The following is a 288,358-nucleotide window of genomic DNA, read 5'->3' as shown; positions in this document are numbered from 1 at the left end:
CATACTTCTTCATTACACAAAGGAAAAACCTCAACCAATTTCTAAAGACTCGTGACATCCGGTGGAAGCGTGAGGAACTGCAAACAAGTCCCTTAGAAATCTAGTTTCCCAATGAAAACTCATTGAATAGACAGTGACCTCAAAAAAAAAAAATCTGAATGGTTTGTCCTCTGGGTTTTGCCTGCTACATAAGTTCTGTTATACTTACAGACATGATTCAAACAGTTTTAGATAATTCAGTGTTTTATATCCAAATCTACTAATAATATGCATATCTTATATTCTGGGGATGAGTAGCAGGAAGTTGAAATTGGGCACGCTATTTATCCAAAAGTGAAAATGCTGCCCCCTATCCCGAAAAAGTTTTAACCAAGAGTTTTTGGAAGTCAGATTCAAAAACTATATTTTACCATCTACTTTTTCTGTTTGATTCATTATTGACAGGCTGAGACTAAATTTCCTTTGCCGAGTGCATACATGTGAGTGGACTCTTAATTTCCATCCAAAGGTCTCTATTCCCGGGGCCGACACTTCTAGTCTCGAAAACCCGACCTCAGGGAACACAGTGACTACGGTCTGGTTTCAATAATGCACTCCTTTGGCATAGAGGAACTGGGAACTGTCCCAGCAAATCACGAGGCAGACATGCCACAACATCGTGATTCAAAACCAAAGATTGCAGGCAAAACCTTTGCAGTGGTTTTAGTTAAGTTGGTTGATGCAAACTAGCCCCTTGTGAAATTCACTCATTAAAAATAACCTTAACTGCTACTATTTTGCATTTTATTCAAGCAGATAAAGTAGAGACATAGGCAGTGATGTAGTTCCTCTATGCCAAAATTGTCCATTATTGAAACCAGACCCTAGTCACTGTGTTGCCGAGTGTCATGTCTTGACTATCATTAATAAACTCCCAACTGGCAGCAAATGAAGTTCGATCAGATTTTTAACCAGAAACGATTTCATGATCGATTTGAATACACTGTATTATTTTGAATTTACAGATACAATTATCAGTGTGACTTGGATCCCTTCAGCCAAATCAAATCAAATTTATTTGTCACATACACATGGTTAGCAGATGTTAATGCGAGTGTAGCGAAATGCTTGTGCTTCTCGTTCCGACAATGCAGTAATAACCAACGAGTAATCTAACTAACAATTCCAAAACTACTACCTTATACACACAAGTGTAAAGGGATAAAGAATATGTACATAAAGATATATGAATGAGTGATGGTACAGGGCGGCATAGGCAAGATGCAGAAGATGGTATCGAGTACAGTATATACATATGAGATGAGTAATGTAGGGACTGTAAAAAAAGTGGTAGAGTTTAAAGTGGCTAGTGATACATGTATTACATAAAGATGCAGTAGATGATATAGAGTACAGTATATACGTATACGTATGAGATTAATAATGTAGGGTATGTAAACATTATATTAAGTAGCATTGTTTAAAGTGGCTAGTGATATATTTGTTAGTATAATTTAATTATGCCAATGTGCTTCCATCAATTGAAAGCCCTTAATCGATTTAATGAGAATTTGAGATTTCTTAAGATTTCTTGTTCGCATAAAATAGACGCAGACCAGTCTTTAAATAATAGGTAATAGAATTTATTCTCGGAGCGCGCTACCACTTAAACACATGCATCAGTTTATATACAGATCATGACGCAGGTAGTTTGCCCCCGGTGATGCGTTGTGCAAACCTCACTACCCTCTGGAGAGCCTTACGGTTGTGGGCGGAGTAGTTGCCGTACCAGGCGGTGATACAGCCCGACAGGATGCTCTTGATTGTGCATCTGTAGAAGTTTGTGTGCTTTTGGTGACAAGCCGAATTTCTTCAGCCTCCTGAGGTTGAAGAGGCGCTGCTGCGCCTTCTTCACGATGCTGTCTGTGTGGGTGGACCAATTCAGTTTGTCTGTGATGTGTACGCCGAGGAACTTAAAACTTACTACCCTCTCCACTACTGTCCCATCGATGTGGATAGGGGGCTGTTCCCTCTGCTGTTTCCTGAAGTCCACAATCATCTCCTTAGTTTTGTTGACGTTGAGTGTGAGGTTATTTTCCTGACACCACACTCCGAGGGCCCTCACCTCCTCCCTGTAGGCCGTCTCGTCGTTGTTGGTAACCAAGCCTACCACTGTAGTGTCGTCCGCAAACTTGATGATTGAGTTGGAGGCGTGCGTGGCCACGCAGTCGTGGGTGAACAGGGAGTACAGGAGAGGGCTCAGAACGCACCCTTGTGGGGCCCCAGTGTTGAGGATCAGCGGGGTGGAGATGTTGTTACCTACCCTCACCACCTGGGGGCGGCCCATCAGGAAGTCCAGTACCCAGTTGCACAGGATGGGTGCGAGACCCAGGTTCTCAAGCTTGATGACGAGTTTGGAGGGTACTATGGTGTTAATTGCTGAGCTGTAGTCGATGAACAGCATTATCACATAGGTATTCCTCTTGTCCAAATGGGTTAGGGCAGTGTGCAGTGTGGTTGAGATTGCATCGTCTGTGGACCTATTTGGGCAGTAAGCAAATTGGAGTGGGTCTAGGGTGTCAGGTAGGGTGGAGGTGATATGGTCCTTGACTAGTCCCTCAAAGCACTTCATGGTGACGGAATTGAGTGCTACGGGGCGGTAGTCCTTTAGCTCAGTTACCTTAGCTTTCTTGGGAACAGGAACAATGGTGGCCCTCTTGAAGCATGTGGGAACAGCAGACTGGGATAAGGATTGATTGAATATGTCCGTAAACACACCTGCCAGCTGGTCTGCACATGCTCTGAGTGCGCGGCTGGGGATGCCATCTGGGCCTGCAGCCTTGCGAGGGTTAACACGTTTAAATGTTTTACTCACCTCGGCTGCAGTGAAGGAGAGTCTGCGTGTTTTGGTTGCGGGCCGTGTCAGTGGCACTGTATTGTCCTCAAAGCGGGCAACAAAGTTATTTAGTCTGCCTGGGAGCAAGACATCCTGGTCCGTGACTGGGCTGGTTTTCTTTTTGTAATCCGTGATTGACTGTAGACCCTGCCACATACCTCGTGTCTGAGCCGTTGAATTGCGATTCTACTTTGTCTCTATACTGACGCTTAGCTTGTTTGATCGCCTTGCGTGGGGGAATAGCTACACTGTTTGTATTCGGTCATGTTTCCTGTCACCTTACCCTGATTAAAAGCAGTGGTTCGCGCTTTCAGTTTCATGCAAATGCTGCATTGGTCGGACCAGTGTTGAACAGACCTCAGCGCGGGAGCTTCTTGTTTTAGCTTCTGTCTGTAGGTGTAACGGTTCTCTTTTGGTGAAGGAGAGTCGGACCAAAATGCGGCATGTAGATTGCGATCCATGTTTAATAAACAAACGTAAAAACACGAATCAATACAAACACTACAAAACAAAGAACGTAAATGAACGTAACGAAAACCGAAACAGTCCTATCTGGTGCAAACACAGAGACAGGAACAATCACCCACAAACACACAGTGAAACCCAGGCTACCTAAATATGGTTCCCAATCAGAGACAATGACTAACACCTGCCTCTGATTGAGAACCATATCAGGCCAGACATAGAAATAGACAAACTAGACATGAAACATAGAATGCCCACTCAGCTCACACCCTGACCAACCAAAACATAGAAATATACAAAGTAAACTATGGTCAGGGTGTGACAGTAGGCAGGGAGCAACAAAATGGAGTCGTGGTCAGCTTTTCCGAAAGGAGGGCGGGGGAGGGCCTTATATGCATCGCGGAAGTTAGAATAGCAATGATCCAAGGTTTTACTAGCCCTGGTTGCGCAATCGATATGCTGATACAATTTAGGGAGTCTTGTTTTCAGATTAGCCTTGTTAAAATCCCCAGCTGCAATGAATGCAGCCTCAGGATATGTGGTTTCCAGTTTGCAGAGTCAAATAAAGTTTGTTCAGAGCCATCGATGTGTCTGCTTGGGGGGGAATATATACGGCTGTGATTATAATCGAAGAGAATTCCCTTGGTAGATAATGCGGTCGACATTTGATTGTGAGGAATTCTAAATCAGGTGAACAGAAGGACTTGAGTTCCTGTATGTTGTTGTGACCAGACCACGTCTCGTTAACCATAAAGCATACTCCCCCGCCCCTCTTCTTACCAGAAAGATGTTTGTTTCTGTCGGCGCGATTGCGTGGAGAAACCAGCTGGCTGCACCGACTCCGATAGCGTCTCTCGAGTGAGCCATGTTTCCGTGAAGCAAAGAACTTTACAGTCTCTGATGTCCCTCTGGAATGCTACCCTTGATCGGATTTCATCAACCTTGTTGTCAAGAGACTGGACATTGGTGAGAAGTATGCTAGAGAGTGGTGCGCGATGTGCCCGTCTCCGGAATCTGACCAGAAGACTGCTTCGATTCCCTCTTTTAGGAAGTCGTTGTTTTGGGTCGCCGGCTGGGATCCAATCCGTTGTCCTGGGTGAAAGGCAGAACACAGGATCCGTTTCGGGAAAGTCATATTCTTGGTCGTACTGATGGTGAGTTGACACTGCTCTTATATTCAGTAGTTCTTCTCGACTGTATGTAATGAAACCTAAGATGACCTGGGGTACCAATGTAAGAAATAACACGTAAAAAAAAAGAAAAAAACGCATAGTTTCCTAGGAACGCGAAATGAGGCGGCCATTTCTGTCGGCGCCAGAAGTAGGTACATCAGGAGGCAGTAGTGCTTGCAATTAGGAACATTAGATCTGCCTGGCATCTGCTGCCAGGGGGTGACTGCGCCCACCTCCTATAAGACGGTGACTTGACCTGGATCATATTCATTTGGCACAAAATGGAAGATAGCAGGGAGGGACCACCTGGACTTGGCCAATGAGAAATGTGAATTTCCAATTTCTATTGCAAAATGACATAAAACATTTCTGTTGTGTGCGTGAATTTGACTGGGAAGTGCAGGGATGGATGTGGATGATCTGGCTCTAATTTTGCATTAAGTCATTACTATGCCTGTGTGGTAATGCTCTTATTACCCTTGAAGCAAAATGTTAATAATATCTTGTTACATTAATTTACATATAGTACCAGTCAAAAGTTTGGACACCCATTAATTCAAGGATTATCCTTATTTTTACATTGTAGAATAATAGTGAGTACATCAAAACTATGAAATAACACATGGCATCATGTAGCAACCAAAAAAGTGTTAAACAAATTCTTCAAAGTAGCCACCTTTTGCCTTGATGAAAGCTTTGCACACTCTTGTCCTTCTCTTAACCAGCTTCATGAGGTAGTCAACTGGAATGCTTTTCCAGCAATCTTGAAGGATTTCCCACATATGCTGAGCACTTGTTTGCTGCTTTTCCTTAACTCTGCGGTCCAACTCTACCCAAACCATCTCAATTGGTTTGAGGTCGGGTGATTGTGGAGGCCAGGTAATCTGATACAGCACTCCATCACTCTCCTTCTAGGTCAAATAGCCCTTACACAGCCTGGAGGTGTGATTTGGGTCATTGTCCTGTTCAAAAAATACTCCCTGTTCACCCACGACTGCGTGGCCACGCACGCCTCCAACTCAATCATCAAGTTTGCGGACGACACAACAGTGGTAGGCTTGATTACCAACAACGACGAGACGGCCTACAGGGAGGAGGTGAGGGCCCTCGGAGTGTGGTGTCAGGAAAATAACCTCACACTCAACGTCAACAAAACTAAGGAGATGATTGTGGACTTCAGGAAACAGCAGAGGGAACACCCCCCTATCCACATCGATGGAACAGTAGGGGAGAGGGTAGTAAGTTAAGTTCCTCGGCGTACACATCACAGACAAACTGAATTGGTCCACCCACACAGACAGCATTGTAAAGAAGGCGCAGCAGCGCCTCTTCAACCTCAGGAGGCTGAAGAAATTCGGCTTGTCACCAAAAGCACTCACAAACTTCTACAGATACACAATCGAGAGCATCCTGTCGGGCTGTATCACCGCCTGGTACGGCAACTGCTCCGCCCACAACCGTAAGGCTCTCCAGAGGGTAGTGAGGTCTGCACAACGCATCACCGGGGGCAAACTACCTGCCCTCCAGGACACCTACACCACCCGATGTCACAGGAAGGCCATAAAGATCATCAAGGACAACAACCACCCGAGCCACTGCCTGTTCACCCCGCTATCATCTAGAAGGCGAGGTCAGTACAGGTGCATCAAAGCTGGGACCGAGAGACTGAAAAACAGCTTCTGTCTCAAGGCCATCAGACTGTTAAACAGCCACCACTAACATTGTGTGGCTGCTGCCAACACACTGACTCAACTACAGCCACTTTAATAATGGGAATTGATGGGAAATGATGTAAAATATATCACTAGCCACTTTAAACAATGCTACCTAATATAATGTTTACATACCCTACATTATTCATCTCATATGTATATGTAAATACTATACTCTATATCATCTACTGCATCTTTATGTAATTCATGTATCACTAGCCACTTTAACTATGCCACTTTGTTTACATACTCATCTCATATGTATATACTGCACTCAATACCATCTACTGCATCTTGCCTATGCCGCTCTGTACCATCACTCACTCATATATCTTTATGTACATATTCTTTATCCCCTTACACTTGTGTCTATAAGGTAGTAATTTTGGAATTGTTAGCTAGATTACTTGTTGGTTATTACTGCATTGTCGGAACTAGAAGCACAAGCATTTCGCTACACTCGCATTAACATCTGCTAACCATGTGTATGTGACAAATAAAATTGGATTTGATTTGATTTGAAAATAAAAAATCTAAGCGCAAACCAGACTGGATGGCGTATTGCTGCAGAATGTTGTGATAGCCATGCTGGTTAAGTATACCTTGAATTCTAAATATATCACAGACAGTGTCACCAGCAAAGCACCATCACACATCCTCCCTGCTTCATGGTGGGAACCACACATGCAGAGATCATCCGTTAACCTACTCTAAGTCTCACAAAGACATAGCAGTTGAAACCAAAAATCTCAAATTTGGACTCATCAGACCAAAGGACAGATTAGTACCGGTCTAATGTCCAATGCTCGTGTTTCTTGGCACAAGCAAGTGTCTTCTTATTGGTGTCCTTTAGTAGTGATTTCTTTGCAGCAATTCAACAATGAAGGCCTGATTCACACCGTTTCCCCTGAACAGTTGATGTTGAGATGTGTCTGTTACTTGAACTCCGTGAATCATTTATTTGGGCTGCAATCTGAGGTGCAGTTAATTGCTGATTTCTGAAGCTGTTAACTCTAATGAACTTGTCCTATGGCGGTCCTCATGAGCCATTTTTTTGCGATAGAACTTGAAGAAATTTACAAAGTTCTTTTTCCGGATTGCGGATTGACTGACCATGTCTGAAAGTAATGATGGACTGTCGTTTCTCTTTGCTTATTTGAGCAGTTCTTGCTATATTATGGACTTCTGATTGTCTCAAACGCAAATGCATTATTTCCACAAATTAACTTTGAAAAAGGCACTCGTATTAACTGAAATGCATTCCAGGTGACTACCTCATGAATCTGGTTGAGAGAATGCCAAGAGTGTGCAAAGCTGTCATCGAGGCAAAGAGTGGCTACTTTGAAGAATCTCACATTTAAAATATATTTCGATTTGTTTAACACTTTTTTGGTTACTATATCATTCCATATGTGTTTCTTCACAGTTTGATGTCTTCACTATTGTTCTACAATGTAGAAAATAGAAAGAATAAAGAAAAACCCTTGAACAAGTACTGGTACTGTGTATGTAATGTATGTATACTGTATTTGTTTAAGTACTATCTATCCGGATGTAATGTATATCAAATAACTATATTCTAACTATGTAACTACTGTGAGAAATAAAGTGCAGTTGTCACGACTTTCGCAGAAGTTGGTGCCATTCCTTGTTCACTCGGTGGTCGACGTCACCGGCTTTCTAGCCTCCACCGATCTACATTTCTTTTTCCATTTGTTTTGTCTGTATTGTACACACCTGGTTCCCATTATGTTTGAATTATTTCCCTATTTAACCCTCTGGAGCCATCATGGTTTTGTGCGTGTTTATTGTTGTCAGTTGTCTCGTTTATGTGATTCTGGATTTTCGTTCTCCTTGTTGGAAGATTATTTTTGAGAAAAGTCACTATTATTATTCATCTCTGTGTCCTGCGCCTGACTCCGCCTTACCCACATCACCTAGACTCTGACAGCAGTGTCTGTAAAATGTTTGTATAATGTACACTATCGTTCAAAAGATTTGGGTCACTTAGAAATGTCCTTGTTTTTGAAAGAAAAGCACATTTTATGTTCATTAAAATAACATCAAATTGATCAGAAATACAGTGTAGACATTTTTAATGTTGTAAATGACTATTGTAGCTGGAAATGGCTTCATTTCTATGGAATATTTATATAGGCATACAGAGGCATCAGAATTTGTGGGTTCGATTACCATTGGAGCACAGGAGTGATGGTTGCTGATAATAGGCCACTGTACGCCTATGTAGATATTCGATAAAAATGAAGCCGATTCCAGCTACAATAGTTATTTACAACATTAACAATGTCTACACTGCATTTCTGATCAATTTGATGTTATATTAATGGACAAAAAAATGTGCTTTTCATTTACATTTTTTGAATGGTAGTGTATATGTAAGAAAAAGAAAAAAGCTGCAGGGGGTGGATGGGCAAATTAAATATACTGATAAAAATGAACCCAACATGTAAAGTGTTGGTCCCATGTTTCATCAGCTGAAATAAAAGATCCCAGAAATGTTCCATATGCACAAAAAGCTTATTTCTCTCAAATGTTGTTCACATCCCTGTTAGTCAGCATTTCTCATTTGCCAAGATAATCCATCCATCTGACAGGTGTGGCAAATCAAGAAGCTGATTAAACAGCATGATCATTACACAGGTGCACCTTGTGCTGGGGACAATAAATGGCCACTCTAAAATGGACAGTTTTGTCACAAAACACAATGCCACAGATGTCTTAAGTTTTGAGGGAGTGTGCAATTAGTATGCTGACTGCAGGAATGTCCACCAGAGCTGTTGCCAGAGAATTGAATGTTCATTTCTCTACCATAAGCCTCCACCAATGTCAATGTCATTTTAGAGAATTGGCAGTATTTGGCCTAACAACCGCAGACCACATGTAACCACGTGATCACAGGACCTCCACATCCGGCTTCTTCACCTGCAAGATCGTCTTAGACCAGACACCCAGACAGCTGATGAAACTGAGTTTGCACAACTGAAAATGTCTGCACAAACTGTCAGAAACCATCTCAGGGAAGCTCATCTGTGTGCTCATTGTCCTTATCAGAGTCTTGACCTGACTGCAGCGGTCAGTGGTCAAATGTTCACCTTCGATGGACACTGGCACGCTGGAGAACTATGATCTTCACGGATGAATCATGGTTTCAACTGTACTGGGCAGATGTATGGCGTTGTGTGGGCGAGTGGTTTTCTAGTGTCAACATTGTGAACATGTCAGAGTGTGCGCAACTGGTCGAATCAAGTCAGGTGCAGGAGAGCAGAGATGAGCGAACAGGCACACTTTATTCAGGCAGAGGAAAACAGCCGGACGCAGCTGCGTCAGAACACTCCATCCCAAGGAAAAAAGCGATAGCCCACAAATTACACAAATAGGTACAAATAACAAAACCACAGGTTACACCAAATACCTGGCGCAAAACCAGCCTGTAGCGCCACACACGTAACGACCGAACAACAATACCACACACAAACATGGGGGGAACAGAGGATAATATACACGTAATGAGGGGATGTAAACCAGGTGTGCGGAAAATCAAGACAAAACAATGGAAGGTGGAGCGGCGATGGCTAGAAGACCGGTGATGTCGAGCGCCGAACACTGCCCGAACAAGGAGAGGGACCCACTTCGGCAGGAGTCGTGATAGAACAGAGTGCCCCATTGTGGCAGTGGGGTTATAGCACAAGCATAAGCCACAGACAACGAACACAATTGCATTTAATCGATGGCAATTTGAATAAACAGAGATACCGTGACAAGATCCTGAGGCCCATTGCCATGCCATTCATCCGCAGCCATCACATCATATTTCAGCATGATAATGCACGGACTTTGGGGCGAAAAGTGCAAATCAATCCCAGAACAACAGCAAAGGACCTTGTGAAGATGCTGAAGGAAAGAGGTACAAAAAGATCTATATCCACAGTAAAACGAGTCCCATATTGACATAACCTGAAAGGCCGCTCAGCAAGTAGATGGCATCATGAGGAAGGGAAATTATGTGGATATATTGAAACAACATCTCCAGACATCAGTCAGGAAGTTAAAGCTTGGTCGTAAATGGGTCTTCCAAATGGACAATGACCCAAGCATACTTCCAAAGTTGTGGCAAAATGGCTTAAGGACAACACAAAGTCAAGGTATTGGGGTGGCCATCACAAAGCCCTGACCTCAATCCAAAAGAAAATTTGTGAGCAGATCTGAAAAAGCCTGTGTGAGCAAGGAGGCCTATAAACCTGACTCCTTACATCAGCTCTGTCAGGAGGATTGGGCCGAAATTCACCCAAGTTATTGTGGGAAGCTTGTGGAAGGCTACCCGAATGTTTGACCCAAGTTAAACAATTTAAAGGCAATTCTACTAAATACTCATTTTACCCATTGGGAATGTGATGAAAGAAATAAAAGCTGAAATAAATTATTCCCTCTACTATTATTCTGAAATTTCATATTCTTAAAATAATGTGGGGATCCTAACTGGCCTAAAACAGGAAATATTTACTAGGATTAAATGTCAGGAATTGTGAAAACCTGAGTTTAAATCTATTTGGCGAAGGTGTATGTAAATCTTCTGACTTCAACTGTAGATGGAACAAGTCAAGAGTTATGTTACTTTTCAGATGTAAAAAACTACAGCTATTACATGACAGTTATTGCAAGTTACCAAAACTAGTTGAGTCGTCCAGTATTTATGCTGCAGTAGTTTGTGTCGGGGGGCTAGGGTCAGTTTGTTATATCTGGAGTACTTCTCCTGTCCTATCCGGTGTCCTGTCTGAATTTAAGTATGCTCTCTTTAATTCTCTCTTTCTTTCTCTCTCTCGGAGGACCTGAGCCCTAGGACCATGCCTCAGGACTACCTGACATGATGACTCCTTGCTGTCCCCAGTCCACCTGGTCGTGCTGCTGCTCCAGTTTCAACTGTTCTGCCTGTGATTATTATTATTTGACCATGCTGGTCATTTATGAACATTTGAACATTTTGGCCATGTTCTGTTGCAATCTCCACCCGGCACTGCCAGAAGAGGACTGGCCACCCCACATAGCCTGGTTCCTCTCTAGGTTTCTTCCTAGGTTTTGGCCTTTCTAGGGAGTTTTTCCTAGCCACCGTGCTTCTACACCTGCATTGCTTGCTGTTTGGGGTTTTAGGCTGGGTTTCTGTACAGCACTTTGAGATATCAGCTGATGTACGAAGGGCTATATAAATACATTTGATTTGAGTAACAATATGATAGAAGGCACCCTTATGTGAAGCGTTGCCATCATTGGCAAAGTTATCCACTCCGTCACCATGTCCTCAAATGCACGTAATACTATCCACCAAATGCCCCTGTAAGTAGCACTAAGTCACTCTTCTAATGAGATTCCCATCCACAGCTGTGATTGGCACTTTACCCACCATAGATTACACTGCCACTATCTGTTATAGTGAAGTTATGTAACTGGTGTCACTGTGCTGCTAACAGTATCGCTTCCTTCACTGTCTCCTTGCCAACTCACGTGGCTGCCCTGCTTGACAACTTACAAACCATTTGAGAAAAGGTACCACATCAGGCAGTTCCATTGGCAGCATTTCAAGCTGTGGAGTGAGTATACGGCACAATCTAACCTCTGTTACTCGTATGTCAATTATTTTCCAATCTGTATAATTTATTCATGGCAGCACTTTGAGAAAAATACTTTCACTGTAGTATCAGTGCTGATGAATCTGTTTCCGATGTATCTTCAATTCATCAGTGAGGAGCGTGCAATCCACACTTTGGTTATTGATGCCACCAACTGCTTAAATTTGCCTATTTTGGACCAAAACCCAATTTAAGTCAATGTATTTACATTTCATGCCATAATCATCTCTTAAATAGATTTGTTGCCTAACAAATTGGTTTGAATTTATTTTGAAGACATGCTAAACAGGGGCCATTGGTTGTGCCCCAAATGGCATCCTATTCCCTAAAGAGTGCACTACTTTGACCAGGGTGCTTAGGGAATAGGGTGCCAAAGGGATCCGTTCTAAACTAATGCACCTTGTAGGGAATTGGGTGCCATTTGGGACGCAGCTTGACATTGGTTTTTGGTCCGAAAAACATTACATGGTTGCTAAACTGGGTGAGTTAAGTCACTTAGCCCTGAGTCCGTGATCATGATGTGTCCATTAAATACCAACTAGTTTCCTTCCTTTCCTTTTTGACCAGCAACTGATTTAGACCTTGGAATCTGCTGCTGATTAGACTCGGTGTATGTGGACTCACTGGCAAGCCAATATAAAATAACTGTTCTGTAGCCTAGTAAAGAGAGAGGCGGAAATAACAGATATTGTGGCCCTGTGGGGCTGGATTTAAAGGCCCCTGCACATGCAGGTGTAGAGTGAAGCTGCCCGTTGTTAGCAGTTGATGTTACTCTTCAATAACATAGACCCAAAGCAAATCAGGGGGAGAAAAATTGTTTTATACAAAGAGAACAAATCATGCGGGGAGGTAGATGTTCATTCTCCCCTGTCCTCAGTGATTCTCTCCAGTGATTCTCTCCACAGAACAAAGGGACAGGATGTAGTTTTATAACCCAGCCCTAGCCTGTGGTTGATCAATTAGAATTCCTTGCAATAAAACTGGGCCAATGGCCAAATATCAAGTATCCTCTTTCAGGCTCGATGCCTAGACAAATTCCTCTCATGTCTCTGACCAATTGATCCTACAGAAAAAAACCTATTTCCATTGATTGTTAGTACGTTATTGACCTCTCGTCCTCTGAATTGTGTATTTATCCTCGAAATATTCTTACACCCTAGAAGATGCTGATCTTGGGTCAGTTTAGCATTTTCCCCACTAATGGTTAATGTTAGGATTCGGGGAGGGCAAGCTGATCCTAGATCTATATTCTGTACCAAGGGGGACCTTAACCCCTGAGCACACATTATGCAGTATGGCTTTGCCCTCCAACTTCTAACTTCCCATAGAACTCTCTTTGACAGGTATAATCTGTTCCTCTCAGTTGTTATGACACATCCTCTTCCTCTCACTGACAGCACATCTGTTAGTTTGATCCCAATGAGCAGGTTTGGTGGCCGTCTGTGTCAGCATTTTATGCCTGCAACATAACCTCAAAGAATAGTGAACGCACACACAGACAGAGATAGAGGAACGCCTGGCTGTACAATATGAAAGGAGAAGATGAAAAATAAATATAATTTTGTAAATATAAATCAATTATCTGATTTTGTCCCGACATCAATTTAAGTAAAGTGAAGCAATAACACTTTACTGTGTTACTGTTCATTGCTTCACTTTGGTTGGGAAAAAAACGACTGAGTAATAATTTTTCAGCCCACCAGCTGTTTCACATTTATCTATTTTGTGTATAATCTTTTGTGTGCTGTTATTTTATCACTGCAGCCCAGAAGTGAAAATTATAGATTGTTCCACTGCTTCCGTTTGGAGTGTATTGGATCTCACTACCCACTGGGCACGCCACATCATTTCAACGTGAAGAATTGGGTAACATTTGGTTGATACATTGACCAATGAGATTCCAACTTATTTTCCCCCACTCAAAAAGACAGCCAAAAGTTTGTTGAATTCACAATGTGTTATCACCAAATTCCAATGGAAAATCAATTTGTTTTTTTGTTTAGTTGTCACCTAAATGTGTTATCACTGTGCTTCATCTAATAAATAGCACAACCAAATGACCTGGATTGCAGTTGAGAATACATTAAAGTATATGGTGCAAGTGATCAATGCCGTTTAAGATTCTGTGCAGAATATTATGGCAATTGTGAATATTTCCACAGACCTGTGACCCTGAACATGTGCTCTTTGTATGATTGCATAAGACAGTTAATTGTTACAGTAAACTCAATGTGGCCATGGATGTGTTTCTCATGTTAAGGTAGAATAAATACTGCTACATTACTTTGTAAGATAGCCTAATGTTAAGGCTATTTAATGTCTTAGAAAAGTAATATTGAATTGTGCATGGTTGACACATATTTACATATTGCTTTGATAGCTAGTTCTGAATCACTGGCTTAATCCTATTCTTTTATTTCTTTAACTTTTATTTTTGGTTGAGATGGAGACATGAATCCCACAGATAATTTGTTAACTTGTAGACAAGTTAATATGCCATTTACGTTACTGCACAAGGGACATTGAATTGTATTTATCATGACACAAGGCTAGACCCAGATGCAAAGGTTGGAGTCTTACAATGTTTAATAATCCAAAAGGAGTTGGCAAGAGAATGGTCGTGGACAGGCAAAAGGTCAAAACCAGATCAGAGTCCAGGAGGTACAGAACGCCAGAAAGGCTCATGGTCAAGGCAGGCAGAATGGTCAGGCAGGTTGATACAGAGTCCAGAACAGGCAAGGGTCAAAACCGGGAGTACTAGAAGAAAGAGAATAGCAAAGGCAGGAGTATGGGGGAAAAACTTCTGGTTGACTTGGAACATACAAGACAAACTGGAACAGAGAGATAGAAAACACAGGGATAAATACACTGGGGAAAACAAGCGACACCTGGAGGGGGTGGAGACAATAACGAAGACAGATGAAACTGATCAGGGTGTGACAGTGTTTGGATGTCGACGCAACCAAGTATCAAGATGTTTCTTCTGCTTGGATTGCTCCATCTGTGCCATCGAGTTTAATTCCAGATTGTCTACAAAATGTTGGATTCACGGCTCCACCAAAAATCGAAGTTAAAGAATAGGACTCAATCAAATCAAATCTTTAAATACAGTTTGAATTGATCCTATTCTTTAACTTAGATTTTTGATTGAGATGGACTCTGAAGCATTTATTTGGGCTGCAATTTCTGGTAACTCTACTTCTGCAGCAGAGGTAACCCTGTGTCTTCCTTTCCTGTGACGGTCATCATGAGAGGCAGTTTCATCATAGTGCTTGATGGTTTTAGCCACTGCACTTGAAGAAACTTTCAAAGTTCTTGAAATGTCCCACATTGACTGACCTTCATGTCTTAAAGTAATGATAGACTGTCGTTTCTCTTTGCTTATTTGAGCTGTTTTTGACATACTATGGACTTGGTCTTTTACCAAATAGGGCTATCTTCTGTATACCACCCCTACCTTGTCACAACATAACTAACTGGCTCAAACGCATTAAGAAGGAAAGAAATTCCACAAATAAGGCACACGTGTTAATTGAAATGCATTCCAGGAGACTACCTCATGGTAGCTGGTTGAGGGAATGCCAATAGTGTGCGATGTTGTCATCAAGGCAATTTTATTTTAATTTAAATTTGTTTAAAACTTTTTTGGTTACTACATGATTCCATATGTGTTATTTCATAGTTTTGATGTCTTCACTATTATTCTACAATGTAGAAAATAGTAAAAGGTTAGTTGTGTCCTAACTTTTGACTGGTACTGTACCCATTTTATGTTTTCATTGGAACTGTTTGTTTTAGAAGTGGTAGAAATAAGTTCAAAACCCACTTGATTTAAAGTGAACCTCCATCAACCTCAGAAGCGAATGTACATCAACTGTGTGATCAGAGTCACAGCACCAATGTAACCAACCAGGTTTCAATCTTGGGTCGTCAGCTGCAGCTAAAACCTGGATGTTAGCCCTGGGGTCTCAGGGTGCTCACCCACAAACATAGTTCTTTGAACTACCTTCACTACACACACTGCTGCCATGCATGAAGCTACACACACTCCAGGTTCCTGCCATGCATGGAGGCACTTGAGTTGACCGGTCAGCTCTGGGTTGTTAGGTGTTGGACAACAGAGCAAGAGGCTAAAAGGAGAGTTGGCACAAGTCCTAAGAGATCATCTTATGCCTCGGTCAAGCCATTCATGTGCCAAGAGGTTGGTCAGTTTGAACACCTTCTGCCTTGAGAAAGAGAGCGGGAGAGAGAAAGATAGAGAGAGAAAGAGGCGAGGGGAAGAGAGAGATGTAGATCAATACAGAGAGGCAGAGGTAGAGAGGAAAGAGAGAGACACAGAGAGTGAGAGGGAGAGAAAGGGGAAAGAGAGAGGGTTAGAGAGAGATGTAAATAGAGAAAGGAAGAGACAGAGAGAGAGAGAGGTACAGGGTTCTTTATCACTTGGCAAGCACAGTGCTCTGATGCCACGGCTGAGGATGCACACAACAAGCACTTAGAAGCAGCCCATGGCCTAATCCTCTTTCAAATACTAATCCCCTCCTATACCGACACTCTCAGTCACACCTCTCCTCACTGTAACTCTGGGGTGTGTGTGGGGGGGAAACATTTTAGAGACTATCTTCTTGGCCACAGAGACAAAATGTTGCTGTTTTAAAGCTACTTTCCTGCAATTCTACACATTTTGCCATGGGGCTGAGATTCAATTTGCCGTTTTAAAGCTAATTTCTCGCAATTCTACACAGTTTCCATGGCTTATGCTGTGTTCTTATGCTCTGAGTGACTCAAACATTATAACAAAATCAATGGAGACCCCATGCCATGACATTGTTTGACAATTCATGACTGTCTAGTTTTTATTCTGTTAGTTCTCAAAGATGATTTAGTTTGAAAAATGTAGAGCTCCATTATCTTTTCTACATACTTTCTATATGGTTTTAGTTCTTAAAGTTCACATTAAAAACCTTTTACCATTCCGCTGCTAAATTAATATAGGGGAACACTGGTTGAGTCTGAAAGTTTTCCCCCGAGCGGTGGTGGCATCACAGGGGCAGCAGCGCCAGATTTGTCACCTAGCGTTTCACAATGCGACACAAGGTCACATCCATGGTAGGAATGGTGCTGCTGCTGCTGCTGTTGTGCAAGAGAAACCTGCAGCCCCAAATCCCTCTCGCAGTCGCCTTGTGCTGTCGAAAGTCCCCATCGTCATTAATTAAGGGCCCATCATGCACACATAGGCAGCCACCTCCATGCCTAAGCAGATAAAGGATTAGCAGATTATCCCGTTTGAGCTGGGGTGTTGCAGCTGAGCTGACTTTCACAGCCTGACAATGGCACAGGGAGCACAACATGGGCCATGATGAATTTACCAAGCAAAGCTTATCACCCCTCACCTCACTCCTTTCACAGACACAATAAGTGAAGGTACGAGAAGCAAATAAAGACAATGGCACTGTACTGTATGTCATTGGGCTACATCCATAGAGGGTCAGACGAGATGGACACAGTTGAGTGTATGCATTCATTGAGTGTTAGGGTGAGGCTGCATTTAGACAGTGTGTGTATGTGTGTGTGTGTGTGTGTGTGTGTGTGTGTGTGTGTGTGTGTGTGTGTGTGTGTGTGTGTGTGTGTGTGTGTGCGTGTGTGTGTGTGTGTGTGTGTTGGTCTGTATGTGGCTCAAGATAGCAAAAGTCTCAACCCCACAGAGATCAGGAGGTAAACAAACTCAGCTGCCACACACACACACACACACACACTCACACACACACACACACACACAGCTGTGAAACAGCACATTAGCCTGACTGCATGGTTCAGGGATCACGGCCTGAGGAAGAGAAGGAAATGGGTCTGCCCCTGGCCAGGAGGAAGAGGCTCATTGAGGGAACACAGCACCGATCACCATCTCTATGTCTGTTTCCCAAATGGCACCCTATTCCCTATATTTTGACCAGGGCCCTAGTGCACTATATAGGGAATAGGGTGCCATTTGGGACACAGCTGTTCGTTTAGGAGCTGTTGGCTGTTGTTAGATGCCATCTGGTAATGTGTGGCTGCCTCTCACCGCCAGTGAGAATCCTGGAGGATGTGCCACCAAGGAGTGTTTGAGGAATATGAGAGCATGGTTAACATTTCACAACTAAGTGCTTGAAATCTTCTTCTTTGTTGTCACAAACGCACACAAATCATTGTAGAATCTTGTAAGCAAATAGAAGTGGATATTTCTGAATGACTTGGCAACTGGATATAGCTAAATGATTTGGCAACGATCAAGAAACTGTGAAAATAGGAGAGAAGTTAGAAGTTGTTCAACTCCTCAAAGAGGATGACAAGAGAAAGAAAGGAAGTTATTCGCAGTGCCCAACACATCAGACTGTCTGGAGCACTAATGGGGGAAAATTAAGATATATGGATTTGAAGTGTGTTTGTTTGTCTTACAACTGGATCAGATAGTGCCTCAGACCCAGCGTCATGACTGATCTCTTGCCAGCGAGGGGCCTGCCCATGCTTAGAGCCCCAACAGGAGGCCCTCAGAAGTGGGCCAGTCAATGACTCTCACACCCCCTCAATGAGAACCACGACACCCCAAAGCCTCTCCTTGCCCACCTGTCCCACTCCTGACATTTGGGGAATATTTTTTGCCTTATCCAGCTCTGAACCAGACACTCAAAGCACTTGGATGGCTGATGTTATTAGGCAAATGAGAGCATGCCGGTATAAAGATGTTGCGGCGAGCGGGCGGTCTGACAAACGACCCCAGCAGAAGCTTCTACCAGTGGACCCGCTGATATATCACTTCCAAGAGGCTTGCCGTTCCTGGTTGATTGGGTACAGGCTTTTAATCTAGCTTCTCTGTCTGGCACCATGGTGAAATGTCAATCTCCACGAGAGCTACGGGGCGCCTCAGCTTGTGATGAACTCTTCATTTCCCCTCAAGCCGTACAACACTACACAGCCACCATAGCAAATCTTCCATAACTTTGTCTGATAAGACAAGATTCAAATACCAGCTAATGCGAGCTACTGTTCTCAGAGCCTTTGACTGCATGCTGCCAAATACAGGGCAATTTGTTCTGGTGGCAAATGAGGTGGTTATCAAATAGTTTTTTCAGCTTAAATATGAAAACGTTTCAATTTACTCTGCCTGTGTGTAGAGAACTAGACACTCGCACCTTTTTTTCCCCAATGGATCCGGGATACCTAAAGAAGGAAAGAAGGCCATTTGAGTCTGCTTTTTAATTTAGCTATTTTTGTAAGTTTCTCCATTATTGTCACGTTTCCACAAAATAAGCTATAAATCACCTGATGAGAAGGACAGAAGATAGCATTTTCTACAGGAATGATTTCCTCTGTTGTTACTGCACTGGAACAAAATCTAAATTAACCTTATAATAATTTAATTCAGAGAAGAAGAAAAATGTATGTAGGTTTCATATCATTCACAGTCCTCGGGATGGTAGTGGAGGGGCTCATTTTATCTAGCAGTACAATAAAGTTTTACCCTCTTAATTAGATTTCAGTTTCACGTTCATAATTGTGCTGTCTGTTGAAAGGGACTGCAGCTCAAAGTTAATTTGAAAATTAACAGCAATGAAGTCTGTGTTATGTCTTTGTTTTAGTTTGGTCAGGGCGTGAGTTGGGGTAGGTAGTCTATGTTCTTTTTTCTATGTTGTGTTCATGTGTTTGGCCTGGTATGGTTCTCAATCAGAGGCAGGTGTCGTTCGTTGTCTCTGATTGAGAATCATACTTAGGTAGCCTGTTTTCCCCATTTTAGTTGTGGGTGATTATTTTCTGTTTCGTGTTTTTTCGTTACCATACAGAACTGTTTCGGTTTTGTTTCATTCACGTTGTTATTTTGTTTTAGTGTTCCGAGTTTAAATAAATATGATCATGAACACTTACCACGCTACACCTTGGTCCTCACCTTCTTCCACGTACGAAACCCGTTACACCATGTCCTGCAATGGCCTCTTTCTGTGTTATCAGATTCTCACGGTCTCACTCACTCACTATGAGCAGGTGGGTGTAGATTAGTTGTGACATGATTATAAGATCAGCCTTGTTTGTGTGCCATACTGTGTATTCAAACATAGTATCCTCCTAATCATGCAGAATTATTATCTACTTTACTAATGTGTCACTGTATAATGATTGGAGACAGGCGCAGGAATACTACATAGGGTTTTTAATTTCACAACCCAAAAAGTGTCCTTCATGAACATGACGGGGACGAAGCCCAAAGCAAACATGCATATATATATATACCACAGGGATGTAACCCAAACAAAAGAGCGAGGTGTTAACCTCTAATAAATACACGGGACGAGACCCGTAATGACAAGTGCACACTAACAAGCTCATGTAAACCGTAGTACAATGTACAGTAAACGTAGTACGAAAGTCGATACCACAGAGCACAGGTACTCACAACACCAACGGACATGGAACAATAATCAATAAGGATGGGGAACACATACTAATCAGGGGGAATGGGAACCAGGTGTGCGTAATGAGACAAGACAGTCCGGGGTTGGTGGTGATGATCCAGTTCAGTGACGCCTAGAAGAACGGTGACGTAGACCTCCGTGGGAATCCGTGACAACTAACCAATTTCTAAGCAAATCATTGGTGAGGATGGGAGCTATAGAGATGAGAAAACATTTTGGAATCCATTGAATAGCATTGGGAATAGATACTGCCTGAGTAGCCAAAACAAAGATTTCCTCATCAGTCAAGTTGACTTTCACACATCTCTACCGAACACCATTTTGGACATGAAGGTGGTTAGGGCAAATTTTTGGATGCAGCTTCTGTCCTCATCCCTTACCAAGGTTGATTCTCCCCATTTTACTGAAGCACAAACCTTGAACACCCGCTGGGTTGACTTTGTCAGCCAATAAAGAAGTATCTGTTCTCTAGTAATCCTAAAGTCACCAGACCAGACATTATGCTTTACTTTACACGCACTCTGTCTCCCCATACAGTACGTGCCTCTACCTTACAGAAGGTCTGCGCCTCATGTGATTCCCAATTAACTATACAAAAAAAGCTAATTTTCCAGAGACAGATAACCAATGAAGCATTTAATGCAAAGCATACAATTAATTTAAGTCATTACTTGTTCTTGTTCCAGATTACATGGGCACAGTGCATCATCCAACCACAACAATAGTGAAACAGATAAATGTGGGGTGAAGCATTTCAAATATGGGGTAGCTATTCTGCCACTTTATTTTGATGAGTAATTCATTTAGAGTAATTCGTTGACGGCGCCAACTCTGTTCTAGTTCAGTGTGACACTGGCTGACATTAAGAGACGTGGCAGGCCCATTTCTCTACATAGCAGTGAAATATAAATCAACTTTGGGGAGCTGTGTATCTGTGTTGGGCTCTTCGGTAGAAGGAGAACTGAACACATCTCTCACTCATGCCAATAGCTAATTGTTTTGGCTGGGGCCGTTGTGCTGTACTTATTTGAGTAGTTAATTAACTTAACTTTTGATTTGTTTCCGCAAACTGCCTCTGAATACAACTGCCAGAGCTGAAACTACCATGGATAACTGCAAGATCCTGTTTATTGCACACATTCAAAATAGTCTCAAGCTATTGCATTGATAAGTACTTGATTGTCCCTTATAATCATACACAACACCACATTGAAAACATATTAGCGCCAATACCCATAAATGTAATCTAATATAACATTTTACTTAATTGGACCCTGCTACAAAGCAGAATCTCCTTTTCTGTCTAGATAATGGTGTTAACTCTCACACTGTCATATCACTCAAAACAATGCAATGACAATGGGGAGACTGTAATACACAATTAATGCAACAGCTTTGGGCAGTTTGAGTCACACTCACAATAGGGTACAAGGGGATCACACTGTTTTTCATATTTGAGGACAGCATTCAAATATAAAAGTATGTATGAACATTTTTTTTAAATGTTTAGTGAGGAACAACTTCATAAGCTGCTTACTGGGAAGACTAAGGAAGTGATTAGGGCCCACCAGCAGAGTGTCAGGTGTAATCGTGCTATATTTCCTGTTTAGCTGATGTCTAACTCTGAAGGAGACGCTTTCCTGCTGGTGCTTCCGAACAAATAATTAATATTGCTGCTGACATTTCTCATCTCTGATTGGCTCCCCACTGCCAAACTTTCTAGATGTAGCATCTGTAATGTTCTCTTTCTCTGCAATGACTTTCTCTGCAATGACATTTTGAGGTGACACATTTCACACCATTGATATGCAGACCTATTCTAAAATTGATGACTCTCTTTTACAGATCCTTGTGTTCATTTGGACCTTTTCTGTGAACTGTTGGTATGGTAACCTGAGTACCAAACAACAAAAATAGACTTAAAAGAATTGTGAAATAAAGCTGCAAGACAACTGGGGCGATACAGAGATATTTAGATACATTGATTCAGAATCTTCCTAAGGGGACAATAAAGCTTGATTGATTGGTTATTTGGTTGATTGATATTTATAATATCATATTTCTACTCTATGCATCCATTGTTGCATTAATATTTGATGTAAATCAGTGTAATGATCTCACTTGTGTCTGCATTGACACCCTTTGCACATGTTAAAGACATGGATTATATCACAAGCAACACGCTAAGATACATGAATGGTGGAAGTCAGACACCAATTATGGCACTGTTGCTCCCATTTTCCATTATCTGGAAGGGTTGGGATCTATTCAATTTCAATTCCTTTAATTCTGCAAGTAAACTGTAATTCCAATTGCAAAGCAGTGAAGAAAATGTTAATTTCACTTTACTTACAAAATGTATTGAATTGAAATGGATGTTTAAATTAAATTAATAAATGTTTGACAATTTATTTGTAAGTCTGCATATTGTCTGTTTTACCTGAAAGTATTTTCTATAGGCCCTATAGGACAATAACTATTGTCAGTTGTATTTTTGACACATAGAACTGTGGAGTGGTGTCACGTTCATCGTTTAATAAATAATCGGACCAAAGCACAGCGTGCGTAGGGTTCCACCTATTTACTTCAGTGAAACTTAAAACAACAAAGAATAAACGAACGTGCAGTTCGTAGCACACATCAGCACTAAACAAAAAACAATATCCCACAACGCAGGTGGGAAAAGGACCACACTAAGTATGATCCCCAAATAGAGGCAGCCATCATTAGCTGCCTCCAATTAGGAACCATACTCACACCAACATAGAATTTAAGACTAGAACACCCCCTAGTCACGCCCTGACCTAAAACACCATAGAGAACCCAGAGGGCTCTATGGTCAGGGCAGGACAAGTGGAGACTAGAGAAACATTCAGTTAAACACTCAGCATAAATGATTTGAAAGGCTAATACTGGCATTAGGCCTAAAGCTATAGTCATGGTTTCGAAAAACAACAAACCCGGCCGCAACTTTGAGATCCATTGGTAGTTGACTATGTTTTGAATCTATACAGTGATAAATTACACATGAATGGCTTACAAATAATGGAGTAAAACAAGCTTAAGACAGTTAAACTAAGCTCATGAGGCATTTACAGTGACTACAGTGGTATCCATACCCCTTGACTTATTCCACAGTTTGTAATGTTACAACCTGAATTAAAAATGTATTAAATATATATTTGTACACATCTACACACAATACAACATAACAACAATGTGAAAACAGGTTTTTAGAAATGTTTGTGAATTTATTGAAAATGAAATACAGAAAGATCTCATTGACACAAGTATTCACACCTCTGAGTAAATATTTTGTAGAAGCACCTTTGGCGACGATTACAGCTTTGAGTAGTCTTGGGTATGCCTGTATCAGCTTTGCACTTGTGGATTTGGGGATTTTCTCCCACTCTTCCTTGCAGATTTTCTCAAGCTCTGTTAAATAGGAATTTCACTCTGGGAGAATATGGGAATCTTGTTATCATCATGTCCGAGGCATTTCTAGGTCAGTGAGATTTGTTTCACACATAATTGCCCAGGAAGAAGGCCGGTCTGGGGTTGAATGATACACCCTATGACAGCTTCCGGTGTATTGATGGGGGGAGCGATACTGGGGGAGCGTTGGGGGATGGGGGGGAGCGTCACAATACGTTTCTGTTTAATCCTCAGCTACCCTAAAATGTAATTAAACTATAATATTTCATAAGGAAAGAAGTATGTTCAATAGAAAATCAAAATAAGCAGGTGAGCACACACAGACTGATTTCCAACTCTGACTCCCAGTACCAAAACTCAAAATTCTTCCTTGTTTGGGAAGAAACAAGCCTGAAACATTGAACAAAGACTGTTGACATCTAGTGGAAGCCATAGAAATTGCAATCTGGGAGCTGGAATTGCATATGACCCATAGCTTTCCATTCTAAGAGCATGAGCTCTCTCAAAAAAAATTGTTGACATACGGTGGCTACTGTAGCTAAGTAAGTTATTTTTACTGCAAGCCACCTAAGCGAGCTAACATTCGCAAAGTATTCACCACATGATTTTTTCCACATTTTGTTACGTTACAGCCTCATTCTAAAATGTATTAAATCGTTTTTTCCCCCTCATCAATCTACACACAATACTCCATAGTGACAAAGCAAAAACAGGTTTCTAGACATTTTAGCAAACTGAAATATCAAATTTACATAAGTATTCAGACCCTTTATTTACTCAGTACTTTGTTGAAGCACCTTTGACAACGATTACAGCCTCGAGTCATCTTGGGTATGACACTACAAGCTTGGCACACCTGTATTTGAGGGAGTTTCTCCCATTCTTCTCTGCAGATCCTCTCAAGTCTGTCAGGTTGGATAGAGAGCGTCGCTGTACAGCTATTTTCAGGTCTCTCGAGAGATGTTCGATCGGGTTCAAGTCCGGGCTTTGGCTGGGCCACTCAAGGACATTCAGAGACTTGTCCTGAAGCCACTCCTGCGTTGTCTTGGCTGTGTGCTTAGGGTCGTTGTCCTGTTGGATGGTGAACCTTCGCCCCAGTCTGAGGTTGTATTGTTTGTAGATTGATGTGGGGGAAAAATGTATTCAATACATTTGAGAATAAGGCTTTACCATAACAAAATGTGAAAAAAGGGAATGGGTCTGAATAATTTCTCGAATGCACTGTGTATGTGGACATCCCTTCAAATTGTGGATTTGGCTATTTCAGCCACACCCGTTGATGACAGGTGTATAAAATCGAGCACACAGCCATGCATTCTCCATTCTCCAAACATTTGCAGTAGAATGGCCCTATTGAAGAGCTCAGTGACCATCATAGGATGCAATCTTTCCAACAATTCAGTTCGTCAAATTTCTGCCCTGCTCGAGCTGCCCCTGTCAACTGTAAGTGCTGTCATGAAGTGGTAGGCCTCACAAGCTAACGGAACGAGACTGCCGAGGGCTGAAGCGTGTAAAAATTAGTCTGTCCTTGATTGCAATACTTACTTCAGAGTTACAAACTGCCTCTGAAAGCAACGTCAGAACAAGAACTGCTCGTGAGGAGATTCATGAAATGGTTTCCATAGCCGAACAGCCGCTCACAAGCCTAAAATTACCATGCGCAATACCAAGCGCCGGCTGGAGTCGTGTAAAGCTTGCCGCCATTGGACTCTGGAGCAGTGGAAATACGTTGTCTGGAGTGATGAATCACACTTCACCATCTGGCAGTCCATGAGACAAATCCGGGTTTGGCGGAGAAAGCTACCTGCCCCAAAGCATATTACAAACTGTAAAGTTTGGTAGAGGAGGAATAATGGTCTGGGGCTGTTTTTCATGGTTTGGGCTAAGCCACGGAGTTCCAGTGAATGGAAATCTTAACATCACAACAGTCTAGATGATTCTGTGCTTCCAACTTTGTGACAATAATTTGGGAAGGCCCTTCCCTGTTTCAGCATGGAAATGCCCCTGTGCACAAAGCGAGATCCATATAGAAATGGTTTGTCAAGATTGGTGTGGAAGAACTTGACTGGCCTGCTCAGAGCCCTGACCTCAACTCCAACTCCTTTCGGATGAATTGTAATGTCTGCGAGCAAGGCTTAATCGCCCAACAGCAATGCCCACCCACTAATGCTCTTGTGGCTGAATGGAAGCAAGTCCACGCAGCAATGTTCCAACATCTAGTGGAAAGCCATCCCAGAAGAGTGCAGGCTGTTACAGCAGCAAAGCGGGGACCAACACCTTATTAATGCCCATGATTTTGGAATGAGATGTTCCGATGAACAGGTGTCCACATACCTTTGGTCAAGTAGTGTATATAGATAATACATCTTTAGTACACCTACTCCATTTTCTGACAGCTGGAGCAGCAAATCCTTTCCCCCTCTTCCATTGCTGTTATCAACAAATGCATTTGGAGCATGAGTTTTTAATTTAGAATTACAAATAGGCTTGCATCAAGATAACAAGCTAATGTTAAAAATACAGTATTAAGTTAGCTAGCCAACTTTAAATTCTATAGTTAAGTGAAATATCATCAGCTATCTAGCTACACATAGTGGCATGCTGTAGGTAGCTAGCTAGCTAATAATACATAGTTTTTTTTTACATTTTCGAAATGTATTTATTTACTTACTTACGCCCACGAAGTGGACAATCTTTTGGAGTGAAGCGTTGTCAAGCGGAGGTGCCGATTCTGGTCCAAACGTACCGTTGCTAGTTCACACAAACTAACACTTCACATAGGCTAGCTGAGCTGCTTTATTCTAAAATGTCTGAGAACTTCAGTGAGAACTTCAGTGAGTGATTAGGCTACTTCAGACAGTGTGGATAACAGGGAATTGTCAAAGACTTAGCACCCAATTTCAGTCAATCAGATTGTAGATATGATCAAACTTGTTTTATAATTAAGCAACAAGGCCCGAGGAGTGTCTGGATACAGCCCTTAGCCATGGTATATTGGCCATATACCACAAACCGCCGAGGTGCCTTATTGCTATTACAAACTGGTTACCAAAGTAATTAGAGCAGTAAAAATAAATGTTTTGTCATACCCGTGGTATACGGACTAATATACCACGGATGTCAGCCAATCAGCATTCAGGGTTCGAACCACCCAGTTTATAATGAGATTTATACAATGGGTGGGTCTAATCCTGACTGCTGATTGGTTAAAACCGCATTCCAGCCGGTGTCTATTCCACAAGTTACTGGATAAATCAGTTAAAAGTTTGTTCCAGTTAAAAGTTTGGACACACCTACTCATTATTAAAGGGTTATTCTTAATTTTTTACTATTTTCTACATTGTAGAATAATAGTGAAGACATCAAAACTAGGAAATAACACATGGAATGATGTAGTGACCAAAAAACTGTTAAACAAATCCAAATATATTTTATATTTGAGATTATTCAAAGTAGCCACTCTTTGCCTTGATGACAGTTTTGCACAACCTTGGCATTCTCTCAACCAGCTTCATGAGGCAGTCACCTGGAATGCATTTCAATTAACAGGTGTTGTCACGATCGTCGTAATAACATTCGGACCAAAGCTCAGTGTGAAATCGGTTTGACATTTTATTAGAAGTGAACCGCACAAAACAATAAAGAGCAAAATGATACGTCAAGCTATGGCGTGCACACAGGCAACTACACATAACCCTAACCCAACTAACAAGATCCCACAAAACACAGTGAGGAAATGGCTGCCTAAATATGATCCCCAATAAGAGACGATGATAAACAGCTGCCTCTGATTGGGAACCATACCAGGCCAACATAGAAATAAAACAACCTAGATTACCCACCCTAGTCACACCCCGACCTAACCAAAATAGGTCGGGGTGTGACAGGTGTGCCTTGTTAAAAGTTCATTTGTGGAATTTCTTTCCTTCTTATTGCATTTGAGCCAATTAGTTGTGTTGTGACAAGGTAGCGGTGGTATACAAGAAGATAGCCCTATTTGGTAAAAGACCAAGTCAATATTACGGCAGTGTCACGTTCTGACCTTTATTTCCTTTGTTTTGTATTTATTTAGTATGGTCAGGGCGTGAGTTGGGTGGGCAGTCTATGTTTGATTTTCTATGATTTGGGATTTCTATGTTTCGGCCTAGTATGGTTCTCAATCAGAGGCAGGTGTCATTAGTTGTCTCTGATTGAGAATCATACTTAGCCTGGGTTGCACTGTTTGTTTGTGGGTGATTGTCTATGTTAGTGGCTTGTGTCAGCACAGGTCTCATTTGTAGCTTCACGGTCGGCATTGGTTTATTGTTTTTGTATAGTGTTGCAGTGTTCAGTGTTTACTTTATTAAAATTTACTATGAACACATACCACGCTGCATTTTGGTCCTCTGATCCTTCTCGCCTCTCCTCTTCAGATGAAGAGGAGGAAGACCGTGACAGGCAACTCAAATAAGCAAAGACAAACGACCATCCATCATTTAAGACATGAAGGTCAGTCAACCCGGAAAATTTCAAGAACTTTGAAAGTTTCTTCAAGTGCAGTCGCAAAAACCCTCAAGCGCTATGATGAAGCGTTGTAAGTGAAGCAGATTGAGAGCTTCAAGTTCCTTGGTGTCCACATCACCAATAAACTATCATGATCCAAACACACCAAGACAGTCTCGAAGAGGGCACGACAATGCCTATTCCACCTCAGGAAACTCCTCAGATCCTCAAAAAGTTCTACACCTGCACGATCGAGAGCATCCTGACTAATTGCATCACTGACTGATATGGCAACTGCTCGGCCTCCGACCGCAAGACACTACAGAGGGTAGTGCGTACAGCCCCCACTCCCATTTTATGCTGCAGCTACTCTCTGTTTATGATTCATGCATAGTCACTTTACCTCTACCTACATATACATATTACCTCAATTATCTCGACTAACCTGTGCCACCGCACATTGACTCTGTGCCGGAACCCATATATATAGCCTCGCTACTGTTATTTTATTGTTGCTCCTTTTAATTATTTGTTATTTTAGTAAATACTTTCTTAAGACTTATTTTTCTTAAAACTACATTGTGGTTAAGGGCTTGCAAGTAAGCATTTCACTGTAAGGTTTACACCTGTTGTATTCGGCGCATGTGACAAATAAAATGTTATTTGATTTGAGGACTGCCACAGGAAAGGAAGAACCAGAGTTACCTCTGCTGCAGAGAATAAGTTCATTAGAGTTAACTGCATTTTAACTATATTGCAGCCCAAATAAATGCTTCACATAGTTCAAGTAACAGACACATCTCAACATCAACTTTTCAGAGACAGCGTGAATCAGGCCTTCATGGTCAAATTGCTGCAAAGAGGACATCAATGAGAAGAAGCGACTTGTTGGGCCAAGAAACACAAACAATGGACATCAGGTGGAATTCTGTCCTTTGGTCTGATGAGTCCAAATTTGAGATTTTTGGTTCCAACCGCAGTGTCTTTGTGAGACGCAGAGTAGGTGAATGGATGATCTCCGCATGTGTGGTTCCCACTGTGAAGCATGGAGGAGGAGGTGTGGGGGTGCTTTGCTGGTGACACTGTCTGTGATGTATTTACAATAGAAGGCACACTTAACCAGCATGGATATCACAGCATTCTGCAGCGATAAGCCAACCCATCTGGTTTGCGCTTAGTGGGACTATCATTTGTTTTCAACAGGACTATGACCCAACACACCTCCAGGCTGTGTAAGGGCTATTTGACCAAGAAGGAGTGTAATGGAGTGCTGCATCAGATGACCTGGCCTCCACAATCACCCGACCTCCACAATCACCCGGTTTCGGATGAGTTGGAAAGGAAAGTGAAGGAAAAGCAGCCAATAATTAAACCAAGGCCTTATACATTATGTTATGTTAAACTGTAAGGTCTCCTCTTCAGGAGACCTCTGTGTGTGTGTATTAGAACCTGTTTTTGAATGTTGTGACCTTCAGACACTATCAGAAGGCGTCTACGTTCAGATCCCACCATGGTTATCTGGTTTTCCGAGAACACAAGGTTACCACAGACCTGATGAAACCAGCCACCTGTCAAAAGATGCTTACACTCGTTCACATTGTTATGACTCTATACTTGTGATGAAAGGTCAAGTTTTTGTCAAACCCACTTCTGAGTTTTTACTTGCTGATAAGATGGTTTCTGCTGTCAGGGGGAGGATAGATTTATTAAAATGTTGTTGCTTGGGAAAGTTACGTAAGGGGGATTGGGGAGGCTACACGAGTTACAAGATGTCTTAGAAATGTTGCAGAACTTGGGGAGAACTATCATATACCGTACTCTGTATCAACTTCTGCCTACAAATGTATTACCCAAATTAGTATTTTAATACTTAAACAAAGAGTCTGTTTTTCCTTTCCATTACTAATATATGTTTGATGATTATATAGACCTGATCATTTGTTGAAGAAATTGACCAAAAACTCCTTCAAGACTGTTGGAAAAGCATTTCTCATGAAGCTGGTTGAGAGAATGCCAAGCGTGTGCAAAGCTGTCATCAAGGCAATGGGTGGCTACTTTGAAGAATATAAAATATATTTTGATTTATTTAACACTTTTTCATTACTACATGATTTGATATGTGTTACTTAATAGTTTTGATGTCTTTACTTTTATTCTACAATGTAGAAAACAGTCAAAATAAAGAAAAACCCTTGAATGAGTAGGTGTGTCCAAACTTATGACTTGTACTGTATACAAAGAAATATAGAAAGAAAAGGTCAAATGAAACAAGGTACAGTTAGTGCAGTCTTTCCAGTTTCAGTTTGAAGTCAGTGTGTTCGCTTTATTGTTGGCTAGCTCCTCTGAACAACAGTGTCCTGCGCAGGAGAGCACATTTTCTATGCCAGGTGAAATTGTGTCTCATTAGCTCATTGTTATGGATGCATCCAAATAAACGTACAGTAACTAGAAAACAGCTTATGCAAATGCAGCAACTTTGTTGTGGTTCTGGCTGACATTTGATGGGACTGTAAGTTAGCCCTAGTTGGCTTGCTAGCAAGCAAGGGATAAGAATGATTCCAGACAGTATGGCAATGGAACATTTAGAACTAACGACTGGGTCGCATCCATAGATACAGAATAAAAAGACTGAACGACTGGGTCGCGTCTCTGGCAACCGAACCGATAGAGCGAACGACCAGCCCGGCTTGGGTACTAACCCTAGATTTGTGTCGGGACAATATCTTGTGGAAGGATGAAATAGTATGAATACATTTATACAAACCATTTTTTAATGAAAATATGTCAACCATTATTTGAATATGTTGGTAACTGTTGTATAAGAGTGCCTCGATAATGCCTCGACTTAGTCTCGGGCCTAACAACACCCGTGCCCATATATCCTCCAAACACCAGCTTCCCTGGCATTACCACTTAAATATCCACCAATCCAACGAGAGGAATAGGTAGGAGCTAGCCCTTAGTTTCCGCTCTATGTACAACAAATCCCATTGTTAGGGTGGAGACATAGGGCACCTAGTCCTTACATCCATATCTCTGCTTTTATCACCACTGAGTTATTGTTATTACTGACAATGCTGAGCAAGTAAGCGTGAGTCGAGCAGCAGTAGTTTGCAGGCATGGAGCTTAGTTCCTCTGTTTTCCAGGCATCTGGAATAGACTGAAAACAAATTATATTATTGCAGTGACACAACTTCACAATCATTTGTTTTTGTCAAATCTGTAGAAACAAACACTGATACAGAGAAACACACAATACTTTCTCAGAACACACCACCAACAGATTTAAACAAGACTGCATATCCCAAAACAATTACTTCACAGAAATAAACTTGCATTGTACCACCACAGATAGAAAAAATAGATAGACATTTCAATGTGAAGCATCCACTTGGCATTTCCACTCACTACCAAATGGTGGTGAGAGGAATCGCAGTGGCAGGCAGTAGGAGAAGATGGAACAAGATGGATTTTGGCCTACATTCTGTAAAATATTCTCATCATTAAACATTTGATCTCAATACTGTTTTCTGTTCCCAGAACTAGAATAATTGACGAAACAGAGAGGACTAAGTTTTGTAGACTTTACCCTTTGCCAAAGTTTCAAAAAAAATTGTATAGTTTAGAAAGAATGCAAGGGCGAATTGAGTTATTGTCCATGTGCACTTCATAACATAGGCGTTCCCTGACGGAAATATGCAAACATATGCTAGAATGCTCCAATGGGGTCTTGCTAACTCGTTCTTGCTTTCCCGCTTGCCTTGCTGCCCTCCTTGCTAGTTCTGCCCGCTAAAACGAATTCGTTCCTTACAGGCAGTGGTCTATCTTGGGTTAGTTATAGACGCCTTTGGTACCACAGCACAGAAGCATGACCTCGAGGACCAAAGCGCTAATCTGAACAGGTCCTTTTATACCATTTTCAATGTTCTCTTCTAATTAGGGTTCGACATGAAATATTGACCAAAGCTGTCTACAATGTCACAACTAAACATGTGACAAATAATGTGTTGATACCTTGAGAGGTAGCTTTTGTAGTTTCATTAAATACATATAACGTTAAATGACTACATGTTCCTTATAAGTATGCAAAAGGAAGAGAAGACTTCTTCCTCCCAAAGAAGATGGCGGCTCCCTTAACCATGCTATTAGTTGTAGCTGTAACGATTAGAGCAGTATTATTTAGATCAAGTTTAGATGATATTATATCAGAAAGGGTTGAGGTTGTATCTCCACTAAATACCTGGAAAAGAGGAAATCGCTTTATTGATAATCTTTGTGGCGAGCTGCTGCTCTGTCTCGCGCTTGCTTGCTCAGCGTTGTCAGTGATGACAGTTCAAGTCGCCGGTCAGACAGCTTTCTATGCTAACCGGTTGGACAGCACCATGCTGTTATAAAGCGTTCTAGCTAGCATTGCTAGGTTCTGTCCACAAACTAATATAGTTCACACACACATATATATATGTTATAGTTACACGGGAAGTCAAAGAATATAATCAAAGTAAGGATGGGTACTGTATGCATGTTTGCAATATTTTATACAATTAAAGCCCGTATTCAATTGGCTTTACCCTCAATCTCATTTAAAGTGGAACCTTAATGAAAGGGAGGTACCCATCTAGCCAAGTAAATCAATCAACTCTTCCAATGAATTGAACACGGACTGTTTTTGAACTGAACCTCCAAATTTAGTGATGGGTCGTTCGCTAACGAACCGATTTGCTTCGGTGAAAAAGCAAGTTATTGGGCTCCTTGATTTGCATACTACTACTATAATTCACTAAAGAGGTTGAATCATCACAGCAGAAACAATAAATAGTGGGGAGATCGCGTCAATCTGGTCCACGCTGATTTTTTTTTCTTCAGTGCAGGCCATCTAATCATTTGGCCACGGTAGACATGTATTTGAACGCGCATTTCATTTTTATTTATTTATTTTACCTTTATTTAACCAGGTAGGCAAGTTGAGAACAAGTTCATGATCCGACATAATGGCATTCTACCTTTTGGCCTTTACGTTGGAGATTAGCAATTTTAATGTTTCGATTTTTAAGCATTTTGAATGAGGAGCCTTTGGTGATGTCAGGTGAAGATGGTGGAAGTGGATGCTGGGTTCGAATCAAGCAGCGCGTCGAGAAAAGTTTGTGAATACGAATGTTTAATGGACAACAGTATCTAAAATTGGAGTGGATGATAAGTTTTTAGTGATGATAAATCGCTTCTTGTTGGGATGCGTTTCCTGAGTACGGATGCATATGTGGGAGACTCGTTTGAGGTGTCGAGAATTGTGAAATATGTATGCGCTGGGAAAAGTGGAGCCTGTCTGACCAGCTGTGGTATTATCTTGACTAATTGTATTTCTGAAGAACATAGTAAGATCGCAGTGACCCTCAAAATAATCGGACAACAAAAGTTATGGACTTCGGCGTCACCTCAGGGGGGGTGTTCATGTTGAATACTTGAAGATAATTCCTGAGCTGTGTTCGAATACTCATACTAACCTTACTATTTGTGACGTGAATTGAGTATATAGTATGGATATAGTTAGTATGCCAAAAGTTTACCGATGTCGTACTAAATTCACCAAAATACGAGTTATAGATGTAGTGGACACTTTCCGTGCTTTTGGGGCCCATAAGGCAATTCTTCAGAATATGGGAGTGACTTCACAATGTTTTCAGATTTGAAGAAAATGGCGGAAAATATGCAGCGGAAGTCCAATTAGAGCGGATACAAATTCATTGCTTTAACTAATTATAACAAATGTTAACATTTTGAACAATGTAATGACTTTTCAAATAAGTTACATTACATGTTATGTTGTCTGACAATTTGTTAGTTACGCTATCCTTACTAACCGCAAAGCATTATAGCAGTACAGGTTTTTTAGCTAGTTAACGTACCTATTGTTAGTTGGCTCCTAATACATCGATCTTGCCAGGCAGTTTATTAACTAACTACGATTATTAACAGCATTCTTAGCTAAGTGGTATTGTCGTTGTGCTTTTCAATGGACATTGTTAATTCTGGCAATTTACTCCGATTTCAGAAAACTCACGCAGAATAACTGATGAATTTACGAACGCTCAACACTTGTTGAAAATGGCCGGTGTCAGCAAAAATAAGCCTAATTAAATTATTGCCAGCAGCACAGTTAGTCACCAACGCTCAGGATAACATGAGAACAACCTAAGCAGCTCTGCTAGGTTGAGTAAAATGTTCAGAGTGAGGTGTTCTCTCATTTGTGTCCAGACGTAGCTAGCCAACATTAGCCAGTTAGGTTGGGTGCTTGACTGTAGTTGAATGCTCGGATCAACCCTACTCAGCCAAAGCGTCCAGCAGTGTGCTCGCTGAACGCTCTGTATTTACAAACGGACAATGGTCTGACAATGGTCTGGATTTTCAAATGCCCAGAGCACACACTGCCACTCCAGGTTGAATTTACGAACACACCCAAAATCGTAAAATGTTTAGCTAGTTATTTGTTATGCTAGCTAGAGGTTGCATAGCAACAGCATCAACTTCCAGTAGACAGGCAAAGCTCAAGTACACACAACTGAAACGATACCGTTCGTTTACAGTATACTAAAATGAACTAATAGTATGTAGTGTGTGTGTGTGTGTGTGTGTGTATATACACTCATTAATTAAGTATGTAGTATACAGTATGTTAGTATGGGTATTGGAACACTGCTCTGGTGGGTGCATGGAGAAAAATAAGAAAGGCTGTATTTTATTTTTAACAGAAGTATTTTTTGTAATTGTTCTGTTTTTGGGAATCCTGTTTCCATCCCGCACAATACATGGGGGGATGCACATTAAATTGTGCCATCATCAATATACCATAGAAGAAGAAGAATCCTTTTGGGAGCCAAATGAGCTAGGTCACCTAAAACTCAATGTCCATCTCTAGCTATGCAGTTGATACTTAAAAAAAAAAGTGCTTTAAACCCTTACCATGTACCTATTATTGTTATCTGTTGCGTGCCTTTCCTTGTTTGCTGAAATCCATACTTCTTAATACAACCACTTTACTAGTTTGTTTCTCTAAGATGGCAATTCAGCGCAAATACGCATGTGCCAATTGAATCTCTGATTACATAGGCCTACAATACTCATTAAAAAGTATGGATTTCAGTGAACAAAGGCATGCAACAGAGGACAAATGTAACGGATGTGAAACGCTAGCTTAGCGGTGCTCTGAGACCTTGAAGTAGTAGTTCCCCTTGCTCTGCAAGGGCCGTGGCTTTTGTGGAGCGATTGGTAATGATGCTTCGTGGGTGACTGTTGTTGATGTGTGCAGAGGGTCCCTGGTTCGCGCCCGGGTATGGGCGAGGGGACGGTCTAAAGTTATACTGTTACAGAAACATAGGTACACTAAGGTTTTAAGAATTTAACATTTTGAAGTACAGACTGCATAGTGAGTCGGAGGTTCATGAATTATTTTTTTTAAATGGTCTGCGCTCAACTCCATGTAGGAGTTGAGGTACTTGGCTAGTACCCTTCATTAATTATTAATCAAACAGTACATTAGCTTGTGCAAGTCAAGCCTTCTAATAGCCTCTCAATTTAAATGTGGCTTGGCTTTGTGTTCATGATATTGTGTAATGTTCAGGACCAGTTTTTGGACTTAAAATAACTAGCCCAACTATCACAAGATGCACTATAGATTCTTTGGGTTCCATATGTTGATGCTTTATGATTTGTTATTTGTAGTTGTGGAATGCCTGGCTCTCCTGGACATGGGTGTATCGCCATATGCAGGGAATGTGTTCCATGAGGTCAGTCTCCTCCTCATTCCGTTAAACTAGTAACATTGTATCACAATGTGCTGCTTCGTACATTTAATACATTCAGTGTTATAATTAAGAGGTCATCTGTTCTCTTTCAGACTCCCCTCATTATATACTTCTTTCACTTTGTTAATGCTTATACAGAGATTGTCTTTATGGTGAGTGCAACCTTTAATATACTAATTCAGTGATATCACTGTCTATAATATCACAACACAGTTTGATACCTATTTCAAATAGGGTGTCCAGTGATATTTCATTGCTAGTTTTGCTCATAGACAATTAGCTGTAACAGTTTACATGGATGCTACACAGAAACCAGTGTCCACTAGAGCAGATGGTTGATTGAGGAGCATAATAAGAGTGAATCCCAAAGGTCACATCCATCCATACTCACTCAACTGGGCTCTCTTCTCTTTCTCAACCTGCCCTACAGATGGCAAATGCTCTGACTGCGGTGGCACTATACATAGCAGTGAAGGAATACAACAAAATTGTGGTAAGTGACAAATGATGACAAAATAAATATCATGCAGTTCATGATAAATTGTGCCATGGTAGGATATCAACTTTACTAGATATCAACGTTACTTACAGCAAAGGGAGATAAGTGTTTATCCACTTTTTATTTTATTTTTTACCCTACATCACTGGTTTTCAGCTGTTCTGAGAAACATAGGTCTGAAAAGTCGATTCACTTCCTCAAGTGTGCAGCAAATTCATACTACATGAAAAGCTGAAATTATGACATCCTGGCAATTAAAGCACGCTTTATTTTGAGAAATATCATTCTACTACAAAACGTTCTATTCTCACGTATCCAAAAAGCTGACTAAGATAGGACGTTGCTGGCGAATTTAGTCACAGCTGTTGTGTAGTGGTGACCGTTGTTGGTATGGTGTCTTTCAAGATGCCCTAGGATTGGGTGTTCGATAGCATAAAATCAGTGATGTGTTCTGGGCAAATTGTGACCAACTTAAACTACAAATAATAATGGGTAGTTATTTATGATGCAAGGCGATTTGAAGATCAGTCAGTGGGCAGTCGCCTTAATTAAGTGTCGAACAAGCGCAGAGACTTTTCACTTAGCTGTTGCATTATGGGTACGAAACAGTACTTTGTGTGGTAGGGTCCTTTTTAAAGTAAGTTTTATTTTTTGCCTGATTCAGTTTTTTCCCAAATTTAATTTTCCCGGTTTTTCGTTTTTTTAGGTTACCATTTTCAGGTTTTCGCCCTCAAAATCACACTTTAAAAAAGAAACAGTATAAAACAGCCAAATTTGATGTTTAAACCACATCAGGAGACCACTACTTATGAGGTTTTGGAAAAATGTAAGACATTTTTGTTGCCCTTTAATTCAACTATGTTTTTTGCTTAACAATGTTTCTGTAGCTCTCGTGATTCCCTGATAAAATAAAGGTGATTGCAGAGTTTGCAAAACAAATGGCGACTGGATTGATGCAAATAATCTTGATATCATTCTGCCAGGTTGGTATAGGCTACTTTGTAGTTAACATTTAATTGAGAAGGTTTTTGGGAAAGCCTTTCCATCTACCAGAAGACAGCTGTTATTACATTAGCCTCATTGCTAACGGCTACACCCAGACAAACGCGCTCATACAGACTGGCATTCCTGTGCTGTTGCCTTTACAGAAAGTTTAAGAAAAATATAAATCATTGATGGATTTTGTTCATGTCTTATGGTAATCTTGGGGAAATGAATGAATTTCCTACTACGTTCCAAGACATATGAATATTGTTGAATTCCCGTTTTTAATATCTGGAATCTGATCCCGTCCACGTTTTCTGCAACAATATATTTGTTCTGCAACAATATATAGGGCGCTAGTGTGGTGACACATTATTTATACACTTTACATACATGGTAATTTTATGCACAATATTACATTATAGAAATACAGTTTGATATACACACTACACATAAAATGGTACTCCTACATATCTGGTATACGTGATATGTTTTTGGTCCTAACTATTACAGCTCATGAGCTTTTAATCCCACCCCTCAGCTACTATCAGCCCTTCCCACCTATCTCCATAGACTTCTCTATTGATTTCCATCTCGCACATATCTTTCAACTGTGCTGTGCTGTTTTACATGAATTCTAAACATTTCTCATCTCTTAGTATCCACAGATTGATTAATATTTTCGCTAAGAGTATGACCGTGCATACGGAAAGTATTCAGACCCCTTTTTCCAAATGTCTTTTAACATTACAGCCCTTTTCTCAAATTGATTTTTTTTTCCTCATCGATCTACACACAACACCCCATGATAAAGCAAAAGCAGGTTTTTAGAAATGTTTGCAAATTAAACAAAATTATTTAAATACGTTTTCAGACCCTTTGCTATGAGACTCAAAATTGAGCTCCGGTGCATCCTGTTTCAATTGATCATCCTCGATGTTTCTACGACTTTATTGTAGTTCACCAGTGGTAAATTAAATTGATTGGACATGATTTGGAAAGGCACACACCTGTCTATATTATGGTCCCACAGTTGACAGTGCATGTCAGAGCAAAAACCAAACTGTAAGGTCGAAGGAATTATCCGTAGAGCTCCGATACAGGATTGTGTCGAGGCACAAATCTGTGGAAGGGTACCAAAAAATGTCTGCAGCATTGAAGGTCACCAAGAACACAGTGGCCTTAATCATTCTTAAATCTTACTCAAGTTTGGAACCACCAAGATCCTTCTTAGAGCAGGCTGCCCGGCCAAACTAAGAAATCAGGGAGAAGGGCCTTTCTCAAGGAGGTGAACCAAGAACCCGATGGTCACTCTGACAGAGCTCCACAAGTTCCTCTGTGGAGATGGAAGAACCATCCAGAAGGACAACCATCTCTGCAGCACTCCACCAATCAGGCCTTTATGGTAGAGTGGCCAAACGGAAGGCAGAATCATGCTGTGCTGATGTTTTTCAGTGACCGGGACTGTTTTTTAAAATTATTTTTATACATTAGCAAAAAAATGTCTAAACCTGTTTTTGCTTTGTTATTATGGGCTATTGTGTGTAGATTTATTAGATTGTTATATTTATTTTTAAATCCATATTAGAATAAGACTAACTTAACGAATTGTGGAAAAAGTGAAGGTCTGAATGCACTGTATGCTATTGCTAAAAATATTCATCTTCTCATGAACCATAAGTCAGATTGACTCAAGATTTGGTATAAAGACTTAATGAATTGTAGAATAATAGTGAAGACATCAAAACTATGAAATAACACATATAGAATCAAAAAAGTATAGTAACCAAAAAGTGTTAAACAAATCAAAGTAGCCACCATTTGCCTTGATGACAGCTTTGCACACTCTTGGCATTCGCTCAACCAGCTTCATTAGGTAGTCACCTGGAATGCAGTTAATTTGTGGAATTTCTTTCGTTATTAATGTGTTTGAGCATCAGTTGTGTTGTGACAAGGTAGGGTTGGTATACAGAATATATCTCTATTTGGTAAAATACCAAGTCCGTTGGTATGGCAAGAACAGCTCAAATAAGCAAAGGAAAACAACAGTACATCATTACTCTAAGACATGAAGGTCAGTCAATACGAAACATTTTAAGGACTTTAAAAGTTTCTTCAATTGCAGTTGCAAAAACCATCAAGTGCTTTGATGAAACTGGCTCTCATGAGGACTGCCACAGGAAAGGAAGACCCAGAGTTACCTCTGCTGCAGAGGATTAGTTCAGTAGAGTTAACTGCATCTCAGAATGTGGCCCAAAAATCAGTTCTTCAGAGTTCAAGTAATAGACACATCTCAACATCAACGGTTCAGAGGAGACTACTTTAAGCAGGCCTTCATGGTTGAATTGCTGCAAAGAAACCACTATTAAGGGACACCAATATGAAGATGAAGACTTGCTTGGGCCAAGAAACACGAGCAATGAACATTAGACTGGTGGAAATCTGTCCTTTGGTCTGGTTAGTCCAAATTTGAGATTTTTGGTTCCAACCGCCATTTCTTTGTGAGACGCAGAGTAGGTGAACGGATGATCTCTGCGTCTGTGGTTCCCCCGTGAAGCATGGAGGAGGAGGTGTGATGGTGTGGGGCTGCTTTGCTGGTGACACTCGTTGATTTAGAATTCAAGGCACACTAGCATGACCATAACAGATAACCAGCATAACCAGCATGGCTACCACAGAATAAATAAAGAAAGAAAAACCCTTGAATGAGTAGATGTCCAAACTTTTTATTGGTACTCTAAGTATTCAGACCCTTTACTTAGTACTTTATTGAAGTTCCTTTGGCAGCAATTACAGCCTTGAGTCTTCTTGGGAATTATGCTAAAAGCTTGGCACACCTGTATTTAAGGATTTTCTCCCATTCTTCTCTGCAGATTCTTTCAAGCTCTGTCAGGTTGGATGGGGAGCTGGTTCCAGTTCGGGCTCTGGTTGGGCCACTCAAGGACATTCAGAGACTTTTCCCGAAGCCACTATTGTCTTGGCTGTGTGCTTAGGGTCGTTGTCCCCTTGAAAGGTGAACCTTCGCCCCCCTTAGTGCTCTGGAGCAGGTTTTTGTCAAGGATCTCTCCAAGTCCCTGCTGCTGAAAAACATCCACACAACATGATGCTGCCACCACCATGGGATTGTGCCAGGTTTTCTCCAGATGTGACGCTTGGACTTCAGGCCAAAGTGTTCAAACTTTTTCCCATCAGATCAGAGAATCTTGTTTCTCATGGTCTGAGAGTCTTTTAGGTGCCTTTTTGCAAATTCCAAGTGGACTGTCATGTGCCTTTCTGAGATGTGGCTTCCGTCTGGCGACTCTTTCATAAAGGCCTGATTGGTGGAGTGCTGCAGAGATGGTTGTCCATGTCCACAGAGCAAGTCTGGAGCTCTGTCAGAGTGACCATCTATTTCTTGGTCACCTCCCTGACCAAGGCCCTTCTCCGACGGGCGCCCAGCTCTAGGAAGAGCCTTGGTGTTTCCAAACTTCTTCCATTTAAGAATGATGGAGGCCACTCTGTTCCTGGGGACCTTCAATGCTGCAGAATTTGTTTGGTACCCTTCCCCAGATCTTCGCCCTTGACACAATCCTGTCTTGGAGCTCTACGGACAATTCCTTTGATCTCATGGCTTGGTTTTTTGCTCTGACATGCACTGTCAACTGTGGGACCTTGTATAGACAGGTGAGTGACTTTCCAAATCATGTCCAATCAATTGAATTTACCACAGGTGGACTTTTTGTAGAAACATTTCAAGGATGATCAATGGAAACAAGATGCACCAGAGCTCAATTTAAAGTATCATAGCAAAGGGTCTGAATACTTATGTAATAAGGTATTTCTGAATTCTATTTTTAATACATGTGCAAAATTTTCTATAAACCTGTTTTCGCTTTGTACAATGGGGTATTGTGTAAATGGAGGGACAAAAATAATTGTATCCATTATAGAATAAGGCTGTAACAATGTAGACAAAGTCAAGGGATCTGAATACTTTGAGAATGGCTAATATGATGGTGCAGCACTTGTAGACTAGCAAAGGACAGCACCGCCACAGATGAAAGGAGAAACTAGTAGTGATCAAATCTGAGTTAGTAGCATATCAATCACCGCTGAATCACTGAATCAATCACTGAATTTGCCTTACTCCCTCTAACAGTCAAATCTGAAAGTAACGCAAAGTAATAACTAGTAATATAACTTCTTTCCACACAAAGTAATATTTTAAATAGCACAATACTTTTGTAAAATTTTACAAGTAATATTACATTTTCAGGTAACTAATCCCAACACTGATTATGAAAGGGCCTTCATGCATTGTGTGATCGTTCCCTCCTACTGTGTGAATGCTTCTCTCTGTGTCTCTTCCCCAGCCTCTCCATGCCAGATCTCACACCCAACATAGGCCTCTTCTGATACTTCTTTGCCGAGATGTTTGAGCACTTCCGCCTCTTCTTCATCTGTGTCTTTCAGATCAACGTGTTCTTCTACACAATTCCACTCCCCATCAAGCTAAAGTGAGTCCCCTTCATCAGCTCTTCAACTCAGTGTGGAGAGACTAAGGTTGTCATTTTTGTGGTTCAGAAGAGCACAGATCTGTGGGGCAAAATACAGTAACCCTTCAAATATGTTTGCACTGTACCAATAGATGCACGTTAGCACATATGCTAATGCAAAAAATACTTTATAAATATTCTCCTCATGAACCATAAATCAGTTTGACTCCAGATTGACTCGTCAAAGACATTACCCTGATGAACCATGTTAAGTTTGGCATTAATATCTTAAAAGAAAAACAATTATCTTTTTAGACTATGCAACGCTAATTGGTTTTGACTTGGCTGTGTGAGTAAAAAAATGTAATGGTCACATCATTCGAGCTGCACATTCACCTCACTCAAAACGTCCTATTTTTTTAGGAGGCTAAAACCACGATTTGGTCCAAATGAACCATAGAACCTAATGACACCAGATGGAATGTAGGCCCATAGTACGTCTTAACTTAGTTTCAGAAAAGCTAAAGGATTGGTCAAAAGATGGCTAAATTATAGACAAATAAAAATCTGATTTTACGTGTCCATTTAAACCACTAAGTCCACTACACCGAATCCTATTAACTTGAAACTTTAAGATGAACCACACTGAATTTGGTATTGATATCCCAATAAACAAGGAAACTATTATAGAGCCAATGAACACGTCGATTGGCACCTGTGTTTTTCTGTTGCTCATTAGAAAAATTCGATTTCAGTCTTGGCGTTGTGTTTCCTGACCGGTTCTGTGTTTGGTTAAGGATATTTGTCCCCCATGAGACACTAGCCAATTTCACTTCCTCAAACCCCCAGAATGAATCTAATATAACTGTAATTCATTTTGAAGTTTTTGCAGAGGATGCTTTAGTTGTGCAATTTTACATCTAACTAATGTGTTTGGGGGAGTTCTCAAGTAACAAAATGTGGACTGTGTTGTTTTATGAAATTTGGCAGAGCTGCTGAGCGCTGTCTGCTATTGGATAGAGAGTGATCACTGCAGCTGTTCACCCCGTGTCAGTTACCTGTTGTGCTGCATAGATGTTCCGAACTACGTTTTAGACAAGATTTACTTTGACCTAAATGTATCCTATTTTCCCTAGAATAAGTGTTTGACACATCAATACTACAGGCTGTTTTCAAAGGTTGCTTTTTAAAGGCAGTCGCTTTTTAACAATTCATTATTTTCCTATGTAACGCTAATGCTCAACATCATCTGCAATGATCTTCTCATGAACTATATTTCAGAATCACTCCAGTTTTTGTTTTTATACTTATTACATCAGTCTTGAATAGTTTTAATGCATTCAAATATGGCCACACTGTACCTATAGATGCACATACAGTCCATTCATCAATCTACACACAATACCCGATAATGACAAAGCAAAAACAGGTTTGTAGTTTATTTTTTATGAATTTGCAAAAAAATATCACATTTACATAAGTATTCAGACCCTTTACTCAATACTTTGTTGAAACACCTTTGGCAGTGATTACAGCCTCAAGTCTTCTTGGGTATGATGCTACAAGCTTGGCACAACTGCAAAGTACAGAGATCCTTGATGAAAACCTGCTCCAGAGCTCACAGGACCTCAGACTGAGACGAAGGTTCACCTTCCAAGGAGACAACGACCCTAAGCACACAGCCAAGACGATGCAGGAGTGGCATGGGGACATGTCTCTGAATGTCCTTGAGTGGCCCAGCAAGAGCCCGAACTTGAACCCGATTTTGATATCTGGAGAGACCTGAAAATAGCTGTGCAGTGATGTTCTCCATCCAACCTGACAGAGCTTGAGGGGATCTTCAGAGAAGAATGGGAGAAACTCCCCAAATACAGGTGTGCCAAGCTTGTAGCGTCATACCCAAGAAGACCCAAGGCTGTAATCGCTTCCAAATGTGCTTCAACAAAGAACTGAGTAAAGGGTCTGAATACTTAAGTAAATGTGATATTTCAGTTTTATTTTTAATAAATTTGCAAAAATGTCTGAACCTGTTTTTGTATTGTGTGTAGATTTATTTATTTTTATTTAAAAAACTTGGAAATACATTTTAGAATAGGGCTGTAACTTAACGAAATGTGGATAAAGTGAAGTGGTCTGAATACTTTCTGAATACTAATGCTAAAAATACTTAATCTTCCCATGAACCGTAACACGGAACCCAAACCGGCTACATGCGTGCACCATCGTGCATAAATGTATTTTGATCCCCCACACCAAACGCGAACACGACACGCAGGTTAAAATATCAAATCAAACTGACCAATTATATTAATTTGGAGACAGGTCGAAAAGCATGAAATGTTTATGGCAATTTAGCTAGCTAGCTTGCTAGCTAATTTATCCTGGGATATAAACATTGTTGTTATTTTACCTGAAATACACAAGGTCCTCTACTCCGCCAATTAATCTACAAATAAAATGGTCAACCAAATCGTTTCTAGTCATCTCTCCTCCCAGGCTTTTTCTCCTCTTGACTTTACATTGCGATTGGCAACTTTCATAAATTAGGTGCATTACTGCCACTGACCTCGTTTGTCTTTCAGTCACCCATGTGGGTATAACCAATGAGGAGATGGCACTTGGGTACCTGCTTCTATAAACCCATGAGGAGATGGGAGAGGCAGGACTTCCAGCGCGATCTGCGTCACAAATAGAACTAACTTCTATTTTAGCCCTTGGCAATGCAGTCGCTCGTTGGCGCAAGCGAGCAGTGTGGGTGCAATAATTGAATAACATGTATGTCTAAATTTGTTTTGCAACGCTCGTGCACGCGACGCGAGTGGTGTACTCAGCCTGTAAGTCAGATTGACTCAAGATTTGGTATAAAGACTCAATGAATTACCCTCAAATGAATTTGAGAATGATTAGTTGCTGCATTTAGATGGAACCATATCACACCAGGGCTATAAGAACTGGACTGATGGATATGGGGCCATGAACATTGGTATGTATACCTTATGCGTATGTCCTTAGAAGCTCTGTGAAAATAAAGTCACTGTAACCTTAGATGGCTGCACCAAACTAGTTGGTTGCACTATAGATGTCATTGGCACCAGTGGCATAGAATTTTAGAGCAATATCTGATGATCAAGTGGACGATGTCTTGTGCAAATAAATGCTACATTTAAATTATACAGACAATGTGAAATATTGTGAAAATAACACTGAAAATATTTCACAAATCACAAACGATTAGTTACATTGACCCCATATTTGGTATGTAAACTTAAATCATGAAGTAATTACTTTAAGAATTATTACCTGCTGCATTCAAAGATAACTAACCTACAGCACTAGACTAAACTTCACTTGCATCATCCTTGTGGTGTTGAGATATCAACATGGTAATGCTTTCAGTTTATACATAAAGGAAGATGGCAAGCACTATCATATAAAAACTTTATCCAACTCATCTTGTCCTTTCGGTCATATGTGAACCCTGTTCATTGCTGATTGCAGCTACAGTTGAAGTCGGAAGTTTACATACACCTTAGCCAAATACATTTAAACTCAGTTTTTCACTATTCCTGACATTTAATCCAAGTAAAAATTTAGGATCACCACTTTGTTTTAAGAATGTGAAATGTCAGAAATCTTGGCTTATTTATTCTGGTTTTCCCATGATGTCAAGCAAAGAGGCACTGAGTTTGAAGGTTGGCCTTGAAATACATCCACAGGTACACCTCCAATTGAGTCAAATTATGTTAATTAGCCTATCAGAAGCTTCTGAAGCCATGACATAATTTTCTGGAATTTTCCAAGCTGTTTAAAGGCACTGTAAACTTAGTGTATGTAAACTTCCAACTTCAACTGTATATTTGCTATCAATGTTCCTAGCAGGTAATTAAAATAAATTAAAAGCTGATAATTGTAGCCGGCCAAATTGTCCACGGCTACTTATCATTCACCCCGAGCACCATTCTCTCACTCCTTACATGTATCGACCTGCTGCTGAGGAGAGCGACAGGGCGAGAGAGGAGTCTTGACCTAGGCTAGTGTTGATTGCTAAGATAGTTTTACTTTAATGAAAAAGGCCTCTAAGGTTGGACAGTGCCTATAGTGAAAAGCCTACAAGGCAGGGTTCCAGACGACAACCATTTAGTTGTATTTTGTGACCCTTTTGACTTGGCTCTGCAAGTAAAAAAATGTATTGGTCACATTGATATTCGTTGCCAAACTCACTGGCTCCAGGTCATCTATAAGTATTTGCTAGGTAAAGCCCTGCCTTATTTCAGCTCACTGGTCACCATAGCAGCACCGATCTGTAGAGTGTGCTCCAGCAAGTATATTTCACCCCCAAAGCCAACTCCTCTTTGGTCGCCTTTCCTTCCAGTACTCTGCTGCCAATGACTGGAACGAATTGCAAAGATCTCTGAAGCTGGAGTCATATCTCCCTCACCAACTTCAAGCATCAGCTGTCAGAGCAGCTTACCGATCATTGCACCTATACTTAGCCCATCTGTAAATAACCGCCCAATTACCTCATCCCCATATTGTTTTTGTTTTTTTGCTCCTTTTCACCCAAGTATCTCTACTTGCACATTCCTCTTCTGCACATCTATCACTTCAGTGTTTAATTGCTCAATTGTAATTATTTCGCCACTCTGACCTAGGGGGCAGAGTTAGCCTGCAGTGTTCTGTCTTACTATCCAGGTCTGTACCCAAACAATTCGAGCTTCTACTTTTAAAAATCCACCTTTCCAGAAACAAATCTTTCATCATTGCCGCTTACTGTAGACCACCCTCTGCCCCCAGCTGTGCACTGGAAACCATATGTGAATTGATTGCCCCCCCCATCTATCTTCAGAGCTCGTGCTGCTAGGTGACCTAAACTGGGACATGCTTAATACCCCAGCCATCCTTCAATATAAGCTTGATGCCCTCAATCTCACACAAATTATCAAGGAACCTACCAGGTACAACCCCAAATCCGTTAACACGGGCACCCTCATAGATATCATCCTGACCAACTTGCCCTCCAAATACACCTCTTTTGTTTTCAACCAAGATCTCAGCGAGCACTGCGTCATTGCCTGCATCCGTAATGGGTCTGCGGTCAAACGACCACCCCTCATCACTGTCAAACGCTCCCTAAAACCCTTCAGCGAGCAGGCCTTTCTAATCGACCTGGCCCGGGTGTCCTGGAAGGATATTGACCTCATCCCATCAGTAGAGGATGCCTGGTTATTCTTTAAAAGTGACTTCCTCACCATTTTAAATAAGCATGCCCCATTAAAAAAAAACTGAACCAGAAACAGATATAGCCCTTGGTTCTCTCCAGACCTGACTGCCCTTGACCAGCACAAAAACATCCTGTGGCGTACTGCATTAGCATCGAATAGCCCCCGTGATATGCAACTTTTCAGGGAAGTTAGGAACCAATATACACAGGCAGTTAGGAAAGTTAAGGCTCTCTTTTTCAAACAGAAATCTGCATCCTGTAGCACAAACTACAAAAACGTACTGCCTCCAGGTCATCTACAAGTCTTTGCTAGGTAAAGCCCCGCCTTATCTCAACTCACTGGTCACCATAGCAGCACCCACCCATAGCACGCGCTCCTTCAGGTATATCTCACTGGTCACCCCCAAAGCCAATTCCTCATTTTGGCCGCCTTTCCTTCCAGTTCTCTGCTGCCAATGACTGGAACGAACTGCAAAAATCACTAAAGCTGGAGACTCATATCTCCCTCACAAGCTTTAAGCACCAGCTGTCAGAGCAGCTCACAAATCACTGCACCTGTACATAGCCTATCTGTAAATAGCCCATCCAACTACCTCATCCCAATACTGTATTTATTTATTTATTTATCTTGCTCCTTTGCACCCCAGTATCTCCACTTGCACATTCATGTTCTGCACATCTATTCACTCCCGTGTTTAAATGGTAAATTGTAATTACTTCGCCACCATGACCTGTTTATTGCCTTACCTCCCTTATCTTACCTCATTTGCACACACTGTATATATACTTTTTCTACTGTACTATTGACTGTATGTTTGTTTATTCCATGTGTAACTGTTGTTTGTGTCGAACTGCTTTGCTTTATCTTGGCCAGGTCGCAGTTGTAAATGAGAACTTGTTCTCAACTAGCCTACCTGGTATAATAAAGGTGAAATAAATAAAAAATATTAAAAGAATATATTGCCTTACCTCCCTAATCATACGACATTTGCACACACTGTATATAGACTTTGCTATTGTGTTATTGACTGTACATTTGTTTATCCAATGTGTAACTCTGTTGTTTGTGTCGTACTGCTTTGCTTTATCTTGACCAGGTCGCAGTTGTAAACGAGAACTTGTTCTCAACTGGCCTACCTGGTTAAAGGTGAAATATTTGTATTTTTTTAAATGTTGATGCGAGCTGCACGCACATTAATTTGCCTTGTTCCTGCGTATTATGTACTATTAAACAGGTGTTTTCATTCAAAGCGGCTTACCATAGTGCGTGCATAATTATTTTCATATGGGTGGCCCCTGCGGGAATTGAACCCACTACTCTGGTGTTACAACTCTCATGCTCTACGTAGCCACACAGGACCACATGTGTGTGTATATATGATGTATCCCATCTAAAAGTGGCATCTATAAGTCCTGTAAATTATTTAGTCCTAAAAAGGCTGCTGTATAGTAACACTGCTGTCCTCTGTCCCAGGGAGCACCCAGTCTTTCTGATCTTCATGCAGATCGCCATCATCTCCATCTTCAAGTCCTCCATCTTCAAGCCATATAGAGGGCGACATCGCAGCCTGGAACCACCTCTACAGATGTGAGTGGTTCTTTCCCATGAGCCATGGATTGCGTTCGATATGGTACACCGTAGCAAACTGTTTTGCAACAGAAGACGAGCACAAGCATTTCTTATTGGACAAGTTAAGACAGTACCTCCTCGTTTCAAGGCTTCCATTTTGCACCTACTGAACTCTGTCCTAAAGCTATTTCTGTTGAGGCAGGAATACTGTCGAATTCAGTTTGTCTTCATCCCTCAGAAGTTGTACAAAGTTGCGCTACGTTAATATTCCGTGTCATCTATGGTGTAGATCCCGCTGTACTGTATGTGTGAGGATAGTGTTTCCCAAACCTCTGCTCTATTCATTAGCTATCTATTCCACTGCTAGCAAACCTCTTTGAACTAATCAAGGGCTTGTAAATAAATCCAATCGATGGAACAGCTGGGGTGGTGGGTACTCAATGAGAGGTTTTGGAAACATGTTTTATGAGCTGCACAACAGACGGCATTGGACATGGACAAAGCTCGACTGAGACAATTATTTTAGGAGAACTAACCGTCAGAGGGTGTGCTCCTTAACGTCATCCCTAATACTGTAGTGCAGTAATCCTCAATCCTGCTGCAGGTGACCCGCAGTACAGTAGGTCTTGTCCCAGCCAAAGGAATGTACTTTTGTCTCAGCAGTAACACACCTAATTCCACAATTCAAAGGCTTAATTATGAGTTGAATCAAATGTGTTGGTGATAATGCAAACAAAAATAATTGCTAACACCATTGGGTCACTAGGACCAGGATTGAGAAACAATGGTCCTTTGTAGCTCAGTTGGTAGAGCATGGCACTTGTAACACCAGTATAGTGGGTTTGATTCCCGGGGCCACCCATATGTAAAATGTATGCAGGCATCAATGTAAGTCGCTTTGGATGAAATCGTCTGCTAAATGGCATATTACTGATTTAGGGTTTGTTTTCAGACCAGGTCAAGGGCTAGTATAATTATATTTCTTTACAAAGAGAAGCAGGAAGAGGGGATGACTCAGCTTTGTCAAAGTCAACAATAGAAACTGATTTCTGATGCATCTAACACAAAGCTCAATAACAAGAAAAGCCAGGATGGTAATTTCAGAAAGCATCATCTAATGAGTCATCCAGCTTAATGATCATCTCTTTAGTTATAGCCAACAGAAGTTGGGACTATAGCCAGCTAAGGTAGAGAGTGGTCAGTGATGTTTGAAAGGTTGAAGTTTGCCTTTTTATGAACTGGAGTTCATACAGAGTCCTTTCAATTAGTCATTTATTTATTTGATAGGGAGAGGTACAATAAAGACACTAACACATTGTGTAATCACGCGTGAAATGCATTGCACCGTCATGATTGGGCTTGCACTAATTGCAGAATATTTACTAGAGCGAGTTAGCTGGCTAAGTGTAAAGTGTTGAGGTTGTAGAACTGGAATGGTGATGCCCATCTACAGTGGGCTCCGGTCAGAGAGCAGAGACAGAAGCAAAGATGCAGTTGGAGTCTTTATTTACATGAAGATGGTTGGAAAATGGAATGGATTGTTTAAATGTCTAGATTCATAGAGTGATGAACAGTTGATGTTGCCAGTCTTGAACAGTTGGATGTATGAATTAGGATGTTTAATGGCTGCCTAAATTAGCCATTAGCAGCCGGAATCCCACACAAACAAAGAGGCAAGGAAGTCCTCTTCTATGCAATAAAGGATGTTGGAACTCGCATTCAATTACTCATGCTGGTAGTTGTGAGTTGTTTACTTGCTCAACTCCTCAACTCTGTTTGGGTGATGGACCCGGATTGAAAGGAGGCGCTCTCATTGGCTGCCCTTGTAAATACCTGGAAATAGAGAGATATAGAAGGCACACCTGCCACGAATGCCGTCTCCCCAACTCCACATCACCAATCAGCGATTTCTGTACACGAAGATTGGGGGAAACTTCTACAAGAAAAATCTTTGGTTTTAGGCTCATTAAGAATGATATGACTGTACATTATATAGTTTTATATTGACTTTATTTGCCTTGTGTTCTAGTCCTGAAGAATATCTTCCTGGTGCTGGTTGTGTTGTTGGCGTGCTCCGCGCTGTTCCCCGTCCTCTGGCACCTCTGGATATACGCGGGTAGTGCCAACTCCAACTTCTACTATTCCATCACGCTGCTCTTCAATGTGGCACAGGTGAGTGGGCTGGAATGGGCTGCACAGCTGGGTAGGCTAGCATTGGTACAGGCATCTTCAGTGTGAAATCAGCTGGATAAGACTACAGTACCTTTTAACTATTGAAATGATCATTTTCACAGATGGATTTCTGTCAATATTGTTTTGTTTCTTCTCAGATCTTGGTGGTGTCGGACTACTTCTACGTGTACCTGCGGCGAGAGCATCACCTAACCCACGGCCAGTACCTGAAGAGGAAAGACGGTAGCGAAGCCACTCTGGTTCTCAAGTAGTGGACGACACACACACACACACACACACACACACACACACACACACACACACACACAGGGATGGGACCGCTGCATGACTGAAAGTGACTGAACATTACCCCACACTTCGAGTTCTTATTTCTGAGGTCTTAAATAAACAGCCCAACCAACCCCTTGCCCCCACATAGACCAGCCTTGGTGTTTCTGAAGGTCCCACTGGAGCAAACCTGAAGAAATGAAGGAAGGAGCAGACATGGAGGTTAAGTGGCTGTGGTGAAAGATGTGCTACCTTTTGTCTGTTCTGTCGCTCCAATGAGTAGGTGAGATATATATTTTAGCATGTAGGTGATTGGGTTGCTGGTCTGGGTTCTTTTGCTTTTTTTGGTCCTTTTTTCTGTATTTACTTTCTTATGCCCTTAGGACTCACTGTCACTCACATTGAAAACAAGCAGATGAATTGTGCAGATGTGAGCCTTTGGGCACAAATGTAAACTAGACAGATCTGCTCTTTTACCAGCAGAGGGCGTCAGTTGAATAGGAAAACAACAGTGATTTGTCAGTCTGTCTATCAGCCAATGTGTTTATTTGGGCACGCAAAGGAAAACTTTTAAAAACATTTTGCGTAAGAAAATTGGTATTTAGTATTTTCCAAGTCACTATTTGCAAGAGCATAGGCAAAAGATATTGGGGATAAGACACCCATTTACTGGAGTGTGTCTTCTCTGAGAAAAATGGATTCTGAATGGACAATGAGATATGATCTGGAATCCTCTGAACTCTCGTGATGCACTCTGCTTGGTGAATGTGTTCCGTGTCAACTCGAATGTTCATGCATGCCATTTTTTTATACAAATTAGGGATTTATGTGTATTTATTTGTATTTATAGTATTTATTTATTGCCAGCCCTGATTTTTGTTCTAATTTTTTTGCGTCAATCATTTGGTAAATGGATGAGTACTTAAGTTGTTTGGTATGTTTATGTATTTTTTATTTATTTTTTACATAAGACCAGGGTGACTTTGAAACAGATAATGTTTTATTTGCTGAATGAGTGGCTATGAATGATGGCTACAGTACCGGTTGTAGTTTTTGGGGGGATACAGATACAGTGCCTTCAGAAAGTATTCACATCCCTTGACTTTTTCCAAATTGTGTTGTTACAGCCTGAATTTAAGAGTAATTAATTGTAGATTTGTTTTGTCACCGGCTTAGACATAATACCCCATAATGTCAGTGGAATTATGTTTTTTGAATTTTTTACAAATTTAAAATGGAAAGCTGAAATGTATTGAATCAATAAATATTCCAACCCTTTGTTATGGCAAACCTAAATAAGTTCAGTAGTAAAAATGTGCTTTACAAGTCACATAAGTTACATGGACTCTGTGTGCAATAATAGTGTTTAACTTGATTTTTGAATGACTACCTCATCTCTGCACCCCACGCATACAATTATCTGTTAGGTCTCTCAGTTGAGCAGTGAATTTTAAACACTGATTCCACCACAAAGATCAGGGAGGTTTTCCAATGCCTTGCAAAGGAGGGCACCTATTGGTAGATGGGTAAATAAATAAAAATGCAGACATTGAATATCTTTTGTAGCATGGCAAAGTTATAAAATTACACTTTGGATGATAAATAAATACTGGGAGATTAATTCACCTTTCAGCAGGGCAATAACCTAAAACACAAGGCCAAATCTACACTGGAGTTGCTTACCAAGAAGACGTGAATGTTTCAGAGTGGCCAAGCTACAGCTTTGATTTGAATCTACTTCAAAATCTATAGCAAGTACTTAAATGGTTGTCTAGCAATGATCAACAACCACTTTGACAGAGCTTGGAAGAATTTTGATTAATGGACAAATGTTGCACAATCCATGTGTGGAAAGCCATTAGAGATTTACCCAGAAAGACTCACATCTGTAATCGCTACCAAAGGTGTTTCAACACAGTATTCACTCGGGTGTGAATACTTCTGTAAATGAATTATTTCTGTATTTCGTTTTCAATAAATTTGCTATCATTTCTAAAAACACGTTTTCACTTTGTCTTTATGGGATATTGTGTGTAGATGGGTGAGAATTTTACATTTTTAATTCAGGCTGTAATGCAACAAAATGTGGAATAAGTCAAGGGGTATGAATATCTTCTGAAGGCACTATATGTGCAGCACACTGGAAGCCTATTCCGGTCCTGGAATAGCCTATTGGATCACCCATTTTAATCCATAGAAGCAGGTGCTGTGGACAATTTATTTTAACCTTGTCACTTCAGCTGATCAACTAAGAGCAGACCTTGTGGCCAATCATTAGCCCCTGTAGATCCTCCCTTCTGGAATTGTATTTTGTTTAAAATCTGTTTGTACATCTATGTCTGCCTTTGGGTCATCACATGATTTTACAAGCTGGGTCACTCATCTGAAGTCTATTCTGCAGTGAGACTGCCACACTGTTGTGAAGATCAACCCACTTTCAGGGGCTTGGTTTGCTCTTAATTGAGGTCTTCGTAAAATACTGATTATGTAACGCCTAATGGTTGATACAGTTAGGGGGTTATTTTCTGTATCTCTTTGCTGAACAAGTTTTATGACACTAGCATGAAAAAGCCTTTGACCCACTTTTTTCCCCCCTAGACTTTGGTTCATAGATTAAAGCCATACATACACACACCTATGCTTCCCAAACCGTTTTATACGGTTGGTAGTAACTGACAAAAGTTAGTGGGTTTGTAACTTGTGTCACGATCGTCGTATTGAGGAGACCAAAGCGCAGCGTGATGTGAATACATCTTTTTAATGAAAGACGAAAATAAATAAAAAACACGAAGTACACTAAATAAACAAAATAACAAGACGACCGCTATCAAAACTGAGTGCAAACATGCAACATCACATAGACAATAACCCACAAAATACCCAAAGAGGATGGCTGCCTAAATATGGTTCCCAATCAGAGACAACGATAAACAACTGCCTCTAATTGAGAACCAATCTAGGCAACCATAGACATACATAAACACCTAGATGGTTAACAACCCCATAAACCTACAAAAAAAACTAGAAAGTACAAAAACACATACATCACCCATGTCACACCCTGACCTAACAAAAATATATGAAGAAAACAAAAAATAATATTTTTTCATTAGGCTCACACAGAGTTATGGGGGACTGCAAGTTTCCTTCTTCAATTTAACAATTAAATTAACATCGCCATTTTGATATAGTACATTATACCGTATGTTTTAGGTTAATGTGAGCTTCAATCATTCTCTGGAGAGAAATAAATCATGGATGTACTCAAATGTTAAGGGCTTCTTTCCTGTAGGCTATGGCCAGATGAACCTTATTTTCCACCAAGTATTTTTTATTTTTTTATAATCATATACTAATTATAAACTGGTAGTTCGAGCCCTGAATGCTGATTGGCTCACAAACACGTAATTTTACTGTTCTAATTACGTTGGTAAATAGTAATAAGGCACCTCAGGGGTTTATGATATATGGCCAATATACCACAGCTAGGGCTGTGTCCAGGCGTTGCGTTGCGTCGTGCCTAAGAACAGCCCTTAGCCGTGACATATTGGCCATATACCACACCCCCTCGGGCCTTATTGCTTAAATAAATCACATGTTTACATACTGAATACAATGTATGATGATAACATTAAAGAATGTATATTAGTACACGTTCCTTGATAATAATTACAGTACCAGTGGACTTTGGACATTAACAAAACTCTGTTTTGGAAAAGACTGACAAATTATCCTATTTACATTTTGTAGTACATTTTGACAGTAGAATAAATGTTTCCGATTCATATTGATGGCACATAGGCTGTTTTCTAAATGAAAAGTTGTTTTTTAGGAGCAGTTGCTGCTCTTTAAATGTCCTAAGTCCACTGGTACTGTAATTATATTATTTTTACAGCATGAGCATGTGTGGTCAATTATAAACTTTTAGTACTCCTTGGTCTTTTTGACTCTTGATTTCAGATCAAGGAACGTGTACTAATATAATTAATTCAAGCAACTAAAGTACAATGAATCAAAGATAGACTTATTTCTGAGTCTGAGTGATATGTTGTATTGTAGTAGGTTTCCATAGAGCGATAGACCAATTGCCAAAGAAAGAACAGACATCCACTTGCTCCAACTAACTTTATTTTCGTTCAAGTTATATTTCATACAAGTTCTAGTTTAAGGTATTTTGTGTGGCTGTCTCAATCAAATCCAGTGGTCTGCTGCTAGAAGTTTGACATTATAGCTATTTCAATGGACGCAACAGGTCTTACATTATGTAATCGTAGTTTCCCCCATGACAACCAGACTCCCCTTTCAAAGAGACTTTTCCTTTGCGTTGTTTTCTTTTGGGCTTGTGAAGCGCTCTATTGTTTGGATATAGTGCTGTCTTTTTATTTTTTTTTGTCCTAGAGCTCATTAGTTCCTGGAAAGGGTAGAATGGAATGCTTTTGTGTCGTACTTCAAAACGTTGGAGCCTCACTCAGACATCCACTCAGGCATTAAAATCAGACTGACAAAAAAAAAAGAAACGTAGGCTACTAAATGGCAAATGTTTATCAAAGCATTTATTACACATAGACTATGCTGAGGCCTAGATAACATGTGGCACTCTTCCAATTTCCTCTGCCAGCTTTGATAAAAGTAAATGTGGAAGGAATGTGAATAGACTCTTCTCTTGGGGTCAGCATTTGCTGGAGTCAATGCCAGTTAAATCATAATCTCAAGGCTATTTGTGACCCAGACTGGATTCCTTACTGGAACACCACTGGTGGTATAACCCCAATGTGTGTCAGCAGGTCCCCAATTCAAAACCTCAATTGAGTCAATGTAACTGTTTATGGGCTTTCGGACACAGGAATGACAGGTTTACAGTGTATCCAATGATCACCACTGCTAAGTATAGCGGGAAAACATAACTGGAATGTTCTGTCATAGTAACGGATGGATAGGGTGCATTGCTTAAACTTTATAACTCATGAATAAGCCATTATAGATGGTTATAAATGTTTACAAATTATCAGAAATGTTCTATATGCTAATGAATTGTAATTCTAACAATGTATTTCTTAATGCTTAAATGTTACAATAATTAGTCATTAAAAAGCTTCGTTTTCTGATACGTATAAATGTTTATGCATGTTTAAAACATGTTTATAAATAATGAAATACTTATTCATATTATTTTTTATTGTTTTTCATGAATGTTATTAGAAAGTGTTACTGGTGCATTTGAGGTAACTGCTGCCAAACTCAAGTCGGTAAGAGATTGTTTAGGACAGGTAAGGCAAGTAATTAGGATAGCTAAAGCAAGGTTCAAAGCAGCAACCTGCCAACTCACAATGTGTTGACAATGTGGGAAGGCAATGTGGGTGACAATTTGTTATTTTTTACTTTGACAGTAAAGGTCATGCTACAATATAACTCATGACTGGTAGTTGAATAATTTGCGTTTTTCAAACACCTGAAACAGCTTTTTCCTGTAATCTAGAGCCATAATCATTATGCCTAATTCAATGTCAGAAATATGGCATACCTGGTCAATTGTAATTTAAACCAATCATTTTTATGCATATCTAAGTAAATGTGGAATACATATACCTATTGAGCTGCCTCTATCCCCTGACTGGTGTTTTTCTATTTTTATGAAACCAAAAATGCTCATCTGCTAAAATCTGAGTAAAAGATTGGAAGTAAGGTGAGTCTTATTCAGTGTATTTAGTAATTGATACCTAGTTATTGGGTTGGGAGATTGGGTAACCTCTCTAGCTGGCTAGCTAAAGCCAACTTCATAAAATTGCTAGGTGGCTAGTAATTACAGAGAAATAACAAAACATTGTTTTATTTATTCATCAAGAAGGAATCAATAGGCTACATAGCTTAAATTAAGTTTAGTAATTAATGAAATTAGTGCAGAAGTAAAAAACTGGATAAATCTGAGCGGGCATGTGCCTTTGTGCCCCCTAAGGTCATGAAGCCACTGTGACATGCATACTCTTAGTTTTTCATCCAAAAACAAATTGTTTCAATGGCTAAAGAATTGAACAGTGCACCAGCGGTACTTGCTTCTGCGATTCCTGAAATGCTAAGCCTGTTGGAGTATTTTTTGAATCCACAATTCTACTTTTGTTACATTGTTTGCCAGCTCAGCTGGTTCGTTAGCTCTGTCTTATTGACCAACCATTGTTGCTAACGCTAGCTAGCTAGCCAGTTAATATAACTTGTTTTTTTCCAAATGTATGTTAGCTAGCTAAGTTAGCCATGTTATGAATACAATCATCATCTGCTGTCGACATCAGGATATGATTTGAGAGCACTAGTTCTCCAAAAGTGGTTAGTAACTTTGTTGAGAACCACTGGGTTGAGTTGAGAACCACTGGGTTAGCCTACCACGGGCTAAGCGAAGGGTCAATTGCTAGACAGAAGATCTGAGGGTTATTCTACGAAGCAGGTTTGAGGAGTTAGCGAGGTAATTTAGGTCAACTCTGAATGAAATGACTGAGGACCAATGCCATCAGATTATCGCCCTCTTGCAAAGATTGTGTCATCATCCCCTTCATTTGAGGAAGACGCGGATTTAATAGATGACTGATTTTTGTGTGTTAAAACATAGTAATGTTAAAATATATCACATTTAGTTATGACAGAATGCATTTTAAACGCCATCCAATGTAAAACTTTTGTATGGCTTAATACATTTGATAGGAGTGGGAAAAAGGTGCTTGTGCATTGATAAGCTCACCAAAGACTGCATTAACGATAAGTAATCAAATAAAGACGGCACTTCTAATATTCCTATTCACACCATAGCCTGCTGAATTTGCAAGAAAACTTGTGACACTGAATCGCCCATGGATTGATGTTTTAGCATTGTCTCAATGAAGAGTTTGGTGTTCTACTAGCCATGTGGGACATGCACACTCAATTACAAGCCTGCTACAGTTAGCGGCAGGCAATATTCACCGTAGTATGGATGAAGCCTAAGCTGGAATGCGAAGCTAACTAAAGCTGGTTATCTTGAGAAAAAAAGTAGATCTAGCTTGCTTTACAGGATATCCCTCTGGTTGACAAATTTTGTGGCCAAGTAGAATGCCATGATGATGCACACAAGGTTGTATGTAGGCCTAGGTAGGGCTTTGGCAATCATGACATTTTGTCAGCCAGTAACCGTCATGCAAATGACTGAGAATGTTAGACCCCCACATTTATTTTTATTGTAATTGTGAGAGGTTAGCATGTCTTGGGGGGGTATGACATTTGTGCTTCTGTAACTTTCTCACTCATCATTCTTCACAATTCATTCAGGATTATCCGTAATCATGGTATCATTCACATTAAAGTGTTTAGAAACATATTAGATTCTTATTTACAATTAAAGGGACTCCAAAATGACACAATACATTATTTACCATTAATTTCTATTGGGCACAAAATCATCTGAAACTCAACCAAAGCAAACAGCAAATGCATCCAACAAAACTGTACTCACAAGCTTAATGTAGTCATTGTGTGCTATGAATATGGGATAAAATACTTAACTTTTTACTACTTGACTAAATATATAAGTGAATTTATCCCAATACTTTCGGTCCCCTAAAAGGGGAGGACTATATACAGAAAGTGCTGTCATTTCTAAATGGTTCGATATAGATTAAAATACCCTCAAATTAAAGCTGACAGTCTGCACTTAAACCTCATAGTCATTGTTTGATTTTAAGCCAAAAGAAGAAAAAATGCTTCACTGTCCCAATAATTACAGGGGGCATTGTATTTGGCAACTTCAGTTGTGAATGATACAAACCTTTGAGAATGTTTTCGAAATCAAAACTTAAATGGGTTGCATGATGCAACTATACTGATGATTTGAAAAAGTTGCAAAAAAAGCGTATGCTTTGATCCTTGCCACAGGCTGCACATGCTGTTCTCTCATCAAGTTGATAATATTCTTACCCATCAGACTATTCTCAATTTAGTCTTGTCTTTACTAATATGTGAAATTAGTTTAGATTTAGAATGGACCATTATCAAATGGCTTTCCAAATGAAGCTGCAGGAACAGGGTTGAAGAGCCCATGGCATGCAGAGTTTGGGTGGAATATCACCTGTCGCCCAGCGAGAGGCTGCTCCTCAAACAGTGTGTCTAGTGAAATAAGTGTTCTTATGAGCCCAGACATTTCTATATATAATCCCGTATGAAAGCAGCGTTTTGATGGTTGCCACTACTATATTTATTTCTCAGCTGCTACAATTAAGCACATTGCTCCACTGTAAAACTGGAGTAGCCTACCCAGCATGATTGAAAAACGAACCGTGAAAAGCACAGCCTACATTAGTTATTCAAGTGCATATGGATGACATTTTTTCCCCTGCCCCCTCTTCCTGCCCAAGTGAAAACTGTTCGGGAACATCAATACTATCAAATTCACATTCATTCCTAACATTGCATGGGGAAAATCCAACAAATTGAGTAGAAATGAATAGATCTGATATGGTTTTAGAATGCTAAACTGGCCAACCAGTGTCAAACTCATTACATGGAGGGTCAAGTGTCTGCTGTTTCTCTCCTCCCTTGTACATGATTGATCAATTAAGGTCACTAATTAGTTAGGAAATCCCCTCACCTTGTTGTCTAGGTCTTAATTGGACACAAATTGAAAGGAAATTACATAAACCAGAAGACACGGTCCAACATGGAATGAGATTGACACCTGTGATTAATGGTATTAAGAATAAACAATCATTCAGGTGAGAGGACCAGACTCGAATACAACCACTAAAGCCCCTTTGGGCTAGGGGGCAGTATTTTCACGTCCGGATGAAAAGCATGCCCTAAGTAAACTGCCTGTTACTCAGGCCCAGAGGCTAGGATATGCATATGCATGGTAGTATTGGATAGAAAACACTCTAAAGTTTCTAAAAATGTTAACATAATGTCTGTGAGTATAACAGAATTGATTTGGCAGGCAAAACCCTGAGCACAATCCATCTAGGGAAATTATTTTTTGAGTTCATTGTGTTTTCCAATGCTTTTCTATGGGAAACCCGATTTATTAGGGCCCAGATTGCAGTTGCTATTGCTTCCACTATATGTCAGTCTTTAGAAATTGTTCAATGTTTTTCTTTTGAAAAATGTGTCACTCAGATGGAATCAAGTCTTTTGGTGCACGTGAACAGGAGCACGCTCCTCGTTATTTTTCTCTGGTATTGGAAACAGTTTATTCTGTCTTAAATTTAATCAACTATTTACATTTTAGGGTACCTGAGGTTGGAATAGAAACGTTGCTTGAAATATTTGGACCAAGTTTACAGGTAACTTATTAGATACTTGTAGTCTTGGAACCTGTGTATTTCTGAATCAAACACACCAAATAAATTGACATTTTGGGGATATAAAGAAGGAATTTATCGAACAAAACGACCATTCATTGTGTCACTGAGACATTTGGGATTGGAAAAAGATGAAGATCTTCAAATGTAAGGTATTTATTACATCGCTATTTCTGACTTTGGTGTCGCACCTACCTAGTTGAAAAAAGTTTTTGTATGTGGAGGGCTGTCCTCAGATAAACGCATGGTGTGCTTTCGCCGTAAAGCCTTTTTAAGATCTGACACAGCAGCTGGATTAACAAGAAGTTAAGCTTTATTTTGATGTATTACACTTGTATTTATATTAATGCTAAATATTTATATTTCTGTAGTTTAAATTTGGCCCTCTGCAATTTCACCAGATGTTGTCAAATCTATCCCGGTAACGGGATTCGAGCGTTAAGGGATCCGTAAGAGGTTTTAACTAGTTGCCTTGAACACAGCTTTCTAGCTACTTATTAAGCACCAGCTGCTACTAACTGCCAATCAGCCTCCACTCCTGTTTGCAACACTTTAAATAGTTTCCTTGAACACAACTCCTCAACAAGCATCAGCTGCAACTCATTGCTGATCAGCCTCCTCACCTGTCCTCACTCTCCTTAATTACCACTGCCATCGTACTTAAACCTGACCAAACTAACGTTCCTAATGTTTTGTTCTGCAGTGTATGTCGCGGTGCACGACACTGTGCAATACTAGCCTTATCATAGTTTACATCCTTCCTCCACCTTCTTTCTATACTGAACAAAAATATAAACGCAGCATGTAAAGTGCTGGTCCCATGTTTCATGAGCTGAAATAAATTATCACAGAAATGTTCCATATGCACCAAAAAATTATTTCACTCAAATTTTGTGCGCAAATTTGTTTACATCCCTGTTAGTGAGCATTTTATCCTTTGTCAATGTAATCCATCCACCTGACAGGTGTGGCATATCAACAAGCTGATTAAACAGCATGAACATTACACAGGTGCACCTTGTGCTGGGGACAATAAAAGGCCACTAAAATGTGCCGTTTTGTCACGCAACACAATGCCACAAATGTTTTAAGTTTTGAGGGAGCGTGCAATTGGCATACCAGAGCTGTTTTTATACAATTGTATGTCAATTTCTCTACCATAAGCTGCCTTCAACCTCGTTTTAGAGAATTTGGCAGTACATCCAACCAGCCTCACAACCGCAGACCATAGCTGTGTTCGAATACTCATACTATTTGTGATGTAAATTGAGAATGTAGTATGCTTATTGGTCATATTATGGATATAGTATGCCAAAAGCTCCTGGATGTTGTACTACATTTGTACTACATATATTTGCCAAAATATGAGGTATACAAGTAGTGGCCACTTTCTGTGCTTTTAGGGCCCATAATGCAATTCTTCAGAAAAATGGGCTTCACAACGTTTTCAGATTTGAAGAAGATATGCAGCCAAAGTCCGATGAGAGTGGATACAAATTCATTGCTTTAACTAATTATGGCAAATATTAAGAAAATGTTGAGCAATGTAATAAAGTAATGACTTTAAGTTAGTTAAGTTACACGTTATGTTGGCTGACAATTTGCTAGCTATGCTCACCTTATGAACCGCATAGCATATAATTACTGCAGTTGCTTGCATTTTACCGGTATTTTAGCTAGCTACGTAACGTTAGTTGGCTACTAATACATTGAACTAGCCAGTATTTTAACTATATGCAATCTAACCAACTACCCAACGTCTATTGACTTGATTATTCACGTCCTTCTTAGCTTAGCTAAGTGGTATAGTTGTGGGCGTTTGTTACAGGGTTATATTGGTGATTCCCCTTGCCACTTTATTGTTAAGCCAATGGGTTTTTGGTTTTATTTTTGTCATCTACTCAACATGGCATCTTATTGGCTGGTTTACGTAGCTTGCTTACGAGGGAGGATGTCTCAGTTAGAATCGTCCCAGTGAACAAGCACCAAACCAGCGGTAAAGTTGTTTGTTGCAAAGCACTGTACGTCAAAAAAGTGATTTTTATACTCCCAATTGATGATTTAAATGTACAATTTAGATCATAAGATGTAGTGTTTTTTGGTGCATATTTGTTGTGTATTTTGTTGTCGAGAATTCCAACTAATACTAGCTAGCAACTTACTGTAACGGTTGTCGTCTGGAGAAAGAGAGGAGGACCAATGCGCAGCGTGGTAATTGTCCATTATTTTAATAAAACAACTGAACACTGAACAAAACAACAAAAACGACAAACGAACCATCCTGTAAGGTGACGAAAAAACACTAAACAGAAAATAATCACCCACAACTAAAATGGGGAAAACAGGCTACCTAAGTATGATTCTCAATCAGAGATAAAGATCGACAGCTGCCTCTGATTGAGAACCATACCAGGCCAAACACAGAAATACAACATAGAAAAAAGAACATAGACTACCCACCCCAACTCATGCCCTGACCAAACTAACACAAAGACAAAATAAAGGAACTAAGGTCAGAACGTGACACTTACTGTGTCTGGTGGGGGGGTTCGTATATTTTGTACAGTGCGTGAGTGTAGAGTTGGGTGGTGAGCCGTACATTGCATGACATGCAATTTTGTGCTGTTTCTATCAGGTACATTGTTCAAAATATTATATTGTATATTGTAATTGTTGTATTATTTTGGTAACTAGAATCGGCCCAGTGAACAAGCACCAACCCAGCATGCGTGAGTGCAGAGTTGGATGGTGAGCCGTGCATTGCATGACGTGCAATTTTGTGCTTATGGATGTGTCAGGCCTGAACCTGGTATTGAAGTCTGATATCAGGGAGCCAGTGTACTTTCAGGGGGATGGCTCTGAAAAGTGCACATGCATGAGTGGGAGGATATGGTCATGGTTTACATGCGTAAGAGGGGCGTATCTGTGATGGACCAAGGAGATGAGGTCATGGGTAGGCTTATGGAAAGGGCCCGCGATGTTGTTAAAGTGGGCATACGCAGCAATCCCTCTGTTGATTTATCTAAAGGCCCAAGTCCCATCTTTCACATACTGAAACAACATTTTAGTGACACTGCTTTTTCAAGCATGCCCCTCGCTGACTTTTATGCCACATTACCTCTGACTGATGAACAACCATTTGACTATTGGCTCAGACTAAACAGGGCTATGGAGGTTGCTGAAGATTGTCTAAAGAGACGTGTTGAAGTCCTCTCTCTCTCTCTCTCTCTCTCTCTCTCTCGTGAGCTCACAGTCATGTTCATCAGACATTGCCCTAACGCTGAACTGTTGCTTATCTTTAAGTGCAAGCCATTACAGCAGTGGACCGCTGCAGATGTTCATGAGAGGTTGGATGAATACATGAGGGTAGCGGAGGTACTCTCACTTATCTAAGGTGACCCCAGCCATCGCAACAATGAAGCAGGAAGTTGGTGCTGTCATGCCACTTACCATGCCTAATGTGAGGCCCCACATGGAAGTACCTAATGCGTTGCCTTCCCCAGCCCAGACTATTCAGGGCTCAGCTGAGCCGATGGAATGTATCCTTGCAATGCTGGAGCGTGTGCTGGAGCAGAGGCCACAACAGTCTGACCGTCAGTTCTATAAAGGGAATAGGAGCTAATTGAAGTCTAATGGGCCATGTGAAGTGTGCGGGAAGGCTGGACATGATACTTACTTACTCACTGCAGGGCCAATCAACTCTGCTTTCTTTGTCATGTAGCTGGCCACGCACGCTCTCAGTGCCCCAAGGCCGTAGCTCTGAGCACAGCTGGAGTCCCTACAGTAATCACTGCTCAGCTCCTGGAAAACTAGTAGGCCTGCATGTGGAAGGGGAGAGTGATGGGCCTTTTGAGTCCCCATCAGTGAGAGCTGTTGATTTGGAGTCTGTATATAAAAGTGTTTGTGACGAAATGGAGCCTGAGAAGAGTATCATAATGCAGAACACACAGAGACTTTCCCCATATGATGATTTATTCTATGCCAAGGTGTTAATAGGAGGAGAAGTGGAAGTGAGAGCTATGCTTGACAGTGGGTCAATGGCTTGTACCTTGAGCTCTAGGGTCTTACCTGAACTGTTGCATGCAGGAGTGTTGAAATGTCCATCATTGAGTCCTACAGAGGTAGTCTTGGTTGGTTGTGGTGGGTTGAAGACGAGGCCTTTGGGAGTATGTGAGCTGGAGATGGAGGTGTACGGCTGTAGAGTTGCCCGAACTGTTGAGTGTTGCAGGTGTTCAGAATTCTCACACCACGCTGTACCATCCGATGGGGAACAGGTCCGGCGAAAGGATGAATCGGACGTTGAGAAACATGATCCGGGCCCTGCCTAGAGCAAAGTACAGATGGCCTCATGCGCTGAAGTCACTCACGTTTGCATACAATTGTACAATCCACGAGACCACAGGCTTTGCCCCTTTCCTGCTAATGTTTGGGAGAACGCCAAGACTGCCTGTTGACATAGTCTTTGGCTCTGTCCAAGAGAACCCAGAAGTTGTTGACTATAACTAGTTTGTTCAGTCTTTGAGGAGAGATCTGAAAGAAGCCATGAATACAGCACAGGCATCTGCAGCGAAGCAGTTGAAGAGGCATGCTGACCTGTATGACAGAAGAGTCAGAGGAGCACCAGTGGAGATTGGTGATATAGAGTGTTGCTGGCTAACAAGGGGGAGCGCGGAAAGCGGAAGCTCGCTGACCGTTGGGAGGATACTGTCTACCTTGTCAATGGATTGAATGCTGACAGTCACACTTTTAAGATTCAGAACAGCTCCACTGGACAGTAGAAGACGGTACATCGCAACCTGATAATACCAGTCAACTTTCTTCCTCTTCCCCATGCTGCCGTTGATGATGGAACAGACATGTCTGGTTTAACAGAGTCTAAGGACATAAATGACGACCTTGTGGTCTCAGCTGCCATGGACACTGCAGTGGATGATGTTGCTGAGTACAGAACAAGAACGTGGGTGTCATAGTTGCCTTCTGAAGGAACAGGTGACACAAGCCTAGAGGGTGATGTGCGATCCTTGGATGCTCAGGATATTCCACCTTTGGATTCTGTGGAAGATATACTGCGGCTGGAAGGTCTGCCTCAATCAGAGAGTCTTCAAAAATCTGACCAAGACCGTAACATCTTGTAAGCACCCCCACAACATGATGCTGCCAGTCCCGTGCTTCACGGGTGGGATGGTGTTCTTCGGCTTGCAAGCCTCCTCCTTTTTCCTCCAAACATAACGATGGTCATTATGGCCAAACAGTTCTATTTTTGTTTCATCAGACCAGAGGACATTTCTCCAAAAAGTACGATCTTTGTCCCCATGTGCAGTTGCAACCCGTAGTCTGGCTTTTTTTATGGCGGTTTTGGAGCAGTGGCTTTTTCCTTGCTCAACGGCCTTTCAGGTTAGGTCGATATAGGACTCGTTTTACTGTGGATATAGATACTTTTGTACCTGTTTCCTCTAGCATCTTCACAGGGTCCTTTGCTGTTGTTCTGGGATTGATCTGCACTTTTCACACCAAAGTATAGTTAATCTCTAGGAGACAGAATGCGTCTCCTTCCTGAGCGGTATGACGGCTGCGTGGTCCCATGGTATTCTTGCGTACTATTGTTTGTACAGATGGTTGAAAAACAAGTTTTAATGACTCCAACCTAAGTGAATGTAAACTTCCAACTTCAACTGTATGTAGTATACAGTATGTTAGTATGGATATTAGAACACAGCTCATGTGTAACCATGCCAGCCCAGGAGCTCCACATCCGGCTTCTTCACCTGCGGGATCGTCAAAGGGGGAGGGGTACTGAGGACATTTTCTGTCCGTAATAAAGTCCTTTTGTGGGAGAAAAACTCATTCTGATTGGCTGGGCCTGGCTCTACAGTAGGTGGACCTGGCTCCCAAGTGGGTGGGCCTATGCCCTCCCAGGCCCACCCATGGCTGCACCCCTGCCCAGTCATGTGAAATTCATAGATTAGGGCCTAATGAATTCATTTACATTGACTGATTTCCTTATATGAACTTTAACTCAACAAAAATTACTGCATGTTGCATTTATATTTTTGTTCAGTATAGTATCTCTTAGGTTCTTCTATGGATCGCTGTCACCACAGCAGCCTAACTACTGTCATGGAAATTCTTACACAGGGACACTCAAAGTCAATCTTAAATTAATCATAGTTTATTTGTCAGTACGCTAGAGAGGTTCCAGCCAACTCATTGCACCATAGCGCACATGTCTGTCAGAAAACTCTGCTGGGGCAGTCCCAACAGTTGTCTTATATACGGCTATACACAGACAAGTTATATTTGCATGATTTAGCACAATTAATTAATCATTACCGGTTTGGTCTATTCATGTGACCGATACTGTTTCATAACATGTGACGGACCAACACCTCACAAGGCTTCTTTCTAAGCTGAGACCTTGAAACTGAGATATCTTTTGTTTGTTCTCAAAACAACGTCTGGGCGTACTGCCAAATTGCAGCTACTGATAGGTGTGATTTATACAGTCAACCACTTGCATGAACACAGAAATTGGTTTATAGAACAGCACATGAATATAACACAGAAATGAGTTATAAGAATAGCATTAAAATGTCCCTTACACTACCACGGCCTGACGAGGATGTCTACCTGAGACTCTAAGCCAAACTCTAGAGTCAAACCACTGGATCCTTCATCTGCAAGCCTCTGCTTTTTCCGGTCCATTCTCATTCCCCTCCTGAATCCTAATTTCTTTTAAAAGATGTTTCCAAACGGCAAAGGTCTATCTGGTTCATTACAATTGCTTTTTAGAAAAATACATTCACAGTTCTCATTATCAATAGAAAAATAGCTCCATAAATATACATTCTGATACTTTCATATACAATGTTCAGTCTCAATAGTTGTGGTACATGGGCTGTTACTCGCTGTTTATTATCTATGCATTGTCACTTTACCCGTACTACATGTACCAATTACCTTGACTAACCTGTACCCTGACATAGACTCGGTAACCCCTGTATATAGCCTTGTTATTGTTATTTTATTGTGTTATTTAAAAACAATAACAATAATTCTTAACTCTATTTTCGGCGGCAGGTAACCTAGTGGTTAGAGCGTTGGGCCAGTAACCGAAAGGTTGCTGAATCGAATCCCTGAGCTGACAAGGAAAACATCTGTCATTTTTCCCCTGAACAAGGCAGTTCACCCACTGTTCCTAGGCTGTCATTGTAAATAGGAATTTGTTCTAAACTGACTTGCCTAGTTAAATGAAGGTTTTAAAAAAGTGTTTAAAAATTCTTACAACTGCATTGTTGGTTAAGGGCTTTTCACGGTAAGGTCTACCTGTTGTATTCTGCGCATGTGGCAAATACAATTTGATTTGATTTGATGGGTAAGATCACTGGGGAAGCCAAGCCAGTGGGGAAAAAAGGCATATTACAACCTACGTGTTTTGATAATTGCTTTGTTTGCTCTATAACCTGTTAGTTCATATGCCTTGACACCGTGATATATAGGCCTAAGGCTACAACAATTAGAAGACACAGTGGCAGAATAAATTCAATTACACCTTTGTTTCATCACAAAACTGGAGAGCAACATCTGTCCTGTGAAGTCCACAAAACATATTGCAGTTACATGATCTACAGCATGTTCAAGAAAGTCAATGTTTATAACATTTTGGAACTAAACAACTATTGATTTAGAACCAGAGAGAGTTACCGCTAGTCGTAAAAAAAAACAGGCGCTGCCTCCACTACAGTACCAGTCAAAAGTTTGGACACACCTACTCATTCAAGGGTTTTTATTTTTACTATTTTCTACATTGTAGAATATTAGTGAAGACATCAAAGCTATGAAATAGCACATATGGAATCATGTAGTTACCAAAAAAGTGTTGAAGAATTAAAAATACGTTTTATATTTGAGATTCTTCAAAGTAGTAGCCACACTTTGTCTTGATGACAGCTTTGCACACTCTTGTCATTGGTCCCACCTGCCTAGAACCTGCCCTCACCGTAACATTAACATAACTGCAGGAAAGCAGTGTTCGGGAGGCGGGGACGAAGTACACTGTCTACCGGTGTACTACTGTAGCTACCGGTGTCGCCCCCACCTCCATAACATTACCGGAGTACTAGCTAGCTAGCTAGTACTCAGTGTTACCAACTCCTCAGTAAGGAAAGTAGCTATTGGCTATCCTAAAAGTTGCTAGAAGTCGCTAAATTATCACCTAATCATCACCTAACTTGCATAATTGGCCATGTGCATGTAATTGTGATGGACGCTGTAGAAGAGAGTGAGTAAAAAGCACCCTAAATATGTTTAGAACTACAAATGAGCAAGCCGCAGAGAGTGGCACACACAGGGAATAAAACCAGATATTTGGGCCCATACTCCTCCTTCAGCACTTTATGGACACCATTGTTAATCCCCGTCATAACAGAGGCATTGTCAGTCCCTATCCCCAGGAGTTTCTCTTTTTTAAGATAAAACTTCTCGAGGAAAGCCACAACAGCACGGGCTATAGATTTGGTATCGCCTCCCTCCAACTCAACAAGCCCCAGAAATGTTGATACAATTGTCTGCTTGGTGTCACTAAAGTAACTTATTACAACCCCCAGGTACATAGAAACAGTTACATCCGTGGACTCATTGAGGAGGAGGCTGAAACGCTGGTCACCCACATCTGCGACCAACTTTTTCAGAAAGTATGGTGCTATGACACCATTAATAATTTCTGTGAACTTTGTCCTGTGCATTTTGAAGTGGGTAGCAGCAGTGGAGTTTGAGAAAGCAGCTCTACATGCTTCTCCAATGTGATCACATACTAGCATGGAAGGAACAGTGTTGTTCAGCGATAGCTAATGCCATGGTGGCCTCAGTCTTTTTTGCAGAGTAATTATTTTTTTTACCATGAATGGCAGCTTGTTTTGGGTGGAACTGTTATAAGGCTTTGCCTTTTGAGTATGTTTTTAGTTGTCATGTGTTTTTTTACATCACTAAGTTTGGCGTAGAAATCAGCCTTACAATACAGGCAGCATGCCCGTGTATCATCTCCAATGAACGGCTTCACCCAGCCTTTGAATTCAGGGTTTGATTCCCACTCCTTTCTTTCTCCTTTCTTTTTGAGTGTACAGTTTAGACTGAGACATGATGAGCTAGCTAGCTAGATGTTTAGCTTATGTCACAGAGAGGCACACACAGTGGACAAGGTGAGTAAGTGACTGAGGCTGTGTGTGTCAAATGCAGTGATTTATTTTTGTGTCGTGATTTATTTTAGACAAAGAACATTTTACATTTACATCCCGCCAGTGGCAGCTTCCCGCATGCATGATTCATTTGCAGTCTGGACGTGGAGGGGTGAACATCTCCTGCTCTGACTGCAGCTGGGAGGGACTGCTGCGCGAGGACTGGGCCGCCTGTGAGTGCTTTGGGACAGGGGTGGGGCCCACGGCAGCACCCGAGCTAGAACGATATGCGCTTTCACATCAGTCTACAAAAGCCTCCAATAGCACCAGAAAAAGTCGCTAGATTTGACCCTAGTCGATGTTTTGAAAATGTGTCACTAGAGGGGTCTGAATACTCGCTAAATATAGCGACTTAGACGCTAAGTTGGCAGCACTGCTAGTACTTTACCCCGCTTGCCAATTGCCTGCCCTTGCCGTAACATTAACAAAGTTGCGGGAAAGCAGTGCTTGGCAGAAGGGAGCGAGGGACGCTATGGGGGGTGATTCATGCCAGAATTAAGCCTTGTGAAGCTGCTGATACTTCTCACCAAGTCACCTAACGTCTTCCTAGAGCCATAAAATACCGCCATGAATTAACTTGGACTGTCAATGGAGACAAGTTTGTTTCTAAGGCGTCAATCTCACACGAATCATCAAGAAACCTGTAATTGACAATTAACCTGTAAGTCTGTGTTGTTGTTTTTTTGTTTGAATTGTTTACGTGTTCGCTATGCAGGGGAAATGATAAGACAAGCGGAACTATGTGGCTAAGAACTGTTGTAATGGGGATTATTATCGTAGCAACACACCTTTGGAGTGAAGGCAATCTGTGTTAGCTAAATTTTCATGTCTTTGCGTGTTGTTCGTAAAGGTTGAAGTGTATATGTTAGGATGGTAACGTTATCATAATTAAGGCTGAAGCGTAAATTCATGCCAGGAATAATAAGTGTGAAGTTTTTGATATCCTCCCTTCTGTAATAAGCAGCCAATTAGGTATTTTTCCTTTATTCATGTGTTTAGTAATTATTTTCAAATAAACCAAATTTGTCTTAACACAGTAGGCCTCATTAACTGGCCCTCTCATCAACTGGCCCTCCAAATACACCTCCGCTGTCTTCAACCAGGATCTCAGCGATCACTGCCTCATTGCCTGTATCCGCTACGGAGCCGCAGTCAAACGACCACCCCTCATCACGGTCAAACGCTCCCTAAAACACTTCTGTGAGCAGGCCTTTCTAATCGACCTGGCCCGGGTATCCTGGAAGGACATTGACCTCATCCCGTCAGTTGAGGATGCCTGGTCATTCTTTAAAAGTAACTTCCTCACCATTTTAGATAAGCATGCTCCGTTCAAAAATGCAGAACTAAGAACAGATACAGTCCTTGGTTCACCCCAGACCTGACTGCCCTCGACCAGCACAAAAACATCCTGTGGCGGACTGCAATAGCATCGAATAGTCCCCGTGATATGCAACTGTTCAGGGAAGTCCGGAACCAATACACGCAGTCAGTCAGGAAAGCTAAGGCCAGCTTCTTCAGGCAGAAGTTTGCATCCTGTAGCTCCAACTCCAAAAAGTTCTGGGACACTGTGAAGTCCATGGAGAACAAGAGCACCTCCTCCCAGCTGCCCACTGCACTGAGGCTAGGTAACACGGTCACCACCGATAAATCCATGATTATCGAAAACTTCAATAAGCATTTCTCAACGGCTGGCCATGCCTTCCGCCTGGCTACTCCAATCTCGGCCAACAGCTCCTCCCCCGGCAGCTCCTCGCCCAAGCCTCTCCAAGTTCTCCTTTACCCAAATCCAGATAGCAGATGTTCTGAAAGAGCTGCAAAACCTGGACCCGTACAAATCAGCTGGGCTTGACAATCTGGACCCCATATTTCTGAAACTATCCGCCGCCATTGTCGCAACCCCTATTACCAGCCTGTTCAACCTCTCTTTCATATCGTCTGAGATCCCCAAGGATTGAAAGCTGCCGCAGTCATCCCCCTCTTCAAAGGGGGAGACACCCTGGACCCAAACTGTTACAGACCTATATCCATCCTGCCCTGCCTATCTAAGGTCTTCGAAAGCCAAGTCAACAAACAGGTCACTGACCATCTCGAATCCCACTGTACCTTCTCCGCTGTGCAATCTGGCTTCCGAGCCGGTCACGGGTGCACCTCAGCCACACTCAAGGTACTAAACGATATCATAACCGCCATCGATAAAAGACAGTACTGTGCAGCCGTCTTCATCGACCTTGCCAAGGCTTTCGACTCTGTCAATCACCATATTCTCATCGGCAGACTCAGTAGCCTCGGTTTTTCGGATGACTGCCTTGCCTGGTTCACCAATTACTTTGCAGACAGAGTTCAGTGTGTCAAATCGGAGGGCATGCTGTCCGGTCCTCTGGCAGTCTCTATGGGGTGCCACAGGGTTCAATTCTCGGGCCGACTCTTTTCTCTGTGTATATCAATGATGTTGCTCTTGCTGCGGGCGATTCCCTGATCCACCTCTACGCAGACGACACCATTCTATATACTTTCGGCCCGTCATTGGACACTGTGCTATCTAACCTCCAAACAAGCTTCAATGCCATACAACACTCCTTCCGTGGCCTCCAACTGCTCTTAAACGCTAGTAAAACCAAATGCATGCTTTTCAACCGATCGCTGCCTGCACCCGCATGCCCGACTAGCATCACCACCCTGGATGGTTCCGACCTTGAATATGTGGACATCTATAAGTACCTAGGTGTCTGGCTAGACTGCAAACTCTCCTTCCAGACTCATATCAAACATCTCCAATCAAAAATCAAATCAAGAGTCGGCTTTCTATTCCGCAACAAAGCCTCCTTCACTCACGCCGCCAAGCTTACCCTAGTAAAACTGACTATCCTACCAATCCTCGACTTCGGCGATGTCATCTACAAAATGGCTTCCAACACTCTACTCAGCAAACTGGATGCAGTATACCACAGTGCCATCCGTTTTGTCACTAAAGCACCTTATACCACCCACCACTGTGACTTGTATGCTCTAGTCGGCTGGCCCTCGCTACATATTCGTCGCCAGACCCACTGGCTCCAGGTCATCTACAAGTCCATGCTAGGTAAAGCTCCGCCTTATCTCAGTTCACTGGTCACGATGGCAACACCCATCCGTAGCACGCGCTCCAGCAGGTGTATCTCACTGATCATCCCTAAAGCCAACACCTCATTTGGCCGCCTTTCGTTCCAGTACTCTGCTGCCTGTGACTGGAACGAATTGCAAAAATCGCTGAAGTTGGAGACTTTTATCTCCTCACCAACTTCAAACATCAGCTATCTGAGCAGCTAACCGATCGCTGCAGCTGTACATAGTCTATTGGTAAATAGCCCACCCATTTTCACCTACCTCATCCCCATACTGTTTTTATTTATTTACTTTTCTGCTCTTTTGCACACCAATATCTCTACCTGTACATGATCATTTATCACTCCAGTGTTAATCTGCAAAATTGTAACTATTCGTCTACCTCCTCATGCCTTTTGCACACATTGTATATAGACTCCCCCTTTGTTTTCTACTGTGTTATTGACTTGTTAACTGTTTATTCCATGTGTAACTCTGTGTTGTCTGCTCACACTGCTATGCTTTATCTTGGCCAGGTCGCAGTTGTAAATGAGAACTTGTTCTCAACTAGCCTACCTGGTTAAATAAAGGTGAAATAAAATTTAAAAAAAAAAAATTATCTCTAAGGAAACTATCTGGGGTAGACGCTCGAAAATCGCTTCTGCCACTTGTAAATAATATGTATTTCTGTGTTGCCTCCTAGCTCTCAAATACTGTCTCTACTGTCTCTCACTTTATGAATGGTCACTGCTGTCTGTATTCCTTGGGACGTCCTTACCCTAAACTAACACTAAACCATTTTACATTTATACTTGATAGCAGTAGGGACATCCCAAGGATCCCTAATAGCAAGGGCCCTCTGGGAAAGCATATGAACTCCTCAGTAAATAATATTGCCGACATGCTTTCGACAATACTTTATCAACAAAAAAAATATTATTTTCAAATACACCAAATTTGCCTTAACACAGTAGGCCTAAATATTTCCTAACGATATCACTACTTAAATATAGCCTACTTACTCCTCAATTGGATCAAGTACATTTTGGTAATTATTTTCACCATCTCTAAGGAAACTATCTAGCAAATCGCTTCTGCTGCTTGTAAAAGAAATAACGAATGAATGTCTGTGAAGCCGCCGAGCTCTCAAATACCGTGCCAGTCTCTCACTCTGTGAACGGTCACTGCTATCCGTATTCCTTGGGTCGTTCTTACCCTAAACTTAACCATTTTACATTTATACTTGATTGAGGTAGGGACATCCCAAGGATTCCGAATAGCACCTAATTAACTCCTCTATATTCGACTGAAAGCCGTGGACACAACTCTTATTGGTTCGACTGAAAGCCGTGGACACAACCCTTATTGGTTCTCTGATGTAGGTTACTGGGAACTGGTAACATCACAGTCTGTGATTGGCTAACAACATTTAGATCTGTATGCAGTGAGAAAAGATAACATACCATGCCAGGAGGTGTTGAGGGAAAGACAGATTACCTATAGATTGGACATCATCCTTTCTAGGCCATTAGCGATAACAGGAAATACACAAGTCGTAGGCTACACTGTAGTTCAAGGTGGCTACGTCGGAATGTCTGCTTGCACGGGAAAAATTGTACGTTTCTAACATATATGGTTGAGATTTTATTAATATAAATATAAACTATGCACATTATGACTTTCATTAACATGCGACACAGGCGTCACGCAGACGTTAGTAAGGTGTTTGTGTCATGTCAGTCAGACGTGCAATGCTAGGCAACAGCCACACGGTGGTACGGTTGCCTTGGCTTATATATGTCTCTTATCACCCCCCATAGGACACTGTCTAGTCGTGTCTACCAGTGTCCTAGATCGCGGCCCTCGCCTCCCACCTGTGTTATTGGTGCATTACCGCCACCTACTGTGCTGGAGTGCTCCTGCCTGTGTACCGGAGACCTAGCTTAAAAATCTACCAATAGAAGTATAAAGAGGGGTTCCTGCTTGTGCAAGAATGCCGACATTTATGTTATTTTTTTATCCTTTATTTATCCAGGTTAGGCTCGTTGAGATAAAATATATTTTTAAAGAGAGACCTGGTTCAACCAAGAAAGCAGCAGGGGAAACAATGTTTCAGTCATAGACACACAATAAACAACATTTAAACATAAACATGCATACATTACAATTACAGAAACAGAAGCGTTTTTAGAAACTTGTTGACTATATAAAAGTATTTGGAATGATTATAACAAGAAACACTCGCAAACAAACAAAGTACACAAGACACACAGGGCTCGTTCGACATTGCAGTTGAGTTTAAAGGCAAGTCGAAACTGACTGATCTACAAATCACCTTGCATCCTAAAAACTACTCAATATTATTCATATATCAGTCAGTCACAATTTACCCATGACTCATCCCGGTTTTGATGCTCTCGAACACAGCCATGGGTTCAGCTACCTTCAATAGTGAGAGTTGCCGCGTTCACGTGCTAGACTGAACTAGTAAACTCAAACATTTCCGACTGGTTGTAGTTAAACACGTGCCGCGTTCAACAAGTCAGCAAGTCGGAAATTTCAGAGTTTTCTAGTTCCAACTAGGATGTGAACGCGGCAAGTGGCCTCTGCAAGTGTGTGAACGCATGCAGGAAGGCATGTGAATTGCGGGCCCCGAATTGTGGGTAGAAATCACACCGTTCTCCATTTGAGACCATTTAATTTGTCCTTGAGGGAAATCTCAATCCACCCTCGGCACCAGACCATTCAAAACAAACTTGCCCAGTTGCTTGCATGATGTTCAGTGCTATCTGTGATCCTTGGGACGTCCATACCCTAAACCCTAACCCCTAGCATTCAAGATGTCAATTTTAATGGGGTAGGGACGTCCCAAGGATCCCAGATAGCGCGGATTGCATCATTAAGGAGGAAGCCTATAGTAATTTCAAGCATTATCTTCAGATGACCATGACGAGAGAGGCAGGTTGAATTGGCCAGAGTCAGAGTTGTGCAGGAAGTGTTGTATGTTGAGGCAGTGAAAAAAGTAGAGGATGATGGGTCAAGGGTGAGGGACCCTGAGAGAATTCCAGTGAGTAGATTTTTACCAGCACAGAGGGATAGGACAATGAGTGATTTATGTTTGAGTAAGGTTGGCTTTGTAGCAATGGTTATCAACTGTAGAAATGGAATGTAAACTCGCAGAAAATATATGCTGTGGTGGAAGCTGCATAGAATATTTGGGTATACGAGATTTGAATTTAGAAGAACTACAGGGTGTGTTGAGGGATGGTGTCCCATCATCCCAGTATGTTGACATGATAGGGTCAAAGTAGCAGATAGCAGATAGGGTCAAAGTAGTGAAATGGGGGAGTGGGTTTTTAATGAGTATCGGTGGCAGTTGAAGAGAAGTACCTGGGTATACAATATTTGAATGCAAAAGAGTTAATGGGGTGGTGATTTACATTTTTTATGAAACAGTGATATATAGGTGTAGGGTTAATTGGTGGAATTATTATTATTATTTAGGAACCGGAATAATTAAGAGAATTTAATGAATGTAGGCCGTGACTGGTCTCACACTTCAGTACAGTAGGTGGCGGTGTATGCACTTTAAAGTTGGATGCGATCCACCAACCCAATCCCAAAGACGAAGAAGAAGGTGACCATGAGTGGCTGGTGAACACAACGCAAATAGGAATTATAAAATTAGTTCATGCTCTTCCTCCATCGCGGGTTACCGTAACATTGCAGCATTTTACACATGTCGGTGAAAGAGTCACATAACGAGAATTTGAGGCATATCTTTAGAGATTGCAGTCGGTTGAACCTGCCTGGGGAAGGAATCGAAGGTTTTCAACAAGGGTAGGCGTTTGATAACTAGCAACGTTTAAGGGATATCAGCGGTAGCCTTGTCTTCATAGCTATCGGTAAGTGGAAACATTGTAGTCAATTTCAACATTTTTGTTCTCCTTTATTGGGCCCATTTAACTTTTCTCCGACGTCTTCTAGGCTTGCTAATGTGTCTGTTGGTAAATAGCGAATTTGACGTGGTTTCAATGTGCCGGTTGCCGATGGAAACCGTAGACGGGAACCCAGCATTGAAGTAGAAATCTAAATCATTTAAACAAGGCTATCAGTCTAGACGTTTTGCGTTAGATTCAGGTTGTGTGTGTAACTTTAATCTATCGACAATTAGGCTACAGTCCAGTTAGAAGGCTGCGTCGGCTGCAGTCAGATGGTCCACTACGAGACTTACAATCGAGTTTGGTTGCGGGTACTGTGCACGTCTCGCGTAGCGCATGGACGGAAATTATTGGCTATAATATAGGACCCATGATTCATTCGAACCTAGCGAGCTAATTTTACAAGCATTTTCAGCTAGCATGGCGAATATTGACATGTATTAAATTTATGTTTAGCATGGCACATTATTTATAACCATAGCGCATTGAGTCGTTCGCAGTTATATCATAACCTCATGTGGTGCTCTGGCAGGATTACATCATTGGTACAGTGAAACAAAGACCGGCAGATGGCGGGATTGAGTCGTTTCATTTTACCGTCCAAAGGGACTCTGCAAGGCAAACCCGTTCCTAGATGTGTTCTAAGATGAAATCAACAGTACAAAACCAATGAGCGTGTATGATGAAATCAACTGGGGGAAAAAACAAATATATGTTTTAAGCAATTGATCTTGTCATCATGACTATGAACTTTTAAACTAACATCACCAGTCTGAGGTAAAAAAATAAAATAAAAAGTGTAATTCCCCTAAATTGTATGTGGTCGAAAACTTCTGCATGTGTAATGTAGTAACACATATTGTCCACATTATGGAAAGTAGCATAATAATCATGAATTAGATATGGCAAAATAATTCTATCTTAATTTAGGATGATAGTAAATGAAGCAAACTCCCAAGATTTTTTCAATAATCACATTTTCTCTCTAGTTTAAACATTTCGTTACCTTCTTTATGAAACACCATTTTCCACTGCCATGCTATGGTGGCTAATGCTAATTCCTGACATTGAGTACAGCATTCAGACAAAGGGTAAACAGGCTACTGCAACCTGATTGGCTGTACGTCATACGCAACATCCGGAACTAGCATTAGCCACTCTAGGATGGTGGTGGAAAATGGTGTTTCATAAAGAATGCATATTTTGCCTGCATTTTTCCCGCCTTCTCTCCATTAAATCGAGTTAAGGAGGAAAACGTTGCCTTTCCAGCCTGAATATTTTGTTTCGAACAGGTCCATGGGGGATACGAGTGTATAGCGGGCTTCGTACAGTCCCTTTAGACGTTAAGATGAAACGACCCAACATCGGCATCTGCCTTCGCCCCCAGCATGACCTACCTAGACAAAATATGTAGCTGTAACGACTGCAAATGTATGCACGCTTTGATCATTGACATGTCATTCACGGACAAGTACAGACTGACACATGTACAGAAAGGCAGGCAGACAGAGACGACAGTAAGTAATGTGACAACCCATAAATAATATGGGTTAAAGTATTTAAATAATATTGCACTGACTGTCACTAGAAAAGGTAAGGAACATCTGCTTGTAACAGTCCAATCTTAGTCAGTCCACATAGTTTCCTTTGCATTGTGAGTCCGGCTCAGCCGGATTGAGATGATATAAAAGCTGCTTGCTGCGCTATCGCTTTAAACTTTCTGCCGAGTCACGCTTACATGCAAAGTGAGTTGTATAACCACGCTGCTTGCTGTAAGCCTCTGCAAGGATCCAGTAGGGGTCCCAGAGCTTTCTGGTATGACCCGTCTCTTCCCCCCCATTACTCACTTCACTACTGTAGCTGTCCTCGCCCCCTTCCTGGCTAAATTAGATCACTATTGGACCCTTCCCAGCCATTTTAAGTGTTCTCCCTCAACTATTTGAGTTGTGTTTTAGCTGCAGTTTCCGTTCCACATTTATCTTATCTGTACACGTTCACCTTGACTTGAGGACACGGAGGCTGGTCTCGCCCAGACGGAAGTGTTTTGTTTCTTTTTATGTGCAGTTATGGAAACCAGCTTGGCAATGATGTCGGACAGGGATGTGTCATTGGTGGACTGTAGAACTGTGGAAATGTACTGAAGTAGAAGACCAGAGCAGGAATTTAAAGGCTAATGGTTAACGCCCCTTTTTTTTCTCTCCTTGCAGATAAAAGCATACAGTAGCCATGGACCTGCATAATAAAGATATCCTTCCCAGAGAGATTCTGCCAGTTGTTGTCATCGGTAAGACTGGGGTTACTGTACACATTCAGCTCTGAAAAACTTGACTATAAAACCGGATTTGGTTACAAGTTATTTCTACACACAGTAGGGAATTTGGTCAAAGATCTTCTCAGGGACTAGACTATGAAACTGCTACTGGTATTATAGGGAAGGAAGTAACACTTTGCACAGCAGTGTTTCTCTTCTGAGGCAATTTCCAAATTGCATACGGTGGGTGAAAGGAAGCATTGTCACCAAAATGTCAAGTGCCCTAGATCCTAGTAGACTTACAAGGCTATCGGGTCGTTCCAAGATATGACACCCACCATCTCAGATTGTTCTAAAATTGTTTCTATAGTTAGAAACTGTTATGATTATCATTTCTACAACATTATTTTTGTTGAAAGATAATTGGATCTCTGAGAAATTAAAATAATTTATTGCAGAACATGGTATTTTCAGGATGTAGGATGGGACATAAACCTAACAACTTCAATTTGATATTTTCTATGAACAGGGGGGGGGAACACCATCAAATTCACTGAGAATACATTGCATAGGATGAAAAACAATACAGCTCCTTACTATTCATAGATAACTGATACTGTATACTCATTGTTGGGTATGAGGTGGGTGGCTTAACATTTCTTTGGATTCTTACTCATAGTTAGAAAGAAACGTTTGGATGTTAAGTACTATATGTATTGAAAATGATATGAATCATGTAAATTAAAATTGTCAATTTGTTTGCAGTCAATTACCTTAATATGTCAGAGACAAGATTATATTTCAACACAATAATGTTGCAGGAATGCTAATGTTGTGTTTCTTACAACAAACAATGTCGGAACAGTCTGAGATGGTGGGTGTCAATCCCCTTTCTTGTGCTTTTTGAGGTGGAACGACCCCATAAGAACCTAGTGTCTTAGAATGAAGGCCCTTGTGTGCTCCCCTTATAAGAAGAACACCTATCTCAAATGACTCAACTTTTTTAGCCTATTCTTAAGCGAGGCATTCTTAAAAGCCAAGTATATTTTTATACAAATACTTTTTTGACTGCTATTCATGGTTGATTCTCATATCAGATTTTTACATTCCTGATGAGCCCTCAAACATTCTGTATGTAGGGCTTTTGCGGTGAACATATTACCACCACACCAGCAGTCACGAGCCATTACTGCAGTAAAATTTGACATCACGGTAATCTCTTATGCACTCCGGACATGCTTGGTGATACCCAACTCACTAATGACCATCAGGTCGCTAATGGCCTGGTACTCATGGACCTGTTGTTCCTAACCACACTGACATCAATGCAAATGCATCAAAAGTCGCATCAAACACTAATCATCAAAACAGTATCATGCTTTTAAAACTCACCTCATTGATCAATTTGAAGAAAGAAGTTCAACAACAGGTTTCAAAGCCTAACATAACAAAATGGACAGTGCTTTCTAAGGTTGTGAATAATTCAAAACATCCATACGCATATGAGAGATAATACGTAGGCCTATAAATGAGCCCAAAAAAGAAGGGGAAAAAACAGAATTAAAATAATAATTGTGCCGTTATAAAATGTTGTACAATACATAGCTGATAAATACATACAAATATTTAACGTGTCTTTGGTAGATAATACGTATAGCCTATACTCCAAGATTACAATAATTTGTTTAATTATCTTTTGAGTGTGGACTGTCATTATGCATACCGGATGGACTGGTTACCTTATGCAACGTGCCAAACTTTCTATTCATTAGTCTGGGCGAGAACGCCTAGGTGATACTGTTTGTTCATTGATTGTTCAGGTTGTCTAACAGAGTTGGCCTACAATTTGTATTTGATTTTGAATAGCCTCGTAATGGGGCATAAAAACATGTTCATTTATAGACTGACACATTACCTTATAGTTACAGAATCTCACCACCGTATTTCAATCTCCTCCCCTCTCTCCTTCATTCATTTCTTGATTGTGCAGAGAGGGGCTGTCAACAGTTTAATGCAATATTTTTAGATGTGAAAACATGTTACTGTTGATGCTCCCAAACAACTTTCACTTGTTTTCTTAAAATAAATAATGGATTTATTGTGATGGATATTAAATTGATTTCGACAATCTTAAATGTATACGTTCCAAAGGCGTGCATCAGTGGCTTGTATGTGTGAAGGCCTGGAGATACTAAACGTGTTTATGTTAATTGACTGTCTATTATCGTGAGACCAGCAGTCTTTTGCCTGGCAATAACCGGCTGACAAAATTTAATGACAGCCAAAGTCTGTATGAGCCCCCAATTAATGTTAATATATTGCCTTACATAATATTAAGGTACTACATTATTATATTTTTTTAACCTTTATTTAGCTAGGCAAATATTTTTTTATTTTCAATGACGGCCTAGGAACAGTGGGTTAACTGCCTTGTTCAGGGGCAGAACGACAGATTTTTACCTTGTCAGCTCGGTGATTCGAACTTGCAACCTTTTGGTTAAAAGTCCAACGCTCCAACCACTAGGCTACATAAACAAACAAAAACTGTAGTGGTTAAATTTATTCATCTTGTCTGAACTAGCACCTCTTTCTCTCCTAGGTAACGGCCCCTCAGGCATCTGCCTGTCATATCTGTTGTCAGGTTACACCCCCTACCTGTCTCCAGAGGGCACTCACCCTAACCCCCTACTGCAAGGAAAGCTGGATCAACAGCCTCATTTGTCATTGTTGGAGCTGGTAAGAATGTCACCTCGTCTGTCTTCACAATGTCTCTGACAATTTGCAATTTACATCTAGCGTTGGTTTACTGTTGCACGGGGTGGTTGTAGGTGCTAGTTAAAATGTTCTGTAAAATGCTGTCTGTTTGTGTTTACCATTAAGATTTATTGTTTGTTGGTAGTTATGCAACTATTACTACCTGTATGTATGCTCAGTAGAAATATTTGTGTGGCCCTAAGTAAGGTCTGTATGTAGGCTACAGGAGGTTTTGTAAATAAAGTTGTGTCTATGTTACAAGCTTAGTAAAAAAGCTTTATTCGTGTCCTTGATAAAGGGTGGCATTTTGTTTTTCAATGAGCTAGACCCTAAAACAAATTATATAATAGGTAGGTAGGGCTACATACCACAGTCTTTGTACTAAGTTGTTTACGTGTTTGTTTTTGTGTGCAGGACCTGGAGTACCTGTGTGAGGGACTAGAGGGCCGCTCCTCCAACCCCGTGGCTGTGCTGTTTGACTCCCTGCTCCTTCCCGACAGTGACTTTGGGCTGGAACATGCCTCACCCCTGCTTTGGCGCTACGAACCGGAGCGGGCCACCCCACACCTGGTGCTTGGCAAAGGACCTCCAGGAGGAGCCTGGCATGTAAGTGCCCAGTCCATAATAATTGCCCAATACAATGTTGAGCCCCTGTCCCCACTTTGTGCAGATCTAAAAAAGGATTGGTTATTCCAAGAATTCCAACTTGTCCTTGTGATGTTGCTCACAACAATCTAATCATTTTCAGATACACACAAGGTTCTTTTTGGAAGGGGCCAGGTGGTGATTTGCAATTGGGTAAAAAATTGGGTCATAAACACATTCTTTGCTAACATTTAGAATTGGTCTGTCACAGCCTTAAATCTCTGAAGTCTGTTTTTGTCAAGTGGAAAATGGCCTTAGGTATTTGGTATTTTATTAGGATCCCCATTAGCTGTTGCTGAAGCAGCTCTTCCTGGGGTCTATACAGGACATACATAATACAGAACATCAATAGACAAGAACAGCAAAAGGACTGAACTACACAAATTTAAAATAAGAACAATAGAACCAAAAAAGGTCCTACGGATAGTTGCATGCATACATAAACTCGCACGCATACATAAACTCAGCAAAAAAAGAAACGTCCTCTCACTGTCAACTGCATTTATTTTCAGCAAACTTAACACATGTAAATATTTGTATGAACATAACAAGATTCAACAACTGATACATGAACTGAACAAGTTCCACAGCCATGTGACTAACAGAAATGGAATAAGCATCACCACAAGTGCATAAATAATACAGCTGACAACACAGTTTACAGATGGATGTAGTTTGCAACTCAGTTTGTAAGTTCTGGAGGGGTGCAGTTACTGTATTTATTCAATTGACCTATACTGCTGGAGATGAATGATTTGTTGTTAAGGTGGACTCTATCGGTGGTACTCCTGGTTGAGTGGGTGTGTCAGGTCGGAGGCAATTCTCGCTTCTGCCCTTGACTAGAGGTTGACCGATTAATCGGAATGGCCAGTTAATTAGGGCCAATTTCAAGTTTTCATAACAATCGGAAATCGGTATTTTTGGGTGCCGATTTGCAGTTTTTATTTTATTTTTTTATACCTTTTTTATTTAACTAGGCGGGTCAGTTAAGAACAGATTCTTATTTTCAATGACGGCCTAGGAACGGTGGGTTAACTGCCTCGTTCAGGGGCAGAACGACAGATTTTCACCTTGGATTCCCCGAGCTGACAATCTTGCAACCTTACAGTTAACTAGTCCAACGCAATAACGGCCTGCCTCTCTCTCGTTGCACTCCACAAAGAGACTGCTTGTTACTCGAATGCAGTAAGCCAAGGTAAGTTGCCAGCGAGCATTAAACTTATCTTATAAAAAACAATCAATCATAATCACTAGTTAACTACACATGGTTGATTATATTACTAGATATTATTTAGCGTGTCCTGCGTTGCATATAATCTGACTAAGCATACAAGTATCTGACTGAGTGGTGGTAGGCAGAAGCAGGCGTGTAAACATTCGTTCAAACAGCACTTTCGAGCGTTTTGCCAGCAGCTCTTTGTTGTGCGTCAAACATTGCACTGTTTATGACTTCAAGCCTATCAACTCCCGAGATGAGGCTGGTGAAACCAAAGTGAACTGGCTAGCTAGTTAGCACGCGGTAATAGCGTTTCAAACGTCCCTTGCTCTGCATGGTTAACACTGCTTCGAGGGTGGCTGTTGTTCTGTTGCTGGTTCGAGCCCAGAGAGGAGCGAGGAGAGGGACGGAGGCTATACTGTTACACTGGCAATACTAAAGTGCCTATAAGAACATCCAATGGTCAAAGGTTAATGAAATACAAATGGTATAGAGGGAAATAGTCCTATAATAACTACAACCTAAAACTTCTTACCTGGGAATATTGAAGACTCATGTTAAAAGGAACCACCAGCATTCATATGTTCTCATGTTCTGAGCAGGGAACTGAAACGTTAGCTTTCTTACATAGCACATATTGCACTTTTACTTTCTTCTCCAACACTTAGTTTTTGCATTATTTAAACCAAATTGAACATGTTTCATTATTTACTTGAGGCTAAATTGATTTTATTGATGTATTATATTAAGTTAAAATAAGTGTTCATTCAGTATTGTTGTAATTGTCATTATTACAAATGATACCAATTAAAATCGGCCGATTTTTATTTATTTATCTTTTTTGGTCCTCCAATAATCGGTATCGGCATTGAAAAATCATATTTGGTCAACCTCTACCCTTGACACTCTCTCCAAGAACAGCACTTCCATGTTCTTGACATGAACTCCACTGATTTTGATTGACAGCTTTACTATTTTGTATAATTGTTTTTTTTGTTTGAGATGGATAGTTATAGTCAATCTCTTGGTAAATTCCTTACATAGTATACTTAGTGAAAAATGTTTATATGTCATGGCTAACTAATGGCATGTAGCTCGTAAAACCACCTGTAGTTTGCATACCTGCAAATACATTGGCATGTAAAACAGCAAGGGACAATGGCAGACCATTGCTTTCTGTGGAAAAGGTGGGTGGGTGTAATATGCATCTGATGACCATTGACCAGAACACTTTGGGCCCTGGCCAAAAGTAACACCATTTATAGGAAATAGGATGCCATTTGGGGGACAAAGGTTTGCATATGTGGCTTTCAGCCTTGTGGTTAATGGTGCTGGTGTTTTGTGTGTTTGTCTCCTTAGGCGATGGAAGGCTCCATGCTCACTCTCAGCCTGGCTAATTGGATGGAACTGCCCGGCCTGAAGCTTAAGGAGTGGATGAGAGAAAAACGCAGGTGGGTCCTCCTGACAAGCTACAGCACCATTAAAGACAAAATTAACTTTTCTTTTGGTATTTTTTTCATTCATCCACAGAAGCAAAGATTCATTTGCCACATCATGATGATGTGTTTTGCAGCAGGTGACACTTTCCTTTTTTTAAGTTCAATATCTTGAATCCTGACATGCAAAATATTTTGGGACTGTATTACACTGAACAAAAATCAAACCATTTCAAAGTGTTACAATTCAAATAAGGAAATCATTTAATTGAAATTAATTAATTTGCCCCTAATCTATGAATTTCACATGACGGATACAGATATATCTGTTGGTCACAGATACCTTGAGGTAGGGGCGTGGATCAGAACCAGTCAGCCTCGTACACGTAGAGTTGAGTTGATCAGGCTGTTGATTGTAGCCTGTGAAATGTTGTCCCACTCTTCTTCAATGGCTGTGCGAAGGAATCCTGTACAGATCCTTGTGCCATGGGGCCGTGCTCATGCTGAAACATGAGTTGATGGCAGCGGATGAATAGCACAAACAATTGGCCTCAGGATCTTGTCACGGTATCTCTGTGCATTTAAATTGCCATCAATAGAATGCAGTTTTGTTCGTTGTCTGTAGCTTATGCCTGTCCATATCATAACTGCACCGCCACCATGGAGCACTCTGTTCACAACAGCAAACCACACGTCCACACCGCCATACACGCTGTCTGCCATCTGCCTGGTACAGTTCAAACTGGGATTCATCTGTGCAGGGCACTCATCTCCAGCATGCCAGTGGCCATTGAAGGTGAGCATTTGCCCACTGAAGTCGGTTACAACGCAGAACTGCAGTCAGGTCAAGACCCTGGTGAGGACAACGAGCACGCAGATGAGCTTTCCTGAGACTGTTACTGACAGTTTGTGCAACAATTCTTAGGTTATGCAAATCCACAGTTTCATCAGTTATCCGGATGGCTGGTCTCAGACGATCCCGCAGTGTGAAGAAACCGGATGTGGAGGTCCTGGGCTGGCATGGTTACACATGGTCTGCAGTTGTGAAGCCAGTTGGACGAACTGCCAAATTTTCTAAAACGAAGTTGAAGGCATCTTATGATAGAAATTAACATTCAATTCTGTCAACGCCTCCGGTGGACATTCCTCCAGTCAGCATTCCAATTGCACGCTCCCTCAACTTAAGACATCTGTGACACAACTGCACATTTTAGAGTGGCCTTTTATTGTCCCCAGCACAAGGTGAACCTATGTAATGATCATGATGTTTATCAGCTTCTTGATATGCCACACCTGTCAGATGGATGGATTATTTTAGCAAAGGAGAAATGCTTACTAACAGGGATGTGAACAAATTTCTGCACAAAATTTGAGAGAAATTAGCTTTCTGTGCATTTGAAAAATGTCTGGGATCTTTTATTTTGGCTCATGAAACATGGGACCAACACTTTACATGTTGTGTTTTTATATTGTTGTTCAGAGTAACAGTGGACTAATAAAAAATAACTAAATACAGTTTTTGGTGTGAATTTTTCCTTTAAGTGGCCACAGTCGAATCAGCCATTCCAGATTGACCTTATCACTGTTACTGAATCGGAGTGTTCACTTAAGGGAAATATTCTTGTTTGCATGTATTTTTTTCTGTGTTGAGCCGCTTAGGAACTAGGATTAGCTACCAGTATTAATGCCTTAGGTTTAGTGAAAATAGAGGCAAAACAAATGTGGTTTTGTGTCAAAGACGACAATGTCTGGTGAGGCTGTTTTTTTGTTTTCATTCAGGTTTTGTCCCCAAGGACCTTTTTGTGTGTGTATTTTAAACACTGGTGTCTGACCCTCATACTTAAATCTTTGTTTCAGGAACGTCCGTAACGACAGGGCCACCCCCGCCGAGATTGCCTCCTACTACCAGCACTATGTCAACCAGATGGGCCTGGAGGACAGCTTCGCCTGCGGCACCACCGTCACCTCCATACAGAGGGTGAACTACGAGGGGGCCAGCAGCCGTTCCTTTTGGAAAGTCCAGGGGACCCAGAAGAGGGAGGCTGATGAGCTGGGGGAAGGAAGTCTGTCAGAGGTCCCCTTTATAGTATGCGCAGACTACGTGGTTCTGGCCACGGGCACCCATGACATCCCGGCCCGTCTGGGTGTGGAAGGTGAGGGTCTCCCCTTCGTGTGCCACAGCTTCTGGGAGCTGGAGGCAGCAATCTCCAGAGGCCAGCTGGACCACACCTCAGACCCGGTACTGGTGGTGGGAGCCGGGCTGACAGCGGCCGACGCTGTCCTGGCAGCTCACCACCTCAACACGCCTGTGTACCACGCCTTCCGGCGCTCGGTCACCGACCCAGGCCTCATCTTCAACCAGCTTCCCAAGCTCCTCTACCCTGAGTACCACAAGGTGCACCAGATGATGACACAGCAGCAGCAGCATGGCCAAGACATCCCCAGCTCTGGGGGAACGGGCACCCTGGTGGACCAACAGGAAAACAACACCGCCTCCATGTCTACTGGCTCCTACCCAGGCTACATCAGCCTGCCCAAACACCGGGTGGTGGCCTTCAAGCCTGACAGGAAGTGCGTGCTGGAGGGGGAGGACGGATGTCGCACCGTGCTGCAGGTCTCCATGGCCCTGGTGCTGATTGGCGCCCACCCCAACCTGTCCTTCCTCCCTGAGAACGGACGGCCCCTCGGCCTCAACCCCCAGGAGCCAATCACGTGCCGGCGGAACCCCCTGGAAGTTGACCCATACACGTACGAGTCGGTGTCAGAGGGGGGGCTGTACGCCATGGGGCCTCTAGTTGGGGAGAACTTTGTCCGCTTCCTCAAGGGGGGAGCTTTAGCCATCGCTAGCGACCTCGCTAAGAAGCAGCGGGCCAAGGAAGAGAATCGCACCACCCTGCGTGTGTCCTAGACTCCTAGGGGTTACGGGTTGCGACAGGAGTAAACTGCTCCTAAGGCCTGTATTATTATTATTATTATTATTATTATTATTATTATGTAGGCTGGGCTGGTCAGCTCAGGCTAAAAGACTGAAGCGCAATCTGTGACAATACGACCTGCACCAGTCCCAATATTCCTCAAAGGACATTGCCACTCTCTCTGGCTCCGCTGAGAGATTAATTTAATATTTTTTACCAGGGCAGGAGATTAGGCCGGGTTGATGTGAAGCTAATCATATGGTGCAAGGGTAGAATCCAATGAGTATAGAGTACCACAGTATGAGTCATAATACCCATAGAACATAGCGGTCAAACAGGCGAATGGTTCCAATAGTTTTTACACAATTTTTCCCATAGGGGATGAACTATAAATGCCATTATTATCTGGATGAGACTGCTGACTCGAGGCAAAGGTAAGAATATCTGGATGAACTATGTTAGCTAAATGTAGTAATTAAGAAATTGGCCAAATGTATTTAAATGGACAATTCTGTGATCTGGCTTGTGTAATTTTAAATTGACACAATAGCTCTTAGCAACGGTGTCAGAGATTTGTAGTTTTGCATGATGTCTGCTTTGATGTGAATTAGCATTTTCGAATCAGTAAATAGGACCTAATATATTGATAAAAGTCACCTTGTCCTAGAGAGATTTACATGGTTATCCAAGCGTCATGCCAGGGTAAGCCTACACGAAACACAGCACTTATTTTAAGTGTTTCTAAAATCCCCTATGGGAAAAATGTATGGTGGAAAAACAGTTGGCGCCATTTCCCTGTTTGACCACTAGATTTTATGGGTATTATGACACCTCCACTGTGGGGCGCTATTTGGTTCCTCATCAAGTATGCTAGCCCTATACTACATATGTAGTTTGAGTTAGTTAGCAAGCTAACTCTGAGTTCAACTTGGGATAACCAGTACCATGAAAGTGGCTCACCTTTTAGCCAGGTAAATGTTCTATGGCCACGAATCCTTCAGAACTAACCTGCTCCAGGGCAGGTTAACTCGGGTCTAACTACATTTATCCTGAATTAAGTGTCTTAGCCACGAGTTGAGGACCAATAAAATCAGATTCCCTCACTCTCCCCAAGATTGCGTCATCATCCACTTAATTTGAGGAAGATGACTGATTTTAAATATTTATTAATCAATTGTTTTTGTTAAAATAGTAATTTTAAAATACCTATCACATTACACATTAAGTAATGACAAATGCATTTGAAACTTCATGCACAGTAAAACCTTTTTTGACTTAATTCAATTATTTTATTGGTGGGAGTGTGGAATAAAGGTGCTAGTGCATTGATATCCACAGCAAAGTAATAAAATGAAGATGGCACCCCTAAAAGTCTTTCACACAACAGCCTGCTGAATTTACTTAACTTTTTGGCACAACTTAAAATGGTACTGACTTGCCCATGGATTGATGTTTCTGCATTGTCTCAATGAAGAGTTCATGGTTCAACTAGCCACGAGCGACATGCAGTTGTAAGCCTGCTAGAGTTTGCGGCAGGCGGAACAGCAATATCCACCGTCGTAGTACGGATGAAGCCTGAGCTGAAATGGGAAAACCCTGTGTTGCTTTGTTGTATACCCCTCTTGTTAATGTTTGAAAGCTCAAACACCAATGTAACTTTTCAGCTAAATCTTTGAGATTAGCTCTTTTGTTGCATTGGTTTTCCATTGTAAATCCATTTTGAAAGTGTAGAAACACATTACATTTACCATGCCATGATGTTTGATGGATTCTCTGAAATGAGAATGGTATCGTATTAATTTAATTTTTACGGACCTGTATGTTTGCCTTTCTTCAATATCCAATGAAAAATTAAGTATCTTTGTACGATAATGATCCCTATGTCAGCAACTGTGTCTATATTAGCATCTTTCAAAAACAAGATAACTCAAGCTTGCCAAGCGGAGTTTGTTGTTGTTTCATTCCTGGTATTTTTTTCAATCTGTTAGACCTTAAATGTATCTGTTTTTACTATTTTTTTTTAACCAGATGATATGTTTAAGGGGCTATTCTCTTGATTTATTTGCAGTAAAAACTTAAAGGTAATATGTTTGAATTAAGAATTACAGTGTCAGTTTATCACCATGATCATGCTCAATTTGAGACTAGGCTAATTAGGAAATCTATGTTTAAGGCCAATATGCATTCTCACCAATCTGGGGTGACTTTCCTGAAAGCTTTGTAGCCAATGTTGTATTTTAATTATCTTGACAACCCAGACACCGCTCTTAATTCGTTCACATACAGATTGACTACTAAATGTTGCTACTTTCTCACTGATATGGGTCTGGGTGGTGGAGACTGTGTACTGTCAGCTATTAAGCTTCAGGGAAACACACTTATTTTTATCATCCAGAGAGAATTGTCATTTTGTGCTATCGGTTTTCTCTTGTACATGTTTGTCCAGATGGTGCCTTGGCCAATTGCGTACTCTGAGCTTCTGTTACTGCCCCAGCAGCATTTGATCTCGAGCCAGTGCCTTAAGACACATTGCCATTACCAAACTGGAAATGTATAAACTTATCATACAACCACTAGGTGGCCACATCAAATATTATATTATTCCACAGGTGTACAAAAAGTGTATTGAAGGCCTATAATGCTCTTGTAAAGTTGTGGGGCCATGTATTAAGACATCCTTTAAGAGACAATATTCATATGTCAACCAGAAACAGTTTAAACATGTCTAATTGAATCTAGTTGAGAAACTAGTTACAAATACATTCAAAGCAGCACACTATTGACAGTCTCTTTAAAGGCAGCCCTATGAGTGTCACGAAAAAATACAACATAGTTGGTTTCATATGGCTCCTTAGCACTTGCTACACTGGTCTTTTCCATGCCAGATGTTTGTCCGATCTTACATTTTAAACCATTACACAATGTTAAGTACTTCTTAAAAATAAATGTAAAATACCCTTTTTTTCCTTCATTCATGGTCTCAGACAATCATTTTGAAATCTGCAGAACCCTGACCGATCAATAGAAAAGAGACCCGATGCAATATTTTCAGAGAATCTAATATTGTTTTTGTCCACATTTGCTATAAATTGTTCTTCACCACTGTAACCAAATTCTGAGAGTTGTGGATCATTGGTTGTTTATTTTTGGGAAAATGTCCATTCAAAAGGTTTGATGGCTATCATGATTTCACTTGAGTGTTTTCCATGTTGATATACATGCACTACAAATGCAGGATTTTTCTATGGATCCTTTGTATTAAATATACTATTTTCAACAAACTGTTTTTTCCCTGGTTACTATGCCACTAGCACTGAATGAATTAATGCATTATTTTTATTGGGCAGGTATTAAATACATAATGTTGCCTCATTCATTGAGTACGACAATGCATACATACATTGAGGATAAGAGCACAAAGTCTGACTTATTTCCATGTCCTATCGTGTGTGTAGTGAGCATGGACAGTTTGGGCAAGACTGACTTTGTATTTTGCACTTCAAAGGCACTTCACGTTACACTCAGTGTAAGAAATGGCTTTTCCCTAACTTGATCCACCAGGTGGCAGGCTATTCTAACCATTCAGTTTGCACTAACCCTATCTGGGTTCATAGGAAGTCCATATCCTAACCATAACCCTTACCACAACCTTTTTAAATGTCTACTTCAATGGGGGGATGTCCCAAGGATTCCATGTCTACTTTGCCATTCAGTTAGCAACAGGTTTGCATACCATGTGGAATGCAGTCCTACTGATGATACTTATGTAATATAATGTGAACTGCTTAGAGGCTATTTTCCTTTTCATACCCCAGAAACCCAGCTGTTGAAGGTAGACTGCGATATAATATAGATGCAGAAAGTAAACGGTATAGTAGGTAGATTTCTGCAACAACTAAGAACGTTGAAGTGTAACGCTCAACTTTTCCACTGTTTTGGTTCCCTGGCTACCAGCGTGAATCAAAGTCGTGCATCTCGGTCATCTCCATCTGCGGTGCTGCTTGTTGCAACTTAATTTCGCTGAGTCTACCTTTAAAAGATGCACTACAGGATCTTAACCACAACAATCTTAAGCACAATGAATTGGATTATTAACCTGTCATACGAATTGCATCAGAAAATATTTATATATACAGTACCAGTTAAATGTTTGGACACACCTACTCATTCCTTACACAGCCTGGAGGTGTGTTTTGGGTCATTGTCCTGTTGAAAAACAAATGATAGTCCCACTAAGGGCAAACCAGATGGGATGGTGTATCGCTGCAGAATGCTGTGGTAGCCATGCTGGTTAAGTGTACTTTGAATTCTAAATAAATCACAGACAGTGTCACCATTTATGCACCATCACACCTCATCCTCCATGCTTCATGGTGGGAACCACACATGGAGATCAGCGGTTGGAACCAAAAATCTCAAATTTGGACTCATCAGACCAAAGGACAGATTTTCACCAGTCTAATGTTTATTGCTTGTGTTTCTTGGCCCAAGCAAGTCTCTTCTTATTATTTGTGTCCTTTAGTAGTAGTGCTTTCTTTGCAGCAATTCGACCATCAAGGCCTGATTCACGCAGTCTCCTCTGAACAGTTGATGTTGAGATGTGTCTGTTACTTGAACTCCGTGAAGCATTTATTTGGGCTGCAATTTCTTAGGCTGGTAACTCCAGTGAACTTATCCTCTGCAGCAGAGGTAACTCTGGGTCTTCCTTTCCTGTGGCAGTCCTCATGAGAGCCAGTTTCATCATAGCATTTGATGGTTTTTGCCAATGCACTTGAAGAAACATTCAAAGTTTTTTACGTTTTCTGCTTTGACTGACCTTCATGTCTTGAAGTAACGATGGACTGTCGTTTCTCTTTGCTTATTTGAGCTGTTCTTGCCATAATAGGGACTTCGTCTTTTATCAAATAGGGCTATCTTCTGTATACCACCCCTACCTTGGCACAACACAAGTGATTGGCTCAAACGCATTAAGAAGTTAAGAAATTACACAAATTAACTTTTAATAACGCACACCTGTCAATTGAAATGCATTCCAGGTGACTACCTCATGAATCTGGTTGAGAGAATGCCAATAGTGTGCAAAGCTGTCAAGGCAAAGGGTGGATACTTTGAAGAATCTCAAATATAAAATATATATACTTTCTTGGTTACTACATGATTCCATATGTGTTATTTCATAGTTTTGATGTCTTCACTAATATTCTACAATGTAGAAAATAGTAAAAATAAAGAAAAACCCATGAGTGGGTGTCCAAACTTTTGACTGGTACTATATACTTTTTTTGCAGGACATAACATATACGACATGGATGAACTAGTACACAATTTGATGACCTAGTACACAAGAAACAAAACTAATGTTGCTCAGTGATTCAGGAAGGCGACGCATCAAGGCGACGCATCAAGGCGACGCATCAAATAGTCACACATTTCCCTCACAGACAACCACTAGGGTCAATTCATATGCTGCCCATGAATTGCATCTGAATTTGCTGTGGTTATTGTTGTTGTTGTATTTTACAGTTGCTATGAGACAGCAGATTTGAGGGATCACTCTTTGATTATCTGTCTTTGAGTATTTACAGAGCCCCCTGCTCTTCTATAGCCTGGGAAGACAATCTCTGCAAGAGTAGCCTAAGTATATTTCTGTCTTTCTTTTGTTGTTGGTATAGTCTGGCTAGGGCAATTCAAAGTACGTGCTGCCCCTACCTAGTAGCCTACTTAATCATTGCTTTGAACTGCTGAATGCTCAGCACCTTTGAATGCTGAATGCTCAGCACATTCCTAGCTTCCTTTCCTACTTTCCTTCCCTAGCTTCCTTTCCTATATCAATTTCCTCCTTTCCCAGCTTCCTTTCCTTACTCCCTTTCGATCCCTAGTTTCCTTTCCTCCTTTCCCAGCTTCCTTTCCTCCTTCCTCCTGATTTTGGGCATTCTACACTACTACTACCGCTACTATTACAGTCAATATAACAGTAGCAGCAAATCAGTTGCCCTGTGGTAGTGTCCACCCTGAAATTGGACAGGTGGGGGTTCGATCCCTGGTTGAGTCTTACCAACCAAAGACTTGACCTGATTCACCTCTGCTTGTTTTTTACAGACTAAAATAAATAAAATCTGCAAATGATCATGAAAAATGCAAAGATTGTGTGATTGTGCCATGTCTGAAATTATTGTGGTTTTCTCCAAGTCCCACTAATGTATTCCAGCACCTGTCAAATCCAAGCCATCTGACATTAAAATATTGAATATTAAAGTGTTACACCCTCTATAGCCATCAGGGTTATTATGTGTAGATTATTACTCAGTTTTGAGACGAAAGCTTCAGGCAACACATCCAATCCACAACAGGAACTTCCATGTTCGGCCTTGTTGTCAGTATTTGGAAAGCAGCCAGATCAGGAATCCTTATATGGGCACAGCCTTTTCATATTGGGATGTGGCCCGGAGCAGGAACTCCATACATGGGCACCGGCATTCATATTGTAACGCAGCCCTGGAGCAGGAACTCCATATATGGTCCCAAACACCCATTTTGGAACTAAGCCTATTAGTAAGGAACTCCATAAATAGACATAGAGCCGTGACCATGCCAACTTGCATCCAATCTTCATTAGCCACAAGCCCACCCCACTCACCTGAATCCCTGCTGCCAAATCAACAACCCTCATAGTATGTTAACAGCATATACCTTCATGTCTTTGTACTTCTGCTAAACATGCAAGTTGTACTGCAGGTTTGGGGAGCTCTTTTTGCCTCAGGGGGATGTGGTTTCTGTCATGTCTGTCTGTCCCAGAAAAGATCAGGTCCCTGCCTATTAGAGAAGCTGCCTTTGCTGGGGCCCCTGCCTTAACCCCCACACCTACTTGGGGCTGATCTCAGCCTGCCATCCATCCTCAGGCTGCTCCCACCAGTGCTGCTCTAGGTTGCCACGCCAATGGGAATGCCCGAGCCCACTTCCCGCCATGCCATTCCAAGTTGGTGCCCTCTGGTATCAAGATTGGACCAGGGCCCAAATGTGTGAAGTCCTGACCAGAAGGGGAGTCTGCCACTCCCCTGCAGACTGCAAGTCAGCCGCTGTCTGAGTACTGAGGCTGCTGCACACACCTTCTCTCTAGCAGCCGGCCCAAGCTCCCGCTTCCACCTCAAACTCACCCACCTCGCTGTCTGAGCTGCGCCCTTGCTGAGCCCGGACTGGGCCTCCTGCCCTCAATCACATTCTCTCCTGCAGCCAGGATTAAGCTCCCACCTCCACAGTGCCCCCTGCCTGCACTGTGTCTCCCACTTCCACAGCGCCCCTCCAGCATTCCCTGCGACCTTCCCACATCGAGCCCCGACCCTGCACCCTCTGTTGCTGGTGATCAGGCCTTTTGTAGCTTGATCCTTTTTGGGGGGTCCACCTCCCTAACTGCGACCATCCTATGTCACGAATGCCCACAAACACCTCCGTTCCCACTAGTTCCCTATCAGGACATACCCTTAAGTAGCCTCTATTCACAAACTTGAAAGGTTAATGTCAATGTCATGTGCACAAGTACAGTGAAATGCCTTTCTTGCGCGTTCTAAACCCAACAACGAAGTAATTGTAAAAATAACATAAGGTAGACCAAAAACACACTAATGAAAATAAATAACACGAGAAGTAGGCAAGCTATAGTCAGGGTCAGTTCCAATACTATATTTACAATATGCAGGGATACTGGCGTGATAGCGGTACCATCTTCAGAAGGTATTCACACGCCTTGACTTTTTCCACATTTTGTGTTACAAAGTGGGATAACATTTTTAAATTTTTTATTCAATGATCTACACAACACTAATGTAAAAGTAGAACAATTCTAACATTTGTAAAACATTTTATGTAATGAAGATAGAGGGTTGGACACTTTAAAAAAAAGTGTAAATCCATGTTAGAATCACCTTTGGTAGTGAGTCTTTCTGGGTAAGTCTCTAAGAAGCTTTGCAAACTTGGATTGTACAATATTAACACATAATTTGAAAAAAATATTCTAGCTCTGTCAAGTTGGTTGATCATTGCTAGATAGCCATTTTCAAGTCTTGTCATAGACAGTGGCGGTTTTAGCATGTAGATCTGGGTAGGGCAACAACAACAAAAAAGAAGTGGAATGCATGCCAGCAAAGCCACAACACTAAACAATCCATTAATTGCGCTCTAAGGCTGCCTACAAACTGTTAGGGCCTACATAAAGCTGTCCAAACATCTTACCACTGTTACACCTGGCTATCAGGAGAGCCTTGTCTGGCAGTGAAAAAGTTCATTCAGCCTCATTTACTGCCCTTTAAAAAAACATGGCTGATATGGCTGACTTGCTTAAACAAATGTGGTGTAACGGATGTAACGTTAGTCAATAACTATTTGTTTACAACTTTTGAAATGTACAACAACAGAATTCAGAACATGGGCCGTTCTTCCAATGTTCTCCCTGTATACCAAGTCAGAACCGTAGGATAAATAAAGGGGTCATATAAGCAGACAATGAAAGCTCTTACAATATTCAATGTTTACATTAATCTAAAACCGGTTATAGGCTACAGTAGAATAGTCAGAACAGTAGGTGAAATTAAGAGGGGTAAATAGACCAAATTATTAGAGCACATAGGCTAATAACAACTTACTACACAACATACACTTAGTATTACTTTCTTAGCTACAGTATACATATCTTCCTGGCATATTACATTTATGAAGCAGCATACAATACTTTGTTGGACTCATGCTGTGCCCACTTGAACAGGAAGATAGCGCGGCGGTCCTCCGAGTTAACATTTATGAGCGTATCATATCATCATATATATATATATATATATATATATATATATATACATATCATGCATTGTTGACAGCATGGCCAATGTTGAATGTTTATAATTTGAAACTTGGAAAAGAGTCCCTTAATCCCAGACTTGGGACCACACAGCCACTGTCACTAATTGATTCCAAATCAGTCTTTGAATTTGCGATTTCCAACTTGTGTAATGTTTATGTCCAATGGCCGATGAGCACCGATACGTTTTTATTTAGAATTTCACATTTTTCTTCATATGACACAGAATAAAAAGGATTATCCAGTAGATTGTCAACTTGATTCATGATGATGATGACTACTAGCTAAGATTGTGAAAGTATGATGTTGACATGATCAATCCAGTCAAAGCAACTGTAGATATGTGATTTGACGTAATTTTATCTGTGGCCAGTGACCTTGAGCCTTCTTGGATGGGCACTTCTATGGCAGCAGCCGAAGGGCTAAAAATGTCAAGGTCTCCTCTTATACTTCACAGTGACGTAAAGTCCCCATGAGTGACAGAACACTGAGCCAATCAAGGCGCAAAGCTCCGTATTTTCTACTGGCTTGCCCCACCACAGAAAGCACTGAGCTAGGCTGATACACCTGCATTTAGGAGCTGCCTTACTCAAAAAAAGAGACCATGTTTGTATGCGGCTTTATTAACTCAATGATAGTTTTACATTGTTTGCAAACTGATATGTGACAAGTATTAATGCCCTACCTATTCTGAATAATGGGTCGCTACTGGCCATAGATATAAGTAGATTTAAGTCTAAATTGGAACTAGGCCACTCAGGAACATTTGTGTATAGTTGGTATTTTTTTGGTTTTGGTTACTATCCTGCTGAAAGGTGAATTTGTCTCCCAGTGTCTGGTGGAAAGCAGAAAAAACAGGTTTTCCACTAGGATTTTGCATGTGCTTAGCTCTTTCGTTTTATTTTTATCATTTAAAAAAGACAAGTTCTTGCCGATGACAAGTATACCCATAACACGATGGAGCCACCACCATGCTTAAAAATATGAAGACTGGTTGTCAGTGATGTGTTGGATTTATCCCAAACATTGCGCTTTGTATTCAGGACAAAGTTAATTTCTTTGCTTAATTTCTTGCAGTTTTACTTTAGTGCCTTATTGCAAACATGATGCATGTTTTGGAATATTTTTATTCTGTACAGGCTTCCTTCTATTTTATAGGTTAACTACAATGTTGTTGATCCATCCTCAGTTTTCAATCTCAGCCATTAAACTCTGTTTTAAAGTCACCATTGCCCTCATGGTGAAATCCCTGGGCAGTTTTCTTCCTCTCCGGCAACTGAATTAGGAACGATGCCTATATCTTTGTAGTGACTGGGTGTAAAGGTTACACCATCCGACATGTAATTAGTAACTCCACTATGCTCAAAGGGATATTCAATGTCTGCTACCAATAGGTGTCATTGTTCATCCACACAGACCAGGGAAAACCTCCCTGGTCTGTGTGGATGAATCTGTTTGAAATTCACTGCTCAACTGAGAGACCTTACAATTATCTGTATATGTGGGGTACAGAGCAGGGGTGTAAAAGTACTTAAGTAGAAAGTACTTTAAAGTACTACTTAAGAAGTTTTTGGGGGTATCTGTACATTCCTGCTTATTTTTTCAACTTTGACTTTTAACTTCACTACATTCCTAATAAAAATAATGTACGTTTTACTTCTTACATTTTCCCCAACTCCAAAAAGTACTAGTTATATTTTAAATTCTAAACAGGAAAATTATGTAATTCACACACTTATAAAGAGAACATCCCTGGTCATCCCTACTGCCTTTGATTTGACTCACAAAACGCAAATGCTTCGTTTGTAAATTATGTCTGAGTTTTGAAGTGTGCCTCTGGCTATCCATAAATTGAAAAAGCTTCTGTGCTGTCTGGTTTACTTAATATAAGGAATTTTAAATTATTTATACTTGTACTTTTGGTAATTAAGTATATTTTAGCAATTACATTTATTTTGATACTTAAGTACATTTTGAACCAAATACTTTTAGACTTATACTCAAGTAGTATTTTACTATGAAGGTATCTTTACTTTCAGTTAAGTATGACAGAGTAGCAGCAGCGAGTGTGGGAGTGTCAGTGTGTAGAGTCCTGTGAGTGTGCATAAAGTCAAAAAAATAAAATACAAGGGTCAATATGTTAGCTATTTAGCAGTCTTATGGCTTGGGGATAGAAGCTTTTCAGGAGCCTGTTGGTCAGACTTAATGCACCGGACCCCTTGCCGTGCAGAAGCAGAGAGAACCGTTTATGGCTTGGGTGGCTGGAGTCCAACGATTTTCTGGGCCTTCCTTCACACTGCCTGATATAGAGGTCCTGGATGGCAGAGAGCTCGGCCCCAGTGGTGTACTGAGCTGTCCGCACCACCCTCTGTGGCGCCACGTGATCAAGGGCGGTGCTGTTGCCATACCTAGCAGTGATGCAGCCAATCAAGATGCTCTCAATGTTGCAGCTTTAGAACGTTGAAGATTTGAGGGCTCATGCCTGCCAAACATTTTCAACCTCCGCTTTCTTCACGACTGTGCCGACCATTTTAAGTCTTGAATGATTTGGACTCCGGGGAACTTTAAGCTCTCGACCTGCGCCACTGCAGCCCTGTCGATGTGGATGGGAGCTTGCTCGCCCCCTCCCCCCTCTGTTTTCTGTAGTTCACAATCAGCTCCTTGGTCTTTCGGACGTTGAAGGAGAGGTTGTTGTTCCGACACCATACTGCCAGATCACTGAACTCCTCCCTGTAGGCTCTCACGTCGGTGATCAAGACTACCAACATTGTGTCATCAGCAAACATCTTCATATTCAACATCCCCTCTCTCATCAGGCAATTGACTCCCTCTCCTCTGACATCCACTAACGCACCCTTCACTCCTCCCCTTACGAGCATTTGTTTATAACAGACAGAGGCCACCCTGTCACCAGAGGGTTCCAGCCATACCTGAAGACCACCTGAAGATCCCCCACGCCGGTTTCCCTGCACACCTCTACTTCTCCCTCTCCTTTTGGATCTGAGCTGGCAGCACATAACAACCTCCCCGCTGCCATCTTCAAGCACCTTGGCCACTGGTCATCCGACACCTACAACAATTATCCGCTCAAACCCATGCACGTCTGATACACCTAACAAACCCTTGTAGGGCCCCAGGCATAATAACACCGGGATTCCAACACTTTCACACCTGACAAGACTAACATCCATCACCAGCAGACGGACGCACCAGCAATCCAGCCCCCAGACATCTTCCCGGCCCAAAAGGGCCTCATGCCGCTTTCGTGCTCATTCAACAAGCAGCAAACCCCTGGATGTTCCAATGGGGGAGCTCAAACCCGGGCCACTACCGGGGCTGCAGCTGCACTACAGGAGGGCCAGCACAACCTTGGCCTATGGCCAGGGGTTGACCCTGCCAGCATGCTCAGCCCAACCACAGTCCAGCTACCAACCTTGATCCATGACCGGGGGCTGGCTTCCCTGACCAGAATCCACGTCAAAACCCTCATACCAAACTCCATAATCTACTACCCCTTCCAACATGTTCATCAGATGGCGAGATGCTGAACTTGTGAACTGACCGTGCTGGTCATCTATGAAAGTTTGAACGTCTTGAAAAAACGTTCTGACCTTAATGGCCACATGCACTTTTAAATCTCTACCTGGTGTAACCAGAAGAGAACTGGCCACCCCTTGGAGTGAGGTTCCTCTCTAGGTTTCTGCCTTCTAGGGAGTTTTTCCTAACTACTGCGCTTCTGACTCTGCATTGCTTGCTCTTTGGGGTTTTAGGCTGGGTATCTTTGTCAAGCACTCTGTGACAACTGCTGATGTAAATAGGGCTTAATGAAGAAGAACAAATATTTGAATACATAAGTGTTAACCTGGGTTGAAGAGGATGATGGCTCGGAGGCAGCTCAGCTCTGTCTTGTCTATCTAGGGCGGCAGGGGGCCTAGTGTTTAGAGTGTTGGGCCAGTAACGGAAAGGTTACTGGATCGAATCCCCGAGCTGACAAGGTAAAAATCTGTCATTCTGCCCCTGAACAAGACAGTTAACGAACTGTTCTTCGGTAGGCCGTCATTGTAAATAAGAATTTGTTTTTAACTGACTTGCCTCGTTCAATAAATACAAATAAATACAAATGTCATTCATCTTAGACACCAGTTCGGTCAGCACCATAGAGGCCACAACACAAGAGACAGTGAGGCAGTGTAACAGGAAAAATCAGAGCCCAATTTTACTGCTGTACATCTGAATTTCTAGTGTAGGTAACATTTTACTGACTACGTCAGTGGAGGCTACTGAGGGGAGGATGACTCATAGTAATAGCTGGAACGGCGCAAATGGAATGGCTTCAAACATATGGAAACCAACAGTTTGATTCCATTCCCCCGATTCCACTTCAGTCATTACCACGAGGTAATGGATGACCAGCACGGTCAGTTCACATAATACCTGCCCACTGATTAAGATAACCAGAAGAAGGTGTTTACATGACGAAAAGCATACACAGCCTATAGTCATAATCCGTTTAATATTGAATTATTATAGCGAGCATGTAAACATGCTGACTACGGTTCAAAATGTCAAACGGTAATACTTTTCATACTCTTTATGAATCTTACATAATGTAATCCATCACCAACTTTGACGTCAATTTTATATGTATAGTATTACACAAATATTAATTTCCACAAAGTTTGCTGCTTCGGTGTCTAGATATTTTTGTCAGATATTACTATGGAATACTGAAGTATAATTACAAGCATTTCATAAGTGTCAAAGGCTTTTATTGACAATTACATGAAGTTGATGCAGAGTCAATATTTGCAGTGTTGACCCTTCTTTTTCAAGACCTCTGCAATCTGCCCTGGCATGCTGTCAATTAACTTCTGGGCCACATCCTGACTGATGGCAGCCCATTCTTGCATAATCAATGCTTGGAGTTTGTCAGAATTTGTGGGTTTTTGTTTGTCCACCCACCTCTTGAGGGTAGACCACAAGTTCTCAATGGGATTAAGGTCCAGGGAGTTTCCTAGCCATGGACCCAAAATATCGATGTTTGGTTCCCGAGCCACTTATCACTTTTGCCAGATTCTCCATCATGCATCAGAAGGCATTGTTCATCACCAAACTTTTCCTGGATGGTTGGGAGAAGTTGCTTTCAGAGGATGTGTGTGGTACCATTCTTTATTCATGGCTGTGTTCTTAGGCAAAATTGTGAGTGAGCCCACTCCCTTGGCTGAGAAGCAACCCCACACATGAATGGTCTCAGGATGCTTTACTGTTGGCATGACACAGTACTGATAGTAGCGCTCACCTTGTCCTCTCCAGACAAGCTTTTTTTCCGGATGCCCCAAACAATCGGAAAGGGGATTCATCAGAGAAAATGAATGACTTTACCCCAGTCCTCAGCAGTCCAATCCATGTACCTTTTGCAGAATATCAGTCTGTCCCTGATGTTTTTCCTGGAGAGAAGTGGCTTCTTTGCTGCCCTTCTTGACACCAGGCCATCCTCTAAAAGTCTTTGCCTCACTGTGCGTGCAGATGCACTCACACTTGCCTGCTGCCATTCCTGAGCAAGTTCTGTACTGGTGGTGCCCCGATCCCCCAGCTGAATCAACTTTAGGAGACGGTCCTGGCGCTTGCTGGACTTTCTTGGGCGCCCTGAAGCCTTCTTCACAACAATTGAACCGCTCTCCTTGAAGTTCTTCATGATCCGATAAATGGTTGATTTAGCTGCAATCTTACTGGCAGCAATATCCTTGCCTGTGAAGCCCTTTTTGTGCAAAGCAATAATGACGGCACGTGTTTCCTTGCACGTAACCATGGATGACAGAGGAAGAACAATGATTCCAAGCACCACCCTCCTTTTGAAGCTTCCAGTCTGTTATTCGAACTCAATCAGCGTGATCTCCAGCCTTGTCCTTGTCAACACTCACACCTGTGTTAACGAGAGAATCACTGACATGATGTCAGCTGGTCCTTTTGTGGCAGGGCTGAAATGCAGTAGAAATGTTTTTGAGGGATTCAGTTCATTTGCATGGCAAAGAGGGACTTTGCAATTCATCTGATCACTCTTCATAACATTCTGGAGTATATGCAAATTGCCATCATACAAACTGAGGCAGCAGACTTTGTGAAAATTTATATTTGTGTAATTCTCAAACCTTTTGGCCACGACTGTAGTTTAAGTGGGACCCTGTGTGTGTATGGGCTGACCTCTGACCTCTGACCTGCCCACTCCAGTGCTGTGGGCACTGCTTTAGCCAGGAGGATCCCACCTTTCATCGTATGGGGATGAGGGATGAGAGAACGAAGCAATGAGCAGCTCTTTCCAGCCTAACAGACAGAGATACAGTGAGAGTTTAGCCTGGTTTGAATACTTTGACTACTTAAAAAATATATATTTTTACTGCTCTATGGATATAATTATTGCGCCGATAACCTTGATTACTATTATGTATGGATTTAGTTTTCACTCTTTATGTGGTGCGCACTGCAGAGAACATCGGAATAATTATCACAGTGAATTATTGTAATGTTTGTTTATGTGTCAATTAATCCCATAAGAGATGGGTTGCAAACTGCCGATTTGACATGTAACTAAAATGTAATTCATTCATTCACTATAATTACCCGGTTATCGAGTGTTGTGTACTGTATATGGGGTTACTGTATGTGTGCATGTGTACTGTATTTATGCAAGTGGTATGATGTGTGTGTGAGCATGCATGAGTATGTGTGCTATGGTGTGTGAGATGGGCTGTACCTAATCGTGGTAGGATGGTTATCTAGTGGCAGCTCTAAGAAATGGGGGATCCTCTTGGCCCACTTCACCAGGGGGAATAGCTGCTTGTCTGCTGCCTGGTAGATGTTAGTGACCTGACCCCAATGCATGTCAGACATGCTTTTAAGTTATGTACCCAGTAGGTCCCTCAAGTCCTCTGGCACTGGCCTTTTACTTATCCCAAAGCCTAGGACCAAGAGGCACTGAGAGGCAGTTATTATGTCCCAAGCCTCTGGAATAGCCTGCCAGACAACCTGGGGGGGGGCGAAACTGTGGACATACAGTATTTAAAGGAGATCTTAAAACATATTTTTAGCTTTGCTTTTCCTTACGGTGCTTGTTAGTTGTTCAGTTTGTGTATTTCTTTTTTTTTTTTATATTGTGTTTGTTGTGTAGTAAATATTTCAGCTTTTATTTTCATTGTTTTTTTTTTCTGTAAACCACATTGCGTTGCATTCCATGTCTGAAATGTGCTGTATAAATAAAGCTTGATTTGATTTGAACACAGTGACAGTGCAGACACCCCAGATGTCTGTCATAGGGGAGTGACAAAAAATATCTGCAGGACATATTTCACTGACATTGAAAGTATGATAGAGAGAATAAAACAGACAGAGACAGATACACACGCTAGACAAATTCAAACAGAGGTTTGTTGGACATACTAACAGAGTTAGTTGCCTGTGCTGCCTGGCCTTCATGTAGGCAGCTTCAGTCTTGGTGTCAACAGCCAGTTCAGCATCTTCTCGGATGATGTCCTCGCTAAAACTATCGGTGGACTCCAAAAACAACACAGAGTTACACATAACAAACCGTACAGTCAATAACACAATCGAAAAGAAAATTTGAAAAATCTGTGTACAGTGTGTTCAAATGTAGAAGAGTGGGTAGGGGATGTAGGCAATATATATGCCATAGTGGCAAAAATAATTACAATTTAGCATTAATACTGAAGTGATAGATGTGCAGATTATGATGTGCAAAAGAGCAAGAGGGTAAGTAATAATATGGGGATGAGGTAGTTGGGTGTGCTATTTACAGATTGGATGTGTACAGGTACAGTGATTGGTAAGCTGCTCTGACAGCTGATATTTAAAGTTAAAGAGGGAGATATAAGACTCTAGCTTTAGAGATTTATGCAATTCATTCCAGTCATTGGCAGCAGAGTACTGGAAGGAAAGGCGGCCAAATGAAGTGTTGGCTTTGGGGATGACCAGTGCAATATACCTGCTGGAGCACATGCTACGGGTGGGTATTGCAATGGTGACCAGTGAGCTGAGATAAGGTGGGGCTTTACCTTGCAAAGTGTTATAGATGACCTGGAGACAGTGGGTTTGGCGACGGATATGTAGTGAAGGCCAGCCAACGAGTGCATACAGGTCGTAGTGGTGGGTAGTATATACTAGTCAGGCGGGAGGGTGTGGGCAGCAATCGGTTGAAGAGCATGCACTTAGTTTTAATCACATTTAAAAGCAGTTGGGGGCCATGGAAGGAGTGTTGTATGGTGTTGAAGCTCATTTGGAGTTGTTAGCACAGTGTCCAAAGAAGGGCCAGATGTATACAGAATGGTGTCGTCTGCGTAGAGGTGGATCAGAGAATCACCAGCAGCAAGAGCGACATCATTGATATATACAGAGAAAAAAGTCAGCCCGAGAATTGAACCCTGTGGCATCCCCATAGAGAGTGCCAGAGGTCCGGACAACAGGCCCTCCGATTTGACACACTGAAATCTATGAAGTAGTTGGTGAACCAGGCGAGACAGTCATTTGAGAAGCCAAGGCTATTGAGTCTGTCAATAAGAATGCGGTGTTGAAAGTCTTGGCCAGGTCGATGAAGACGGCTGCACAGTACTGTCTTTTATCGATGGCGGTTATGATATCGTTTAGGACCTTGAGTGTGGCTGAGGTACACCCATGACCAGCTCGCAAACCATATTGCATAGTGGAGAAGGTACAGTGGGATTCAAAATGGTCGGTGATCTGTTTATTAACTTGACTTTCGAAGACTTTAGAAAGTCAGGGCATCTATAACAGTTTGGGTCTAGAGTGTCTCCCCCTTTGAAGAGGGGGATGACAGCGGCAGCTTTCCAATCTTTGGGTATCTCAGACGATACGAAAGATAGGTTGAATAGGCTAGTAATAGGGGTTGCAATTAGTGCTACAGGAAGCAAATTTCTGTTTGAAAAAGCCAGCCTTAGCTTTCCTAACTAACTGATTATATTGGTTTCTGACTTCCCTGAAAAGTTGCATATCGCGGGGGCTATTCGATGCTAATGCAGTACGCCAAAGGATGTTTTTGTGCTGGTCAAGGGCAGTCAAGTCTAGGGTGAACGAAGGGCTATGTCTGTTCTTAGTTCTACAATTTTTCAACTAATGAGAGCGCCTGGGGAATGGCTGTGATGCCCGGGGTTGCAGGACCTGGGTTAACCTCAACATCACCAGAGGAACAGAGGAGGAGTCGGATAAGAGTACAGCTAAAGGCTAAAAGAACTGGTCGTCTAGTGCGTTCGGAACATAGACTGTGTGTGTGTTGGGGGAGGGGGGGGGTGGAACAAAAGGGCTAGCTAAGGCATATTCAGCAGAGCTGGAGGCTCTACAGTGAAATAAGACAAAAATCACTAACCAAAACAGCAATAGACAAGGCATATTGACATTAGGGAGAGGCATGTTTGCCGAGTGATCATAGGGTCCAGTGAGTAACTAGGCGTGCTGGAGGCACGGCGATTCAGACAGCTAGTAGGACGGGGCTAGCAGGCTAGCAGATTGGCTACAGGGGGATGTCGCAACGGGATAGCCTGTTGAAACCCCTCGGACGGTTACGTCGGTAGACCAGTCATGATGGATCGGCGGGGCTCCTTGTTGGCAGTGAAGGGTCCAGGCCAATTGGCAAAAGAGGTAATTGACACCCAGGAATTGCTTGATGGATCTCTTCGGCTAGCCGGGAGATGGGCCTAGCTACAGGCTAACTGGTGCTTGCTTCGTGACAGAGACGTTAGCCAGGAGTAGCCACCCTGATAGCAGTAGAAATCCGGAGATGGTGGTAGAGAAAAGCAGTCCGATATGCTCTGGGTTGATATCGCGCTGTGCAGGCTGGCAGGAGTTGACCGGGCTGAGTCTGGCAAATGTCTGAGTTAACGGTGATGACCGCTAGCAGTGGCTAACTGACTAATAGCTAGTAGCTAGTTCTAAAGTATAAAACATAGCAGATCCATACCACATTGGGTGAGGTGGGTTGCAGGAGAGTATGATGGAAATAAAGATTAAAAGTATAAAAAATATGTACGAAATATATTCGAAGAAAAACGATATATACAAGGGACGGGGACAAGGCAATCAAAACAGACATCCCACTGCTACGCCATCTTGGAAGATTTTGAGCGTGAGTGACATTGTAGTGTTTTACTTACCAGGACAGAAGTGACCAAAGATGGGCTTCCTCATAAGGACTCCTTCCAGGTGCAGATCTACACCATCAGGCCTCTTGTGAAGATAAAAAGGATCTACTCACTATAATAAATTTTAAGCTGTATGTGAACATTTCTATCGTTATTGCTACTATTTGACTATCATAGCTAGCCTAGCAGCAAACATTACTCATTATTGTAAGAATTCACAGTGAGGAAGTAAAGCTATCTAGTTATTTGTTGTCAAAGAAAGAAAGCCATTTGTTTGTCAGCCAATGTTAGATTTGAACTGTTTTGTAAGCAGAATGGCTAGCTAGCTAGAAGATGAATAGGCTTCTCAAATATGTTTATTTCTGATACTCCTAGGTAGGTGTTTTGGCTTTTTAGCTATTTAGCTATTTATTTATTTGTTCAAACTAGGAAGCAAAATAGAATCCATCGTTCTATATTGTGGTAGGCGGTTTAAGCAAAATCTGTGCTGGACTGAGGTCGACATGGATGATAGTTCTGATGGTATGGGTGGGTATGATGAAAGTCATGGACCTGGATGGTGAAAAGCAGGGGTGCAACTTTGGTTTTATTATTTTACATTTTATCCAGTCAGATTAACACTCCAAACAGCCTACCCGACTTCTCGGAGGCATCTGCATGGTCCTAAAGCACACTATTGCCTAATTTTGTATCACATTCCAATGATAAAACTGGGGGGGGGACAAAAATGAAATTTCAGACATGTCCCTCCGGCCCTTGTGAAAGTTGCGCCACTGATGAAAAGTAAAAGTAAAAAGAATGGCCTTGCTATAACCGCTGTTGGCAGTAGTGGCACTTCCAGTGTTGAGAACGTGAAGACGGTGGAGAAAAACAGGTCATGTGTCGGAGTGGAAAGTTGTAGTCATGTTTGTTGCGACTACAGGGTCTCATCTACACCCTATTCAATTAACCAATGCCTCTAAGAAAGAGATAAGTGAAGTCACATTAGCCTGGTTCATTGGTAATGGTAGACTTAATATTCTGTGCTGACCATGTTCAGCAAGGGAAGATTCTGAAAATGACATTTCTCAATTGGAAGAAAATCACAAGTCATGTCCCTGGAGTTTTGGCTAAGCTGAGGGGTGTAATTTCTGCAGTTCCATTATCTGTGTCCATAGATTATATCAAATAAAATGTAGAGGGGGGCAAAGTAGTTGAAGTCAAAAGGCTGTTCAGTAAGAAAGAGGGGCAGAGAAGTGAAAGCCTGTCAATATCACTCATGTTTGAGAAGGTTTTACCTAAGAAAGTACAGATGGACTTCCTGTCTTTCACTGTTAGAGAGTTTGTCCCACCTCCATTAAGGTTTTTTAAATGCCAAAGAATCGGACATGTAGTGGCTCTGTGCAAAGGAAAGAAAAGATGTGCCAACTGTGAAGGGGAACATGATTATGGTGAACGTGGGAACAATGTCAAGGTTAACGGTTGTAATTGTGGGGGGGGAACACAGTGCAGCATTTCGTGGATGCCAGGTGCAAAAATAGGCTCGAGATATAGATATAAAATCTAAGATATCTAAGATATAAAATCATGTCTCTAATGCAGAGGCTGCAGGGCAGATTGGTGGAACCATTATGCCTTGATCACACCGACTGCATCATTGCGCAAAGTTGTACGCAGCATCATCTGGATATGTTTGCAATAAAAGTTCAATATCCACCTTCTGCTACCATTTCTGTCAAGCCATCTATGCATACAGTTTGACACATGCACCACACAGAATTCCCTGCAATTGCCTCTGCAACGTAATGCTGCAAGGCAAACACAGCGTTACATTGGAAATGAATGTACTTCTGGTGTTCCAAAAGTCAATGAAGCTGTCGTTGTGATCGAGGCATTAGCCAGAATGATGGAGATAATAGGGTTACTCCTGGAATAAGTGGACAAACTGTTGGAAATGTTGCTTATGTTGGTCCAGACATCGATACGAGACCTGTTCAGAAATCTGTTAAGAGAAATGCACAGAGACAATTCTGCTCTACAATAGGCAAGTTTCCTGAGCTGGGGGATGTATGGTCTATGTTGAAGAAGATGGCTGGAAGAGGCAAGTCCACTCGAATTCCAGTTTTGGTTGTGGGTCAAAAAAATGGATGTAACTGATAAAGAAAAAGCTGACTTGTTGGGGAAGACATTTGCTAGGGTACATAGTGGTGTTACTTTGGATGAAGTATATAAGCAACGCAGGTGTGAAATTTTAAATGCTCATATTATTGTGTATAACAAAATGGATACTGTTGATTCTTCTTTGGATGCAGTTTTTACCATACGAGATGTGTTCAGCCTTAATAGGCTGTGGATATACAGCCCCAGGTCATGATCAGTTGTGCTATGTAATGTTTAAGCATCTACCTGATGAGGTCATACATGTTCTCCTGGGATTATTTTACAAGATTTGAATTGAGGGGGGTTATCCCTTCTGGTTGAAAACGTGCAGTTATATTACCTTTTGTAAATCCCGGTAAGGACCCTTTATGACACTAACTGGGTTTTGGCCTTATTTAATCGCTCTTTTCGAGTTGAAATAGGATCCATTTTATCAGATAACTATGGAGTTGACAATGGTATTCCTCAAGACAGTATCTATCTGTCCTATTTTGTTCAACATCTGGGGAAGGCTACCAAAAACATTTTGCAGCATTGAAGGTCCCCAAGAACACAGTGGCATCTGTTATTCTTAAATGGAAGTTTGGAACCACCAAGATTCTTCCTAGAGCTGGTCGTTTGGCCAAACTGAGCAATTGGGGGAGAAGGGCTTTGGTCAGGGAGGTGACCAAGAACCTGATGGTCACTCTGACAGAGCTCCAAAGTTCCTCTGTGGAGATGAGAGAAACTTCCTGAAAGACAACCATCTCTGCAGCACTTCACCAATCGGGCCTTTATGGTAGAGTGGCCAGACGGAAGCCACTATTCAGTGAAAGGCACATGACAACCTGCTTGGAGTTTGCTAAAAGGCACCTAATGGACTGTTAGACCATGAGAAACAAGATTCTCTGGTCGGATGAAACCAAGATTGAACTCTTTGGCCTGAATGCCAAGTGTCACTCATGTCTGGAGGAAACCTGGCACCATCTCTACGGTGAAGCATGGAGGTGGCAGCATCATGCTGTGGGGATGTTTTTCAGCAGCAGGGACTGGGGGATTAGTCAGGATCGAGGGAAAGATGAATGGAACAAAGTACAGAGAGATCCTTGATGAAAACCTGCTCCAGAGTGCTCAGGACCTCAGACTGGGGCGAAGGTTCACCTTTCAACAGGACAACGACCCTAAGCACATAGCCAAGACAACGCAGGAGTGGCTTCGAGACAAGTTTCTGAATGTCCTTGTGTGGCCAGCCAGAGCCCAGACTTTATCCCAATCTAACATCTCTGGTGAGACCTGAAAATAGCTGTGCAGCGACGCTCCCCATCCAACCTGACAGAGCTTGAGAGGATCTGCAGGGAAGAATGGGAGAAACTCCCCAAATACAGGTGTTCCAAGCTTGTAGCGTCATACCTAAGGAGACTTGAGGCTGTAATCGCTGCCAAAGGTGCATTAAGGAGACTTGAGGCTGTAATCTCTGCCAAAGGTGCATTAACAAAGTACTGGATAAAGGGTCTGAATACTTATGTCGTTTTTATATTTCAGTTTCTTATATTTGGTCAATTTGCAAAAATAAATCTAAAAACCTGTTCTTGCATTGTTGTTATGAGGTATTGTGTTTAGATTGATGAAAGAAAAAAACAATTGAATCCATTTTAGAATAAGGCTGTAACGTAACAAAATGTGGAAAAAGTCAAGGGGTCTGAATACTTTCTGAATACACTATATTTGGAAGAGGGGAAGGAATGTGTCTCATGTAATCAAATCTATTCAACAAGCTATAGTAGATGTTGAACGATGGTAGATTGACTTGGGTTTTAAATTGTCAGTGGCGAAGTCTTGTTGTATGTAAGAAGAAAGTTGCTGATAATATACAGTTGTTTCTGTACGGACAACAGCCTATGGGGAGGGTTTCTAAGTACAAATATTTGGGTCTATGGTTCAATGAGCGATATACATGGAAAGATCATGTCATAAATATTGAAACAAAATGTAAGAAGGTGCTGAATCTTATGTGCTCGGCCTCTGGTTATGAATGGGGTGCTGACAGACAATCGTTGATGGATATTTATAGAGCTCTGATCAGAACGACAATTGATTACAGGTGTGTAGTTTATGGAACAGAGGTGAAGACTAGGCTTCAGAGGCTGGACAGAATCCAGTATATAGCTTTAAGGATATGTATTGGTGCATTTAAGTCAACATCTGTATGTGCCTTACTAGTGGAGGCAGGTGAGATGCCTTTGGATACACAGTATAAAAAAATTGGCATTAGCTTATTTGTTTAGGTTGAAAGGCTGTGAGGTTGAGCATCCACTGCTACTGTTCTAGATGACTGTTGGGAATATACCAGTAGACAATGCAGTGTTTTTGGTTGGACAGTTGGAAAGCTTGCCGACGAGAGGGGTTTGAGGGAGTTGGAGGTTGGCACTTCTGTGGTGATAGGGGATGTTCCTCCATGGTTACTCCCAGATTCTGTTGTCAAACTAACCTTGGTAGAGAAAGGGAAAGATAGGTCAGAAGTCAGTGATATAGGGAAACTGGTTGACAATTACATTGGTAGAAGTTTTTATGCTTTACTACTGCTTTTCACAGATGGATCCAAGGACCAAGATAGTGGGCGCACAGGAGCAAGCATTTACGTTCCTGAATTTGATGTCCAGATATGACCCCAGGAAGAGTAGCTGCTGCTTTTGCAACAGCTAATGGGGATCCTAATAAAATACCAAATACCAAACAGATGAACTGTTGGCTATGGTAGTTGCCTTCCAGTGGGTGGAGGACGTACAACCTGTTCGAATTATAGTATGGGGAGATTCTCTGTCTGTATTGAATAGCTTATCATCTGGTAAATCTAATAGCAGTGACCTACTGTTGGAGGTATTAATGTTAGAATGGAGAATTGAGAGAATGGGTGTAGTAGTGAGATTTTGCAGGGTCCCAGCACATTTGGGTGTGGAAGGGAATTAAATCGTAGACCAGTTAGCCAAAAGAGCTTTGAAAAGAGATATAATTGATATTCATGTTCCACTGGGTAGAGGTGAGGCCAAATGTAAGATCGGAGCCATTTTGATAGATGTGTGGGAGAAGAGATGGGACTCTGAGCCCAAGGGTCGGCATTTACTGTATATGCCCTTTAAAGAAAGGTCGGTGGACCAAGATTCAAAGATCAGATTAGGAAGGAAGAGGTGGTGTTTGTTCGATTGCACTTAGGCCATTGTACATTAAACTCGTCATTACATCTGGTTGGTTTGTGTCTGGAGTATACAGTATATCACAAAAGTGAGTACACCCCTCACATTTTTGTAAATATTTGAGTATATCTTTTCATGTGACAACACTGAAGAAATGACACTTTGCTACAATGTAAAGTAGTGAGTGTACAGCTTGTATAACAGCTTGTATAAATTTGCTGTCCCCTCAAAATAACTCAACACACAGCCATTAATGTCTAAACCGCTGGCAACAAAAGTGAGTACACCCCTAAGTGAAAATGTCCAAATTGGGCCCAATTAGCCATTTTCCCTCCCCGGTGTCACATTCGTGTTACAAGGTCTCAGGTGTGAATGGGGAGCAGGTGTGTTCAATTTGGTGTCATCGCTCTCACACTCCCTCATACTGACTGGTCACTGGAAGTTCAACATGGCACCTCATGGCAAAGAACTCTCTGAGGATCTGAAAAAAATAATTGTTGCTCTACATAAAGATGGCCTGGGCTATAAGAAGATTGCCAAGACCCTGAAACTGAGCTGCAGCACGGTGGCCAAGACCATACAGCGGTTTAACTGGACAGGTTCCACTCAGAACTGGCCTCGCCTTGGTCGACCAAAGAAGTTGAGTGCACGTGCTCAGTGTCATATCCAGAGGTTGTCTTTGGGAAATAGACATATGAGTGCTGCCAGCATTGCTGCAGAGGTTGAAGGGGTGGGGGGTCAGCCTGTCAGTGCTCAGACCATACGCTGTACACTGCATCAAATTGGTCTGCATGGCTGTCGTCCCAGAAGGAAGCCTCTTCTAAAGATGATGCACAAGAAAGCCCACAAACAGTTTGCTGAAGACAAGCAGACTAAGGACATGGATTACTGGAACCATGTCCTGTGGTCTGATGAGACCAAGCTAAGCTTATTTGGTTCAGATGGTGTCAAGCGTGTGTGGCGACAACCAGATGAGGAGTACAAAGACAAGTGTGTCTTGCCTACAGTCAAGCATGGTGGTGGGAGTGTCATGGTCTGGGGCTACATGAGTGCTGCCGGCACTGGGGAGCTACAATTCATTGAGGGAACCATGAATGCCAACATGTACTGTGACATACTGAAGCAGAGCATGATCCCCCTCCCTTCGGAGACTGGGCCGCAGGGCAGTATTCCAACATGATAACGACCCCAAACACACCTCCAAGACGACCACTGCCTTGCTAAAGAAGCTGAGGGTAAAGGTGATGGACTGGCCAAGCATGTCTCCAGACCTAAACCCTATTGAGCATCTGTGGGGCATCCTCAAAAGGAAGGTGGAGGAGTGCAAGGTCTCTAACATCCACCAGCTCAGTGATGTCGTCATGGAGGAGTGGAAGAGGACTCCAGTGGCAACCTGTGAAGCTCTGGTGAACTCCATGCCCAAGAGGGTTAAGGCAGTGCTTGAAAATGATGGTGTCCACACAAAATATTGACACTTTGGGCCCAATTTGGACATTTTCACTTAGGGGTGTACTCACTTTTGTTGCCAGCGGTTTAGACATTAATGGCTGTGTGTTGAGTTATTTTGAGGGGACAGCGAATTTACACTGTTATACAAGCTGTACACTCACTACTTTACATTGTAGGAAAGTGTAATTTCTTCAGTGTTGTCACATGAAAAGATATACTCAAATATTTACAAAAATGTGAGGGGTGTACTCACTTTTGTGATATACTGTATGGTCGATGAAACGGTGGAGCATGTGTTATATTGTTGTAAGGATGTTGAAGAGAGCGAACGATTGAAGTGTATGGTCATTGAGGTTGGACAAGGTTGGGTGGGTTTGGAAGGGAAATTGGGGATGGGGGAGGGTATATTAGAAGTTAGTAGGTGTCTTTTTTATTTTCTAAGAAATACTAAGTTAGGTAGGAGGATTTTGAAATTTTGTAAACCGTAATTGACCACACACTCCAGCACAGTAGGTGGCAGCATGCACCCCTAACATTTGTTTGCTGACCGCCATTATATCATACAAGAAGAAGAAGAACAAGGGGGGAAAAAAGACGAAGAAGAAGAGGTCGACCTTGGGAAAGAGGGAATTTGGAGAGAAACTGGGAGAGGGTGGGGGGATTCAGGTTCCTTGGGGTATACTTGACACTAGACTGACCTGGGCAGAACACATTGAGAGAGGGGTAGGAAAGTGTAAGAAGGTGCTATATGTGATGCGCTGTCTGACGGGGAAGGAGTGGGGGGCTGGGCGTTCCTCATTGAGGACCATGCATGCTGCATTGATCCGATCTGTAATAGACTATGGCAGTATAGTGTATGGTTCGGCATCCCGGACCTCATTGGAAAGGCTAGATGTCATACAGGGGCAAGGACTCAGATTATGTAGTGGGTGTTTTGGACATCCCCAGTGGCTGCACTACAGGTGGAGTTGGGGGGTATGCCATTGCAGATTAGGAGACAGCAGCTGGCAATTCATTATTGGGTTAATTTACAGGGACATGGCATGTCGCATCCAGCGAACGGGATTTCGAAGACATGCTGGGAACATGAGCAGAACAAGACAGAACACAAGTTTTAGGTGTGTCATACCCAGGCGAAGGAGAGGGGACTGTATGGAAGAGAGTTTAGTTCAATGGTAGCTATTCCTGTAAATTGACCATGGCTACTCCCACCTCCAGTAGTTGATCTAGCGGTGCTGGAGAGACTTCAGGAAGATCGGGAGGGTGTTGTTCCATCTGATTTGTTTAAGAGACGTCTGGATGCTATGTATCAGGATTTTGTGGCCATTTACATAGATGGTTCAAAAGAGCCAAGGACAGGACGTACTGGGTCAGCATTAGTAGTGCAGGAATGTGGGGTGGAAGTCAGGAAAAGTCTTACAGATCATCTGGCTATATATACGGCGGTGCTGATGGCCATACTGTTGGCCTTGCAGTGGGTGGAGGAAGTCAAGCCAGAAGGTGTAGTTATTTACTCTGATTCATGTGCAGTGTTAATGAGTCTCCAGTCCTTTAGCTCATGTACAGTTGAAGTCGGAAGTTTTACATACACCTTAGCCAAATACATTTCAACTCACTTCAACTCAATTCCTGACATTTAATCTGAGTACAAATTCCCTGTCTTAGGTCAGTTAGGATCACCACTTTATTTTAAGAATGTGAAATGTCAGAATAATAGTAGAGAGAATGTTTTATTTCAGCTTTAATTTATTTCATCACATTCCCAGTGGGTCAGAAGTTTACATACACTCCATTAGTATTTGGTATCATTGCCTTTAAATTGTTTTACTTGGGTCAAATGTTTCGGGTAGCCTTCCACAAGCTTCCACAATAAGTTGGGTGAATTTTGGCCCATTCCTCCTGACAGAGCTGGTGTAACTGAGTCAGGTTTGTAGGCCTCCTTGCTCGCATATGGTTTTTCAGTTCTGCCCACAAATTTTCTATGGGATTGAGGTCAGGGCTTTATGATGGCCACTCCAATACCTTGACTTTGTTGTTCTTAAGCCATTTTGCCACAACTTTGGAAGTATGCTTGTGGTCAACGTCCATTTGGAAGACCCATTTGCGACCAAGCTTTAACTTCCTGACTGATGTCTTGAGATGTTGCTTTAATATATCCACATACTTTTCATCCTTATGATACCATCTATTTTGTGAAGTGCACCAGTCCCTCCTGCAGCAAAGCACCCCCACAACATGATGCTGCCACCCCTGTGCTTCACATTTGGGATGGTGTTCTTCGGCTTGCAAGACTCCCCTTTTTCCTCCTAACATAACGTTGGTCATTATGGCCAAACAGTTCTATTTTTGTTTCATCAGACCAGAGGACATTTCTCCAAAAAGTATGATCTTTGTCCCCATGTGCAGTTGCAAACCGTAGTCTGGCTTTTTTTAATGGAGTTTTTGGAGCAGTAGCTTCTTCCTTGCTGAGCGGCCTTTCAGGTTATGTTGATATAGGACTAGTTTTTCTGTGGATATAGATGTTTTAAAAAAAATCTGTTTCCTCCAGCATCTTCACAAGATCCTTTGCTGTTGTTCTGGGATTGATTTGCACTTTTCGCACCAAAGTACGTTCATCTCTAGGAGACAGAACACATCTCCTTCCTGAGTGGTATGACGGCTGCGTGGTCCTACGGTGCTTATACTTGCGTACTATTGTTTGTACAGATGAACATGGTACCTTCAGGCGTTTGGATATTGCTCCCATTGATGAACCAGACTTGTGGAGGTCTACAATTTTTTTTTCTGAAGTTTTGACTGATTTTTTTTTGATTTTCCCATGATGTCAAGCAAAGAGGCACTGAGTTTGAAGGTAGGCCTTGAAATACATCCACTGGTTGAAAAAACGTGTTTTAGTGACTCCAACCTATGTGTATGTAAACTTCCAACTTCAACTGAAGCAGACAAAACCTGCTTTATGATGGGCTACAAACCCATGGCAGGATTAGACAGATGGGTATACAGTTAAGATTTACTTGGGTACTAGCCCATGTGGGGGTGGAGGGGAACGAGGCAGTTGATGTACTGGCTAAACAAGCACTTAGGCGTGGGGATGTTGATTTTGTAGTGTCAATGAGCAAGGCAGAGGCAAAAAGCCTGATATGGACAGTGATGGTGCAGAGATGGCAGGAGAAGTGGAATAGAGAAAATAAGGGAAGGCATTTATTTAAAGTACAGACAAAAGTCGGGGAGGACAGCAGGAAGGGACAGAAGAGAGGAGGCTATTTTTACAAGATTAACGGTGGGACACAGCCAATTGAATAAGGTCTTAAATGTGATAGGAATGCATCCGACAGGAAAGTGTGATTATTGGCAGGAAACAGAGACAGTGGAGCATGTATTGCTACAGTATGGGCAGTGTCAAAGTTGCTTTTTAAACATTTAATTGAACCTTTATTTAACTAGACAAGTCAGTTAAAGAACAAATTCTTATTTACAATGACGGCCTACACCGGCCAAGCCCAGGCGACTCTGGGCCAATTGTGCACTGCCCTATGGGACTCCCACTCACGGACAGTTGTGATACAGCCTGGATTCAAACCAGGGTGTCTGTAGTGATGCCTCACACGTTGAGATGCAGTGCCATAGACCAATGTGACACTCGGGAGCCTTAAAAGAGAGAGGCTGAGATCTAGCATAGTTTAAAGATTATTTTGAGTAGAACGTCATTAGATATAGTCTCAAATATTGTGTTATCTTTTTTAAGAGCAACGTGGCTGGCAGGTAGATTTTCGTTTCTCCGTCTCTGGCCCACGCCCCAGTACAGTAGGTGGCGATAATGCATCATAACGTTCGATGCCAACCGCGGACAAACCCCACTGAAGAAGAAGAAGAAGAAGAAGACGAAGAAGAGGGAATATTGAGTGTACGGTGGTAGCAACACACACAAGGCAAGCAAACTCAAAACGATACGTGGATTCTCATCGAATTGTTAGTTGGGTGAAAGGCCATGACACACATGTGCAAACAAGCTGAAAACGCATAGGAATAAGAGGAGTCATTTTCACCGGACCATGGGAAACTGAAATAAGATTTTAAAATAAATATTATTCGCTGACTAGTAAGTAATTGATCAAGAATCTGCCAGTTACCTGCCCGCGCGTTAGCTATCAGGTCGCTAGTAAGGTATTGCTAGCCAGCCGCATTGCCTATTTGGCTGTGTGGTAGTTATAGGTTTGGATACAGTAATATCAGGTCAATTCGACGGACTTTCCATTCGAGCTACCGGGCGGTACTCAACCATGCCATGTTTTCTTGGAGGTGTATCAAGTTGGCTGGCTAGTTAGCTAGCTAGCCTGCCACACTGAGTCTGACTGGAACAGTTGGAACGACAGTTAACAGACAGTATGTGGTATTACTATTCCATATAGTTAGCTATGTATTGTCCCCCCCCGATTTTTTGTTTTACTCTCTAAATAACTAACGTTAGGTAGTTACTTTGAAATATATTTGTCTCGATCGGGCTCTGTTTTTGGCCCAATTACACTTTGCACGTCGGGGTTTCCCTCAACATATATTTATAAACGCATTACTTTTAACTTCAAATCTAGCTACTACTGTTAGTAGTTTTTCGACTTGGAAAATGGATTCGGGTATTGAAAAGGAATGTAGCGCTCTGGGAGGGCTCTTCCAGATCATCATGAACGACATGAAGGTAAGAGAAGTTCACATTGGTTAAATAACATTCTTAGTACAGTAGATATAACTCAAATGGATGTTTAAAGGTTATCTGGTGAGACACTTCAAGTAGTAGCTATCGAGCTAAGTTATTTGCAGTTTGCCACGTTTTTACGGCTTGCCTCGGTATTCATTTTGCCAACCCAAAGTGTGAGACTGAGGTACAATTGGTTTTGTATTAGAATTTGGTGGACAATTGGTCTTCACTCGTCAATAGCTATTTACTCAGCATGGCATGACTATGAACATGGTATTTTCTGATTTTGGGGTGAATTGAGAACCCCCTCTTCTATCCTCCCCTGGTTCAGGATATCTAATTTTCATAGTCATGTCACGCATTGGTTTAAGCTGCAGTATGTACTTTTTTTTTGTTTTGTTGGGGGGGCACAATAATAGAACGTTAGAAGGCGTGGATTGTTCTCCATCCACCCCTGATTCGGAATATACCGTTTTCATAGTCATGGCATGCTTGGTTCAGTAGTTATTGATGGGATAATTGAATATCCAATATAAAACAAATTTTACCAAGCTAAAACAAATGCAGCAGGCTAACTAATGTTTGCCAACTTGCTGGTAGACCAACTCTACTTGCTTTGATGTTAGCTGGCTAGCTAACCCAAGCTGGAGTAGATCAAACGGGGCCATCCATTTTACCTGTAGCCCCTGGTCAGATGTTCTACTAACTAGTGAACGTTAGCAAGCTGAATTATAAATCTCCCCATGTATTTGTTGAATCTATCGCAATTATTTGCACGTGTGACTGAACACCAATAGCACTCACTTCTGAATTGTTTCCATTCGATTGTGCACAGGTGAGCAGGAAATTGGTCGTTGTAAAATGCATAAGGCCACTCTTGTCTGTGAACAATACTATTGGGGAGGGGGTTACAGTAGACCTAGCTTTTCCTGAATAGCAGTAGAGTGTATAAAGGGGAGACTGTCTTAGACAGCATTTGGGCTCTTTTTATCTATCTTTGGTCATAAATTAAGGTCATTAAGGCCATGAAGTCACCCAATGTCAGTGACTGTTATCCTGATTGGCAGCTGACATTGGCAGGGTATGAGTTGCATGTGGCAGAAACACCCAGCAAATTACCAGCATGGCATCCCCACCATATGGCCATATATTCCCCTCATATTCATATTTAATTTACTTACAAGCACCTAGGCCTATATCCTTGGATTAAATTTATAGATCTACCCTTGGGCATGATACTGTGATTGCAACCAATGTCCTTTTTTTAAATTAAAGGGTTAAATTAGAGGTAAATTGAGTAGGCTATTTCAGGTTGGGCCTAGGCCTTTTTGCCCCACAGCTTCCCCATCTGAACAGTCAGTTAACCCACTGTTCCTAGGCCGTCATTGAAAATAAGAATTTGTTCTTAACAGACTTGCCTAGTTAAATAAAGGTAAAATAAAAAAAAAATCTACTGTTTGCTCAATGCCAACACTTAAAGTCCATGGAGAATAAGAGCACCTCCTCCCAGCTGCCCACTGCACTGAGGATAGGAAACACTGTCACCACCGATAAATCCATGATAATTGAGAATTTCAATAAGCATTTTTCTACGGCTGTACATGCTTTCCACCTGGCTACCTCTACCCCTGCCAACAGCTCTGCACCCCCCACAGCAATTGCCGAAGCACCCCCATGCTTCTCCTTCACCCAAATCCTAATGTTCTGAAAGAGCTGCAAAATCTGGACCACTACAAATCAGCTAGGCTAGACAATCTGGACCCTTTCTTTGTAAAATGATCCATCGCAATTGTTGCAACCCCTATTACTTGCCTGTTCAACCTCTTTCGTATCATCTGAGATCCCTAAAGATTGGAAAGCTGCCGCGGTCATCCCCCTCTTCAACGGGGGAGACACTCTAGACCCAAACTGTTACAGACCTATATCTATCCTGCCTTGCCTTTCTAAAGTCTTCGAGAGCCAAGTTAATAAACAGATCACTGACCATTTCGAATCGTACCTTCTGCGCTATGCAATCTGGTTTCCGAGCTGGTCATGGGTGCACCTCAGCCACGCTCAAGGTCCTAAACAATATCATAACCACCATCGATAAAAGACAGTACTGTGCAGCCGTCTTCATCGACTTGGCCAAGGCTTTCGACTCTGTCAATCACCACATTCTTATCGGCAGACTCAACAGCGTTGGTTTCTCAAATGACTGCCTCTCCTGGTTCACCAACTACTTCTCAGGCAGAGTTCAGTGTGTCAAATCGGAGGGCCTGTTGTCCGGACCTCTGGCAGTCTTTATGGGGGTGTCACAGGGTTCAATTCTCGGGCCGACTCTTTTCTCTGTATACATCAATGATGTCGCTCTTGCTGCTGGTGATTCTCTGATCCACCTCTACGCCGATGACACCATTCTGTATACTTCTGTCCTTTTGGACACTGTGTTAAAAACCTCCAGACGAGCTTCAATGCCATTACAACTCTCCTTCTGTGGCCTCCAACTGCTCTTAAATGCAAGTAAATCTAAATGCATGCTCGTCAACCGATCGCTACCTGCCCGTCCATCCAGCATCACTACTCTGAACCGTTCTGACTTACAATATGTCAGAGCAGCTTACTGATCATTGCACCTGCACTTAGCCCATTTGTAAATAGCCCGCCCAACTACCTCATCCCCATATTGTTATTTATTTTTGCTCCTTTGCATCCCAGTATCTACACTTGCACATTAATCTTCTGCATATCTATCAATCCGGTGTTCAATTGCTAAATTGTAATTATTTTGCCACTATGGCCTATTTATAGCCTTACCTCCCTAATCTTACCACATTTGCACACACTGTATAGATTTTTTTCTATTGTTATTGACTGTACGTTTGTTTATCCCTTGTGTAACTCTGTGTTTGTCGCACTGCTTTGCTTTATCTTGGCCAGGTTGCAGTTGTAAATGAGAACTTGTTCTCAACTGGCCTACCTGGTTAAAAAAAAGAAAGTGTTTCACATGACTACCTTATGGTAGGGCTGTGGATCAGTCATTGTCTGGTGTGACCACCAATTGCCTCATGCAGTGCGACACATCTCCTTCGCATAGGGTTGATTGGCTTGTGGAATGTTGTCCCACTCTTCAATGGCTATGCGAAGTTGCTGGACATTGGCAGGTACACTCTGTCCTACACGTCAATCCAGAGCATACCAAACATGCTCAATGGGTGACCTGTGTAGTGAGTATGCAGGCCATGTAGGAACTGGGACATTTTCAGATTCCAGGAATTGTGTACATCTTCTTGCGACTTGGCTGTGCATTATCATGCTGAAATATGAATTGATGGTAGCGGATGAATGGCACGACAATGAGCTTCAGGATCTCGTCACGATTTCTGTTTTCAAATTGCCATCGAATAAATGCTTTTGTTCATTGCCTTTAACTTATGCCTGCCTATACCCAATCCCCACCGCCATCATGGGGTGCTCTGTGATAACGTTGACATGACCAAACTGACATGCACATGGTCTGTGGTTGTGGGGCTGGTTGGATGTACCGCCAAATTCTCTAAAATGGCATTGGCAAGCGGCTTCTGGTAGATAAATGAACATTACGTTCTCTGGCAAACAGCTCTGGGGGACATTCCTGCATTCGACATGCCAATTGCACGTTCATTCAAAACTTGTGGCGTTATGTGACAACTGAATGGATTAACTTGGCTGCCCCCCCACCATGACCCCTAAGGGGCTCCATAAAAAAGTGATGCGGAAGGGCAAAATAAACTTATGATGATGTTCTTTGGCTGCTAGAAGTGTTTAAGAGCCACATTATTAATGAAAGCTCTGGGAAACAGCTTGGCTACTAAAGATGCATCTTGAGATGGTTGTAACGATGATCTTAACACTAAAGAGGCTTTGGGAAACTAGGACCAGTGCAGTAGAGTATAGGCCAGTAAAGTAGGCACACTATAGTACAGTATAATTTACTGTACTCAACTCTTGAGGTTGACATGGGACCAGGACTCCTGTGCGATTCGTGCAGGAATAGGAGTGAAGTTCTAGAGGAGAATTCGAGACGACGGGATCGACTGTTCAAAGGAACAAGCAGTACAGCAATACTTATGTTTTTTTGGGGGGGGGGTTCCACTAATGCATTGCTGCCGCAGAGCAAGAACAGACAGACGAGCAACTAACGGATAAAGTTGTTTCTGATTTTTGGTGTGTAAAAATGAGCACGGAGCTGGAATGATTTAATTTTTTTGGGGACAAGAAAGTTAAGGGATTATAGAAAACTGCGTGATCAGGACAGTACGGGAAAACTTTTTGAGACAGGTCAGGAATACATTTTCACTGTCAACCTCTGCTGTGCTGTTTTGTACTGTTCAATGTACTCCCACCCCACATACAGTACCAGGCAAAAGTTTGGACACCTACTCATTCCAGGGTTTTCTTTATTTTGAACTATTATTCTACAATGTAGATTGTTTACAGACAGATTATTTCACTAATTATTCACTGTATCCCAATTCCAGTGGGTCAGAAGTGGACATACACTAACTTGACTGTGCCTTTAAACAAATTGGAAAGTTCCAGGAAACGATGTCATGGCTTTAGAAGCTTCTGATAGGCTAATTGACATAATTTGAGTCAATTGGAGGTGTACCGGTGGATGTATTTCAAGGCTTGCCTTCAAACTCAGTGCCTCCTTGCTTGACATCATGGAAAAAATCTAAAGAAATCAGCCAAGACTTCAGAAAAAAAATTGTAGACCTCCCCAAGTCTGGTTCATCCTTTGGAGCAATTTCCAAACTCCTGTAGGTACCACGTTCATCTGTACAAACAAAAGTATGCAAGTATAAACACCATGGGGCCACGCACCTGTCATACCACTTAGGAAGGAGATGCGTTCTGTCTTCTGGAGATGAACGTACTTTGGTGTGAAAAGTGCAAATCAATCCCAGAACAACAGCAAAGGACCTAGTGAAGATGCTGGGGCAAACCGGTTCAAAAGTATCTATATCCACAGTAAAACGACTCCTATATCAACAACCTGAAAGGCCACTCAGCAAAGAAGAGCCACTGCTCCAAAACCTCCATTAAAAAAAGCCAGACTATGGTTTGCAACTGCACATGGGGACAAAGATCATACTTTTTGGAGAAATGTCCTCTGGTCTGATGAAACAAAAATAGAACTGTTTGGCCATAATGACCAACGTTATGTTAGGAGGAAAAAGGGGAGTCTTGCAAGCCGAAGAACACCATCCCAAATGTGAAGCACAGGGGTGGCAGATTCATGTTGTGGGGGTGCTTTGCTGCAGGAGGGACTGATGCACTTTACAAAATAGATGGCATCATGAGGCAGGACAATTATGTGGATATATTGAAGCAACATCTCAAGACATCAGTCAGGAAGTTAAAGCTTGGTCGCAAATGTGTCTTCCAAATGGACAATGATTCCAAGCATACTTCCAAAGTTGTGGCAAAATGGCTTAAGGACAACAAAGTCAAGGTATTAGAGTGGCCATTACAAAGCCCTGACCTCAATCATATGGAAATGTGTGGGCAGATCTGAAAAAGTGTGTGCGAGCAAGGAGGCCTACAAACCTGACTCAGTTACACCAGCTCTGTCAGGAGGAATGGGCCAAAATTCACCCAACTTATTTTGGGAAGCTTGTAGAAGGCTACCTGAAACATTTGACCCAAGTAAAACATTTTAAATGCAATGCTACCAAATACTAATTGAGTGTATGTGAACTTCTGACCCACTGGGAATGTGAGGAAAGAAACAAAAGCTGAAATAAATCGCTCACTATTATTCTGACATTTCACATTCTTAAAATAAAAGTGGGATGTTTTTACTGGGATTAAATGTCAGGAATTGTGAACGACTGAGTTTAAATGTATTTGCTAAGGTGTATGTAAACTTCCAACTTCAACTGTATTTACTCAAATAAACTGAAGTAAAATAACTTAAGCCGTAGCAAGGCTGCGGTTGCTACAACAGTAGCAAGGCTATATACAGAGAGTACCGGTACAGAGTCAATGTGTGGGGGCACAGGTTAGTCGAGGCAAAATGTACATGTAGGTAGAGGTAATGCATAGATATAAACAGAGTAGCAGTAGCGTAAAAATAGGGGGGGGGGGGTTCCAATTAGTCCAGGTAGCCACTTGATTAGCACATGTTATAAAATGACATTTTATCAGTGTTCCACCATTATTCTTGAATAAAATAACCATATGCAATTTCATACCGGTGTCTTGTGCAACATGAAAGTCAATTTGCGACTGAACGACTAAGGAAATCTCAACTTCACGACTTAAGCAGGAGCACCTTCAGCATGCAATACATGAGCAAACAAGTTAGAATCCCCGAGCTGACACGGTACAAATCTGATGTTCTGCCCCTGAACAAGGCCGTTAACCCACTGTTCCTTGGTCGTTATTGAAAATAAGAATTTGTTCTTAACTGACTTGCCAAGTTAAATAAAGGTGAAATACATTTTATAAATGTGTACACAATGGTTGCATTATTTACGCATTGCAGACTTTTTTTTTTTTTTGGGGGGGGTGAAACACTCAAGGAATGTGCCTACCTTGGTGAAAGTAGTGTTGCAGCCTCAGGTCATTTCCAATATCGATGAGCCAGATATCAATAAGCATTCACGCCCCGAGGTTATTCCCAATCAGTGTAGGCAATGGAGGGGTTAGGCATTGTAAGGGATACAGCATTTCTACAAGGCCCCAACAGAGACCATAGACTAAATCAATGGTTGTGAGAAATAGCCTAATAGCAGTTTCCTGATTGATCCTCAAGCTGCCCTTCCCTGGACATTCCACATACACATTTGTAGGCCTAGGCTATATCTGATGAACTTCAAGCCAGGGTACGAAGGAATGATGCGTAATTCCTCACAAAATTACAACAAAGGACCAATATTTTTGGACTGTCATGAAATTGAATCCATAGAATGGGACTTGAGGAAGGATTGTTCACATACATACAAATGTCAAATATATTTGAGAAAAAATGAATCAAAGTCGGCAGCTTCAACATTTTGGTCAGTTGAAGTTGGAAGTTTACATACACCTCAGACAAATAAATTTCAACTCAGTCTTTCACAATTCCTGACATTTAATCCTAGTAACAATTCCCTGTCTTATGTCAGTTAGGATCATCACTTATTTAAGAATGTGTAATGTCAGAATAATAGTGAGTGATTAATTTCAGCTTGTATTTATTTAAACACATTCCCAGTGGGTCAGAAGTTTACATGCACTCAATTAGCATTTGGTAGCATTGCCTTTAAATTGTTTGACTTCATTAGGGTAGGGGGCACTATTTTCACCTCCGATTATGATTTTTCAACGCCGATACCAGTTAATCAGTCGATTAAAAAAAAAAAAAAAAAAAAAAATATATATATATATATATAATATATATATATATATATATATATATATATATATATATATATAACAATTACAACAATACTGAATGAACACTTATTTTAACTTGATATAATACATCAATAAAATCCATTTCGCCTCAAGTAAATAATGAAACATGTTCAATTTGGTTTAAATGCAAAAACAGTGTTGGAGAAGAAAGTAAAAGTGCAATATGTGCTAATGTTTCAGTTCCTTGCTCAGAACATGAGAACCTATGAATGCTGGTGGTTCCTTTTAACATGAGTCTTAAATATTCCCAGGTAAGATGTTTTAGGTTGTAGTTATTATAGGACTATTTCCCTCTATACCATTTGTATTTCATTAACCTTTGACTATTGGATGTTCTTATAGGCACTTTAGTATTGCCAGTGTAACAGTATAGCTTCCGCGCGCTAACTAGCTAGCCATTTCACTTCGGTTACACCAGCCTCATCTCGGGGGTTGATAGGCTTGAAGTCATAAACAGCACAATGTTTGATGCACAACGAAGAGCTGCTTGCAGAACTCTCAAGTTCTGTTTGAATGAATGTTTACGCGCCTGCTTCTGCCTACCACCGCTCAGTCAGATACTTGTATGCTTAGTCAGATTATATGCAACGCAGGACATGCTAGATAATATCTAGTAATATCATCAACCATGTGTAGTTAACTAGTGATTATGATTGATTTTTTTAGAATATAAGTTTAATGCTAGCTAGCAACTTACCTTGGCTTACTGCATTAGTGTAATAGGCAGTCTCTTTGTGGAGTGCAACGAGAGGCAGGTCGTTATTGTGTGTGACTAGTTAACTGTAAGTTTGCGAGATTGAATCCCCCGAGCTGACGAGGTGAAAATCTGTCGTTCTGCCCCTGAACTTGAAATCAGCCCTAATGAATCGGCCATTCCGATTAATCGGTCGACCGCTAGTCATTATGGCCAAACCGTTTATTTTTGGTTCATCAGACCAGAGGACATTTCTCCAAAAAGTATGATCTTTGTCCCCATGTGCAGTCCCAAACGTAGTCTGGTTTTGGAGCAGAGGCATCTTCCTTGCTGAGCGGCCTTTCAGGTTATGTCGATATAGGACTTTTTTTTACTGTGGATATAGATACTTTTGAACTTATTTCCTCCAGCATCCTCACAAGGTCCTTTGCTGCTGTTCTGGGATTGATTTGCACTTTCCACTACAAAGTACATTCATCTCTAGGAGACAGAATGAATCTCCTTCCTGAGCGGTATGATGGCTGCGTGGTCCCATGGTGTTTATACTTGCGTACTATTGTTTGTACAGATGAACGTGGGACCTTCAGGCATTTGGAAATTGCTCCCAATGATGAACCAGACTTGTTAAGGTCTATTTTTTTTCTGAGGTCTTGGCTGATTTCTTTTGATTTTCCCATGATGTCAAGCAACGAGGCACTGAGTTTGAAGATGGGCCTTGAAATACATCCACAGGTACACCTCCAATTGACTCAAATTATGTAAATTATTCAGAAGCTTCTAACGCCATGACATATTTTTCTGTAATTTTTCAGGCTGTATAAAGGCGCAGTCAACTTAGTGCATGTAACCTTCTGACCCACTTGAATTGTGATACAGTGAATTATAAGTGAAATCTGTCTGTAAACAATTGTTGGAAATGCACAAAGTAGTGTCCTAACCGACTTGGCGAACTATAGTTTGTTAACAATACATTTTTAGTGGTTGAAAAACTCCATAAGTGAATGTAAACGTTCGACTTCAACACTTATTTTTCTTAACTTAACTTTTGGTAAAGGGCTTGTAAGTAAGCATTTCACTTTTAGGCCTACTACACCTTTTGTATTCGGTGCATGTGACATACATTTTGTAAACATTTTTGTAATTAAAAAATATATACACTGCTCAAAAAAATAAAGGGAACACTAAAATAACATCCTAGATCTGAATGAATTAAATATTTTTATTAAATACTTTTTTCTTGCTGACAACAAAATCACACAACTTATCAATGGAAATCAAATTTATCAACCCATGGAGGTCTGGATTTGGAGTCTCCTGAGGGATCTCCTCCCAGACCTGGACTAAAGCATCCGCCAACTCCTGGACAGTCTGTGGTACAACGTGGCGTTGGTGGATGGAGCGAGACATGATGTCCCAGATGTGCTCAATTGGATTCAGGTCTGGGGAACGGGCGGGCCAGTCCATAGCATCCATGCCTTCCTCTTGCAGGAACTGCTGACACACTCCAGCCACATCAGGTCTAGCATTGTCTTGCATTAGGAGGAACCCAGGGCCAACCGCACCAGCATATGGTCTCACAAGGGGTCTGAGGATCTCATCTCGGTACCTAATGGCAGTCAGGCTACCTCTGGCGAGCACATGGAGGGCTGTGCGGCCCCCCCAAAGAAATTACACCCCACACCATGACAGACCATGACAAACCGGTCATGCTGGAGCATGTTGTAGGCAGCAGAACGTTCTCCACTGCATCTCCAGACTCTGTCACGTCTGTCACATGTGCTCAGTGTGAACCTGCTTTCATCAGTGAAGAGCACAGGGGACCAGTGGTGAATTTGCCAATCTTGGTGTTCTCTGGCAAATGCCAAACGTCCTGCACGGTGTTGGGCTGTAAGCACAACCCCCACCTGTGGACGTCGGTCCGTCATACCACCCTCATGGAGTCTGTTTCTGACCGTTTGAGCAGACACATGCACATTTGTGGCCTGCTGGAGGTCATTTTGCAGGGCTCTGGCGGTGCTCCTCCTGCTCTTCCTTGCACAAAGGCGGATGTAGCGGTCCTGCTGCTGGGTTGTTGCCCTCCTACGGCCTTCTCCACATCTCCTGATGTATTAGCCTGTCTCCTGGTAGCGCCTCCATGCTCTGGACACTACGCTGATAGACACAGCAAACCTTCTTGCCACAGCTCACATTGATGTGCCATCCTGGATGAGCTGCACTACCTGAGCCACTTGTGTGGGTTGTAGACTCCGTCTCATGCTACCACTAGAGTGAAAGCACCAAAGCATCAAAAGTGACCAAAACATCAGCCAGGAAGCCTAGGAACTGAGGAGTGGTCTGTGGTCACCACCTGCAGAACCACTCCTTTATTGGGGGTGTCTTGCTAATTGCCTATAATTTCCACCTGTTGTCTATTCCATTTGCACAACAGCAAGTGAAATGTATTTTCAATCAGTGTTGCTTCCTAAGTGGACAGTTTGATTTCACAGAAGTGTGATTGACTTGGAGTTACATTGTGTTGTAGTGTTCCCTTTATTTTTTTGAGCAGTGTATATATTCTCCCGCATTGGAAAGCGGACTCCGTTTCAGAACCGTGGACAATCTTCAGTTGAATTGAATTGGCCCCTTCCCCAATATGTCGCTATGCATTTTAAGCAAATTTATTGGTGTTGAGAACAATGTGTCTGAGGCAGCAGCGTCGAGAGGATATAGCTCTTGCCATAATTGTCTAAGAAAAGAAAAACCCAACTTAATTAGGTCTATAATCAATAGTCCAACTGTTAAATGTGACTGGTGTTATAAATGATCCATATAAAGTAGGGATGCACGATTTGTCGGTGAACATATTGGTATCGTCTGATATTAGCTAAAAATGCCAACATGTGTATTGGCCGACGTTGGTCTAGTTTAACGCCGACGTCAAAGCTACCGTGCATACCTATATGGTGTAATGACACCTCGTAAAGTGTTGCGCTACACGTGCAACACAGCATTCCTAACTTAGCCCACAATGGCTGCTGTGTGAATCGAGCAGTCATTTGATCGAGTAAGAACATTTACCACGAGACAACTCAGTCTAAATCCATTAAAACCAAGATAATGGAATTCATTGCCCTTGACATTCAACCGTTCTCTCTCGTGGGTAATGTAGGATTTTGCCGACTGGTCGAGCACCGTTACACACTACCAAGTGCGCTATTTTTCAGTTATTGCCCTACTGGAGTTACACAGTAATAGCGTCCCTGCTTTTAGCTTCACGACATACAAACTATGGAACACCGTTTGGGTCTTTGTCAAAAAATATAAAGTAGCACTGTCAAAGCTGTACATAAGTCTGCAAACACCGGCCACGAACAATGTGTTTACAATACCGCATTGGTAATAAATCATCATTTGTTCAACCGCAACTTCTGGGGTAGCTATCTTTAGCTTGGGACCTAGCAAGTACCAATACAACCAGCCTGAAAACAATGACCAGTAGAACCTGCAGTCATCTTCATTATTCTTAGCAATTATTTAGGAATCCTTGTAAGTATTAGCTAGGTTGCCACTTGTTCACCTATTGAACTTCAGTTCATAAAAAATTAATGGCTAGTCAGGAACTTAGCCCTGTTGCCCAAAGCTAAAGTTATAAGCATCCAGCTAGCTTCATTTGGCTAGTGAGGTTTGACCGGACTGGTTAATGTGTTGTGAAGCTAGCCACAATAAGGATTAGGCAATATAGTGGAATTTGCAGATAATCTCTGTTTATCATATGCATAGTCACTTTAACCATATGCACATACTACCTCAATCAGCCCGACTAACCGGTGCCTGCGTGTAGCCTCGCTACTGTTAATTTTTCACTGTCTTTTTACTGTTTTTATTTCTTTACTTACCTAGTGTAAAAAAGGTGAACAATAAGTAAGCACGTGACAAACTTTGATTTCATTCATGTGGGAGCTGATGTTTGTCTTTATCACCATCTTGATAACATCTACGGGATCGGTGTCTCCGCCCCTACACCACAGGATGGTTGCGCTAACGTAGGCTAATGTGATTAGCATGAGGTTGTAAATAAAAAGAACGTTACCCAGGACATGGACACGTCTGATATGGGCAGAAAGCTTAAATTCTTGTTAATTTAACTGCACTGTCCAATTTACAGTAGCTATTACAGTGAAAGAATACCATGCTATTGTTTGAGGAGAGTGCACATTTATGAACTTAAATGTATTAATAAAACCAATTGGGTACATTTGGGCAGTCTTGATACAACATTTTGAACAGAAATGCAATGGTTTATTGAATCAGTCTAAAACTTTGCACATTGCTGTAGTGGCCAAAATCTAAATTGCTCCTAACCTGGAATATTATATTTTGGCCTTTCTCTTGCATTTCAAAGATGGAACACAAATACGCATGTTTTTTTCTCTTTGTATTATCTTTAACTAGATATGGGTTATTTTCCTGTGTTTAATTTCACATTTCCACAAACTTCAGTGTTTCCTTTTAAAATGGTATAAGGAATATGGATATACTTGGTTGAGGTCCTAAGCTACAGGCAGTTAGATTTGGGTATTTCATTTTAGACAAAAATTGAAAAATAAATGGGGCTAATCCTTAAATTAAGAAGCAACCTCTGCTGGTTCACTGGGCCTCAGTAGCCTTGTACACTGGGCAAAGGGTAGCCTAGTGGTTAGAGCGTTGGACTAGTAACCGCAAGGTTTCAAACCCCCGATCTGACAAGGTACAAATCTGTCGTTCTGCCCCTGAACAGGCAGTTAACCCACTGTTCCTAGGCCGTCATTGAAAATAAGAATTTGTTCTTAACTGATTTGCCTGGCTAAATAAAGGTAAAATAAATAAAATAAAAAGGGCCACTGAGAACAGTGCCTTCGGGCAAAGCCTGTCGGGTTACCCTGTCCTCCAGTTCGCTGTTCTGGCCATAACAGCTCCTGAAATCTCCAGTCTAGAACACTGACCTGGTCTATGTATTGTGGTTGTAACCGAGCAAGATGCTTTCTTTGCAGGTGCAACTGAGTGGGGGAAATTTAATTTAACAAGCCAATTATTTTGTCTTGAGCGCCACACTGATTTGCTGGTTTAACTGTAGCACAATGAATTAACATTTGGACACTAAATGTGCATTTTCTTCGATCATTTAACATGATCCTATGCTGACTATATATTGAGGAAGATGTTGCTGGCTGATTTTAATCTAGTTGTTGGGTCCCAACCTGTAAACAGGCCAGTACTATTCTAATGGTTAAGACATCAAGATGTTATACACTCAAAAATGAAAATGTTCCTGGAGTATCCTTTAGGGGTTCTTCAAATTGAAACTGGAGGAAACCCTAAGTCCTTGGAATAACTTTTTAAAAAGGTTTCTTCAAATAACCCCTTAATGGACCCTCAAACCTTTATCAAGAACCTTTTGGTGTTAACTACCCCCCTTCCCCCCCCCTATTTATTGTTGATGTTGATAATGATATGCATAACAATAACACCATTTTAGTTGTCATTGTTTGTTTATTTTGATTTTAGTGGCAAAGCAGAATTAAAAACCTAATTTGGATTTGAACTCCCAGCGGAGTCCCAAGTCCAATGGGTATATCCTCTGGCGTGTTGATAATCTCCGTATCCATAGCCTGAATGATTTTGCAGTGCTTTGTGATTGAACAGGTTTCCTCTTATATTGATCGGAGGTGTAGGGAGGGTAACATACCAATACAAATTTACATACCTTGTGTATGCCTCGTCTGTATACCTGCAGACATAAAAGTGATCAGTTCGTTAATCTGCACCCAATACAGCTAGCCTTCAACATAGTTCTTATAGCCTACATATTTGTACCTTTTTGTTGATAGATATCTATCAAATTGTGTCTGTTTTAGAAAGATTTGCGCAAATATGACTATAGATGGCATCATTATCAAAAAACATATACATTTAGTTCATTCGAGGGACAAACCTTAACTGAAAAATTTGAAGATCTCAATTTTTAAGGTAAGTGCCTGCACCTGCTGCCCTTTCAAATCCAAATGTTTCAGTTTGGCAGTTCCTGCAAGACCCCCCACCACCTTTCGGGTTCTTGGAAGAACCATTTCAGTGCCAATAACCTTAAGGTTCTTCAAAGAACTTTAAGGAGCTTAGAAGAAACCTTGTTGAACCCCTCATATTTTATGTTACAGCAGCCTACTTGTGCAGTCTGCACTCAAAGCTGGTCTTTTCAACATCAAGCAAAATGCTATACTGAACAGTGAGAACTTCAGGAGGATGACTAAAGCTTGAGTCATAGTTTCCTGGTAATAGGGTTTGTGCCACCACTGTCAAAGCTTGTTGCTATCTGATGCTCCCTCTCGCAGGGATGTTGGCATATGATGAAAGACGTTTAAGTCGGCGTGTTGACATGCTACTCAACTGTTATCCATCCACACCCATCCTCAGACTTTCCCTATGGAGGAGATCCCGGAATTGAAGTGGTTCCATGTAATTTGTGGGCAGAGGTAACACCGTGCTTTCACTTTGACAATTGTTGAGTGTGCCCTTATCTAAGCTTGGAATCGGGGAGCGGCCATGCTAGGGGCCGAGCCCTGGTGATAGAAGAAATTTGCATTTGGAGGATGGTGAGGGTGGCTTTCAGGTCTCCGGTGTTTGCTCAGGACCCATGCAGTACTACGGATCACTGGAATTTAACAGCCCATCAACCTCTGAACAGCCCTGTGGGAAACTGTGGTATTGTAGTATCCAAACGCACCCACCTTAACTGTGTGATCCACAGGTATTCTCAATCAACAAGTGCCCTTTTAGGTTCCATCTATCTTTATAAGGACAGTGCATCATTCTACATTTTCACACTGGATGGATTTGAGAAGTGCGAAAAGTATGCTCAACGTCAGTGTATGATTTGTTGCTTTCGGAAAAGCTGACCACGACTCCATTTTGTTGATCCCTGCCTACAGACAGAAACTAAAACAAGAAGCTCCCACGCTGAGGTCTGTCCAACGCTGGTCCGACCAAGCTGACTCCACACTCCAAGACTGCTTCCATCACGTGGACTGGGAGATGTTTCGTTGCGTCAGACAACAACATTGACAATACGCTGATACGGTGTGCGAGTTCATTAGAACGTGCGTTGAAGATGTCGTTCCCATAGCAACGATTAAAACATTCCCTAACCAGAAACCGTGGATTGATGGCAGCATTCGTGTGAAACTGAAGGCACGAACCACTGCTTTTAATCAGGGCAAGGTGTCTGGTAACATGGCTGAATACAAACAGTGCAGCTATTCCCTCCGCAAGGCTATCAAACAAGCTAAGCGCCAGTACAGAGACAAAGTAGAATCTCAATTCAACGGCTCAGACACAAGAGGTATGTGGCAGGGTCTACAGTCAATCACGGACTACAGGAAGAAACCCAGCCCAGTCACGGACCAGGATGTCTTGCTCCCAGGCAGACTAAATAACTTTTTGCCCGCTTTGAGGACAATACAGTGCCACTGACACGGCCTGCAACGGAAACATGCGGTCTGCAGCCGAAGTGAGTAAGACATTTAAACGTGTTAACCCTCGCAAGGCTGCAGGCCCAGACGGCATCCCCAGCCGCGCCCTCAGAGCATGCGCAGACCAGCTGGCCGGTGTGTTTACGGACATATTCAATCAATCCCTATACCAGTCTGCTGTTCCCACATGCTTCAAGAGGGCCACCATTGTTCCTGTTCCCAAGAAAGCTAAGGTAACTGAGCTAAACGACTACCGCCCGTAGCACTCACATCAGTCATCATGAAGTGCTTTGAGAGACTAGTCAAGGACCATATCACCTCCACCCTACCTGACACCCTTGACCCACTCCAATTTGCTTACCGCCCAAATAGGTCCACAGACGATGCAATCTCAACCACACTGCACACTGCCCTAACCCATCTGGACAAGAGGAATACCTATGTGAGAATGCTGTTCATCGACAGCTCGGCATTCAACACCGTAGTACCCTCCAAGCTCGTCATCAAGCTCGAGACCCTGGGTCTCGACCCCGCCCTGTGCAACTGGGTACTGGACTTCCTGACGGGCCGCCCCCAGGTGGTGAGGGTAGGCAACAACATCTCCTCCCCGCTGATCCTCAACACTGGGGCCCCACAAGGGTGCGTTCTGAGCCCTCTCCTGTACTCCCTGTTCACCCACGACTGCGTGGCCATGCACGCCTCCAACTCAATCATCAAGTTTGCGGACGACACAACAGTGGTAGGCTTGATTACCAACAACGACGAGACGGCCTACAGGGAGGAGGTGAGGGCCCTCGGAGTGTGGTGTCAGGAAAATAACCTCACACTCAACGTCAACAAAACTAAGGAGATGATTGTGGACTTCAGGAAACTGCAGAGGGAACACCCCCATCCACATCGATGGAACAGTAGTGGAGAGGGTAGCAAGTTTTAAGTTCCTCGGCATACACATCACAGACAAACTGAATTGGTCCACTCACACAGACAGCATCGTGAGGAAGGCGCAGCAGCGCCTCTTCAACCTCAGGAGGCTGAAGAAATTCGGCTTGTCACCAAAAGCACTCACAAACTTCTACAGATGCACAATCGAGAGCATCCTGGCGGGCTGTATCACCGCCTGGTATGGCAACTGCACCGCCCTCAACCGTAAGGCTCTCCAGAGGGTAGTGAGGTCTGCACAACGCATCACCGGGGGCAAACTACCTGCCCTCCAGGACACCTACACCACCCGATGCTACAGGAAGGCCATAAAGATCATCAAGGACATCAACCACCCGAGCCACTGCCTGTTCACCCCGCTGCCATCCAGAAGGCGAGGTCAGTACAGGTGCATCAAAGCTGGGACCGAGAGACTGAAAAACAGCTTCTATCTCAAGGCCATCAGACTGTTAAACAGCCACCACTAACATTGAGTGGCTACTGCCAACACACTGTCAATGACACTGACTCTACTCCAGCCACTTTAATCATGGGAATCGATGGGAAATGATGTAAATATATCACTAGCCACTTTAAACAATGCTACCTTATATAATGTTACTTACCCTACATTGTTCATCTCATATGCATACGTTGATACTGTACTCTATATCATCGACTGCATCCTTATGTAATACATGTATCACTAGCCACTTTAACTATGCCACTTGGTTTACATACTTATCTCATATGTATATACTGTACTCGATATCATCTACTGTATCTTGCCTATGCTGCTCTGTACCATCACTCATTCATATATCCTTATGTACATATTCTTTATCCCCTTACACTGTGTATGACAGTAGTTTTTTTTTGGAATTGTTAGTTAGATTACTTGCTCGTTATTACTGCATTGTCGGAACTAGAAGCACAAGCATTTCGCTACACTCGCATTAACATCTGCTAACCATGTGTATGTGACAAATAAAATTTGATTTGATTTGATTTGTTACTGGGCTATCGGGCTCCCCTAGCCTCCTAAGGGCCCTTGTTAGTAGCAGTTTAAGTGTCGAGAGGAGCTGGACTGTCATCTTTTTTTGTATCAATTATTAATCCAATAAGTGGAGCACGGGGGGCAGGCTGGCTCCGCTGTTGGTACAGCTCTAGGCATGAATGAAGGACAGCTGAGCTTCAGCTTGAATGGAGCAAAGTCCGCTACTTTACTGTTCAACAGGATCAATGATCCGTTCTAGTGGCATACCTGATGCTGTTTTTGGAGGCAGAGAAATGGCGCAAGAATTAGCCAGTAGGAGTGTAGGTGTATGTTCGTCATTTCGTCTTTCCATAGCAACGGCAAAATGTAATAGAGATTCTCTCCGGGAGTCAACTCCGATACAAAGGCTTTAATGCAGTTTAAAGAGCAACTCGAGAGACTAACTTCAGAAGAGCTCTACTCACTAGGGAGAAAAAAGAATCAAGGAAGTGAAACCATGAAAGAAACAGGGAGGGCTCTCCTGGGTGGATCACTTTAAGCTTTTTTCAGACACAGGAAAGCAGCCTCTTTGGTACAAACCATTGGCACTGGTAGGCTACAAGTGGTGCTTAGACTCTATGCACACAGTTTTCTAGCCTGCAAGTAGTCTACAGCTATTTTCCCCTTCATAATTTCATGAAGTTGTAAAATTATTTATTTTATTGAATTCTGCTACTGAAACCAGTTTGAAAGGTGAGAGACGAGCACAAAACTGCAGGCTATAGGCTATACTCCCCATCCCACACTGTCCAGCCCCTTTGATCCAGATCACGTTTTGCCAGGTGCAATTGCCTCAGGTTTCCATTTCAGAGCATCTCCACTGTTCATTTACGGTTTTGCTATTGCATTCAGGCTGCCGTGTGAATCTATCATTTCCTGTGTTTTCATGGTATTTCTATCGAAGTAATATAAATCAAACAGTGCCTGTGAAACAGCACCCGCAAACAATTAGTCATTGTGACGGCAATTGATCGAACAGTGGGTCATCACACCTCAAAAGCATGAGGATTTTGACACCCACCTTTTTTCTGTTCATTTATGTAGTTAGAAACATAAGATTAGCATTCCCGTAAAATGATTTTGTTGAAATATAATTTGATCTCTGAGAAATTAAACTAATTGATTGCACCCAAACTGGCAAGTTTATCTATAGGATTCATATGATATCCCATAGGTACTATATTTAACATCTGATTTGGACCAAGTTTTTCTAACAATGAGTTAGACATGAGGAATCCAAAGAAATGGTCAAAAGCCACCCACTCATGTGTCAGGGATAGTCCTACTCTGAGCCGCAGCGCCATACTAGTCAGTCATGGAGAACTGATACTGTATATTCGTTGTTGGGGTGGGTTTGTGTGGGGCACTGTTTTTTTGGATCTCAAGGTTTGGTCCAAATCAGATGTTACGTACTACACTACCCTAAAAAACTTTGGGGTCACTTAGAAATGTCCTTGTTTTTGAAAGAAAAGCACTTTTTTACTTTAAAATAACATCACATTTTTCAGAAAAAACAGTGTAGACATTGTTAATGTTGTAAATGACTAGCTAATTTATTTTTTAAATGGATTATCTACATTGGCGTACAGAAGCCCATTATCAGCAACCATCACTCCTGTGCTCACAACGTCCCATTGGTTAGCTAATCCAAGTTTATAATTTTAAAAGGCTAATTGATCATTAGAAAACCCTTTAGCAATTATGGTAGCACAGCTAAAAACTGTTGTCCTGATTAAAACCTCTCTGGGATATGGCCAGAAGCCAGTGAAAATGCAGAGCGCCAAATTCAAATAAATTACTATAAAAATCAAACTTTCATGAAATCACACATGCAAGATGGCAAATTAAAGCTACACTTGTTGTGAATCCAGCCAACATGTCAGATTTCAAAAAGGTTTTTCAGCGAAAGCAAACGATGCTATTATCTGAGGATAGCACCCCAGTAAACAAAGAGCGAAAAGGATATTTCAACCCTGCAGGCGCGACACGAAACACAGAAATAAAAATATAAATCATGCCTTTCATTTGACGAGCTTCTTCCGTTGGCACTCCGATATGTCCCATAAACATCACAAATGGTCCTTTTTGTTCGATTTAATTCCGTCTATATATCCAAAATGTCCATTTATTTGGCACGTTTGCTCCAGATAAACACCGGTTCCAACTTGCGCAACGTGACTACAAAATATCTCAAAAGTTACCTGTAAACTTTACCAAAACATTTCAAACTACTTTTGTAATACATCTTTAGGTATTTTTTTATGTAAATAATCTATAATATTGAAGACTGGATGATCTGTGTTCAATACAGGAGGAAAACAAACTGTAGCTAACTTTCTGGTCATGCGCCTCTATCTAACAGTACACTTCAAGTGACCCTCGTTCTGAACAGTGCTACTTATTCATTACACAAAGGAAAAACCTCAACCAATTTCTAAAGACTGGTGACATCCAGTGGAAGCCGTAGGAACTGCAAGAAGGTCCCTTAAAAATCTGGACTCCCAATGAATAATATGCAGGTCTTATCTTCTGGGGATGAGTAGCGGGCAGTTGGATTTGGGCATGCTTTTCATCCAAAATTCCGAATGCTGCCCCCTATCCTAGAGAAGTTAAAGAAGCAATTAAACGTGCCTTTAGGCTACTTGGGTATCTGGAGCATCAGCATTTGTGGGTTCGCTTACAGGTTGAAAATGGCCAGAAACAAAGAATTTTCTTCAGAAACTCATCAGTCTATTCTTGTTCTGAGAAATGAAGGCTATCCCATGCGAGAAATTACCAAGAAACTGAAGATCTCGTACAACGCTGTGTACTACTCCATTCACAGAACAGCGCAAACTGGCCCTAACCAGAATAGAAAGAGGAGTGGGAGGCCCCGGTGCACAACTGGGCAAGAGGACAAGTACATTACTGTCTAGTTTGAGAAACAGGCTCCTCACAAGTCCTCAACTGGCAGCTTCATTAAATAGTACCTGCAAAACACCAGTCTCAATGTCAACAGTGAAGAGGCGACTCCGGGATGCTGGCCTTCTGGCAGAGTTCCTCTGTCCAGTGTGTTGTTTTTATTGACTAGTCTGAGATAAGGCTTTTTCTTTGCAACTCTGCCTAGAAGGCCAGCATCCTGGAGTCGCCTCTTCACTGTTGACGTTGAGACTGATGTTTTTGCGGGTACGATAGTCATTTAAAGCATTAACTTGTTGAGTGTAGGGTGCAGTGTATTGATTTTTTTTAATGAAAAATGTACCCATTTGAAACTACCTATTTCTAAGGCCCAGAAACTAGAATATGCATAGAATTGTCAGATTAGGATAGAAAACACTCTAAAGTTTACAAAACTGTCAAAATATCGTCTGTGAGTATAACAGAACTGATATTGCAGGCGAAAACCGGAGGAAAATCGAACCAGGAAGTGGCTATTTTGAAAGCTCCATGTTCCATAGCTGGCCTTCGCTCCATTTAAAGGGATATCAACCAGATTCCTTTTCCTATCGCTTCCTCAAGGTGTCAAGTCTTTAAACATAGTTTCAGGCTTTTATTTTGAAAAATGAGCGAGAAAGACAACATCGCGTCAGTGGATAGCTGGGTGTTCGCATGAGTTTTGCTTGTGCAACAGAGTGGGACAGCCATTGTCTCTCCCTCTCCTATTGAAAAAGCGACTGTCCCGGTTGATATATTATCGATTATATATTTTAAAAGCAACCTGAGGATGGATTATAAAAAACGTTTGACATATTTCTGTGGACATTACGGATACTATTTGGAATTTGTCTGCGATGTCGTGACCGCTCGAGCCTGTGGATTTCTAAACATAACGCGCCAAACAAATGGAGGTATTTTGGATATAAAAATAATCTTTATGGAACAAGAACATTTATTGTGTAACTGGGAGTCTCGTGAGTGAAAACGTCTGAAGATCATCAATATGATCAAAGATCCCACGCTACTTTGATGCTAGGTGTTCATAATGTTTTGTCTACACAAACGCTTGGATTGCTTTCGCTGTAAAGTATATTCTCAATCTGACACGACAGGTGGATTAACAACAAGCGAAGCTGTGTTTTGCTATATTGTGATTTCATGAAAAGGAAATATGTTTAGTAATTTTATTTGAATATGGCGCGCTGCAATTCAGTGCGTGTTGATAAATGATTCCGCTAATGGGATGGGGTGCGTCAAGTTAACAATGTCTACACTGTTTTCGGCTCAATTTTGACATTTTAAATACACAAAAAACAAAGCGCCCTTCTTTCAAGGACATTTCTAAGTGACCCCAAACTTTTGAACGGTAGTGTATATTTATTGGATTTTATTTTAAACTTAGAAATTAAAATGGCTAATTTGGATGCAATCAATTAGCTTAATTTCTCCAATTATATTTCAACAAATAATGTTGCAGGAATGATAATCTTATGTTTCTAACTACATAAATGATTTCAGAACAATCTGAGATGGTTGGTGTCATATCTTGTTGGAACGGCCCCAATAAAACTTTGAGTACTTCCCAACCTTAACCAATTCTATGTAGCCTGAAAGGCAAACAAGGATTTCCTAGAATGTTTGTGCTGAGAAACCGGTTTAGAGTTATTTGTTTCCTCAGAAATCGCTCCATAGAGATCACTATCAGTTTATTTTCCTCCTCTAGAATACATTACCTCTGCGAGTCAGCACATCTCTTAAAACTGTAGCGCATAACAGCTGTATTGCTCTGTTGCCAACAGGGGGGAAAAAAGCTTATTTTTTTTCTCACTGGCCTTGGGGCAGCAAAAGGCTCATTATCATGTTGACGTATCTCGTTTACTCACTGGGCTCGTTTACTCACTATGTGAACTTACATAAGGATTGGTTTGTTGAAGCAGGTCATTTACTGTCACAATTCAAGGAGAAATTATTTATTTCATTTCTACATTGCATACATGGCTTGTTCTGTAGTTAATGTCCTTGTTTCGTAGTGACTACTTCCAGTAGCTTTCTGGATCAATCGCTCCCTCGGCCAAGGACAAAGGTTGATTTGATTCTTAATTGTTAGTGGATAGTCACACACCAAATAGCCCCTTTTGGAGACGGAAGGTACAAAACAAACACCACCTGTTACATCCATGTGTGCATTGGTTCATGACCCAAGTGGCACGGTGGACTTCTTCTCTTCATCCAGAGCCAGGTTGCATCAGTGACTGCCCACTCTGCCTTCGCTGGCCCCTTTTCCAATGGTCACTCGAACAGTGCAGGATTAGGGTTGTCAGATTTGTAGGAATAGCAGGTGACTACAGTCATGGCGTTGTCTGAGCAAAAAGAGTAGTCATTCTATTTTGAACTTTTTTCCAATGGAGAAGTTGAGTTTAGTAATGGAAGCTCCATGTCCATATAAAGCAAGTTCTATGAAATGTAGTGGGGCTCCGCACAGCGGTCTAAGGCACTGCATCTGTCCTAGAGGCGTCACTACAGACCCTGGTTTGATTCCATGCTGTATCACAAACGGCCATGATTGGGAGTCCCATAGGGCGGCACACAATTTGGCCGGGGTAGGCAGTCATTGTAAATAAGAATTTTCTCTTAACTGACTAGCCTTGTTAAATAAATGTAAGCAAATTTAGGTTAAAATGTGACAAAGGGAAAAGTGACTGACTGGCCTCAGTGGTGGTTCATCTCCTGTGGTCTAATATATTTAATTCAGCCGAGGTGCGTGCTTGCAGTGGGAGCGAACAGCTTGGCTTGGCCGATAAGAGGCTAAACGTTTGAGACTTATTGTCTAAGCGGCATTATCCACCCCACATTTTATCAACAGCGGCTTGGGTCAGCTATTAACAGGTGACCAAGTTTTGGCTAGGCCTACCTCTGTTTCTATTTTTACATTGAATCATCTCTATAGAATTTTACTTATTTTTGTGCACCATGCAGTGGTCCTTTAGTTGGCTCTGTGATGTTTAGGCTTTAATTTCTACTCATGTTCTGTAGCCAGTGCTATGTTTTTGCCTCTGAAATATTGGGACTTGACAGACAGCTGCGGCCTTATATTTAATTTCACATACAGAAGAACCCCTTAGTAAACTAGCATTTATAACTGCACTATTAGAGCTAGGAACACAGGCATTTCGCTACATGCGAAATAAATGCTGCTAAATGTGTGACCAATACAATTTGATTTGAACTCCAACTGGTTCAATGCAGCAGCCCTATTGACTGTTCAAGCCTCCCTGACCCACTCCTTTTCCCAGTAACAGGCAATATCCTTCACATCCAATTAAAAATGGACTTGATTGAGTTAAATCATCTAAGCAATTGCAGTATCATAGAATGGTCTAGTAGCTGCTGACATGAAATGTTTATGTCCTATATATTTAATGATTTACTACTGTTTTTAACATCTAATCCCCATGCGTTTTCTTTACAGGCTAGTTATCCAGCCTGGGAGGACTTTGTAACCAAAGGAGTGAAGCTGCAATCCCAGCTAAGGTAAGAACTAACCCTTGCCTCTGCAACCCCTCTCAATCAATATCCATTCATTTGCAAAAAGGATCTGTGTTTGCATGTGCCAAAGATGAACAGTGAAGTAATGACTGAAAACCCATCCCCGATGACATAAAATAACAGCCAGTTTCCTGCAGATTTCTTGGCCAGATACGACTCTGTATAGAGATCTCATATGAAATGGAAGGTCATGTTTGCAGGGTCAGCATATATTCTGGCCACAGCACTGCCTCGCTGCCCTCGGGAGAAAAATTGAAAATGAGGATAATGACTCCCTGCGGTCCACTTGAGTTGATAAAAACATCACCGTGTTCGCTTCACTCATGCCCAATTAGCACTGGCGCTAATATAGCATACTGTCAGGGCAACTGGAGGGCAGGGCACTGCCTTGCTCAACCACCCTAGGAGTAAGCAGACCAACAAACAGTGCCTTCAGGAAGTATTCATACCTGTTGACTTTTTCAAAATGGATTTAATATTTGTTCACCAATCTACACAACACTACATAAGGACATTGAAAACATGTTTTCAAATGTCTTGAAAATGAAATACAGATATATCATTTACAAAGAAGTTCACACCCCAGAGTCAATACTTTGTATAAACACCTTTTGGCAGTGATTTTAAAGCTGTGAGTCTTTCTGGGTACGTCTCTAAGAGCTTTCCACACCTGGATTGTGCAACATTTGCAAATTTATTATTTTCATTGTTTCACTAACAGCTCTGTCAAATTGGTCCTTGATCATTGCTAGACAACCATTTTCAGGTCTTGCCGTAGATGTTCAAGAAGAATTAATCTCAGTGTCTGGTGGAAAGCAGACTGAACCAGGTCTTCCTCCAGGATTTTGCCTGTGCTAAGCTCCATTCCATTTATTTATTTTTATCCTGAAAACCTCCCCAGTCCTTAACCATTACAAGCATACCCATAACATGATGCAGCCACCACTGTGCTTGAAAATATGGAGAGTGGTACTCAGTAATTTGTTGTATTGGATTTGCCCCAAACATAACACTTTGTATTTAGGACAAAAAGTTAATTGCTTGGCCACATTTTTTGCAGTATGACTTTAGTTCCTTGTTGGAATATTTGTTTGTACAGGCTTCCTTTTCATTCTGTCAATTAGTTTAGTATTAGGGATGTTAATGGTACATTTAAATTGGTGTCAGAATTGAACAATGGCCAGTCATAAAACAGGAACAGAGAGGCGAAGGTCGAGAGCCGTGCGTCCTCCGAAACCCAACCAAGTCGCGCTACTTCTTGACACAATGCCCCCTTAACCCAGAAGCCAGCCACACCAATGTGTCGGAGGAAACGTGTCAGCGTGCATGTACAGGCATGGTCGCCAGGTTGATTCCATATGTTATTTCATAGTTTTGATGTCTTCACTATTATTCTACAATGTAGAAAATAGTAAAAATAAAGAAAAACCCTTGAACGAGTAGGTGTCCAAACATTTTACTGGTACTGTATTTCACCATTTACAGTCGTGAGATACAAGTTTCAATTCTATTGATCATAGCATGTTTGTAAACTTACCATAAAGTACCATAATGAATTGTTCTCTGCCATTCCACCCGCTAAAAGGGCCTCCATTTTAAATGCAGGTTGTAGCACAACAAAATGTGGAAAAAGTTGAGGGGTGTGAATACTTTCTGAAGCCACCGTCTCTTTGGTACTTTAGGCTAGCCACCCACTTTACTCCTGAATGTTAAAATTAACTCCTAGACCAGGACTCTCCAACCCTGTTCCCGGAGAGCTATCCTCCTGTAGGTTTTCGCTACAACCACAGTTGTAACTAAACTGATTCAGTTCATCAACCAGCTAATTATTAGAATCAAGGGGCACTAGATTAGGGTTGGCGCAAAAATCTACTGGATGGTAGCTCTACAGAAACATGGTTGGAGAGCCCTGTCCTAGACCCAAAACAATTACTCCTGTATACCCAAGGAGGTTACTGATATAGGTTTTTAGCAATATGGAACTTGTTCCACATTGCCTTCCGATGAGCTTGGTTGAATTTTTCACCATATTGCTTGCTTTACGCCCCCCATATCTCTACATGTCCATTTGCTTGGAGTAAAGGTTGACTTGGGATTCAGCAGTCGTGTGTCTCTCTTGATTTATTTTGGGTCTGTCGTTTAATAGTGATTGAAGGAAGGAGCGTCACAAGGAACAGTGTTGCCATACTCTGCCAATTATTACCCTGTAACAATGGCACCTCTCTGCTCTTCCCGTCAAACAGTTTCCATTGGCCAAGCTTGCTGACGATTGTCAAGTTGTAGTATTTCCACCAACCTATCTTGGTTACGAGTGAGAGCCACCGATGGCCATTCACAGCCGTAACACCTGATACCCTGGTCCTCATCGGTAATACCACCCAGCACTCACAGTACATTACAGGGTCTCTACAATACAGCCATTGATGCTCTGTGTCTGAGCTACTGTGTCCTCCATGACTCCATATGCTGTCTGGAGCAGGTCTGCCTATGCCTTAACCATTTTAGTTCTGAAGGATTCGTTGCCATTGAAATGTACCAGGCTGAAAGGTGAGACGCTTTCGTATGACAGTTTATCCAGAATTTACCAAAGTTACCTCGCTAATAACTCTTCAAACCTGCTTCATAGGATACCCCTCAGGCCAGTACAAGAGTGCTGTTTTGGGGAAACGTCTAGTCCAGACACGAGTGGGTGAAGCTGTTTCACCTCTGTTTGGAAATGCACAATACTCTACCTAAATTAAACTCACTAGGGTGACAATATTGAAAACAAATTGATTCCCACTTTGGAACATTTGCAAAAGAATCCATACAAATGACAGATTAGTCTATTTTTAACAGATCACAGTTAAACAATCCAATATATAAAGCAATGGCATACTCACTAGGGGAACAATGTCTACATTTAATAATGATTTAAAATCCCAGAAACTTCCATCTAAAGGGCAATAAGAAAATGGGTATAAGGCGTAGTTATGTAGGGGTTTTCCTAACCGTGATTTAGGACTGACCTTCCTGTCATCGAAACAGTCACAGGCCGTGTCTGAAATCTGACTTGCCCACTACTTATTTAAATGGCATACTGTGTACTAATCGTACTACATACTCTTTAGCACGTTCTGCTTAGTAAAAAAGCTATGCCGTATGCCACGCCCTAACGTATTACTTTTGGTGCTTTCAAGACAACTGTGAACTCAAACAAAACAAGCTCAGACTGAAAAATGTCTGGTTGGAGCTCTGGGATGTTGCCTCAGTTTCTGACTTGTAATTCTGAGTTGGATGACCGTTATTTAAAATGTTTATTTATGACCATGTTGTGACATGGCACCCAGCCTGAAGGGAATGGTAAAAATGTAACACTTACTAAATTACTGTAGGAAGGTTGGCTAGCTAACAAATATCCAGCAAGTTTGCTAAGTTGCCAAGGGATACTTGCGCTGCCCCTTTTACTGTGATGTTAAGGTTATGCTATTATGTGCAAGAGCACTACATCTGTAATTTTAAGTCCTGTCTGAATCTGCGATGTCTGTCATTTTTACGTAGGAGAGTAAGAATTCCAGCCGGGGGAAGAAATGACTTTTTTTTTTTTTTTTTTTACAAATTACAAGAACCTCTGATCATACTAGTCCCTTGCAAATCGACATTCCTTTTAGTATATGTCTGAGTTTGACAGGTGTTGAGCAGGAAACCGAACTGATTTGATAATTCGAGGATTTTAAAATTAAGTGCTGCACATAGCCTTCGAAAGTGTTCAGACCCCTTGACTTTATCCACATTTTGTTACATTACAGCCTTTTTCTAAAATGGATTAAATAAACATTTCCTCAGAAATCCATACACAATACCCCATAATGACAAGGCCAAAACAGGTTTTTCAAAATATTTACTAATGTATTAAAAATAAACTCAGACTTTTTGCTTTGAGACTGGAAATTGAGCTCAGGTGTGTCCAATTTTCCATTAATCATCATTGAGATGTTTCTACAACTTGATTGGAATCCACCTGTGGTAAATTCAATTGATTGGACATGATTTGGAAAGGCACACACCAGTCTATATAAGGTCCCACAGTTGACATTGCGTGTCACACCAAAAACCAAGCCATGTGGTCGAAGGAATTGTCCATAGAGATCCGAGACTGGATTGTGTCCAGGCACAGATCTGGGGAAGAGGACCGTAATATTTCTGCAGCATTGAAGGTCCCCAAGAACACAGTGACCTCCATCATTCTTAAATGGAAGAATTTTGGAACCATCAAGAATCTTCCTAGAGCTGGCCACCTAGCCAAACAACAATCAGGGACAAGGCCCTTGGTCAGGGAGGTGACCAAGAACCCGATGGTCATCCTGACAGAGTTCCTCTGTTGAGATGGGAAAACCTTCCAGAAGAACAACCATCTCTGCAGCGCTCCACTAATCAGGCATTTATGGTAGTGGCCAGGTGGATGCCACTCCTCAGCAAGAGGCACACTCCCGCTTGGAGTTTGCCAACAGGCAACTAAAGACTCTCAGACCATGGAAAAACAAGGTTCTCTGGTCTGATGGAACTCTTTGCCCTGAAGTCCAAGATTCACATCTAGAGGAAATCTGGCACCATCCTCAAGGTGAAGTGTGGTGGCAGCATCATGCTGTGGGGATGTTTTTCAGCAGCAGGGACTGTGAGACTAGTCAGGATTGGGGAAAGATGAACAGAGTACAGAGATCCTTGATGAAAACCTTCTCCAGAGTGCTCAGGACCACAGACTTTGGGTGGAGTTTCACCTTCCAACAGGACAATGACCCTAAACACACAGTCAAGACAAAGCAGGAGTGGCGCCAAATACAACATGTTTAGATAAACCTTCCCGTGAAATTCATATTTACAAGCTTAACTTCTTGGTGACGGGGCAGTATTTTCATGTCCGGATGAAATTGCATGCCCAAATTCTACTGCCTGCTACTCATTCCCAGAAGATAAGATATGCCTATTATTTGTAGATGTGGATAGGAAACTCAAAAGTTTCTAAAGCTGCTTGAATCATGTCTGTGAGTATAACAGAACTTATGTAGCAGGAAAAACCATTCTGATTTTTGTTGTTGAGGTCACTCTCTTTTCAATGGGTTTTCATTGGGAATCCAGATTTCTTGCAGTTCCTACGGCTTCCACTGGATGTCACCAGTCTTTAGAAATTGGTTGAGGTTTTTCCTTTGTGTAATGAAGAAGTATGCCTGTTCAAAACGAGGGTCACTTGAAGTGTACTGTTAGTTAGAGGCGCGTGACCAGAAAAGTAGCGTCAGTTTGTTTTCCTCCTGTATTGAACACAGATCATCCAGTCTTCAATTTTATCGATTATTTATGTAAAAAAATACCTAAAGATGTATTACAAAAGTAGTTTGAAATGTTTTGGTGAAGTTTACAGGTAACGTTTGAGATATTTTGTAGTCACATTGCGCAAGTTGGAACCTGTGTTTTTTCTCGATCAAACGTGTCAAATAAATGGACATTTTGGATATACATCGACGGAATTAATCAAAAAAGGACCATTTGTGATGTTTATTGGACATTTTGGAGTGCCAACAGAAGAAGCTCGTCAAATGAAAGGCGTGATTTATATTTTTATTTCTGCGTTTTGTGTCGCGCCTGCAGGGTTGAAATATGTTCTCTCTTTGTTTACTATTATCCTCAGATAATAGCATTGTTTTCTTTCACCAAAAACCCTTTTTTGAAATTTGACATGTTGGTTGGATTCACAACAAGTGTAGCTTTAATTTGGTATCTAACGTGTGATTTAGTGAATGTTTGATTTTTATAGTAATTTATTTGAATTTGGCGCTCTGCATTTTCTCTGGCTTTTGGCCAGGTGGGATGCTAGCGTCCCACATTACCCAGAGAGGTTAACCAACAATGCAGTTCAAGAAATAGTTAAGTATTTACTAAATGAACTAAAGTATAAAAAAAGAGAAAATAATCTAAGACAAGAAATTACATAACGAGGGGCTACCAGTACCGAGTCAAAGTGCAGGGGGTACAGGTTAGTCGAGGTAATTTGTAAAGTGACTAAGCATAAATAATAAACAAAGGGGGGTGGTCAATGTAATTAGTCCAGGTTGTCATTTGATTAATTGTTCAGCAGTCTCATGGCTTGGGAGTAGAAGCTGTTAAGGAGCCCTTTGGTCCTTGGCTTGGCGCTCTGGTACTACTTGCTATGCGGTAGAGAACCTGTGGCTTGGGTGACTGGAGTCTTTGACAATTTTTTGGGCCTTTCTCTGACACTGCCTAGTATGCAGGTCCTGGATGTCAGGATGCTTGGTCCGAGTGATTTATTGGGCCATACACACTAGAGGTTGACCGATTTTTTTTAAATGATTTTTCAACGCAGTTACCGATTTATTGGAGGACTGATAGCCAATACCGATTTAAATTAACTATTTTTAAAATGTTTAATTTTTTAAAATTTGTAATAATGACAATTACAACAATACTGAATGAACACCGATTTTAACTTAATATAATACATCAATAAAATCAATTTAGCCTCAAGTAAATAATGAAACATGTTCAATTTGGTTTAAATGCAAAAACAGTGTTGGAGAAGAAAGTAAAAGTGCAATATGTGCTATGTAAGAAAGCTAACGTTTCAGTTCCTTGCTCAGAACATGAGAACATATGAAAGCTGGTGGTTCCTTTTTAACATGAGTCTAAAATATTCCCAGGTAAGAAGTTTTAGGTTGTAGTTATTATAGGAATTATAGGACTATTTCCCTCTATGCCATTTGTATTTCATTAACCTTTGACTATTGGATGTTCTTATAGGCACTTTAGTATTGCCAGTGAAACAGTATAGCTTCCGTCCCTCTAGTTAGCGCGCGCTAACTAGCTAGCCATTTCACTTCGGTTACACCAGCCTCATCTCGGGAGTTGATAGGCTTGAAGTCATAAACAGCGCACAATGAAGAGCTGCTGGCAAAACTCTCGAAAGTGCTGTTTGAATTAATGTTTATGCGCCTGCTTCTGCCTACCACCGCTCAGTCAGATACTTGTATGCTCAGTCACATTATATGCAACGCATAGGACATGCTAGATAATATCTAGTAATATCATCAACCATGTGTAGTTAACTAGTGATTATGATTGTTTTTTAGAAGATAAGTTTAATGCTAGCTAGCAACTTACCTTGGCTTACTGCATTCGCGTAACAGGCAGTCTCCTTGTGGAGTGCAACGAGAGAGAGGCAGGTCGTTATTGTGTTGGACTAGTTAACTGTAAGGTTGCAAGATTGGATCCGCTGAGCTGACACGGTGAAAATCTGTTCTGCCCCTGACCACGGCAGTTAACCCACCGTTCCTTGGCCGCCATTGAAAATAAGAATGTGACTTGCCTAGTTAAATAAAGGTGTGTGTGTATATATATATATATATATACATTAAAGAAAAGTCAAATCGGCACCCAAAAATACAGATTTCCGATTGTTATGAAAACATGAAATCGGCCCTAATTCATCGGCCATTCCGATTGATCGGTCGACCTCTAGTCCATGGCCACATCCAGCCTGGTCTCAATGGTACAGGCTGATGGTGTAACGGTGTGGGAATGTTTACCTGGCACACATTAGGTCCCTTGATACCAATTGAGATATGTTTCCATGTCCCTAAGAATTCAGGCTGTTCTGGAAGCAAAGGCCGGTACGACCCGATACAAGATGGATGTACGTAATAAACTGGCCACTGAGTGTATTTAAAACACAGGAAAATCAAATGTTTCACTGCAATATGCCTTTTTTAAAGTGGTTTAATTGTAATGTGTATCATTGTATTTGTTTTTATTTTTTAGGACAACTATCGTCGTCACAGGCTCTTTCCTGGAAGCCTTTCAGAAGGTGGCAGATATGGCAACTGGAACAAGAGGTAAAGCCAAAGATATGCACCTGTCTCCATCCCTTATTGATGCTACAATAGATAACGTAGACAATTGTAGTTTTTTGAATGGAAGTCAACTGCTGGCTGCATGTGTCCTGAATTGCACTTACACTTTGCAAATATGGTGCATGTAGGTCAGTCAATGATTTTGACTTTTTGCTGTGGTGCTTAAAAAGAAAAATATATACATTTCCCCCCCCACCTTTATTTAACCAGGTAGGCTGGTTGAGCACAAGTTCTCATTTGCAACTGCGACCTGGCCAAGATAAAGCAAAGTAGTTTGACACACAACAACACAGAGTTACACATGGAATAAACAAACACACAGTCAATAATACAGTAGAAAAAGTCTATATACAGTGTGTGCAAATGAGGTTGGATAAGGTGAGTAAGGCAATATCTAGGCCATGGTGGCAAAGTAATTACAAAATAGCAATTAAATACTGGAATGGTAGATGTGCAGAAGATGAACGTGCAAGTAGAGCTACTCGGGGGCAAAAGAGCAAAATAAAAAAATACAATATGGGGATGAGGTAGTTGCATGGGCTATTTACAGATGGGCTATGTGCAGTGATCTGTGAGCTGCTCTGACAACTGATGCTTAAAGCTATTGAGGGAGATATGAGTCTCCAGCTTTAGTGATTTTTGCAGTTCCTTCCAGTCATTGGCAGCAGAGAACTGGAAGGAAAGGCGGCCAAAAGAGGAATTGGCTTTGGAGGTGACCAGTGAGATATACCCGCTGGAGCGCGTGCTACGGGTGGGTGCTGCTATGGTGACCAGTGAGCTGAGATAAGGCGGGGTTTTACCTAAAAGAGACTTATAGATGACCTGGAACCAGTGGGTTTGGCGACGAGTATGAAGCAAAGCCAGCCAACGAGAGCGTACATGTCGCAGTGGTGGGTAGTATATGGAGCTTTGGTTACAAAACTGATGACACTGTGATAGACTGCATCCAATTTGTTGAGTAGAGTGTTGGAGGCTTTTATTGTAAATGACATCGCCGAAGTCGAGGATCGGTAGGATGGTCAGTTTTACGAGGGTATGTTTGGCAGCATGAGTGAAGGATGCTTTGTTGCGAAATAGGAAGCCATTTCTACATTTAATTTTGGATTGGAGATGCTTAATGTGAGTCTGGAAGGAGACTTTACAGTCTAACCAGACACCTAGGTATTTGTAGTTGTCCAAATATTGTAAGTCAGAACCGTCCAGAGTAGAGGTCGACCGATTATTATTTTTCAACACCGATACAGATTTATTGGAGGATCAAAAAAAGCAGATTTAATTTTTTTTTGTTGTTGTAATAATGACAATTACAACAATACTGAATTAACTTATTTTAACCTAATAAAAAATCAATAAAATCAATTTAGCCTCAAATAAATAATGAAACGTGTTCAAGTTTGTTTAAATAATGTAAAAACAAAGTGTTGGAGAAGAAAGTAAAAGTGCAATATGTCAAATCAAATTTTATTTGTCACATACACATGGTTAGTAGATGTTAATGCGAGTGTAGCGAAATGCTTGTGCTTCTAGTTCCGACAATGCAGTAATAACCAACAAGTAATCTAATTAACAATTCCAAGACTACTGTCTTATACACAAGTGTAAGGGGATAAAGAATATGTACATAAAGATATATGAATGAGTGATGGTACAGAGCGGCATAGGCAAGATACAGTAGATGGTATCGAGTACAGTATATACATGAGAGGAGTATGTGAACAAAGTGGCATAGTTAAAGTGGCTAGTGATACATGTATTACATAAAGATGCAGTAGATGATAGAGTACAGTATATACGTATACATATGAGATGAATAATGTAGGGTATGTAAACATTATATTAGGTAGCATTGTTTAAAGTGGCTAGTGATATATTTTACATTTCCCATCAATTCCCATTATTAAAGTGGCTGGAGTTGAGTCAGTGTGTTGGCAGCAGCCACTCAATGTTAGTGGTGGCTGTTTAACAGTCTGATGGCCTTGAGATAGAAGCTGTTTTTCAGTCTCTCGGTCCCAGCTTTGATGCACCTGTACTGACCTCGCCTTCTGGATGATAGCGGGGTGAACAGGCAGTGGCTCGGGTGGTTGTTGTCCTTGATGATCTTTATGGCCTTCCTGTAACATCGGGTGGTGTAGGTGTCCTGGAGGGCAGGTAGTTTGCCCCCGGTGATGCGTTGTGCAGACCTCACTACCCTCTGGAGAGCCTTACGGTTGTGGGCGGAGCAGTTGCCGTACCAGGCGGTGATACAGCCCGCCAGGATGCTCTCGATTGTGCATCTGTAGAAGTTTGCGAGTGCTTTTGGTGACAAGCCGAATTTCTTCAGCCTCCTGAGGTTGAAGAGGCGCTGCTGCGCCTTCTTCACAATGCTGTCTGTGTGGGTGGACCAATTCAGTTTGTCTGTGATGTGTACGCCGAGGAACTTAACTTGCTACCCAACTGTTCCATCGATGTGGATAGGGGGGTGTTCCCTCTGCTGTTTCCTGAAGTCCACAATCATCTCCTTAGTTTTGTTGACGTTGAGTGTGAGGTTATTTTCCTGACACCACACTCCGAGGGCCCTCACCTCCTCCCTGTAGGCCGTCTCGTCGTTGTTGGTAATCAAGCCTACCACTGTTGTGTCGTCCGCAAACTTGATGATTGAGTTGGAGGCGTGCGTGGCCACGCAGTCGTGGGTGAACAGGGAGTACAGGAGAGGGCTCAGAACGCACCCTTGTGGGGCCCCAGTGTTGAGGATCAGCGGGGTGGAGATGTTGTTTCTTACCCTCACCACCTGGGGCGGCCCGTCAGGAAGTCCAGTACCCAATTGCACAGGGCGGGGTCGAGACCCAGGGTCTCGAGCTTGATGACGAGCTTGGAGGGTACTATGGTGTTAAATGCCAAGCTGTAGTCGATGAACAGCATTCTCACATAGGTATTCCTCTTGTCCAGATGGGTAAGGGCAGTGTGGTTGAGATTGCATCGTCTGTGGACCTATTTGGGCAGTAAGCAAATTGGAGTGGGTCTAGGGTGTCAGGTAGGGTGGAGGTGATATGGTCCTTGACTAGTCTCTCAAAGCACTTCATGATGACGGAAGTGAGTGCTACGGGGCGGTAGTCGTTTAGCTCAGTTACCTTAGCTTTCTTGGGAACAGGAACAATGGTGGCCCTCTTGAAGCATGTGGGAACAGCAGACTGGGATAGGTATTGATTGAATATGTCCGTAAACACACCGGCCAGCTGGTCTGCGCATGCTCTGAGGGCGCGGCTGGGGATGCCGTCTGGGCCTGCAGCCTTGCGAGGGTTAACACGTTTAAATGTTTTACTCACCTCGGCTGCAGTGAAGGAGAGGCCGCATGTTTTTGTTGCAGGCCGTGTCAGTGGCGCTGTATTGTCCTCAAAGCGGGCAAAAAAGTTATTTAGTCTGCCTGGGAGCAAGACATCCTGGTCCGTGACGGGGCTGGTTTTCTTTTTGTAATCCGTGATTGACTGTAGACCCTGCCATATACCTCTTGTGTCTGAGCCGTTGAATTGAGATTCTACTTTGTCTCTATACTGACGCTTAGCTTGTTTGATTGCCTTGCGGAGGGAATAGCTACACTGTTTGTATTCGGTCATGTTTCCGGTCACCTTGCCCTGATTTAAAAGCAGTGGTTCGCGCTTTCAGTTTCACGCGAATGCTGCCATCAATCCACGGTTTCTGGTTTGGGAATGTTTTAATCGTTGCTATGGGAACGACATCTTCAACGCACGTTCTAATGAACTCGCACACCGAATCAGCGTATTCGTCAATGTTGTCTGACGCAATACGAAACATATCCCAGTCCACGTGATGGAAGCAGTCTTGGAGTGTGGAATCAGATTGGTCGGACCAGCGTTGAACAGACCTCAGCGTGGGAGCTTCTTGTTTTAGTTTCTGTCTGTAGGCAGGGATCAACAAAACGGACTCGTGGTCAGCTTTTCCGAAAGGAGGGCAGTGCAGGGCCTTATATGCGTCGCGGAAGTTAGAATAGCAGTGATCCAAGGTTTTGCCATCCCTGGTTGCGCAATCGATATGCTGATACAATTTAGGGAGTCTTGTTTTCAGATTAGCCTTGTTAAAATCCCCAGCTACAATGAATGCAGCCTCAGGATGTATGGATTCCAGTTTGCAAAGAGTCAAATAGAGTTCTTTCAGAGCCATCAATGTGTCTGCTTGGGGGGGAATATATACGGCTGTGATTATAATCGAAGAGAATTCCCTTGGTAGATAATGCGGTCAACATTTGATTGTGAGGAATTCTAAATCAGGTGAACAGAAGGACTTGAGTTCCTGTATGCTTTTGTGACCACACCACGTCTCGTTGTGCCATGTAAGAAAGCTAACGTTTATGTTCCTTGCTCAGAACTTGAGAACATATGAACGATGTTGGTTCCTTTTAACATGAGTCTTCAATATTCCCAGGTAAGAATTTTTAGGTTGTAGTTATTATAGGACTATTTCTCTCTACCATTTGTATTTCATTAACCTTTGACTATTGGATGTTCTTATAGGCACTTTAGTATTGCCAGTGCAACAGTATAGCTTCCGTCCCTCTCCTCGCTCCTTCCTGGGCTCGAACCAGGAACACATCGACAACAGCCACCCTCGAAGCAGCGTTACCCATGCATAGCAAGGGGATCAACCACTCCAAGTCTCAGAGGGAGTAACGTGTGAAATGCTATTAGCGCGCACCCCGCTATCTAGCTAGCCATTTCACATCTGTTACACCAGCCTAATCTCGGGAGTTGACAGGCTTGAAGTCATAAACAGCGCAATGCTTGAAGCACAGCAACGAGCTGCTGGCAAAACGCTCGAAAGTGCTGTTTGAATGAATGCTTTACTAGCCTGCTGCTGCCTACCACCGCTCAGACTGCTCGATCAAGTCATACTTCATTATAACATAACACACAGAAATACGAGCATTTGGTCATTAATATGGTCGAATCTGGAAACCGTCATCTCGAAAACAAGACGTTTACTATTTCAGTGAAATCGGGAACCGTTCGGTATTTTATCTAACGGGTGGCATCCCTAAGTCTAAATATTCCTGTTACATTGTACAACTTTCAATGTTATGTCATGATTACGTAAAATTCTGGCAAATTAGTTTGCAAAAAGCCAGGCTGCCCAAACTTGCATATACACTGACTCTGCGTGCAATGAACGCAAGAGAAGTGACACAGTTTCACCTGGTTAATATTGCTTGCTAACCTGGATTTCTTTTAGCTAAATATGCAGGTTTAAAAGTAAATACTTTTGTGTTGATTTTAAGAAAGGCATTGATGTTTATGGTTAGGTACACATTGGAGCAACAATACGCACCGCATCGATTATATGCAACGCAGGACACGCTAGATAAACTAGTAATATCATCAACCATGTGTAGATAACTAGTGATTATGATTGATTGTTTTTTATAAGATAAGTTTTAGCTTACTGCATTCGCGTAACAGGCAGTCTCCTCGTGGAGTGCTATGTAATCAGGTGGTTAGAGCATTGGACGAGTTAACTGTACGGTTGCAAGATTGATTCCCCCGGGCTGACAAGGTAAAAATCTGAACACGGCAGTTAATCCACCGTCCCTAGGCCGTCATTGAAAATAAGAATGTGTTCTTGACTGATTTGCCTAGATAAATAAATATTAAATAAGTGTTAAAAATGTCCAAACCGTTGTCCAAAAATACCATTTTCCGATTGTTATGAAAACTTGAAATCGACCCTAATTAATCGGCCATTCCGATTAATCGGTCGACCTCTAGTCCAGAGTAGTGGTGCTGGTTGGGTGGGCGGGCGGGGCGGGCAGTTGCGGGCAGCGATCGGTAGTTGCGGTTGACGAGCTTGCATTTAAGATCAGTTGGAGGCCACAGAAGGGGAGGCGTTGAAGCTCATCTGGAGGTTAGTTAAGTGTCCAAAGAAGGGCCAGAGGTATACAGCATGGTGTCGTCTGTTTCGAAATGGATCAGAGAATCACCAGCAGCAAGAGCAACATCATTGATACAGAGGAAATAGTCGGCCCGAGAATTGAACACTCTGGCACCCCCATAGAAGACTGCCAGAGGTCCGGACAACAGGCCCTCCAATTTGACACACTGAACTCTATCAGAGAAGAAGTCGGTGAACCAGGCGAGGCAGTCATTTGGGATACCAAGGCTGTTGAGTCTACCGATAAGAATATGGTGATTGACAGAGTCGAAAGCCTTGGCCACCATCATCGATGGTGGTTATGATATCGTTTAGGACCTTGAGCATGGCTGAGGTGCACCCGTGACCAGCTCTGAAACCAGATTGCATAGCGGAGAAGGTACGGTGGGATTCGAGATGGTCGGTGATCTCTTTGTTAACTTGGCTTTCGATGACCTTAGAAAGGCAGGGTAGGATAGATATTGGTCTGTAGCAGTTTGGGTCTAGAGTCTCCCCCTTTTGAAGGGACCGATGACTGCGGCAGCTTTCCAGTCTATTGGAATCTCAGACGATTCGAAAGGGTTTGAACAGGCTAGTAATAGGGGTTGCAACCATTTCGACAGATAATTTTAGAGAGGGTCCAGATTGTCTAGCCCGGCTGATTTGTAGGGGTCCAGATTTAGCAGCTCTTTCAGAACATGAGCTATCTGGAAATGGGGAGGCTTGGGCGAGTTGCTGTGGGGGATGGAGGGCTGTTGATCGGGGTAGGGGTAGCCAGGTGGAAGGCATGGCAATGCCGTAGAAAAATGCTTTTTGAAATTCTCGATTATAGTGGATTTATCAGTGGTAAGTGTTTCCTAGCCTTACTGCAGTGGGCAGCTGGGAGGTGGTGCTATTTTTCTTCATGGACTTTACAGTGTCCCAGAACCTTTTTGAGTTTGTGCTACAGATGCAAATTTCTGCTTGAAAAGGCTAGCCTTCGCTTTCCTAACTGCATGTGTACATTGGTTCCTAACTTCCCTGAAAATGTACATATCACGGGGGCTAGTCGATGCTAATGCAGAATGCCACAGGATGTTTTTGTATATCTGTTCCTAGTTCAACATTTTTTGAACGGGGAATGCTTATTTAAGATGGCGAGGAAGGCACTTCTATAGAATAACCAGGCTTCCTCTTCTGACGGATGGTGGTCAATATCCTTCCAGGATAGTTGCCTTTACACTTTTGGGAATTGGCCTATAGCTATATGGCTAAATAGAAATTTTTCTTACAGAACAAATTTGAAATGCATAGGCATAATCATGTTAGCAATAGAAACATATCAGTTTGTAGATAATGGCAGAAATTATTAGACCAAAGATGTGTACACAACAGTTCACAAGACCGAACATTACACTGTTGATTTTGTGCATTTTACATTTAGTGTACTTTTTGCCGCATTTGTTAGTGACGAAATCTGAAAATACTCTGGGATACTTTCAGTAACATGTTAAGACTATTCCTGGAGAATGTGGGGTAGGTGCAACACAAGTCAAAAACAGTACATGGGCTTGAGTGAGGGGACTAACTTGTGTTTCAAGTGGCCACGCACCTCCAAGTGTGCATAGTTCCTAAGCAATTTAAATGCTCTTTTGTGACTCAAAGAAGATTTAACTATACAGTACTTTTTGAGCACCCCTAGCTGTGCCGTTGAGGAACTAGAGAGCGCACTGGTAGTTTTGTTTGGAACACATCCCTGCGTCTCCTCCATCACACAATTACAGTTTACGCTGTCCTAAACGGTCCATTATAAATCTGGGTCAGGTGTGAATGATTTCAATGACTTGTTCTTTTGCCAACACGACTAGCTAAGTTATAGAATATACTCTTACAGTGATAGGCTTTCACAGGGCAATTCAGAGAAACGGATTCTAATTTTTGTGTGAGTAGAAAGGAGTCATGAGTGAATTCGGATGCATGTGCAGCGGGAACTTCACAGTAAACAAACAGGCTCATTCTGTTCAGAACAACCCAGTGTATGACGCAATGCCAACTTTTAACTATATAGTCCCAGTCAAAGGTTGGACTCACTCAAAAAAAATTCTTTATATGCTCAGCATATTTGGTAACTCCTTCAACTGTTGGAGAAGCATTCCAGGTGACGCTGGTTGATTGAATGCCTAGTGTGCAAAGCTGTCATCAAGGTAAAGGGTGGCTACTTTGAAGAACCTCAAATATATTTTGTTTTAACACCTTTTTGGTTACTACATGATTCCATGTGTTATTTCATAGATTTGATGTTTTCACTATTATACAATGTAGAAAATAGTAAAAAATAAATGAAACCCTTGAATGAGTAGGTGTGTCCAAACTTGACTGGTACTCTACATCAAACATAGTGATCATAAATGTTGACACTGTAAATGGAAATGTGAAGTACACGTTTGGACTCACGGGTGTTTGGCTTGCTTGTATGACATCAGTGTTATTTATTGTCCTCTGCGTCTAATCTTTCAAAAAACAAATTGATATTAATTTATAGTATTTGCCTCAGACTATTAAAAATGTGCTTAAGTTGCCCAATTATCAGAAGGGATGGGGGAACGTCTTGTCACGCAACTTATGTTAGTCTAAACCTATACAGCTGGGAGAGGCAAAGCCAGAGCTATGATGTCATATATAATATGTTAATGTACAGCCACTACGTTCCAATTTAGGTGCTTATTAGTCCCCAAATCTGCCATTTTTCAACCCTTTATAAGGGTACAAGTGTAACTGGTTATTAATAAGCTACTACTGAAACGGCTTATTTCCATCTGAGGTTCTGTGTATTTCTAAGAAACAGCGGATAGGGTGAGGGTCTCACAAATACATTTAAAAACAGAACTCCCAAAGGGCAGACGATCTGAGAATTCGCAGGACAATTCTTCCGTGTGCGTTGTGCATGCGTGCAGGCGCATGCTTTCAGTTAACACGGCACTGAAGCACAGTACAAAGTGTCAGTTTCCACTGTGATATTGTTACTAAACTCCCCCTATCCCTAGAGATCAAGTGACACAATCCAGTTTTGAAATGATCACACTGAACCATTAACATTGCTGTTATACAACAGTAAAGTGGCCTTTGAATCTTTTTAATTGTTTTGAAATATTCATATTTTGTAACAGATTGAAATGTTAAACTGCCAGTTCCTTTCATGCTTACTTTCTGCTAAGGATTACAGTCGACGCTTACCCATGAAAATCAGCTTAGTTTTTAAGTGTGCCGGTCTTGGAGGGGAATCATTCCATCAGTTGTTTGGGTACTGGGTCAGTGTATTATCACCTTGTCAGATTCTCAGCCTAAAACCCGCACCTACAATTTACGACCTGCTCTTTGCACTCAAGTGGAAAAACTGCAGTAATAACAGTGGGCGTGCCGTCAGCCAGGCCTCTCATTATCCACCACTTGAACAATGAGAGCTGGTAATGCTAGATCATAATACCTGAGACAGTATTAGACCCCCCTCCTGCTTCCAGTTTGATGGGACATGAATAAAAGACTATCAGTTTTCCCATTGCTCTCTATAAACCAGACCTTAAGCTACTATCAGTGTCACTAGCCCTGACTTGGATGGAGCTGCTGATGTTTTTTTATTTTTCAGAGAGTGGTAGTACTTGGCACTTTCCCTTGTATTTGGCTCTTTTGTTATAGCGCCTCGTAAATTAAAAATATTATAAAATAGTTTACTACATGATCTGCTTATGTTCCTGGCCAATATGTTGAAGTTAGACTTTACACAGTAAGGCAGACCCTGCACATGCATTTCTTGCTGTAATAACACAAAGTATAAAGGTGCTTTGGCAAGCCTTGCGTGTAGCCATGCACACACAGCCCTATCACCGTTTAGAGAAGCCAATGCTTTTGACCCATAAGTTCCCTTGGGGAACTGTTTAAGCAATGTCTACCTACTCTGCAAAGCAACTTAGTGGTTGTGTAGGTTTTGTTGTGTGATGCCTTGTTTACATCGTGATGTATTTCATTACGTTGTACGTTATTATTTTTTTTACACAAAGTGTTTCTCAACTTTGTTTTATGTTTTGGCACATTTTTTTTTTTACATCCATGTTAGTGAGCATTTCTCTTTTGCCAAGATAAGCCATCCACCTGACAGGTGTGGCATATCAAGAAGTTGATTAAATAGCATGATCATTACAGAGGTGCACATTGTGCTGGGGACAATAAACGGCCCTTTAAAATGTGCAGTTTTGTCACAACACATTGCTGCATGTTTTGAGAGAGCTTGCAGTTGGCATTTCTCTACCATAAGCTGCCTCCAATGTCGTTTTAGAGAATTTGTGAGTACATCCAACCGGCCTCACAACCAAAAACAACGTGTAACCACTCTAGCTCAGGACCACCATCTTCACCTGCGGGATTGTCTGAGGGGGAGTGGAGGTGGGGTGCTGAGGAGTATTTCTGTCTGTAATAAAGCCCTTTTTGTGGGGAAAACTAATTCTGATTGGCTGGGCCTGGCTCCCCAGTGGATATTAAAAAAAAGAAAAATGGATGCACACCTGCCCAGTCATGTGGATTATTTCATTTTGTTTCATGCGGAGTGCTTGGACTCTTTTTAAATGTCTAAACTGTACTTTCTGGATGTCTAGGTGCATTACCCAGATGTTCTGGGTATCTCAAGAGACGTGTCTGAATAATTCAACTGTGCACACATTTGTTTACATCCCTGTTAGTGAACAGTTCTCACTGAATTCATATGTTTTCAGTAATAAAACAAATGGTAAAATCATGTCTTTCTACACAATACCACAGCAAATTCTTTGAATCTAGGAGGTAAATGTGATTTTAAAGTATTCAATTTTCTTTCAGATGGAATCAAGGTGCTAGAATGTAGCAGAGGCCACCAAAATAGAGCTCCTTTGGCAAAACATTTCAAACCCAGGGCCGGGGACGCCTGGCTGGCGACTTTTTCTGTTTGGCTGGCTACTCTATGTACTTGTGGAGAACACTGCATTGACCAGTCATCATTCTCTCTCCACTTAGTCCCCCACAGGTGTCCTGCTATGCTCCTTTCCTTTCCAGAACCTCATAAAGGTGCAATTTGGAGTTGCTCCACCATTTTTGGGGTGTTAAATTAATTATATATATCCATTGATACTTGAAGGTTAGTTCAACTGTTGTACACCATCAGAACACAAAATATAAGCTTGTTTTACTTCAATGTTTATAAACAAAGTCAATGTACACGGTCTGTATAGCTTCAAAACAGTGTTAAAACATGAGTCAGATACACTGTACAAAACGTTAGGAACACCCTTTCTTTCAAAAAGCATGCAAAGACATTTAAAAATGGTATCCACGAGTTCATCTGACTCTGCGGATGTAGAATAAAGGGCCTATTGCCAAAATCCTGAAGTATCCCTGCTCTGTTTTGCTTGTTTACTGAGGGTCATTTCATAGGGAATTGTCGGAGGTGCTTTCATATTGTTACATTGCCTTAATTCAAGCCTTTCTAAAACCTGGCTGGACTTGATATACAATGCCTTCAGAAAGTGTGAATTCCCCTTGGATAATTGTTTTCTTCTTCTCACCTATCTACGCACAATAACCCACGATAAAGTGAAAACATGTTTTTATACATTTTAGCAAATGTATTGAAAAATGAAATGTAGAAATATCTAATTTTCTTAATTTTCACACCTCTGAGTCAATACATTTTTGGAGTCTTTCTGGGTAAGTGCCTTGTACGTCTGGGTTGTACAAAATTTGCCCATAGAATTTCAAGCATTTTTAAGTAAAAAATGTAACTGCCTCTCAGGAACATTCACTACAGTCTTGGTAAGCAACTCCAGTGTATATTTGGCCTCGTTTTAGGTTATTGCCCTGCAGAAAGGGGAATTAATCTCCCAGTGTCTGGTAGAAAGCAGACTGAACCAGGTCTTGCTTTAGGATTTTGCCTGTGCTTAGCTCCATTCAGTTGATTTCTTTCATCCTGAAAAACTCCCCAGTCCTTAACGATTACAAGCATACTCCTAAAATGATGCAGCCACCAGTATGCTTGAAAATATGGAGAGTGGTACTCGGTAATGTATAGGATTTGCCCCTAACACATTCAATTAGGGATGCACTGATATGACATTTTTGTCCGATACCGATATCCAATATCTTTCTTGCCAAAGAACCCGATGCCGATATTTAACATTTGTGGCCTTAAGCATTCTAGTACAGTTATAGTTGAAACAACACCAAAAAGTTATTTTGCTGGCATTTACTTATGTCCCCATTACCAGTAGAACATAATCAAAACCCATTTATTTCACTTACATGCTGTGCTGTTTCGTCGTTCAGTCATTTCAAACCAGAATTTCTTCATATGTCAAGCAGTGAAGTTTCAGCTCTGCCTGTCCGTGGCGCCTCTTCCTCGGTGCGTACTGTCGCTGAGTCCGTTTCCATCTTGTCCAGCTGTGTCTGTAAAGTTTCAAGTAAAACCTTTCTTGTCTGCATCGGAGTAGCGGTCCTTGTACCTGGCATCGAGCATGGTGTCGATACAGTAGAGGCTTAGAGAGTGCCACCGAATTGCTTGTTCACAGTCTCTAGTAGAGTACTTTTGCAAGTTTTAACCCAACTGCCGACAGACGGTGTTGTTGAGCAGGCGTTTCAATGCCATGACCGAGGGTATCACGTCTGCTACAGACGCAGTTGATGAGCTTGTTTCTCGAGTCAGTTGTTAGAATGGAGCTAGGCGAGTGTTCATGTTCTGAAATGGCAGCAGTGGTATGAGAACCAGCACGTTCTTAAGGATGCAATACGGCTTTCCTCAGTACGAAATCCTCGTTGACCCACTGTGCTGTCACTCAGCATGCTCATGGAACTGACATCTCTGGTCCAACTGTCAGTCGTGAAGCTGATAGTAGTGACGCCTATAGCAAGTAGCTCATGGAAGTGCGTTTCAACAATACTGTGTAACTCCGGTAGGGCAACATCTGAAAAATAGCACCTACTTGGTAGTGCGTACCGGGGTTCAAGGTGCTCAACCAGTTGGCGAAAGCCAACATCATCCACGACAGAGAACGGTTGATTGTCAAGGACAATGGCGTAAATGGATTTAGCCTTTGAGTTGTCTCGCTGAAATCTTCTTTCTCTTTCAAATGACTGCTCGATTTGAACTTGTTTAGTTGTTGGAAGTGTGCGTTTTAGTTTTTTTCTACTACACTAAGTAGTCGCTGAATGTCTGGGTGATTCACTTTCAAATTTGTAATTAGGTTTGTGGTATTGAACAATTTCACTTTCTCACATCGGGAAATAATAGCAGCACAAATGTTGCATATGGCCTTTTTTGTTATCTTCCTTTGAAACGTCAAAATAGATCCACACAGCTGACATTGTGGACATACATTTTTGGGTATCTGCCGTTCTCTTACTCCCTAATAATCAGCTTGTGGTCTCCCTTCAGACATGGTCCATTTCCGCCTAAGTGCAAACAGGTTACGAATACCTTAACCTCATTGGGCTGAGATCCCGCTAACGCGATCGATATGACAAAAACCAGTGACAGTGCCAAATTCAAACAGAAATCTTATAATTAAAATTCCTCAAACACAAGTTTTTTACACCATTTTAAAGAGACTTCTGGTTAATCCCACCACAGTGTCCGATTTCAAAAAGGCTTTACGACGAAAGCACACCAAACAATTATGTTAGGGGAGTGCCTAGTCACAGAGAAAAACAGCCACTTTTCCAGCCAAAGATGAGTCACAAAAAGCAGAAATAGAGAGCAATTAATCACTAACCTTTGATCTTCATCAGATGACACTCATAGGACTTCATGTTACACAATACATGTATGTTTTGTTCGATAAAGTTCATATTTATATACATTGGCAGGTTTACGTTCAGTAGTTACAAAACATCCAGTGATTTTGCAGAGAGCCGCATCAATTTACAGAAATACTCATAATAAACATGGATAAAAGATACAGGTGTTATGCGTGGAACTTTAGATAAACATCTCCTTAATGCAACCACTGTCTCAGATTTCAAATAACCTTTACTGAAAAAGCACACGATGCAATAATCTGAGTACAGCGCTCAGAGACCAAAACAACCCAAACAGATATCCGCCTTGTTGTGTAGTCAACAGAAGTCAGAAATAGCATTATACATATTCAGTTACCTTGAATCTTCATCAGAATGCATTCCCAGGAATCCCAGTTCCACAAATGTTTGATTTGTTCAATAAAGTTCATTTATGTCCAAATACCTCCTTTTTGTTCGCGTTTAGCCCAGTAATCCAAATTCATGACACGTGATCACTAGGTGCAGACAAAAAGTTTCATTATAGTCTGTAGAAACATTTCAAACGATGTATAAAATCAATCTTTAGGATGTTTTTATCATAAATCTTCAATAATGTTCCAACCGGAGAATTCCTTTGTCTGTAGAATTGCAATGGAACGCAAGCTAACTATCACGTGGACGCCTGTGGACGCCTGTGGTCGCCTGTGGTCGCCTGTGGTCAGCGCATGCCTCTCTGGCAGACCTCTGACGCATTCCCCTCTCATTCGCCCCCACTTCACAGTAGAAGCATCAAACAAGGATCTAACGACTGTTGACATCTAGTGGAAGCCTTAGGAAGTGCAATATGACACCATAGACACTGTATTCGATAGGCCAAGAGTTGAATGACATACAAACCTTTTCCCACTTCCTGGTTGGATTTTTACTCTGGTTTTTGCCTGCCATATGAGTTCTGTTATACTCGGACATCATTCAAACAGTTTTAGAAACTTCAGAGTTTTTTTCAAATCAAAATCTACTAATAATATGCATATCGTAGCTTCTGGGCCTGAGTAGCGGGCACCTTATTCATCCAAGCTACTCAATACTGCCCCCAGCCATAACAAGTGAAGACCTCCCCCTAACTCCCTTTTCACTGAAGTGGCCTGGCCCCTTCCCTCCATTTCTCAACCACTCCCTTATTTTTTCAGTTCCTCAACACTCACATGATTCAGTAACAAGTCAGCAAATATATTTTTAGTTGCTTCATCCAGTGCAGTGATGGTGACAGTGCAGTGATGGTCTGAGTCCTTGACTGACCAAAACCCCAGTCAAGAGACACATGTTGCACAATTTCCCTCAGATAGCAATATCTCTCATGTGATTAAACCTTGGTGCCACATTCATCTTCTTGAGAGGACAACTGAATCACTGCGGTCTCGCTCATCAGCATTTTGGAGAGCTTTCCAAAGCTTTCCAAAGTTAATCACAAGTTATACAACACAAACAATGCCTGTGTGTTGTAATTTGTTGCCTCGAATGAATTGAATTTCTCGCTTAGCAATCTCTGATTTTACATTTTCGTTGTAAATTTACGTGGCCCAGTTCAGTGTTTTTTAAAGGCCCTCCCTGTGGGCAGAGTGCCATTACTCCTGTCTGCTACAGAGCATTTCAAGCCGTGTGTCAATGCTTTGATTTGCCATGGAAATACCTTTATAACACTGGGATGTTCTATGCTGCTCCTATCGCTTTCATCTTTCATGCGTAATGGATGTCAAATGATTCAGGGATATCATGGTTTAATTTAGTTTGGTATTTACAGTTTGTACAGTACCTTCAGAAAATATTTAGACCTCTTGACTTTATCCAAATTTTATTACGTTACAGCCTCATTCTAAAATGTATATTAAAAAGAATCCTCAGCAATCTACACAATACCCCATAATGACAAAGTGAAAACAAGTAAATGTTTTTGCAAATGTATTCAAAATAAACAATTATTCAGACCCTTTGCTATGAGACTCAAAATTTAACAGGTGCATCCTGTTTCCATTGATCATCCTTGAGATGTTGCTACAACTTGATTGGAGTCTACCTGTGGTAAATTCAATTGATTGGACATGAGTTGGAAAGGTACATCTGTCTATAGGTCCCACTCTTGACAGTGCATGTCAGAGGAAAAACCAAGCCATGAGATCGAAGGAATTGTCCGTAGAGCTCTGAGACAGGATTGTGTTGAGGCACAGATCTGGGGAAGGGTAGCAAAATATTTCTGCAACATTGAAGGTCCCCAAGAACAAAGTGGCTTTCATCCATTCTAAAATGGAAGCCGTTTGGAACCACCAAGACTCTTCCTAGAGCTGGCCACCTGAGGGAGGTGACCAAGAACCCTATGGTCTCAGAACTCCAGAGTTCCTCTGTGGATATGGTTGTCCTTTTGGAAGTTTCTCCCATCTCTGCAGCACTCCACCAATCAGGCCTTTATGGTAGAGTGGCCAGACGGAAGACACTCCTCAGCAATATGAAAATGACAGCCCGCTTGGAGTTTGCCAAAAGACTCAGACCATGAGAAACAAGATTCTCTGCTCTGATTAAACCAAGTTTTAACTCTTTGAACTCACATCCCCCTCTTTGTTTCCTTCATTAACTCAGCTGTCCAATGATGAAGTGGGATTCGCCTCTGAGTGCCAGCTGTCCCCTCTGCCACCCCTCCATGTCCCACACCCCACCGGTCAGCAGGGATCCCTGAACAGCGGACACATTCCAAACTGAGCTTGAGGGATGTGTGTTTTTTTACCCACAGAGCCTCACCTTAAGCTCGGACTCACTACCCTCTCCGTCCCCCACTCAACTGACCAAATGCGCTGGAGCATGATCCCAAACAGCTGTCCCTGGAGTGACAACCTTTCTGCTATAATGAGGCCATACCCCCCCCCAAATTCACATACTGCATTATGGCCTTGCAAGGCTGTCTTTGTCTGAAATGTTTTCACGTTTGAAATAGTTTTGACAGTGCAATAAGTCTTGCCTCTTGTATAACCCTAACGGTTACTCAGGCCTGTTTCTCCAACCTCACAATAACCTACACAGCATCACATTGTAGCCCGGTTTTTAGCTAACGTCTTTTAGCTAATGTCTGGTCAAAGGCATTACATGATTGACCTAGTATTTACAACAGCAACATGACTTCAGGACTAAGCAATATTTATCACTGGGGACAATTTGACAAAGTTTTTAGAGTTCCTGTGTCAAATGTTCCTGTGTGACACATGCTCTCTATAAGCAAACATGCACTGCACATCTCTGTATACATTTCCCCTTTTCTAAACAATCTAAACAAAGGGAAGGGGAGAATGGGAGAAAAAAAGTTATGGCTGTGTATTTGATGAAGTGTGGAGGGAGCGCAGCGCTCCAGCTTTCAGTCCCCCTCTAGTGTTATCCATCTTCTTTGAGTGGCGATGACGACACACGTCCAAATAGTCAATTGTTCTCCCCTCACATTTCCCCCCTTTTGGGCTCTCTTGAGATCTACTGGGACATTTGTTGGGTTATTAGCACTTCCCAACCCCCCAGTTCTGAAATTAAGTAGCTAATAAAATGTAATTTGCAAACATTTGCAAAAATGCAATTCGGTGAAAAATATGGTTCTAAACAGCGCACCTTATGTGAGCGGTTCCATATGTGACACAGATTAATTTCTTATGAACTTAGAAAGAGGGGAAACTAATAGCCATAACTAGGATGGGTTGCTAATATGATTTGAATTGTGCCTTTTGGCTTCTGGACAATGAAAGATAGTTGATATGAAAACCAATAGAACAGGAAAGAAGTGCTGGTTAATGGCAAGAGGTATTTATAAAATAATTGGCTCCATATTTCTATGGTTTGGCTAGGCTACTTTGAAGCAAGGTAAGTCATTCCTCATTAGTTGAAGTAAAGTAAAAACTATTTAGGTTTCAAACTATTTATACTGCCACGAGCTCACATTGTAAAGTGGTGGGTGGTGCTCTGATAGCCTGCCTAATGTTGACTAACCTATGCACGAATGGGAGGTACGCTTTAATTACTTATTGAGATTGAGAAATAAATAGTAGCTCTTTTTAATAGTGGCCATCAAGTTAACATGCGATTGCATTTAGAATTAGTTTCGTAATGACTGGGTTTAGAAAAGCACCTTTCACTCCAGTACCAGTTTTTTGAGGAGCTGCTCTCGCTGTCTGATAGGGGAGAGGCCATTTTGCTCTTCAACCTAGGTCCTCTGTATGCTGTGCACGTGTGATAAAAAGATAAATGACGACTAATGAAAATATACACGCTGCAATTTAATTCCACAAGATTATGCGAATTAACCTGTAGACCGATAAGCATGACTTCTCAAATATATTTTTGTCAGCTAACCTATTTAATGGTTAGCCGTTTAACATCCCTGGTCTCGACAGTGAGTCTTACCATTGTGTGATCAGTTGACTAGTGACACACTAACAGTATTACACTCTGGATGTACGAAAGGGTTTGAGGTCTCAGAATCAATATATAGTTCAATTTTTTTTTTTTTTTACCTGGACATTTAGAATCATTTGTGAAATCGGTGGATGTAAGACGCTTTATCTGGCCGTTGTCAACAGCATGATCTGATTGTTTTTCTGTTGATCCTCATGACTGGTTACCCTGGGGATTTTTTTTTTGTTGTTGACATAATTGGTCTTATACAAGGCAGACTCCTTTTTGTCCAATGCATCAAAGAAAACATCACAAGACTCGCAACAGGGATCCAGAAGCCAAGGGAAGGTCTGTCCTAGTTACCAATATCATACAGAATTAGTGGAAGAATTAAGTGATCTACCATTTTAGAGACAACACTTGAAGGAGCATGATATGATTGAGGTTACTGAAAGAAAAACGAAAAGACGAAAAGCATGAACTGATTGTTCTGACCCTATTTAGAACTGTGTGAATAGAGTTAATATATTTTTGGAGTGCTGTCCCCCAGGATATATTCATGTATTCTATTTTTACCTCGGACGGAATCAAAACTAGTCAAAGTCGAAGCACTCGGGCCTTACCCTGGAGAACTGTCTGGAACACTGCCACAGCAGACCACTGAGAGGGGGTGTCTGGGTAAACTGAGTAGGTATGAGCAGAGCCCAGCTCTCGTGCTGCGGGACACTGAGTGCCTTGTGCTGTGGGGAGATGTGGGCACCAGTTATTCTGGTGTTTGTATAAGAGCAAGACGGAACATGGTTTGGTGTGCTGGTGAGAATTGGACATTAGTAGGATGATGCTACTGGTGAACAACATGGCTAGATTCTGGCAGGAAGACTGTTGTCAACGTATTGGGATTAGTTTCGCAGTACATTTTGTGACAATGTCCTCCCACATTGGCTGTGCCAGTTTATATCCAGAATCAAAGGTGTCTAGCAAGGCAGCTACATATGAACAGAGGAAAAGTGATTCACATGTAACACCTCCAGAGATTTATCAAACTGAAGAGGGCTCATGGAGTGGAGGGTTTGAATGAATGAGGTGGGACCTGTCAGGGTTTTCGTCTGTGGTAAAACTCTTTTTAATTTGATCCATTTGAAACCACTTTGTGACTGAGCGGTCCAGGAAAAGCTGGGTCATGTTTTCGCAGGCATTATCCCCATCTGGAGCATGAGCTCGCAACTTTTATCTCCTATTGTGGCCTGTGGCTAAACAGCACTGCGTGACGCACGCGAGGATTCCGTTTGATACAAAAACTACACGACTGTCCGCTATCCGAGGAGGATTTCATAAGTTCCGTGCCTTTTTTCACGAGGCACAGACTAGTCAGGGCAATGGGGTTTTCTCTCTCTGGCGTTCCTTGGAGAGTGGCCAATCTGGAGTTTACTGAGGATGGTTCCACTCTGCGTTTGTTGTAGAGGAAAGCTGTGGGGGTTGGGAGGGAAAGGTGACGCACTCTCCTTTGAAAAGAGACAAACAGGCAGGCCTTTTAGGAAACCAGACTGGAAGTCCATTCTGAGTTCTCCCCATGTGAAGTGTGTGTGAGAAAGAAGTTGTCGTGTGGGACTGTGTGTATATAACAGCTTTGTGAGGGTGTGTGTAGGAAAGGCCTTTTTGATGGTGCCTCGGGCTGGAGTTTACAAGACAGCCTCGTTTGACCGAGGGCCATAAAAAGCCAGCAGGATAGGACGTTTGTCCCCAAACGGAATTGGAGAGCATTTCCTGACCGCAGTAGGACAGTGGACATCCCTTCTGCCCCTTCCTCTTTCCACTGAGTGACCCCCATCTATTGCTGCACACTCTGCTGATCAGCTAGACTACATTACCATCCTGCCCTACCCTACTGACAAGCCTCTCAATGTCACAGCAACTGCATGTTAGCAGCCTCTTCAGAGGAATCGCTTAGCCAAGAGCCTTGGATGTTCTTCCGGGATCCTTTTTCAGCTATGATATTATACAATCATGGGTCTGCACAATCCAGGTTGATGGTTCATTACTCTCCTTCAGATTGGTTTTGGACAGATGGGATGGCGTCACCTGGACATGGGACTGGTTTTATGCTGACGAATCCTTCTGTGGGCTGAATATCTTAGGTCAAATTGAAAGCCGTTGGTGGAGTGCCCTGTCTTTCATTAGGAAATTAAATGAAAGGTTGCTGTATACCACCGTTTCATTGAAGGCCCTTATTTCACTATTGGTGTCATATTAAAAATGAACATTTCTCAAACCCCAGAATATTCCATTTATTCAGTTTGATTATAACTGCTTCAAAAAACACTGCAAACACAGGTGAGTTGCAGGATTTAGTCCGTGCAATGTGGAAGAAGTTGTTCCTAGCAGGAGAAGTAGGGGTGACTAGTGGTGAAGTTGCATCAGGGTGTTGCCAGAGGCCTATATTCAGCATGATCTAGATTTGCACACAGCAGGAGCCTCCACAGTCCCTCTAATCTGCCAGCGTAGCTGTGGTTGCATGGTGCCTTTTCATCCGTCCAAGCTGTGCGCTGCATATTTACAAAAAAAACAGATCGAGCCAGATTGATAATCCGGGTGCCACACCCACATGCATTGCAAAAAAATAGATTAGTGATAGGAAGTGGACTTAATAGGTGACATGTCGACTTGGGAGAAAGCTGGTGGTGGATTGTTTTTCTTTTTAAAAAGGGATTTGACAGGTTTTAACCAGCTGTGCAGAGAGCCAGGTGTTGCAGATATCCACTTGCCCGGTGTTTTCTTGCGCAAAGTTGAAAATATGACTTTGTTGGTACCCCACTGTATAATCTCTAATTGAAATGTAAGTGCAATTATCAATGGAAACCGGTTTGAAATTACACCCACCCAGCTGTAGTGTGTCAGTCAGTCATTCGTGTAGCGGTAGTGTGCTTGGTTTGACAATGGCTATGCCCAGAATAGGCAGAGGGGCAAGGAGTTTCACAACAGTCACTCAGAGATACAGGAAACATCCATGTTCCTCTTCCCTACCACTTGACTCAGGATCCACCCATCAAAGCTTCTGCTTTAAAGTGACTCAGTGGCCACTTGCAGTCTCGTAGTTCTGTTTCCATTTAACTTGTGTCCTTTCAACGAAGTCAACCAGTCAGGTCACTGGATAAGTTCTAGTCATTGCTCATTGTCTATTCTGTTGAGGCACAATTACATTGCCACAGTCATCTCTTCCTTTAATGCCTTCAAATATCACACTTGTCCTTATTCATCCCCTGGCCATGTATTCTGTATCTTCAGTTATGCTTACTGCTTCATATCTGAAGTCATCATACCCAGCAGCGTTCTGCTTTTATATTGTATTTTCTACGTGATAGACATGATTAGACTGCTCTCATTAGCCAAATTAATCAGACATATGTACACGTACATCTGCATGAAAATGAGTTCGGAGGTTCTCTCCCTCTTACCCTTGAGGCAGTGTCTCACATCTGTAACGCTGTCCTAGTCAGACACCAATTACCTCTGGCGATGACTGAAAATGGAACCAGAAAAATCATGCATAAAACCTTACTCTGCTGAGCTGACATGGATCCATGAAATTATCGACACAGACAAGCGCTGAAGTGTCCACCAGGAGAGATCATACTGCCCCGCTCATTGATAGAGTATTGTAATATAAAAAAAATTATTACTGAAGAGTATCTATGAAAAAGAATGCAACCGTCTTAGGAAAAACGGCGGTTGGATCTACAGGCTTGCCTGCCTCCCCCTTCTGCCGCAGCCCAGTCTTGTAGTTCACTGCTGTCAATGACCACATTATGAATGGACTTGGACTTGGAAAATGTGCCCTGTGGTCAAGAAGCATTGGTTAGGCCAGGGCCGGGCGAATGAAATGCCACATTGAACACTGCCTCAAATGCTCTCTCTGTCTTCAGCAACATGACGAAGGAAACTGGAAGGAAATTAAATAGCTTAATGTTTTCTTTCCTCAAATATATTATTACATGAGAACATAGACTGTTCATTTGGCCCCTTTCACAATTCATACCTAAGTGGTTGAGTTGGTGCATTACAGCCAGGAAATGTTGTTCTTCTGAGTCATGTCCTGAAGAAATAGGCCACATGCACTTGATCAAGTGACCATCTCTTTTTTGTTTCCCTCTTTAAACTCTCTACATAAAATGATTTAAGTGATTTCAAATGGCAACTTTTGGCCTAGACAAGAACAAATGCATACTTTTACATCTTATCTCTCTGTGGAAAAGGCTTAGTTTTTTTAAACCCGTTTTTAGTTCTCGGTCTCGCTCATCTCACTTCCCGGTCCATCCATCTCCCTCTCTTCTCTCCGCTTTCTAAGGTGTGCACCGTGATATCAGGTAATCTGCAGTCAGCTAGCATCCTGCGGTTCTCTCACACGTTTGACATGAGGTAGAACATGGAAGCTCTGGCAGCATTTCAAATGGCGCCACTAGACCAGTGTGCCACTGGGGCAGGGCGGTGTATAGTTTTTTACTGTATACTGATATTCATCCACAGACCAGTTTGGATTTTGACTTTACCTTCTATAACATTATTTTAATGTTTTGGTTTGTTATATACCCTAAGTAATGAAACGCCAAACATTATGGCAGTTGTCCGTTTTTAGCACCAGTACGAGACTGATAACAGCTGAACTTGCTAGCACAGCCAAAGACACTTTGGCACAGATTTGGAAGCAGGAGAAATGCCCCTAGAAATCGGAACACTACCCATTTGAATCCATTGGAAATTCATTGCTACAGAGGAGAATAATTATTTGGATAAAGGAAAGGTGACTTTTTGATGGAAGAGGCATACAAAGACAAAAGAAATGTGGCACAGTGTGTAAGTGATAACAACATGAAGTAATACAAGGGGAAATAATCTTTGCAGCTCTAGAGTTTTATTCCTATGAAAAGTTCTACAAATATGACTTTTTTCCCTGCCACAGTTAATACCTCAGGGAACAATTGAGCAAAATTATAAATGGATTACTTGATGTAACATGTCAAGCACAAAAGTGGATAACATCCACTGTTCATTTTTGTCTGTATGGCTCACGTGCTAATGGTTCCAAAACTGATTTAACTAATTGTTTAAGCCCACATAAATGGCTGTTTTTATGTAACTACTCTAAAGTACCAGCATTGAGAGCGTCCCAAAAGAAGATTCAACATAAATGACCTGGGCATTATTTTCTTTCACTTAGGCAAAAGTACTTGTTGTAACATATTTGCATTTACTTTATTTAACAATGTTACTTTCCAGTTTTTTTTTTTTAGGCCAGTGTTTCCCCAATCCCAGTCCTCGAGTACCCCAACAGTATACACTTTTATTGTAGCCTAGGACAAACACACCTGATTCAATTTACGTTAACCATGCCTTCTGCGAATTGAAACTGATTTTTCCGGGGCTACAACAATGTGTGCTGTTGGGGGTAGTCGAGGACTGGAGTTGGGAAACACGGGGTTAGATTATATGGGAATGTTTTTAACGGCTGTTAAACCTTTGCATCCCTAGTCACTATGTTGGCTACATTTGTCAGAAAACTGGAGTCATGTCCTGAAAGTAAATAAATGCCATATAGAGAGGCTTAAAGGGATACTTTGGGATTTTTGCAATTATCTACTTCCTGAGAGTCAGATGGTCTCATGTATACAATGTTTGTCTCTGCATCCAGTATGAGGGAAGTTCGCTTTGTTAGCCAATGCTAATTAGCGTTATCGGAATGACTGGAAGTCGGGGCGGCAGGGTAGCCTAGTGGTTAGAGCATTGGACTAGTAACTGGAAGATTGCAAGTTCGAACCCCCGAGCTGACACGGTACAAATCTGTCGTTCTGCCCCTGAACAGGCAGTTAACCCACTGTTCCTAGGCAGTCATTGAAAATAAGAATTTGATCTTAACTGACTTGCCTAGTTAAATAAAGGTAAAATAAAATATTGTATTTTTATTTTACCTTTTATTTTGACCTTTATCTACTACCATGCTAGTTAGACATTGCACTAATACTAGTTAGCAACTTCCTTCAAACTGCACGCAGACTTAAAAAGGGTATCCACAAGTTCATCTGACTGGAGAAGTAAATAAAGGGCTTCATTGCCAAAATCCTTAAGTAATCCCTTTAAGAATTTCAGTGTATAGAAATATTGTTTAACCTTTATTTAACTAGGCAAGTCAGTTAAGAACAAATTCTTATTTACAATGACGGCCTACCCCGGCCAAACCCTAATCCGAATGACGTTAGGCCAATTGTGCGCCGCGCTATATAAATGTTAGCGCTATTTGTTTCGACTCGTAGAATATGCAGCTGGGAGTGAAATTTAATGATTTAGAATGTGGCCCATGCCTTCCTATTTGATCACAGTTCACACTGACTGGAACCTGCTCCAGAGTGCTCAGAACTTCCGACTGGGGCGAAGGTTCACCTTCCAACAGGATAACTACCCTAAGCACACAGCCAAGACAACGCAGGAGTGGCTTCGTGACAATCTCAATGTCCTTGAATGGCCCAGCCAGAGCCCGGACATGAACCCGATTTGAACATCTCTGGAGAGACCTGAAAATAGCAGTGCAGCGACAATCCCCATCCAATCTGAGAAAGGCTCTGCAGAGAAGAATGGGAGAAACTCTCCAAATACAGGTGTACCAAGCTTGTAGCGTCATACCCAAGGAGTCTCGAGGCTGTAATCGCTGCCAAAGGTGCTTCAACAAAGTATTGAGTAAAGGGTCTGAACACGTATGTAAATGTGATAATGCATTTAAAAAATATATATATACAGTTGAAGTCGAATGTTTAATACACCGTAGCCAAATACACTTAAACTCAGTTTTTCGCAATTCCTGACATTTAATCCTAGTAAAAAAATTCCCTGTTTTAGGTAAATTAGGATCACCACTTTATTTTAAGAATGTGGAATGTCAGATTAATAGTAGAGAATTATTAATTTTTAGCTTTTATTTCTTTCATCACATTCCCAGTGGGTCAGAAGTTTACTACATACACTCAATTAGTATTTGGTAGCATTGCCTTAAAATTGTTGAACTTTTCTAAAAACATGTTTTTTCTTTGTCATGGGGTATTGTGTGTAGATTTGATGAGAAATTATTTAATACATTTTAGAATAAGGCTGTAACATAACACAATGTGGAAAAAGTAAAATGGTCTTAATACTTGCACTACTTCCTCCACCAACACTCTAAAAGTAGACGCAGGACCTGACATGTCTCGTCTGTGCTGCAGGAGCCATTCCCGTGTTGCTTATTGTGACTAAGGTGTGCAAGTCATGTAGCCCAGTGAATCCCAAACTGGGGCTGACAGGAGGGGCACGGGGCTACACACATCCTGTCTCAGGGCTCATCTCACAGAAATTTTGACAGATGTCAGTTGGATGAAGTGCCTAGCTTCCCCCTAATAACAAGGCGTGGCCATCCACCTCAAAGTCTAGGTCTTGTGCTAGGACATGTGCAACCTTAAAGAAGGGATGGGTGTTTTTTTCTTTTCTCATTGACTTCACACTCTTCATCGCCTGTGGCCATGTTTCAGAAAAGCATTACTTTACCAACCTGTTCTGTCCTGCACTGTTCTTCTACCCCAACAGTTTTAGACACACCCAAACTGGCCTCCCCTTTTCCAGCGCCAAACCTTTATGGTCTCCACTCAACTCCTCCCCCTATTGGAACAGGGGACCGACAGGCTCCCATTTTACTCAGCCTGTTGTGTTGTGGGGCTATTTGTCAGAAAAACCACCCGTTGGCAAGCTCTGTATCCCATACTTTGGCTTTCCATCTGTTGTGCAGACACGGTCGTATTACTTAGAGATCGGTAATAAACATTGCTAATTAGTTTAGTTACTTCAAATGCTTTCATGTACATTCTGGGGGGCTTTACTTGAAAATGTGCTCATTCCTTTCCCAGCACAGCCCCAAAGAAGTGTGCTGTATTGTCTTTGTCGGCCAACTTGCACTACACGAGAAAGTATGCCACATCCCCAGCCGAATGGATTGATAGCATTCTCCTCCTGGAGGTCATCAGAGACATAGGAATGTTTGAGAGGTTTTTCAAACGAGGCTTTAGGGAGGAAGGGAACAAACAAAGTAACAGGGGGGAAAAATGTGTTGGCGTGTAAGGATGTGAATCATCCATGTAAACCTGATTAAGAATTCCAAGGTCCATATTTGACATGAGTCATGCATTGAGAATCTCTGCAATATTAAAATGAACATTTCGGTGTTCAATGTTGAATTAAAGAATGCTGATGGTATTTTTTATTTTATTAACTAGGCAAGTCAATTAAGAACAAATTCTTATTTACAATGACGTACTAACAAAAGGCATCCTGCGGGGACAGGGTCCTAGGATGTAAAAAAAATACTATATAAATATAGGACAAAACACACATCACAAGAAGAGACAACACTACATAAAGAGACCTAAGACAACATAGCAAGGCAGCAACACATAACACAGCATGGTAGCAACACAACAAAATGCAGCACAAAACATGGTACAAACATTATTGGGCACAGTCAACAGCACAAAGGTAGAGACAATGCATCACACAAAGCAAGCCACAACTGTCAGTAAGCGTGTCCATGATTGAGTCTTTGAATGAAGAGATTGAGAACTGTCAAGTTGAGTGTTTTGTTGCCAGAAGGAGAACAGATTGTGTTGTATGGTACCATCGATCTTCACACTCTACAGGCCCATGCACCACTACACCAGAATTTAACTATAGGAAGAACGCCAAACATTAAATGGTGGAAATATCTGATAGCATAAGCTGTGTGCTATGAGACACTGATATTACTGGCACTGTAGTACCTCTCCTATTTTACAATGTGTTTTGATATAACATTCAATGAGTCTGCTACCTAGTGTAGTCAGTTCAAACCTTCACCTTCCTCAAACCCAAACCTGGTCTATTCAGCCATTAGGGTATTTTTAGGAGTCAAATTCAAATGTTTGTTTCTTAGTGGGTAATTTTGCCTTTTCGGTTCTGCGGTTTGAGCGCTCCCAGATTTTGGTTGAGCTTGGATGAGGACAAAACTTCCTATAACGACGAAGGTGCTATCAATTTTTTGGTTCTTAAATGAAATTGGTAGATGTTTTTATTTCTGACAATTTTATTTAACCATATATGGTCTTTAATGCAGGGCCGACAGACAAGTTCCTTACCCTTTTCCCCGTTCTACTGCCTCTTCCTTTTTTGTGGTAATTAGTTGGTTGTAATTGTGGGGAGAGCAGACATTTCCATATGTCTGTGAGCTGCATGTGACAACTCCACCAGTCCTATTTATGATATAATTTACAAAATTATCTTAAATGTACCAGTTTTTATAAATGTTTTATGATGTGGTCTAACTGTTTACCTAGTGGGGAATACTGAAGGAAGCATTGAATGCGTTGGTCAGGAGGGTGGAGAGGTTTGGGCGTGAGGCTGTCATCCTGGGTCATATTTTTATAACATTCCCTTGTCATGCAGCCATTACTCTGGGTTATCCCGCTGTCTGAAACGCTCATCCAGGTGGTTGGTTTGTTTGACATAGCCACACTGTGTACTACAAATCCTCCCTATGTGACTATTGACTAAGGGTCTTTAGGTTCTTAAAAAAAAATCATCCCTCTGAATTAAAATGTTAAGAACTTATTTCATGCGCATCAAATGTGAGGGTGAATGTCAAATGTTCACTGCTTGTATTGGAGTGGAATAGATGAAGTTCCTCTGCTGTACCCTGGAATAGAACAAATACGTCTTCAATCAATTATTTCCAGAGTCTAATATGGCGCAAGAATGGATTATTAGGGCTGACAATCATTCTTTTTTTTTTAACATACAGATTGGCATAATTCGGTGCCATTTTACTACCCATAGCAGTTCCCTTCTGTTGAATGAACATGTCATTTAAAAAAAAATTAACAATCTCAGCAAGTTCAACAATACAGTTAGTGCTAGGGAGTGTGCCAGTGGGTCGTTGACTGAGGTAGTGTGGCCATGGCTTCTAGGCCTCCCTGGTGGGGGATATTACTATAGTGATTCAACATCAAAGCAAGCCATAAGCATCTCCCCATTTGGTGTTGTGCATTGTCTTGAGGGTGTTAATCATGTCCAAAGCATCACGTATATATGCAAGGAGTGACACCAGACTGTGTTTTAGAAAAAAATCTACAAAAGCAGAAATATTTTCAGTCAATGGAGCCAATAGGCTACAATAGGTCTCCCTGGTGGCTTATCCAGTCATTATCCAGTCATTTGTGGATTTTTGGTAAGGCATGAATGATGCTCCTGATTGGATTGTCCACTTTCATGAACTCATTTTTTTTCCCGTCATGTCTCCACTTTCCGTAAGAGACTTTTCTGATAGAAAGTGGTCCCAGGATCTCATTCACAATTGTCCCTGGATCTCATTCACACAGTCATCACGGTTTAACAACATCACAGCTCCGCCGTTGTCAGCATTATAAAGTGGAATCATTTTAAAAAAAATGTCCAATGCTTGCCTCTGTTTAGGGAGATTTATTGTTTCTTATTCAAAATCTGAGACATCTTTTTCCACTAATCTGTAATATGTTTCTAGGGAGGTATTTTTGTGTCTGGGTGGACAAAAAGTGGATTTAGCTCGAAGGGGTTTTCATTCGATGGGCAATGTCATTCTCTATTGTGTCACCCATAGTCTGAACACACTTCTTACTCCTAGTTGACACATCCACATTTGGAGTCTTATCATTTATGGGACAAATTAACTCCCTAAATCTGAATGTACGAAAACATTTTTGGAACTCTATTGTGGTGTCAAAGTCATTACATGATGCAGTAGGGACGAAAGATAAACCCTTACTCAAGGCCAACTCACATGATGTGGTGATGGGACTTGAAGAAAGGTTAATCGCACTCAGGCATTCTGACTGTTTGTCCAATAGCGGCCTTGCTCTTCTGTTCTTCTTGCCCCTCAGACACTTCTTCAACGTCCACAGTGCTGCTGACCCCTGTTGGGCCATTGAGGGTATCATCTTCCCCCTCACTTGTGATTGGAACCATTTCACTGTTTGACTGCTAGGTTTTATGGTTATTATGATTCATACTGTGGTAGTCTATAGGGACCATTTTTTAATATTGTAGTGGACAAAGATAAGAACGTTGCTACTGTGCAATTCGCTTTTCAGGTAGGATGCAATTTTGTAACTTTTTGTATTTCTAATAATTTGTTTTATTATTATTGTAGGCATATTTATTCATCTGAACCAGTTTTTTTCAAAATGCAAATCTTTAAAAAAAAAAAAATGTAAAAATGAACAAGTAAAAAAAAAAAAACATCACGCAAAAAAAATCACACATCACAATATCAAACAATTACACCGATCGGAGGCCAACATTTGAATAATAGATTTTTTATATACATATTGCCTTCAGAAAGTTCACACCCCTTGACTTTAACCAAGTGTTGTTACAGACTCAATTGAAATTGTATTAAATTGAGTTTCACTACACACAATACCCCATAATGTCAGTGGTATTGTTTTATTTTACAAATTAATAAAAAATTAAACTCAAACGTTTTAAGTAAGTATTCAACCCCTTTGTTATGGCAAGCCTAAATAAGTTCAAGAGTAAAAAAAAATTGCTTAAGTTACAAGTTGCATGGACTCTGTGCAAAAATAGTGTTAACATTATATTTAAATTATTACCTCATCTCTATACCCCACATATACAATTATCTTTATTATATATATTATCTGATAAAACAGGACCAAGTCTTCCAGCTGATGGTGAAACTTAAGTCGCAATGCATTATTTCCGCCTAATGCACCAATTAGTGTTGTTACTCCCTATGACCAGAGAAAGTGAAATATTCCTCAATTTAAGAAAACAGAAGCTTATCGAAACACTTTGTAGTGCAGGTTATAGCGGGAGTGTCAGTAGGGAGCATTTAATGGCTTATAAAGGGTTTGAACAAAGTGTTGACAACTTCAGCATGAACTTACTCAAAACAACAGCAGCTCGTTGCTGTGATCGTCTCTAGTCATGGTTTTTCCTGTGCGGTCGTGGCTTCATTTAACAGTCTATGGCTCAACTGTGCAGACACTGTTATCTGAGCCAGCAGTAGGCCTAAAAGTGCACTTGGTTTTCTCTCTTGGCCTGCCGGGTAGGTGGAGTTTTACCTTCAGACTCATGAAATGGTTCAAAATGGGAATGCTTTGCCTTCCAGGCGCTAGGACTAAAATAATAGGAATGCAAGGCTTTATCAAAGACAGCTCAGTATGAAGATGGTCACCAGTTTTAGCCTACTGTTCTAGAGTTTTGCCTGTTAACACTAGCAATGTCTCTCGTTCCTGTGGCAATTGTAACAGGCGATATTAGCCACTTTCAATGCAACCTAAGAAAACAAACTTTAACAGATTTGGTTGTATGCAAAACGCATCGGAGTAGGATTCTATTGCATTGACATGCACTAGTCATTCTGTACTCTACACAGATCAGTGCGGCATGAACAATCAGAGCTTCAGTAGGCCTATATGCAAATACACTGCTCAAAAAATAAAGGGAACACTAAAATAACACATCCTAGATCTGAATGAATGAAATATTTCTTTAAATACTTTTTCTTTACATAGTTGAATGTGCGGACAACAAAATCACACAAATTATCAATGGAAATCAAATTTATCAACCCATGGAGGTCTGGATTTGGAGTCGCACTCTAAATTAAAGTGGAAAACCACACTACAAGCTGATTCAACTTTGATGTAATGTCCTTAAAACAAGTCAAAATGAGGCTCAGTAGTGTGTGTGGCCTCCACGTGCCTGTATGACCTCCCTACAATGCCTGGGCATGCTCCTGATGAGGTGGCGGATGGTCTCCTGAGGGATCTCCTCCCAGACCTGGACTAAAGCATCCGCCAACTCCTGGACAGTCTGGTGCAACGTGGCACCACAGACTGTGGTGGATGGAGCGAGACATGATTGATGTCCCAGATGTGCTCAATTGGATTCAGGTCTGCGGAACGGGCAGGCCAGTCCATAGCATCAATGCCTTCCTCTTGCAGGAACTGCTGACACACTCCAGCCACATGAGGTCTAGCATTGTCTTGCATTCGGGGGAACCCAGGGCCAACCGCATCAGCATATGGTCTCACAAGGGGTCTGAGGAGCTCATCTCGGTACCTAATGGCAGTCAGGCTACCTCTGGCGAGCACATGGAGGGCTGTGCGGCCCCCCAAAGAAATGCCACACCATGACTGACCCACCGCCAAACCGGTCATGCTGGAGGATGTTGCAGGCAGCAGAACGTTCTCCACTGCATCTCCAGACTGTCACGCCTGTCACATGTGCTCAGTGTGAACCTGCTTTCATCTGTGAAGAGCACAGGGCGAATTTGGCAATCTTGGTGTTCTCTGACAAATGCCAAACGTCCTGCACGGTGTTGGGCTGTAAGCACAACCCCCACCTGTGGACGTCGGGCCCTCATACCACCCTCATGGAGTCTATTTCTGACTGTTTGAGCAGACACATGCACATTTGTGGCCTGCTGGAGGTCATTTTGCAGGGCTCTGGCGGTGCTCCTCCTCACACAAAGGCGGAGGTAGCAGTCCTGCTGCTGGGTTGTTTCCCTCCTACGGCCTCCTCCATGTCTCCTGATGTACTGGCCTGTCTCCTGGTAGCGCCTCCATGCTCTGGATACTATGCTGACAGACACAGCAAACCTTCTTGCCACAGCTCACATTGATGTGCCATCCTGGATGAGCTGCACTACCTGAGCCACTTGTGTGGGTTGTAGACTCCGTCTCATGCTACCACTAGAGTGAAAGCAACGCCAGCATTCAAAAGTGACCAAAACACCAGCCAGGAAGCATAGGAACTGAGAAGTGGTCTCTAGTCACCACCTGCAGAACCACTCCTTTATTGGGGGTGTCTTGCTAATTGCCTATAATTTCCACCTGTTGTCTATTCCATTTGCACAACAGCATGTGACATTTATTGTCAATCAGTATTGCTTCCAGAGAAGTGTGATTGACTTGGAGTTACATTGTTGTTTAAGTGTTCCCTTTATTTTTTTGAGCAGTGTAGATCATTGCCATATGGATCTATGCCATTTACTTTGAACTGGACTATGTTTACAGCATTAGCAGTCATGTAGATGCACTTGTTTTGAGATCAAAGTGAGAGCTGCATTTAGCCACGTGTGCACATTTTGTTAATATCCTTTGCTAGTTAGTGAGATATTAGCCCAGTTATAGATCATTTGTAGTCAGCAATAAGGGAGTGATTGCTCCCTACAAGATCACAAAACATTTTTAGACATTTTTGAAAAGCGAGTCAGTTTTTTTTTTTGGTCTTAAATGGGCAGTGTTGTATTTTGAGACAGGCTTGAATAGTAGGCAGAGGGTAGCATCATTTGTATGGTTCTTTGTAAAAATGGTATAGGAATAATAATGCATTTTATTTTGTAAAGTGGACTCTTGAGTCAAACAACCATATTTTCAGTCACCATGTCAGAAGGACAATTGGATTAACAGGTTGGTGTCAAGCCCTGCATGTTTTTTTTGTCTTTCAAAAGTCTCATGGAATGTACGCCTACATTGAACACCACACATGACAACAGCCATTTCCATGTTAAAATATTATTGGATGCATTTTCTCCGTTGTTTTTGATGGTAGGTCTACATTATGATGAAATAGCCACAGTAGCCTACATGGCCACTGTTAAAACAAACAAAAAAGCAGGTACAACTGAATTTCCACAATGTTCAAGTTTGCGCTCAGCAGACCTGACATTTGCTCAGTGGCCTCAAACTTGAGGGAACGTTTGTCATCAGGTCTAACCGTCGTCTCACGCCGATCTGCACATGTGCAGGCCGTCAAATCAAAGGCACTCTTGGATATAAAGTTTTTGACAAAAATAAAAACGTTTCACTTTCACAAGTTTTGAGTAATAACATGTTCAATGCTTAATACATCTGCTCGATTCTAGTTTTTGCCTTTTAGATTTCGAGAAAATTTACACCTAAGGACGAATTTCTCTTCTCTCATTGACTTCTCCAACTCTGACCTGGTCTGTTTCACAAATGTTCCCGGAAGTCTCGCAATGTTGCGTCTCTGGGATAGAAACTCAGGCTTATCGTTGGGGTTTTGGCAGAAATGTTTGGTGATTGACTAGGAATGCCTCGGAGATCAACAAGTTTATCGCGATCGACCGGTAGGTCAACACTGGGCTACAGTCTCATGTCCAAACCGATGATGCGGCAGGCGCCAGAAAATGTAGCCAAAGTTTGAGACTTAATTACATAAATGTAGGCTAAAAGCCAGTTATATTTGACAAATAAAAGACTACAAAGTCAAATCCAGCTGTGCTGTGCCCACCGAAGCCTCCCTCTAAGACGAGCTTAAGGAGACCACCATCGTCCCAGTGCCCAAGAAATACAAGGTGACATGCTCAAATGACTATCGCCCCATCGTGCTCACCTCGGTCATCATGAAGTGCTTTGAGAGGATCGTCATGGCCCACATTAAGACCATTCCAATTTGCTTTCCGCTCCACCAGTTCCACAGAAGATGTAATTTCCATCGCTATTCACACAGCTGTAATCCATATGGCCATGAGGAACACCTATGTGAGACTGCTGTTCATTAATTATAGTTCAGCTTTGAACAACATTGTTCCCTCCAAGCTCGACACCAAGCTCAGAGCCCTGGGTCTGGACACCACCCTCTGCAACTGAATCCTGGACTTTATGAAGGGCAGACAACGGGCTGTGTGGATTGGCAGCAACACCTCCACACTGACTCTTAACACAGGATTCCCCAAGGGGTGGGTCCTCAGTCCTCTGCTGCCATCAAACTGCTAAACACTTGAACTCGACTGACCACCTCCTCTGATTCTCCGCACCTTAGTGCACATGCACTCACTCATGCACACACCATCACATTCATGAAAATGCTGTGCTCCTAAAGACAGTGATTCATGTGGCTTTCGCTTGCTATATAAAGCCAGAAGATGGGCATCGAGACATTGTTATTGTTCAATTGAAAGTTAGAATAGGCAAAACGACTTATGCGCTGAGCGTGATATGATCGTTGGTGCCATGTGCGCCGGTTCCAGTATCTCAGAAATGGCCGCCCTCCTGGGCTTTTCACTCATGGTAGTGTTTAGGGTTTTGAAGGTGTGGTGTGATTATCAGACGATTATACTGCAGGCCTATGATATCTTCATGTGAGTCATGACTGCAGTACAATTCCATGTGACCACTGAGTCACTGTAATCTCTTAAGCACTCTGGACTTGTTGGTAGTACCCAACTAGCTAACGACTCAGGGCTCTATTGTCCCACTAACCACTTTGGCATCAATACAAATGCAATTGAAAATCACATCTAACACTTGTCATCAAAACAGTATCATGCTTTTAAAACTCGCCTCACTGTGATTGACCGTAGCCAAATATATTTCAACTCTGTTTTTCACAATTCCTGACATTTAATCCTAGTAAAAATTCCCTGTTTTAGGTCAGTTAGGATCACCACTTTATTTTAAGAATGTGAAACGTCAGAATAATATTAGGATTATTTATTTCAGCTTTTATTTCTTTCCTCACATTCCCAGTGGGTCAGAAGTTGACATACACTCAATTAGTATTTGGTAGCATTGCCTTTAAATTGTTTAACTTGGGTCAAACGGTTCGGGTAGCCTTCCACAAGCTTTTGCCACAACTTTGGAAGTATGCTTGGGGTCATTGTCCTTTTGGAAAACCCATATGCGACCAAGCTTTAACTCCTGACTGATGTCTTGAGATGTTGCTTCAATATGTCCATATAATTTCCCTTCCTCATGATGCCAACTATTTTGTGAAGTGCTTCAATATGTCCATATAATTTCCCTTCCTCATGATGCCAACTATTTTGTGAAGTGCACCAATCCCTCCTGCAGTTAAGCACCTTCACAACATGATGCTTCCACCCCCGTGCTTCACGTTTAGGATGGTGTTCTTCGGCTTGCAAGTATCCCCCTATATTTCCTCCAAACATAATGATGGTCAGTTCTATTTTTGTTTCATCAGACCAGAGGACATTTCTCCAAAAAGTACCATATTTGTCCCCGTGTGCAGTCTGTTTTTTTTAATGGCAGTTTTGGAATAGTGGCTTCTTCCTTGATGAGCTGCCTTTCAGGTTATGTCGATAGAGGACTCATTTTACTGTGGATATACAGTCGTGGCCAAAAGTTTTGAGAATGGCATTAATTTTCACAAAGTCTGCTGCCTCAGTTTGTATGATGGCAATTTGCATATACTCCAGAATGTTATGAAGAGTGATCAGATGAATTGCAATTAATTGCAAAGTCCCTCTTTGCCTTGCAAATAAACTGGATCCCCCTAAAAACATTTCCACTGCATTTCAGCCCTGCCACAAATGGACCAGCTGACATGCCAGTGATTCTCTCGTCAACACAGGTGTGAGTGTTGACGAGGACAAGGCTGGAGATCACTCTGTCATGCTGATTGAGTTCGAATAACATACTGGAGGCTTCAAAAGGAGGGTGGTGCTTGGAATCATTGTTCTTCCTCTGTCAACCATGGTCATCTGCAAGGAAACACGTGCCGTCATCATTGCTTTGCACAAAAAGGGCTTCACAGGCAAGGATATTGCTGGCAGTAAGATTACACCTAAATCAACCATTTATCAGATCATTAAGAACTTCAAGGAGAGCGGTTCAATTGTTGTGAAGAAGGCTTCAGGGCGCCCAAGAAAGTCCAGCAAGCGCCAGGACCGTCTCCTAAAGTTGATTCAGGTGCGGGATCGGGGCAACATCAGTACAGAGCTTGCTCAGGAATGGCAGCAGGCGGGTGTGAGTGCATCTGCACGCACAGTGAGGCAAAGACTTTTAGAGGATGGCCTGGTGTCAAGGGCAGCAAAGAAGCCACTTCTCTCCAGGAAAAACATCAGGGATAGACTGATATTCTGCAAAAGGTACAGGGATTGGACTGCTGAGGACTGGGGTAAAGTCATTAATTTTCTCTGAAAACCCTTTACGATTTTTTGGGGCATCCGGAAAAAAGCTTGCCCAGAGAAGACGAGGTGAGTGCTACCATCAGTCCTGTGTCATGCCAACAGTAAAGCATCCTGAGACCATCCATGTTGTGGGGTTGCTTCTCAACCAAGGGAGTGGGCTCACTCATAATTTTGCCTAAGAACACAGCCATGAATAAAGAATGGTACCAACACATCCTCCGAGAGCAATTTCTCCCAACCATCCAGGAACAGTTTGGTGACGAACAATGCGTTTTCCAGCATGATGGCGCACCTTGCCTTAAGGCAAAAGTGATAACTAAGTGGCTCGGAACGAAACATTTATATTTTGGGTCCATGGCCAGGAAACTCCCCGGACCTTAATCCTATTGAGAACTTGTGGTCAATCCTCAAGAGGTGGGTGGACCCGCAGTGTTTATTATTGCGTACTATTGTTTGTACAGATGAACGTGGTACCTTCAGGTGTTTGGAAATTTATCCCAAGCATGAACCAGACTTGTGGAGATCCACCATTTTTTTCTGAGGTCTTGGCTGATATCTTTTGATTTTTCCCATGATGTCAAACAAAGAGGAACTGAGTTTGAAGATAGGCTAATTGATATCATTTGAGTCAATTGGAAGTGTACCTGTGGCTGTATTTCAAGGCCTATCAGAAGCTTCTTAAGCCATTACATAATGTTCTGGAATTTTCCAAGCTTTTTAAAGGCACAGTCAATTTAGCTTATGTAAACTTCTGACCCACTGGAATTGTGATACAGTGAAATAATCATTCTGTAAACAATTGTTGGAAAAAGTACTTGTCATGCACAAAGTAGATGTCCTAACCTACTTGCCAAAACTATAGTTTGTTAACAAGACATTTGTGGAGTGGTTGAAAAGCGAGTTTCAATGACTCCAACCTAAGTGTATGTAAACGGTGTGTATCAAATTGATTTATATAGCCCTTCTTACATCAGCTGATATCTCAAAGTGCTGTATAGAAACCCAGCCTAAAACCCCAAACAGCAAGCAATGCAGGTGTAGAAACACGGTGCCTAGGAAAAACTCCCTAGAAAGGCCAAAACCTAGGAAGAAACCAGAAGAGGAACCAGGTTATGAGGGGTGGCCAGTCATCTTCTGGCTGTGCCAGGTGGAGGTTATAACAGAACATGGCCAAGATTTTCGAATGTTCATAAATGACCAGCATGGTCAAATAATAATCAGTCGTTATCGATGGTGTAGCAAGTCAGCACCTCATGAGTAAATGTCAGTTGGCTTTTCATAGCCGATCATTAGGAGTATCTCTACCGCTCCTGCTGTCTCTAGAGAGTTGAAAACTGCAGTTCTGGGACAGGTAGCACGTCCGGTGAACAGTTCAGGGTTCCATAGCCGCAGGCAGAACAGTTGAAACTGGAGCAGCAGCACAGCCAGGTGGACTGGGGACAGCAAGGAGTCATCATGCCAGGTAGTCCTGAGGCATGGTCCTAGGGCTCAGGTCCTCCGAGAGAAAGAAAGAATTAGAGAGAGCATACTTACATTCACACAGGACACTGGATAAGTACTCCAGATAAAACAAACTGACTCTAGCCCCTGACACACAAACCTTATTTAGTGCTTTATCCTGGTAGCCAGAAAGTAAAGCATTGCAGTAGTCTAACCTAGAAGTAGCAAAAGCATTGATACATTTTTCTGCATAATTTTTGGACAGAAAGTTTCTCATTTTTGCAATGTTATGTAGATGGAAAAAAGCTGTCCTTGAAACAGTCTTGATATGTTTGTCAAAAGAGAGATTAGGGTCCAGAGTAATGCAGAGGTCCTTCAATTTTATTTGAGACAACTGTACAACCATCAAGATTAATTGTCAGATTCAACAGAAGATCTCTTTGTTTCTTGGGACCTAGAACAAGCATCTCTGTTTTGTCTAAGTTTAACCTTATGTCTGAAACACAGGCTCCTAGTGAGGGCAATTTTGGGCTTTACCGTGTTTAATTTAAATGTACAGGTGTGTGTCTTTCGCAAAGCAATGAAAGTTAGCATTATGTTTTTGAATTACATCCCCAAGAGGTAAAATATATATTACCGTAAATAGCCCACCGCCTATTACTCATGGTTAAACATCCATAGGCGATGCTGTTGGTTCATTAATTTTGCAGGTTGGCTTACAGAGTTGGGCAACAATCATAGTGATTTTTGATTTTGAATAGCCTAGTAATGGCATTTTTTGTAGTTTCATAATTAATAGGCTAACACATTACCTTTAACTACCACTGTGTTTCCATCGCCTCGCTCGCCTTCATTCCTTTCTCAAGCAAGCAGGGAGAGGGGCTGTGAACAGTAATGAAATATATTTTGTTTTGAAACATGTTACTTTCGATGTTCCTGAACAGATTTCACTTGGTTTACCAAATGAAGCACTGGGTAGCAGCAGGAACAGGGTTGGAGAGCCCATGGCAAACAGAGTTTGGGTGGAATATCACCTGTTGCTCAGCGGGGGGATGCATGCTCCTCAGTGGTTGATTGGTGGAGTGAAATAACCACAGTAGCCTACTGGGCATGATGGAAAACGAACCAGCGGGAAAGCGGCCTCCGTTCACTATTCGAGTGCATACGGATTACATATTTTTCCCCTGCCTTTTAAATTAAGAATAGTTTGATGGGTGAAAATATGATCACTTGATTGAGAGAACAGCTTGTGCAGCCTGAGGCAAGGAACAGAGTGCACCTTTTGCATTAGCGCTACTCTATCATACTGTCTGATGTAACATATCTCACAAGATTATAGTTCATGTGCACCCATTGTAACCTTAGCAACACTCTCCCATCTCCCTTGTTGTGAAAGTTGCCATGGGGAAACTGAGGGTCTGTGTGGTCATAATAATCTGTACCCCTCTGATACTGGTGGCCAGTTGAGGCTGTGTATAGGGCTACTAGGTTGGCTTACTGAGCCAGCGAGAGGCCCAGGTGATCCAGCATTAGCAGGGATTGGGATAACTGGGACACATTCATACAGCTGATAATCTCAACACTGTTCTCAGCAGGAGACGCACGGTCCAGCCCAGGGGTTAGGGTGGGGAGAAGCGAGAGGAATATCACGAGGGATTGTGGAGGAACCTTTGCTGGGTCCTTCTTTCCCTCTTGTTTTCCTCGATCACTGAAAGGAGTATTATCTTCCCTTTCAGCACAGCAAACTGGGCCATCTCATACGAAGTGCTCTGTATTCAGTGACAGAATGCTACAATGGCCTATTTATTATTGAGGCTCTGGGCCGACAGGACGAGGGCTTTGCAGTTTAGGGCTGGGCTGGAGAATCCACACTGGGCCCTGTGTGATGGGAGTGACTCAGTTTCTCTCTCGCCCTATAGTGTGCATTCGGATTGTATTCAGACCTTTTCACATTTTGTTGCGTTACAACTTTATTCTAAAATTGATTCAATTACATTTTTTCCGCATTCTACACAAAATACCCCATAATGACAAGGCAAAACAGTTTTTTTTGACATGTTATTATTGAACCTTATTTACATAAGTATTCAGACGCTTTGCTATGAGATTAAATTTAACTCGGGTGCATCCTGTTTCCATTGATCATCCTTGATGTTTCTTCAACTTGATTGGAGTCCATCTGTGGTAAGTTCAATTGATTTGACATGATTTGGAAAGGCACACACTTGTCTATATAAGGTCCCACAGTTGACCGTGCATGTCAGAGCAAAAGGCACATAAAGGTCACTCAGATCATGAGAAACACGTTTCTCTGTTCTGATGAAACTCTGATTGAACTCTTTGGCCTAGATGCCAAGCGGCACGTCTGGAAGAAACCAGTCACTGCTCATTACCTGGCCAATTTCATCCCTACGGTGAAGCGTGGTGGCAGCTTCATGCTGTGGGGAAGTTTTTCAGGGACTGGGAGACTAGTCAGGATCGAGGGAAAGATGAACGGAGTAAAGTACAGAGATCATTGATGAATACCTGATCCAGAGCACTCAGAACAGCCTCATGCAGCCAGAGCGGAAATGTATCCAGTGCTGCGTTGACATGTTTGATATGCCATATTACCCCATGCATTTTCAAGTGCGTCAGTCGCCCCATCGGTGGCACCAATTGTCCTTGCTTCTAATCGAGGGTGAAATCGACTAGGGGGGTTTTCACATCTTGGCTGGCTTCCAGACTTATCTAGCCTGCAACAATTGGTTTAGCGGGACCAATGTTAGTTGCAGGTTCCATTTGTCTGTTTTCTTCAATGGAAATGTTAGTCGATAATGTCCAGAAAGTCTGGTAAGCTTGATATGACACAAGCAATTGTAGTGAAAGTCTCGCACTCAGTAATGCCTCTTGTTTTCTCTGTTGTTGTTTTGGCAAGCCATAAGCAGAGTACTGTGGTTGTCCTAATAAGCTCATATGGTTGATAGAGCTAATATCTGAGGTCTTTAACCTCCTAATGAGTAGTCCAGATGGAGACCTGATGCTGCTTTTGCTGTTCCTGCTGTGATGTAAACAGGCCACAGGACCAAGTGTTGCTTGCTTCCATCATACAACTGGACACATCCTAATGAACTTGGGAAAACATATGACGTCTGAAAGATTTGCAGTGTGTGAATTTATATCTCTGCAGTGGTTTAAAGAGATATCATTTTCTGTCCCAGAGGGCAGAGTCACTATGTGCATCCCATATGGCACCCTATTCCCTACAGTGTAGTGAATAGGGTGCCATTTGGGGAATAGTCATTGTGGTGTAAATGTTGTAGAATGGAAAGGCCTCCATCTGTCTGGGCTCTCTGTCTTTCCCCCCCATATGTCTGGCTGACTGTGGATTTGTACAGTGTAGACATCACGGTCTCACTGGGCCTGCCTGGGATTGGGCTGGGAATATTAAGTGGATAAATGAGTGCAATCAAAAGCAGATGTTGGTGTCTCGACAAGGTCATCACCCCCCCGGCGGATGTTGGAGCCCATGGAAACAGCAGGAGTGTGTGTTCAAAACCAGTCGGAGGCTTCATACCAACCTCGAAAGCCTTCGGGAAGGGGTCGGGGTGGAAGAGTTAGCTGCACTGGTCTGCGGTCAAATCTGAATTCAATACAGCAATAAGTAAGTCTGCTGTGTGACAGACCTGCTGTGGAATCCCTATCGACGTGGTGCAACGAACTCACTGGCAGTTTGTGCAAATCTTTCTGAATGAACGAAAACAACCCCATTAAAATATACTGGGCAGGGACGCCACCCACCTGCTTGGGAGCCAGACCCAGCCAATCTGAATGAGTTTTTCCCCCACAAAAGGACTTTATTACAAACACACATACTCTTCAGCTTCGTCAGCTGTCCTGATGGCTGGTCTCAGACGATCCCGCATGTAAAGCCGGATGTGGAGTTCCTGCGCTTGAAGTTGTGATGCTGGTTGGATGTACTGCAGAATTCTCTAGAACAATATTGTCTAAAAAACACTTGCTCAAAGATTTTTTTTACACTTCTGTCTTTGTACATTACTGTATTTATACTTGCAATATTACTTTACCAGGAAAGGGGGAGCTGGAGGACGTCCAACTTTTTTGGCTTCATCAGGCTTGTAATATGGTATTGTTGTCAAGGTTTGGAAATTGACAGGTTTGTTCTGTTTTGTTCCATTGTTTTCCAGGGGCGACAAAAGAGATTGGCTCGGCCTTGACGAGAATGTGCATGAGGCACAGAAGCATCGAGTCAAAACTGAAGCTCTTCACCACGTAAGTGATGGAACTATAAATCATGGTTTCTGGAAGACAATGTAGTATTAGTCTTAAGGCAAAACCCCCATTGTTTCCTTTTTTTTGGTTAGGGCATATTATTACTGCCGTCTGTCTTTAACATTTCAGACTATTTGAAAACGTGACATGAAGCATTCCTTGATATTAATATATCAGATGGTTGCTGTTCTGATACTCAATGTATTTCTGTCACACACTGAAAAGTGAGCGATATCGACTCAGGCCTGCATTTTCATCCAAGTGATTGGTTTCTGGCATGGCCTTAGTGTTCAATATTTCCAGCTGTATGTGTTTTCCTGTGTGCTGAACTCAGTCAGTATCAGACATTCCTCCAAAAACCACAGAGAGCTCTCACCTCGGATGATGACCCTGGCTGACTTGGCAAGTGTGTGACGGTCGGCTCGCCTCACGCTGCTCTCCAACCCTGAACACAATTCCTGCCTACTTCAGCCCCAGCAAATCCAATTGGGCCCTGCTTGGGGTCTTCTGTTGCTCTGTGTGCTAATGAGACAGACAAATTAACATTTTGACCAGCTGTAAAACAGCACTGTGGACCGGTTGTACTACAGCCAGTGCTCTCTAAGCCTAGGACACTGTTGTGGATGGATGAGTAGGAGATTGGATTGTTGCTCTCTGGTACCATTTGCACACTACTAAACCAAGCCGGGCCAAGCTGTACTTCACTGTCCTGGTTACACATTAACCATAGTTGCTAGAACCATGTGAAAAGAAAATATCAGAGCCAGTACTGTTCGGGTCGACATGATAGTGGGAAAAGGATATAGCCCAGGCTGTACTTTACCTCTCTTCGGTGGAAATCCCGGTAGTCTCTCATTTCTTATTTCTCCCTCCATTATTTCCATCACTCCTGGCCTCTGACATTGCTGTAGTGTCTTTCTTCAATTGCATTATGCAATGTCAAGTCATTGACTGCCCAGCTTCAGTTGGAATTAACACTGACCGACCCCAAGATCCCACCGACCCTACTGTACATAGGCCTATCCCAGAGAAGGGCTCAACTCTGAATAGGCCATTAGACAAAGTTGAGGGAAGGTGAACTAACAGACACCCGCTAAACCTATCAGCTTCATTAATAAGATCTCTTAACTTTATCACTTTGGTCTAGTTTTTCCCCTAGACACCGTGTGTGTGGGAAGAGGTTAGGTGAAATTGGTTTAAAGTGCTATCTCATGTCATCAATTCATAGATACTCATTGTGTGCTAACCTGTCACGGCTGAACAGCTCTGGCTATGCCGGGTATGTGACGAGAGGAGTTTACAGCATACCTGAGAGTATGCTCAGTTTAATTGCTTTGCTTCCCAAGCTATAGTGTGTAGATTTGATGACTTGATTTATCTATTGTAGGACCACCTATCAATTACAATTAATTAGCTACATGGATCAGTCATGGCCCTAAAAAAAATCCTCCCCTATTTGTTTCCATTGATAATTCTGAATTTGGTGAAGTTGAATCTTATCAAACATTCTGGTGAAACCTCCAGGTGAACCACTGGGTGTGTGATTGTAATTTAACAGCTGGTTTATTGGGTTCCACTGCAGGGCACTAACAGATACCCTGATCAATCCCCTGGAGCTGAAGATTGAGGAGTGGAAGAAGGTGGCCAGTCAGTTGGACAAGGACCATGCCAAAGGTAGGAGACGGTACATACACACACACTTTTTTTATTTCACCTTTATTTCACCTTTATTTAACCAGGTAGGCTAGTTGAGAGCAAGTTCTCATTTACAACTGCGACCTGGCCAAGAACAAAGCATAGCAGTGTGAACAGACAACACAGAGTTACACATGGAGTAAACCATAAACAAGTCAATAACACAGTAGGAAAAAAAGTCTATATACATTGTGTGCAAAAGACATGAGGGGGTAGGCAATAAATAGGCCATAGGAGCGAATAATTACAATTTAGCAGATTAACACAAGTGATAAATGATCAGATGATCATGTGCAAGTAGAGATACTGGTGTGCAAAAGAGCAGAAAAGTAAATAAATAAAAACAATATGGGGATGAGGTAGGTAAATTGGGTGGGCTATTTACAGATGGACTATGTACAGCTGCAGCGATCGGTTAGTTGCTCAGATAGCAGATATTTAAAGTTGGTGAGGGAAATAAAAGTCCCCAACTTCGTCGATTTTTGCAATTCGTTTCAGTCACAGGCAGCAGAGAACTGGAACGAAAGGCGACCAAATGAGGTGTTGGCTTTAGGGATGATCAGTGAGATACACCTGCTGGAGCGCGTGCTACGGGTGGGTGTTGCCATCGTGACCACTGAACTGAGATAAGGTGGAGCTTTACCTAGCATAGACTTGTAGATGACTTGGAGCCAGTGGATCTGGCGACGAATATGTAGCGAGGGCCAGCCGACTAGAGCATACAGGTCGCAGTGGTGGGTGGTATAAGGTGCTTTAGTAACAAAACGGATGGCACTGTGATAAACTGCATCTAGTTTGCTGAGTAGAGTATTGGAAGCTATTTTGTAGATGACATCGCCGAAGTCTAGGATCGGTAGGATAGTTTTACTAGGGTAAGTTTGGCTGCGTGAGTGAAGGAGGCTTTGTTGCGAAATAGAAAGACGATTCTAGATTTGATTTTGGATTGGAGATGTTTGATATGAGTCTGGAAGGAGAGTTTGCAGTCTAGCCAGACACCTAGGTACTTATAGATGTCCACATATTCTAGGTCGGAACCATTCAGGGTGGTGATGCTAGTCGGGCGTGCGGGTGCAGGCAGCGAACGGTTGAAAAGCATGCATTTGGTTTTACTAGCGTTTAAGAGCAGTTGGAGGCCACGGAAGGAGTGTTGTAATGGCATTGAAGCTCATTTGGAGGTTAGATAGCACAGTGTCCAAGGACGGGCCGGAAGTATACAGAATGATATCGTCTGCGTAGAGGTGTATCAGGGAATCGCCCGCAGCAAGAGCAACATCATTGATATATACAGAGAAAAGAGTCGGCCCGAGAATTGAACCCTATGGTATCCCCATAGACTGCCAGAGGACCGGAAAACATGCCCTCCGATTTGACACACTGAACTCTGTCTGCAAAGTAGTTGGTGAAACAGGCAAGGCAGTCATTAGAAAAACCGAGGCTACTGAGTCAGCTGATAAGAATATGTTGATTGACAGAGTCGAAAGCCTTGGCCAGGTCGATGAAGACGGCTACACAGTACTGTCTATTATCGATGGCGGTTATGATATCGTGTGGCTGAATGAAAGCAGGTCCCTGCAGCAATGTTCCAGCATCTAGTGGAATCCCAGAAGAGTGGATGTTGTTATAACCGCAAAGGAGGGACCAACTCCATGTTTAGGCCCAGCATTTTGGAATGAGATGTTCGAGGAGCAAATGTCCACATACTTTTAGTCATGTAGTGTACATTCTGAGATGTCTAAATTATTTAACTGGCACTTGATGCATCTTCTCATGTCAACCCAATGCAGAATACAAGAAGGCCCGAGCAGACATCAAGAAAAAATCCTCAGACACAATCAAGCTACAGAAGAAAGTTAAGAAAGGTAAGGGCATCTGTTTTTAACTTTCTAAGTTCTGTGTGATGTGACACTCTGCCAAGGGCATTTTCTTATCTAGGCCAGTGTGTAGGTTTGGGGGAAGGCTTGGACTACACCTGAATGGAGAGTGTGATGCATAGCAACGAGCAGCGAAACATTTATTACAGAGGGTCAGGTTACCTCACCACAGCTGGTATTGTGAAAGGAGACAATGATGTAGTTTCTCCATGCCTGCGGTTGTTACGGGGCCCCTCCTTCGCCAAACCATCTCACCACACCTACCATTTTCCTCTTCCATAAATGGTATTGTTTCAGCCAGGTTGGGTTTGTTTAGCTCTAGCTCAGGACTTTTTTCTTAGTCTCCCTACGAGGATGTAAAGGTGTAGACATTATTCCCAATGTGAAATTATATGACAATAACAACAGTCTTGCATCATTATTTAGCCTAAAGATTAAACGCGATAGTACACATGCCCATTATGACATTTAAATGCTAGGCTGGTAATGATGTCTTGACTATCGCGGACCTATGGCTCTGAACTATGAGCTTCAGTCTTCTGAGAATTTAAGTGTTTATTCCTCAAGTTCTTGGTATCGCAACAGCAGAACTATCATAGGAAAATATGGGTACCGAAAGTGGGAGAGGGATGACGAACATGTGTCTTTGTGACTTTGCACATTCAATCACCGATGAAAGGTCTGTCATTATTATGTGGCGTCAACCCACTTCAGAGCTTCAGTGCAGAAACGCCTCCAGTTCGCCCTGTTATGGCTGCGTTGAGGTCAACTGTAGACTGGAAACACTCCTCAGAGCTAGACTGCGCGGACTGCTCTCTTATCTGACAGAACGCCCTCTCTATAGCTTATTCACCACTCACCATCTGGTCCTCAGTAACAGAGTGTGGTCCTCAGTCGCTCAGTTGGTAGAGCAGGGTGCTTGCAACACCAGGGTAGTGGGTTTGATTCCCGCTGGGGTCACCCATACGAAAAATGTATATATGCATGACTAAGTCACTTTAGATAAGTGTCAGCTAAATGGCATGCATTATTAGAATATATTACCATCTCCTCAAGGCTTCACAGGCTCTTTGTTTGAGATCCATAAACCTTGCCTGACAATTCAAACTGAATTCTTCCGCTGGTCTATCGTTCGCTACATGCTTCAGTCTGAGGCTGCCATAATTGAAGTTGTTTGTGGTGACATCAAAATGAGGGGTGTTGTACAAAACAATGTCAGCAGTGATTGGATCATCCCTAACCAATCAGAGTATCAAAGTCAATGACGAATTTTCAAAACACCGCTTTACCCACGTGTGTTCTGTCTCTGGCCCAGACTATCGGTTTCTGGGACCAATCAGATGGTCTATCCTCAAAATAGTCCGAGGTACTCCGATCCAGACTCATTCTGGAAAAGAAACAAACGTCCGTGGACATGGCATAGCGTTTGGCCGGAGCAAGGAGTATGGGTAGCCAAGCTACCATAAACCTACATTACTGGATAGAACAGTCAAACTACATGAAGTGGGCATTATTCCTTCGACTGCAGTCTTTCTAAAGGCGCAATAAGGCTTACCGTTTGAACTAGTCCAAGGCACCTAAAGGCAAAGACGAGGTTTGCGTTCTAAGATGAACTAATATAATTGTCCTCTGAGGTTGTCATTCCACAGGTGAACATGACCTGTAAACCTTGCCATTCCTGCTCCTTTTACCCAATTTAAGACTTGTAGATACTTGACTACACTAGCAATTTATAGCACCCGCTATGTGAAGAGCCCGTCAGATAGCAGCTCTCTTTCTGGAGAGGGATTTGATCTGCCAATCCGGATGATGAGTGGGAGCCCAGCAGTATGTGAGGCGCAGAAGATGTTGAATTGTTAAGCTGAGCTGAGAGAAAAGAGATTAGTATGCTAATGGTATCACTGTGCATTTTGATGGCAGGGAGATGAGCAGAAGCATGAGGGTTTTGAGCTGAAGCTATGCCATTTCCCTCTCAGCTATGCTAAATGTAGGCCAGTAGTAGGCTTGTACTGTACAGGCCTGTTGCTGTGACCTGATTGTTCCCCATAAACAAGGCCTTAGACAGAGTCTCTAAGGGAGGCGCCTCCGCACACAAGTGTAGGAAACACCCCCTATTGTGAGTTGGTCCCACTCAATCAGAAACATTTGTGGATAGCTGCCTGGGTTAGAGGAATTGTTTTTGTCAACAGGGTTGACATAGGATCTCGTCTCAATAGTTCAGTTTTGCCCCTTGTAACACTGTAAACATCGAGGCAGTGATGGGGGCAGGGAAAGCTTGAGCACAGCGTGTGATGCCCTAAAGTATTTATTTAGTGGTATATTTCCCATGATGTAGCCTAGACCTTAAATGTGGTGACTGTCTGGTGGCAGTTTTGATATGACGATACATACATTTGATGGAGTTTTTCAACATTGTTGATTTTAGAGTGCTGAGTCTTCATTGTTGGGTAATGTAACCCCATTGTGTGGTAATGTGCAGTTGGAAGGTATCAGGCAGCAACACACCTGGTCGAGGGTGGGGTGGGGGGCAGACGGATAGTGGTGTCAGTAGGATATCGTCATTATCCGTTACACCAATCCAGCACGTGTAAAGTCAAGACAAGAGGCCCCTGCTTTCTTAGTATGCCACACCTCCACCTATTAAAATGAAGAACCCTGAACCCACAAACCCTTAAAATGCTGGATTCTAACTCTTCCGCAGTCCAAAGGTGCTTTGTAACACAAGACAGGCCGATATGATCACCACCACGCCTGAACTGAATGAATACTTAGACTTCTGCTCCTTTCCACTGTTTCTCACGTTTGTTGTCCTCTCTGTAGTATGGTCAGTCTGTTGGTCCCATGATTATTTTTGGCAGCGCATTGCCCTCCCTCCCTGCCTTGCCCTACAAAGGACCCATTGGACAATGTTGAAACAGAGAGCGTATCTGGAAAAAGCGGCAAACCGCCGGGCGAGGTTCAGCAAATAATCCCACCAGAATAGTGTAGTAGCAGCAACAGCCAAGACTCATTGTAACTTAACTTGGCTCAATGCAGCTCAGAGTGAAATAAATAAAGGTAAGTGTACATTTAGGAAGGCCACTTCGTAGTTCAAGGCTGTATTTGTCTTTCTAGGATGAGTCCCTGTCGCATGTAATGCTTAGAGAGACACTGACTAGTTAGCTACTGTCCTTTTGAAGTTCAAAAAGGGAAGTGCAATAAAATCCAGTAATGTGCAGCCCTGACTCGAATTCAGGCTGTCGTTGTGGAAATGGTCCATGTGGCTGAAAAGTCCCGGGGGGGAAGGTGTACATCATCTGGGTTAGGGTGCCCTTCGACCCCTCTCCCTTAACCAAACCCATCTCCTTAGCCAAGGCCTTGGTTTATAACAGGGGCCAACCACAGGCCACATTGAATTGGCTTGAGGGCCGCACTTGGCCCACAGGCCGTGAGTTTGAAACCCCAGGTTAACAAGGACCTCCGCCATGGGATTCATCTGGGAGAGGTGATTGCAGTCAGGTCATGGTTAAAAGGTGAACTCTGTCTTAGGTGATAACATTTTGTTGTTGTTATCGCAATATATATATATATATTGTCAGAGGTTAGCATTCCATGATATTAAAACGATTTTCTACCTAAATGCACAAGACCGAATGCTGTTTAGCAGAACAGGAGCACGCTGCTTTTCTTGGTCACGTTCAGTAGGATGTTTTACATAGCCATGTCATAATCATATCACATGCTAAATTTACATGGTCATCTTTGATATCGTTATTGTGATTGTTTAGATTATCACTGTGGATTTTTTTTCCATATCACCTAGCGACCCGGTTTAATAAATTGAACAATGCCCTTTTAAGTTTCTAATGCACATGCCGCACCCTGAGACTTGAATGGCCTACAAATTTCCAATGCATGTAGTGCATGAATGTTCGTTAAAGGCACAGGTGGAGTAGTCGGGCTTTGTTAGCGAAATGAACCGCTGAAGGAATGTGGGCAGCTGTATCTCTGCGTCTTAGAGATTACTTTTGACCTCTTGGTTCCAAAGACGAGGTCAGGGAGGTCAGATGGGGAGTAAGTGAGTTGGGAGTCTGACAAAACCCTCTTATCCCTAGGAAACATGGAACGAATGCTACCCTAGTTCCTAATCAATCAGAGAAAGATTAATTGAATTGAGTATAAACTCTGAGAAAAACATGTGATACACTAGAACTTTGAAACAAGTTAACTACCTGTGAAAGTGAAGTAGAAATGTGGTGTAACTGCACCGAGAACTCAAACAGTTTCTGTTTGAGTTCTCGGTGCAGTTAATATGGGTGGTCTTGTATGGCGGTAATTAAACTAATCTGTAGCTTTATACTAAAGTGAATGTGGCTGTAACATCATGCCTCGTGGGAATGTTCGGTGCTGGGGAGTGTCCTCTTATTTGAGATTGGCGTGTGTGTGTCTAGGTGTGTTTCACATCAAGTGGGCCCTGTTTGTTACCAGAGAGGGTGGTGCAGTGTCCTCAGTGCTAACTCACCCTTCTGAGCCACTGTGGGAAGCTGTCCTCAGGCCTCCCTGTAGAGCAGCAATCAGAGGAGGGAAGTACAGATTCCTGGGATATCTCTGTCTTAGTGGTGCTAGGCAGCATGGGGGCTAACGCTGAACTGTTCCCACCTGGAGCATTTAACAGCTCTAGATATGAAATACCCCTAACCAATCCGTTATGTTCCCCAGCAAGAAAAACTAATAATGTCGCTCAAACAGAAGGGGAGCAAACAACAAAAATCTGACCACAACCAAAATGCACAAGGTGGTGTTAGGAGGGGTTCTGAAAAACACTCATGGGGGTGTACGCTGAAAGTTGACTAGCAACAACTGGTACCTAAGACTAGAGGTCGACCGATTATGGTTTTTCAACGCAGGTACCGATTATTTGAGGCCCCAAAAAATGCCAATACCGATTTAAATCGGCCGATTTAAAAATTAAAATAAAATGCTTTAAAAAGTATTTATTTATTGTAATAATGACAATTACAATACTGAATGAACACTTATTTTAACTTAATATAATACATTAATCAAATCAATTTAGCCTCAAATAAATAATGAAGCATGTACAATTTGTTTTAAATAATGCAAAAACTAAGTGATGGAAAAGAAAGTGAAAGTGCAATATGTGCCATGTAAATAAGCTAACGTTTAAGTTCCTTGCTCAGAACATGAGAACATATGAAAGCTGGTGGTTTCTTTTAACATGAGTGTTCAATATTCCCAGGTAAGAAGTTTTAGGTTGAGGTTATTATAGGTATTATAGAACTATTTCTCTCTACCATTTGCATTTCATATACCTTTGACTATTGGACGTTCTTATAGGCACTTTAGTATTGCCAGTGTAACAGTATAGCTTCCGTCCCTCTCCTCACCCCTACCTGGGCTCGAACCAGGAACACATCGACAACAGCCACCCTCAGTTACCCATCGCTCCACAAAAGCCGCTGCCCTTGCAGAGCAAGGGGAACAACTATTCCAAGTCTCAGAATGAGTGACGTTTGAAACGCTGTTAGCGCGCACCCCGCTAACTAGCTAGCCATTTCACATCGGTTACACCAGCCTAATCTCGGGAGTTAATAAGCTTGAAGTCATAAACAGCGCAATGCTTGAAGCAAAAAGCGCTGTGCTTCAAGCATTGGAAAGTGCTGTTTGAATGAATGCTTACAAGCCTTCTGCTGCCTACCACCGCTCAGTCAGACTGCTCTATCAAATCAGACTTAATTAGAGCATAATAACACACAGAAATACAAGCCTTAGGTCATTAATATGGTCAAATCCAGAAACTATAATTTCCAAAACAAAACCTTTATTCTTTCAGTAAAATACAGAACCGTTCTGTATTTTATCTAACGGGTGGCATCCAGAAGTCTAAATATTGCTGTTACATCACGCAGCCTTCAATGTTATGTCATAATTACGTAAAATTCTGGCAAATTAGTTCGCAATGAGCCAGGCGGCCCAACTATTGCATATACCCTGACTATGCGTGCAATGGACGCAAGAGAAGTGACGCAATTTCCCTAGTTTAATATTGCCTGCTAACATGAATTTGTTGACTAAATATGCAGGTTTAAAAATATATACTTCTGTGTATTGATTTTAAGAAAGGCATTGGTGTTTATGGTTAGGTACATTCGTGCAACGATTATGCTTTTTTCGCAAATGCACTTTTGTTAAATCATCCCGTTTGGCGAAGTTGGCAGTCTTTGTTAGGAAGAAATCATCTTCACAGTTCGCAACGAGCCAGGCGGCCCAAACTGCTGCATATACCCTGACTCTGCTTGCACAGAACAGAAATATGCAGTTTAAAAAAAAAAATATACTTGTGTATTGATTTTAAGAAAGGCATTGATGTTTATGGTTAGGTACACATTGGTGCAACAACAGTGCTTTCTTTTGCTAATGCGCTTGTTAAATCACCCGTTTGGCAAAGTGGGCTGTGGTTCAATGATAAATTAACATGCACCGCATCGATTATATGCAACGCAGGACACGCTAGATAAACTAGTAATATCAACCATGTGGAGTGATAGTGATTAACTAGTGATTAACTAGTGATTATGATTGATTGTTTTTTATAAGATACGTTTAATGCTAGCTAGCACCTTACCTTGGCTCCTTGCTGCTCTCGCATAACAGGTAGTCAGCCTGCCACGCAGTCCCCTCGTGGAGTGCAATGTAATCGGCCATGATCGGTGTCCAAAAATGCCGATTACTGATTATGAAAACTTGAAATCGGAAATATACCTAAGACGCCCACCATGAGCGGCCACACTATTTGCACAAGAACAGGCAAACAAAATTAAAACCAGGAAGATCAGATAAGACTGTTTGTCTAGAAATCAAATAGAGAGCCAACTAAAGTTGTTAACCCTCCACATCCCTCAAGGCAGCTGGGGCATTAGGCCGGCCACTAGGCCAGCCACTTAAATATCACCTGGGCCAGCACAGGTGAAACCCCTTCCCACTAATGAGATGACAAACCAGCACAGGTGTAACACATAACGAGGTGACACCAAACGGTGCGCCCCATGTGCTAACTTCCAACCTCAAAATAAAAATGTGAATACCAGAGCCTGTAACACCTTCCCCATAAGACAACTATATCCTATATTTTTGTTAGACAAGTTTGCTCACATCAAACAGAAAATAATTTCCATCTCACAACATTATCAACTTGAATGCTTTGCGTTCTCCAATATAAACATGGTGTCTACTAACTGTCAACAATTAAATACAAGACAAAAAAGCCACCTTATTTGATTTACTGTGCATAATATATATTTATTTTCTTTTTTGCTGCCTAAAATTCTGAAGTTTGAAAAACATAGGTAAAATCACATACATTTCTATAACTCTCATCCCCTTGGAAGGACCCACAACAAAACTTGCTTTGAAAAGTACCCCATAGGGTGCTCAATTGTTATTGTTTTTCTGTAGGAGCACAGCCCCTGCTCCTACATCGCTGGCATTGGTGTACAAAACCTATGGACAACAGAAATACGGAGCAGCTAGCACCATTGCAGAGACCAAAAGGTTCTTAGCATTTTGTAACCTGAATGGAAGACAAAGATAGGAAAACAAACTATCAAGCATTATACAAAAGCACACAATTCTTTGGCGTGCTCAGTTAGAGGGACCTGCCAATATCCCTTCAGCAGGTTGAACTTGCTAATGTACTTAGCAGCGCAAACACGGTCCACACAATGGTCGACCTCGAAAGGGTAGGAGTCCAACTTAGTAGAGGCACTGAGTTTCCGAAATTCAGAACAAAACCGTAGAGAGCCATCTGCCTTAAGTATTAAAATACAGGGCGAACTCCACAGACTGCCATGTTGCGCAATGCGGTGCTCAAGCATGAACTCCACCTCACTGCAAAGCTTCGGTCTTTTCAGGGTTCAGTCGATAAGCATGTTTGATTGGGGCAGAGTCCACAACATCAGTGTCATGCTCTAGTACATTTGTGGAGTTGGCACATCTGAGAATAAACCCTGATATTCAAAATGCAGTTCAACAATGTCACCTTTTTCCTCCGGAGACAAGTGTGCCAGAGGGTTTTTTAGAATCTATTGAGTAGAGGTCGACCGATCAATCGGAATGGCAGATTAATTAGGGCCGATTTCATGTTTTCATAACAATCGGAAATCGGTATTTTTGGGCGGCGATTTAAAAAAAAATATATATATTTTTTTTTAAATACCTTTATTTAACTAGGCAAGTCAGTTAAGAACACATTCTTATTTTCAATGATGGCCTAGGAACAGTGGGTTAACTGCCTTGTTCAGGGGCAGCACAACAGATTTTCACCTTGTCGGCTCGGGGGACCCAATCTTGCAACCTTACAGTTAACTAGTCCAACGCAATAACGACCTGCCTCTCTCTCGTTGCACTCCACAAGGAGACTGCCTGTTACGCGAATGCAGGTAGCCAAGGTTTCTAGCTAGCATTAAACTTATCTTATAAAAACAATCATAATCACTAGTTAACTACACATGGTTGATGATATTACTAGATATTATCTAGCATGTCCTATGCGTTGCATATAATGTGACTGAGCATAGAAGTATCTGTCTGAGTGGTGGTAGGCAGAAGGAGGCGCGTAAACATTAGTTCAAGCAGCTCTTCGTTGTGCGTCAAGCATTGCGCTGTTTATGACTTCAAGCCTATCAACTCCCGAGATGAGGCTGGTGTAAGCGAAGTGAAATGGCTAGCTAGTTAGCGCGAGCTAATTGCGTTTCAAACTTCACACTCTCTGAGCCTTCTAGTAGTTTCCCTTGCTCATGGGTAACGTTGCTTCGAGGGTGGCTGTTGTTGTGTTCCTGGTTCGAGCCCAGGGAGGAGCGAGGAGAGGGACGGAAGCTATACTGTTACACTGGCAATACTAAAGTGCCAATAAGAACATCCAATAGTCAAAGGTTAATGAAATACAAAATGGAATAGAGGCCTATAATTCCTATAATAACTTCAACCTAAAACTTCTTACCTGGGAATATTGAAGACTCATGTTAAAAGGAACCACCAGCTTTCATATGTTCTCATGTTCTGAGCAAGGAACTTAAACGTTAGCTTTCTCACATAGCACATATTGCACTTTTACTTTCTTCTCCAACACTTTGTTTTTGCATTATTTAAACCAAATTGAACATGTTTCATTATTTACTTGAGGCTAAATTGATTTTATTGATGTATTATATTAAGTTAAAATAAGTGTTAATTCAGTATTGTTGTAATTGTCATTATTACAAATAAATAATCGGTATCAGCTTTTTTTTGGTCCTCCAATCTGTATCGGCGTTGAAAAATCATAATCGGTCGATCTCTACTCAAGTTACTCAGCTATCTCACAGGGTATTTGGGCTTTCCTGGTGCTCTTGAGGACCATAGTCCACGGTGACAGCAGTGGCTACAGGCAGAAATCACTGATTTCCACCACTTTTCCCTTTTCATCCACCGCGCTAACAAGCGCTAACATGCTCCAACAGATTTGATTTTGTGTTTAAGGTGTCGCCCTTCACCAACCTCTCTCTCAGCAAGCTCAAAGGACCTCTGACGTGATGTCCAAACTACACGAGCTCATTCGGACTAAAACCGAGAGATTCCTAAACAAGCTCCTGTGCTGCAAACAGCACGAGGGACCCCTTCATCCCAGTCTTTCTCAAATTTAAAGCAGTAAGCTCTCAACGTGGACTTCAAAGTCTAATGAAATCTCTCAAGATCACCTTGACACTTTGGGTGGTCGTCACTAGAGGGGCAATGGGTTGAAGCCATCTGTTGTATAGCACTTGCAGGAAGACTTTTGACATGAAATTCGAACCCTGGTTCGATTGCACTACCCATGGAAGGTTAAAACGTTGAACAGATTTTCACCCGGGCCTTAACAATGCTGGGAGACGTGATCTTCCTGAGTGGAATGGCCTCAGGGAAATGAGTTGCAAGCACACATGGTGGTTTTGGGGAAATGACCAACACAGTCCACCAGAACCCTGCTGAAAGGTTTGTCAGAAGCAGGAATAGGCTACAACGATGTATCTGTCTGCCTATAGAAAGCTGATGGGATCCTCTTTTTAATAGAGGCCATCAAAACTGTTTTCTCACACAATTGCACATGGCCTATAAAATTGTTGCGCAACATGAGCTCATGGGCTCTCGTGAAGTGACGGATTTAATTTCCGATTGCATTGATGTCAGAGTGATTAGAGGGACAATAGATCGCTGAGTACCATGCCATTAGTGACTGGCAAGTTTGGTAGGCTACTCAGCGGTATCAGAGTGCAGTTTTGGAGAAGCTTAGTTACCGTGAATATGCGGTCACGTGGATTTTTTTGTTGTTGAATTTTACCCCCTTTTCTCCCCAATTTCATGGTATCCAATTGTTAGTAGTTACTATCTTGTCTCATCGCTACAACTCCCGTACGGGCTCGGGAAAGACGAAGGTCAAAAGCCATGCGTCCTCCGAAACACAACCCAACCAAGCCGCACTGCTTCTTAACACAGATCACATCCAACCCGGAAGCCAGCCACACCAATGTGTCGGAGGAAACACCGTGCACCTGGCGACCTGGTTAGCGGGCACTGCGCCCGGCCTGCCACAGGAGTCGCTAGTGCGTGATGATACAAGAATATCCCTTCCAGCCTAACCCGGATGACTCTAGGCCAATTGTGCGTTGCCCCATGGACCTCCCGGTCGCGTCCGGCTGTGACAGAGCCTGTGCGCGAACCCAGAGGCTCTGGTGGCACAGGGTCACGTGGAATTTGACAGCGTGACGCATGAAACATTCACGGCAATTTAGCTAGCTAGCTTGCTATTGCTAGCTAATTTGTCCTGGGATATAAACACGGTTGTTATTTTACCTGAAATGCACAAGGTCAATTTATTTATTTTGCGACGCAAGTGGTGTGGTCAGCATGTAACACTAAGATCATATTTTAGAACCTAACTAGCCATGTTGGCAATAGAACAAGCTTTCAAATAAAGCCCACCTGACCCAGATTGCAATTTATAAAATGGGACGTTTTTGGATTGTGTAAACAGTAATTGTATAATGGCGGTGATGCAGTGTTATGTTCAAAACAAAAAACAACTACAAGTGTACTCTAGTTCCTTAACGAGACAGCTAGGAGTGCTCAAAGTAGCACCTTATTGTTAAAGACTACTTTGAATTATAAAAGTGCATTGAAATGACTTAGGAACTGCGGACTTTGGAGAGGTGTGTGGCCACTTGGAGACACTAATTAGTCTTCACTCAAACCCTTGTCATTGTTTTGTATTATGTTGCACCTACCCAACATTTTCCAGGATTATTCTTATTACTGAATGTGTCCCAAGGTTTTTCAGATTTCGTTATCAACAAATACGGCGACAAGTACAGTAAATGTAGAATGCACAAACAATCTTAAGTGTAATGTCTGGATTTAGTCTGGAGTCAGGTGAAATGTTATGGGGAAATGATTAGACCAAAGTTGAGAACATGGTCTCTAAACTGTTCCCTTTCAATTGCTGCCATGCTTATGCATTTCATATTTCTTCTTTAAGAAACGTTTCAATTTAGCCCTATCCATATAGGCCAATTCCCACAAGTGTAAAGGGTTAAAGCATATAAGCATTTTTACATGCTTTTGTAACTATACTGAACAAAAATTCTACATGCAAAAATGTCTGATTCTACTGAGTTGCAGCTCATATAAGGAAATCAGTTGATTGAAATAAATTCATTAGGCCATAATCTACGGATTTCACATGACCAGGAATACAGATATGCATCTGTTGGTCACATATACACTACATGACCAAAAGTATGTGGACACTTGAACATCTCCAAAATCATGGGCATTAATATGGAGTTGGTCCCACCTTTGCTGCTATAACAGCCTCCACTCTTCTGGGAAGGATTTCCACTATATGTTGGAAAATTGCTGCAGGGACTTGCTTCCATGCAGCCACGAGAGAATTAGTGAGGCTGGGCAATGATGTTGGGTGTTTAGGCCTGGCTCGCTGTCGGCATTCCTTTTCATCCCAAAGGTGTTCGATGGGCTTGAGGTCAGGGCTCTGTGCAGGCCAGTCAAGCTCTTCCACACCGAACTCGACAAACCATTTCTGTATGGACCTCGCTTTATGCACGGGGGCATTGTCATGCTGAAACAAGTAAGGGCCTTCCCCTTTTGCCACAACGTTGGAATCACAGAATTGTCTAGAATGTCATTGTATGCGGTTGTCTTAGTTCCAGTGAAGGGAAATCTTAAAGGGCCTAAATCATGAAAAACAGCCCCAGAACGTTATAGCTCCTCCACCAAACTTTACAGTTGGCACTATGCAGGTAGCTTTATCCTGGCATCCACCAAACCCAGCTTCGTCCATCAGACTGCCAGATGGTGAAGCGTGATTCATCACTCCAGAGAATGCGTTTCCACTGCTCCAGAGTCCAATGGCAGCGAGCTTTACACCACTCCAGTTGATGCTTGGCGTTGCACATGACAGTTATTGTGCTGACGTTGCTTGCCGACGCAGTTTGGAACTCGGTAGAGAGTGTTGCAACTGAGGACATACGGATTTTACACGCTACAGCACTTGGAGGTCCTGTTCTGTGAGCTTGTGTGGTCTACCACTTCGCAGCTGAGCTGCTGTTGCGCCATGATGTTTACACTTCACAATAACAGTACTTAGTTGACCGGGCAGCTCTAGCAAGGCAGACATTTTACAAACTGACTTGTTGGAAAGGTGTCATCCTATGACGGTGCCATGTTGAAAATATATGAGCTCTTCAGTCAGGCCATTCTACTGTCAATGTTTGTCTATGGAGATTGCATGGCTGTGTGCTCGATTTTGTTCACCTGTCAGCAACGGGTGTGGCTGAAATGGCGGCATCCACAAATTTGTATACAGTGTAAGATATATATATATATGTGTACCTTAAAAAGAAAATAGGGGTGTGGATCAGAAAACCAGTCAGTATCTGGTGTTACCATTTGCCTCATGATGATTTTGGCCTGTGGAATGTTGTCCCACTCAATGTCTGTGCGAAGTGGCTGGATATTGGCGGGAACAGGAACACGCCGATCCAAAGCATCCCATACATGCTCAATGGGTGACATGTCTGGTGAGTATGTAGGCAATGGAAGAACTGGGACATTTTCTTATTTCAAGAATTGTGTACGAAGAATTGTGTACGACATGGGGCCGTGCATTATCATGCTGAAACATGAGGTGATGGCGGTGGATGAATGGCACAACAAGTGGGCCTCAGGATCTCATCCCGGTATCTCTGTGCGTTCAAATTGCCATCGATAAAATGCAATTGTGTTCGTTGTCCGTAGTTTATGCCTGCCCATACCATAACCCCACCGCCACTATGGGGCACTCTTAACAACATTGACACCAGTAAACCCACATGACGCCACACACGTAGTTTACTGACAAATTCTCTAAAACAAAGTCTCTGGCGATGCGTGAGAGGGTGGAAGAATGACATCATGGGGACAATCTTTTTACATGAGTAGAGGCATACTGCTGTGGTTTTACAGTACAGGTCCTGCCCTTGATGGTTGAACCTGTTTCGCCATTTTAAATCTGATAAGCTACTCCTGGGCCATTCATGACAACTTCCCCATGTTGAGTGAGTGAGTCACAGCCATATAAACCTGGGTTGTGTTCAGTAGTCATGAAACAGAATAACAAGGTTTAAAACGGGGAGATACTATGTGAAATTAAGCACACCAATCCGCTTTACAACCTGGCATACATAGGCTTTGCGAACGTTTCAAGTTTGGAGAAGCAGATGGTGCCCTGTGGCAGGAACTGGTTCTGGGGCAGGGATTCATGCTCAAGTGTTTCAAAATAAAATGTACACATGCATGTTATTCACTAATTTCACCCAAACTGCTCACGAGCGTCTACGTAGCCAGGTGCTAAAATAGAACTTGGTTCTATTTTTGATGCGCTGCAAGTCCCACCTCTTCCATCTCCTCATTGGTTTTTAGGAGGATATACCCAAGTGGGTGATTTGAAAGATTAACTTAAGTCCACACTCCAGTCCAGTTGGTGGTGGTGGTAATGCACCTTAAAGTTGGTTGCCAACCGTCATAAAGTCCGACGCAGACGACTGAAGGAGGAGAGATTACTAGAAACGAACTCTGTTTTCCCTTTTATCTGTGAATTAATTGTCGAAATAGAGGACCTTGTGCATTTCAGGTAAAATAACGCGAGGGTCCGGTTTGGTCAGCATTGTTAGACTTTCATGTGGCAATTCAGAGAAACGGATCATTATTTTGATGCGCATAGAATGGAGTTGAGTGGATTCGCGTGGGAGTTCTGCGGCAAATTTTATTGATAATTGCCCAGGGTATGACATGCCATCTTGTGATCATAAACATTGACACTGTATATGGCAATAGTTTTATGTGAAGTGCACATTTTGATACATTTGGGGTGTTTGGCTTGGTTGTATGAGATCAAATCTGTATTCATTAAATTCCTCAATGTCTACGTTGAGTCCTCCTTAATTTACAGCATTTACCCCAATCAGACAACAAAACATTTGCAAAAGTTCCCCAATTAGCTGGAGGGATGGAGGCAACTTCTTGTTGCGCGCAGTGCTCAAGTTCGGAACGGCTGTCAGTCAAAACCCATACAGCTCTGTGAAGAGAAGATGAGCTCTGCTGTTATTTATATCATGTTATTGTACAGCCACTGTGTTCCAATTTAGGCACTTACCTGTGTTCAAATCTGCTATTATCAAACAGTATACGGTACAAGTGTAAAGGGTTCATGGAAATGTATTGGTTTAATAGAAGTGTGTTTATGAAACGTTTGTTCCAGTTAACTTTGCAGGATCATCACCAACATACTCTTGAAAGTCCCCATGTGAATACAATCACACTCCAGCTGTCAATATGGCACTCTACTATTTATTGAAAAAAGCCTATGTTTTCATTGGACATTATTCACTGAAACATCATGCAAGAATAAATATTGTCAACTTCCATCACGGCTGAAGATCTGGATCGAAAATCTGAATACACACCCAAGGTTTCACCAAGCCCAAGCATTTTGGGAACAACCGGGATATAGGTTTCTGATCAGGACGGTATTATCCAAGGTACACTGTCTGAGCACCACTCTCTGGGACTTACATATATGCTCTCTTTTTCATCTCTCTCCATTTCCACCATTTGCTCTCTCTCTCTTTTTCTCTCCCTGTTTAAAATCCCTCACATCCCCAACACAAGACCCAGCCATAAATAAACATGGGCAGCTGACTATATCTCTTCTCTGGAGAGTGCAATCCATCCCAGTGCCTTAACCCTGATTTACCTTCATGGCTCTCAGATAAAGTGTGTCCCCCCAATGACAACCTATTCCATTATGATTGTGTAGCAGCACATCATGGATTAGCAACCAGCACAGTTTTCTGTATAGGCTATACATTCTTCCAGCCAGCATGGCACAGCAAAAGGCTCTTCGCAATGGGAGATCCCTGTTGACTACTGGCAAGGGAATGGTTTTCTAGTTTTTTTTTATCCTTCTGAATGACAAGAGAATGGGTGCAATCTCATTCATCAGCTGACAACAGTTAACATTTATCTTTGTGACTGATGTTTGGATTTAGGGCGTGCTGCATCTACATCCCAAATGGCACCCTATTCCCTACTTGATGCACTACTTTTGACGAGAGTCCTATGGGCCCTGGTCAAAAGCAGTGCACAATTATAATGGAGAAGTTCGCTCATCTTTGCTAAATTTTGGTTACTTCACCAAAATTCCAAGGTTCTCCAGAGTTCCATCTCCCAGAGGAGTTGATGTGCGGTGTTATTGGCTATGCATGGTATCTCAAGCCCTTCATACTTCTGCTCAGGATCATGTCCTCTAGAAAGACAGGGGTTATATGTGTGTGTGAAGGGAATAAATGTCAGCCGTCGAAGCCTGAAACAAGGTTCTAAAGACTGTTGACATCTAGTGGAAGCCGTAGGAAGTGCAATCGGACCAAATTTTACACTGTATATTGTATTTTTTTCTCAGGTTTTTGCTTGCCATATGAGTTCTGTTATACTCACAGACGTCATTCAAACTGTTATAGAAACTTCAGTGTTTTCTATCCAAATCTACTAATAATATGCATATCTTAGCTTCTGGACTGAGTAGCAGGCAGTTTACTCTGGACACCTTCTTCATCCAAGCTACTCAATACTGCCCCCCAGCGATAAGAAGTTAAGAACAAGTTCTTATTTACAATGACGGCTTAGGAACAGTGGGTTAACTGCCTTGTTCAGGGGAAGAACGACAGATTTTTACCTTGTCAGCTCGGAGATTTGATCTAGCAACCTTTCGGTTACTGGCCCAACGTTCTAACTACTAGGCTACTTAACGCATTTGAACTGATTCCAGAAACCGACCCAAAAAGCTGGCTATATTATATATAAGTATAAAATATATGGATGAGCAGTGAGTCTTAAGATTGTAAAGAATAGATAGTGACGTATACAGTATATACATATGAGATGAGCAATGTGAGATACGTAAACATTAAAGTGGCCAATGATATCAAGTCTGTAGATAGGCAGCCACCTCTGTGCTATTGCTGGTTGTTTAACAATCTGATGGCCTTGAGATTGAAAAACAGCTTCTACCTCTTTCCCAGCTTTGATGCACCTGTACCGACCTCGCCATCTGGATGGAAGCGCGGTGAACAGGCAGTGACTCGGGGTGGTTATTGTCCTTGATCTTTTTTGACCTTCTGTGACATCGGGTGCTGTAGGTGTCCTGGGGGGCAGGTAGTTTTCCCCCAGTGATACATTGTGCAGACCACACCACCCTCTGGAGAGCCCTGCGGTTGTGGGCGGTGCAGTTGCCGTGCCAGGCGGTGATACAGCCCAACAGATGCTCTCAATTCTGGACCTGTAAAAGTTAGAGAGGGTTTTCAGTGACGAGCCACATTTTTTCAGCCTCCTGAGGTTGAAGAGGCGCTGTTGCGCCTTCTTCACCACACTGTCTGTGTGCGTGGACCATTTCAGTTTGTTTGTTTGATATGTACACTGAGGAACTTTCCACCTTCTCCACTGCTGTCCCCATCGATGTGGATAGGGGGGTGCTCCCTTTGCTGTTTCCTGAAGTCCACGATCATCTCGTTTTGTTGACGTTGAGTGAGTTTTTTGTTTTCCTGACACCATACTCCCTCCATACTCCTCCCTGTAGTGTAGTAGTGAGGCGACCCCCTTTGTCGACGTCTTCTTGCTAAGTGAATAGGGCTGTGACGGTTATGGAATTTTGGATGATGGCCAGCCCAAATGACTGCGGTCTCTATAATAAGTTGCTGCCATAGAAATAGATGGAATAGAAGGTGCATCCCCATTCAAATCAATGGTGGCATAATGGTTGAATTGGTGGCCATTGTGAGTGTAACCATAGGAACAAAGCAGAAGGTAAAAGCAGGAAGTGTACCCATCAATATGTGCTGTGATTTGATGATTCACCTCAACTGACATTACAAAAAATGCTTTCCATCGCGTGAGCCACATCGGTTAACATAATTTGAATGAACATTCTACATTATCATGGAAATTATTGCATCACAATACCAGGAATCCATTGCAAGTGTACCCATGAGTTTACCAGTCAAATTGCCAAGGTACCAAACCTGATCTATTCATTTTATTTCTGTGTGTGCTGCTGCATTGTGGGGGGTGAATGCAACAAGTGTAGACCTTAACCTTTCTGGTGCAGGCATTCCGCTAGCGACCCACCTCGACAACAACCGGTGAAATTGCGGAGCCCGAAATTCAAAATACATAAATAGAAATATTTAAGATTCATTGAAATACAAATGTCATACATCAAAATAAAGCTTAACTTCTTGTTAATCTAGCCGCTGTGTCAGATTTCAAAAAGGCTTTACAGCGAAAGCACACCATGCGATTATCTGAGGACAGCGCCCCGCATACAAAAGCATGAAAAACATTTTTCAACCAGGCAGGTGCGCCACGAAATTCAGAAATAGCGATATAATAAATGCCTTACCTTTTGAAGATCATCTTCTGTTGCCACTCCAAAAGGTCCCAGCTACATCATAAATGGTCCTTTTGTTCGATAATGTCCTTCTTTATATCCCCAAAAACTCTGTTTAGAATCAAACCTCAGGTACCCTAATGCGTAAATAAACAATAAAATTTAAGACGGAGAATCTTTATTGTCTTTACCGGAGATAAACAACAAAGAATGTGCTCTCATCCACGTGCATGAAAACACTACAGCCAAAATGGGAGCCACTTAAAAAAAGCAGCAGTGTACAAAACAAATGGGGGGGGTCATCAATGTAATAGTCCGGTGGTCATTTCATTAATTGTTCAGCAGTCTTATGGCTTGTGTGTAGAAGTTGTTAAGGAGACTTTGGTCCTAGACTTGATGCTCTGGTGCCGTGACTGGAGTCTCTGACAATTGTATGGGCTTTCCTCTGACACCGCCTATTATATAGGTCATGGATTACAGGAAGCTTGGCCCCAGTGATGTACTGGGCCGTACGCACTACCCTCTGTTGCGCTGAGCAGTTGCCATACCGGGTGGTGATGCAACCTGTCAGAATACTCTCGATGATACGAATAATATAGATGAGAGCTCTCTTGGTAGATAGTGTGGTCTATAGCTTATCATAAGGTACTGCAATCTCAGGTACTCTAGTAGTGGATTCAGTTAGCATATTGTGTGTGTGTGTTATACTGTGTAGATGTGTTATGTAATTGGTAAGTGCATGTGTGTTTGTTAGGCATTATAGGTGTGTGTTTGAGGTATTAAGGTGTGTGTGTGTGTGCACGCGTCAGACAACTGTATGTGGAACCTCTTTCCATGGCAGCTGAACTGAGATGAGTAGGCAGGCACACACCCCTTGTTGTCTCTTTAAAGACCCCTGCATACCACACACAGCATTCTTCAACACACACACAGCCTTCAGGCTGCACGCTGTTGGCCTTCACTCTGGCCCAGTGAACCCAAATACCAGTGTCCACCACCTCTTGACAGGCTTGCAGCATGCGTCTCCCCAGAGAGCACGCTGACATAACAGCTGAGGAGGAGAGGAGGCTGTAACGACGCTGATGTGGTAACGTCTTTATTTAGACCTCTACACCCGCCGGGAAATATCAATGTTATACTTCCATCTAGTGGTTAAAGTATGTTATGGCAGCCACTCTACTATATGGCCAGCCTCTTTTTACAGTTCTTCAATTGTGGTCTGAATTTTACTTTAAAGGTTTGGGGGAAATAAGACTGCAATTAGAAAGGGAAGGAAAGTTGGTCTTAAAATATTTGTATATTATTCAATAAGTTGTGAGGACAGATTGGCCCCCCTCCCAACAGATGTGTTTCGGGCATGGGGCATTGTTTTCTATCCTGGGTTTGTTGACTTGCTATAGCAGCCCACTGGCTTTGTGTACCTGTCTTGTAGCCCTCTGCTTTGCCTGACATCTTTGGTTCCCCTCCTATGCTTCATCAGGGAAGGATGAGGTGCGCGGGCAGTTGGACAGCGCCCTGCAGGATGTGAACGTACGGTATGCTGTGCTGGAGGAGACTGAGAAGAGGGCCGCGTGCCGTGCGCTCATCGAGGAGAGGGGCCGCTACTGCTCCTTTGTCAGCATGCTCAAACCCGTGCTGGTGAGTAGCATCACACTGTTCTTCTCCCTAAATTCCCTTTCCCCTCTGTTTCGCTCACTCAATTGTGTTCGGACCGCTCCCTCTACACACGCGTGCTGAGTGCGCACACAAGCTCCCGTTAAGGCCTACAGAAATAAATGCCTATAAAAACGTATTTGATGGGATAGATGAGCTAAATTCCTTGCCAAAAGATGACAGTTTTATCACAATTCAAAGTTGACTGAAGTAGGGAAATCCAACAACGAACTGCAGTTTTGGAATAATTGTGCCATCTATATTCTGCTTAGGCTACTTTGCGGTTGTCACTAGTTACCACCGCCATAAAGTCCAAATAGATTTTTTTAAGGTGAGGGTTAGGCATAAGGTTAGCAGTGTGGTTAAGGGTCAGTTTCAAAAAAAAATTTTTTTTAGAAAAATTATAGAAATAGGCAGGGTTTATAACTGTGGCTGTGGTAACTCGTGATGACCCTACTTTGAACTGCTAGCGCCATTTAGAATTGGTTAGCCTAGGCCAGGTTCTCCCAACAGGTCAATCGCGACCTACCAGTAGCTCGCAGACCACCTATGAGTAGCTCGTCAAACAATTCTGAAAGTACATGCAATTTTCACGTTTTCCACCACAAAACTGTCATGGACAAATCTCATAAGTATCAGACACCACAAGCTCCCAGCTACTATCTAATCAACGCAACATTGACATTATCACAACCCTGTTAAGTTTGGCTTTTTAAGCCAATAGTGGCTAACACTATCTGTCAATTATCTGCAATATTGCTCCTGTCTGTGTGGTGTGCACGTTTTTCCATTACTCCGTGTGTAGCCAGTTGATTTGATAAGTGTTTTGGGTTGACAGAGATACTTTCCCCAAAACCTAATTTAAATGTTAACTGCAAAGATGGCTTACCTGGCAGAAGTATATCATTCATAACTAATTGGCAAACTTTGCCATGAAATGAGCAGCAGCAGTACAAAACCATCACTAGACCGGCCCAGTTACTCACTAGATGCATATTTGAAGCTGCAATATGTAACTTTTTGGGCAACCCCACAACATTCACATACACAGTGAGTTATTAAAGATCTATCATTCTCATTGAAAGCAAGTCTAAGAAGCAGTAGATCTGTTCTGTAAACTCTATTTCTATGCTTCCAATTTTAAATTTTAGACTCAGCAAAAAAATAAACCCTCTTTCAGAACCCTGTCTTTCGATGATACTTTGTAAAAATACGGCAACAACAACTGCCCGAGTTACACAAGGAATGCACAATCCCTCCATCAGTGCTCAGACTGTCCGCAATAGGCTGAGAAAGACTGGACTGAGGGCTTGTAGGCCTGTTGTGAAGCAGGTCCTCACTAGACATCACTGTCAACATCGTCGCCTATGGGCACAAACCCACCGTCGCTGGACAGGACTGGCAAAAAGTGCTCTTCACTGAGTTGCGGTTTTGTCTCATCAGGGGTGATGGTTGGATTCGTGTTTATCGTCGAAGGAATGAGCATTACACCGAGGCCTGTACTCTGGAGCTTGATCGATTTGGAGGTGGAGGGTCCGTCATGGTCTGGGGTGGTGTGTCACAGCATCATCAGACGGAGTCAGATGATTTTTTGTCATTGCAGGCAATCGCAACGCTGTGCGTTACAGGGAAGACATCCTCCTCCCTCATGTGGTACCCTTCCTGCAGGCTCATCCTGACATGACCCTCCAGCATGACAATGCCACCAGCCATACTGCTCGCCACATCTGTGCGTGATTTCCTGCAAGACAGGAATGCCAGTGTTCTGCCATGGCCAGCGAAGAGCTCGGATCTCAATCCCATTGAGCACGTCTGGGACCTGTTGGATCGGAGGGTGAGGGCTAGGACTATTCCCCCCAGAAATGTCTGGGAACTTGCAGGTGCCTTGGTGGAAGAGTTGGGGTAAAATCTCATAGCAAGATCTGTCAAATCTGGTGCAGTCCATGAGAAGGCGGCGCACTGAAGTACTTAATGCAGCTGGTGGCCACACCAGATACTGACTGTTACTCTTGATTTTGACCCCCCCCTTTGTTCAGGGACACATGTGACGAACAAATGTAATAATGTCTGTGGAACTTGTTCAGTTTGTCTGTTGCTGCGTCTTATGTTCATACAAATAGTTATACATGTTAAGTTTGCTGAAAATAAACGCGGTTGACAGTGGACTTTAATTTTTTTGCTGAGTTAATAACTTTCAGTTTTGTACACTGGCTTCAAACAGAAATACAATATGTTTTGTTATGGAAAATATATTTCACAGTGGTTTAAATTGGACAATGATTCTCTACACTATACTTGTTTTGTCACACAAACTGAAAATAGGAGGACTATTAAAATTTTAGCAACCAGGAAATGGTGGACCGATTTCTGCATGGGCCATCTTTAAATTGCCATATGCACAATTAAAGGAGAATTACACAAAAGATCTTGATGTTTTTCCTCTAGACCTAAAAAAGATTGTCTTCAGATGCATTGACATGGACTGAAAACATCAGTTTTCGTTGTTCCTCTATGAACTATAATTTTATATTATGAATTATAATTTTGAGTGGAAAAACAACCATTTGAAAACCAGGAAAAAATAAAATGGAGAAACCATACACTACCGTTCAAAAATATGGCGTCACTTAGAATGTTCCTTGTTTTTGAAAGAAAAGCATTTTTTTTGGTCCATTTAAAATAACATCAAATTGATCAGAAATACAGTGTAGACATTGTTAATGTTGTCAATGACTATTGTAGCTGGAAATGGCTGATTTTTAAAAATCTACAGAGGCCCATTATCAGCAACCATCACTCCCGTGTTCCAATGGCATGTTGTGATAGCTAATCCAAGTTTATCATTTTAAAGGGCTAATTGATCATTAGAAAACCCTTTTGCAATTATGTTAGCACAGCTGAAAACTGTTCTGTTTAAAGAAGCAATAAAACTGGCCTTCTTTAGACTAGTTGAGTATCTGGAGCATCAGAATTTGAGGGTTTGATTACAGGCTCAAAATGGCCAGAAGCAAAGACTTTCCTCTGAAACTCGTCAGTCTGAGAAATGAAGGCTATTCCATGCGAGAAATTGCCAAGAAACTGAAGATCTCGTACAGCGCTGTGTACTACTTCCTTCACAGAATCGGGTAAACTGGCTCTAACCAGAATAGAAAGAGGAGTGGGAGGCCCCGGTGCACAACTGGGCAAGAGGACAAGTACATTTGACTGTCTAGTTTGAGAAACAGTTGGCTCACAAGTCCTAAACTGGCAGCTTCATTAAATAGTACCCACAAAACACCAGTCTCAACATCAACAGTGAAGAGGAGACTCCGGGATGCTGGCCTTCTAGGCAGAGTTCCTATATCCACAGTAAAATGAGTCCTATATTGACATAACCTGAATGGCTGCTCAGCAAGGACGAAGTCACTGCTCCAAAACCGTCATAACAAATCCAGACTACGGTTTGCAACTGCACATTGGGACAAAGATCATACTTTTTGGAGAAATGTCTTCTGGTTTGATGAAACAAAAAATTGAACTGTTTGGTGATAATGACCATTATGTTTGGAGGAAAAGGGGGAGGCTTGCAAGCCGAAGAACATAATCCCAACCGTGTAGCACGTGGGTGGAAGCATCATGTTGTGGGGTGCTTTGCTGCAGGAGGGATGCATTTCACAAAATATATGGCATCATGAGGAGGGAAAATTATGTGGATAAATTGACGTAACATCTCAAGACATCAGTCAGGTGGTCGCATATGGGTCTTCCAAATGGACAATGACCCCAAGCATACTTCTAAAGTTGTGGCAAAATGGCTTAAGGACAACAAAGTCAAGGTATTGAAGTGGCCATCACAAAGCCCTGACCTCAATCCTATAGAACATTTGTGGGCAGATCTGTTAAAGCATGTGCGAGCAAGGAGGCCTACAAACCTGACTGTTACACCAGCTCTGTCAGGAAGAATGGGTCAAAATTCACCCAACTTACTGTGGGAAGCTTGTGGAAGGCTACCTGAAACATTTGACCCAAGTTAAACAATTTAAAGGCAACGCTACCAAATACTAATTGAGTGTATGTATATTTCTGACCCTCTGCGAATGTGATGAAAGAAATAAAAGCTGAAATAAATCATTCTCTGTACTATTATTCTGACATTTCTCATTCTTAAAATAAAGTGGTGATCCTAACTGACCTAAGACGGGGACTGTTTACTAGGATTAAATGTCAGGAATTGTGAAAAACTGAGTTTAAATGTGTTTGGCTGGTGTATGTAAACTTTTGGTCATCAATTGTATTTCCATCCCCTAAGGATTGAGGAAATTGGGTAAACTGACCTGGAATATATGGTTAGGGGTGATTTGTGTGTCTGTGAACTTATTTGGGATCTGTGGATAGGGATGACTGATTTTTGGTGATTGGTTGTGTGTCTGATCTGATCTGGGTTCTGTGGTTGTTTGTGTGCAGGATCATGAGATCAGCATGCTCGGAGAGGTGACCCACCTGCAGACCATCCTGGAAGACCTGAGCACCCTGACGGCCGAGCCCAGCAAACTACCCCCGGCCAGTGAACAGGTTCGATGGATGATTCTTACACAAGCAGAACACTTGACACAGACATATTTTCACCAAAAAAGACGTGGACACACACACTTGTTCATGCCACACACACACTGACATCAATATACCTTCACAAATGCACTTAATCACGTACTCTCATGCGGTGTTAGAAACTCCCACTTATCCATATTCTCATTCTCTCACATTGAAACTCTTTTTCTCCCTACTTCTGAACAGGTGATCCTGGATCTGAAGGGATCAGACTACAGCTACAGTTACCAGACACCCCCTGCCTCCCCCAGCAACACACTGTCCCGCACGAGCAGCATCAGCGGGTAGCTAAACCCACACACATGCATGCATAAACATGCGCACACACACACACACACACTCTACACAATATACTCAGGTAGATATATTGGCACACACACACTGCTTCACACCAAATGTGCTGCCTTTGACACTGCATTGGGGCCATCTTGACATTTTAGAGAGCTCACCAAATAGGCAAAGTGGGAGGAGGGGAAGAAGGGTGAAGTGTGCAGGAAGCAAAACTGTATCAAATGGATAGTAGCAGCAGCTAAGTGAAGTTCAGTGTGTCTGTGCTATCGCACAGACTGGAGCCAACTTAGGAAGTGTGCTCCCGTAACAGGGTTCAATGGGGTGCCATTTGGGATGCAGCCTTGGAGAGGGATGGAGGGAGGGGTGATGAAGAGCGCAGACGACTGAGTAAAGTAAAATGTTGACAAGGGAAGTTGAGCCAAGGGAACTGAAGAAAAACATGCGTGGTGTCTTGTCTCTTTTACCATCCTGGCACACACACACACAGAGCATGCACAGAACACATGCAATCTCGCAAAGGCACGCACGCACACATGCACACGCGTTCCTGGCTGTGTCAGTATCCCATTGCCTGTGTGTGTTTGGTGTGTGTGTGTTGAGTCTACTGGTTGTCCAGGCCACAGCCAAAACGCATCCCCCCCCAGGTGGTGATTGGGGTAGAAGGAGGACGGCCTCCATAATACACACATGCTAGAAGGATTAGCAGACCAGTGGGGGGAAATGACTAGGCCTAAACCTCAAGTCATCATAAGGAGCGCTCAAATTAAATGAGCCAAGGCAGAACAAACCCCCAAGTGCACCATAGCTGAACCCTCCTCTAAAAGCACACAACTGTCTATCAGTGTATTTGAATGTGTTGATATGTGCTCTATTGTAATTGATGTATCTTATGACATTCATTACATTATTTGCTGGGCCGAAGGTGACACGACTTCTATAATGTACACCAAACAACGGTTTAAACATTTGCCACCGAGCAACAGTAGCGAGCTAGCCGTATAGTATAGTCATATAGAACGGTCATTTCCAGTATAGTGTGATCTCTGGAACAAGCTCAGTTTCCACTTAAGCATCTACTACTGCCGGTCAAAACCTGTGGTGTTGATGTAGCAGAGCATTTAGACCATGAAAGAGGACAGGCTTTCTATTTTAACGATTAGCATGGACACCAACATCCATGAGTGCATTCACACATTTAGTATCCCAGGTGGCACCCTATTTCCTACATAGTGCACTACTTTTGACCAGTGGGCAAAAGTAGTACACTATATAGGGCAGGTCTCTCCAAACCTGTTCATGGAAAGCTACTGTCCTTTCAGATTCCGATCCAACCTCAAATCTAACTAACCTGATTCAGCTAATCAATTAGCTAATTATTAGAATTGGGTGTGCTAGAGGGATGGAACCGAAACCTACAGGATGGTAGCTCTCCAGCAACAGGGTTGGAGAGCCCTGATATAGGGAATAGGGTGCCATTTGGGATGTAGCCTTACTATAGTACCCGTTCAAGATAGTTGTAGTGGCTTGGGGCACACCCCCAGTTGAGTTGGCTAAGTGACTTATGTCTGCTGTGATTTTTCTTTGTGGATTTTGTGTTCTAGGCTATGTTATGTCTGAGCTTGAATAGGGCAGCAAAACAGATTGAGCTTGAATAGTGCACCAAAACAGATTCAAATGATCAGAAGTTTACCTCACTCACTGTCGTTTGGCTCAGTTTCAGAAGAAATGGCGCAGGTTTTTCATGTCTGGTTGTCTCTCCCTCTTTTTTCTTAATTTTTTTTCCTGTTCTTTTTCATTAATTTGCGCTCTCTCCCACACACACTTTTTCCCCGCTCACTCTCTTGCTCTCTCTTGCTCTCTCAGTAACTACAACTCTGTGAGGCACGTCCCCTCTCTGGACTCCATCACCTCCTCTTTGGATGGCATTCACCTCCGCCCACCCTCCATGGAATCAGCACAGGTAACCCACACAGCTGTCTACACTTTCACAGCTCCCTTCTGAAGTGCTCCATGTCATCTCAATGCAGAAGCGTGACAGACCCAATATTATTTTGGCTGCTGAATTTTTCCAAATGCATCGATCATTGTCCCATTGCTGCACTTTTGCCCAGGGGGCTCAATTGGAAGTCATTTGAAATATTATGGCAGAGAGTGATGCGGGCGCTGGAAGATGTGAGCATGTGCGTCTGGGCAGGTGTGATGTAGTTGATGTTTGTGTGATGTTGTCGTTTGTATGTGTATGTTTTGTGTTTAAAAATAAAATGTTAAAATGTTCAGTCCACGGCATCATAGGTTCAGTCTGTTGCCCTTTCCTAACTTGACTACTGTTGAATATAAACTTTAAACTTATTTGAAAACCCTAGTGAACAGTTTAAAAGAAAGACCTTGCTCTGTCTGGCCCCCTTCCTCTACCTGAGTTACTCATGTTAGACAGTACTCTCTACGCACAAATCATTCTCTCTATCCCTTCCCGTCCCCCTTCCCGTGGGTAGTGCTGCTCACCCAGTCCGTTGGCCTGCTTTGAGGGCTGGGGGGGCACCGCACGCTCTCTCAGCGAGGGCAGCTTGCCCACCTCCTCCATCCACTCTGGTGCCCACTGCACCCATGCCTGTTCTGCCAGCCACGCCAGCCGCGGACACCACCGTGGGAAAACTCAAGCCTTAATGACCCCCCTGTAATACCCCCCATGGCGTAAACCCCCAAGTATGGCCCCCACATAACTGTGTGTAGTCTTTACCTTGTGTGTTTGTGTTTTGTCGTTTGGTGCATATATGTTTTAACACTAGAAAGACCTGACCTCGTTGGACCCCTTCGTGCCACTGACACGTCTTTTGGACGTCAATGTTCTAAGTTGATTTAATATATGCTATTGGAACAATTATAATTTTTCAGGTCTTATGTGACATTAGAATACACATTTTTGGGGATAACATTTTCATTCGTTTATGTTACTGTAGGCTATATGTAAAAATGGAAAGTGTAATGAAACAAAAAGCATGTACATTGGAACACAGTAACCACTTTTTTTAACGACAAAACAAATTTAAATACCCAAACCACCAAGACGTGCAGGTGCAGTCAAATTAAGAAAATATTAGTAGGGTTAACATCAGTATAAGCGCCAAGTGTGCTTGTGAATAGTGGAAATCAGCACAAAAGCAATGGTGGCATTATAATTGTGTCGATGACAGCAGTCAATTGTCAGTTATTGGATACATTATTTGTCGTCTTGCTCATGCTTACAGTATGTTGTCCGTCTTCACGCATTGTCATCAGTTGAATCTTATTTAGTTGTTATTCCTTGTCCTAACAGTTGACACACATTTTTGTCAATTTCAGTTGCTTGCAACACTTCCCACAAACAAGTTGCTTGCAGCTGAAACGGGTATTGGGGGTTCTTTCTGCTGACTTGGATGTCATATCTCTAACGTACGTAGCCTGTGTGCCAGACTCACGATGAAATCTCTCCTGCTCATTGTTTTGTTCATGTACTGCTTGAACAACATATCTGCGTTGATAGCAGCCAAGTTAAACATGTTGTAGACCCCTGCAACAGGCCAGCAGGGAGTTCCCTCCTTTCACTGAGTACAGCTGTTCCATCTGAGGTTAAACATCCACACCGACCTATTGAGTAGAAAAGGTTTATTTTCCCAATGGTGACATTTCTCTCCTTGCCGACGTAAGGTTCCACAAGCATCATGCCCGATATGAATACTTTCCCAAATATGAAAAGCTGTTCAGCATTTACTTGGTGTCAACGTCAGCGGCTAACCAAAATTTGGACTGATATAGGGTACTGTTTTGAGATTAGAATTAGAATCGATTAATACAATAGAATAGCCATGCATTATTCGCTTCCCCTCGCTCATCAACTCACCCATTCTCTCCCATCATACTATGCTTCATTTATTGAATCTATTGTTATGTGTTAAATTTAGTTTAGGTTCAGTTTTGAGGCAATAATCTGGGTGATTATCAACTGGGCGTGGCACTTTCAACTGTCTGGAGGAGGAGGGGAGCAGGCCCTACTGTCGGAGGGACAGCGGTGGAAAACCATTCAGAAAATGACATGCCATCCTAAAAGTGGTTGTAACACCAGTTCTGTTAGTGATATTGAAATTCTCACAATGACTGTGTTTTATAGATTTGTTAAAGAAAATGGCAGTACATTTATTCGTTTTGAATCACTATGACGTTCTCTGCCTTTCTAGTGTTATTAAGTACCCTATGTCTCTCTAATGGTGGGGTGTATGTGTGTGTGAGACGTCTGTTTTTGTTGTGTAAAATGAATGCACCCAGTGTCTAAGTGTGAGGGAGAAAAACAGCTTTTGCTAATTTACTTTCAGCCCATAACTTGACCTGCTTCCCACTGGAAATGTTAAATTTGCAACTTGAAGTTATATACACTGCTCAAAAAAATAAAGGGAACACTTAAACAACACAATGTAACTCCTAGTCAATCACACTTCTGTGAAATCAAACTGTCCACTTAGGAAACAACACTGATTGACAATAAATTTCACATGCTGTTGTGCAAATGGAATAGACAACAGGTGGAAATTATAGGCAATTAGCAAGACACCCCCAATAAAGGAGTGGTTCTGCAGGTGGGGACCACAGACCAGTCCTACGCTTCCTGGCTGTTTTGGTCACTTTTGAATGCTGGCGGTGCTTTCACTCTAGTGGTAGCATGAGACGGAGTCTACAACCCACACAAGTGGCTCAGGTAGTGCAGCTCATCCAGGATGCCACATCAATGCAAGCTGTGGCAAAACTGTTTGCTGTGTCTGTCAGCGTAGTGTCCAGAGCATGGAGGCGCTACCAGGAGACGGGCCAGTACATCAGGAGACGTGGAGGAGGCCGTAGGAGGGCAACAACCCAGCAGCAGGACCTCTACCTCCGCCTTTGTGCAAGAAGGAGCACTGCCAGAGCCCTGCAAAATGACCTCCAGCAGGCCACAAATGTGCAGGTGGGGGTTGTGCTTTACAGCCCAACACATTGCAGGACGTTTGGCATTTGCCAGAGAACACCAAGATTGGCAAATTCGCCACGGGTGCCCTGTGCTCTTCACAGATGAAAGCAGGTTCACACTGAGCACGTGACAGTCTGGAGACGCTGTGGAGAACGTTCTGCTGCCTGCAACATCCTCCAGCATGACCGGTTTGGCGGTGGGTCAGTCATGAATTTTTGTGTGATTTTGTTGTCAGCACATTCAACTATGGAAAGAAAAAAGTATTTAATAAGAATATTTCATTTATGCAGGTCTAGGATGTGTTATTTTAGTGTTCCCTTTATTTTTTTGAGCAGTGTATAACCCAACTAGCCCCCGCCGATGGCCCAAAAACTCCTAAAAGCCATTGCTCTCAATAACACTTTAACCCATATAACAGAGCTGTGCTAATTATAGTAATTATATATAGCTTTTTTTGTAATATAGAGGTCTAATGTGTAATTCTGTTACTGTGCCTCTCTAACTCCCTCCAGTCCTTATCAGTGATCGGCTCGCTGCCCTTCACAGTACCCGTCCTTATGTCAACATCCCATTCTTCAGTGTTTGTTTCCTCTGCTCTGCCCAGCCCAGCCTTACCCAGATACATTAACCTTTGATACATATTGTCATGTGGACTTTTGTTTCTTGGTCACATCAAACAGGCCACTGCTTGTTTTGTCTTTGCATGAGCTGTAGGCATACAGTGTATTAAGAAGTTTTCAGACCCATTCCCTATTTCCACATTTTATGTTACAGCCTTATTCTTAAATGGATTAAATGAATAAAAATCTTCATCAATCTACACACAATACTCCATAATGACGAAGCGAAAAAAGATTTTTACAATGTTTTGCAACTTTGTAAAAAACAAAAAAACTGATACCTTATTTACTCAAGTGTTCAGAACCTTTGCTATGAGACTCAAAATTGAGCTTTGGTGCATCCTGTTTCCATTGATCATCCTTGATGTTTCTACAACTTGACTGGACATGATTTGGAAAGGCACACCTGTCTATATAAGGTCCCACAGTTGACAGTGCATGTCCGAGCAAAAACCAAGCCATGAGGTCAAAGAAATTGTCCGTAGAGCTCCGAGACGGGATTGTCGATGCACAGATCTGGAGAAGGGTACTGAAACATGTCTGCAGCATTGAAGGTCCCCAAGAACAGAGTGACCTCCATTATTTATTGGAAGAAGTTTGGAACCACGAAGACTCTTCCTAGAGCTGGCTGCCCGGCAAAACTGAGCAATCAGGGAGAAGGACCTTGGTCAGGGAGGTGACCAAGAACCCAATGGTCACTCTGACAGAGCTCCAGAGTTCCTCTCACCTTTACATAGGGCACCTTATGTAAATGTGATGGGAGAATCTTCCAGAAGGACAACCATCTCTGCAGCACTCCACCAATCAGTCCTTTACGGTAGTAGCCAGGTGGAAGCCACTCTTTAGTCAAAGGCCCGCTTGGAGTTTGCCAAAAGGCACCTAAAGGACTAAACAAGATTCTCTGGTCTGATGAAACCAAGATTTAACTCTTTGGCCTGAATGCCAAGTGTCATGTCTGGAGGAAACCTGTCACCATCTCTACAGTGAAGCATGGTGGTGGCAGCATCATGCTGTGACGATGTTTTTCAGCGGCAGGGACTGGGGGACTAGTCAGGATCGAGGGAAAGATGAACTGAGCAAAGTACAGAGATCCTTGACGAAAACTTGTTCCAGAGAGGTCAGGACCTCAGACTGGGGCGAAGGTTCACCTTCCAACAGAACGGCCCTAAGCACACAGCCAAGACAACGCAGGAGTGGCTTTGGGACAAGTCTCTAAATGTCCTTGTGTGGCCCAGCCAGAGCCCGGACCAGATCAAACATCTCTGGATTGCCTCCCGGGTGGCGCAGTGGTTAAGGGCGCTGTACTGCAGCGCTAGCTGTGCCACCAGAGACTCTGGGTTCACGCCCAGGCTCTGTCGTAACCGGCCGCGACCGGGAGGTCCGTGGGGCGACGCACAATTTGGCCTAGCGTTGTCCGGGTTAGGGAGGGTTTGGCCGGTAGGGATATCCTTGTCTCATCGCGCACCAGCGACTCCTGTGGCGGGCCGGGCGCAGTGTACGCTAACCAAGGTTTCCAGGTGCACGTTGGGCTGCCTAATTTGCCAGAATTTTACGTAATTATGACATAACACTGAAGGTTGTGCAATGTAAAAGGAATTATTTAGACTTATGGATGCCACCCGTTAGATAAAATACGGAATGGTTCCGTATTTCACTGAAAGAATAAACGTCTTGTTTTCGAGATTATGGTTTCCAGATTCTACTATATTTAATGACCTAAGGCTCGTATTTCTGTGTGTTATTATGTTATAATTAAGTCTATGATTTGATAGAGCAGTCTGACTGAGCAGTGGTAGGCAGCAGCAGGCTCGTAAGCATTCATTCAAACAGCACTTTCGAGCGTTTTGCCAGCAGCTCGTTGCTGTGCTTCAAGCATTGCGCTGTTTATGACTTCAAGCCTATCAACTCCCGAGATTAGGCAGGTGTAACCGATGTGAAATGGCTAGCTAGTTAGAGGGGTGCGTGCTAATAGAGTTTCATGTCACTCACTGAGACTTGGAGTGGTTGTTCCCCTTGCTCTGCATGGGTAACGCTGCTTCGAGGGTGGCTGTTGTTGATGTGTTCCTGGTTCGAGCCCAGGTAGGAGCGAGGAGAGGGACGGAAGGTATACTGTTACACTGGCAATACTAAAGTACCTATAAGAATATCCAATAGTCAAAGGTTAATGAAATACAAATGATATAGAGAGAAATAGTCCTATAACAACAACCTAAAACTTCTTACCTGGGAATGTTTTAGACTCATGTTAAAAGGAACCACCAGCTTTCATATGTTCTCATGTTCTGAGCAAGGAACTGAAACGTAAGCTTTCTTACATGGCACATATTGCACTTTTACTTTCTTCTCCAATACTTTTGTTTTTGCATTATTTAAACAAAATTGAAGATGTTTCATTATTTATTTGAGGCTAAATTGATTTTATTGATGTATTATATTTAAGTTCAAATAAGTGTTCATTCAGTATTGTTGTAATTGTCATTATTACAAATTTTAAAAAATTAAATCGACCGATTTTAAGCGGTATCGGCTTTTTTTGGGGGGGTCCTCCAAAAATCGGTATTGCTGTTGAAAAATCATAATCGGTCAACCTCTACTATTGGTACATTGAGTTGGCAGTGGCACAATCTGATGATGTTGGTGTTCATTTCAGGAGGTGAGCGGGTCGTGGTCGGGACATACCGGGTCGGGCACAGAGAACGGCACGGCCATGCCTCCTCCTCACAACTCCTACACACAGCACGGAGAGAGGGCCCGCGCCTTGTCCACATCCGGAAAGGTAGCAAACACACACAGACACACACACACAGAGAGAGAGACTCGCACGCACACACACACAAGCTGACACATGCGCACGCTCACACACCCACACAGAGAATTGCACACACACAAGCTGAGACACACATACAGACACACACTCGCACCTCCATAGAATGCTTATCAGTTTGTACTTTGATATGTGGTCAATGATTAAAGCAAATAAACACCGGTGCAGTGCTTTCCTCCATTTGTGTATCATTGACAAACCAACCTGACTTTTGGTAATCCATTTATACTTAATTGATTGTAGGATAACATAAGACATATTTCCACAAGGAAGTGATGGCAACACCTTGCATTACCTAGGCATTATTCCAGGGTAAATAATAGCTGTAACTAATTGTCGTCTAACAAGCATGTAAGTGTTGTTAGTAACAGTTATTACCTTTGTTAATTTTGTTTTTCAAAAAAACACAGGTGAGAGCTTAAGTCAGGGCTGCCCAACCCTCTTCCTGGAGATCTACTGTCCTGTAGGTTTTCAGTCCAACCCTAATTTAGCATATCTGATTCAGTCTTGTTGAGAGGCTAATTAGTAGAATCAGGTGTGTTAAATTAGGGTTTCACTGAAAACCCACAGAATGGTAGATCTCCAGGAAGAGGGTTGGGCAGCCCAGCCCCATGCATGATTGCATGTACCAGTATTTACTAGGGTGTAATTCTTGGCCTCTGCTGCCACCGTCAGCTGAACACTAAGAGGTTGAGGAGGGATTCTCTTCCATTGTACACATTTCCTTTTTTTTCTTCTAAACAATGATCTTCCTCCCTCTCATAGCCCCAGAGTGCCCGGGAGCAGCTGGCCCTGGCCCTCGGCGGAGGGCTCAACTCGGAGGCCCCCCGCACCAGCCACGACTCCCTCCACTGCTCCAGCGGCTACAGCACGCAGACCACCACGCCCTCCTGCTCCGAAGACACCATCCCCTCCCACGGTTAGTAGTGACCACTGCTCACCATCACCACCAAACCCCTGGCACCCTATGGTCTACCTAGTGCGCTACTTTTGACAAGACCCTACTTATCCCCCTGTGGTCACACGGGAATGGTGGGTTCTCTGTCTGCATGTCCCTCTGTCTGCTTGTCTGCCTATATGTACAGTACCAGTCAAAAGTTTGTACATACCTACTCATTCAAGGGTATTTCTTTATTTTTACTATGTTCTACATTGTAGAATAATATTTATGACATCAAAACTAATAAATAACACATATGAAATCATGTAGTAACCAAAGAAGTGTTAAACAAGTCTAAATGTATTTTATTTGAGATTCTTCAAAGTAGCCACCCTTTATCTTGATGACAGCTTTGCACAGTCTCACCTGGAATGCATTTCAATTAACAGGTGTACCTTATTTGTGGAATTTCTTTCCTTAATGCATTTGAGCCAATCAGTTGTGTTGTGACAAGGTAGGGGTGGTACACAGAAGATAGCCCTATTTGGCAAGAAAAGCTCAAGTAAGCAAAGAGAAACGACAGTCCGTTACTTTGACTGACCTTCATGTCTTAATGCGGGACATTTTTTAAAAATTGAGCGTTTCTCCATGTGCAGTCGCAAAAACCATCAAGCGCTATGATGAAACTGGCTCTCATGAGGACCGCCACAGGAAAGGAAGACCCAGAGGTTTAGAGTTAACTGCACCTCAGAAATTGGAGCCCAAATAAGTAACAGACACATCTCAACATCAACTGTTCAGAGGGGACTGCGAAAATCAAGACTTCATGGTCGAATTACTGCAAAGAAACCACTACTAAAGGACAGCAATATGAAGAAGAGACTTGCTTGGTCCAAGAAACATGAGCAATGGACGTTAGAACGGTGGAAATCTTTCGTCTGATTAACAAAATTAGATTTTTGGTTCTAACTGCTGTATCTTTGTGAGAAGCAGAGTCGGTGAACAGATTCCCACCGTGAAGCATGGAGGATGGAGGAGGTGGTGGTGACACTGGCTGTGTTCGAATACCCATACTAACAGGATAAAGTTAATAAGCCAAAAGTTCCTGGATGTCGTACTACATTCACCAAAATACGAAGTATGCACGCAGTGGATTCTATTGCCGTACTTTTAGGGCCCATAATGCAATTCTTTGGGAAATGGGCGTGGCTTCACAACATTCAGATTTGCAGAAAATATGCAGCCGAAGTCCAAGAGCGGATACAAATTAATTGCTTTAAAACTAGTTAGGATAGGCGGGACGCAAATGTCTCAACTGGCCAATTGCCAGGGAAAATGCAGAGCGCCAGATTCAAATAAAATACTATAAAATTCAAACTTTCATTAATCACACATGTAAGATACTCAATTCAAGCTACACTCGTTGTGAATCCAGCCAACATGTCAGATTTTAAAAATGCTTTTCCCGCGAAAGCATAAGAAGCTATTATCTGATAGCCTGCACCGTCTGCACCAGCAGTAAACAAAGGGGTTAGCATATTTCAACCCTGCAGGCGCTACACAAAACGGTGAAATAAAATATAAAACATGCATTACCTATGCCTTCTTTTGTTGCCACTCCAATATGTTCCATAAACATCACAATTGGTCCTTTTGTTCGATTAATTCCGTCCATATATATCCAAAATGTCCATTTATAAAGCGCGTTTGATCCAGAAAAAACAGCTTACAAAAAACATAACGTCACTACAAAATATTTCAAAAGTTACCAAAATATTTCAAACTACTTTTGTAATACAACATTGGGTATTTTTAAACGTTAATTATCGATCAAATTGTAGACGGGTCTTTCTGTGTTCAAATGTATTTATATAGCCCTTCGTACATCAGCTGATATCTCAAAGTGCTGTACAGAAACCCAGCCTAAAACCCCAAACAGCAAGCAATGCAGGTGTAGAAGCACGGTGGCTAGGAAAAACTCCCTAGAAAGGCCAAAACCTAGGAAGAAACCTAGAGAGGAACCAGGCTATGTGGGGTGGCTGTGCCGGGTGGAGATTATAACAGAACATGGCCAAGATGTTCAAATGTTCATAGATGACCAGCATGGTCAAATAATAATAATCACAGGCAGAACAGTTGAAACTGGAGCAGCAGCACAGCCAGGTGGACTGGGGACAGCAAGGAGTCATCATGCCCGGTAGTCCTGAGGCATGGTCCTAGGGCTCAGGTCCTCAGAGAAAGAAAGAGAGAGAGAGCATACAAATACAGGAATGAAAACAAACCAGCGATACTTTTTACGTCTTGCGCAACTCTCAACAGTGTACCCAGTTGGCCTACTTCTTCATTGCACAAAGGAATAACCTTAACCAAATTCCAAAGACTCACATCCGGTGGAAGCGGTAGGAACTGAAAACAGGTTCCTAAGAAATATCCCTGGGCAATGACATCTCAGGGAACAGAGACAGGGGAGAAAAAAAATCTGAACAGTTCGTCCTCGTGGTTTTGCTACATAAGTTCTGTTATAGTCACAGACATGATTCAAACAGTTTTAGAAACTTCAGTCTTTTCTATCAAAATCCATGAATAATATGCATATCTTATATTCTTGGCATGAGTAGCAGGAAGTTGAAATTGGGCACGCTATTTATCCAAAAGTTAAAATTCTACCCCCAAGAGTTAAATATGACAAATGTTGAGAACATGTTGAGCATTGTAATGACTTTTCAAATGATTTACGCTACACGTTATGTTGGCTGACAATGTGTTGGCTACGCTATCCTTATGAACCGCATAGAATATCATTACAACATAGGTACTCCCGGTATGTTAGCTAGCTACCTCGTTAGTTGGCTACTAATACATTGAACTTGGCAGTATATTAACTATACGCTATCTAACTACCCAATGTTTATTGACTTGATTGCTCACGTCATTCATAGCTATGTGGTATAGTTGTTGTGCATTCTCAATGGACATAAATTCTCTCTGGCTATATAGTCCGATTTCAAAGCACTCTCGTCTGAGTGCCAGAGCGCAGAATAACAGGAATTTACGAACGCTCAACACCTGTTTTTAATTTGGCCGGTGTCATGAAAACAGCCTAATCAGCTCTGCTATGGCGAGTAAAATGGTCAGTGAGGTCTTTTCTCATTTGTGTCTGGAAGTCGCTAGCCAGTTAGCGTGTGTGCTTGACTGCATTTCCGTTGTGATGGTCAGTACCCCCGTTGTGATGGTCAGAACTCTCGGATCAACCCTACACCTCGGCCAGTATTTACAAATGGACAATCTGACAATGCTCAATTTAAGAACTCCCAGAGCACACTCTGGCACTCCAGATTGTATTTATGAACACAAAAATGTTTAGCTAGTAATTTGTTGTGCTTGCAAGAGGTTGCATAGCAACATAATCAACTTCCGGTAGAGTATGCTCAACTGAAAGGACACCGATCGTTTACAGTATACTAAAATGAACTAATAGGATGTAGTATACAGTATGTTAGTATGGGTATTCGAACACAGCTACTGTCTGTGATTTATTTAGAATTCAAGGCACACTTAACCAGCATGGCCACCACAGAATTCTGCAGCGATACGCCATCCTACCTGGTTTGTGCTTAGTCCCACTATCATTTGTTTTTCTACAGGACAGTTACCCAAAACACACCTCCAGGCTGTGTAAGGGCTATTTTACCAAGAAGGATGGAGTGCTGCATCAGATGACCTGGCCTCCACAATCACCCGATCTCAACCCAATTGAGATGGTTTGGGATGAGTTGGACTGCAGAGTGATGGAAAAGCAGTCAACAAGTGCTCAGCATATGTGGGAACTTCTTCAAGACTGCTGGAAAATCATTCCTCATGAAGTTGGTTAAGGGAATTCCTCAAATAGATTTTGATTTGTTTAACACTTTTTGGGTTACTACATGATTCCATATGTGTAATTTTATAGTTTTGATGTCTTTATTCTACAAAGTAAAAACCCTTGAATGATTAGGTGTGTCCAAACTTTTGACTGGTACTGTATGTCTGTCTGTCTCTCTCTCTGGCTCAGCCAGATCTGTTTTTCAGTCGGTTTCTGTCTGGGATCTTATAATGCATTCGTGTCGTATTGTTTGTCTGTCTGTGTACGTGTCATGATTGAAGTATTGTCTCTATTTGTACTCTTCGGTCTGTTTGCCTACCTGCCTTATCTGTGTGTCTGTCTGCACATGTGTCTGTGATCGTTTCGCAGTCTGTCGCATGCAAGACTGTCACTTCTGTCATTTCACAACCAAAACAGAAGCGTGTCTTCACTGTTGTCTAATCCATGTGCCTGTTTCAACAGCATAATTACAGCATCAGCCTGTGCAAGTAGCCTCTGGTAGTATTATGCGCTTTTGTCTGCAGTGCTACCTAGTGATGGGAGATAATATTGATAGTTATAAATCGCAATATTATTTTTGGATGATATTACATGTTCTATATTTGATTGCTAGGTAGCGTTAGCTAGCGCTAGTCGGCTAGACCTGCACCAAAACTCTGGTATTTTTCATCCTGTAGTTTGGCCTCAGTATTATTTTTAAATAGTGAGCCAATGTGCTTTCAGCCCTTTTATTTTCATGACTGATCAAAACGAATTTTCTCATGCTCTCTCGTCTCTCTGCAGCAGACAGTGTGCAATGTCTTTGGAACATAACAGTGCAGTATTGAATCACAATAGATATAGAATTTTGAGAATAGTAATACATATTGTAACGGCACCTACAGTGCATTCAGAATGTAATTCAGATCCCTTGACTTTTGACTTTTTGTTACGTTATAGATTACATTTAAATGTATTTTGCTCATCAATCTACACACACTACCCCACAATGACAAAACAAAAACAGGTTTTTAGAAATGTTTTTACTCAGTACTTTGTTGAAGCACCTTTGGCAGCGATTACATCCTCGAGTCTTCTTGGGTATGACGCTACAAGGTTGACACACCTGAATTTGGGGAGTTTCTCCCATTCTTCTCTGCAGATAATTTTTTTTTTTTTTAAATAAAGATCCCCTGAAGCTCTGTCAGGTTGGATGGGGAGGGTTGCTGCACAGCTATTTTCAGGTCAATCCGGAGATGTTAGATCGGGTTCAATTCCGGGTTCTGGCTGGGCCACACAAGGACATTGAGAGACTTGTCCCGAAGCCACTGCGTTGTCTTGGATGTGTGCTTAGGGTTGTTGTCCTGTTGGAAGGTGAACCTTCGCCCTAGTTTGAGGTCCTGAGCACGCTGGAGCAGGTTTTTTATCTAGGTTCTCTCTGTACTTTGCTCCATTCATCTTTTCCTCGATCCTGACTAGTCTCCCAGTCCCTGCTGCTGAAAAACATCCCCACAGCATGATGCTGCCAGCACTGTGCTTGGATGGTGCCAGGTTTCCTCCAGACGTGACGCAAAGAGTTAAATCTTGGTTTCATCAGACCGGAGAGTCTTTACGTGCCTTTTGGCTAACACCAAGCCGGCTGTCATGTGCCTTCTACTGAGGAGTATAGAAGACCTTCAATGCTGCAGACATTTGTTTTAGTACCCTTCCCCAGATCTGTGCCTCGACACAATCCTGTCTCGAAGCTTTACGGAGAATTCATTCAACCTCATGGCTTGTTTTTTTCTCTGACATGCACTCATGCACTGTCAACTGTTGGACCTTACATAGGTCCTTGCAAGGATAGTGAATGGAAACAGGATGCACCTGAGCTCAATTTTGAGTCTCATAGCAAAGGGTCTGAATACTTGGTACTTTTTCTGTTTTTTATTTTTAATACATTTGCACACAAAAAAATATTTTTTTGTTGTCATTATGGGGTATTGTGTGTAGATTTATTTAATCCATTTTCAAATGAGGCTGTAACGTAACAAAATGTGGAAAAAGCTCACAATAAGTTTTTCTTTTTGTATATAAGTTCAACGCAGTTCTATATTATTTTTCAGCTGTAAAGAAAGAGCTGCCTCTTTATGGTAGGTTTCTTGTCCATTACTGTTTAGATTTGTCCCTCTCTGTTCCTTACAAGTGAAATGAAAAGATCATCCACAGTGATTTAGTGTGACATCTGTGCTGTGAGTTGTCATCACATCAAATGACCTTTTGCTAGTGAAAGAAGAGCGTTAAGCGTAGAACATTTGGTGTGTGTGACATGTGAAGGAGAGACAAAACCTTTGCTTAAGAGGATGAGCGGAGTTCTTATGTGAGTGATTGGGCGTATGCACGTGTTTGCGTATGTGGTACTGCCTGGAAATTGTGTTAGTGTGTTTACCATCATCGCCTGGTAACAGGTCATCGCTCTGTGGTGACTCACCCTTTATCATATATACACCCCCTCCGCCCCCTAATTTCTTCCTCATCAGATACGGCTTTTTTTCTTCCTTTTTTATTTTTTTAAACTTCCGGTCACAAACTGGCCAGTGATTCAAAGCCCTATATCAGAAGGTGATCACTAAATAGAGAACAGTGTGCAATTTGGGATGCAGACATCATTCGGTTATAATGTTTGGGGCAAATCTGGACTCATTGAGTTTCTGTTGTTCTCTAGTACATTTTACATGTCTGACTCCACTGAATATTTCTGGTCTTCAATGCAGTATCATGTACTTTAGTGTAGAAGAGCTTTGTGCAACAAAGTCCTTGGTTTATAACGGAATGCATCAGGTCAGATTTTCCACCCCAGTCCAAAGCGTCTGCTTTCTTTCCATGTTATTTTCCATAAATGCATCGTGTGTTCCTCCACTCGAAGTAACCACAGGTTTACTCTCGTTCCTCCTCCTCACCCCTCCTTTATCCATCTCTCCCTCATCCCTCTCTCCCTCCTTCTCCACCCACCAGACTACGACTACATCTGCCTGCACCGGGGCGAGGAGGAGCACCACGGCCCACCTGACTTTGACAAGTCCTCCACCATCCCGCGCAACAGCGACCTCAGCCTGCAGTACCGCAAGATGTTCCAGAGCAAGCGACCCGCCTCCACAGTCAGCTTGCTGGCCGAACCCGAGCTGCTCGGCCTGTGCCAATCGCACACTGCCACCATCCGCCGCAAGCCCTCCTCCAAGCCTGCCTACCGCCGCGGCACCATCAGCGGCGGCGTGCCTATCCCCATCTGCACCCCCCAAGTGCCCCTCAAAGCCCTGGGCGTAGAAGGAGGGGGAGGGGGGAACAGCGTGAGCAATGAGAACATGGGACCACCAGAGGGCGGGATGGGCATGAGCTGGAAGGTGGACCACGGGCTGGTCCACACCAAGCACAGCCTGTGCACATCGACCCAGAGCCTGAGCGCCATGCCCTTGCACCATTCTTCGTCCACATCACCGTACTACTCGCTGATCCCGGGCCAGGCGCCAGTTCCCATGGGTAGCTCGGAGCAGCTGTACCAGCTGAGCAAGCAGCAGCAGTACGCCCTGCACCAGCAGCAGCAAAAGCAGTACCAGCAGCAGCACCTGCAGTATCAACAGCAGCCCCAGACACATCAGGTGCAACCAACAGCCCAGACACAACAGCAGCAGCAAACGTTTCAATTACAGCAACGTTTCCAGCAACAACAGCTACAGCAGCAACAACAGCTACAGCAGCAACAACAACTGTACCAACAGCAGCTCCAGCAGCAGCAGCAACAGAAGCTCCAACATCAAAAGCAGCTTCAGCAAGAGCAGCTCATACAACAACAGCAGCAACCGATTCAGCAGCAGTCTCATCTCCAACAACAGTACAATACTTCTGGCACTGCCAACCAGCTGGTGGAGAGCGGGCACTGCCTGCCCCCCCAGCAGCCCCCTGCCGCCCAGGAGCAGGATGCGGAGGAGCCCTCGGAGATCGGAGGTCACATGGTCGCTATGATCCGGGGAGTGAAACTGCGTCGGACCCTGACCAACGACCGATCTGCCCCCTTCATCCCCCCGCCCAGCCATTTCAAATGAGTCCCTCCCTACCAGTGTAGGTTGTCATCGTTTTGTTTTTCGGTTCTTGCTTGTCTTTTAGTTTTTCTTGCTTTTTTTTTGGTGGGGGTGGATGTTGCCTTTTTGGACATTTCGTCTGGTGTAAAAGGCTTCCATCTCTCTAATCAAATGTCCAGCAGCACTGTGTTTTAAAATGATTATTATAATCTTCCTCAGATGGACTCGTAGGTGAATATGCCCTCTTTATCACTCTGTAATTAAGATGTTTATACATACGAGGTTGCGTGTTGGCTATATAAAAGCATTTGAGGTCATGGATCAGGGGTATTCAAACTCTTACACTACGATGTCCGGAACCTGCTGGTTTTCTGTTGTACCTGATAATGAATTACACCCATGTGGTGTCCCAGCTCTAAATCAGTTCATTAGAGGGGAACAAATCAAAAAAGCAGTGGAACTGGATTCAAGGACACAGGACTAGACCTATATAGCTTTCTCGTCTGTATCTCGTTCAAGATGATCAAGTGAGCTCAATCACTCTCGTGTACTGTTAGGTCCACAGTGAAATGCTTTGAGCTGGCTTTTCTATTTATTCAGTTGACTTTTTTTTCTCTTAACACACACACACACACACACTTCACCTTCTGTGTGGCGGAGGCAATGGGCCCCTCGTGATGGAGTTTGACTGTTTAAGCCAATCAGAGGCTTGCACTGCAGGGCAGAGAGAGGTCACGGGTTCAACAAAGGGCTTTGTGGGGCTTTTGATAGCAGGGGTCAGGACTTGATGTAAGATCGTTGGGCTGGAAAGTAAAGCCACCATTGTGTGGGATGAGGAGGACTGCAACTCAAGTTTACGAAGGTGTCATTGTTTTTGTAAACTCAAGTGTATCTTGAGATATACTTCACATTGCAAAGCACATTGATTTAGTGATGTAGGTGGTGTAGTTTCTGATGGCCCGGTTCCCCGTAAGTGTAGCATCTCTGATAGGTAGACTTGATTAAGGGAGGATATCTGAGGTTGGAGATCTGGTTTATAAAAAAAAATTTAAAATAGCATTATTTTAAGGTAATCGGTCTCTTTTATGAGGAACATATGGTGCTATTGTGACATACCAATCCCAGCCTAGATGAACTCCCCTGACTCCTCTTCCCCCTGACACATGATGCACTCACTGGCCAAATTAAGATTTTAATTTTAATACATTTTTATAATGATATGAAAACCGATGTTGCGGACCAATCAAGCTGTCGAAACTACTTACAGACCATAGAAGTCATGTGAGGAGACTAGCTGTTTGTGGAGTGACAACAGTTTGTCCTGCTGTGGGTTAGTGGTTTTGGGCTGTTCCTAGAATGTGAGCCCCACCCAACTGTTAATCACAGCGTGGGGGAGGAGGTTGTGAAATCATTTGATTAAAGGCACTTAAGTGATGTGGCATTGCATTTAGAATTTGTTTACCATTGTGTTCTTCTTAACCAAACTACTTTAAATGTGTGGGGGTGCCTTCTAATGCCTTCTAGCCTTTACACATAGATACTCTTCCCTCAAAAATCCTGAGTGAGGGGGAGGTATAATACAATACCGACTCCTCCGCTAAGTGCATATCCCTCTCCCCCAACATTAAAGGAGACTAGCACCCGGCTGGGTTATTCTTTTCTCTGTCTCACATTCCCCCCATCCCTCCTTTTTCTTTCTTCTTTTGAACCTCCCAGTTTGTGTAGGAGGCACAATTACCTGACACCAGTTGCTGCCTCACACCTGTCGCCGGGTGCATGGAATGACCCCATTGGCCGGTTTAGCGATTGTGCGCCCTCCCATCTTGCCTCTGGCCTCTTCATGTTGCCCGGGAGAAAGGCCTGTTTCCCAGAGGAACTACAATGGCCTCTGTAGTAGAGGCCTTTGTGACAGGATTATACAACAACGCACCTCCTGACTCAAGCAGCTTTAAAGCAATATCGGGCTGCATTTGATCCACAGCTTTAAGTTTAAGTTCTAGACTGTGAATGGTAATTAGAGTGCGCATATCTCCCTAACGCCAAATTATGAAGCGGCAATGCCCTAGCAGAATGAGCAGGGGTCGTGGATAGTCAAATTATGGGGCAGCTGAGCTGGGACATTCTCTCTCTCTGTTGGGTTAATTGTATGTTATCTGATAAGATTTGTGTTTTTCTGAGAAGTCTCAGTTTGAGTGAAGGAAATCCAAATTTAGTTGTATAGACTAAGGAGATGAAATGATAAGAAGTTTTATATGAATGTAAAATGTTATTTTTGAATTATCCTTTTCAGGCCCAGCCAGCCTACACTTTCCCACCTCAAAGACTGCTACAGTCCCACTCCCACCCCACTAATCAGCTTAACTGAAGAGCCAAACCCTGTTCTAAAAGCCATGTTCCAGTTATTGACCTTGGCCCATGGGTTCTGGTCGAAAGTAGTGCAGTATATAGGGAATAGGGTGCCATTTGGGACCCGGGCTCTCTAGTCTGTTACCAATGCCACTCACCGGCAGTGTGTGAGAAGCAGAGACTTTGACAATACATTTAGAAAATATCAAATGGACTTTTCCTGACGATTTTGACCCCAAAGCTGCCCCATAGAGCTCCAACTGACCAGCCCTCCTCCTGTTGATCCAGTTCTGTAAATAGTTTCTCTTGTTGTAAAAGCGTTCAATTGCTATGTGTCACAAATGCACCTGTGTAGTGAAGCTGAAGCCTTAACTGAAAAGGAATGTGGGTTTTAAAATATAAATGCGTTCAAAAAGTTACTCCTTGTCTTGTTTTTTTGTCACAAAGGTCAAACACGCATTTTTGTGATGTAACCTGTTTTGTTTACATCTAGTCTAGTAACAAAGCTATATGAGGACTTTCTTAATCTGTATTTGTTTGAAGGGCTACTTTGGGATTTTGGCAATAAGGCCATTTATCTACATCCCAAGAGTCAGATGAACTCGTGGATACCATTTTTATGTCTGTGTACAGAGATACCCATAGACGTCCAGTCATTGCGCTAACACTAATTAGCATTGGCTTGCAAAAACTACCTCTAACTTCATTCATTCTGTACACAGACAAAAAAAATCACACACTGACACACACAAGATAATGGGTGCGTGCCACGTCATTGACTGATAAATTGCTATAACATGTGGTTAGCTGATACTTCAAATTCCTATCCATGTGTTGTAAGATCTGTCAGGCGTCGGCAACTTCTAAACTTAGGAACGTGCCAAATAATAGCAGATGCATCATGACTAAGCAGACAGCGCTGCACGGTAACTGGCAGGTTATAAGAGGGGGATGATCTCATGTAGGGAGGGATTGCACAGCTATTGCTCTGCTGTGTGACCATGTGACATGTGTTCTCACTCTGGACCACTGGAAGGCATCACACACCACCATTGGCATATTTTATTTATTTATTTAACTAGGCAAATCGGTTAAGAACAAATTCTTATTTACAATGACTGCCTACCAAAAGGCCAATATGCGGGGACGGGCTAGGATGACAAAAAATGTATGACAAACCCCACATCACGACAAGAGACAACACAACACGAGATAAAGAGAGACCTGAGACGACAACCTAGCAAGGCAGCAACACATGACAAATCAAATGTATTTATATAGCCCTTTGTACATCAGCTGATATCTCAGTGCTGTACAGAAACCCAGCCTAAAACCCCAAACAGCAAGCAATGCAGGTAGTCACATAGTTTCAGATCACATGGTTATATTTAAAATGGGACGGAATTCAACTATTCAGGTATTCAATTGTTTGTTTTAGTAGCAACATGTGGCAACACAGTATGGTAGCAACACAACATGGCAGCAGCACAACACAGCATGGTAGCAACACAACATGACAACATGGTAACAGCACAAAACATGGTACAAACATTATTGGGCACAGACAACTGCACAAAAGAAGGTATAGACAATGCATTGCACAGAGCAGCCCCAACTGTCAATAAGTGTCCATGATTGAGTCTTTGAATGAAGAGATTGAGATAAAACTGTCCAGTTTGAGTGTTTGTTGCACGTACAGTAGCATGGTACTCATTACAAATCGAGTCTCAAGTTAGAAATTGCACCCATCCTACTTCAGATCTAGCATCAGATTACCCTACCCCCAAATACTAATCGTAAAGAAATTCTCTGGTACTTTTGTATACTTTTTAGCCAGTACTTCTGAAAGTAGCACTCACAAGCCAAAAGTGGGCCCCCGAAAATTGCTGTCTCCACTGAGCCTTTGGGGCAACCACATTGGATAATACTTGGTAGGCCTCTTGCTAGCTGTCACTCAAATGCCAGGGGCTGGAGCTCATTGTCTAGAACTCGAATTGTTAGGGGGCTGGCCCACGTGGGGGGAAAATGACACGCCACAGCTTCAAGAAAACAGTCACTTTCAAACTGGATTTTGTGGCAAATTGAGGTTAATTAAACAGTAAATCTCCTCATGTGCAGTGCCTTTGGAAAATATTTACATCCCTTCACTTTTTCCAAATGTTATGTTACAGCCATATATATATATATATATGCAATCTACACACAATACGGAAGTGAAAAGTTTGGGGAATTTTACCAAATTTATTACAAATAGAAAATAGAAATACCTTATTTACAGATGTATTCAGATTCTTTGCTATGAGACTTGAAATTGAGCTCGGTGCATCCTGTTTCCATTGATCATCCTTGATGTTTCTACAACTTGATTGGAGTCCACCTGTGGTAAATGCAATTTATTGGACATGGAAAGTGGCACACCTGTCTATAAAAGGTCCCACAGTTGACTGTACAAAAAAGTAAACCAAGCCATGAGGTACAAGGAATTGTCCGTAGAGCTCCGAGACAGGTTTAAGTCAAGGTACAGATCTGAGGAAGGGTACCAAAAAAATTATGCAGCATTGTAGGTCCCCAAGAACACACTGGCCTCCATCATTCTTAAGTGGAAAAATTTTGGAACCACCAAAACGTCTTAGAGTTGGCCGCCCGGCCAAGCTGAACTATCGGGGGAGAAGAGCTCTGGTCAGGGAGGTGACCAAGAACTGGATGGTCACTGAAAGCACTCCAGAGTTCCTGACAGAGCTTGAGAGGATCTGCAGAGAAGAATGGAAGAAACTCCCCAAATACACGTATGCCAAGCTTGTAGCGTCATACCCAAGAAGACTCAAGGCTGTAGGTGCTGCCAAAGGTGCTTCAACAAAGTATGGGTCTGAATACTTATGTAAATGTGATATTTCTGGGTTTTTGCTTTGCCATTATGGGGTATTGTGTGTCGATTGATTGATTTCAATTTTAGAATAAGGCTGTAACATTAAAAAATGTGGAAAAAGTCAAGGGGTCTGAATACTTTCCAAAGGCACTGTACACATTGACACATCCATCCCAAAGCGGGAGGTTTAAAAAAAGGTTTTTCTTAGTCGAAGTACTGGAGCATGTCTTTAATCCGTTACAGAATAAGATTTTTGAATCCCTCTGTCAGTGGTTACTGACAACTTCTACCTTGACCAACGACAAGATGCATACCAGCCATTCCCCGATGTCTGATTCAAACAAATCTGGACTGGTCATTCTGACCATTTTTTCTCAATGATGGTTTTGTATAAATTTGTCAAATCTGAGTGAAATTACTGCAGATCTTTCCCTTCATCTCAAATCCAATCAGAAGTCCATTTCTGTTTGATTATAACTGATAGCTCACCAGGCACATTCCCCTTTCCTTGCAGCATAAGTGGGGGTTAAGTGCTCCCTCGCTGCCTGCTACTCCTGGAACTGCTGTATAACGGAGGTGACTCAGTGTGTGGTCATTCCCTTGATGTGGGCCTGTTTATGTCAACAAGTGAGTCAACTCAATTCTGCTTTCGGCTCTGTGCGCTCTCCCCAGTCCCTCTGCTGTTCTAACCACAGGCACACAGAGAAAGATACAAGCTTGAACTTTCCTCCAGATCCCCAGCAGAACCGGGAACTGTCTCTCTCACCCTCCCAGCCCTATTTGTGTAACTCCAACAACACTAATCCTTTGGGAATTCTTAGCTCGACTCGTGATTCAGCACTCTCGGAGCACCTGTCAATGGAACCTATTGTGATTCCTTCACCAGTATTATGCTATGATTAAATAAGTGGGTGTGCGTGTCATTGCTCGTGCCTTGTGTTGGCATCATATTGAGTTTCTTGTGGCCAGTGCATCTGTTTGTCTATTGTGGTTGATGTCTCGGATATCCTCACAGTAGCTAACTTACTTATCCAACGTTATTGTACATTTCCCATCATCCGATCAAGTATTTTTTTATAGCATCAGTGGAAATGATGATATATGAAACTGGCTATTCTTCCTTTGTTCATTCAATGGAGATGCATTCATTAAAATGGCACAGATTCACTTATCGACGCGGCTTGAATAGGACAACCATCTTCGCTCAGCAGGGGACAACCGTACTCCGAGGTAGTATCACTTAATCGTCAATACCCTACGAAGAACAACACCACCATACGGAGTCCTCTTGCTACTGTGAGAAGTACAGTTCCTTAGGAAAATATTCAGTCCCTTGGCCTTTTTCCACATTTTTCTCATCAATCTGCACACAATACCTCACAATGACAAAGCAAAAACAGGATTTTAGAAATGTTTGCTAATTTATAAAAATAAAAAAACTGATATCACATTTACATAAGTATTCAAACCCTTGACTCAGTACTTTCTTGAAGCACCTTTGGCAGCGATTCTTGGGTATGATGCTACAAGCTTATTTGAGGAGTTCATCCCATTCTTCTCTGCAGATCCTCTCAAACTCTGTCAGATTGGATGGGGAACATTGCTGCACAGCTATTTTCAGGTCTCACCAGAGATGTTCGATCGGGTTCAAGTCCAGGCTCTGGCTGGGCCACTCAAGGAAATTCAGAGACTTGTCCCGAAGCCTCCTGACTCCTGCGTTGTCACATCCCCACAGCATGATGCTGCCACCACCATGCTTCACCGTATGGATGGTGCCAGGTTTCCTCCAGATGTGACGCTTGGCATTCAGGCCAAAGAGTTCGATCTTGGTTTCATTAGACCAGAGAATCTTGTTTCTCATTGTCTGAGAGTCTTTTGGGTGCCTTTGGCAAACTCCAAGTGGGCTGCCATGTGCCTTTTACTGAAGAGTGGCTTCCGTTTGGCCACTCTACCATAAAGGCCTGATTGGTGGAGTGCTGCTGAGATGGTTGTCCTTCTGGAAGGTTCTCCCATCTCCACAGAGGAAATCTGGAGCTCTGTCAGGGTGACCATTGGGTTCTTGTTCACCTCCCAGACCAAGGCCCTTCTCCCCTGATTGCTCAGTTTTTCCAGGTGGCCAACACTAGGAAGAGTTTTGATGGTTCCAACCCTTTTCTATTTAAGAATTATGGAGGCCACTGTGTTCTTGGGCACCTTCAATGCTGCAGCAATGTTTTGGAACCCTTCCCCAGATCTGTGCTTTGACACAATCCTGTCTTGGAGCTCTACGGACAATTCCTTCGACCTCATGGCCTGGTTTTTGCTCTGACATACATTGTCAACTGTGGGACCTTATATAGACAGGTGTGTGCCTTTCCAAACCATGTCCAATCAATTGCATTTATCACAGGTGGACTCCAATCAAGTTGTAGAAACATCTCAAGGATGATCAATGGAAACAGGATGCACCTGAGCTCAATTTCGAGTCTCATAGCAAAAGGTCTGAATACTTATGTAAATAAGGTATTCCTATTTTTTCATTTTTATTACATTTGTAAACATTTCTAAGAACCTCTTTTCACTTTGTCATTATTTGGTATTGTGTGTAGATTTCTGAATATATTTTTTCATTTTAGAATAAGGCTGTAACGTAACAAAATGTGGAAAAAGTTAAAAGGGCTGAATACTTTCCGAAGGCACTTTACCTGAGGAGTTCAAATCCTTAACTTTTTCCTCAGTGGGGGCCTCCAGAGTGGTGCAGCTGTCAAAGGCTCTGCATTGCAGTGCTAGAGGCGTCGCTACAGTCCGGGTACAATCCCGGGCTGTGTCACAGCCGGCCGCAACCTGGAGACCCATGAGGCGGCGCACAACTGACCCAGCGTCGTCTGGGTTAAGGGAGGGTTTAGCAGGCCGGGATGTCCTTGTCCCATTGCGCTCTAGTGACTCATGGGCCGGGCGCATGCATGCTGACATGGTCGCCAGTTGGACTGTGTTTCCTCCGACACATTGGTGTTGCTGGATTCCGGGTTAAGAGAGCAGTGTGTCAAGAAGCAGTGCGGCAGACCTTCTTTTCTCCGCAGCGATGGGACGAGACTGTAACTACAATTGGATTTCACAAAATATACAGTACCAGTCAAGTGTTGAGACAGACCTACTCATTCAAGGGTTTTCTTTTTTCTACATTGTAGAATAATAGTGAAGACATCAAAACTAGGAAATAACACATGGAATAATGTAGTAACCAAAAAAGTGTTAAACAAATCAAAAAAAATTATATTTGAGATTCTTCAAAGTAGCCACCCTTTGCCTTGATGACAGCTTTGCACACTCTTGGCATTCTCTCAACCAGCTTCATGAGGTAGTCATCTGGAATGCATTTCAATTAGCAGGTGTGCCTTGTTTAAAGTTAGAAGAAATTGTGGAATTTTTTTCCTTAATGTGTTTGAGCATAAGTTGTGTTGTGACAATACAGAATATAGCTATATTTGGTAAAAGACCAAGTCCATATTATGCCAAGAAAAGCTCAAATACTGTAAGCAAAGAGAAATGACAGTCCATCATTACTTTAAGACATGAAGGTCAGTCAATCTGGAGAATTTCAAAAACTTTGAAGTTTCTTCAAGAGCAATCGCAAAACCATCAAGCGCTATGATGAAACTGTCTCTCATGAGGACCGCCACAGGAAAGGAAGACCCAGAGTTACCTCTGCTGCAGAGGATAAGTTCATTAGAGCTACCAGTCTCAGAAATTGCAGCCCAAATAAATGCTTCAGAGTTCAAGTAACAGACGTGTTTCAACATCAACTTTTCAGAGGAAACTGCGTGAATCAGGCCTTGATGGTCGAATTGCTGCGAAGAAAGCACTACTACTAAAGGACACCAATAAGAAGAAGAGACTTGCTAGGGCCAAGAAACACAAGCAAATTACATTAGACCGGTGGAAATCTGTCCTTTGGTCTAATGAGTCCAAATTTTAGATTTTTGGTTCCAACCACCGTGTCTTTGTGAGATGAGTAGATGAACGGATGTTCTCTGCATGTGTGGTTCCCACCATGAAGCATGGATGAGGAGGTGTGATGGTGTGGGGGTGCTTTACTGGAGACACTGTCAGTGATTTATTTACAATTCCAGGTACACTTAACCCTCATGGTTACCACAGAATTCTGCAGTGATACGCCTTCCCATCTGGATTGCGCTTAGTGGGACTATCATTTGTTTTTCAACAGGACAATGACCCAACACCCCCCCAGGCTGTGTAAGGGCTATTTTACCAAGAAGGAGAGTGATGGAGTGCTGCATCAGATGGCCTGGCCTCCACAATCTCCCGACCTCAACCCAATTAAGATGGTTTGGAATGAGTTGGACCGCAGAGTGAAGGAAAAGCAGCCAACAAGTGCTCATCATATGTGGGATCCCTTTCAAGACTGTTGGAAAAGCATTCCAGGGGAAGCTGGTTGAGAATGCCAAGAGTATGCGAAGCTCTCATATATTTTGATTCGTTTTTAACACTAGTATGTTACAACATACTTCCGGCGCCGACAGAGATGGCCGCCTCGCTTCGCGTTCCTAGGAAACTATGCAGTTTTTTGTTTTTTTTACGTGTTATTTCTTACATTGGTACCCCAGGTAATCTTAGGTTACCTGGTAATCTTAGGTTCCATTACATACAGTCGGGAAGAACTACTGAATATAAGAGCAACGTCAACTCACCACCAGTACGACCAGGAATATGACTTTTCCGACGCGGATCCTGTGTTCTGCCTTCCACCCAGGACAACGGAATGGATCCCAGCCTGCGACCCAAAAAAAAGACATCGTAAAAGAGGGAAACGTAGCGGCCTTCTGGTCAGGCTCCGGAGACGGGCACATCGCGCACCACTCCCTAGCATACTACTCGCCAATATCCAGTCTCTTGACAACAAGGGTGATGAAATCCGGGCAAGGGTAGCATTCCAGAGGGACATCAGAGACTGTAACGTTCTTTGCTTCACGGAAACATGGCTCACTCGAGAGATGCTAACGGAATCGGTGCAGCCAGCTGGTTTCTTCACGCATCGCGCCGACAGAAACAAACATCTTTCTGGTAAGAAGGGGGGCGGGGGGCGTATGCCTTATGATTAACGAGACGTGTTGTGACCACAACAACAAACAGGAACTCAAGTCCTTCTGTTCACCTGACTTAGAATTCCTCACAATCAAATGTCGTCCGCATAATTTACCAAGAGAATTCTCTTCGATTATAATCACAGCCGTATATATTCCCCCCCAAGCAGACACATCGATGGCTCTGAACAAACTTTATTTGACTCTTTGCAAACTGGAAACCACATATCCTGAGGCTGCATTCATTGTAGCTGGGGATTTTAACAAGGCTAATCTGAAAACAAGACTCCCTAAATTGTATCAGCATATCGATTGCGCAACCAGGGCTGGTAAAACCTTGGATCATTGCTATTCTAACTTCCGCGACGCATATAAGGCCCTCCCCCACCCTCCTTTCGGAAAAGCTGACCACGACTCCATTTTGTTGCTTTCTGCCTACAGACAGAAACTAAAACAAGAAGCTCCTGCGCTCAGGTCTGTTCAACGCTGGTCCGACCAATCTGATTCCACGCTTCAAGACTGCTTCGATCACGTGGATTGGGATATGTTCCGCATTGTGTCCAACAACAACATTGACCAATACGCTGATTCGGTGAGCGAGTTCATTAGAAAGTGCATTGATGAGGTCGTTCCCATAGCAACGATTAAAACATTCCCAAACCAGAAACCGTGGATTGATGGCAGCATTCGTGTGAAACTGAAAGCGCGAACCACTGCTTTTAACCAGGGAAAGGTGACCGGAAACATGACCGAATACAAACAGTGTAGCTATTCCCTCCGCAAGGCAATCAAACAAGCTAAGCGTCAGTATAGAGACAATGTAGAGTCACAATTCAACGGCTCAGACACAAAAGGTATGTGGCAGGGTATACAGTCAATCCCGGATTACAAAAATAAAAACCAGCCCCGTCACAGATCAGGATGTCTTGCTCCCAGGCAGACTAAATAACTTTTTTGCCCGCTTTGAGGACAATACAGTGCCACTGACACGGCCCGCAACCAAAACCTGCGGACTCTCCTTAACTGCAGCCGACATGAGCAAAATATTTAAACGTGTTAACCCTCGCAAGGCTGCAGGCCCAGACGGCATCCCCAGCCGCGTCCTCAGAGCATGTGCAGACCAGCTGGCTGGTGTGTTTACGGACATATTCAATCAATCCTCATCCCATTCTGCTGTTCCCACATGCTTCAAGAGGGCCACCAATGTCCCTGTTCCCAAGAAAGCTAAGGTAACTGAGCTAAACGACTACCGCCCCGTAGCACTCACTTCCGTCATCATGAAGTGCTTTGAGAGACTAGTCAAGGACCATATCACCTCCACCTTACCTGACACCCTAGACCCACTCCAATTTGCTTACCGCCCAAATAGGTCCACAGACGATGCAATCTCAACCACACTGCACACTCCCCTAACCCATCTGGACAAGAGGAATACCTATGTGAGAATGCTGTTCATCGACTACAGCTCAGCATTTAACACCATAGTACCCTCCAAACTCGTCATCAAGCTCGAGACCCCGGGTCTCGACCCCGCCCTGTGCAACTGGGTACTAGACTTTCTGACGGGCCGCCCCCAGGTGGTGAGGGTAGGTAACAACATCTCCGCCCCACAAGGGTAGGCAACAACATCTCCACCCCGCTGATCCTCAACACTGGGGCCCCACAAGGGTGCGTTCTGAGCCCTCTCCTGTACTCCCTGTTCACCCACGACTGCGTGGCCACGCACGCCTCCAACTCAATCATCAAGTTTGCGGACGACACAACAGTGGTAGGCTTGATTACCAACAATGACGAGACGGCCTACAGGGAGGAGGTGAGGGCCCTCGGAGTGTGGTGTCAGGAAAATAACCTCACACTCAACGTCAACAAAACTAAGGAGATGATTGTGGGCTTCAGGAAACAGCAGAGGGAACACCCCCATATCCACATCGATGGAACAGTAGTGGAGAGGGTAGTAAGTTTTAAGTTTCTCGGCATACACATCACAGACAAACTGAATTGGTCCACTCACACAGACAGCATCGTGAAGAAGGCGCAGCAGCGCCTTTTCAACCTCAGGAGGCTGAAGAAATTCGGCTTGTCACCAAAAGCACTCACAAACTTCTACAGATGCACAATCGAGAGCATCCTGGCAGGCTGTATCACCGCCTGGTACGGCAACTGCTCCGCCCACAACCGTAAGGCTCTCCAGAGGGTAGTGAGGTCTGCACAACGCATCACCGGGGGCAAACTACCTGCCCTCCAGGACACCTACACCACCCGATATTACAGGAAGGCCATAAAGATCATCAAGGACAACAACCACCCGAGCCACTGCCTGTTCACCCCGCTATCATCCAGAAGGCGAGGTCAGTACAGGTGCATCAAAGCTGGGACCGAGAGACTGAAAAACAGCTTCTATCTCAAGTCCATCAGGCTGTTAAACAGCCACCACTAACATTGAGTGGCTGCTGCCAACACACTGACTCAACTCCAGCCACTTTAATAATGGGAATTGATGGGAAATGATGTAAAATATATCACTAGCCACGTTAAACAATGCTACCTAATATAATGTTTACATACCCTACATTATTCATCTCATATGTATACGTATATACTGTACTCTATATCATCTACTGCATCCTTATGTAATACATGTATCACTAGCCACTTTAACTATGCCACTTTGTTTACATACTCATCTCATATGTATATACTGTACTCGATACCATCTACTGTATGTTGCCTAAGCTGCTCTGTACCATCACTCATTCATATATCTTTATGTACATATTCTTTATCCCCTTACACTGTGTATAAGACAGTAGTTTTTTTTTTGGAATTGTTAGTTAGATTACTTGTTGGATTATTACTGCATTGTCGGAACTAGAAGCACAAGCATTTCGCTACACTCGCATTAACATCTGCTAACCATGTGTATGTGACAAATAAAATTTGATTTGATTTGATTTAGTACGCAAGTATAAACACCATGGGACCACGCAGCCATCACACTGCTCAGGAAGGAGACGCTTTCTGTCTCCTAGAGTTGAACGTACTTTGGTGTGAAAAGTGCAACTCAATCCCAGAACAACAGCAAAGGACCTTGTGAAGATGCTGGAGGAAACAGGTTCAAAAGTGGAGGAACAGAACTCATATGAATGTAATGTAGACCTCAATCCACACTAAAGCAAAGCTCTGTAATGGAAGTCTTTCAACTTCATTCTCTGCATCTCTGCATATCCGCAATGTTATTAAAAAAACATTAAAATGACACAGTCCCCATTGCCTAGCTCTTTCCTTATATTATAACTAATAAAGCCATTTTCAATTTTGTGCAGTATTATTTACTGATTTCTGGAAACAGTGAACACATTTGCAACCCTTTCTCTTCTGGTGAAAACCACGTGTTAATATTCCGCGAACAAAACACTTCACAGCGAAATTTGTTTTCATTGATGACAATTGCATTTAACGTTTTGCAAAAGTGTGTTTAAGATATGCAATCGAGGTACAAAGGCAAGAACATGATCAGACATTCTGCAAATGTATTTAAGCATTTGATCATTGTCGTTCTGCTGTTCAACCACAGTTCCAAAGAATGCTTGTACACGATTGAGAAAAACTGTAATAGAAAGTCACAGTGTTGGAGATGACTTAGGAGTAGCCCAAAGCTACTTAAAAGTAACCCAACTTCATTCTCTGCATGTCTGAAATACTGTAAAAAAAAATCATAACAATTAGACAGTCCCCATTGCCTAGATGTTTCCATATAATGTACGTGATATGACACTGATGGGATGATTTATAATTTCGAGCCAGGTACTAAGGCAATAAAATTATTATTTTGATCAGTATGATATTTGTGCATCTGTAATCTCACTCGTTGTTATTGACAATTCATTGAGGACTATACGTAATAATGGTAGCATCATAGCAAATCATAGCAAATTAATGTAGGAGTGTTTAGAAACATATGCTATTCTTATTTACAATCAAACAGACTCCAAAATGACACAATACATTATTTACCATTCATTTCTATTGGACACAAAATGATCTGAAACACAACCGAAACAAACAGCAAATGCATCCAAGAAGTTTATAGAGTCACAAGCTTGATGTAATTATTGCGTGTTAGTAATATGGGACTAAATGCTAAACCTTTGACTACTTTAATACACATTATGAATTTGTCTCAATACTTTTGATCCCTATCCATACGATATGGATGAAAATACCCTCAAATTAAAGTTGACAGTCTGCACTTTAACCTCATAGTCATTGTATCATTTCATAGCCAAAGTGCTGGTGTACAGAGCCAAAATAAGAAAATATTATTCACTGTCCCAATATTTACGGAGGGCTCTCTGTAAGTTGTTCCCTGCTGGGGGGTTTTCTGACTTAAAATGTTTTGTTGTTCTGATATATTCAAATGTTTTGTTGTTCTGATATAATATGTGAGTCAGGTTGGATATGTTTGACTAATAGGGAGTTTACTATCAGTTTGAAAAACGAGATACATACTCTGTCTTGGACTTTATCCAGTGTGACAAATGAGAAGGTCATGACATTTTCTCTGTCAATTTATTTCTCTGTAAGATTGCGCAAGATGAAATATTTTCATGAGCACTGGGATAACACTTGAGGCTTAATAAACGTGATTTACGGTATCTAATCATTGACGTGGCCACGTCTCCTCAACCAGATATAACAGCTTTATGTTCAGTGGACTGTACAAATCAGGACGGGAACCGTTCTGGCTTCCTCCAGTCCAGAAACAAAGTCAACAAAAGCAGCACTTTGTGGCAGCACTTCCCGCCAAATCTCTGCCTGCCCTGTGCTTTTCTGTCCGCCCTCACCATGGTAACCGGCCACCTTGTGTTGCGCCAAGCCACGTGAGGGGCCTTCCTTTTGAAACGAAGCTGAAAACTCGCTACTTATCCTGAGGCAATTGATTCTGGCATGTCCCCCGCATAGAGAGCTCCATTGTGTGCCCATTTGAAATGGCTGTTTTCTTTGACTTTAGGGAGACTCTAACAAGAGTGGACAAAGCACAGTAAAAGTCTGTTTATAAACGATTGTGGTTTTGGTGTCATGTCTTGGTTTAGCCGCTAGATGCCCTCATAATGTTAGTCTGGAGGTGTTTTGTAGCTGTCAGCTTAGCACTGTCAATGACCTGGCCGTGACACATATAGCCCTATGACGTTTATTAATGTGGACCAAAAAGCAATGAGACACGTCAGACAGGATTCATTAAAAGCAAACAATCGGCCATTGAAAGGACCATATTATCACAGATAGAACAATGAGACAGATATTTCACCGGATGCACAAATGTGAAGCATCCACTTGCCGTTTCCACTCACTACCAAATACGGTAGTGAGAGAAAGCCCACTGGCCGGCAGTGGGAGAAGATGGAAAGAGATGCATTTTGACAATTTTCTCATTGATGAAACATTGAATTTCAATACAGTTTTTTGTTCCCATAACTAAAATATGTTATGAACAGAGTGGACTACGTTTTGCAGACTTTACCCTTTGCAAAACCTTTAAAAAATATGTTGTTTAGAAGAAGTGCAAAGGCGAATTGAGTTATTGCACAAGCGCACTACACAGAGCAGAAGTTCCCTCACAGAAATATGGAGATGTATGCTAGAATGCCCACCTCCTTGCTTGTTCTGCCTGCTATGACTCATTTCTTCCAATTGGAAACAACAGGCAGTGGTCTATCTTGGTTTAGTTGTAAAAAAATCTTTGATGTTATTCTGCCAGCCTTTTTGGTTCAATTCCAGACCCGGTATCTCTTTGTTTCTGTTCCAGTGCTCATGTTATCTTGCGAGGTTTTTCAAATGTAAGATTGAGGAGGGTTGTGTTCGGTCACGCCCCTTGGCCTCAATGACCTTTTGTACTTTAATGTGCCGGTTTATGGTAGGAGAAAGCCCGCGAAGCTGTAGCCAATAGGAGGCCAGCGCTGGGGGAACTAGCAGCTGGGCGAAAATTCCTGGCTGCTGTACAGTTCTGACAAAGGGAGGAACTGTTTCCCGCCAGCTCTATGCAAATCCCTGGAGTTCTGCCAGGGACACATTCTTCCGAGCGCGCCCTCTTCCTCTGAACCGGGTGGGGGAAGGAAAGAAACAGATCAGGAACCCCAAAGCCGGGAGTAGAGCAATTTTTTAACTCCTGCCTCCTCAGACGTTTCCGGTTTCCTGGCGTTATTTGGTCTGTTTAAATTTTATGAATGGCCAAATTACTGTGCAGAGCATTTGATAATGGACTTATTATTCACTGTTACATTTTAGTCATTAATCAGACTTGTATTATAGTGGATTGTAATCACTGACATTATATTAACAGTTTTCCACATTGTTCTGTATCATTGCTGAATTAACACGGCTATTATAGTTTATGGTTGCATGCTTAGACCCTTCTCCCCAAATCTGTCGTTCTGCCCCTGAACAAGGCAGTTAACCCGCTGTTCCTAGACCCTCATTGAAAATAAAAAATTGTTCTTAACTGACTTGCCTAGTTAAATAAAGGTGAAATTAAATAGAAACCGGCAAGATATCGAAATGGAGAGTTTACTTGCTTTTTGTCATTTAGCTACTGTTTCCCTCAGTTTCCTACACTCACACAGAATGTGCTCAAAAACAAAGAAGCACTGACTCTATGACATGAAGAAAACAAAACTCAACCAGCCCCAAAAGAGTCTGTTGTAGTTTGTTGTGTAAAGCACACGTGTAGCCCAAGTCACACCTCCCCGAATGACAACCTGATCACTATCTGTCCTACTCTGCAAGTTATACTGTCTTTCCCTCCCTCCCGCTCCTCCCACTCCCTCCTCCTCATTCTCTCTTTCTCGTTCCCTCCTCCTTATCATTGGGCTGTCTGTCAACACTCCCACCACTTTCCCACCAGTTGAGCAGCACGTGAGCGCTCCCAGGTGTGGCCTCCACACACACGGATAAGGTCGGCCCCTCAGAGGCCCCTCTCTCTTCACTCATGCTGTTGCCTTCAGGGCTCAACAAGAGAGACAGTGCTTAACATAAACCACCCCCCACCCCTCTAACCCCAAGGGCCTTTTCAGTGAAATTCACCGATTTAAAAATGCTAAAACCACTCTTCCCTTCCACCTCCCTACACAGCCATAGACAGAATGTGGTCAAATGACAGTGCTGATGGGTCATTTTGAATGACAGTCATAGGTGAAGCTGGAGTGGCTCCACTGATATACAGTGCCTCTAGCAAGTATTCACACCCCTTTACGTTTTCCACATTTTGTTGTGGAAAAAGTGGATTAAATTGAAATTTTGTGTCACTGCTCTACACACAATATCCCATAATGTCAAAGTGAAATTATGTTTTTAGAAATGTTTACACATTAATTAAAAATGAAAATCTGAAATGTCTTGAGTCAACCCTTTTGTTATGGCAAGTCTAAATAAGTTCAGGTGTAAAAATCTGCATGGACTAATAATAGTGTTTAACATGAACTTTAAATGACTACCCCATCTCTGTACCCCACACATACAATGAATTATCTGTAAGGTCCCTAAGTCGAGCAGTGAATTTCAAGCACAAAGACCAGGGAGTTTTTCCTATGGCTCGCAAAGAAGGGCATCTATTGGTAGATGGGTAACAAAAAGCATACATTGAATATCCCTTTGGGCATGGTCAGTTATTCATTAGGTTGGTGTATTAATACACCCAGTCACTACAAAGATACAGGCACCCTTCCTAAATTAGTTGCCGGAGAGGAAGAAAACCACTCAGGGATTTTCCCATGAGGCCAATGGTGATTATAACAGTCAGTGTCTCCACAGAGTGAAAAGATGGAAGCCTGTACAGAATAAAAAATATAAGTAAAACTGCAAAATATTTGGCAAAAAATGTACTTTATGTCCTGAATACATAGTGTTATGTTTGGGGCAAATCCAACACAGCACATCACTGGGAACCACTCTTCATATTTCCAAGAATGGTGGTGGCTGCATCACGTTATTTTTCAAATATTTTTTATTTGACTATGCTTGAGAGTTTATTAGGATACAAATAAATGGAATAGAGCTAAGCACAGGCAAAAAATCATAGAGGGAAACCTGGTTCAGTCTGCTTTCCAATAGACACTGGGAGACATATTCACCTTTCAGCAGAACAATAACCTAAAACACAAGGCCAAATATGCCCTGGAGTTGCTTACCAAGACGACATTGAATGTTCCTGAGTGGCCTAGTTACAGTTTTGACTTAAATATTGTCTTTAAAATCTATGGCAAGACTTGAAAATGTCTGTCTAGCAATAATCAACAACCAACTTGACAGAATTTGAGATTTCGTTTTTTACAATAATGTGCAAAAATTTTACAATCCAGGTGTACAAATATCTTTGAGACATACCCAGAAAGACTCACAGCTGTAATCACTGCCAAAGGTGCTTCTACAAAGTTTTGACATGGGCGTGAATACTTATGTAAATTAGATATGTCTGTATTTAATTTTCAAGAAATGTGCAAACATGAAAAAAAATCATGTTTTCACTTTGTAATTATGGTGTATTGTGTGTGGGCCAGTGACACAAAATCTCAATTTCATCAAATATAAATTCAGGCTGTAAGACAAAAAAAAATAGGAAAAAGTCAAGGGGTGTGAATACTTTCTGAAGACACTGTCTGTGATTTTCTGTTCTAAGAAAGATTAAATACACAATAATTGCCTGATGATCGTCCTTCTGCTTTCCTGAATTTTCCAATACCTCTGTAATGCATTTCAATCACTTGAAAGCACACTTAATTCATACTTAAATTTGGCATTACCTGATTTGACATATCTTTGTGTGATTTTTAAGGTCAAAATCAAAAGTGTGTGTGTGTTGTGAGAGAGAGAGAGAGAATAAGAGTGTGAGGGTTGAAGGGAAATTTGACATATCTTTGTGTGATTTTTAAGGTCAGATTCAAAAGTGTTTGTGTGTGTGTGTGAGAGAGAATAAGAGTGTGAGGGTTGAAGGGAAATTATGAAACATGGAAAGACACGAAATGTACATTATTTCATGAGTGTTTTTCTTTATTTATTGTTAAGATTTTGGGGGAAGATTGGCTCATCCATGAATACATTCCACTGTGTAGGCCTAATGACAATTGCCGAATATCATTTTATGGTGTTTGTAACAGATGTCTCTTTCCATTCATCAAATGGTGGGTGCACTGTTTTGATGCTGGAATTATGGAGTGGATGAAGGTGCACAGGCAGCCTACTTTTGAAGTGATTTTTTTAACAATAAGATGAAATCATCATGACTGGTTGTGTTCATGCCACATTAAAATGTTATACATTTTTACTGTTAAATGACATGTCTACTATTAGGTCCATAAAGTTTTTGCGTGCAAGTGCGTGCACCCAATAGAGGCTTTGTGCTAAGACCCAAATATCCTCAAATCCTTGCAACGCCCCTGGATCTAGCTTATATGCCACAATCCAAAATTAATGGTAAAGATAAGTACCATGTCCTTTCCAGATTTTCTGTGTTTATCTTCTCCATTCATGTAGGGTTGAAGTAAAAATAAAAATAAAAATGTTTTATTGTCACATATACCAGATATGTGCAGTGAAATGTATTGTTTTACAGAGTACTATGGCACTCCTGGAATGTTCACATTGTCGGCTCAGATATTTGAACTAGCAACCTTTCGGTAACTGGTCCAATGCTCTAACCACTAGGATACCTGCTGCGCCCGAATAGCATAACAGCTCACAAGGTCTTTGGACTCATCTTGACTTAATACTACTTTGGATATATCTGAAAAAATCTGACGATCGTTTGTTTGTGGTATGTAATGTCCCTTTAACTGTACTACAGAGACACAGTAAACTCCATAAGGCCGCTCCCCTCCCCTCCTGCTCTGTCTCCCCATTGCTACATGGCTTCTGTAATGTTCTTGTTTCTGTGTAGGGTTAAGAAGACACTACAGCTACACGGCTAGGTTACTACATCCAAAGCAGCAGCAGCCAGGGCGCGGGAGGCTGTGAGCAGGGCGGCCCTTTACCAGAAACTGAGCTTAGTCAGAAACCTCAGACGCCCTCCAGGACTGAGCTGGCGGTCTTTCCCGAGTGGAGGAGGAGGAGGAGGAGGAGGAGGAGGAGAAGGAGGGAGCCAGGCAGAACGGCCCTGTCATTACAGAACATATTTACATATGAAGAGACACTCACACATACTGTACATGCAGTATGTACACACACACCCACACACACAGGAGTATAAAGAGAAGTGGCGCAGTGCAGGCAAATGCAGGGTTCTAAAGTGAGACTAAATATTTTGCTGTGTGACCAGGAGCTTTACTTTGAGAGCACTGTGGGACTATGAAAAAATCTCCCATATAATAATTGTTGTAATGATAAGGTTTTGCTGTATCGTTGTTTCCAAGTGCCCTAGAGAAACAAGCGAGTGATTCGTTAGCATCATGGTTACTCCATTACTACATGGAAAACGGCTTGCTTCTATTTTCTGGTACTCCTAAATTGGGAGTACCAGTGCTTTTCTTTCAACTCAGACTGGCACTGTATTTGAACATAAGAGATTAACATTACACATGTCATTAGGAGTCATAACAGACTTTAATTGTATTATTGGAGAGAAAGAGTCATATCTAGCCATGTTTGTTTGGGCAGGTCATTTTGATGTCTAATCTAATTCCTCAGAACTCATTTGATCCTCTTCACTGAGCTCAAACCCCAATCCAGTGCAGAGTCACATTATGGCTATGTCAAACATGACCTCGCAATGGATCAGAGAGAGCAAACAGAATGACTGGCTTACTGACTGTTCTCTCTCTGATGTCGCCCGTGTGTCTCTGGCCACTTGGCGCCTGGTCTGCTTGCTCTGGACCTGGGAACCCCAGGGAAAGTGAACAGACGGTGTTTGTTCACCCCCATGATGCCAGCTAACGGGGCACTCTAATCTCTATTTCCAACCACTGGCATTCTCCCGTTTCCGTAGAACCAAAGAAGCCGAGCGTGTTTGAAGTGGGATACGGCAGAGTTAAACAAGGGGTTAATCATTAACGCTTCTTCAGAAGACCGCATGTCCAACGGGTCCAAACCACTGCGGTTGGTGGACCCACTCGACCCCCCCACCCCTCATTCCGTTTAGCCTTGGAGTAGCTTCTTGATCCTACTGCACATTTTGTCCGTTGGTGAATCCGAGTTGTGCCTGTATGTTTTTACTAAACTGGTCAACCAGACTGACCGCTGTGCTCACCTTTTATATCACTTCAAGTCTTAAATTGTTAGTCTGGTTCACAAGCTTTTACGGGTTTTCATCAGCTTTTTAAAATGATTTTAAAAACAATTATCTGCTCCTCTTATCAACACCGGATCTCGGTTAGGTGTGCAGGGGCCAGTTGGTGAGCAAGGTGTGGAATAAAATTGAACATTTGGAATGGGGGATTTGAAATATAAAATCACAAAGTTCTCTGGCACTTAGCAGATCCATTTTTTATTATGTGGTTCAAACAGTTACGTTTTAACAGCACGTTTATGGCACAACCCATTGCATTGCAACACTAAATGCAATAATGTAGTAGCGAGATGGCTTGGTTCCAAATAGAAGTGTCATTTCTGCCCCTGAATGTTCTGTAATTATGTCCAAATATCAAACAGATTCTGATGAATATTTGCCATATAAATAAGTCTGAGCGACCATAATAATCACTCAGACCCATGACAAACTACCGGATCACTACATTTTCAAACTCGTGTCTGTGCGAGTTCTGGAAATGTTCTGCACGCCAGATGTCCTAAAAGGCGACCTCCACAGACGCTAATTAGCATGTGTCTAACAAAGAAGGCTAATAAAGTGTCAGGGGGTATGATGTTGTGCTGTAGTCTAGTACACAAGAGCTATAAAGCTCGCAGGGTCAGGGAGTTCAATCATTTCATGTTTGTTCCACTGCTGCCTGGTCACCCTGCCGTGTTGTTATGTGTGTCCGAAGGGCACCAAGAGAGTACGAGGGTCCGTGGCACTGTTCCCTGTCAGCAGGCAGCCAACTGATATCAGATGTCAAGAGGACAGCCATCAATGGATGATGAAACACAACTCCACTCCTATCAGGCTCCCTGACAACAGTCACTCCAGGCAGGCTCCCCACACCTCGTGTCTCCGCTGACATGACATGCTTGTTGCATAATAATTTTCCATAGAATACACTAGAGTGTCATTGTGCAACACCTATACCGGCTGCATCGAGGTCCTGGTCTCAGATCAGTTTGTGCTGTATAACCAACTCCTATGGATACAGAGCAAACAGATCTGGTGAGACCTTTGATCATAGAAGTGTCACAAATTAACAATGTTTATAATTCACTCGTGATTGTGTGCAGTTAATGTCTTGTAGTGACTGTAGGTTGTATTCTGTATAATGTGTAACTACATGCACGATAGACATTGCTGGGTATACATTGATAACACATCTAACTTGCCCTTGCACATGTGTGTATGTGCAGATTTTCTCACTGTAGGGATGAGACTGGAATGAAGATGTATAGTATAGGCCAGTGGAGGCTCCTCAGAGGAGGAAGGGGAGGACCATCCTACTGTGAAATTCATAAAAAATGTAAAATGTTAAAAACAGGAACATTTATATTTTTGAGGATAAAACTATGCTAAAAATAATCACATCACCAAACAATTGATTAAAACACACTATTTTGCAATGAAGGTCAACCGTAGCTAGCTTTCTGTCCTCCTCTGGGTACATTGACTTCAATACAAAGACCTAGGAGGCTCATGGTTCTCATCCCCTTCCATAGACTTACATAGTAATTATGACAACTTCCGGAGGACATCCTCCAAGCTATCAGAGCTCTTGCAGCATGAACTGACATGTTGTCCACCCAATCAAAGGGTAAGATAATTAATCTAGTACTGAAAGCATAAATTACAGCTAGCTAGCACTGCAGTACATAAAATGCAGTGAGTAGTTGAACAAATTAAGGAGAAGCGAGAGTGTTATTTCTTTTCAGTTTCACTTACTTAGCTAGCAAATGCAGCTAGCTAGTTTAGCCTACTCAACATCCTGTTCAAACAGAGAGATGCTGTGTTAGTTAGCTGGCTATGTCTATCCAACAAAACACTGGAACTCTTCCAAGTCAAGGTAAGGCTTTTGGTTGTAATACTTTATTGCCACGAGGACCTGCCGGTGTAAGTGCAAAGCTGCTTACTGACTATACACTGTAACATTACTGCATGATTGTAGCGGTTTACTAAGGCTTTAGTTCTGTTAGCTACGTTGACTAGGATGTTACTTTAGCTAATATGGTGACAACGATGTAGGCCGTGTAGAGGTTATGATATGATTTTGCTTGGAAAGGTTTTTTTGAGAGGAGGAGAGCGCGTAAATGTGAGAAGGAATACAATGCGAGAAGGTTGCTATGAAAGTCAACTGTGTTAACACGTGATCAGGGGTGTATTCATTCCGCCGATTCTGTTGAAAAACATTTCTTAAACAGAAGTAAACAAAACAGGGATAAACGTACCTGAATTTGTCCAATAGAAACTCTCATTTGCAACTGTTGGACTAATGATTACACCCTACATCAGCTAGATGCAGGCAAGAGTGTGCAATGCAGTATTGAATGTGTCACTGTCTGTCCCTGTGTCACTGTCTGTCACCTCAAATGTTTCTCTTGACCTGTGTGCACCTATGTTATAAACTTCTAGCACACCTCATGATGGGTATAGGGACAATTTGAGTATCATGTAGTAGCCTAAACCTATCACTGTTACATTGAACTGGGTGAATGGAATATGAATGACACTCATCCAATATGCTGTAATAGAAATAAAGCCATGCTCATTAAAAAGTGTCCTCCCACATCTTAAACGGCACTGACCGCCACTGGTATAAGCCTACTCATGATACATAACCTATAGCCAGGTAACATAAATAATGAATGAATGATGACGTGTAACTAACTGCACGTGTGATATGGTGTTTGAGTCTTAAGTCGGCAGGTCCACACTGGGCTAACACATCCAACACTTGTGTGCGTTCATGTTTTTTCACCATGAATGGACTGACTCTTCTGGGCCAGGTCAGTGAGATAAGGTGCATGTCTGTTGGTCCAGATTAGGTATCAACATGGTTGAGGGGGCCTCTACAGTACTATATCACAGTTCAAAGGCGTGGCTCTACACCTTAACAGTACTGATCCATCACAGTTCAATGGGTTGTCACTTCCATAGGTCACCATCACCTTATGTGGGTCAGAAAGGGGGATGGCTTCCGGGTTGGATGCGTGCTGTGTTAAGAAGCAGTGCGGCTTGGTTGGGTTGTGTTTCGAAGGACGCATGGCTCTCGACCTTCGCCTCTCTCAAGTCCGTGCGGGAGTTGTAGCCATGAGACAAGACAGTAACAACTAACAATTGGATACCACGAAATTGGGAGAAAAGGAGGTAAAAAAGGGGGGGATGGGAACCCCGACAGAGGCTGGTTCTGAAATAGGGCAGGGCAGTGTCGATTTGAATTTTTCAACCACCTTGTCTGCATTGTTTACACAATGGAACCAATTAAATAGTTCTACAAGTACAACCCTTGCCCATCTGGAAATCTAGATCAGGCTCAACCTGGCAGGTTCAATCAAGCACTCAAATATTTGAAAGAACACAAATAGTATTTGAACCCTTGGCCGTGTTTGAATACGGTTAGAATGCCTCCTTCCCTTTTTCCACTAATTGGAGCAATCACAGATCAAACATGATTGGATATGTGAAAGCAAGGGTCTCTCGGTTTTATTTAACCAATGCGGACATGTCAGATCTGTGATTACTTTAAGGAAGAAAGGAAGGAAGGATGCATTTTTAAACTATTCCAACACTTCCCAGGTCAGATGATGAAGTGTATTTCTCCTCCGGTCTATCCATATATCCATTGACCAGAGGGCTTTCTGTATACCTGTCCTGTGCAGGTGTATAAGTACCTCTTATCTCCTTATGCAAACACTGGCAGCTGAGAGTTTACCAGACTACTTGCAAATGGAAAACCCTTAAGCCGTTGAGTGACTCACCCTATCAAACAGAACGTTATCACACATAAACCTACAAAAGATAGCACTATGTTGCTCCTAGGCCACATAATATCACGCAGTAAAACTTTGGGTAAACACTTGACCAGCCTCTTATGGGAATAGGACCATATGTAATACACTACCGTTCAAAATTTTGGGGTCACTTAGAAATGTCCTTGTTTTTGAAAGAAAAGCATATTTTTTGTCCATTAAAATAACATCAAGTTGATCGGAAATACAGTGTTGACATTGTTAATGTTGTAAATGACTATTGTAGCTGGAAACGGCTGATTTTTTAATGGAATATCTACATAGGCTTACAGAGGCCCATTATCAGCAACCATCACTCCTGTGTTCCAATGGCACGTTGTGTGAGCTAATCCAAGTTTATAATTTTAAAAGGCTAATTTATCATTAGAAAACCCTTTTGCAATTATGTTAGGACAGCTGAAAACTGTTGTTCTGATTAAAGAAGCAATAAAACTGGCCTTCCTTAGACTAGTTGAGTATCTGGAGCATCAGCATTTGTGGGTTTGATTACAGGCTCAAAATGGCCAGAAACAAATAACTTTCTTCTGAAGCACGTCAGTCTATTCTTGTTCTGAGAAATAAAGGCTATTCCATGCGAGAAATTGCCAGGAAACTGAAGATCACGTACAACGCTGTGTACTACTCCATTCAAAGAACAGCGCAAACTGGCTCTAACCAGAATAGAAAGATGAGCGGGAGGCCCCAGTGCACAACTGAGCAAGAGGACAAGTACATCTGAGTGTCTAGTTTGAGAAACAGACGCCTCACAAGTCCTAAACTGGCAGCTTCATTAAATAGTACCCGCAAAACACCAGTCTCAACCTCAACAGTGAAGAGGCGACTCCGGGATGCTGGTCTTTTGCCCATCTTAATCTTTTCTTTTTATTGGCCAGTCTGAGAAATGGCTTTTTCTTTTCAACTCTGCCTAGAAGGCCAGCATCCCGAAGTTGTCTCTTCACTGTTGATGTTGAGACTGGTGTTTGCGGATACTATTAAATGAAGCTGCAAGCAGTTTCCAGCTACAATAGTCATTTACAACATTAACAATGTCTACATTTCTGATCAATTTTATGCTATTTTAATGGACAAAAAACAAGGACATTTCTAAGTGCCCCCAAACTTTTGAACAGTAGTGTATATTGCTGGTGTTTTTAATAGATGTCTTTGGGCTACATGTTATATGGTTAGTCATAAGTTACAGTTAGTCATAACTTATGACTAACCAACCTGAAGAGTATGAATTACATATTGTTTCAGGATAATTAGCTGATTAATAGCATATTGACTTATGTTTCTGATCATGATCTAGGCCCCATATGTATCAAGCTTCTCAGAGTAATGTTGATCTATGATCAGGTCCCCTCTGTCCATGCAATCTCATTCATTATGAGATGTTGTTATTGTCCTCCACAATGAAATCTGGGGACGACGACTATGGATCTGTCTCCATACGTACGAACGTTAGTATGTACATTAGTCACATTCAATATCTCAGACACCACTGGCCAGATTTTGACTAAACTTTGTGAATGATGCATGAATGATGCGTCTTGCCATAAAGCTATGGCTTTTACAAAATGATTATGCCAAGGTGGGCGCTATAGTAATCAACTGATATAAAACATTTGGAACAAGTATATTTCCTGTTCCGTTTGAGCTACAGTCAGGACATTTTGTACATATATGCATCTCCTCAGCAACACATTTCCCATAAGGACCTATAAGCTCAGCCCATTACAGTTTTAAATCAATGCATCTTCCTATCAACCAGTGGAATCCGTTCTCTGACATCCCGTCCATTGTGAGCTATCAAGTTTTGAATTTCAGGAGGGAGAAAATACTTGATTTAATTTTGTACTTATTTGAGAAGAAATGGGGAATTATTTAAGAAAAGTGAAAAGGTACCAATAAATGGCACAACTTCTGTAGCACTTAACCCCTAACCTTCTCTGCAGTTGACTCGGTGTAATGTATTTGCGTAAGTTTATTCCAGCCTTAAGGAGGAGGTCAGTGATGTTGGTGGTGAGAGACTTGCGTCTGCATTGTGCTGGTGGTACTGACTGAAGGGCTGTTCCTTTCTCTGATGCTGAAGGCATGAATCAGCCTGCTAACTGCGTAGGTCTTCAGGCACCCAGCCCACTAGCTGCCTGCTCCCACGGGATCTCACCAATTACTGCTAACCACACTCTGGCCTGTGGCTCTCTCAATCGAGTCTGTCAGCTAACTATATAATTTAGATGAGCGTGCTTACACAGGAGGTTGGTGACACCTTAATTGGGGAGAACGGGCTCGTGGTAAATACTGGAGCGGGTTCAGTGGAACGGTATAAAATACATGAAACACATGGTTGCTCCATTCCAGACATTATTATGAGCTGTTCTCCCCTCAACAGAGTGCCCGCATTAACCCTGGCACTGCCCGACACAGATGGTAACAAGTATTGAGTGTGCCCACAATGAGAGGGAACAGCCTGACATGTAGAACTATTGAGCACAGGGGAGTTCAAGCGTGACAGCTCTGGCAGGTTTGAATAGAGATGTAAGGACTTCTAAAAAGCTGCGCCCTAAAATTTCTGAGTCACAGTTTACACAGCAGTAGCCTATCCTGCAGGATTTTCTCACTCAGTGTTGAGAAACGTGGCGGCTCCAACGGCGTTGCACAATTCCTCTTTCTCCCACTCCTGCGGGAAAATATCTCAGGATTTCAAAAGGCTCAAAAGGGTGCTCTCTACTTAAACCCTACACTGCATCCATTAGATAATGTGAAAATAAAATAAAATAATTTCCTCAATGAGTTATTCAGTGGCTGACCTAGTTTCAACTGTTCTGTCTGTGGCTAAGGAACCCTGATCTGTTCACTAGACGTGCTACCTTGTCCTGGACCTGCTATTTTTTACTCTCTCTCTCTTTCTACTGCACCGGCTGTCTCGACCTCTGAATGCTCTGCTATTTAAAAGCCAACTGACATTTACTCCTGAGGTACTGACCTGTTGCACCCTCTACAACCACTGTGATTATTATTTGACCCTGCTGGTCATCTATGAACGTTTGAACATCTTGAAGTTATAATCTCCACGCGTCACATCCAGACGAGGACTGGCCACCCCCCACAGCCCGGTTCCTCTCTAGGTTTCTTCCTAGGTTCCTGCCTTTCTAGGGAATTTTTCCTAGCACCGTGCTTCTACATCTGCATTGCTTGCTGTTTGGGGTTTTAGGCTAGGTTTCTGTATAGCACTGACATCTGCTGATGTAAAAAGGGCTTTATAAATATATTTGATTGATTGATTGATTGACTGGGAGTAATTCACAACTTTTACAGCCTTGCTAAATACACACAGCCAACCATCTACTAATGAATGGCTTTCTATGGCTTTGGATGGGGTCAGGTTTGAGTTGCAGTGTGTTTACTGCAATTTGGCAACCTTGTTCTATTTCCTCTGATGTGAAAGATAAACAAGTGATTCAAGTCTGCAGATAAGGAAGCACTTAATTATAATTTGGTTTATTAAAACATTACTATGTTGCTCCAAAATCATATTTCTAGTTTGGCAGATCAAAAGTCAACAAGTATGTCGAGCAAAGTTGCACTCAATGCACTTCAAATAGCAGTTTACGTGAAACAAAATGAAATTCTCCTTGAAAGAACAAAGGATGATGAAAGAGGTGCTTGTGTTCCTCTTGCAGGATGTGGTCACAACTATTTCGGAGACTTGTGTCTTGTGTCGAAGAAGCCAGCTGTCTTGGCGATCTCTACTTCAACATAAAACAGACAAACCTGTGACATAACATTTTCTCTTGAATCACCATGATGAGCAATGACAATATATCAGATTTTATACCCCTATGAAAAAGAACCCCCTTTAGCTGAGCATATTTCTCTCCAAACACTCTAAGTGTAGAAGATTAATGGTATTGAGCTGAAAGTCTTACATTGAGCATAGTGACTTATGGGCATTGTTCTCCCATACAGCTTGACTCATGGCATCATACCTGTGGGCAAAGAGAGGGCTGTAGTGTTTTTAGTGCTAAATGTCACAAAGCTACAGGACTGAGTCACTCACTGTGAAAGTATTTCAAGGGGACTGACTAACAGAAAGGTATCTGTTTGGCTATGCGGTGCTGGCCTTGGTTCCAGAACCTGTAAGGAATTGAGTTTAAGCTGTTGTATCCTTGGCTTCTTTTTTTTTCAGGAACATGAATGCATAAAATACACATAAAGTTGCATATAAGTATGTCAATACAAGGACAAACTGGTAGTGTTAGTTAATATTTAATTAAAACCCTTTAAATCACAACTTGCCTTTCAACAACATGTCTTCTGTAGCGGCAAAAAATCTGCTCTCTACGAGAACAAAAAGTCACCCCGAGATATTGTCTGCAAGTCTTCTCATCCTACCGAATTACAGTGGGAAAAATGTATCATGCTGTGTAGGGAAATAACTGTGTCAGTTAACCAACTCCAGGGAGAAATTAATGTTGGCACATGAGAGAGCCTGCTAGGAAGGGGTCTGTCACAAAGTGCACAGAAGCATGGGACGGATGCGTGGATCCTATACAGTTCAGCCAAGGCCTACAGTGGGGCAAAAAAGTATTTAGTCAGCCACCAATTGTGCAAGTTCTCCCACTTAAAAGATGAGAGAGGCCTATAATTTTCATCATAGGTACACTTCAACTATGACAGATAAAATTAGGAAAAAAAATGCAAAAATGCATCACATTGTAGGATTTTTTATGAATTTATTTGCAAATTATGTGCAACATGTAAAGTGTTGGTCCCATGTTTCATGTGCTGAAATAAAAAATCCCATACATTTTCCATACGCATAAAAAATGTATTTATCTCAAATTTTGGGCACAAATTTGCTTACATCCCTGTTACTGAGCATTTCTATTTTGCCAATATAATCCATCCACCTGACAGGTGTGGCATATCAAGAAGCTGATTAAACAGCATGATCATTACACCTTGTGCTGGGGACAGTAAAATGGCACTCTAAAATGTGCAGTTTTGTCACACAACAAAGATGTCTCAAGTTTTGAGTGAGCGTGAAATTGGCATGCTGACTGCAGGAATGTCCACCAGAGTTGTTCCAGATAATTGAATGTTAATTTCTCTACCATAAGCCGCCTCTAACGTTGTTTTAGAGAATTTGGTAGTATGTCTAACCGGTCTAACAAACACAGACCACGTGTAACCACACCAGCCCAGGACTTCCACATCCAACTTCTTCAATTGTGGGATCGTCTGAGACCAGCCACCCGAACAGCTGATGAAGCTGAGGAGTATTTCTGTCTGTAATAAAGCCCTTTTTTTGGAGGAAAAACTCAGTCTTTTACGTCAAATATGCATATTGGAGTGTTTTTATTTTTAGCACAAAAGCATGCTGATAATCAAGAAATCCTGCCAAAAGAACAAATGATGCAGATAACAAGTACATATTATTTTACTGTAACGGATCTCTTTGTCGTCTGACGACGAGTATGAAGGATCGGACCAATACGCAGCGTGGTAAGTGTCCATGTTACTTTACTAGCACTGAACACACGAAACAAAATAACAAAGTGAATGGAAGAAACGAAACAGTTCTGTAAGGTGACATACACTAAACAGAAAACAACTACCCACAAATCATAGTGGGAACACAGGCTACCTTGACAGGCTACCCCCCCCCCCCAAAGGTGCGGACCCCGGCCGCAAAACCTAACCCCGTAGGGGAGGGTCTGGGTGGACATCTGTCCGCGGTGGTGGCTCTGGCACGGGACGTGGACCCCACTCCACCATAGTCTTGGCCCACTTAAGTGGTGCCTTTGGAGCAGCGACCCTCGCCGCCGACCTCGGACTGGGGACCCTTGCAGCGTGCCCCGAATAGACGGGAGATTCCGGCAGCGCCGGACAGGCGAGAGACTCCAGCAGCGCCGGCGTGAAGGGCGACTCCTGCAGCCCTGGCGTGAAGAACGACTCCGACAGCGCCTAAGTGAAGGGCGATTCTGATAGCTCCTGACTGACGGGCGGCTCTGGCAGCTCCTGACTGATGGGCGGCTCTGGCAGCTCCTGACTGACGGGCGGCTCTGGCAGCTCCTGACTGACGGGCAGCTCTGGCAGTGCTGGACAGGAGGGAGACTCTAGCAGTGCTGGGCAGGAGGGAGACTCCGGAAGCGCTGGACATGAGGGAGCACCTGGAGGGAGGAGACGGAGAGACAGGATGGTGCGTGGGGCTGCCACAGGAGGCCTGGTGCGTGGAGGAGGCACCGGATGGACCGGACCGTGGAGGCGCACTGGAGGTCTCGAGCACCGAGCCTGCGCAACCTGTCCTGGCTGGATACTCCCCGTAGCCCGGCAAGTGCGGCGGGGTGGAACAAACCCTGGAGACCAGATGCGTTGAGCCGGCTTCATTTCTCCTGGCTCGATGCCCACTCTAGCCCGACCGATACGAGGCGCCTTGCGATGTGGCGCACCGGGCTATGCCTGCGCACTGGGGACGCCGTGCGCCTCACGGCATAACACGGTGCCTGCCCGGTCCACGGTAAGAACGGGGACTTGGCTCAGGTCTCCTACCTGACTTAGCCACACTCCCCGTGTCCCCCCCCCCAATACATTTTTGGGGCTGCCTCTCGTCCCTGTTGCGCTGCCGTTCTAACTCCTCATAATGCCGCAGCTACTAGCACTGAACACACGAAACAAAATAACAAAGTGAATGGAAGAAACGAAACAGTTCTGTAAGGTGACATACACTAAACAGAAAACAACTACCCACAAATCATAGTGGGAACACAGGCTACCTAAGTATGGTTCTCAATCAGAGACAACGATTGACAGCTGCCTCTGATTGGGAACCATACCAGGCCAAAAGCAGAAATACAAAACATAGAACAAAAACATTGAATGCCCACCCCAACTCATGCCCTGACCAAGCTAAAACAGAGACATAAAAAATGAACTAAGGTCAGGACGTGACATTTACTGTGATGAGAAAATCCATTCTCTCTGTACTGTCTGAATGTACTGTATGTGTGAGTGTACAGTATGTGTGCATTTATTGTGTGTGTGTGCGATTTTACGTGTGTGCGTGTGTGTGCACGCGTGTGTTTGTTTGCATGTATGTGAAAGCACAGGCAGCTTTAGCGGTGAAATGCGATCGCAGGGTTACTCACTGAGTAACAGGAGGAACATGACTGTGGCAGTGTGGGTACGGGATGGAAATGGCGTTCCCAAGTGGGTTGTGGGACGTGTTGACACTGGCGGGCAGCTCCCTCCCACGCCAAAGCCTTTAAAGTGATACCTCTCTCCCTGTGGAGTTAACACAATCCAGATCCATGTCATACTCCCTACAAATCACACCCCACACACACACACACGAACACGGACAGAAACACTGCTCAGACCCGGGGAGTCGAAACCGTGATTCATGCCAAAACATTTTTCACATGAGAGACAAAGAAAGAAAAGAGCAGTAAGAAAAGGTTGAGAGATTTGGCAACATGTAGAGACTCATAGACTTGGCTGGGGTCCCCCAGTTTTCAGAAATCTGAGGCTGTTAGAAAGTACATGGTACGGACTTGCTCTGTAACTGACATCACCACCGATTTTATGCCTCAGAGATGAAGCTTGGGAAATCCCATAATAGTGTAGGAGTAATAATTTACAATGTATAAACTGTTGATACTGATCTGTTCTGCATTCTCTCCAGAAGTCAATATATACACACAACACCCCCTGTTACACACACACCTTTCCAAATGTGTGCCATCTTACACCTGTGTCCTGGTAATGAAATGTCAAATCGGTAACTTGTCACACATTGCACCAGGAGAGGTGGCAACATGGCCCCCTTTTTCAGTGCAACTCCTCTGTGTTGTTTACAGTCACAAAGAGTCATAAAAAAGTGGGCCAAGCACACTCATGTGTCCTTTGTATCACCTTACAGTCATTTACAAGCCTGCAAGGTGTTTGGAGGACACTGACCTGCAGAATATGAGTGAATGGGGAAGAGAGGAAGAGATCCCTATGGGAATTTCCAAGAGACTATCATTAGTTTAGGCTCGGCTACCTACAGTCACAGTGCCATCTGGCCAAGTGGCGCTACCAGAGAGAAGGGGTGAAATCGACACGTGAATCAAAACACAGACACTTTCTGGGGATGGTAATCACCCTGCATAAGGGTTGGATTAGATATCCTCCTCACTCGGCTCTGGGACAGGAAGCTTATCCTCCTCCACTGCCAACATGCTCAACTGAAACTCAATTCCCAGAATGCAGAGAGGGGCTTTGAAGACGAGTAATGGCATTAGAAAGGAAATGGGACCACCTTTTAGTTGAACCACCATCCTCAACAACATTCCTCATCTGCCTTTTCAGAATCTCCTCAGTGAACTGCACGTCACCTGTCAAGGATCTAATCTAGATTCAGAACCAAAAATATATGTTTTCGTCTGATAACAGCCTGTCTTGTGTACAATACAATCAAGCAAGTCAAAAGCTAACCTCCATTTCCCATGGGATGTTTCTTCTCTCCTTAATCAGGTCATTTGCTGGAGCTCTGCTTAACAACAAGTGAATTGAGTCGGGTAGACCGGTGTTGGTTGTCACACGTTTTACTTGTGTGTGTTTCTCAACACCAGTATATCTCACAAGACTCTTTTCAATCTTAGGAGAAATACCAAGGTCTTGGGTTGAAATGGGGGCCCTTTTTATCCTCATATTGTCCTTTTTCCAACATTATGTTAAAAGCCATCAAACACAATCTGTTCACTTGTGACATCCAGCCTCATTGTGGGGTGGGTTGACACACAATATGGGGTTGGTTGTCACAATGTTTGCTAGTAGCTTATTACTTATTAACAGGAAATTAATCAATATACATAAAATACAGAGTCTTAGAAATAGCCAAGCCTTTCTTTGATCAAACAATATTCCTAACAAAATTCAGCATTTTATGCCTTGAAAATAACATATGACATGTGGGTGCATGACAGAACAAATATGTGTGTGAGAGGGAGGCAATGAAGGGAACTTGGAATTTATTGTATACTGGCAGTTCCAATGTCCCTGAACAATATGGTTACACTGGGTTGGATTGTGTAAAGGGCAGATGAAAGCTAGTTTTGGCTAAATATTAGTGTGTACTACAGTAGCTAGCTAGTCTGTACTCGCTAGCTAGCCTAGCTAGTGTGTAATAGCTAGCTGCACAAGCAACAGTAGCTAGCATAACGCCCTGTACCAGAGCTAGTGCGCCGACTGGTATGTGTGTTGCAAACTGACGCCTTGGAACAAAGCTACTGCAATAGACGCAACCAACAAACGTCTACAGGTTGTGCGCACACATAGCATTTGAGACACAAAAATACCATCTGAGATGCACGTGCATGCACTTTGAGGTTCGCAGACAAGGCAGCGTCAGTGTGCATAATCTTCAGCTGAGTGTTTCTCTATATTTTGTTTTAAATTAAGGCACACTGACGCGTTCTGAAAGTATTGATACCTCTTGAATTATTCCACGTTCTGTTTTTACAGCCTGAATTCAAAATGTATTGCTTTTTAATGTTTTTTTTCCCTCATCCATTTACACACAATAATACCCCATAATGGTGAAACCATGTTTTTAGACATTTTTGCAAATTTATTTAAAATGAAACGAAAAAATCTTACCTAAGTATTCACACCCCTGAGTCAATACATGTTAAATCACCTTTGGCAGCAATTACAGCTGTGAGTCTTTCCAGGTAAGTCTCTAAGAGTTTGCGCACCTGGATTGTACAATATTTGCACATTATTCTTTGTTAGTCATTGCTAGACAGCCATTTTCAAGTCTTGCCATAGATTTTCAAGTCGATTTAAGTGAAAACTAGATATGCCACTCAGGAACATTCAATGTCATCACGGTAAGCAATTCATGAGTATATTTGGCCTTGCGTTTAAGGTTATTGTCCTGCTGAAAGGTGAATTTGTCTCCCAGTGTCTGTTGGAAAGTAGACTGAACCAGGTTTTCCTCTAGGATTTTGCCTGTGCTTAGATTTATTCCATTTATTTTTATTTAAAAAAAATATTTATAAAAAATGTATTAAAAATGTATTTATTAAAAAAATAAACTCCCTTGTCCTTGCCGATGACAAGCATACCCAAAACATGATGCAGCTACCATTATGCTTGAAAATATGAAGAGTGGTACTCAGTGATGTGTTCTGTTCGATTTGCCCCAAATGTAACAGTACTCTTCTTGTGTTGTGTACAATCAATCATCGACACGAACTCCAACTCGTAACATCAGTCATGGAGATTTATTCTGATAGAAACAGCACAAAATGCACGGCTCACCATCCAACTGCACTCACGCACGCTGGTTGGGAGCTTGTTCACTGGAACGATTACCAAAATAATCCAGCAATTACAACATAATATTTTGAACAACGTTCCTGATAGAAACAGCACAAAATTGCACGTCATGCAATGTACGGCTCACCATCCAACTCTGCACTCACGCACTGTACAAAATATACGAACCCCCCCACCATACTAGTTGCTAGCTAGTATTAGCTGGAATTCTCTACAACAAAATGCACAACAAATATTCACCAAAAAATGCTACATCTTATGTGTGGTGTTCAAATAACATTTACAAACAAATTGATATACAGTGCCTTGCGAAAGTATTCGGACCCCTTGAACTTTGCGACCTTTTGCCACATTTCAGGCTTCAAACATAAAGATATAAAACTGTATTTTTTTGTGAAGAATCAACAACAAGTGGGACACAATCATGAAGTGGAATGACATTTATTGGATATTTCAAACTTTTTTGAACAACCGCCTGTCCGGAACTGTGTGGTTTTTGGGGTGGCACAGGGGAGGGTAGTACGTTTTTTCCCTGGTTTACATTTGCTCTCATTTGCTGTCCAGTAAAAAGCCTAGGCTCATCAGTAGGTATGAGTACGCTGGTGGGCCATACAGGGAGTATCCCATCTCACATTACTTGTACTACTCTCCATGCTATCCTGTTGTGGGGCGACCGGTGTAAATCTTTCCGGGTACTCCTTCTTTCCAGAATCACTCACAGTACGATTCCTATCAACCTGCGAGTGTCAGGGAATCACAGTGTGTTCATGCAGTTTCTACTCATTGAATATTCTCATGCACCTGTGGTTTTGGGGTTGTCATGGCTCCAGAGGCACAATACCTGATCGACTGAGCTATGGGTTCAATCATGGGTTGGAGCCCGTTTTGCCACACGCATTGCCTCAAGGCAGCGCAGCCCGCCCCTGGAATCTTCCTGTAGGCTTGGGTAAAGCCATTCCCGCAGAGTATCCGGACCTCTGGGAGGTTTTCAATGAGGCCAGCGCCACATCTCTTCCTCCGCATCGACCCTATGACTGCGCCATTGACCTCCTCCCTGGCACTACACCGCCTCAGGGGCAGCTTTATTCCCTGTCTGGCTTTATTCCCTGTCTGGTTCAGACCATGGAAGGGTACATTGATGACTCTCTGGGGCCAGCCTTCTTCCTCCCCTACCAGCGCAGGGATCTCTATGGAGAAGGACAAAACCCTGCACCCATGTATCAACTACCGGGGCCTTAATGACATCACGGTAAAGAACCGTTTCCCGCTACCACTTCTCTCCTCGGCTATCAAGCCTCTCAAAGGGACGACTGTATTCTCTAAGTTGGACCTTTGGAACGCCTACCATCTGGTTCAGATACGGGAAGGAGATAAATGGAAGACAGCCTTTAACAAAGCTAGAGGCCACTGCAAGTATCTGATTATGCCATTCGGACTGACCAATGCGCCCGCTGTATAACTGATTGTTATTTGCGGATTTTGCCTGGTTCCCAGTCCTAGAATGGGTTCACTCTTCTAATCTAACCTGCCATCCCGGCTCCCACCGGGCCTTGGCTTTCCTCCGACAACATTTTTGGTGGCCCACTTTGGTTTCTGATGTCTCCGCATTCATCGCTGCATGCACGGTATGTGCTCAGAACAGCCTGTCCTCCGGGATTCATCCTCAATCTAACGGCCAGTCGGAGCGTGCCAATCAGGACCTGGAGACGACTCTTCGGTGCCTTGTCTAGGCCAACCCCACCACCTGGAGCCAGCAACTCATGTGGGTGGAGTATGCCTTCCCTGCTCGGCCGCTGGTCTCTCCCCCTTTGAGTGCTCTGTGGGTTATCAGCCCTCACTCTTCCCTGAGCAAGAGGAAGAGGTCAACATACCCCCAGCCCAGATGTTCGTCCGCCTTCGGCGTACCTACCCCTGTGGACTCAATAAATCTCTGAGACTTGAACCATCTGCCTCACGTGTCTGTATCTGGGTCTCACCCTGAGTCATGATAAGAATTATATGTACAGCAGTAGTAGCATTAGCTTATGCTAGCTATACAATGCAATCAATAGTCTGGTTTAATTTACAATTTACAGATAAAAAAAAAAAAACATAGTTACCCTTTTCTTGCTAAACAGAGCTTTGTTAAATGTGGATTCCCGATTAGGCTAGTGCTGCTAGCTAGCTAAGCTAATGATTTTGCTTTGGATTTAGTATAGAAACTGCTATCAAATGAGAAATATAGTTATTACAACAACAAAAATCACAAAGAAATGCTCACTCACTCTAATAGCAGTCTAGTGAAATGGCCTCTCAGAGCATGCAGCCTGTTTGAAATGTAAGCTCCACCCTAGAGTCAAACAATCACATAATTTCTGCCTTTGGGGCAGAGCAGCCTCCAGAACAAGATTTATGACAAAAAACACTAATCTGATCTAGTTAGGGAGTAATTAGCATCGTGACAACCAACCCCTGATGCCCCTTTTACATTGTGGCAAATTCATGCAATCTCGTTCTGCTACTGGACGGAGAGCATAGGATAGAGTTTCACAAAGCATGACAAGATGGAAGAGATCCTAGTCTCTTGTCAGAGGTCACATTTATTTTGGGAGATTGCAAAATATGACCTTTTCATTCAAGACAAGAGAAACATTGTTTCAGTCATTAATAAAACATGTTTAGTTACTTTTTTCTATAACCTTCTACAGTAGCAAGTCAAGCTATCTTACAGAGCAGCTAGCTAGCTAAAAGCTAGGCTATGCCTATACTGTAGCTTGCGACCTCCCCCTAATAATTAACATTAACAAAACAAACGTCATTACCATAACAATAACCTAAAACAGGAGGCAACAGTCATAAAGGATAATTAGCTTATCAGCCAATGTGTGTTATTTTTAACACACTATTAAAATAATACTCACTTATAGGAATGGGTAATTGTTTATAAGTTGCTAGCTATCCCTGTAAACCCATCGTCAAAAACACATATTTTCATATTTTTGTGTGGTTTGGTAACTTCCTGTTCTTCGACGGACTCTGTCCGGACTGACGAAGAAGCACAATTTGGAAAATGTCAAGTGCGCAGCGTGCGTCTCGCAACTGAACCTTCAACCACAAGGGGGCATTGCGATTCCTCTCCATTGTGAATGGTCCCCATTCAAACAAATGACATTTGGTTCAACGTAACGGAATGCTTATGGTTAATGTGGATGAGGCAAGAGACAACCAACCCTGGTCTCCCCTACAAGAGCATATCCGCAATGACTCAAAAGAGTAAATACCATTGATTCAGTATGTTCTAATGTAAATACGCCGACTATGCTTTTTTTGCCCAATTAGGAGTGTTGTTACATAATAGGATAAATGGTATTGACTGGCATTGTAGCAAATAACTGGAGAAGTCGTCAGTTGTTTTTGGGCAGTTTACTGTGAAGACCCAAAGTGACAAGACACTTTGAAGTTGTTTTTCGCAAGTTTTTCAGCTATTGTTGAGACAACCATGCTGGAAACTGCCGACAGGTTAAACAGGCCTACTCTGTGTGTTTGACTACACTTACAGTGACGTTCATGTTCTGGGTGGGAGTAGTAAGGTCGGGTCGGGTGGACCACAGGCCACAAAAGTGAGGTCAGGTTTCCATGGCTGCTGTCACTCCATATGTTTGGGCAACAAACAACAAGCATGTCTGCACTTTTCCCCTGTCTACCATCTATCATGCTCCAATAAACTCTACCTAAACTCTAAGTTCAAGGAAGTTCAGAATATGACAGATGAACTGCACCCAAACTTTGAAAAGTGATTTAAAGATGAAAGGATTAGACTGTGAATGTGTGTGAGAAATAGCTGGTGGAGGAATTCCATTCAGTCTATTCTGTAAATCCATAGGGATTCTTAGAAAATCTGCCTCACGGCCGGCGTCCTCTGTAAGGTCCATGGGGCCCAAAAGGGGGAAAGGATTTTCCACCCCAACCCACCATGCTATGCAAAAATCATAACAATGTTACACTGGATAGGTGCAGTGAAATGGGTTGTTGAACAGGGTCACTCATAGTAGTACGCCCCCCCGGAGCAAATTAGGGTTAATTGCCTTGCTCAATGGTACATTGACAGATTTTTCATCTTGTCAGCTTGGGTATTTGAACCAGCAACCTTTTGGTTACTGGCTTAACACTCTAACCGCTAGGCTACTTGCTAACAGTTAGGAGGTTTAGCTGTTGCTTTGAAACTGGACGTCCAACTTGAACATTCGCAGCAGAAATTTTTCAAAGGTGTTTTTGCTCTGCACTTCTCTCAGCTGTAAATCACTACTAGTATTTCATCATCATCATCATCATCATCGAGAGAGAGAGAGAGAGAGAGAGAGAGAGAGAGAGAGAGAGAGAGCAAGGTCATGAAGGTGAGATCACCTTATAATTCATGTGAAGTATACATCAAATGCCTCATAAATAACAGGAAGTAGAGCAGGAAGCAGTGTTCATCATCAACACACCTCAGAACACCACACCACCGCTATGTCTGACTATTGAAACATTTAGATTATCGGTCTTAGTTGCTCATTAAATGTCCACATGACCTTTTAAAGTTAAATACATTGGATGAACTTTTGAACAATTGAACCCCCTGGAAATGTATACAAATCACATAAAAGATGTGTTGAAGATGCACAAACTATTAATATGATGTTGCAGGGTAGTTTAGTCACATTTTCATCATGTCTGTACACAGTTTGCAATATTGTACATTGAAATATATTGAAATAATTTTCTTAACATATTAGAATGGCCGATATTAAACTTAAAGCTACAATATGTAAGTTTTTGGGCGACCCAACCAAATTCACACAGAAATGTGAGTGTTAAATCTTTCATTCCATTGAATGCAAGACTAAGAAGCGGTAGATCTGTTCTATGTGCGCTATTTCTATGCTTCCCGTTTCATTTTTGCATCTTTTACTTTCGGTTTTGAACACCAGCTTCAAATAGTTGAAAATAAAAACAAATTGGTTATGGAAAATATATTTCACAGCGGTTTAGGTGGTACAATGATTCTCCACACAATGTCTGCTTGTTTTGTCACAAAAACTGAAATTGTTGTAACTAGGAAATGGCGGAGCGATTTCTGTATAGTCCACCTTTAAATTGTGAAATTTTGAGCGATCTTGTTTTCTTGAATAATACACTTTTCCCAAATGTATTACAGTTTGCCTGATGACTCAAACTGAATTCTTCTGCTGCTCTGTTTGCTACATACTTCAGTCTGAGACTGCCACCGATTAAGTTGTTTGTGGTGATGTCAAAATTAGCGGTGTTGTACAAAACAAAGTCATCAGCGATTTGATCATCTCTAACCAATCAGAGTGTCAAAGCCAATTTCGAATTTTCAAAACGCTGCTTTACCCACGAGTGTTTTGGCTCTGGCGCAACACATAGGTTTCTGGGACCAATCAGAACGGTTAGAATGTGTTTGCGTTCTTGAAATCGTTGGGGCGATACTCAGATTCAGACTCATTGCGGAGAAGAATCTAACGTCCATGGGCGTGGTGTATTGTTTGGCCAAAGAAAGGAGCTGCCAGGAAATATTACAGTAGGTTTTTACAATGGTTCTGCTGGCTTCCTGTTACTGCAGTAATTTCAGATTTCAATATCATAGATTATTTCATTTCCAATAAAAGTCTGGTAACTTAAATTATTGTTGTGAACATGAGCTCACACATGCCTCACAAATCAGTGCAGAGAGTGATACATAAACTGCCCTCTTCCCCTTACCCCCCTCCTCCACATTAACCCATTAACAACCATATGCTCTCACAAATAACAGCATGCTCTGAAAAAAACTGAAGCCAACATCTGAAGGGGGAGAGTGCTGTCCAAACATTTGTCTTAGATGGTGAATGAAGGGGTGGGATTCCCTCCTGGTGCTTGTTACTACAGGAGCCTCTCACTTCATTGACTAGAGTGACAGTAGTGCAATTTAGCACATCACTGACTGTCCCCCGGGCTGGCCTATCACCTCCTCAACCCAGCATGTGCTTTTGCGTGCCTGTGCCTTTGCGACTCCCACAAGTCTTGTGAGGGGAGACAAGAGGGGTTCAATTCCATTTAATTTCAATGTCCTACAATGGAATTGACCCCAAATCTTGTGGAGACTTTGTATGCAGTTCTTTATTCAAGATTTTGAATCTACACTCCCCACCGTATTTGTTTTGGTATTTGGTATTTTATTAGGATCCCCATTAGCTGTTGCGAAAGCAGCAGCTACTCTTCCTGGGGTCCACACAAAACATGAAACATGAAATAATACAGAACATTAATAGACAACAACAGCTCAAGGACAGAACTACATAAATGTAAAAATGGCACACACAGCCTACATATCAATACATACACACAAAATATCTATGTCAAATAGGGGTGAGGTGTTTTGCCATGAGGTGTTGCTTTATCTGTTTTTTTAAGCCAGGTCTGCTGTTCATTTAAACAATGTGCGATGGAAGTTAGTTCCGTGCAATAATGGCTCTATATAATATTGTATGCTTTCTTGAATTTGTTCTGGATTTGGGGACTGAGAAAATACACCTGGTGGTATGTCAGTGCTGTGCGTAAGTTGACTATGGAAACAATTTGGAATTTATCACATTAATGTTTCTTATAAAAAGAAGTGATGCAGTCAGTCTCTCATTAACTTTTAGCCAGGAAAGACTGATTACAATGAAGAGCAAGATGTGGCACTCTGTTCTGGGCCACCTGCAGCTTAACTAGGTCTTTCTTTGCAGCATGTGACCACATGACAGGACAATAATCAAGATAAGACTAAACTAGAGCCTGCAGTACTTGCTTTTTTGGAGTGTGGTGTCAAAAAAGCACGGCATCTGTTTATTATTAACAGACCTCTCCCCATCTCTACAATCATTGAATCTATATGTTTTGACCATGACAGTTTACAATCTAAGGTAAACACTATCACAGCTCAGGAAAAGACCCAGATGCAGACAGTTCGAATAATGGACATTCTTGGATCCCGGGCGATAGGAGAGGGAGAAGTTGAACCGGGTGAAAAACAGGGCCTACCGAGCTTGCCTAGAATTGAGACGCTTGGTGGTGGAGATATTCCAGGTTCTTGTGATCCTTCCACACAGTGAAAGGATGTTCCGCTCCCTCCAACCAGTGCCTCCACTCCTCCAACGCCATCTTCACACGATTCCCCACGTCGTAATTCCTCTCCGTGGCGTTAAGACGATGGGAGAAGTAGACACAGGGATGCAGTTTAAGGTCCAGGGCGGAACGTTGGGACAGGACAGCCTCCACACCGACATCCGAAGCGTTGGCCTCCACCCCGAACTGGCGAGATGGGTCGGGATGGACTAATATGGGAGCTGTGATGAAGCGGTGCTTGAGGTCCAGGAACGCTCGGTCAGCAGCTGGGGACCACGTGAATGGAACCTTGGGAGAGGTAAGTGCAGAAAGGAGGGAATCCAGGGTGCTGTAACCCCGGATATAGCAGCGATAGAAATTGGCAAAACCCAGAAAGCATTGCAGCTGCACTCTGGATATAGGTTGGGGCCAATCCACCACCGCTTTCACCTTTCCGGGATCCATCTGCACATTACCCATAGCGATGATGTAACCAAGGAAGGAGATGGTGGAGCGATGGAATTCACACTTTTCCTCTTTCACAGAAAACTGGTTCTCAAGGAGGTGCTGGAGGACCTGTCGAATGTGGAGCATGTGTTCTTGGGCTGAGCGGGAGAAGACGTGGAGGTCGTCGAGGTAGACGAACACGAACCGGTTCAACATGTTGTGGAGAATGTCATTAACCAGGGCCTGGAACACAGTTGGAGCGTTGGTCAGACCCAATAGCATAACCAGTGTCGTGTCTTTGGCTATGCCAGATTAAGTGATATGACATGCTATTCTATAAAATAATTCATTCATATTAACTGATTGAGCTAATCATGTAAATGTAATTAACTAGAGAGTTGAGCACCACAAAATAATATTTATAGAGCTGTTATCTTCCGAATAAACTCTTAAGCCAGTACATGTCCACGCCCGTCTGAAGTTTGCTAGAGAGCATTTGGATGATCCAGAAGAAGATTGGGAGAATGTCATATGGTCAGATGAAACCAAAATATAACTTTTTGGTAAAAACTCAACTCGTCGTGTTTGGAGGACAAAGAATGCTGAGTTGCATCCAAAGAACACCATACCTACTGTGAAGCATGGGGGTGGAAACATCATGCTTTGGGGCTGTTTTTCTGCAAAGGGACCAGGACGACTGATCCGTGTAAAGGAAAGAATGAATGGGGCCATGTATCGTGAGATTTTGAGTGAAAACCTCCTTCCATCAATCAGCAAGGGCATTGAAGATGAAACGTGGCTGGGTCTTTCAGCATGACAATGATCCCAAACACACCGCCCGGGAAACGAAGGAGTGGCTTCGTAAGAAGCATTTCAAGGTCCTGGAGTGGCCTAGCCAGTCTCCAGATCTCAACCCCATAGAAAATCTTTGGTGGGAGTTGAAAGTCCGTGTTGCCCAGCAACAGCCCCAAAACATCACTGCTCTAGAGGAGATCTGCATGGAGGAATGGGCCAAAATACCAGCAACAGTGTGTGAAAACCTTGTGAAGACTTACAGAAAACGTTTGACCTCTGTCATTGCCAACAAAGGGTATATAACAAAGTATTGAGATACACTTTTGTTATTGACTTATTTTCCACCATAATTTGCAAATAAATTCATTAAAAATCCTACAATGTGATTTTCTGGATTTTTTCTCTCTCATTTAGTCTGTCATAGTTGAAGTGTACCTATGATGAAAATTACAGGCCTCTCTCATCTTTTTAAGTGGGAGAACTTGCACAATTGGTGGCTGACTAAATACTCTTTTTCCCCACTGTATGTGGTTGTAGCTATACATCGTAATGATTTGTTTGGGGCAAATGTATCATACAGCTGTAGACTACATAGTTGTAATTTCTGCCATGACACACTGTAGCCCGTTGGTGGGATGATAACTTAACTGAGCAGGAGACAGTTATGAGTTGTGATCAAGGACAGGTGAGGAGGAGTCAGCTTTGGGGTATATTGTTCTGCACGGAGAGTGTAGAAGCAGGTGTGTGTGCATGCATGTGTGAAGACCGTGCTACCGAGTGTATTTCAATATGGTCCTTTTGGAGCTAGTGTGTGAGTGATTTATGAAGGAGCAATCCACAGAGAGTATCAGACTTGAGGGTGCAAAGGTCCCCATTGAATTCCACAGAGAAGTACACTGTTCCATCAGAACATGACTAGAGAACAGTTGGAGATGAGTGGGAGGCTCATCTGACAATACGAATGATATTAACGTATGATGAATATTACAGACCTCTCTCATCTTTTTAAGTGGGAGAACTTGCACAATTGTTGGCTGACTAAATACTTGTTTTGCCCCACTGTACATACACGTATGCTACGCTCACAAGACGCAGGCCTCCTAATTGTCCCTAGAATTTCTAAGCAAACAGCTGGAGGCAGGGTTTTCTCCTATAGAGTTCCATTTCTATGGAATGGTCTGCCTACCCATATGAGAGACGCAAACTCGGTTTCAACCTTTAAGTCTTTACTGAAGACTCATCTCTTCAGTGAGTCATATGATTGAGTGTAGTCTGGCCCAGGAGTGTGAAGGTGAACGGAAAGGCTCTGGAGCAAAGAACCGCCCTTGCTGTCTCTGCCTGGCCGGTTCCCCACTTTCCACTAGGATTCTCTGCCTCTAACCCCCCTCCCTTGGGTTGTGCCATGGCGGAGATCTTTGTGGGCTATACTCAGCCTTGTCTCAGGATGGTAAGTTGGTGGTTGAAGATATCCCTCTAGTGGTGTGGGGGATGTGCTTTGGCAAAGTGGGTGGGGTTATATCCTTCCTGTTTGGCCCTGTCTGGGGGTATCATCGGATGGGGCCACAGTGTCTCCTGACCCCTCCTGTCTCAGCCTCCAGTATTTTATGTGTCGGGGGGCTAGGGTCAGTTTGTTATATCTGGAGTACTTCTCCTGTCTTATCCGGTGTCCTGTGTGAATTTAAGTATGCTCTCTCTAATTCTCTTTCTCTCTTTCTTTCTCTCTCTCGGAGGACCTGAGCCCTAGAACCATGCCTCATGACTACCTGGCATGATGACTCCTTGCTGTCCCCAGTCCACCTGGCCGTGCTGCTGCTCCAGTTTCAACTGTTCTGCCTGCGGCTATGGAATCATGACCTGTTCACCGAACGTGCTACCTGTCCCAGACCTATTATTTGACCATGCTGGTCATTTATGAACATTTGAACATCTTGGCCATGTTCTGATATAATCTCCACCTGGCACAACCAGAAGAGGACTGGGCACCCCTCATAGCCTGGTTCCTCTCTAGGTTTCTTCCTAGGTTTTGGCCTTTCTAGGGAGTTTTTCCTAGCCAACGTGCTTCAACACCTGCATTGCTTGCTGTTTGGGGTTTTAGGCTGGGTTTCTATACAGCACTTTGAGATATCAGCTGATGTACGAAGGGCTATATATATACATTTGATTTGATTTGATCACGTCTGGTGTGGGTGGACAAAATCAACATGCGAGCGATGGTGCATGCGGACGCACAGGCCCGAGCGGTCTGGTTAGCATATAAGTTACTCTTGATAAGAGTGTCTGCTAAATGACTAAAATTTAAAAGTAATCCACTGATTAACGCCATGCACTCAGTCCATTGAGAGAATGAAAGCACATATCCCATAACAATTGATGAGCTCTCTCTCTCTCAAGTGAGTGGGGAAAAAGTGATTTGAAGTGAGTAAAAAAGGGAGAGGTGGGCTCAAGTAGTCACCCTTCTTTCTCTGAAACCATACACAAAATTCATAATTTAACCACATTTTTAGGAAGAGGTCATCATTCATGGAGTCTGAAGGGAGAAAAACACATGGTTGAATTAACTGATTTATCAAGTCAAAATAATTGATTGTGTTAGAGGTTTCATGATGCTTGTATAAACCAAAGTAGATAATTTCAAGATACACATCAGTTGGGGTCTATAAGCTTCAATATGAGGTCCTAAACCAAGCATGAAAGTCATCATTGTAGCTGTGTGGACTAATATAGTCCAAATGTTTGCCTTTGGTGTAAATTGAACCAATGAGCCAATCATTGAGCCAATGGCAAGTTGAGAAAATTGTAATGTTTTCTTCCCAGGCGTAATGCAAGGCATTATCACTGGGATATGAGGTAACAACAGGGCCTGGCCTATGTTAGAAATTGTTTTTAAAAAAATACAAAGTGTTTGTTAGGAATTAAGCCTGTGTTAAAAGATGCTTAAAATGATTAAAAGACTGAAAAGCGAAATGATTGAAATGGTTTTAAAAAGGTAGTAGTTATATTTAATAAACTACAGAATTGGCTTAACTCGCGGCTCAACTTACCCCATACCCACTTTTTTTGGGGCAAGCTATGTTTTCAAAACTGTCATCTTTAAATAAATTTGGATTATTTTACGGGATACACACCATCCTGAAATACAATATCAGTCAAAAGGTTGGCCACACCTACTCATTCCAGGGTTTTTCTTTATTTTGACATTTTTCTACATTGTAGAAACTATGAAACTATGAAATAACACATATGGAATCATGTACTAACCAAGAAAGTGTTAAACAAATCAAAATATATTTTATATTTGAGATTTTTCAATGTATTGAGATGGTTTGGAAGGAAAAGCAGCCAACATGTGCTAAGCATATGTGGGAACTCCTTCAAGACTTTTGGAAAAGCATTCCAGGTGAAGCTGGTTGAGAGAATGCCAAGAGTGTGCAAAGCTGTCATCAAGGCAAAGGGTGGCTACTTTGAAGAATCTCAAATATAACATTTATTTGGATTTGTTTAACACTTTTTTTGGTCCTCTAGTTATTTTCTGAAATATATCAGATTGTAAAATGCCTCAATAACACTTAAAGTCAGCAGGTATAATGCTTTCTAACTTCTTACAATGCATTATAACCGCATCATAATGCTTAAATACCTACAGACTCTAAAAAGTAACATGTTATCAATGCCTCCTCTCTCGCACGGTATTAGTAATTATTGTCAACTGAGGTTACAGCTTGAAAAGACTTTGTGGAATAAATAACATTTGGTGATGAGAGGGTAAGTAGGCTGGCTAAGTCGATACAAAATACATTTTATTTCTAAGAGGATTGGCAGATTTCCTCCTCCTTTCTACTCTTTGTGTTCCTAATCCGAGCCTCCTGTAGAGCAAGTGCCTATTGATGCTCACCTTTCCACCTATAGCCAGTCCGAAGACGGTGTGACTTCTGCACAATGTGGTATATGGTATGTACGCCTACTATTAAGAATACAGAATAAAACCAGTGTAGTGTATATTCACTATCATTCATTCAACCCAGAGATAATCTGTTACTATGATTAATCAACATGCACAATCAAGTGAGGTCTCTTCTCCTCTTCACCTTTTTCATTCAAGATGTTTTTGCTTTATAGGCTTACAGAGAGGCAGGAATGCCCTGTTGTTGATATTGAATTACGAGTTAATAAGGATCCACCCCTTTTTAATCCCATTTTCCGACTATAATGACTTCCTCAAATCTAACTGCCTGTAGCTCAAGACCTGAAGCAAGGATATGCATATTCTTGACAGCATTTGAAAGGAAAGACTTTGAAGTTTGTGGAAATGTAAAATTAATGTCGTAGAATATAACGCATTAGATATGGTAAAAGTAATACAAAGAAAAAACATGCATCATCTTTGAAATACAAGAGAAAGGCCATAATGTATTTTTCCAGCCCAGGTGCAATTCAGATTTTGGTGTATGTGCAACGTTTTAGACTGATCCAATGAACCATTGCACATTGCATATGTTCAAAATGTTGTATCAAGACTGCACAAATGTGCCTAATTGGTTTATTAATAAATGTTCAAGTTCATAATTGTGCACACTCCTCAAACAATAGCATGGTATTCTTTCACTGTAATAGCTTCCGTTAATTGGACAGTTCAGTTAGATTAACAAGAATATAAGCTTTCTGCCCATATCAGATACGTATATGTCCTGGGAAATGTTCATGTTACTTACAACCTCATGCAACCTCAGGTGGGTGGGGGGACACACCGATCCTGTAGAGGTTAATTGGTGCTCATCCTATCACAAAGTTTAGCAGTGTGTCTTCTAGAATTCCCATCATATCTTAGGCTGCATGGGCTACACTAAACATTGATGACCACTGGGCACAGACCCACTGGAGTTCTTTAGTTTGTTATTCGTCCTTCCTTATTGTAGGTGTTGGAATTTAGTGGTTTGAAATGAGTCATTTCCTGTTTTTCACTGTTGATGGCATAGTCAGTATATTACAGGCTTCATGTGCGGGATCTCAGTAAAAAAAACGGTGCCCCTTTTTTCAGGAAAAGGAACTTTTACTATCGCAGTTATTGGTCGTGTCAGCGCTCATTACAACCTAGATAACTGACAGAGACAGGCTGGCAGGCAGGCAAGCAAGCAGACAGATGGATGGACAGATAAGCGGACAGACATGTTTACTTTAATGCCTTTTATTGCATGACAAAAAACTTTCCCTGCTATCTAAAATACAATACCTCAATCTATCTCCTGTTCTCCATTGGCAGAGTTTAATCCTACGTGAATACCAGCCTTCTCTGGAAACCGTTTGTTAAACGATTAGTCATGTGCAAACTACCCAAACCTATTTCCATATGAGAAATCACATTTACTTGGCCATGCAATACAACTGTTTATGAATCACACAAAGTTTTCAGCTTAATCAAAAAAAATGAATCCATGTAAAAGGATGGTGACAGAAACATATGTCCGCTCATGTGCAAACACAAAGATGTACGCACACATACACATGTACGCACACATACACATGTACGCACACATACACATGTACACACACATACACATGCACACACATGCACATATTGTAGGGCCTGAAGGGCTTTTGAGGTAGTTGTATTGGCCTTTTTTGGAGATGTTATGTTCCCTTCTCCTCAGCTCTCCTCAGCTGCCCCCTGTCACTCTCCTGCACATTTCACAGTGTGTTCCCTATGTCAAGTTTCCCCCACCCCTACCTCACATGTGGTAACCCAGTCACCACATACCAGAAACAAATAAAACTCACATTATATGGACCAAATGGCTTGGAGGGCTATGGGCTGCTGGACTGAGTCAGAAATGAGGAAGACTGAGTATCAAGCAACTCACGATTCAACTTTTATTACCACAACCAAAGTTTTTTTCTGATCCAATTTCATTCTCGTTTGTTTACCAGTCGTAGACTGTCTACACTAACTCTTGAAATTCCTTCTGTCACTACAAATTTAGGTAAAACAGCTTTTAGTTTCTTCGCACCTTACTTACAGTATGTAACAATCTTCAGAATACCCTTACAGTTGGATACATTAGTGCCTTTTGGATAATTCAGATTGTTGGTTGAGGATTTTTATGATTGTGTTTTGTATTCTATTTTATATTTTGTGTATTTCAGGGCTCCTTTGTAAAAGAGACCTTTGTCTCAATGGGACTCCACCCTGCTTAAATAAAGGTTAGATCAAAATAAATAGTTTGGCCATTCTTATGCCCACTGGGATATTGACCGATATGTCTGAGTACTGCATGGCTTAAATACAGACATGAAACCAAAATGATACGGTCCCTTTCAGCCTTCACAACAGGCCCATACAGCTACGACTGCATCTTTGTATGGGCCTGTAAACCTGGCACTAAGGCTACTTCCCAAATTGCACCCTAATTCCCTTTATAGTGTTGTTTACTCAGAATCGTCTCAGGCTGAGTGGACACACTGCCACTGCCAGGACACACTGCCACTACTCTAGGATAGAGTGACACTGTCCAGCTCCAATGACACACATGCTGCCTCTGCACACTTCACTCCTCATTCCCTTCCATGGAAACCTCAGTCAGAGGGTCAGCTAGCGTCACAGTGTCCACAGTTATGTCAGGCGGCAGGCCAGTGTACAAGAGACAAACAAACCATGGCTATACGCTATGCTACTCCTGGTAAAAATAAAAACCCAGGCTTTCCTGGAATAAGAAGACAAATATATGGACTGCTTAGATATATTTAAGTCTCTTATTTGGGCAGTTGTTATGGACAATATGGTTACATGTATTGTAAAGCTAACATGTCTACTGCTTTTTAGTTGTAAGTGTGTATGAGCCT

The 288,358-nt window shown here is 42.3% G+C and overlaps 3 protein-coding genes across 4 annotated transcripts; all 3 read left to right on the top strand.

Moving 5' to 3' along the window:
* Positions 1–41,916: 41,916 nt before the first annotated feature.
* pigu (phosphatidylinositol glycan anchor biosynthesis, class U) lies at positions 41,917–52,479 on the top strand. Its single transcript, XM_024385335.2, has 4 exons — positions 41,917–42,002; positions 48,708–48,790; positions 50,802–50,944; positions 51,103–52,479. Exons 1-4 carry the CDS (start codon positions 41,917–41,919, stop codon positions 51,214–51,216), a joined length of 426 nt encoding a protein of 141 aa, XP_024241103.2. The 3' UTR covers positions 51,217–52,479.
* A 23,983-nt stretch (positions 52,480–76,462) lies between these two features.
* Positions 76,463–91,293, top strand: osgn1 (oxidative stress induced growth inhibitor 1). The gene is made up of 6 exons (XM_024444771.2): positions 76,463–76,759; positions 79,003–79,079; positions 81,646–81,782; positions 82,215–82,406; positions 85,021–85,112; positions 86,955–91,293. The coding sequence occupies exons 2-6, from the start codon at positions 79,022–79,024 to the stop codon at positions 88,003–88,005; spliced, it is 1,530 nt and encodes a 509-aa protein (XP_024300539.1). The 5' UTR covers positions 76,463–76,759; positions 79,003–79,021; the 3' UTR covers positions 88,006–91,293.
* Positions 91,294–117,663: 26,370 nt separating this feature from the next.
* mtss1 (MTSS I-BAR domain containing 1) lies at positions 117,664–240,249 on the top strand. 2 transcript variants are annotated; one of them, XM_024444790.2, is made up of 14 exons: positions 117,664–118,161; positions 118,368–118,471; positions 142,411–142,472; positions 150,294–150,367; positions 192,101–192,185; positions 193,768–193,859; positions 195,665–195,739; positions 215,242–215,399; positions 219,858–219,965; positions 220,188–220,285; positions 222,156–222,252; positions 228,535–228,660; positions 229,474–229,627; positions 236,424–240,249. In XM_024444790.2, exons 2-14 carry the CDS (start codon positions 118,400–118,402, stop codon positions 237,506–237,508), a joined length of 2,286 nt encoding a protein of 761 aa, XP_024300558.1. In that variant the 5' UTR covers positions 117,664–118,161; positions 118,368–118,399; the 3' UTR covers positions 237,509–240,249. The 2 variants fall into 2 exon arrangements, with proteins under 2 accessions (XP_024300558.1, XP_024300549.1); XM_024444781.2 differs by having other exon boundaries at positions 117,664–118,471.
* The last annotated feature ends 48,109 nt before the right edge of the window (positions 240,250–288,358 follow it).

The sequence above is a fragment of the Oncorhynchus tshawytscha genome, linkage group LG02 (assembly GCF_018296145.1).
Source record: "Oncorhynchus tshawytscha isolate Ot180627B linkage group LG02, Otsh_v2.0, whole genome shotgun sequence".
Taxonomy (NCBI): Eukaryota; Metazoa; Chordata; class Actinopteri; order Salmoniformes; family Salmonidae; genus Oncorhynchus; species Oncorhynchus tshawytscha.
The sequence above is the reverse complement of the archived record's forward strand: the minus strand, read 5'-3'. Positions and strand labels throughout refer to the sequence as shown.

What these genes read in the sequence shown, in the direction of transcription:
- pigu (XM_024385335.2), top strand. Translation starts at nt 41,917, where the DNA reads ATGTTTGAGCACTTCCGCCTCTTCTTCATCTGTGTCTTTCAGATCAAC. An exon ending in CCACTCCCCATCAAGCTAAA is followed by an intron (nt 42,003 to 48,707) that starts GTGAGTCCCCTT and finishes ATCTTCATGCAG; the next exon opens with ATCGCCATCATCTCCATCTT. An exon ending in TGCTCTTCAATGTGGCACAG is followed by an intron (nt 50,945 to 51,102) that starts GTGAGTGGGCTG and finishes GTTTCTTCTCAG; the next exon opens with ATCTTGGTGGTGTCGGACTA.
- osgn1 (XM_024444771.2), top strand. Translation starts at nt 79,022, where the DNA reads ATGGACCTGCATAATAAAGATATCCTTCCCAGAGAGATTCTGCCAGTT. An exon ending in ATTTGTCATTGTTGGAGCTG is followed by an intron (nt 81,783 to 82,214) that starts GTAAGAATGTCA and finishes TTTTGTGTGCAG; the next exon opens with GACCTGGAGTACCTGTGTGA. An exon ending in CTCCAGGAGGAGCCTGGCAT is followed by an intron (nt 82,407 to 85,020) that starts GTAAGTGCCCAG and finishes TTGTCTCCTTAG; the next exon opens with GCGATGGAAGGCTCCATGCT.
- mtss1 (XM_024444790.2), top strand. Translation starts at nt 118,400, where the DNA reads ATGGATTCGGGTATTGAAAAGGAATGTAGCGCTCTGGGAGGGCTCTTC. An exon ending in AAACTGAAGCTCTTCACCAC is followed by an intron (nt 192,186 to 193,767) that starts GTAAGTGATGGA and finishes GTTCCACTGCAG; the next exon opens with GGCACTAACAGATACCCTGA. An exon ending in GGACAAGGACCATGCCAAAG is followed by an intron (nt 193,860 to 195,664) that starts GTAGGAGACGGT and finishes AACCCAATGCAG; the next exon opens with AATACAAGAAGGCCCGAGCA.